Raw genomic sequence first — 284,420 nt, 5'->3', positions numbered from 1 at the left:
GCTTGTGTTGGGTGTGTAGGGAGTTGTTTTTTTGTTGCTCGTCTGCAGCCGTCAGAAGGCAGAAGTGCGCAGAGACCTTTAAAGTGTGCCAACAGTGCGTGATCAGACACGCTTCATTCCGAGGCTGCTGAGGCACGCGAGGGATCAACACTAAAAAAAGTTCCTCAATGCTGCCACTTTGCTAAAAGCATCCCTGGCTTCACGATAAAGAGTGGTCCAAGTGTCAATATTGGGCCGAGGTCGTGTTTTTTTCTGAATGGAGATCTGAATGGCGCGCTGTTCCTTAGAAAAGACCTTTTTGTTTTGGACACATTATACATTACGCAGTAAGAACGATCTCGTGACCACGTATTCAAGCTCCCCCAGTGGTGAGTTGTAAGATCAGGCAGACTGTGAAAGCTAGTGGAAAGAAAAAGTGCCCTTCTCATATGACAAATGCTGTATAATGCATTTCAAATCATCGATGTTTGAGCAATAATGCTGAACAGAATCCATATGTGTGTGTATTCTTTTTAAATGAGGCTCTGGTTCAACAGAAGTTCACAGTAAAACCACAGGGCCCGGCCTCTAATGTGAGCACAGATGATAATGTGGGGAGGAAAACCAAAATAAAAACCTTCTGCTTATAGGAGTCACAGAGAAACAACCGCAGGAAACGTGGAGACGGGCAGTTCAGAATGGGACACAAATGTGGATTCAGGATCATGTTGCAACCGCAGTCACTTGAATGTGACTGCGGTGTCAAATATATGCTTCAGTCTTCCACATTACTGGGTGGAAACACACAACTCGGGGGAGTGTAACTAATTAGCAAATTTATTTATCCGCCCACCTCTTTTTCCTATGATAACCTATAGTATGTAGTTAATATTCAAAGGAGGGACATTGTGGTTTATTGCCGTGATAATGAAGGTTATGGATCACATAACAGGTCAGTGAGGGCATGCTCCGGATCGGTGTGTATTAATAGCGCTGTGTGATTGCCCAGAAATCTCACTTTATGTATAGTCTGAGATCACAAGATATGTAAACTGGGAAACATAGACGTGCAATTGGAACTGGTCCCTCCTGATGTTTATACTCTTATAAGTGAGATGCTACGTTAATCGCTTGGCACCCGTCATATGCAGATATTTTGATATTTTGACTCTTGTAAAAAAAGAAAGTTGATCTCACTGGGTCACGTGGTTAAAAATGGGTTGAATAAAGTTTTTTTTTAATATCAAAAAAGATAATCATATGTCAATAATGTATTGCTTGTGTATCACATCCAAAGATTAATTTCCCAGAAATGAGTATTTAAACCAAACTTCAACCGTCACAGCGCCAGTGAGCGATACACAGCATGCCATTCATTTACTCAATCATGCTTGACTTTAGTGGCCTGAACTTTGCCACAACTTTGCCACAACTGACTTGAACCTGTTGCTATTTTTATCAGTGTGTGCCTCTGAAGATCTTATGAAAAGGTCATCTCGGTCACACTAATGGAGCATCTTTGGGATGAAGTCACGTTATTAGTTCTGAGGGATGTACAGTTTGACTTACTTTGGCCGACATGAGTTTAATTAATGATCTATTTCTTGTTCTTGAACATTTCTGACTTGTGTATTGAAATATCATGCCTACTTCAAAGTGTGAGAACAATCTGATACTGATATGAATGGTTTTTATACGTTTGGTTGATGTTACCTTTACATGTTTAGTCATTCTGGCTCAAAGCAGTGGATTGAAAAGGAAAAAAAAAGATCCTCTGACTTCTTCTTCTTCTTCTTCTTCACTGTAGAAACACCCCGCCATCTGGAAACAAGAGATCGCTGCAATCTCGATACGACGAGAGGCCGACCCCCCCCCCCCCCCCCCCCCCGACCCGATTTCCAAACTGAAAACCCACCTGGTGCCGTCTCTGAGGAAGGTCACGCCTCATCAAAGTCAAAACTAATTACTATTCTGGAGAGCGTGTTCTCCCCCTATCACACGGCTGAGTCCATGGCGTTGTGTCTCGGACAAGTCTTCAGCAAAGACAAAACGTTCAGGCCCAAGAAGCGGTTCGAACCGGGCACCCAGCGCTTTGAACTCTACAAGAAGGCCCAGGCCTCGCTCAAGTCCGGCTTGGACCTGAGGAAAGTGGTTCAGCTGCCGGAGGGGGAGTACATCAAGGACTGGATCGCTGTTCACGTGGTCGATTTCTTCAACAGGATCAACTTGATCTACGGCACGGTGAGCGAGTACTGCTCCGAGCGCACGTGTCCCATCATGTCCGGCGGGCTGAGGTACGAGTACAGGTGGCAGGACGGCGACGAATACAAGAAACCCACCAAGTTGCCCGCTCTCAAGTACATGAACCTGCTGATGGACTGGATCGAGTCGCTCATCAACAACGAGGACATCTTCCCCACCAGAGTAGGTGTGTGAGGACCGTCTGCGACTCAGTGTGAAGCCTAACAGCTGATTGATTGCTCGAGTGTCCGCGCCGTTCCCCTTCATTAACACCTCGAATGGGATGATGAGGTTCAAGCAGGGGTTAATTAAACAATGAGCTTGACATTTAGAGGAGACTGGACGGCTGATTGCGGTGGTATTTTATCCCAGCAGCAGATTTATTCATTCATAGGGAATCGGGGGTGGGGGGGGGGGTCTCTGTGTGGATTTTGCATGATTCTTCCTCTGGAAACTATGCTTTCCCATCTGCTGTCCACAGACATGCAGCTCTGGTGGAATGAAAACTCCAAATGGACCTCTCGGTGTAAAAGAGTTTTGCCTACTAGCGTGTAGATTGCCAATTTTAACTGGGTGTTTCCCTACCGATCACTAGTGTGTGCTCAATCCTCCATGGCCCTGAGCAGGAATACATAGAGACAGAAAATAGAAGGAGAGTGTGAGCGTACATGTGAGACGTGGAACAATGTGCCCTGGTACCGTGACCTTTTTTGTTTGCCTGGCATACCCACACAGTCTTTTTGGAAGAACTTCAAGGAATTTGTTTGAGTTTTTTCACTGTAGAGAAAACACCGTGATGCCTCGTGTCTTCTTTTTTATTCAGCTGGGTTTTTGCATTGTGTATAACTCGTGAATCACTCGAGGCAGTACACGTTTGACTTTTCTGCCTTTTATCTATAACTTATAGCTTATAAGTTGGAATTTTTTGACACGTTTCACAAAACATCTTAAGGTTTTTATGTCAGTTAATATGCTAAAGATCCGGTTCACATCAATGTGAAATCCTATTGTAAACTAATAAGTGGAATTTTCTCTCTCTCTCTCTTCTCCATTTATTATATATATCTTTTTTCTTTTTTTCTCAAATTGCCATGTTTTAAAAAGAAAATATACTCCACTTTAGGAGCAGAGGTCTTGCTGAGGGTCCCGGCTCTCCTGCACCGATGCTGCACCTCTTTAACACCAATAATTAACCCATTTCCTAGACTGGAAAATGTGTTGCTGTACATTTCTTTGAAAAAGGTGCAATAGAGTGTTAAGTTATAGGTCCGATCTTTTCTCCTTTATGTCCACTTTCATCAACCCAGTACCTCAAAAGAGGCTGTGTCCATGCAAATTCACATTTCGTTCAGATTAGCATTCAACGAGTGATGCTGTGGAGGAGAAGTCATTGCTTACAGAATATTAAATGTATCAAATGGATTGGTTTAAATTATAGAAAATTATAAAATAATTTTATCTCAGATTTAATCAGAACATTTCTCAGGTGGAAGTATATTAATGTCTGGAACACGTTTCTCCTTTCTACACACCAGGTGTACCTTTCCCCAAGAACTTCCAGCAGGTGTGCAAGAAGATCCTGAGCCGCCTCTTCAGGGTGTTTGTGCACGTTTACATCCATCACTTTGACAGCATCTGCAGCATGGGAGCGGAGGCCCACATCAATACCTGCTACAAGCACTACTACTACTTCATCTCGGAGTTCAACCTCATTGATCACTCGGAACTGGAGCCCCTGGTGAGACAATAGCGCGACCGTAGATGTGCGAGGGTGACGACGGGGAGCAGGAGGGAGAGGATCCAATGGATGTGTTGAGGGTTGTCAGTGTCACTCCCATAAGGGTCAGTCTTGAAGAAAATGTCAGTCATGCTGCAATCTATAGCCTTGATGTGCAACATGCTTAGTGAGGTTGAGTTTCTTCGTCGTGGCAGTGTGTTTTCCCGGGTAATGCACAAAGAAAACAACAGCATTTGCAGTCCTACATCTCCCTGAGACAACAATCCTGTTTCCATTTGACAGGAGGAACAGAACAAATATTCACATTCTCCATCGTGAAGTAAACTCGTTCACCGCTTTACAGAAAGTTAGTTTTGGATTGAAGCAACAGCTGTCATAAGAGAAGCTGCTGACTTTGTGCAGTCGTGTCATGAGGCCGGGTTTGTGTCGTTGTAGACCTCCATCACATACGAACAGATGGAGAATGGTCCTCCGAGCGTCAATAAAAAGCACTACTTATCATTATTATGAAGCCTGGGCCGTGTAATTACCCCTCATAAAGTGAAACGGGGATGAGACATTTATGTCAACACTCGGCAGAAAAGATGGGTCTTCTAAACACACCCGGTTTAATTGTTCCACCTTTTAATACCAGAGGGAAATCTTTTTGCTGTTGGTCTTATAGGAACTTTCTTTCTCACGATAAGAAATAATGTTCTTCATACAGAAAGTGTAGATAGCACTTCATAGCAATCATTTATCTCCTCGTACAATTTTATTTTGATGATTTAAACATGTCTTTTCTTTTCTTTTCCTACAGAAAGAGATGACAGAGAAGATATGCAATTAAACAAAACCACATGGAGAAAAGGAGTTTACATTTTGACGTTATCTGAGCCCCGTGAGAAGTCATCGCCTTCGAAACACTCAACACAAAGAACATTTTTACATCAGATTGTATGAGTGGTTTTCTATGCATAACTGGGAAGGTCCACTAATTTGCCACATTTCTTTAGATGGTGGCAGTGCCTTCACAGAGGTTTTTACTTACAGTGAAGTGGTGATTGGTGTCATGATTATAGGACGTTGTGTTGGATTATAATACATCCTATATAGTGCTTGTGCTTTTTCTTTCCTCCTGTGCATGTATGTTTGACCTTTTTATATACATTGTCAAGTCGTTTTTGTTGTTGAATGTTTGTATTGTTGTAAATGTTTTGTGTTTTTTTGCGGGTTTTTTTACAGTTTAAACATAAAAATGCAGTCTAAAAATGAGTTTGCAAATGTGTATTTTACAATGCAAAACAAAAAATATGCACACAAACATTAGTCATGTTTAAATGATCAAAGAAGTGAAAAGACAACAAGACCTGTTATATTATTTGCTCTAAAGGGTTGGTCTGCTACAGGCCTTGAGTTCCAGGCCAAAACCAACACAGATGAAGATTTCCTCCGATAAATAAACACAGGATAAAACACTGTAGTGATGTGGCGTGAGCCGCACTTAATCTTATAAGTGATGGTGACCGGTCAAACCTGTGCATCTGCAAATATATTTCTAGTGTGATGCATCATCATACGAGAAAAATCCCCTCGACGTGGAGCGGGGTGTGGCGCGGAGGCAAGTGAATCGACGTGGTGACGTTCGCCGTATTGTCGACCAATGGGAGAACGAGGTTTGCACAAAGGGGCGGAGCAAGCGTCTGTTTATGTGTTTTCCCGCCCTACGCGTCACTGACTGATTTCAGCTCGCGATGGGTTCTTACATCAGCTGTGAGACGCTTTGACAGAGGGGACTTGGCTGGTTTGGACCATTTGGACCCAGAGTCCAGGTTAGAGTTGTTTTTAATATATTTATGTTTTCCGTTTAACGAGACCTTCCGGTTATTTAAATACCAACTAGTCCAAACTAGCGAATGGACGAATATTGTTAAGATAGCTTCGGGTACTTGCTAACTAGCTGGGGCTAATGACAATAACATCCATGGTTGCGAAGTCAACTGTGAACGCTGCTAGCTCTAGCTTTCCAAATGAGTGGTTCATGGTTTAGTCGTTGCTGCCTCTCGGTACGTGTGCCTCGATTTGTGTAGAAACGGGGCTAATGTGGAGTAACAAAGTGGCAAATGTTAGCTGCAGTGTTGGCTAGACACTTGTTAACTAGGAAGTTTCATTACGACATCAACAGTAAGTTAAATATCCACTTACGATCACGTTGAGCTGGATACTCCGGCAAAAAGTAACATTTTATTTGTCATAATGCGAAAACTAACCGACCTTAACGGATATTAACCTTATATTCTGTCAGTCATTGACAACACCAGAATACATTTTGACACAAGTGAGTGAAAGGAAGAGGAACCTGTTTGTGGGACACGTCACGTTGGACTTTTCGCTGCATTCCCTTTGACCTAAATAGCTTGTCGTGGTGTGTATATTTATGTATCTGCTGCTGATGCAGTTTGTTCCAGACTGACTGTGTATCTGTGATGTGACCTTCCTCTCAGTTGGCAGATATGGTGAGGCACGGCATGATGACAGAGTTGCAAACCTTCCAGCAGTCTCTCCAGGTAAGGTCTGTGCTCTTAATGCTGCTGATTCCAAACCCCTTTTAATTTCCCTGAACAGGTGTTCGATAGGAACAAGGTGCCGGAACGTAGCCTGCCCAGAAAGAAATGCAGAAGTGTTATCATCTTCCATGAGTCACACACTATCAGTGCTTGTGTCAAATGCTTCTGGTAATATCCAGGAAGAAGGAAGGTACAATACGGTATTGCCTGCATCAGGCCTTCTGTTTTGGCAAGTTGTCAAAGGGGAAGTAATTCCAGTTAATATGCGTTATACGTCTGTATGATTGCTGTGTTTTTTTTGGTGGTAATTCCACAGAACAAAGGGAGAGTATTATGTATTCCTTCTCGTGCTTTCTCTACTGTTCCACCACCTGATCTCACTCTGGATCCACTCGCACTTTCCCCTCCCTCTCCCCTCCCCCCCATGCGCCCTCCTTCCTCCGTCACAGGGTAACTCCTTGGCTTTGGGCCAAGCGGGGCAGACCTGTGGGGTAACTCAGGAGAACGATGTCGCTTCAGAGGAGAGACGGCAACTGACCCAGCCAGGCCCAGCAGGTACAACAGCTCAATGATTCACCGCCGCTCTGAAACGACTGAAACTCTCGGCGCACACGGACTCTGGCAAACTCTGCGCTGTTTTGCTGTCACACATTTGCTATCAAATGGATTCTTTTGTGTCGCTGCAGAAATCGAGAAAAGCGAGTCAGTGAATGTCCCAGATGCCGCAAAAAGAAAAAAGAAGAAAAGAACTAGAGCGACGGACCGCTCCACGGGCACTTTTGATGGTAATGAAGCTGATGGTGTTGTGATCACCCGAACATGTGCTGCAGTGCCATAATGTCATTCTTTCTTCAGATCTCTACAAACTGACAGATGAGGTGCTCGGTCATGGGGCTTATGCTAAAGTTCAAGGATGCATAAGTCTGCAGAACGGACAGGAGTATGCTGTGAAGGTGAGTACGGATATTGTGAGGTAACAATGTAACTGGGTTTATTTAATAAGGGACAGTGCACATTGATAAAAACATTTCAGTAAATGTGCCAGAGTTATCCAAGAGGCTATTTTTCATCTGTAGTCCCAATGTTGCTGATGTTAAGAACAAGCCTAAAAACATAAGATTACAAATACAATCTACAGACAAAGCAAATAAAAAAAGGGAGAACAATGTTAAAATGGACGGAATAAAAACATAATGTCAGAGACGCAACGTAAAAGCATACAGACTAAATGAAATATATAATGTAAGACATTTGTCATAATTAAGAAAGTGCTTCGACAGCTTGTTGGATGCTGCTCCCAAAAAAGTAGTGTTTATATTTTATTGTACCGTGACAGACAAAGTTGTGGAAATAGTTTTGGATAAAATATGTGGTGAATGTTTGCATAAATGCTTTTGACTTTGACATTTAATGTATTTAATGTGTTTTGTTTGACAAAGATCGTAGAAAAGAGTGCAGGGCACAGCCGCAGCAGAGTCTTTCGAGAAGTGGAAACTCTCTACCAGTGTCAAGGAAACAAGTGAGTGTATTTTGCACACAAAAAAATCGTTTTACTTAATTATAAGAACACCGGATGAAACCGAATCTAATCGGTATCTTGAAATGTCTTGATCCAGAAACATTTTGGAATTGATCCAGTTCTTTGAGGACGACTCCTGCTTTTATTTGGTATTTGAAAAGCTTCGTGGTGGTAAGTAGAAATAAATATATAGCGGAACGATTAAATCTGCTTATCTCTGTTTAAACGTGCAGATTGCTACACTACGTGTCTTCTCTTCTGTCAGGCTCCATTCTGACACACATCCAGAACCGGAAGTACTTTGACGAGCTGGAGGCCAGCAAGGTGGTCAGGGACATTGCCCAAGCTCTTGACTACCTCCACACTAAAGGTAGGTCAACAACCAAACGGCTGCTCCATAAAAGGCCCCAGAGAATCGCTGTGGATTATTTATTGATTTTAATTTCCCTCGTGGTGACTGTGCTTCTCTCCAGGCATTGCCCACAGAGACCTTAAGCTGGAGAACATCCTTTGTGAATACACTGATCGGGTAAGTGGCTTTTTGGGACAGGAAGCTGAAGGAGATTAGTTTTTTACTCGAATGCATATAGAGTACGCAGGTATAATGCTTCTTCCTCCGTTTTTCTTTCCTCACAGGTGTCCCCGGTAAAGATCTGTGATTTTGACTTGGGAAGTGGAGTGAAGCTCAGCAGTGCCTGTACGCCCATAACGACGCCAGAGCTCACTACACCGGTAACACACACACACACACACACACACTCTCTGAACCCAACTAATGGACAACAGTCGCGTCACTCTTCCATGTGTTTTGATTCCTGCCAGTGCGGCTCAGCGGAGTACATGGCTCCAGAGGTCGTGGAGGTGTTCACGGACGAGGCCTCTTTCTACGACAAGCGCTGTGACCTCTGGAGTCTCGGGGTCATCCTCTACATCCTGTTGAGCGGCAGCCCCCCCTTCACGGGCCACTGTGGCACCGACTGTGGCTGGGACCGCGGAGAAACCTGCAGAACCTGCCAGGTCCGAACCCTCGCGCTTCAGCTTGAAGAATGCCGCCATTCCCGCCTCACTCCAAAATACACAACGAAAGCACACTTTGACAGGATGTTGTCATCTCCTCTCCGCAGAGCCACCTGTTTGAGAGCATCCAGCAGGGCAAGTATGAATTTCCAGCCAAGGACTGGGATCGCATCACGGAGGGGGCCAAGGATCTCATCTCCAAGCTGTTGGTTCGGGACGCAACCCTGCGCCTCAGTGCCGCTCGGGTCCTCAAGCACCCTTGGGTGCAAGGGGTGGGTGTCACTGCATCTATTGATGCATCTCACATGCAAGACGACTGTATCACTCATCCAATGCTATTTTTGTTGTATTTAAAGCTGATTTCAAGTCAATTATTATTTTTGTTGTAATTTATTGTTTTACAGAACGCCCCAGAGAGAAGTCTTCCAACTCCTCATGTTCTACAGAGGTAGGAAAGTCCCATAAAATCTACTCATGATGTTCTCAACAACATTCTAGTGATTTGAAATGCTCTACAGAGAAATTAAATTAAGATTAAAGTCATAGGCTGAACAACGTTTATTTCATTTTTTAGGACAGTCATGCTTCCGTGTTCGCTGTGAAACCTTGTGTGTCGGTGGTGTCGGTGAGAGCATGAAGTCGTCCCTCGTACATCCTCTCACGCCTCCTCTCTTCCTCCAGGAACAGCAGCACCAAAGACCTGAGCCAGTTCGCAGCAGAAGCCATCGCCTTCAACCGGCAGCTGTCTCAGCACGACGAGCAGCAGGAGGACGTCGGCGCCACCGTTTGCTCCATGAGGCTTTCTCCTCCTTCCAACTCCAGACTGGCGCGCCGGCGGGCCGAGACCAACGCCGTGCGCACCGCGGATTTTGCACCCGCAACGGACGACCTCACCGCCTGAAGGACCAGCACGAGTCGACTCGCTGGGCTTTCCGATGGATATTTAAGCCTCCGCCTCGCCTGCTCCTTGCGTGTGTGATTAGTATTTTTAAAAACATTTTTATTTGTTTATTTTTTCACCCGGAGCCTTTTTAGGATCGGCCGCGCAGTAGCCGTCGTCGGTGCTGAAGCTCTTTCCCACGGCCAGTAATCTCATCACCTGGACAGAGTTTGAGCACCAAGGGGACGGCCGATCGCCGGCTCCCACTTCCTCCTGGTAAACGGAGCTGAACGAGTTTTAAACGAGCGCTGTGTAATTTGACAGCTTTGGGTTTACTGTTACAATTTGTCTTAACGGAGATATTTATTTTCTATTCAAAGATGAGTCGATGGTGCAGCGGAAGCCGCTCCTCTTCATGCCTGCACCGCCTCATATCATCATCAACAGCATTACATGGGTTCAGCACAGTTTTGCAGCTAATGCAAAATACTTTAATATTTATAGATTTTATTTTTCTCGTTGTCCAACTGTGAATTTTTTCCCGATCTAAAAAATATATATATTTAAATGCCGCTTATTGCTTCTCAGTCACGGGCGGAGGGTGATGAGTTATCTTTTTATATTTTGCTTTTTAAGCATCTCAGTGTATGTGGTTGAAATGTTTGAATCTACACTTAAAAGAGAATATGGGCTTTTCTCCATTTTACCCTTTTTATTTAATTAGTTTTTAAGTCATTCCTGTCGAGGCTACGTAGAACTTACTGAACGTGTAGGAATGTGAATGGATGTTGAAAGTTTGAGGAGGCTTTTCGATCAAATAGTTTTTTATTTATATTTTCTAGCTTTCACGTCAACACAAACTACCTGTAGCACTGATGTACTTTAAGATAAGTTCCTGATTTAAATTCATCAGAAAGGAAGATAGAATAGAATAGAATATACACTTTTATTAATCCCCAAGGGGAAATTAGTTCTCTGCATTTAACCCATCCTTAGTTATTAAGGAGCAGTGGGCTGCGGTGAAGCGCCCGGGAAGCAACTGGGGGTTCAGTGCCTTGCTCAAGGACACTTCGACTTGCAACTAATGGGGATAGCGGGGATCGAACCCACAACCCTGCGGTTGCGGGACGGCCCTCTTACCCCACTGAGCTATTGTAATGTAAATACTCAGCTCGGTCTTGCCACGTGAAATCCAGACTTTCATTGAAGTTCATCTTTTAATGGGTTTTAACAATCGTTTCATCCTCACTGGAATCCAACATACCCCTGGATCTTTTTGTATTTTTTTGCACTGCATTTTTGCACCATTTGTATTTTAAAAATCCCCAAAAAGACCCGGAGTTACTTATCGGTTTGATATGTGTGTGTTCCGAGTCCGGTTGAATTGAAATGTGAAAATTGCATTTGTTTTAGTTTGTAGCTATTGAGACTTAAGGAGTGATTATGAATCGTTGATGTTACACTTTCTCGTAAGGTAGAGGATTCCATACTGGTGTTGAAGGGATTTATTTTTATACATATATTTATTTTTGGTTCTATGGCCTGTGTATTTTATACTTTGTTTGAGCAGTGACAGCGATGGCAGTCCATCACCTTTTTAATTTCCTTAATCAGCCCATTAACTATGTGTTGCGTCCCCCTGATTTCACAGTTGCCATGGATTTTTTCGGAGCAAAAACACACATTAGAAAACAACAACTTGCTATCTTTAGGCCCTCTCACCCACACCATTATGAATCATAAATGGACTAATGTAAAATCAAATGAGTTGCAGTTATGGAGTGCCATTTACATTCTTCCATGTTCTTCAGGGGTCCTATGCATAAAGCTCTGTGTGGAGCACAATAAAAGAATATCCTCAACATATTCGCCCGTCTAATTACTCATTCTTTTAATCATGCTTTCTGCCCTTTTCTTATTGCAAGTTCTCATTCAGGTGCGTTGAGCGTCTCCTCGGTGCGAGTGCATGTGGTTTAGAGCTTCAATTGAGCGAAGTGTCCTTGAACGCTCCGAGGATGGAGAAGGGACAGGAGGACGGCGTGATGAGCCTGATCGGATGGCACCGGGTGGCAGCTGCGTCCTCGTTGAGGCTGGTTTTAAAGCCGAGGGGAGGCGTGTGTGTATCCAGATGACCTTTTAATCGTTTTAAGATCGCAACAACAACATTGACTTATGATTTAATGGTTGGATTAAAAGCAACCGGAAGCAGCAATAACATTCAGCAGCACCCATTCCGTGTGCTTGAGCCTCCACTGATTCCCTTTAATGAACGACATGTTTATCTTATTTATTCAGTGCACACACTTAAGCACTTTATTGCCCCCGATTTGATTGGAGGGTTTGTTTCAGAGCCCTGTAGTGCCCCCGGTGGTCCTTGTTCATTATAACATGTGGTGTGTGTGTGTGTGTGTGTGAGCAGCAGCAGCAGCTCACTGCTGTTCACCTGCAGGAGGGAGAGATCTCCACCTCTGCTCCTCCTGCATGATGGAGGGACAGAAGACGGCAACACGTTGATGTGGCTGACGGGTCTGATCCGAAGTAAGTGAGAATAGAAGCTATGTTTTCACGTGTTATACTATATTGTCATGTGACCAGCAGCGTTTTTTAAAAATGTAATTCTTGTTGGGAATAGCTGCACTTTGAGTTGTATTTCAGTGTATTTCCGACTATCTGGATTAAAACACAGATTTGCACTTCAGTGGCACTTAAATAGCACTTACTTATGGTATTTTTGTAGTTCGACTATGTTGAGGAAATGTTACTTCCTGTATTCTTGTTGTTCTTAGTTTGTACTCTAGGTTGAAATGCACTTATTGTAAGTCGCTTTGGATAAAAGCGTCTGCTAAATGACATATAATGTAATGTAATATTACACGAGTATTGTATTGCGGTTGAAAGCCTTGCTCAGCAGCTGTATTATAATAAGTCACTTTATTTCATTTTTTTTCCCAGCTTTTGTAGGAAATACTTTTTAATGATTCAAAACAAATTCAAAATGTCACAGACGCCGTCAGTGTAGCGCATAAAAGCTGCAGCCTCTAAAACACAGCTGCTCTTTTAGTGGCATTTATGACCATCATAATTCTCTCTCTCTCTCTCTCTGTGAGTGACTAAGTCAGTCCTCTGATCCTCAGCTCCTCAGGGTTTCCCAGAGCTCTCCGTGAGACATGGTGCTACCTGAAGATTCCTCCATGAAGGCCCCCGAGCAGCGCGCCCCGCGGCCCCCGAGCCTGCCCTCCCCGGCCCTGTGCTGCGCCTGCGGCCTGTGCGTCATGCTGGCCGGCATCAACATCACCCTGGTGGGAGCTTTCGCCTTCGGCACCTTCATCCCGGCCGGCAACCCCCCGATCATCATCGGGCCTCTGCTCTTGTTGGTGGCCCTGGCCTTCTTCGCGGCGTGCTGCGTGGTCAGCAGGAGGCCCCCGGCCCGCGGGCCCAACGGAGGCGAGAAGTGGGGGCTGATGGGGCGCATGGGGACGGCGGCGTTCGAGATGGAGACGAGCGACCGCCTGCTGCAGGACACGACGGCCGTGCAGCTCAGCCCCGCCTCCTCCCACAAGTCCAGCTGCAGCGGCGGGGGCGGCGACTCCCCGCCGGGGGAGGTGCCTGACGTGGGCGTCGCTGGAGATGGCGCCGCCTTGACCTCTGACCCCCAGACGAGCACTCCCACACCGATGCTGCCTGCTCGGAACGCTTCCTCCACGTAGCGTGGACTAGTTTGTTTTGCCGTCTCCTGGATGGATGGAAGCGTCCGGTGCCGTTGACCAGACTGATTTTGAGAAAAAAAAGGCGACTGTTGACAGAAATGTGTTAAACCTCTCTGATCGTAGCTTATTCTGTGTTATGTTGTCGAATGCTTATCGCTCAGTCCCAGGGCGGACGACACTTTGCCAGAACAGAAACAGGAGATGGTACTTTAATAATCCAATTGCCTGGTTGTGTACTTCTTGTTGTATAATCCTGTATATAAATTGGGAAAGAAGATGTCCAGCCCGGCTTTTCTGAGTCATGAAAGCTGCTTCTGTGTAAGCCTGGTCCACCACCATTTCATCCCCCCGCCCCCCACACACACACACACACTTGAATGTTTGTTTTTTTCATGTCCAGATGGATATTCAAGAACCCCTGACTGTGTATGTGATGCTAACTGCAGATGTTACGTACATGTTAGTGACGCCTAAAGCGTTTTACAAATAAAACTGAAAAGTTATTTAATTTTCAGTTCTACCAAGTGTTTGTTTTTATGTTCACAAACCTGGCTGAGGATTCAAACACAAACACACCAGCGCGTACAACGTGAGGAAGGTCTGCGCGGCCCGCGGAGATGACTCCTTCGTTATGAGGACCAACGGCTCCTCCGCCCATCACTTGGCATCTGACCTTACAGCTGAGGGCCCTGTTTACTCGTCATGACACAGCTGCTGTCCACACAGAGTGAGCCCTGCACACAAGTCCACCACTGGAACAGAAAACAGGGCCAGCCGGCTGCTATTGTCTGGTGAGCGGCGACTGGCCGCCCCTTAGTTATCTCAGTGAATCAGAGACGTGACCGGCAGTGGTTCGACACAGCGGATGACAGGTCTGGGCAACCTGAACTCATTTAATCAATCAATGAGGTCATGGTGCTCTGAGGGATGACACAGGGGAATTAATTCATTTTTTTCTTCTTTTTTTACTGAGCCATTTTTAAACACCAAATAATATTCCCCCTCAAGCATCCTCAGCTCTCCTTACGTTTCTGATTATTTACTCCCACTTTGAGTTGGAGACCTCCGGGACTGAGACGAGGTGTTACAACTGATTGTGATCTCTCATAAAACGGGTCACGCCTTTTGATTACATTCACGAAGAAAAAAAACGTCCCGTCGGTGAGGAATATTTTGACATTACAAACTTGAGGAAGCAACAATGTATACAACTTGAGTGTAATAGTCGTACCTGCAAACTCATAAGGGGGGAAAAGGTGACAGGTGAGGGGGGCAGTTAGAGTTTGTTGGGTCGCCACACCACATCCACGTCGTTTGATGAGACCTCGAGCTTTACAACGACGGCCTTTTGTTGTTCTGACCATCATTCTAAACTCTGAGCTGATAAGATTGAGCCGAAAACACGTACAGTAATAATCATGAACATGTTAAGAATAATAAGTCCTCCGCTCTGACGATGTCAGTGCTCGGGCCCTAATAATAATAATACAAATATAAATGTTCATTATATACAATATGGTTAAAGTCATTCATAAACTAACTTCCTTTTTTGGCCTGAACAACTCCTTCAGGGACTCGTTGGAGCTGCTTAGCCATGAGTATTTCCTTGAGTCTTTTCGCCGTCTTCCTGCTGGTCGTCACGATACCAAAGTTATACATTTCAAACCCCAGAGAAGCCCTCAGTTTGGCAACCAGGTAAATAATTACAAGTAGCCTTTAAAAGAGAGTTTAAAGTTGTAAAACCCTCCTCCTCACATTGTTTGAGGGAAGCAGAAATGATGTTTGTTATTGTTTTATATTTGGTCTGTCAAGGGACTACAGATGCAAATTATCTGCAGCTACAATCTGGTACAGAGCATCAAATAGTGACATTTCTGTTTTAACTCATGGTCCCTTTTAAATAATAAGATAATAATTCCATTATCCATACCGCTTATCCTCATTAGAGTCGAGGGGCGCTGGAGGATCCCAGCTGACAGGGCGAAGGCAGGGTTCACCTGGACAGGCCGCCAGTCCATCCAGGGCCCGCATAGAGACAGACAACCATTCACACTCACATTCACACCTCCGGGCAATGAGAGGTCAATTAACCTAAGCAGCATAATTAGCATCCAGTTTGGCTTTACAGCTCATACAGCTGTACTGAATAGCAACAGATCACTGAGAAATAATATAATGATAATAAAAACAAAAATAACAATAATAATAATAACAATAACAACAATAAGAATAACTCTCATATGAATCAAATATATAATTGAGAAATATGGGGGAAATAATTAATATCTCTCTGTGTTGCTCCATCGCACGCACGCACGTGCACTAACGTCAATGCCATGGAAACCGGACCGAGGCTATAAAAAGGCTGCGGACGTTCTGATTCTTCCCTTTGCACTTTGGACTTTGACATGAGCTGAACCCCCCCGTGGACTCTCCTGTGAACCCAAACCTGTGAAGGATACCTTGAGGCTTTTGCACTTCTTGAGACTTTTTGCTGGATAGAAAACTTGTTGGCGAACCGTGCAGATGTTGTGCAGGTTGAGTAGCAGCAGCTGGACCATCGGGGCTTCAGGTGAGGTCTGTGTTGAGGTGTATTACCATGGCTGACAGTGTAGACATTGTCTTCCTGTTTCAAGTGAATTATTATTACCGGTACGTTAAAACATTTATGTGCAGATAAGGCTACGTTTTCTTTCCTTTTTCGGGAACAGTCAGTTTGAGTGACAGTGACGTCATGACGTGAGTGGAGCAGTGTCCTGGACATGAGGGGTGAACCGTACCAGCCTGATCCAAAATTCATCTGAGTACAGCAACTTCAGCACAATAAGTTACGGTTTCAGGCAAAGTGGTACAGTCAGTGTGGCTGCATATAGCCCTACATTAAATAAAAAGGTACTTTGTTTTGAGTGTGTCAAAGTGTAACCCCTGTGATATGTCTCCTGGTCAATGCATCTCATGGAGCTGGGCAGGCTTGTAGTAACGTCAGTTTATTCTGTATTTAAACACAAGGGACACAGAATAGTTTGTCATCTCCTGCGGGCAACTGCGCATGCGCGGTTCTATTCAGGAATCCCGAGTCGCTCTGGGAGAATTACCCATTTCAATACAGTAAAATAAAATGATATACTAAACAGTGATCTAATGAAAAAGTGATCGTATAGTGGTTTTACATGTGAATAAAATAAATGAAAAGGAACAGAAACTGTCTCTTAACTAATTAATTATTCATATTTCCAACAAAAATGAAGTAACAGAGTAATAATGAACAACTAACTCACTAATAACACACTATAACAGACCTGTATTTATACACAAGGGACACAGAATAGTTCGTCATCTCCTGTGGGCAACTGCGCATGCTCGGTTCAAGAAAGACGAGTCACGTTCGTGTTAGCTAGGTTAGCTGTACTGAACACATTCATTACTGGCTAAGAAACACATATAACACTAATACGTAACTTAATGAAAACATGACGAATACAATCTAAGACAATTACTATGCAAACAAATAAAGGCAGCTCAACTTGTGTTTGCTTTCTGAATGAGTTAACACGATATTGCCCACAGGCCCGTTCATCGAGACGTTACCTATTGAGGAATCCCGAGTCGCTTTGGGGATCCCCCACAATCCCGTGCTGCTATTATAAAAGACAGATACACATTTATTATTATTTTTTTTTAAAGAAGAACAATATTGGACTTCAGACTTCTTTTTTTTCAAGGACATTAATCATTTTACCTCTCTAAAAGTTTCAAGAAGTTGAGAGGGTAAAAGTGTATCTGTCAAATAAATTAAGTAGTTTAGTCGGAAGACAATACACTTGTATTTATCATACATCTGCCATCATCAAGAAGAAGTATGTGCAACAAATTAAATTATATTTTAACTCATGGTCTCTTTAAAAAAATACTGAGATAATAATATATGATAAAATATAATTAGCATCCAGTTTGGCTTTACAGCTCATACAGCTGTATACTGAACAGCAACAGATCACTGAGAAATAATATTATAATAACAATAATAATAATAATAATAATAATAATATTTCTCGTTTGAATCAAATATATAATATATGAAAAATATGGGGGAAATAATTAATGTCTCTCTGTGTTGCTCAATCGCACGCACGCAGGCACGCACGTGCACTAACGTCAATGCCATGGAAACCGGACCGAGGCTATAAAAAGGCCGCGGACGTTCTGATTCTTCCCTTTGCACTTTGGACTTTGACATGAGCTGAACCCCCCGTGGACTCTCCTGTGAACCCAAACCTGTGAAGGATACCTTGAGGCTTTTGCACTTCTTGAGACTTTTTGCTGAATACAAAACTTGTTGGCGAACCGAACGACACCAGATCCGGACTACGAGAGACCCTGAGACCCTGAAAGAGGACCTCCGACGACCGACAACCGAGGACGAGCCCCTGCTGAACGGACTGGGCTTTGATTTGGACTATAACTGTGACGGTAAGACCCATTTTACATTTAATTTAGCATTTATATTATTAATGTGTCCCCTTAAATCCATAAAAGTGTTCTTAGTTTAGAAATCAGTGAGTTTTAAGGTTTAAAATGTTGTCTGGCAATGAGGGGAAAACGATGTTTTGTGAAAAGTGACCCTTAGTCGATGATTCGTCGTGTAAAAAAGTATTTGAGATGCAGACTGTCTTGAAAATTGCTGAAGATGTGCGGAGTGTGTTGACAATTAGTGTAGGGCATCGAAACCCCGATGATTTAGGATTTAAGGCATTAAAACGTCTAAGCTTAACTTGGCAATTACAGAAAAAAGATGGCGCCTCGAACGTTTTTATAGAATTTTCAAGTAAAATTTGCAAAGTGCATTTATTTTGTTCGATGTGAAGCGCTGGGGCCTCCGCGGTCACGTGACCTGCATGCACGTGACCCTGAGTTGCTCTGTTGTGCCCGTTGAAACGGGACTTACTGTACACACATCTGCTCCTTTACTTTAGCTATTAAAGTGATTTATTTGACATTTAACATTGAAATGCACTGTGCTCGTTGTTGCGGTGCTTTGCTTTCGGGGGGACAAGAGAGCGATCTGTTAAGTAGCGTTAACTGATGGCAGCGCAGAGCGCGCGCTGCCTCCAGCATCCTCCACGCGCCCTGAGGTGCACCTCGTGAACGGGAGAATAATGAGTTATAAAGCAAAGAGGTTACTGTGTCGCCATGTTTCACTGTGCGGCATGATGCGCGTGGTTTAATGTATATTAAATACGTTCACGCCGTTTATCGCGAACCATTTATTCATATTTTTATTCACCGACGTCCTGAATAAATGTCTTTGCCGAGAGCTCAACTGTCGCTTAATTGACCACCAAAAGCTGTGAAAGGCCCCCAAACTTTATGAATTAATAATTATTAAATTAACTAATTCATTATGAATCCCACTTTGTTGTTTGGGGCATATGCAAATGCTGCTGACATTATCAATAACGATAATAATTATTATTATTATGATTTCCATTAGAATAAATCTTTATTATATAGTCAACATGTCCATCTTTGTGAAACATATTTTTTTAAGATTTACAAAATGTATTAAAGTTTAACATGAAGTGTCACATGGACGCAGCATTACTTGATTCTGATTCCCTCATCTGTTTAAACAGAGCTGCACTATGTTGGATGTAACTGTTAAATGTATAAAAGGCTCTTATGCACTCTTCAGCACTCTTATGTGGTCTGTCGTTGTTAGGATACCCTGTGGTTTTTTATTTTCTATTATTTCTAATAATAATATATTATTGCTAAATGTAATACAGAAATATTTATTTACTGTTACGAGAAATCCTGACGGTTTGAACGTTTCCCTCTTAGCTGCTCTGAACGACATCGTGCTGCTGCCTGCGATGGACGTCTTCCGGATCGCCTTAGACGACGAAGGTAATCGAGGTGAGGCTGGTATTGCATTTGTGGGTCAGGCCATGCCTGAGGGTGGTTGGGGTCGCGGTGGTTGGGATCGCGGTGGTTGGGGTCGCGGTTGGTGGGGTCCCCAGGTCCCATTTGATGACGACGAGGGATGGGAGGCCAACTCGGACAGCGAGGACTCCGGCTACGGCTCCATGTCCGAGATTGAGGACGAAGAAGATGACCAGCCCTTCCTTCCTCCCATCCCCTTCCTTGGTGCGCCGCCCCCCTTCTTCCCCCGGCCAGAAGAGGACGAAGAGGACGAAGAGGACTCCGCCCCCTCCACCTCCGGCCTCGGCTCCTCCGTGAAGAGGACCAGGGAAGAGGACGGCGCGGGACCCTCCACCAAGAGGACCAGAGAAGAGGACTTCAGGGACGTTGTTACCTTCCGAAGATACTGGCAGACGGATGAGGACAGCGACGAGGATTGAGGCCGACCACTTGCTTGCTGCAGGATCTTAAACCTTCAGGACTGATAAAACCCGACAGCCTTCCCTCGCGTCTGGCGGGGTTGGGAATAGGTTTCATCCTGCAGCACATGCAGGTTTTGGTGCGGTCAATCCTGAAGAAGCTCCGTCCCCGTTGTGCACTTTGGAGTCCCATGGTCAGGAGGTCGCAGTGCGGTCATTCTGCCTTTATAACAGCAGCTCACCTGATGACATCATCACATCAGCTGCCCTTGCTCTTGAGTTTACTCGGGCTCTTCCCTGTGAAGCATTGTTACCATCACGCCACCAAATTGTCCCAGCACAATTTTAAGGAGGCAGAATTATGGGATATTTGTCTCCCAAGTATGACAAATCATTTAGGATGCATCACTGTGAAACTTCAGAATTGGAACAACTTGACAGACTTAAGATGTTTCACAAGTTCAGACTAGAACACATTTTGAGATGAGGACCACGATCTCCGCCCTCCTCTTCAGGCCTCGGATCCTCCACAAACAGAACACACTGGCAGTGGGAGGAGGACAGCGACTCGGATTGAGACCCCCAGCCTGTTCGCTGCAGGATTTTAAACCTTTGTCTGGCAGGACTGACAAAGCACCAGACAGCCTTCCCTCGCGTGTGCCGGGGTTGGCAATAAGTTTCTTCCTGTAGGAGAGGTTTTGCTGCGGATCATCCTCAAGAAGCTCCGCCCCCAGATGTGTACTTTGGAGTCCCAGGCACGGGAGGATGCAGTACGGTCATCCTGCAATTAGAACAGCAGCTCACCTGACGACATCATCACCTCAGATCCATTTTTATGGAGGCTTAATCTTGACAACCCGACCAGATGTGATGCCTAAACAACTCACATCTCACCTCAAGAAAATACCATTTCAAAGTTTCACCTTCCAGTTGTGTATTGTCTCCTCCGCCATTGTTCCCTGATGCTGGTGGGAAATGCATTCTGCATTCGGTAAAGTGGAGCAAGTCCCATCCGGGCATCTGGACCGTGGTTGGCTACATGGGGACTTTGGAATTGGAACAACTTGACAGACCTATGATGTTTCACAAGTACAGACCAGAACGCATTTTGAGAAACGACCACGACCTCCACCCTCCACTTCAGGCCTCGGATCCTCCACCAAGAGGACCAGAGAAGAGACGAGGAGTCTCCACCCTCCAAGTCAGGCCTCAGCTTCTCCACGAAGAAGAGGAGGGAAGAGGTTTCTCAAGACAAAGCACACGAAGTTTGGTCTCGTGTACTTTGGACTCTTTTGGAGTCCAGACTCCCAGGGACAGGATTCATTCTGCCTTTAGAACAGCAGCTCACTTGATGACATCATCACATCAGCTGCTCGTGCTCTTGAGTTTACTCGGGTTCTTCACAGTGAAATATTTTTACCATCATGCCACCAAATTGTCCCAGCACATTGTTAAGGAGGCTGCATTTTGGGATATTTGTCTCCCAAGTACGGACAAGTCATTTAGGATGCATCACTGTTAAAGTGGGCGGAGTCACATCCGGGCTCGGATGTGACTCCTCCCACTTTGGCTCTATGGGAACTTCAGAATTGGAACAACTCGACAGACTTGAGATGTTTCACAAGTTCAGACAAGAACTGGTTTTGAGATGAGGACCACGATCTCCGCCCTCCTCTTCAGGCCTCGGATCCTCCACAAACAGAACACACTGGCAGTGGGAGGAGGACAGCGACTCGGATTGAGACCCCCAGCCTGTTCGCTGCAGGATTTTAAACCTTTATGTCTGGCAGGACTGACAAAGCACCAGACAGCCTTCCCTCGCGTGGGGCGGGGTTGGCAATAGGTTTCATTCTGTAGGAGAGGTTTTGCTGCGGATCATCCTCAAGAAGCTCCGCCCCCAGATGTGTACTTTGGAGTCCCAGGCACGGGAGGATGCAGTACGGTCATCCTGCAATTAGACCAGCAGCTCACCTGACGACATCATCACCTCAGATCCATTTTCATGGAGGCTTAATCTTGACAACCCGACCAGATGTGATGCCTCAACAACTCACATCTGACCTCAAGAAAATACCATTTCAAAGTTTCACCTTCCAGTTGTGTATTGTCTCCTCCGCCATTGTTCCCTGATGCTGGTGGGAAATGCATTCTGCATTCGGTAAAGTGGAGCAAGTCCCATCCGGGCATCTGGACCGTGGTTGGCTACATGGGGACTTTGGAATTGGAACAACTTGACAGACCTATGATGTTTCTTGCGAATGAGTTTACTCCGGTTCTTCACCGTGAAGCATTTTACCATCCAACCACCAAATCGTCGGAGCACTATTTTCAGGAGGCTTAATCTTGACAAACCAACCACAGATTTGATGCCTAAAAAATTCGGTAAGTATTATTTAGACATTTTCATCTTCCAGACTTTAGCTACGTCGCCTGGACCAGAGAAACACTTCCAAGCCCTCGTCTGAGCGCCGCCATGGTGGGAGTTTTCCCCGGAGAAGCAGAGGGTCGTCTCCTTGTGGGTTGCGGTCCTCGTGGTTCAAGAGGAGCAGTGCGGATTCCGTCCCGGTTGTGAAACAGTGGACCAGCTCTTTACCCTCGCAAGACTGCTGGAGGGGTCCTGGGAGTTTGCCCAACCAGTCTACATGTGTTTTGTGGACTTGGACAAGGCTTTCTCCTGGGTTCCTCTGGGGCTTTTGTGGGGGTGTTGCGAGAGTTTGGGGTGCCGGGCTGTCGGGTCTCTGTGCGACTGCAGTATGAGCTGTGTTTGTATTCTCTGCAATAAATCAGATATGTTCCCGGTGTTCATTTGACTCTCTCTGGTTATTCTTAGTTAGGTGAAGGTGGCTGAACCAGACAGATGTGTGATAAAAACTACTAACGTTAAGAAAAGTCTCCAAGTCTCTTTTACCCAGGTTGAGGACCAGATGACCAGATGAGGAGGATGGAGGACCAGATGACCAGATGAGGACCAGATGAGGACGATGGAGGATCAGAGGACCAAATGAGGACCAGATGAGGACCACAGGACCAGATGGACAGCGGCGGTGGGCGTCAACCATCCCGATGCCCAGACCCCCAGCAGACCTCTGAACCCCTCTCAGCACCCCAGAGTCCAAGACCCAGTGAATAAGGTCCTAGCTGCCCCCCCACCCCGACACCACCCGCCAGCCAGGAGGACGAGGAGGGTCCCGTCCCCACCAGCAGAGGACGTCGTTTGTTTCCATCTGCTTCTTCTGTGCCGACGGGTTCGGGAAGCTCCTCACACACAGGAAGCTGTCATCCAGACAGGAAGCTCCTCCCACACACAGGAAGCTGTCATCCAGACAGGAAGCTGTCATCCGCTGTTTGCATCATCTGCTGACAAGAAATCAAGGAGGAGACTGACGCTTCAGGCTGAACGAGAAATAATCATCTAAAAACGTTCAAATGTCATTTGTCGCATAAAATCCTGTATGTTCATGTTCATGTATGTACAGTATTGTTACTGTTTATTTACTGAGAAGCACAATTATATCCATGTTCAACAAATCTTCTCAATATGTCTTTCTTTATATTGTAACATTTTTCTGATAGTGAAAATATCTGACAATGTATAACACTTTATATACAATAAATATTCTCCCTTTTTGATTTCCATTTGACTCAAAGGCATTATTTTTATTACTGTTATCTATAATATATTGTTGATATAAATGAGATGGAGAAACGGCCAGCAACGTGCAGGATGATTGTTCCCAATCTTATTCAAATTAACTCGTAAACAATTGTTATCTTTACTGATCGCGTACCAGAGCATAAAGTAATTTATGCATCATTATAGACAGATGTAGGTGCAAGGGAACAAAACATGACTGTAATATAAGGGGGGAAACAAGGAATTTAATTAATTAATATTATCATTTGTATAACACTGCAGGTGCTTATTTCAAAATGATCATAGAGAACTTACCAACACTGAAGAGGCACCGATGATAACAAAATAAAAAACCCTATTGAAAATAACTTCAAAGGTACATTTGTGTTTTTACTTTGGAACAAACAGGTCCGGCTCAGAGAGTATTGTCAGGTACATACTGTTGGCCTGAAGAGATCAATGAAACATTTGAGAAACTTGAAAAAATAGAAGAACAATTGGACTTTAGACTTTAATCTTTGTTTCTGGTCAAGGACAATAATCATTTCAACTCTCTATAACAGTTTCAAAAAGTTGAGAGGGTAAAAGTATATCTGTCAAATAAATGAAGTAGTTTAGTTGGAAGACGATACACTTGCAAGCCCGTCATTTATTTCTCATACATCTGCCAATCACCAACAAGAAGTGCCTTGTATCAACTTCACCACCCTGGAGCCCCACAAGCTCTCTCTCTGTTGTGCTTCATATCAATTATGAAATATTACTTTATAATTGACAAATGGATAAAATAGCTGTCATTTGCGAAGCAATCTGTATTTTTCTTCCACCCGACTCATTAAAGTAATGATTTATGAATTTAATGAGTGCTCATAATCACACACGTGTGAGTGTGGGAGCTGAATGGTTCACACACGGCTGAGACTATTACTCTTATGCAAATTGCTTCCATTAGAACGAGGAGCGAGTTCAGTGAGCGTATACAATGAACTGGAATCAAATGCAAAAGCTCAATTAAATATATATATATTTAAAATCCATTGCCAGAGATGAAGAAGCTCCATCAAGACGTATATAACTCCACCTTGTGGAGAGAAAGCAACAGGCCCTGTTAGTCCTCATGGAGTGCAATACTACTTCCTGTGAATTAGTCTCATATCAGATATTATTCATCCTGGTGGTGCTCCAAAAAATAAATTAGACGAGAGAATGCCAGTTAAGAAATGTCCCTTTAGGGCAGGGGTGCCAAACAAATGTTCACCGTGGGCCACATCAGCATTATGGCTGCCTCCTAAAGGGCCGGTGTAACTCTATAAACTACTCAAACATATTGTTAAATAACTCTCTTTGCATTTGATTGTTTATTTCAGTTTACAAATATTGTACATAAGAACATTTCTTTAATATTACAACATCAATCCATTTAATTTGAAACCTTCAAAATAAAAGCGCAGGATATTTTTCTTCAATTTCTTTAAGAAAAGGTGATCATGTGTCTTTCAAGCCGTCAGGGGCCACTTAAAATGATGTGGTGGGCCGGATTCGGTCCGAGGGCCTTGTGTTTCACACCTTTGCTTGAGGGCCTCTTCTTTATCCCTCTTATTTTGAGGCTGCATTCATTAGAAGTATCGGATTTCGATTTATGTGGTATTATATTTCACGTCCATGTCTCCGCGTGCTCCATAACTATTTCTAGATTGAAACAACAGTGGAAGTGTTTAACGTGTACGTCATTGTGTCCAGTGCTGCGTTCTGCCACTAGGGGGCAGTGTCCTCCTTCGCACAGTGTTTCCACGCCAGGAAAATCAAGTTTCTTTTGGATTTGGTGTCATATTGAAATACATATTTAATCAGAAATCCAGGATCCTTCATAGAAAGTGTGTGTTGTATTTCACGTTTCTTGAAAATGATTTTGAGCTCAATTTAAATCTGTCACTCCCTGTGCGTTCCAATACCCAAACTACCATAACATTTATGCGTTAAAATATAGTGCGTCGAATGCAGTACGAAAAACAAACAACAACAAAAACAGGATGTCCCACTGCAACATGTTGCCATATACAAGCCAGTAGGCATTTCTGGCTATTCTGACCCACAATCCTTTGCGCAGCAGATATATGAGCAACAGGGTCAACGGTCAAGGTACCCTGTTGTGATATAGTAGAACGTTTGAATCGGACGTGTTACTGCATGCACATATGTACTTTGTATGGGCAACTGTAGAAAAAGTAAAGAGTAAAGCGTATATGATTTGGATTAGAGTTCATACAACTTCACCGTAACATTACATCTCGAAATTTGACCATCCTGATCATAATTGCAAGTCAGAACATCCAGGAAAATGTGCCGGGTACAGACGGCATTATGCGACCGGATGCAGTGAGCGTACAGGACACCCGGGTATTCTTGGCATACTGCATTTTATGCAATTTGGGACATATACTAAATATCTTTCTGGCACACTAAATATTATGGTAATGTCAGTATTGTAACGCACGGTGAGTGTGATGCTAAACTCCACTTCCTTTGGAAATTGGAAACTTGGAGATGTTTGCAAAACCAGACGGTACCGACCCATTACGCCGGTATTTCTGATCATACAAACACCGTGGCAACGTGTCCGCAGAGAGAAGTTGGAGAGTGCGACGTGTATAACTGATTTAATGAGGCATTAATGAGACATAAGTTATAATCAGCAAAATATAACGACATATTGTTTTACTGTTGATGTGGGGGACAGCCACCTTGGATTTTTAGGTCGGAGTTGGTCGGGTTGGTCCAACTGCGACTCCCAGCTCTGATGGAACGTGCATAAGACTTGATGAAGATGACTTTGTGAGGTCAGAAGTTTGAATGCCCTTTGTGGCCCAGTAAGATATGGAAACGTGAAACCTTCATTGCTGTTGCACTTGGAATTACTAGTAATTCATAGTTTCTGGAGTTAATAGTATAACTCACTTTGTTTGCAGAAAAAAAAAAACCTTCAGACACAAATTATTAGTAAAAGCAGTGAGTTGTTCTGTATTTTTAGAGCTTATTAAGAAACATTTAATGTAAAATACATTCAGTTTATTTTATATACAGTAGCACCAAATCAGAAATTAAGAATTTGCCTCAGAGACAACAAGGAATTAAATACTCTTCCTTACCCTTTATCTCAATTTGCACTTTCCCACATCCAAAGTGTTTGGACCTTGAACGCACCACGGCTTCCAACCACGCGTTGTTCTGCGATCCTCTTGCGGCCCTGAAACACACGCAGGTCGTCTCCGAACCGCCGCCTGGGAGGAAAAAAAAACACATTTCCCACAGGTAATACGCTACATTCCCAGATATTCAGAAGATGGAACAATAGCAAGGTTACAGTGTCTTTGCCCTCCTCTGTGAACATAATCATCGGCAGGTGAGTGACCCCAATGTGTTTCGTGCACGCTGAACTTCCTGTCCACGGGCCCGCCTCGTGCACGCTCTCCCCCCGGCGTCTTGTACGGACTTTTCCGCCCCACCTAGAACAGACTTTTAACATCCCAGTGAGGAGCCATTCATTTCATCCCTCCCAACTGCAGCCCGCTTGATCTAATTCCTAATGACTGCTGTGAGTGCTGACTCGGCTATTGTGCAAACAAATGATATCTCTGTCCTGTTGGCATAATCCTAATCTATTTCAATTGAAAGGGGCCGTACTAAAATGACAAGAGGGGGAGGATATTTCCATCTCATGATAAATGTGCAAATGTCCACCAAAGCTGAATCAGACGCTGCGTTTTAATGGCCTGATTGCTTGTTCATTTCTCGCCTCATTCTCTCGCAGCCCTGCTCCCTCCCTTTTTTAATGCGGAGCTGGTCATATTTTGTCCCAGATTAGTATAGACGGCGGCTGACAGTTGCCTCTGCTCAAGGTATTTAGAAGACGTAATTCATTCATAGATCTAAAAGTGCTCCCATTTGTCATTCCCATTTTTCATGCCCTCCACAGTCACTCATTCCTCTGGGTGGTGTGTGTATGTGTGTGTGTGTGTGTGTGTGTGTGTGTCAAGGGAGATGAGGGCCGGGGCAGTTTTTAGTTGATGTATTAGCTGGCATATGCAAGCAATGAATTATCAAGGAGGAAAAGGAGTCAATTATCCACTCCTAAAGAGGGGCCGGGCCTGTGTGGCCTCGGGGCCCCTTTCCATATTTACCAAATGGTTTCACAGAAAGGTGCACTGGGAGACCTGGGAAGGAGACAGAAAGCAGACCACACACACACGCACACACATGCACAAACTCACACACATTGGGCCTTCGACCCTCTCGTCACTTTCCTGCCCCGCACATGCTCAGTGGCGCCTCCTCCGTCAGGCGGTTGACGTTTCGGATCCGAATGGCAATGATCCATTTTGTACACGGCGACTCCTCAAACTGATTTGGGGCTGAGCTGGACTAGCCGCTCCGTGACCGCCAGCCATTTTGCCGCGTCCCAATTCTCTCTCTCTCTCCCCGACTCGCCCATGGAATCAAAATGGGGCCCTGATTGACTGTGCCGCTCTGACTAATAGAGTGGATATGGTAAATGAAATACCCGGCACTTTCATTCCAAAGTCTCTCACCCCCTGTGTCCCCAGTCGCTCCGCCTTGACATGTTCTCAGAGATTGAGCGTTCTATCCGGTTTCTGATGAGGACGGGCCGAGGCGAGGTGCGCGTGGCGGCGGCGGTGATGCCTCAGAGCAGCCGGGACCCTCGGACACAGGCGGCCCGATCTGACAGGGGCCCCTCGGTGACTGACGGGGCGAACACTTAGGGAAATGAGGTCGTTAGACAGCATTACGAGTTGGCCGATCGCTCCGTAATGGGTTTTAACTTTGCAACTTAACGCAGAAGCCCGTCGGGGATGGGGTTGATGTGCAGGCAGAAAGGTGGGCTCCTCCAGAATGAAGACGGCAACTCCCACCGGAGGAAAATGGCCGGAAAGAGGACAGAAAGCAAAAAATAAAGCACAGCAGACGGCGATCTTCTTCCACACAAAAAGGGATCAAGATGAATCTTCTGCCCTTCACTCTCGGGCTCACTGATGAAGAGTTTTTCTCTCCTCTGATTTGGATGTCCACACCAAGTGAAAACATTCAATTCAATTCAATTCAGTTTATTTGTATAGCCCAATTTCACAAATTACAAATTTGTCTCGGAGTGCTTTACAATCTGTACACATACAGTGCGTTTACATGATGGTATAATTCGAATCTTGCTTTAGTCGGACTATGCTATCTTTTGGGGGATCTGCTGTTATCCCAATATACATGGCAGTGAGTAATTCAAATCATTGGCCGAAAGCATGTCATATCCGATACGATAGGTGGCGCTGTTTTCATTACAACTCGTGGTGATACAGCCATTTCCGCTTGACCTCTTCACCACCACCAACAACAACATTTCGAGAAAGATGGCGAACAGAGAGCAAGGCGAAGCTACATCCCTCTACTATTCTTACATGGTGTTAATAGGAGTACAGCGAATGCAAATGGCGCTATTGGCTGAGTTGATAACGGAGAGAAGACGCCGTCGCCGAAGGTACACGGAGAATTTAATTTATCGTCTCTTTCGACTTCCGGGTCACGACATGGGAGGGAGGGAGGAGGGCGGCGGGATCTCGAGCATGCGCAAAGACGCAAAGTCCAGTTCCTAATCGAATTTAGAGTTACATGCCGCGATAGTCAAATTATCAACTGGATCGGATCGAGCTATCCAGGGGTGTTAATCGGATCGAAGTCGGACCGCACATAGTCCGACAAAGGTGTTTACATGAAACGGATAATTCGATTTCAGTCCGACTAAGCCAATAATTCGATTGCATGTAAACGCACTGAGTGACATCCCTGCCCCAAAACCTCGCATCGGATCAGGAAAAACTCCCAAATAGCCCTTCAGGGGAAAAAAAAGGGAAGAAACCTGCAGGAGAGCAACAGAGGAGGATCCCTCTCCAGGATGGACAGATGCAATCGATGTCATGTGTACAGAAGGACAGATTTAGAGTTAAAATACATTCAATGAATATGACAGATGTATGAATAGTTCATAGTAGGCATATTCCACGATGGAGACCTCCACGATCCATCAGGCAGATGGCGGTGGGGAGGAGGAGTGGGCGGAGTCTCAACAGTGAGCGGAGTCGGTAGCAGGAATTCCACGACCCAGACCTCGATGATCCATCAGCAGATAGGATCTATGTCGTCTCATAGGGTCCGATGACCCCATGAGACGTGAAGTCACAAGGACTCCGGGGAGAAAGCAGAGTTAGTAACGTGTGATTGAGAGATGAAAATTCACCCCTAAGGAGAGAAAAGAGGAGATAGGTGCTCAGTGCATCCTAAAACGTCCCCCGGCAGCTATAAGCCTATAGCAGCGTCTCAAGGGGCTGGACCAGGTGAACCTGATTCAGCCCTAACTATAAGCTCTGTCAAAGAGGAAAGTCTTAAGTCGACTCTTAAACGAGGTGACTGTGTCTGCCTCCCGGACTGAAGGTGGAAGCTAGTTCCATAAAAGAGGAGCTTGATAACTAAAGGCTCTGGCTCCCATTCTACTTTTTAAGACTCTAGGAACTACAAGTAGTCCCGCATTTAGTGAGCGTAGCTCTCTAGTGGGGCAATATGGTACGACAAGCTCCTTAAGATATGATGGAGCATCACCAATCAAGGCTTTGTAGGTTAAGAGAAGAATTTTAAAAGTGATTCTTGATTTTACTGGGAGCCAGTGCAGAGCAGCTAGTGCAGGAGTGATGTGATCTCTTTTCTTAGTTTTAGTGAGAACACGAGCTGCAGCATTCTGGATCAACTGGAGGGACCTAAGAGACTTATTAGAGCAGCCTGATAATAAGGAGTTGCAGTATTCCAGTCTCGAAGTAACGAACGCGTGAACCAATTTTCCTGCATCTTTTTGAGACAAGATGTGCCTGATTTTTGAAATATTACGTAGATGAAAGAATGCAGTCCTTGAGATTTGCTTTACGTGGGAGTTAAAGGACAAGTCCCGATCATTATCTCCTCCATCCTGATGATTGTTTCCGACCCGACTGGTTTTTAATCCGTTGTGGCTCACCGGCGGAAGGTGCCGATTCCTAAAACAATGAACACTTTTCCGAAGGTTTATAATTTTGCACGCTGTATGCACGCAGCTTCTCGCGCTGCCTTGAGTCTTACAGGAGAGGCCGTCTAAATATAGCGCGTACCGATAAACTCTTAAGTTATAAGACATAGGCTAATGCGAAAGGGTGTTAAAACCAGTGGGATAGTTTAGTGGAGATTAAGGAACGTATCAAAGACTTGTGTAAAGCTCCATCAAGTGTGGGCATCTGCACATGCTTTTTCTTATTTAAAAAAAATGGGGGCAGCATCACAGAAGCTGTGGCAGCCAGCGAGTGACCGATATGCCTCCACATCACTCCCATTACTCCTCTCGGCTGTGCTGTGGAGAAAAAAAAAACCCAGAATGGTCCACTTTACGGCCACCGCGGGCCTGGCGAGTTCTGTTCAGGCGAAAGATTTAGAGCGCCGTGTTATGTCCGCCCAGCGGAGGAGGAGGAGGAGGGCAGGACAACTCGCGGGAGAGAGCGTGAAATGGATCAGGCGGGGCAGAAGGATGGCGGCGGTTTCATTCGTTCCCCCGACTTGGTTGGTTTCGGCGGAAAGATGAATCATGTGCGAGAGTTTCTTTTTGAGGGGAGGATTTTTTTCAGGAGCGCATGATGAGGAGGGTCGGCAGTACACATCAAGTCCAGAAGCTTCACAATGTGTTTTCTGGCTCTGTGTCCTGGAGGCTTCTCTCTCACGACACTCGAGAGAACGCAACCTCATCAAAAGCGTCCGGCTGGACAAGAAGGGATTTCTAGTTTATGAGCAGGTGTGTGTGTGTGTGTGTGTGTGTTCGTGTGTGTGTGTGTGTGTGTGTGTTTACTCGAGGCCATCTCGCTCCTGTTTATTTTCCAAAAGTGTTGCGTATCTTCCACAAACCGCTGCTGCTTTAATCAGCATCTGTCGGGGAATTCATTATGCTCAAGTGAACACAAAGCCTTTCACAGAAAAAACAACAGCCCCTTTTCACGAGCGGAGGTGTGGATGATCGCTGCAGCGGGCTTAAGTGACAGGTAAATTGCAGCTTAAGTGGAGAACAGTCTTTTAACAAGAGACTCCAGGCTCCTGCAAATCCTCCTTAGTCTTTAATCTGAATACAAAAGGCGGGGGCGGGGGGGATTAAATCTGACCCCTCAATGTTCTGTTTGTTCCAGACTCCACTCGAGGGCCTGCTGTAGCCAGCAGAAGTCCCGGGTTTGCATTTCCTTTTGTGCCATGTGGCGGCATTTAAAAACAACAGCGTCCACAATGCGGGCCTCTTCGGTGGCCAACTTCCCCCGGGACAAAGGAGGGCCCTTCTCCTCTCATATGGAGGGCCTCGCTGCTAAGATGTGGTTTGAATTCCCCCCCCCCCCCTTCGGAAACAGACTGTTTATTAAATTGTGGACGAAGAGCCGTAACGCGGCGTCATTATCACGGTTCTGCCGTGGCGGAAAAAACAAAAATCCTTCTTTATTTATCCGGCGACGACGACGGTGAGAGAGAGGAGAAGGGGCCCCGGGGGCGAGGCAGGCGGGGAGGGCTTGCCGAGAGAAAGGCGCTTTGGGTTGTCAACGTTTTAGAGGCTTAGAGTCAAACCTAGTCGGGCTCAGGAGAGAGGAGTCTGGGTGTTAGGCGGGCAGAATGACTCCTGATAGAAGGAGTTTGCGGCTCAAGTCGAGAGGAATCGTCTCGGCTCCCGGATGAGGCGACGGCTAATTGATTCTCTGAAGTTTCCTGTCTCAGAGCCCGATTACAGGTACGACCGGATTGAAAAAGGAGAGGGGGAGAAAAAAAACAAGGGATCTAGAGGAGGGAAATGGTAAAAAAATCAAAGAGAAAAGAAGATGAGTGCTGCCACAGGCGGATCAGCATCGCTTAGACGCACTGATGTGCTCGCTTTTGTGTGCGCTTTTTTGTTTGTGTGCGCACACACACACACACACACACGCCGCTGCGGCTGTGTTTGATCTCTATACTCGGGCGGCAATCGTCAGGTCACATTGCAAAGGCCCGTGTTTTCAGCGGCGTGTTGCTCAGGAGCACATTGTGTTGGAGCCCCCCCCCCCATCACTCACTTCTGGTTAACACGTCCCAAAGCCGGAGGCGAGTGTCTCGCCATGCCCATAACGCCGCATGACAAGATTGAGTACTGAGGCGTGTGGGAGCCATAGCGAGGCGGGCTCTCGGAGAGAGGCCTCCAGGAGAAGGAGAGTTAGGACGCATATCTAGACCTAAGCTGTCATGCGTGCGGCTGTAATGGCTTGTTTAGTGGCAACGTCCAATCTAGGGCCCCGGAGAGCCATCATTCCCGGAGTATCGATCGAGCCCCACGGCCACCGCAGCCCGGGCCCCTGTCCCTGATCCTGTTCAGTAATAAGCGTACTCGTGTCAAGGTGGTAATTATCATTGATCTGTAGCCGCTGTGACAGGGCACCGGGGCCCCTTGCCGTGATTCATGCCCGGCGTGGGGCTACTGGACTTGAGGCGCCGAATCACCAAATCGGCCCCGTGCAGCTTCTGGCGGTACTGCCAAGCCTGGAAGGTCCGGGAAACACAAAGGGGTTAGAGAATGGAGTTCAGTCGCTTCTTTGCAGGTGGGCGTTTAAAAAAAAACATTTCTTACGTTTCTTGCTCGAAAAAAAAACTGTTCTCAGTGAGACAGTGAAGTAAGTAGCCTGCAGAAAGTTGAATAAAGGTGACTTCATTTCCTCGAGGTGTTCCTTTCATCTTGATCATGTTGTTTCCCCCTCTTGCTGTCCCCCTCCACCTCTTCCCCCCCCACCTCTCCCCGTCTCATAAGCAGGGAGATCTGTCGCCGCTTGGTGACCTGGGGCCGCCGGGAGACGAGCAAAGTGTGTCGGGACAAAGTGTTATTGTGCATAATCTATGAGTGTGTTAGCATTGCAGTATCATGTACATGTACACAACAATATATGTGGATTTGTGTTGACTTTTTATTATATTCAATATTTCATATTCAGGAACGGATGTCTTTTCTTTCGACTGAAATATTATGAATTCAACTTTTAGAGGATTCCTACGGTTGAGGTTTTTGATTTCTAGTGACATGACTTCACAAATATGGATTGTCATGAAATGTGGTTCAGATATTCACGGTCCCCAGATGATTAATAACAATAACGTTGGTGATACTGAACGGTCTAATTATAGACTAATTCAGTGAAGTACTTCGACATCTATCTGATGTTCGAGCACCAAACATGACACAGACATTCATTGTCCCTATGAATCCTAAAATGTGTGTTGATTTATGGCAGCATGCTAACACGCTAAGCTATTGAGACAGAGACACTTTAAAAAAAAATCTTCTTCTTTTCTTATTCTTTGCTTAATTGCAGCCACTGACACAGTCCAGAGAACCAAACTACACTAGAACTGTAGTTCTGCAGAACCACGCATAACCACGCAGAACCACACAGAACCACACCCTCCTCTGTACGTTGTGGTTCTACATCGGCTTCATCGGCACGGCTATCTCTGATTGAATCTAATTGAACTACATGCTCATGGTAACCCCCCCCCCCCCCCCCCCCACACACACACACACTTGTATTGGAGCGACTGAGGCAGGTGAGGACAGGAAACAGTGAGAGTCACACACACACACACACACACACACACAGAGAAATGGGGAGATGGTGGGGGTTTCGAGGCGAGGCAATCAGTTTCCTTCTTTGCGAGCGCTGGAGCGGGACTCGTGTCACCTGCAGACCAAACCCCATTTCCTCTGATTAAGTCCGTTGAAATATTCCATTTGTCAGTGTCGCGGCGCCGGCGTGTCGCGGCGGCGTGCAGCCGGCCGTGTCTGTTGACTGTGTCGTTCTCCAATTTACATCCGACGCCGACAACATCATCATCATCACGCCCCCCCTAATGTCCCCGTGGCTTGCTCTTGCTCAACCCTTTTGCTCGGCGCTCGTTGTTTCTCGCCTACCCGCGTCCTCGTTATGATCGCGGGGCGACGCGAGGAGCAACGTTCGACCATCTGGATCCATTTGTGATTTCATATGAGGAGCGAAGGCCCAACCGTTTGCTGGAATCTGGAGTTCCGGGGACCTTAAGGGAGTCTTCCTCTTTTAAAAAGCGTTGTTTCGTTTTTTCTCAAACTGTGTCTGGTGCATCAACAGCTAACATCACTCAGGCCTCAAACTCTCATGCGTGTGATCTAACCCCATTAGCAGCCAATGTCTTTTCGGGAGCAGAGCCGGCATGGTTCAGAGAGGATGGAAATTTTCAATCTCCCCTCTATCATTTTCCCTATCATTACACCATCCGCAGCCATTTCTCTCCATCCCGAGTCTCGGGAGGGAGCGCCGCGGCTGAAAAAAGGAGGGCACCGTGCATTCGGTGCCCAACTTTAATATGAGTGGAGCAAAAAAAAAAAAAGGAGGGGGGTGTATATACATTATTAGAAGTCTATTATAGAGCTGCTATCACATTCTCTCCCACTTCCTCTCATTCCCTCACTCTCCTGACAGGTAGCGGGCGCGGGGCGGCCTTGATGACTAGACTCAATCACCTGTGACAGTTTTGATTTGATGTCACTCTCTGGGTCGCTCTATTTGTTTGAGCAGTTAAGAGGTAATTGTGTGACATTGGCGCCGGAAGACGTGCTTTGGCGGCGCACCCGCTGAACCGAGGGGACGAGACGAGGGAGTGTGGCAATAATAAATGAGGGCTATTTTCCCCAGCACTCCCAGACTGTGTGTATTGCAGAGGTGTGTGTGTGTGTGTGTGTGTGTGTGTGTGTGTGTATAGCTGATGGGGGGTACAAGACGGGGCGATGAGCCCCTCTACCCTGGGGGAATTCAACTGTGAGATGCACATTGAGGTCGCCCGCACGCGCTCTTATCATCACTTTCTCGGGTCTGAACAGAATTGTTTCTGCATGCGCGCGTTTTTGCTTTTTTTTTTTTTTGGGGCCGTCAAAGAGAAGTTTCTATATCATTTAGAGGAACTTCTGAGCCCTCGACGCGTCGACAGGTGATGCAACATAACCGTCATGCTGCCGTTGACAGTTGTTGAATTGTTTGAATCCCGAACATGACTGTGCACTTGTGATGAAGTCCAACTCGTCCCGAGAAACAAACAATAATGATAATTTATTTAATTGATATAGCACTTTACAAGGTACTCAATTGAGTGCCTTGCTCAAGGACACATTGACTAGGGTAGGGATTAAACCACCAACCCCCTGGTCGCCCAACACACATTGTGCGTCCTTGCTGCAGCATCATTGTGTGTGTAAGTTACACTTCCTAGAGGGCGACAGAATTGTGTTGTCGTGTTCCTTCTCACTTTCTTCTCCCGCCAAAATCAACACTAAAGTAAAGTTCCTCGTCGTGTCTTTAAGTATTTTCAAACCTTCTGTTTTTGTCTTTTTTCTCGCTAAATTTATGGCCACCTTGAGCTCTTTGTGGTCACGCCATGAACAGACACAGACATTTTTTAAAATACCATCTGATAAAGATTTTGGCTATTGTACAACCACATTGGCATGGTCCTCTCAGTATTCAGAGAGTCTTCAACTCTTCCGGGCTTTGAGTGCCAGAGATAATCTAGAATCCTCCTTTTCTTATGTAGAAGAAGCAGAGAGAGAAATCGTGGCTGAAGATTGCAAATCTGTGAGCTCCAGCTTTACTCCCCCCCCCCCCCTCTCTCTCTCTCTCCGGGCCCCTTACAACAGAGAGGAGGTAGAGAGGTGATTTTAGGGGACAACTGGATGTTGGCAGTTTCCAAAAAAAAATCATAGAATCTGACCCAGTTGTTGTTTTCTGCTCGGACCACAGCGCAACACCAGGATAGTCTTGGGCATTTAAGGTGCCAGGTTTTCTCACTCTGCTCGTTGAGCTCATCCATTTGTTTGTTATCTCGATCCAGGATTTGGAGAGATACAAAGCTGATTAAACAACAAAAGCATATGGGAAGATAAAGAACACTTAGGTAATGGGTTTAGCCCGCCTGTTCAGCACGCCAAATTCATCCCTCTTTTCTCTGGGCTCAAAATGCATTTGTTATTCTTCTGCCAGCCGCGATCCAGAAAGGAGAAAAGGAACAAGAAAGGGAGGAAAAAAAGAAAAAGAAAAGAAAAGAAGAGGCTTTTGGTGACAGGAAAGCAGCCGTGGGGAAGTGCAGCAGGAAGCAGTAATGGGCTGTGTTGCTATTGACCCGCTGCTGGTGCATTTCTGTTTTGTGCCTTAATTCTGCTGTTCTCACAGTTAATCAGTGTCAAATAATATAACGTTTAGTTGCTTTTAAGTGCTAAAGTATCCAATTTGCTCATTTAATGTACTGGGGTAAAGAGGAAGTCGGTTTTTTAGCTTATTATTATTATTATCTTTATTTAAAAGGGACCATGTACAGTTAGAACATAAATGTCACCATGAGACGTTCTGTACCAGAGTCTAGCTTCAGCTCATTTGCATCTGTAGTCCCCTGAGAGACCTTACAACATCAAACATCAAACAATAACAAATAGTATATTTGTTAATAGTAGGATAAATACACACAATCCAAAGTTACAGTACAGCATTTTAAATTTAAGAAGAACATACCATTTAAAAGTAAGTATTAAAAACCATTAAGAGTAAGTCATACACACCATTAAACGTAAGTAATACACCATTAAAAGCAAGTAATAAAAAACATTAAAGGTAAGTAATAAACACTGTCAAAAGTAAGTAATATAAACCATTCCCAAAAACCAGTTTGTTCATTCCCGTGAAAAAAAAAGTCACTTTCTAATATGCTGTTATGCTAGGTGCAAAACAAAAGTAGGACATTCTATAATCCCGATATATTTCTTTGGCATTCACACCTCTCCGTCTCCTCACGAGGTAAACAAAAAGCCTGTCTCTATTTATTTGGATATTTGAATGTGTTAATGGTTGAAATATTTGCCTAATGCAATAAGTACCCGTCCCGCGTGTGTTCATTGGGTGGCGTGTAAACCAATACACAGCCATTAAAGCCAGTCTTACTCTCCCCTGGTGAACCTGGCTAAAACCAATCTCGGGGGCTTAGCGGCCCCTCTGATAATAACACCTCACAGAGGTCAGCGAGCAATGAGGAGGGCTCGAGTGGAAAACATATTTACGCTCCTCCTGCTGCTTCCCCCCTCGTGGAAAGAAGCCATGAGAAAGGTGCTTACTTAGACGAGATAAAGAGCGAGATGAGAAGGCAGCGGACTTGGATTAGGGAAGGGAGACGATCGCGGCCAGAAAAGGCAGGAAAGAGAGAGAGAGGGGGGGGGGGTTGGAGGACAGCGAGGCCGGGAGCCGGTGTCTGGGCTGGATGGATATGGGAGGAATATTAATCTGGGTTTAGTGTGAGCAGGACCCCACAAACGGCTCAAGCAAACAGAGCTTAGACGAGGCCAAGCCTCGGAGAAAGTCCTAAATCTTCACATTAGCTCCCCGCGTTTCTTCTGCTGAACTCGTAAACTCTTTTTCTAAAGGACAGCACAAACAAACCCCAACCCCCCCCCCCTCCACCCCACTCACACCCCCCCCCCCCCCCAATAGTACCTCTTGCCAGTCCTACACTTCCTCTCTCACACACACACACTCAAAATCAAGACGGCTTTGAGAATCGAGATTGCAGCAACTGTATAAATCCAGGGCCCGCGTGGCTGGGCAGAGATTAGATGGGTCCCCCTCGTAAAGCGACAGGATGCCTCCCGATTGTGTTGCTCATTCTCCAGTGTGCCCTACTTCTGTGTCGACGGAGAAAGAGAGAGCAAGGGGAAACACACTGAGGAGCTGGTGTCATGATAACCTTTTGCAATCCTTGGAGAAACCTGAACTGAATTCAGCGCGTTTAAATAAAGCTTTTTCATTGGTCGGGATTCGTATCGCCGGAAGTTGCAATCGAAAGTTACATCCGTGGAATAAAACACGTTCGGTTGTTGTTGCATTCTTTCGGGAAGATGTCATTCGATCATCAGGGAGATACTAAACTTTTTCCATTAGAAAGAACAAAAATGAACCAACACACTTTATTCCATGAGTGAAATGTAAATTGAGTGGGAGGTGACGTAGAAGGAGGGATGTGGAGGCGGATGAGTAGTTCATCTCAACAGCTTCGGAGCCTAAAGAGGGTATCAGACTGTCCCGTTGGCGGGGTGGGGGGGGGGGGGGAGGGAGCGAGTTGCTCAACCTCATCCCATCACCCGCAGCTTCCTGGCGGGGAGGGAACCCTTAAAAAAAGTGCCTCCTCACTGAGTTTCATTAACCTGACCACATGAACCAAAAGCCCCGGTATTAGAGTTAATCAAACTGACATCGACACACTTGTCGCAGGCTTCTGGGTCACCTGGGAAGCTCATCCAGGACCCCGCTGCTTTCTGATGTCCAAGGTGCACACGTACAGTATGCATATGTACGCTCACACACTCCGCGGCTCACACACTCGTTGCAACGCCGCTCTGCAACCAGAACTAAATGAAATATCATTTATGGAGTTCCAATTAAGTGTGGAAGACCGTTTGATGGGAAGGAAGTGTGTCCAGTAAGCCTCGTGGCTAAATGTTACGACTGCATGAATGTGATTTAAACATCAAATGGAACCTTGAAGGGCCTATAGGCCTTATTGAGAGTCACACTTTAAATCATTAGGGGCGAGAGAGAATTTGAATCTCACACACATAGGACAAAAAATAAATAAAGTCAAGTAAATTATGTAAAATATCGTTTGTACTGTTGCCAAAGTGTGGCTGATTGTGTCCCTTTTCTAAGCCAATGCCCCCTTTATTTTTATTTTTTTAACCAAGTTTTTATCAAGTTGATTTCATTGGTCGAGCCCAAAATCTAAATTTGAATTCGAACAACCCTCGATAAGAACCCCCAACCCCCCTTCATCATACAAAATAAAATATATTTTATTAAACAATATAAATTCATGAACTATAACTTTACCTACGTAAAATAAGTGTTACAATAACCTTTAAATTATTAGTAAAAAGTTGTTTTACTATTTGACCGAATTCATTTCATATGATCTTTTTTAAAATTCAGAATACTTATAGAAATTTGATTAATGTATCAGTGTAAAATACTCAATATATAATATGGAAACAATTATTATTCCAAAGTGTCATTGTTCCAAATTGACATATACAGCGAATTAGATTATACTTAAATAGCCCCATGATTTGACCTGCCTTGGATCTTAACTCTGAACCACCTTTTTAAAGGCAGCTGCACAGCATATATATATATATATACACTACCGTTCAAAAGTTTGGGGTCATCCAGACAATTTCGTGTCTTCCATGAAAACTCACTTTTATTTATCAAATGAATTGAAAATTGAATAGAAAATATAGTCCAGACATTGACAAGGTTAGAAATAATGATTCATATTTGAAGTATTAATTTTGTTCTTCAAACTTCAAGCTCAAAGGAAGGCCAGTTGTATAGCTTATATCACCAGCATAACTGTTTTCAGCTGTGCTAACATAATTGCACAAGGGTTTTCTAATCAGATATTAGTCTTCTAAGGCGATTAGCAAACACAATGTACCATTAGAACACTGGAGTGATAGCTGATGGAAATGGGCCTCTATACACCTATGGAGATATTTCATTAGAAACCAGACGTTTCCACCTAGAATAGTCATTTACCACATTAACAATGTATAGTGTGTATTTTTGATTAATGTTATTTTTATTGAAAAAACAGTGCTTTTCTTTGAAAAATAAAGACATTTCTCAGTGACCCCAAACTTTTGAACGGTAGTGTATATATATATATATATATATATTAGTTTTTTGACAAGCATACAGAAACTAGAATTACTGCACGATTAGCCTAATACGCTACATACAGCAAAAGTCGCAGTTTAAACTCGACAGTGAGTAAAAATCCATTTCTGTGGACAAGAATTACTAATGGAAAGGAGTAAAATGGGGTTTTAGATATTTACAGTAGGAGGACTGTTTGTATTTAAGCTCCCTGCAAAGTCTCCCACTGGCAGCATCATCCGGCCTCTGCACCTGTCAAACAACAGAACGCGGCCGCGAATGTACACCTTCATCAAAAGGAGCCGAGCAACCATCAGACAATATTCAAAACATTGGAGACGGGACGGCTCCGTCCCCTCCCACTGCTCGCATTTATTCACAGGAATCAGAGAACATCACACTCTCGTTTTGACTCCTTGAACGTGCACTCAGTGTGACAGGTCGCTCCGCCTGAGGCGCTGCAGAGGGTAACCAGGTGACCACTGACTCAGGAGAACAACCTTCATCAAGGCAATGCCCTCAACAGATCAATCTTCCTGTGACACTTCATTTAGACTGCATTAATGTGGAATTAGAGCCCATTACGGCTATTGGCAGGACCTGACAGTCCCTCAGCGCGGTGATCCTCTCCTCCCAGGAGACACAACGCTGCTGAATAGAGCAGATAAGGCTTTTCCAGCCCCGCTATACAAAGCTGAAGAAGTCATTAGATTTTTTTTCTTTTTTCTTTTACCTCTCTCATTCAACCCCGTCATCAGTATTGCTAATCAAATAAAGGAATGTGTCAGGCTTTTTTTTTCTTCTTCCCCTCTTAGCTATGGATGGCACCCCAGCCCTCTTTGATGCAAAGGAACTAATCAAAGCCTTTTGAAGGGTAGATTTTAACTTCACTTGATGGGTCCGAGTGTACAATACCTATAAGTACGCCTTCTGAATGGTCCCTTAATGATCTAATATCAGGAGCTTCATAGACGCCTGGGTGCTTTGGACTTAATCCAAACTACTGCTTGACGCCTTTCAGACCATTTTTTTCCCTCCAGAAGTCAAATCCACCACAAAAGACAGTTATAATGTACATTTCGCTCGGTCTGTGTTTGTTGCGAGAGGCGTCGTGTCCACTTCCCCACACGTGTTAAACAGCCCTCCGACGAATTCACAGCCCAATTTTAAGCCCTGTGAACGAGACTTGTCCTGGTGTATCTCCCCTCACACGCTCAAAAGAAGCACACATATGCACGGTCATGCTCACAGGACCCCCCCCCCCCGAGACATATACTCTGAAACCACATTATATGTTACAGACAAGCAAAAGCAAAAAAATCCTCTCAGGCGATAAAGCGTCTATTTCCAGCGTATATTGGAGGATCCTTTTCTGCTGGCGCCCAAAGCGTGTGAATCTGATTTTTATATTGATATTTGAGCTGGGTCAGGGTGGAGCCGAGTCACGGGGTGGGAGTCAGGTCAGCCTCCCCCCCCCTTCATCCCCACTGTCTCAGTGGAGTTCATGGCAAGGCCCCCCTCACTGACCAGGCGGCTGAGAGGCACACAGATACCCCCTTAAGGAGCTTTGCTCTCTGGAGGAAACTTAATCTCCTTTTTTAACACCATCCCAAGGCTCCTCGCAGGCCCTGAAGAGAGCGGGGGAGGAGCCGGCTGCGGAGTATCTCGGAGCCCACATGGCAGCCCAGCCCAAATCTGAATATCTGAGCCACGGCGGAGCTGAGGAGCTCCGACGCCAGCACAGGAATTAGCCCTCCGACAGGCCACACTAAAGCCCCCCGCCTCCCCACAGCTCCTTCCTCCTTTACTCTCCTGCAGCGAATCCCCCGACTCACCCGCTGCCACACGTGTGTGACAGATACAAGGGAACTTGATCATCTCTATGAAAAATGTATACCTCTATTCTCTTGAAAAGAGTGAAAGCTGGAACCGTCAAAAGGAATAGATTGACGTTCTGGGAAAAGGACTCAGGTTGATGAGTTAGATGAGTAGATTGATACCACATATCCGCCCATTGAATATGAAGATATTAGCCAGGGCCAGAGAGTTAGCTTAGCTTTAAGAGTGAAATCAGGCTCACTGGGTCTGCTCACATAATTGCGATGAAACCAGTGGCGACTGCATGAATCCACATGGAGGCCAAGAAATAGTCCACAACATGTCACTGTTTTGGCGTCAGAATCGTATCAACCTTTCCTTTCCAAAAATGCAGGATTACCCCCCAAAATCTTAATTTCCAGCTATTAATGAGTCGTATAATCGATACATTTCTCTAAAATAATCATATATGATATAAGACTGTTCTACGTGATCATCGACTGAGGAATAACGTCTGGTTTAATGTGTTTTTAATTTATACCTTTGCTGTAAGGACACTTGGGCAAACTCACCCACTTTCTCCCTCCTTCCCTCCCTCCCTGTCTGCCCCCCTCCCTTTCCTCTTGACCAGAGGGCAGGGGTAAATATTAACCCTGACAGACTTGTGTGAAAATCTCTGAGCCATTTTATTTGGAAGGAGGTGTGACAGATTACCGAAGAAGGGCGGATTCCTCAGTGGCAAGAGGTAGCGGCTCTCTTTACCCAAACACTTTGGGACCCGTGCTCTGACATGCTCCTTTAGCACCCTGTCAGGAGACTATTCCCAAAGCACACACGGCCACGGCTTTCTCTCCGCGAGGCGGGCCCTCATGAACTCCCTGAAAAGGACTTAGAGTGCCACCGAGGAGCCACGAGAAAACAAGATGTGGGGAAACCAAACAGACCTTACAAAGCCGCGGACATGGTGTCTTTAGACAACCTCACAGCAGTACGGTGTTCGCTCAAGGGAGTAAAAGGAAAGGCACTTTTATCTCAGCAGGTCCAAACACAGACCGGTGCTGTATTTCATGTCGAAAAGCGGCAAAGTGATCCCAAAAAAGTGCTGAAAAAGGTGTTAATTCTCTCTAATTCTTTATTTATTCTGAGGGGGAAATCCTTTAACTGTGAATGCAAAGTGTATTGTTCTTTATAACGGCTGAGCCCAGGCTTAAGGGCCTGACGTGGGCCCAGAAGGAGTCACTTAAGGTCACGGTGTGAGGTGGTGTCAGTGGTGATGATGGAGTCCACACTCTGGCTGCAGGGAGACAAGAAGTATACGAGGATTGTGAGACCTGGACGGCTGTCGGACCGCAAAGGGGACGCTCGATTCTTCTCAAGCAAGCAGATTAAAGAGATTTTAATGATGTATTTGTATTTATTAATGATAAGTAAAATATCCCCTGTCTGTCTGTCAACACGGGGATGGGCTGCTTCTCAATTGGGCTCCTGGCCATCACTGAAATGAAAGTTATCATTTACATGGAGCCGACTTGCTTCGTATTTTTTGAGGATAATGAATCATAGTACTTATGTTCCACGAGACACTTGCAGCTCCTGTCAGCGTGTCGTGACCTGACTCCTGTGGCCTGAATGCTAAAGGGTCAGTTCATCCATTGTTAATATAAAAACAATGATTAGAGGAGCTTAAAAGTGTTATTTAATCTGGATAAATACATGTATGGCAACATTCATCTTGGATATATTGATATTCCTCGAAGGTGAAGCGGTGTAATGAAACTCCTGCATGTCAGTCTTAACCACAACTACTTCTCACTTGTGTAACACCTGGCCAGAGACCTAACAGAGTGTGTGCCTGTGTGTGTATGTATGAGTGTGTGTGTGTGTGTGTGTCCTTTTCCCCTCTGTTCGTCCGGACATAAGCCTCGACCTGCGAATGCACCGAGTGACTGTAACCTCTGGAATACCTCAGGAGCAAAAACTAAAAAAACTGGTGATGGAGGGCAAATGGAAACTGAGTCCTTAATTCACAAAGTTGACCCTATTGAGTGGATTCCTCTGGGGGGGGGGGGGGGGGGGATCACAGTTTCTTCAATTGAAAAATGTAGCCAAATGGATCATCCATTTATTCATCATCTGTGGAATCGTCTTAATTGGAATTCAATTTAACTGTGTGTGTGTGTGTGTGTGTGTGTGTGTGTGTGCGCTAATGTGACACAGTGTGTATGTGCATGTCGGGTTGGACCCTCTTTTAAATGTGCTGTGCCTGATGGGCTCTGAAATACATTTCTCTTGAGCCCCGAGCAGACTTAGATACACTTGTCACATGATCAAATGTGAAATACAAAGTACTGTACGGTGAAAGGGCCAGGACTTTATTCCAGGGGAAATAATTTACTCCCCCCCCCCCACACACACACCCTCTCTCCCCTCTCTCCTTCCTCTCTCCAGCCGGTTGCTTTCATGTCATTTAGATGAGTGGTTAATAAGGCAGAGCGTTAAGAGGATTATGATCTGGTTGGGCCGTGGTGGTGGTAGTGGTGGATGGAGGGGGGGAGGGGGAAACGGAGCATCTAAGGCAGCGAAATGTGTGTGTGGTGTGTGTGGGGGGGGGGTATAATCAGCTGGTACAATACTGGCATCCTCCTCACTGTCAAGATTCATTTAGTCAGAACTAAGCACTCCAATAGGCCTGAGCTCTCCAATAGGCCATATCTTCTTCCTCCTCTTTATGGCTGGTGTGGGGGGGGCGGGGCGGGGGGGGGGGTATCTTATAGACTCTCTATCTCCTTCTGTGTTAATGAAGACCCTCAAAGGGGTCCAATGAGAGTTGCAGGCATGTGGTAAGCCAATGAGGAGCTGAGAGCCTGATTCCTGAATGGGGTTCAGCTCGGAAAAGGGGGGATGGGGTTCATATTTGAGCCCTGGCCCGTGGAGATTTTAGGGTCCTGTGTGCTGGGAATCCAAAGATAGAGCTTAAGAAAAAAAGGCTTTTGAATAACGTACTTTTTTTTGGCAGTGCGGTGTGGTTTCACTTGAGCGGAAAGGAAGATATTTGGGTAAAGTCTCTTCCAGGTAGAGCCGGCTTCACCTGGGACTCATCCTCTTGATGTGTTCTTAGAGGAACTCTGAGGATGGACCGGGCTTTGACGCAGTACCTCTGAGGAAGTGAACGTAACGAGAGCAGCCACCTCGTCACCGGAGAGTCTTACCGACACAGACACTCCACTCCCGCCACTGCTGGTCCGCCGCCATTGGCCGGCGTCCTCCGAGCGAGGCACTTTGCGAGAGCCCATTTGCAGAAATCTCCGTGGATCAGCCACGCTCGCTCCGCCGAGAAGACACAAGCCTCCCCCACTTGCCGTTCCCACACACACACACACACACACACACACACACCCGCCATCCTCTCCCCCCCGACGCAACCTCCCACCCCACCCTGCGACTCACAGCGCCCGGCACCAGCCGCATCTTTAATTCGGCAACTTTGAAGTGGCACTCGGGCAAATGCACTCAATCAATTACAAATGAGATAATCTCCTTATAATATTAGAGATTTTTTAAAGTCTAAGAAATACCGGGAGATTAGGGAGCCCAAATCAGTTTTAGCGGGATCTAAAGTGACAGCAGGAGAATCATTGGAAGGAGCGGGTAGAAACTTAAAATGATTATGTAGATCTGTGTCACTGCCAAATGTTTCTGCAAATCCCCGCTGGATCTATCGCGACGGAGGAAACAGATTATGCCTGGCCTTATTTAAAGGGTTGGAGTTCTTAAGTGGCTTTTTTTTAAAGGAATCATTCATATACAGTATATTTACACATACACTACCGTTCAAAAGTTTGGGGTCACTTAGAAATGTCTTTATTTTTCAAAGAAAAGCACTGTTTTTTCAATAAAGATAACATTAATCAAAAATACACACGATACATTGTTAATGTGGTAAATGACTATTCTAGGTGGAAATGTCTGGTTTCTAATGAAATATCTCCAGAGGTGTATAGAGGCCCATTTCCATCAACTATCACTCCAGTGTTCTAATGGTACATTGTGTTTGCTAATCGCCTTAGAAGACTAATATCTGATGAGAAAACCCTTGTGCAATTATGTTAGCACAGCTGAAAACAGTTATGCTGGTGATATAATCTATACAACTGGCCTTCCTTTGAGCTTGAAGTTTGAAGAACAAAATTAATACTTCAAATATTAATCATTATTTCAAACCTTGTCAATGTCTGGACTATATTTTCTATTCAATTTTCAATTCATTGGATAAATAAAAGTGAGTTTTCATGGAAGACACGAAATTGTCTGGATGACCCCAAACTTTTGAACGGTAGTGTATATTTACAGCCGCTCTCTCTGCCTCTCCGCGGCGACTCTGGAAGAAGCTGCACGCCGCCATCTTTTTACCCTCGGGGTCAGGCCACGTTGTCACATGTAAGTTTTAGCGCTGAAGGCTAACCCATCGAAGCTTAGGCCGATTACATATGAAGTCATTACACACGTGTTTTGCATAAATGCACTATTTTATCTTGCGATTTGACAAAGTTTTGTGGCGATGTTTCCTTTGATCAAACCCGTTACGCATTTATTTACTGTCTTAAATTGCGTGTATTTAACATAAAAAGCTCTCTATTCGCATCACGCCGCGTGTTTAGTTCAACCCATTTCACCCGCAGCGGCTGTTGTGTTTACCCGCTGCCTCCATTACTCACAGTGGTGGAAAAATTTGAACCCGGCGCACATTTCTATCACGCTGTGGTTCATTCATCTTTGATTACACCCTTCAGATGATATAAATTAGGCCTATCCCACACTGTTGGCGTGATGGATTACAGGGGCCGATATGAAACACAGTGATCAATACCATCGATCGGTTTCTGTGTTTCAAGGCTATGCGACTATGTGGGAGTGAGTCTGCTTTTGCAAGTCAGCTCAGCGCTAATAAAGAACTCATTTGTGCCACGTTTACACTCTGCACAGCTGCCTTGGGGTGTAACATCACACAAAATCATCATATACGCAATGCAAATATAATTGTTTCAGTATTTTCTCTCCTTATTCACACCAGGGATCTTTAAATGAAGTTTCAGTCCGAGTGTCCAGCAACTTAAAGATCCACCAAATATCCTCGTGCCCGTCTGTTGTTTCTCAAGTGGATCACTTACACGATTATACCGGGGAAATGTAGGTTTATTGTCGCTGACCCTTAAGCTGAGGAGGAAGCAGAAATCAATGGAGGGCTAACTGTTAGGGCAGAGGTCATGGAGGTCATGGAGGTCACAAGGTGCCTCATCATCCCCTCCATACTCTATTCTGTGAAGCATGGCGGAAGTGTGGCAGAAAGAATTAAATAAAAAACAATAAACTCTAATTCCAGTGCTCCCACATGTTATTAATTCTACACAACATTTAGAAAATAAAGCCTTTTTCAGATATTAAACAACTGCTGGCTACTTCTATACATTTTTGCCACAAACAACTAATTAATTTTGTATGTGTAATGTCATTTTTATCTTCTAGCTCGTTGATTTTTTTTTTAATGAACTGCAACTTTGGCAACGAGCGGCTAAAGAGAAATTTCCCTCAGTTGGTTTGTCCCATAAGACTAAAAGAAGAGATAATCTGAGAGTTATGTTCACAGGGTGACAGTATATGTGTTATACGATTATAAAGTGTCAATGATGACGTTACTAAAAAGGCCGCAATGCTGCCAGGATTTTTTTGCAACTGCCGCGCAAGGGGGAGCTGCTTCATCTTCCATTTACTCACATGCTGCATGTAAAGCGTTTACAGAAGGGGGAGTAAATGTTTCCTGCACAGGCACATGGAGGCTCTGGGCTTATCCAGCCTGTCCTGCTGACTGACTGACAGGAGGTGTGTTTGACTGTCCCGCTCAGCAAGAAAGAATTCACTTCTACAAAGAGGAAGAAGAAGTTCGGGGGAAAGAAAACGAAACGAATACGAGAGCATCGGGAAACCCATTCAGGCATTTATCAAGCCGACTGAAAAGACTCCATATGGACACGGTGCAGGTCAAATGAATAAGCTTTTAAAAATCAATCTGGCCAATTACCGTCTTCCTCACTTGCGAGTGAGTCACGCTCCGCTCGGCACACAATCGAAAGGGGGCAGATGCTGAGGAGGGAGAGGAGTGACAACTTCATGTTTAGGTAATTATCACCACTTCTGGCGTGAGCTGAGGGGGCCTCTTAGCCGCCTCATTGTTGTTGTTAAACAGTTTGCTCTGCTGATTGATGATGAAAAGGGAACATGCACCCACACCTCTCCTGGGACTGTGACGTAATGTGTGTGTGCATCCCCCTGTGACCCTGCCAGCTGGGCAGGCCAAGCACATCACACACAGGCAGAGATTCTATGGACTACCACAGGGGGCTGGCTATCAATACATTATTCATATCCATCTGACGGGACACACTCCAAGGCAACACACACACACACACATATTCAAATTCAGCCACTTTATCATATCAGTGGCAGGGGCTGAGCAGTCATACATCCCCGTAGATGCTCTGGTCTTTTCCTGCACAGTCATCAGACTCCCCCCCCCCCCCTCCCTTGTGTGTGTTACCTCCTCATTTATATTCATGTAGAGTCAGATCTCCGCCAAAGGGCTCCTGTGAAGGGTGGGGTGTGTGCGGCAGGACAAGGAAAACACACACACACACATACACACGCATTAGCCATCGCAGTCAATCTCAGCATGCATCATACTGTGCTCCTGTTGTGAGTGTGATACATGTGTGTGATTTTGAGGAGCAGTATTTATATATAAAAATACAAATAATTTTTTTTAAAGACACATTTTTAATGCAAACGTATATTTGCACGAAGAGAGGAAACATTTAAAAAAAATTACAAAAATGAACAATCACACATCCTGCAGCATCAGAGGCTCACATTGAAGTCTCTTCCTCCGGTATTTGCTTCTCGGGCCCACGTTCCAGCCCGGTGGGCAGCTAAGCAGCGCTCATTAGGAACAGATAAACACAGACAGATCTCCATCAGCGCTGGCCCCCTTTAACAGGCTCCCGCTGCCCCCCCCCCGCCCCCCCCCCCCGCCGCTGTGTGCTGGAGGGATTATCTAACGAGAAGGCAGCGGGTTCCTCCAGCCCCCCCCCCCCCCACCTGACAGGCAGGACGGGCCCGACTCTTGGCATGGCCAGTTGGGCCCAGCGAGGCTCCGTCTCACCACCTCTCCCTCCCCTTATTCGCCGAGTCTCATTTCTGGGTGTTTTTTTCTCTCCTCCATTTCAAGATATACAAATGTCATTCGGGCTGCTTTCGAGTGTTCTTCATCCGCGTGAGCAGGTATCAGGTTAAGTGGCCCAACCGCAGCGTCCCAGCGGAGCGCTCGATGCCTGCAGGCCGTCTCACGCGCTCATTTCTTCAGCACTTATTTCCACGCGACGTGCGCTCTCTGCAGAGGCTTCCAGAACACTGTAATTAGAGCCAAACGATCTGCGGGTATAACCCAGAAAAATAGGATATCCACTTCGGCTGCCTATTGTTGTAGCACACGATTTAAAGGGGAGGGGAATGTGTGCGAGGTAACAAGTGTGGGTTGCGTAGATTCTACACATACGTGTGTAATTAAGTTGATTTAATCAAATTGTAAAAAGAATGTGCTCATGCTAATGGAAAGAAATGTCAAAGGAAAGGTTTTGGGACCTTTGATTACGGCCGTGCTTGCGGAGCGTTAGCGGAGAAGCTTGATTCCACTTCAAAATGGCTAAATATGAAGCTCAAGCCAGGAGTCGCTTCGCTTAGCTTAGCATGAAGCTAATAATTAACACTTCATATAATGTGTGTTTAATGTGTTAAAGAAAAGAACAGAAGTATAAAAAGGACAGATTGTGGTTGTGTAGCACTATTCATGGGTTGATATGATAATGTCCAAAAGTGCATATTCCCCAATTTTTGGGAGATTTTGACTATTTAAGAAATTCAATTATGTTATCGCTCTCTCTTTTATGTGGTTTTATGATTTGACGTTCTGATACATTTAACAGTTGTTCTTCCACCAGTCATGCAGTTTTGACCGTTGTTGCTGGTCATGTTTGCGCGGCGGCCAGTCCGGTGTTGATGCCAGATGTGGCTCTGCCGTGTGTTAAGTTGTAATAGTTCATTTTGACTTTGCACATGTACATAGGGAACATTTGTGCTTTAAATTAATACATATAGCAAGATATTATCAGAGGAAATATTAGGGAGAATATTGATATTGTTGATGTGTTATGAAGCATGGAGGTAATGTCTACTCTATGTATATGTCAATGGCAGAAGTAATGTTTATAATTGTTTATGTGTTTATGATTATATGTATGCCGCATGAGAATGAAAGTTAGTTTATTGTTTCAATGTTGACACATGAGTTGGAAGCCGGTTGAAGTCCGTGACGTTGCTTGAAGCAGGAGAGTGACATGGGTGACTTTTATTTTGAAAGGGAACTTTCCTCACATAGGTGACCGGAAGTAATGTTGGTCGCGGGATCATGACGTTTGACCCGGCTATTTTATGACCCGTTGCATTACCTGTTTACGACCTGGCCGTAAGCCAACGAGAGTGTAGCATGCTGAACTGACCAATGGAACTAACTCTTAGGATTGAGAGGTGTGAATGCCGTTACTAATAAATACGGGTGGAAAGGGTGAGTTCGTTCTCTAGACGGTCGGAAGGTTACAAGACAGTTCCCTATCAGCTACTTTGCTGTTAGTCTGTGGCGTAATATTCCGGTCGGCCCTACGATCGTAGCTTCAATTTACTGCTTAGACTTCTTGCCATTAAATATTGTTAACCGTATCTATCGGATTCAGATTCTCATTTTTTAGCGAGCACGGGACCTCCAGTTTGACGCACGTTAATACGTGCCCTCCAGCCAAAGCCTTTAAAAAAAAAAAGCTTTTTGCAGAACAAGGCATAAACCCAGATTATGAAACGACAATAAATCAAACCCGTATGCTCATTTCATAAAAGGCTTGACTTAACAGGACCTGTGAGCTGTGTTCTCGCCGAGATGCAGGTCCACAATTTATGAGGGAAGTGACGGTCATGAAATATATCAAAGTTAAACTCTATGCTCACGCTGCTCATGCACTCATAGTTGAGTTTGACTCCATCGCAGCTCATTTATCCGATATTAGGGAGAAGAAGCAGGTGTTTGAAACAGAGCATCAGTCTTTCTTCTTCCCATGACTCAAGAGCAGAGGAGTGATGCTCCACAGATGAGCCTCAATTCTCTAAATGTTTGAATCCACATGACCCACAGATGCTTTAAAGCTGATTTTAACAACAATAGACAGATGTTGGATGTCGAGAGGTAACTAGTGCAGGAGGCAGCGGTTATCATTCCGGCTGAGCCCCCCCCCCCCCCCCCCCTTTAATAGAGAAGACTTAGAGCTGTTTCTAAGTGCTTCTAAATCAGATAAAACAGACAGAGAAAATCAACTTCTCCGTGTAAGTGTGCGCTGCTTTGCGGGGCTGATAGGGACCAGAGAGGATTACTTCAAGGTGGGAGGCTGGCTTTGGAAGGACTATGAAGATGGGAATATAGACGTTCCTACTTTACAGGATCATTACAGTCAAACAGTGGATGGAAAGCCACCGGAGTGTGCCGTGCAAAGAATCTTAAAGAGGAATACGGCTCAATTTCACCCTTTAATACTTTCTAATGCTACATTGCTTTAGACCCATTTGTGCGTTTATGTAAATATGTCAGTTTAACCGTACACACACACGCAGTATACAAGTGAAAACTGACCTCTAGAATTTAACCCATCCAGTTAGTAGCAGTCGGCACACAGAAAGCAACTCGGGGTTCATTGTCTCGCTTCAAGACACTTTGACATGCGGACAGGGGAAGCCGGGGATCGAACCTCCAGCCTTGGGATTAACGGATGACCCGCTCTACCCCCATAGACTCTGAACTACACCATACACTGCATAAAGGGCAATCAAATGCAAAAAAACACATTAGGCCTGCAGCAGTGATTTACATGCTACAACGGGCTGTTAAGTTTATTTATTTGCCTTTTTGAAGTTTAAATTCATATTGTACGAGCGTGTGCTGAAGTGCTCATTCATTGTTATTGAAACATTTCAGTGTCGTAACCTTTGGGATACCGTTTGATTAAACCCAGATCATAGGTCCAATATGACTGTGTACTTTAAAGGAACAATCCAAAATAAAAAGGCGGATAATTCAGTTTTCAGTTTATTTGTATAGCCCATTTTCACAAATTACAAATTTGTCTCGGAGTGCTTTACAATCTGTACATACAGACATCCCTGTCCCAAAACCTCACATCGGATCAGGAAAAGCTCCCAAATAACCCTTCAGGGGGGAAAAAGGGAAGAAACCTTCAGGAGAGCAACAGAGGAGGATCCCTCTCCAGGATGGACAGAACAATAGATGTAATGTGTACAGAAGGACAGATTTAGAGTTAAAATACATTCAATGAGTATGAATAGTTCGTAGTAGGCATATTCCACGATGGAGACGTCCACGATCCATCAGGCAGATGGAGATGGAAACAGTCTCAATGTTTCAGGTGTTGGTCTCCCTGTTAAAAAAATCTAGTTTATCTTTCTTTAACTGTCGTTTTATAGTCAAATTGAGAGATTCATTGTAGGGACATCGATGTCATTTGATGGAAGACTCAATAGACCATAATCGTTTCTGACAACACTTTCTAAATAAAAACGTAATAAATTCTCTTTCCTATTATATTGTTTCTACACACATCTTTATCAAATGGAAACCAAAAAGCCTTCCGACTTTAACCCTTGTGTTGCCTTAGGGTCATTTTGACCCGAATCAATATTACACCCTCCCCCCGCTTTAGGATTAATTTGACCCCATTCAATGTTTAATGTCGGTGTTCTTTCGGTAGTCAACAAACAAACATAAAGTGCCTCACACTTAAACTTGGAAAACAAAATTAATTCTAATAATTTTCTGGAGGTTTTAATTGCTGGCGTCAAATTGAACCCAAAGGGTAAAATATGTTAGTAAATATAAAGGTAACAGGAGGGTGAAACATTGAATCGGGTCAAAATGACCCAAAGGCGGGGGGAGGGTGTAATATTGATTCGGGTCAAAATGACCCTAAGGCAACACAAGGGTTAAGACTATAACGTGCATTATATTATTGAAGTGGTAATTATTGGTTTATCTCTCTGTCTTTCATTGATCAGTTATCTAGAAGTTGTGTTTTAGGTTCTGTTCATTGTTGTTTTTCTTGTTAATTTCCTGTTCTTTTCTTTTTAGATTAACTCCTCATGTGTCATAGTTTTGTTGGCCTTCCTGCCTTTGTGTGCTTCCCACCTCTTTGATTATCCACACCTGTCCTCAGTTACTCACCTGCCCGCTGTTTATGTGCTCTTGTTGTCCTGCAGGGTTGTTTTTGTTCATCGCTTTCATTAGCTTCTGGTATTTGGACCATTTGCTTTGTTTACTAGTTGTTGGGTCTCTGCCTTCTCATTGGATGGTATTGTTTGCTGTTTGGACTGTGTATGAATATCTGCTTCCACTCAAGACATACCCTTCTTTTTCTTTTGTTTTACTTAGCTTGTGTTTTGTGTCTGTCTCTGTTCAACCTGTCATGTGACAGCACTAACCACTGCACTTAAAGTTTATATAATGTGTTAAATAATGTTAATTAATCCAACAAAGCTATACGGAAGCTGTTTTTCCTGCTGGCTCATAGTCAAAATAAGGAATGTAATGCATTGAGCACCAACAACATACGGTCCAGTCAGAGTGAAATAATGAACGTCTCATTAGCATGTCGCACCGCCACTTAAAGCATTGATCTAAAAATCTATTTTTACATCCATATTATTGTTTTTAGTTGTGTGTTCTCTGGACACACAAAGCAGTCGTAAAAAGGACTCGGAGCCGTTGAAGAAGGAAAGAGAACTGCAGGTCACCGATAGGCCCGGCCCTTATGGGTGATGGTTAATTACCCCCGGATAAATCCAATGGCAATTTGTCAGGCTCTTCCAGTATGCCCCCCCCCCCCCCCCCCCACACACACTAAAACCGACCACTTCCCTCCTCTCTTCTTGCTCGTTCTAAGCTTGTGTAATGAATCACTAATCACTCGGTCCCTGACGAGCATCCCCAGTCTATTATCTCTTAATTACCCCATTCAGAAGGCATCGAACCAGGCCAGCAGGGGGCGTGCTGTCAACCAAATATTTAAGCAAATACATGATGCTAATCGAACAGTTTGAGATCCGTGATTTTACATTTTTTAAAAGGATGAACTTTGTTGTGCGTGAATGACAGTGTGGTTACTGCCAGGGGCTGAATGATGTGTGTCCCCGTGTTTCTGTCCATATCTACCTGAGAGGTTGAGCTCTGGCTTTGGAAGCCCTCCGGCTGGGCTGCTTTATGTCTACAGCCAGAACGAACTGGCTTGTTCTCAATCTCTGCTCGGCTCTCTGACCGCCGGGCTCCAAATGGTCCTCCTGTGGAGCATTTGGGCCGTGGCAAAAAAAAATGGAGCCTCTAACTCACACTCGAGTCATTTGCCGATGCAACACTTGGGATTTGAAGCGAGTTGCCACAGAGCAAAGATATGAAATTGGAATTGGCAGCAGACATGGAATGGGGTCAGGGGAGTTGTCCTCTGAAACACACACACACATATACACACACACACACACACACACACACACACTGAACATGTGAGTTACAGGGACTTCTAGTTTCCGAAGGGGGTCTGTTCAAACAACGGCGTCGCAGATGAACGGCAGCTCACAAAGTCTCAGAAACAGACTGAGAATAAAAAGCCTAATTTGTAGCCGTCACTCGGCGTCTTTTGAAGACTTCCCGCACATCAAGTTAAAAGGATTCTTGCTGGGTCGTCTTGAAGGTAAACGCGGTCCGGGTCACACAGTCGGTGTGATGGAGCAGACTTTCTAAGCGGGTCGTGAGGAGGGAAAGAAGCATTCCCATACTCCCTTCTCCCCGTCTGAGAAAAGAGTAAAGAATAGGTTCAAGATCACACAGTTGTCGCTTGTTTACATCAACCCAGTAAACCGAGAACCATTTTTATAGCTTCCAAAACTGACAGGTGCCCCCTGCCAAGTCCTCTTAATAGTTAAGGTTTTTGAATTTAATCTCACTAATTTCGACATATCCCTCTAAGGATCTTAAAGCTTAACTTCAGAAAAGAAAAAAAAAGACCCCGTACGGCCCTTTTTGGGATCCCGGTGTCCGTTTTTTTGTCAATCCTTTAGTGAAAGCCTGTCAAAAATGGTTAGCTTCTCCAGTGAAACTACTTCTTTGCATCTTAGCCCCCGGTCTTGCCCTGTGTCTGCACAATTTCTTTCTATCCTCTTGTTTCTCTCCTTTTGTTTAGATAAAGCGAGGGATTAGGAAAGATTTGCCCCCATAAAGTAGTGGTTTGATGGGCTTTTATCCCACCATGTTGCTAAAGCTGTGTAGCCCTTGGATTAGGCCCTGACAATAGGAACCCTTGTGCTGGGCCGCAGCCTGAGGGGCACAACCAAAGACCGGCTCTGAGAAAGAGGGAGGAAACAAACCTGCCAACCTCGATATGTCAAGTCTGCTAGAGAAACCGCTCAGAAGAGCGGGGCTGCAGCATGGTGTGCCGCCTCAACAGGATCATACCAGCAGAAACAATAGTGAAAGTGAATTAGAGCTCTGTGTCCCCCAATAATTACATTCTCACATCACATCCAAGGTGCTTATGTGATAAGTTGTACATGCTTTTTAAAGTGTTGTTACGGATCTCAGGGAAGTACAAATGCATTTGTGAAAAAAGAGTTATAGAAAGCCTTTCTGTCTCTGATAATTGTCCTCGAGTGATGTCACTCGAGTCAGCATCAGTTGCACAGACTGTATACAAGAAGTGGTCGTATAGCCACCGTGACTGAACCCGTTGGTTTGTGCGCCGCTGTTTTAAAGCGTCAAGTTTCACATTTTTGGCCTGTCGCCATCTTGTTTTTTGGGGGGAATTGGAAGCGAAACGAGAGGGTGGAGCTAAGTAACTGAATGCTGAATTTGACATTTTTTAGGCAACCAAAATATTAGTTCACGTACGAGAACTGAAAACACACTGTAAGACGATTAGAGACGACAAACGCAGACGTGAAACAACGTCTTGGCTACACCCCATTCTGATTTATGGTCTATTTTACTCTAAATTGGGCCATCATTTACAAAATGAACATCATGTTGGAATGAAGAATACTTCAAACTAAGGATTGAAACCATGAGACGCATAAAGTGTGGAGTGAGGTAATAAATCCAGTGCGGAGAGTCATTACACTTGTTGATGCAACCGAAGGAGTCGCCCCCCTGCTGGCTGTTGGCAAGAATGCAAGTTTCCACATTGACTTCACTTTTAAGAACCAAAAGCTTTAAAGAGACTAAAAACAAAAAGGTTAAAATTGGATGAAAGAAACTGGGTGAAGTGAGCCTCTCTTCTTCTCTGCTTACGGTTAGCAGCTCAAGGCAACATCAGCAGCCACGAGCATAACACACGTGCATCTCCGAATGAAATGTGAGCATTGTGGGTGATGCAGGTGCTAAAAATGTCCATATAGAGTCTTCAGCACCAAACTGCGAACGGACAAAGGTGTTGACTGGCTGGTGATCATCGTGGAGCATTTAGCAGATTAATATCCAGTTGACAGGTGGCTATAAACCCAATTACATATAAATATAAATATGTGTCTGTTGGAAGTCTGTATCAGTATTTATAATTAAAATATATAACATTAACTTTGCACTGGTGCATTGAGTTGCAGGAACTCCCCAACATGTTTATCTGTTTAATGGTTGCCTTGTCACCACAGTGATATGGACTTCATCATGTTCCTTTGGTTGTAAAGAGTGTGTCACGGGAGTATTACGGTGGACCCAATAGCACGACTCAGGAGACAGAACTGCAAATAATGATCTTTACTCTGAGAATAATCAGGCACAGAAAACGAAGAAATACATCAACACAATATTTAACGCACGAGAGCTTGGGCTGGAAAACACAAAACAGTCTGGCAGAGGACATGAAAGAGCAAGTGAGGGGACCTAAGTCGACATGGACTAACGAGGGAATGAGCAACAGGTGAGACGGGCATGAGGACCAGGTGAAGGGAATGAGACTGACGAGGTGGGCGTGGCCAGAGGCAGGTGAGAGAACAGGTGAAGGGAGTTGGACTAACGAGGTGGGAAGCAGGATCTGGAAAGACATGATAGTTAGTGAGGCAGACAGGAAGAAAACAACTAATAAAAGGAAGGTGTGGAGCTGCACTGTTACAGAGTGATGTCTTAAAATTACAACTTTTGTGTTTTTAATAGATGTCCACGTGCATATGCATGTGAGATTGGTGGCAACTGAACATCAAGAAAGAGGCTGGGGGGCCACAGATGTGTCCATCAGGTATCCAACGTATGGGGAAAGGCTTTAAGGTGAACGCCCGGCTAATACAGCTGACGATGCTAATGGCAAGTTGCTTTGTCCAGTCACACAAGTCCCAAAAGGAAGCAGTCAATTCTAAACCACATCAAAATGATTAATTTCACCCAAATGAGCACAAGCTAACCTTGACTATGAGCAGGCCAGAGCTGCTGGATTGAAACCAAATATATTCATAAAGTTAAAAGAAAAGCTAATGATAAAAGTTAATGGGCTCTGAAGGCTGAAGGCATCAACTTTCTCCTCGATCTGATGAAAAAAAACGCCACTTGGACGTATTGGGAGCCATTTGAGGGGTAAAATTACAAACATTCATGCGTTATAAACCTGATTAAAAACCGAACATGATTTATAAATCGCTTCAGCTTTCTCGGCTGAGCTTTGATTCAAGGCAGCCAAAGTCCTGATGCAGGGATAAAAGTTTTGATATTCAGAAAGCAGGCGGGAGGATGATTGAGAGCAAAGACGATAACTCAGATCTGAGGAGAGGCTTTAACACGATAAAGCTGTGAACGCAGCCAGAGTGCAGAGAACAATGAGTGCAGCGATGAAATCCGCAGAAATCTGAGATGAATTTGGGGTTTAGAAATTTAGCCTGCAGCGAGCGTTGAGATTCTGGGGCTGATCGGGATGAGGAGCACATTGAGGGTTCATTTCCTTCATGATTAGGACTCAAAAACCATCAATACTGTTCTGCTATAAGTAACATGTGATGATGTGAACTGTTGCTTGTGCTTTTCAAAGTCAAAAGAACTGCAAACATGGATCGATCAATCGATGGACAGAAGATGAATCGCAACAATATAGAATTAATTAATGGTTTGCATTTTTCCAAGTTTACCCAAAGTTTGCTGCTCTGTGTTTTATGAGGTCATCTTTAAGGTTTTTGGACTGTTGCTCTAACATGGATTTCAACATCAGTTTTTGGAGGTTTTGGTGGACATTGTGGGGTTATTTTCTGCCTTCTTTTTTTGTTGTCGTAGTTGTCAAATGAATTGATTATGGAAAAATACAATTCTCAGTTGGAGCCGTTGTCAAATTAAAATCCTGCAGCATATACACTCAATTAATCAATACAACTTTTGTCCAATAATGTGAAAAAAACACATTGCATTCATTCCCTGGAAGGGCTGAATACACAAAACAACTTTAAAATGTATTTATTTTTCCTTTAAAATAAAAAAACACATCTTTCCATTTTATAATTATAATTTATGCTTTTATAAAAAAATCTTAAATTCTACTTTTAGATTTGAGACCGAGTCGTGGTGAGTTCACGGCCAGGAGGGGCTGCTGCTGCACCGGCCTGACGTCCTGCTGACAGCCGGCCCTCCTGACACTGGCCACATTAAAGCCCTCGGCTGGACATTAGCCCGCATTAAGATCCGTATGAAAGCTGATTTAAGGGAAGAGCAGCTGAGAGGAATTCCTTCTCGATTTAATTGCTTTAGAAACGCTTTTCACAAAGAGACACTGGCCAGATTTACCTCCAGTTTAAGTTCTTATTTCCATCGGTTCACAAGTTAATCCGATTTTTTTTTCTCCTCAATGCCGGAGAATGATCTGCACTCATACTGACAACAAAAACAAACATGAGCTAGAAATAATAATAGCAATACAAAAATAGTATTATTATGATTATTGAGGGCTGTAATTTGCTCACACATTTTTTTTAATTAAATAAATCCGCGCACCTGTTGCTTAAAAACGTCCACTAAACTCATTGATTAAATGTTGTTATTATTAAGTTATTAAAAGAGGCATTTAAAACAGAAAGAAGAGTGAGGACAATATTGAAGTCTTTAAAGTGAACTTAAGAAACTATATCAGGTTTTATTCTCACGCTGTTTGTCGGGAGTCTAAAGTTCTGCAATTGAATGCGGCCAAAGATCAAATTGAGTTTAGGATTTTAACCCCCCCCCACCCCCCACCCCCGTTTCTCTCTCTCTCTCAGGGAAAAACTCTACAAAATATGCAAGCTTTACATTAAAAGGCTACTTTTCGCTGCCCTTAATTCCAGCCTAAACGGTTTTTTTCTTCGGGAGAAGAAATCTTTTCTAAAAACCTTGAAGAAGAGAGGGGCATTATTGTTTTAATCCTCTTACCAGCAGTCATTTTAAGACATTTTTTTGGAGGGTGAAATGGCGTCTTGTCTACCCAATCCCAACCTAAATCCCTCGGGGCCGGGGAGCTGCTGGAGGCAGCAGGGTGGAGCCCAGTCTGCGTCTCTCCTCCACCTCAGCTGCACGCACACGCACACGCGCACACACACACACACACACACACACACACAGAAATAACATGAAAGCAAACGAGTGGTGCAGGCCTCTACTTTCTATTTGCATATCATTTAATTAAGACTTGTGTGATAGACCCCCTTTTATATTCAACTCAAGAGGTTTCTTTAGTTGAAGTTGTTCTTCTTTTTTGTTTAAAGGTCGCAATCCGAATCTGAAGGTGTGAAGAAGCTCATATTCACTTTGAGGAGGATTCTTCTTCCGGTTATTTTTTTATTTTTCTTCTTTTTTAGTTTCGTGACATAAGTACTTAATGAAGGCCTAAAACAACTTTAGGCTATAAGCCTGACAATAACTATTTCGATTGTAGTGTTTAGTAGCCTTTTAATGATACTAAATCAATTTTAAATGAGTTTGCTATTTTGTGTTAAATATTTGTAATTTTTAAAAAAAAGATAAAAAGGAAAATATAAGTGCCCTTTGACCTCAGCTTGAGCCGATTTTGAGCAGCACATTAAAACCTGTGATATAAAATATATGAAGTAATACAAATCATCGCAAAGACTGTTGCATAACTCTGAATACCTTAAAATGCACCTCATCATGCTGACATGTGTTCAAATCAGCGTTTAAGTATTCAGATGAGTTGCTATTTAGGTCAGTCTGCATAAACTTACACACACAAAATTAGACATTATCATTATTATCGCCTCAAAAAATAACAGCAATTTTGAGCTTAATAACAATAATTAGAATATTTGCCAATTTGTTCAGAAACCTCCTTGAGTATAACATATTAAAAAACAATCCAATTTATTTTTCAATCCTAATAAAACAGAAGAAAAGTCGGCACCTTGAATGCAGAATAATCATCTCGGAGGAGGAGGAGGAAAGCCACGTGATTGGCGGAGAGAAGGAGCGCGTGCGCGTCCCGGTGACCCCCCCCCCCCCATCCCACCCCCACCCGCAGCGCTTTAAAGGCGGGTAGATGGCAGCTCAGCATCCTCCCGCAGCCACACGAGAGGCGAGCCCAGCACGCAGCGCACCGAGCGGGATATTCTCGGGATAACACGGAGAAGAACGAAGAAGAAGAAGAATAAACACTCTCGGGGAACACACCGAACCACCGGCTGCGGATTTTAGAGAAGAAGATTTGAAGTGGGGGGGAGAAATAACTCGGAGATATTTCACTTCCGACGCAGAGAGGAGAGGTAGGAAGTTTACAGAATCCAAGTTGTTGATGCTCGTATTCCTGAAGTTTCCACAGCCGAACAACTCTTACTTCAGTTTGCTTCTTATTTGTTGTACTTGCACATGTTTGTGTTTAATATTACCGACTTCCGTTTCTTTCCGAACTCCATCAATTCTTGACCAAAAGTCGTTTAAAAGTAATACATAAATAACAACGCGGCTTTATTTTTGCTTCAATTCGTCGTTTCAAAATGTGAGGTGTTTTGTGTGCAAGGATGTTTCTTCCAAAATGTGCAATTATTCTTGGACAATAACTTATCAATAGCACCGGCCGTTATAAGTGTGTTTTGCACGCGGTTCCTTGTCAAATAGGCCAATATTCATATTTTGGAATCGTCAAACGTTGTTTGAATATGAACGTTATTTTTGGTATTTTTTTTTGTCAGATTGTTAATAACCAATATGTTAATTATGCCCATTAATTTCCTCGTTTAAGTTTCTGAATACTCGACATGCAGACAGAGCTCCGGCCCCGAGGCAATCTTTCGTAAATGCTGTATAACTCATAAATCCACAGCAATTTGCATAATTAGCTTTAAATCAGAGCCCGAGGATACGTGACATTGTCCTGAAAGAAGAGCATGCATGTTGAATTTATAAGCTGCATGATAAAAAAAAATACAAAAAAAAATCGAACAGAATACACGAAAGCAGCCAGAGGCTGATTCATCTAAAAATAATAATGCAGTGAAAGTCACATAAAGAAATGTTATTGCATTAGTCACAGTGCGCGCGCTGGCCCATCGTTCACGCGTCAGGCCTGATGATAAATGAATAGCTTTGAATAGTTGGAACCTATTTGCACTCACATTAGACCGGAGCCCCGTCACAGCCTGCGGGCGTCGAGCTGACCTGGGACCCGCCACAGATTGAAATAAACGGCCCTGCGCGCGAGTCAAACTCTCATGAGCAAAGTCAATATGTTGTGCTTAATTCGGTCGGCATGTCTTTATAATTAAAACTCTACACACTGAATATTTACTTTAATTGTAGATGGTGAAATAAAACAAAATAATATAATTTATTTCATTGGTCTGATTTGTTTTGTGTGGAAGGGAAAAAAATGTCAGTGATGTATTTTTACCTTATTTAAAATGTAGATCGTATTATTATTATCATTATAATTACCATTAATAGTGTTATTATATAGTATGGGGAACTTTATTTTTATACATTCACTCATCACAATTACGAATCACTGCAGGGATTTTTTCCTCAGATTACAACAACAACAAAGGACCACATGATAAAGCAAAATAATGCAAAAAGTAGATTACTACAAATTGTGTGCATGTTTTACTGTTTTAGGCAAATGCTGCATTTTATTTATAGTAATTAAATAAATATTGTATTTTTCCTTGCTGAATTGAACCGAAACTCTTAATATTCGGTACTAATTTATTAATATTATTATTCCCTATTTTAACACAAAATAGGTTGCGCTGTGGATTTAAAAAAAAGAATTATTCAAACCAATATGTTATATTTTTTCCTGAAGGCTTTAAATGCCACACACTCTGTCAATTCAACTGTGGGGGGTAACTCATAAATTATCTTTAAAACAGTGATTGAATATTATTTCTATGCACCTGTTGCCACTTCAACCAGTCCTCCTTCAACACACGTCATTATCACACAACGAGATATTAATAGTGACCCGACTGGCTGCTTTAAAGAGGCCTTCCACCCACAGCGCTGCTTTCTCTCTGCAGACAGCCCGCCGACCATGCAGCACTACGGGGTGAACGGCTACTCGCTCCACGCCATGAATTCCCTGAGCGCCATGTACAACCTTCACCAGCAGGCGGCGCAACAGGCCCAGCACGCGCCTGACTACAGGCCCTCAGTGCACGCGCTCACTCTCGCAGAGAGACTGGCTGGTAAGAATCAGTTGCTCATTTTGTTGCTCAATTTCATCGAATGACATTCACGATCCCTCGTCTATTTAAAAACAAATACAAAGTGTGTATATGACCCCCGTCCGGCTGCTCAAACGACCTTTACACCTGTTCCTCAATTAAACTGGTCCTGTTTCTTATTTTCTCAACGGCTGCACATTTCAAGACATTATCCTTGAGGCCCGGTATGGCTCCCAGCACCGAAAGCAGCGGCGCAGCCGGACGGCCTTCACCGCCCAGCAGCTGGAGGCCCTGGAGAAAACCTTCCAGAAGACCCACTACCCCGACGTGGTGATGCGAGAGCGTCTGGCCATGTGCACCAACCTGCCCGAGGCCCGTGTCCAGGTGAGAACACCCCTTTTAAAAAAAAAAAAGGCCGTTATCCTCCTGTGGTCGGTTTGCCCGCCACTCAAAAGTCATCTTGTGTCATTAAAAGTGATAACGGATCACGTTGATGGGCCTTTGACTGGAGCCCTGACCCGTCTGTGTATCTGCAGGTCTGGTTCAAGAACCGTCGGGCCAAGTTCCGCAAGAAGCAGCGCAGCCTGCAGAAGGAGCAGCTCCAGAAACAGAAGGAGGCGTCCGGAGCCGCAGAGGGCTCCACAGAGGATTCCAAGACTGACCTCAACGCCGCCAACACCACCGCCGCCGCCGGCACCCTGGTTCCCGAGGCCCGCACTCCTCCCCATCCCTCCTCCTCTTCATCCTGTCCCTCAGAGACAGAGAGGCAGGCGGCCGCTCGGCCCGGAGAGATGAGCGTGGAAGTCAACGTCACCTCCCCCGAGCCGTCGGACGGCGAGTCGGCGGCGGAGGATAACGGCGACAGGGAGGAGGACGACGTGAGAGGGGATGCCGGGGTGAGGGTCAGGGAGGAGACGCACCGGGAGAGGGGAGCGCGGCCGGGGAGCAGCTCGCCATCCTGCAAACAGCTGAGCCCCGCAGCAGGTAAAGACATATCACGAGTGAATGCACCTGCTTTGAATCCAATCACACTCATGGACAAGATTTTACTGAATTGGAATGTAAAGTGCTCCCAAAAAAAAATTATGTCAGTGTACACTACCGTTCAAAAGTTTGGGGTCACCCACCCAGACAATTTCGTGTTTAACATGAAAACTCACTTTTATTTATCAAGTGATTTGCAAAATGAATAGAATATAGTCAAGACATTGACAAGGTTAGAAATAATGATTTTTATTTGAAATATTAATTTTGTTCTTCAAACGTCAAGCTCAAAGGAAGGCCAGTTTTATAGCTTCTCTAACCAGCATAACTGTTTTCAGCTGTGCTAACTTAAAAAGGGTTTTCAAGGGTTTTCTAACCCTCCGTTAGTCTTCTAAGGCGATAACACAATGTACCATAAGAACACTGGAGACAGGCCTCCACACACCTATGTAGATATTTCATTAAAAACCAGACATTTCCACCTAGAATAGTCATTTACCACATTAACAATGTAGAGTGTATTTCTGATTAATTTAATGTTATCTTCATTGGATAAAATAGTGCTTTACTTTGACAAATAAGGACATTTCTTCGTGACCCCAAACTTTTGAACGGTAGTGTATGTTGAAAACATAATGAAGCCCTCCTCTCTCCCCCCCGTCTCTCAGACTCCCCCCTGAGCTCCCCCACCATGCCGTCCTCCAGCGGCGTGCCCGGCAGTTTGCCCCAGAGCAACGCCTACGCGTCGTCTCCGCTCAGCCTCTTGCGGCTGCAGGAGCAGTTTCGCCAGCACATGGCGGCCACCAGCAACATGGTGCACTACCCGCCCTTCGATATGAGCCCGCCGCCCTCTCTGCCCTACCTGGGCATGAACGTCAACATGCCGTCCCCGCTGAGCTCGCTGCCCTGCCCGTCCTACTACCAGAGCCTGTCGCAGGCCCAGCAGGTGTGGAACAGCCCGCTGATGCAGGCGCCGCCAGGCAGCCTCAACAGCAAGACCACCAGCATAGAGAACCTCCGCCTGAGGGCCAAGCAGCACGCGGCCTCGCTGGGATTGGACACGCTCCCCAACTGAAGCTCGGGGGCCGCTCAGAAGAAAAAAAGAGTCGGCCCTCGAGTCAGAGCCGTGCCTATATATGAATTATGGGCCTTGTCCAGTGGAGGTGACTCTGGGCCCCCCTTCATCCCTTTCCACTCCTCATCACCCTCATCAACTGCGTGTATCCGTCCAAACTGCAGACTCGTCACCTGAAAACTCATTTTGAAAAAGTCAGATTTGAATTTAAGCTATGCTGCAAATCCAGTTAGCTAACGTAACAAAAATTCTCAAGTCCTTTGTTCAAAATCGGTCCATATTTTCAGATGTGTGCTAGTTTTTTCCTGAAACTACATTTAAAAAGCAGTGTGATGGATAATTGACTACTATTTTTACTAGCAGGCACTTTAGGCGCCCTTCCTCAGTTTGCCCCCCTCGCCTCATCGTCACTGCTGGGAGCGCAACATGAAGAACGGCTACAAACTCGATGAAGAAAATCCACACAAAGAAAAGAACTGGACTGCAGTTGTGACTGCGCGATACTTTTTTTGCGTCAACTCTACGAATGCTAGCTGCTCACCGTGATTCCCGCCTCCTCTGTGAAGTCCGAGAAGAAGGTTTTGAAACTCCAGAGCCGACTCCAGGACAGATAGAAGATTTTTTATTTATTTAAATGTTCTATAATTCAACCCCTGAATGTGAACTCTGCATGCGCGCACCCCTCTGAAGCATGGCGTACAGCCGCAAAGCACCGAATGAAGTCTCATCCGACCAGAAGCAAAAGCTCAGATCACTCGAGAGACTCGTTTCTTTGTCGATGACACGTGACTCTCCTTGTTTAAAGTTACAGCACTCGGCAGAATCCATTGAGCTGTAAATATCCGTCAGTGTTCGCCTGCATCTGCCCGGCTGGAGACTCCATGTCTTCTTTCGTGTGAAGGAGGCGAGAGGAAAACATTTGGTGTATTTTTTTCAATCGTGGCTTTAAACAAAAGGACCTACAGCGGCAATGAAATAAGGGAGAATCTGCAGAGACAAATAAATATGAGCCCGGACGTTCACTCGGGTGCCGGATTGACCTCGACCACTGTTTCTGGGCCACTGGTTTCAGCAGAAAGACGCACAGGCCCGTTCTCTATGTATTATATATATATCGCTGTAGATTTAAGACATGTATTTCTCAATTGTTTAAAATGTAAGTAATTTATCTGTTTAATGCAAGGGAATAAATCACACATAAGAATGACTCATTTTCTAAATTTCATCGGTTGGAAATATAAGATTAAAATATTTGCTTATACTGATTCACATTGCGTCATTTTGACATTTCACAAAGCAAAAAGGGATCTGTATTCTAAAACAATGACTCAAGATTATTAACACAGGGGGAACAAAACAAAGGCTCTTTGTTACAGGTTATCAGCTGTCACCTGTATATTCATAATATCCTTTATTTTGATCTGCTCTCCTCTCGCTACTGCTCCTTTATGGGGAGACACACACACACACACACACACACAGAGATCAGCTGCGGCTGATTAACAATCAACCACCAGCTGAGGCCGATTAGACCTCGTCCTGACACCCCCGCTCCATCCACTATGCAGCCGAGCCTAAACACAGTTACTAAAAAATGTTTCAAATTTATTAATCAAATTTAATAGAGACAGTATTAAAAAACATTTTCTCAATAGAAATTTGAAAGAACATGAATTTGTATATTTCTGAACATTTGGAACTTTGTCAGCTAAAAGGTGAGTCAGAAGTATATATATATATATATATCCCACATAGCAGGACATTCAAACAACATGCGAACAGGCACGAAAAAAATATTCACTCGTGTAAAGCTCTAAAAAAAACACTGAAAAACCTTTTCTAAAAGTTTCTCCAGCGAGAAGAAGTTTGCAACAAGAGAGGGATTAGTTGAGCTCTTCTTCCCAGATGGCTGACAGCGCCGCGCTCAGGGGGACCGACAGGAAACTAAATCTTAATAAACAGTTTAGATTTCCACACACGTTACCTTCAAAAAAAAAGTTTAAATGAAGTTTGGTTAACATGTTCCACTGAAGACACCTTGATGAACCGTATATAATGGAGACACAGGAGGCCTCCCGTGAGGTTTACACACCGCGTCGGGGAGAGCCTGCCACTTGTTCCCTCAGTGCAGAATTACTAATCCCAAATGAAATGACTGAAGCAGTGTCAGGCTCTAAAGAGCCTCCAATCCACCACCCACCCACCTTCCCGCTACGCCCCTCCTCCCCCACCCTGTCAGCCGAGGTTGGGCTGCACCGAAACAGAATGCTTTGCCATAAGAAGATTACCGTTGGTTGGGATATCGATGGATTAAGTAAGAATAGAATGAGATAAGATGGAACTGAAAGGGTTCCTGGAGTCAGCGAAGTTCAGACAACTGTTTTTCTTCTGGTTTTTTTCCTCCTCCTGGTCTTTACCCGCTTTCTGAAGATTATATCACTGTCGTACAGGAGAAAAAGGTGAGAGGGGTGGGTGATGTAGGATGGGGCAGGTTACAGTGTATACAAATAATAAAAGAAACCCTCGTGCTTTCTTAAAAAAAATATATATATCTTTTAAGCATACTAAACATGTGGTCAATTTGTCATGAACGTCTTGTTTTGTGTGTGCTCGTAGAGATCATATTGGTGGAAGTTAATGGGGAATGCTGTGTTTGTACGAGTGTGTGTGTGTGTGTGTGTGTGAGAAAGTGTGTGTGCGAGTGTGTCTATGGCAGCTAAGCCGCTGAAGGTTTCCAGGAGCTCTTTGATGTGTATCTCGGCAATGCGCTATTAGAGGGATTTTCCTAGTTGACAGCTCAGAGAATGTGTGGAGGAATTGCGATGCCAGCGGGCTAAAAGAATGCTGGAAACCGGATTAGGATCATATTCTGGCAGCTCCTGTCACTTCATCAATGGGCTAAGGTTTCCTCAGTGACAGCCCTCCTTCTCTGCCCCGGCTAAAACCTTTAGTGGGACCATAAAAGGGGTGAGAGAGGGGAAACAACAATGATTGAATGGTGTGCTATGATTTCGGGTGCTGCTGGGTTTTGCTCTGAGGGCTTTGTGTTGGGAGGTCTGGGGGGGGGTGTTGATTTGGAGGGAGGGGGCCGGCCGTGGTGATGAGAAAAAAGGGGTCTTTTTTTTGGGTGAAAGTTTTACACCCAAATCCCTGTGGTAGTGCATGTGGAGTTTTTTTTTTTTTTACACTGATGCTAGCAGACAGGGATAGCAGCTGTGTGTGACAGCAGCAGCAGCAGGTGTGTGTGTGTGTGGGGGGGGGGGGGGGGGGGGATGCCATTTCCTTCATATTAAGGATCCACTTGGTCTGCCTGTCTTCACCGAGTGAGGACCCCTTTCACACATTATGAAAAGTGTGTCACTTAGGAGTGTCAGATATTCTATCGGCTCATTTGAGGACACGGTGGCTCTCTTGTTGTGATCCGTGTATCTTCTTTTATTAAAGGATTATTCATGTGATATTTAAAAAAATATGTTTTTAATTGTCAACAAATCCTATTTAAAGACCGAAAAACAATAATTGATCTTGTTATCAAGTATTCTGTGTAGCCAAAGCATGTTATCGCGTATTCCTCCTTGTCGTAGACGAACCATGTTGTCTAAAATCTATTAAAAACACATTACGATGATCATGGTTGTGTATTTTGAGTCAACAACACATCCATCGTCCTGCTGCTGCCGCCGCTAAAGCTTGACGCGCGGATTCATCCGCAGATGAAAAAGTGTCAACAAATGCACTACTTTTTTCTTCCAAAGTAAAACATAGGAATGCCCAGCTGCTTTGTCAAAAATGTCCTGTCCAAATTTCAGAAGTGGCATTGAAGGATTTTTCAAATATATATTCGAACAAATGATAAATTCACAAAAAGTATGATTGAGATATTTTAACACAGAACTTCAATATGTTTTCAACACACACTGACATTTTTTTCGTATGTGATGCCTCGACATAGGGGACATTTTACAAATGAAATCTCACATTTCACAATAATCCACACACACACACACACTTCAGGTCAGGTGAGTCATTTGTGCTCTAAGCGGAATATTTTGAGAGGATTTAGGGGGTGCACCGTCTATATCGGGACCAGAGGTTGTGTTGTTCAGAGGGCTCTTGATGAGGTGGTCTCTCCGCCGTGCATCTTGGACCAACTGTCTCCATGTTGCCCCCCCCCCCTCCCTCCCAAGAGTGTAACTCCACACTTTGCTCACCCGTGTGAAACGATACTTTCACAATACCACAGGAGTTTGATTGTCGGCGACAAGTTATATAATGCCAGGAATTACAGACTAGCATGCAAATGCTAAATCCTCCTCTCTTTCTGCCGAGAAGTGGATGAGACGGACTATATCTGCAGGCTTCACTCCGGCTCCCCAGCTTTGTGCTACAGAGACGTTCTCCCTTTCTCCCCCTGACTTGGGTGATAATCCTGACACGCACTGTCTGCATTTTTTTTTACTGTACGTGTTTAAGCGCATTTGCAGAGCATTTATCTCCCCAATGTAAACCAATTTGGCTATAAGGGCCTTGGGCCAAGCAAGGCGCTGGAGGGAAGAAAGGAAAACTCAAACCTAGCAGATGTGCAGGGAAGAGAGGATGGGAGAGCCGGAGCGAGGACGCAGGGGAGGGGTTGATGAACAACTGAATGCATGCAACAACAACAAAAGGGGGGGGGGGGGGAGCGGAACCGTGCGAGAGAAGGGAAAAAAATGTGTCCCTTGTCCGAAGAGTAAGCTTTTGAAACTTGGGATAGGGGCCTTTAAAGCCGATAGAACGTGGATCACTGAATTGTTGAGTCACAGAATCTGCGAGAATCATACGGAGCTCCCAAGTTAATCCCGTCATCGTGGAATCGGTGGGCATACTTTGGGGATCCCAGCCTCTTCTGTAGAAATTTGGAGCCCGCTGTATCGACAGAGCTGCTGTTTGATACCGCCTATACACCTGTATCAGCTGTCTGTTAATCTGCCTCCTCCTCCTCCTCCTCCTCCTCCTCCACAGCACGTCGCCTCTGCTGCTAGTAATGGCTGATGAAATGGACCAAAGACCTAAAAGCTGCCAATCTTGCCGCTTCCTGATGCCTCCTGTAAGTGGCTCTGGTTGCAGGCTGAACTCGTCACTTTGATCGTCTGAAAAAGGCAGGAGCCCAGCTGTGTCACATATTACTACCTGCAATTCTGCGGAGCCATAAAGACTATGGGCTCCTTGGTCCCTGAAATGGGACATTAAGACAGAATCATCCTAGTTTAGTTGGGGCGATATCAAGGTGTTTTATTTGCTGGCGCACAGGCAGAGTCTGACTGTGTTGGGATGGCTTTTAAAGTACCTGATCTCATAGCCGAAGGTTCCTGCGAGGTGTTTGCTGCTCTTATCAATGAGACGTTACATGAGAAGAGCGGCTCGGCCTTGACGGGGCTGCCGGGTGCTTCTGAGGTACGATTACAACCGGCTGAGCCTTACGTCCAACTTCCCAAACTTTCATTTTGCTGCGGACACTTATATGATGACATCATATCATGCACAAAGTTGTCTCACAGATAATGGTTATATGAAGAAAACTTCTCATCACATAACATCAGTGAATGGTAAAGTATTGTTGAATTATGCAGCAGGACGGTTCTCAGTCAGTCGAGCATCACGAACTGGAGCTCAAAGTTGTACACGTTTGAATAATTAGTTGATTATAACTAGTATTATCAACACTAGTGATGATTTCACATTACAAGGAGATAATTGATTTAACGTTGACTTTAAACACTTCAGTTCGCTGAAGCACAGCCAAAGATTATGATAAAAAGGGCTTTTGTCCGTAGTTTTATTGTTGCAACTCACTGAATGTTAAGATAGCACATCAGCAATGGATCTGAAACACCTCCAGCAAATATCAAAACATAATATTGTATCTATTATATTACAGGTGTTATAATACTCCCAATATACAGTAGACTAATATAAGTATGTACAAATGTAACACGTTGTCTTTTTTATCACCAGTGGATGATCTCGTATCAATATGGAGACGTAGCTCGTGAAATATGCCTTTTTCTCATCACAGGGGAAGCACAGGCGTGAATAAAAACTAAGAATCTCACATTTTCATCACAGGCCGACCTGTTTTTATACGTTTAAAGTCACGTGACTGTGTCTTATGCTAAAATCATGCATCTCTCTGCTCGTCTGAGGTCTGTTTCCTTCTCAGGGAGGTGGAGCAACTTCACCTTTTAATAGCGATTGATATGAATAATACATTTTTTTTTTAAAGCCACAAAGGATTAGATTATCAAATCAACCCAGTTAGAATAGATCTCACTTCATCTTTTAAAACGATGCATATTTATAGTGTGCGCCAACTGAAATAATATATTAGAAATAAGTGGAAGCATCCGAGTTTAGATCGTTTCTTATGAACTTGGCGAATTCATTTGATGTTTTCCACTGTATCACTTGCGCTGTGATGTTTTGTAAGTGCTACATTATCTTAATAACCTTTAAATTGATTTTGATATGTGATATAATACACACGACAGCCAATATTGTAATTGTTAAATGTATCGAAAGGGGCAATTTAAAGGCTGACTTTGTGCATGTGTGTGTGTGTGCTTTTCATTGCGACTGTCTCAGCTCCTGAGGGATTTATGAACAATGTCAAGTTCCCTCTGAAGACCTGAGTCTCTTCACTGCCTCTTAAGGCTTAATGCTCCCTGACTGAGTGGCACAGCGAGAGCCACACTCCCTCTCTCTCTATGTGCCACAGATAATGCTGAGAACAACCTCTCAATTCCAGCTCCCCTCCTCGTCTAATGTGCCCTCCTTCCTCTACCGCTCGCACGCGGCCATTTCCATTCAATGAGACGGCGGCACAAACGTGGGCGATTGTAATGGAAAACACTAACATTGTCCCTAATGGTTTCCCCATCCCAGGAGTTTTTTTAAAACGTATGTAAATTTATGTAAACCCAACAGAAACACATATTTACAATAGCGCGGGGTAATCACAATATGACGACATGGTGCGCTGGCCTTGTAGATGGAGGCGCCATGAGTCATTAGTCAGCTTTATCTCTTTTCTGTTTCCTGTTATGGCATCAGTGCAACAATCACTCACAATAGGAACGAAAATTATCTGCGCTCATCTCGGGCACAGTGATGGAGAGGCGGAGGATGACGATGAAAGAAGGTGAAGACAGATGTTGTACCCTCACAGCTGCCGGATGCCTTGGAGGTGCATCGCACTTAAAAAAAAAAAGTCGGTCCGGTAAACAGTCAACAACATGTCAGTTGCACAGGTTTGAAAAAGATGGAAATATCAACTCGTCGTGATGAAGCCCGATCACGACAAGGCGACTTGTACCGACTCCGGAAAACTGATTTCCAACATTTTTATTGAGGAAACAAATAACAGCAGCGGCTCCTCTGAGAAATAACTTACTTTATTTCATTCTCGGTCATCACATCACAGAAAGCCGTTAGTTCTTGGAAAGAGACAATCTACATTCTGTCTTCACGTAAATCGTGTTCACGCTTTATTGCATGAAATATTAAACAAAGCTAGCGGAGGACAAACAAAAAACGAGGGCGTGGCATGTTTCATACCTTCCGATGTCCCAACAGGATGCCGAGTTTCACGAAAAAAACAAAAAACATAACGCTCATCTCATCATGCCCAAGTTTATGTACAATACAAATGAACCGATATGTTAATTAAACTTTGTTAATGAAAGAATTAAACGAACAAAAGAAAGGAGTTAACATGAATATTAACAGTTAACAGTTTCAGTCCAAATGTATTAAATCTGTTACGCCCATAACAACACAAACATTTTCAAATACTCAACTACATTTCAATCTTAATTTGTTATAACTTTAACACACATTCCAGTTTGTTTTAATGCCCTTAACAGGTAATGTGCGTCTTTTTCTCATTTCACCCTTCAAAAGCCAATTAATCCTGAAGCCCTTGAAGGGAGCATTCCCACCTGTGGCCTCCAGGCTTTACTCTCGGCTCCGTTTGACCAGCTGTTCCACCTCCTTCATGAAGCGCAGGCAGAGCTCATCCTGCCACGGCAGGGCGACACACTGCACCGCCACGGGCAGACCCTCGCCTCCGGTGACAGCCTTCGACACAAAGGCAACATGCAGTCAGTCAACAGGCAGCAAACCACCAGCACCAGTCGTCTGCCTCCATCTACTGAGCAGCGGTGGGACTCCGGTTAGAAGATAGAAGCCTAAAGGGGCAGATGCCGGGCAAGAAGGGTGGCATGTGCCCCTAAAACTCATTATCTGGTTGCTTGTAGTTACCATTAGCAGCAAACTACTGATAGGTATTTTCTATATCATGTAAAATATCACGGTCAAGGAGGCGAGAATGAACCACAGACCAGCAGTATCTTTGATGGCTTTTGCAAAAGGGGGAGCTCAGTCACACCTGCTCAGAGCAGTGTCGACGTCCAAGACATCCCACTGAGCACCCCTTTGCTTCAGCCTTTTATTGAAAGCTTAACACACACATACATATCATCAAAAGGGAAGTGGAACTGCGGGCTCATCTCTTTCACTTCCATACCGTTTTCACAAGACACGTTTCCGAAGATATGTTCTTTAACCTATGTGTGTGTCAAGAATTAGCTAAGGTCAGCAAGAGCATAACAGACATTTATATCCCCATCAACTACTAATAACATTTCATATTAGAATATCTGGAGATGTTTATTGGCACAAAAATGTGAGTCGTGAGCTCTACTCTACTTCAAAGAAATAGGAAAAGTCAATATAAATCACAATGTGTTTTTATTGTTGGTGGAAATGAATGAGACACTGCCAGCAACACAAAAGTGTTATTGAAGGAACAGTGTGTCACTTTTTGGGGGGATATATATACAGAAATTGAATACAGTAGCCTAGAATGGAAGAAACCAAACACTGGCTCTGGACCGTGCCATTCGCTGGTCAAGTTGTGGGGGTGGGGGGACTGAAAAAATAGGCCAAGACAAATTATAGCTTGCAGAAAAAAAGAAAAAAAAGTTCCACAATGATAGTATTCCTTCGGGCAGTATCATGCCAACTACCGTACCATATCAAATGGTATCAGTGACCTCGCACCGACACACTTTTCTTACCCGTTTGAACAGCTTGTCCCAGTGGTCCTTATAAATGCCCTTATAGTGCCTCAGCTCCTCCTCATCCTCTGCCGTCACCGTGGAAACGGGAACGACGCCGGCGGGGAAGGTGAGGAGGTTGTAGAGTATCATGTAAGAAAGAACACCTGGAAGTACAGAGAATAGCAACAGGTCAGTCAGTGTCTTACGCTGGGTGTGATGGTCATCAGGAGCATCATGCAGGTCGATTGCTGCAGAGCTCTTTGGCTACACGGTTCAGTTTCTATGGTAACCACAGCGAGCCATGCTTTACAGAAACCATCAGCAAAGACAGAACATCTCTAAACAACACTCATAAAATATAGAAAACGGATGTGTGTATGAATGGACAGTATGACATCTCATATCACACACAAATACATATTAAAAACTAGAATGGGCACTCGGTAGAGCGCATACCTTCGCATATCACAAGATTGGGCATTGAATTATGAACATTTTGGCATTAGTTGCATGCCAATTGGATACAAATTGACCGTACTATGGTAAAAATAAGATTTTGACCTATCCATGACCTTGACCTTTGACCCGATTGATCCCAAAATCTAATCAAATGGTCCCCGGATAATAACCAATCATCCCATCAAATTTCATGCGATTCGGTTTTAAAAAAAATGTTGTTATGCGAATAACACGCATACAAATAAATAAATAAATACACGGCGATCAAAACATAACCTTCCGCATTTTCAATGCAAAGGTAATAAGTGTCCCGTACTGCTGATCCTGCCGCAGTAGTCGAAGTTGAAGGCTGGTCCGATCACAGGGCACAGCAGCACGTCGATGTTGAGTCTTCTCCACTCTGCCACCGTGTCATGAATGTAGTCCTTGTGAAAATACAAGAGAATCCAATGTCCCCAATGCATGCGTTCATTCATTCATTGGTGCACAAGCATGGTCAGCTGACTTCTACCAGTACCTCGACAGCGGCGTGCTGCTTCCACAGATTTTCAACAGATCTAAAAACAAGGCAGAAAAAGACTCAGAGGATGTTTGTTGTAATTTATGAAACAAACCCAGAAGTGCCAGACAAACTTTCTCACCCGACTCCACAGGCGGAACTGAAGCTGGCAGAGAGACGAGGAGACTGCGGACAACAAGCGAGACTTAAAAACGCGGTCCGGGCGTTCAATCACACAGTAACAGAGCTGGAGACGTATTTATACCAATATCGGACTCACTGGAGGAATAATTGTATTTTCTTTGCGTGTATTTATTCATGTCTGACACAGAAGGAGGGGGCTCACCACGGGCTTGAGGAGGAATGAGAGGGTTTTCTTCAACCACTTAGGAAAATAGTACGGTATCACCTGTGGCCTGAGACAAGGGTCCAGAGGGGCCCCCTCCCTTCAAGAGACACAAGACGGGATCATTGGCACACAACAGAACAATCTGTTCGAAGGGATCATAACGTGCGCTCACATCAGATGACAATCCTCACCACTCCTTTGTTTTGCATTAAATTACACACAATTATCAATTTACCTAATCCGGGTAATTACCAAGGATTACATTAATTACGCCGATTAAATAGCTGGCATTTTAAAGAGAACTTTCACTCACAGTTTTTTAATCAGGCTGGTGCCTCCGTCTGCTAGGATACCCTTGATAACAAGATCATGTAAAACGTAGCTGATCTTCAGAGGACTGTAGGGCACCAACTACAGAGAGGGGGGAAAGCAACTGTATTAAACACAAAAGCTCCCATCACATATTTCATGCGGCCGTAGATCAAATGTTGAGTGTGTGTGTGTGTGTGTGTGTGTGTGTGTGTCTTACAGTGTGCCCTGCTTGCTCCAACAGAGCTTTGACCTCTCGGATGCCTCGGCTCATGCTTGGAGAGGGTTGTGAGTAGCCGTCGCATTCTAGGTAACCGATCCTGAGAGGTTTGGAGCTCTGGTAAATCTGTAGACAAGACATGTTCATTAAGTCAGATCAGTGTGGGGGGGGGGGGGGGGGGAAACACACAGAAGTAGTTTCATTTATTTATTTTTTATTACGTATCTATGAAATGTTTGTGGAAAGGAAGCTTTTCTGCTTATCTTTGGGCTTGAGCTTAGTTCTCCTTATCTAGGTTCATTAAGGCACAGTGAACTGCTACTGAAGATGAATCAAAGGTTTAATTTGTGAGCTTAAACGGACCGGAGCGTTATCTACTCATGGCCCTGTGAAAGGTTTTTACTGTTTTTTTAACCATGACGAAAATAAATACAATGTTGCGGGATAGCAATGTTCCTTTATGTTGCCACTGCACATTGTATTGGTGAATCCGACTCCTTAAAGCGCACATTCCCCCAGAGTGAATATTTTGTAAACAACAGGCTGTAAAAACCCACGGGAGTTTTCACCATTTTCCTTCCCCCGCTCACTGTGAGACGAGACGACAGAATGAACATTGTGAGACAGTATCTCCCCTGCGCTGACCTCTCTGCAGCGGCTATCAGTGAAGTGGATGGATTATCGGATCCTTTCATTTGCTTTCAAGAAACTGCATGGACCAGCACCAGGCTACATCTCTGATCCCTTACCTAGTCGACCTCTCGACCCCTCAGAGCTGATAACCAATCACTGCTCTCCGCTCCACGGACTACAAACTCAAAGGTGATCAAGCATTTCCAGTTGCTGGCCCTTAATTATGGAAGTTTTTACTAAAAAGTTAATGTTCCCCCTCCTACCTTTACAACACATCTTTTCTTTTGTCTTTTAATTACCTTCATAAAGACAGGCATGATCAAACTCTGGTTTATATTTATACTGTTGTGCTGGGATTTTATTAAGATATGCTCTTATTATCTTATTTACGTCTGTCTTTTTTTGATCATTCCTGTTTCTCATTTAATCTCCTGGTAAAGCACTTTTGTCAACGCTTGTGGTTTTTAAATGTGCTCTAATAAACTGGACTTGAATTATAGATGTATGCTGGAACAATACCCCTCAACAGTACAGAGAAGTACGGTACACTCATTGCTTTCTGGCTGCGATTGAGATGAGAAGATTGATATCTTCTGTGGGAAAACACAACTCTTAAAACACTGAACTTTTTGTTTTTGTTCTGTTGTTGACACACCTGCTTATTGAAAGGAATGGGTGGAACAGTGGGATCCAGAGTAAACATGTGGTCACAGAGCAACGCCTGCATAGACAGAACCAGACTGTCCACATCCCTCGCCATGGGTCCGGGACTTGAGGGCACTAATTTCATAAGAAACAAAAGGAAAAGTTGACCACGTTTCTGTCAGACACCACACAAAGAATGCAGGCGACGATGATACACTTGTAACTTACCTGATTTCTGTCCTCTATAAATAGGGTGTAAACCCAGGGAACTAACAAGACACAAAGAAATACATCTTATTAAAGTTAATATCAACACGTCGAACAAAATGTCCCGACTGTGGATCGATCACCCCAAACTACTGAAGCGGAGACGCTCACCTCAGCCGACCTGCCGTCGGCTTGAAGCCGCAGATGCCACAGAATGAGGCAGGAATCCGGATGCTGCCCCCCACGTCGCTGCCGAAGCCGAGCACGGAGCCTCCTCCGCCGACGAGAGCCCCCTCCCCGCCGGACGAGCCCCCGGGGGTCTTCTGGAGGTTGCGGGGGTTCAAGGTCTGCCCATAGATGGTGTTACTGCAGTCGTAACTAAGAAAATGAACAAATGAAGACATTTCATGGCGCACTCTATTGTGTCACAGTTTATCTTTCCAAGTGTTTCTTTTGAGAAATTATTTACTTTAATAGCGCTTGGGGCACATTGGTTTTCACGAAGGGAATAGCTCCTTGTCTCTTCAGAACTTCCACGATCACGCTGTCTCTCTCGGCAGGCTGCTCCAGATTAACGATGACGCCGCAAGTCATGTCGTGACCCTGGTGGTGTTAAATAAACACAGGCAAAGTAAATATAGTCGAATTACCTGACCCGAACGGCACACACCGCTGCCACTACTCCAATCTGGTCACCTGAAGTATTGTTACATGCGCTCCCCCCAAGCCCAATCTTTATCATCTCATTTATCTTGCCGCTATCTATCGATCTAACAATGCAGGCAATGAACAACTATAACACACCTTGTACGCGTAGTTTTCTTTGATGCTAACTGGAACTCCATACAAGAGACCTTCCTTGTTGGAAGCAACAGATTTCAGCTGGTCAAAGCTCTCCAACAAGATCCCCGTGCAGCAGTTCAGATCTTTGTTTACATCCAGAGTCTGTGTAAAAAATAAGCAAAAAAACAGTAGAGACGGGTTTGTACGAATGCCTTTCCTCTAAAATCCTGGTTTAGTAGAACATGAAAATCAGGTAAGAAATGTGCAAAGAAGTAGATTATTATTTACTTGATAACTATGACACGCAAGTTCCTTGTCAAGTCAATAATTCCTTAACCCTCCTGTTATGTCGCGGGAACATCATGGCTGTACGTAAGAAACGAAAACATAACAGGAGGGTTAATTTCTGTAATGATAACCTTAAATTATAACACCGCTAGATAGGCTATTAGAACAACTGAATATTTATAGACATGATTGTTCTAGGATATATGTGAGAAATAATTAGTGTTATTTGAGGTTTGAACCTTTTCCATGTAAGAGTAAAACACTTCCTCCGGGCTCAGCAAGCCTTCCTGCAGGCTGTTGGTCAGCTCAGACAGAGACATCGCTAAGATGAGAGCAGAGTCGGTCCCTGGATGCTGGAGGACACACACACAGGAAATTAATTCACACACACACTAATAAAAAATTAATAATTAAAAGAAAGTTCTACACCGATGAGAAACATAAGGAAGCAAAACACTATTATGTTTTATTTAAAAACAATAGTGACAATTGTCAAATCTCAAAATGTAAGAGAAATGGGAATCTGGACGGGCAAAAAAAAGGTGAAGAAGATGTTTAAAGAAGTTTGTTTCTTTTGTGTTTACGTCGTTCTAAAGAAAAAAAGAAAGAAAAGTAATCAAAAAGTAAAAATTATAACAAATCTGGGAGGATGAATGGGGAAAGTGACGAAACTGTTTACTTGCATAACTTTAATACGGACAATAAAGTCATAAAAGAACAACCAGAAGGACAAGTACTCGTGTGAAGAGTCAGGTGTTGAACACCTGACTCTTCGCAGCAGACATGGCTGATCGTGTACTGATATGTGTGCAGTATCATCATTGATCATTTGAGTATATTAAACGGAGCAATACATCGTTTATTTAAAAGCAGGGCTCTCGAGTTTTGAAGACAGGCAAGCGTGAGATTTCCATCAGCACCCGATACAGCTGACCGTTGCGCGCGCCGGCATCGAGCCGAAAAGAGTTGTTGACGGGGGGGCTAGTGACTATTTCTACTCAGAGAAAAGTTGTTGACGTGGGGGGGGGGGGGGTGCTAGTGACTATTTTTGCTCCATCCCAATGCGCGCAGACCGGCGTCGGAGCTCTGCAGCGGAACAATCGATCGGCGTATTGAGCACCCCTGCATTCAAGCATTAAATAGCCGAGAGGTTTTTTCAGCGTGAGGAATTCGATGTGTGGCGGGAGTGCGTGAGATAAGACCGAAATGCGTGAGTCTCACGCTCAATGCGTGAGACTTGAGAGCCCTGTTAAAAGCAACATATTATTGATGAGCACCAACCACCTGCCAACCACCTGCTGTGTCAAGTCACAAAAAGAAATGCCTGCGATGGGAATAGACTGGCAGTTGCGCAGTTGTCACTCCTAAACTCGTAAACGTGTTTGCAACGATGACATTCACCGACAAAAAAAACTTGTGACCGCGCGGGTCTGAACTCAAAGAAAACACTTCAGACGCAGTGGCGGTTCGTCCATAGGGGGCGCTAGGGCGCCGCCCCTCTTAAAATTTGGACATGAAAAAAAAAGAAGAAAAAAAAGAAGAAAAAATCCTGTCAAAAAACATTATATGCCAAATCATTTAAATAGTAAATATACCGTGTTGACGCGCTAAATATGTGTGGGAGACCGTAAGCCTGTCAACAACCACTTAAGTTAATGTGAAAAAATATAATATATCGCCATTATCACGGAGAGAAGCCCCTCCCCTTTTTCGAGGCGCAGGTCTAACGTGTGTACGGCATCGATACAACATTTCAGTCGTTTTGGCAATGACCGGCTTCACATTGGCGGATGAAACCGGGAATCTTGGGGCGCACAAATGTGCGCACGCGATTGGATTATTCGGCAGATCAGAGACCCGTATGTTCCCTCAGCCCATAGAGCAGTGTTGCCAGGTCCGCGGTTTTCCTGCGGAATCGGGCCACTTTTGAAGTGTTGCGCGGGTTGAATTTTGTGTCCTTGGTTCGGGTAGACCTATTTTGCATGCAAATTACATGAATATCTTTAAATAAAAATCCATATTTTAAATGAAATAATTTATTCATACCCAAATCCTACCAAACTGACTCCAGATCAGCACGTACACATTTTATTTATGATAATATACTGTATCTAATTACACAAGGCCATTTTAGGACCTAGGTGAAATAACTTGAGGGAAAACTGCTTTTGCTGCTGGCAAACTAAACATATGTTGTTACTTTGTAGATATTACAATACATTTGGCAATGATAGCAATGCTGTTGGACTTTAAAAGCAGTGTATATGGTTTGGCACGGGCATATTTTGAGTTCTGATATTGGGCTGGTTTTATCTCACAGACCTGGCAACCCTGCCAGGGAGCTCCACCTCCACGCAGGTACGCGAGCAACATAGCTAGCAGAAGCTTGTTGTTAGCATGGCGTTGGTGACTGAAAACTCTGTGGTATCTCTACGCGAAAGACCTTTCAATCGACGGTCAGATATTGATAAGAAGAGGCTGAAAGAGTTGGGACCCGAACATCCGGAATTAAAAATTCAGCAGCAAATCGCTGACCGCGGGAGGACGTACACCCGGAGATTCTCCTCTAGCCGATATGCTAACCGGAGCTGATTAGCTGAATGCTCCATGAGTAATTCGTTTTTTGTTCCCCCTGTCTGTTGTTCCAAAGTCCTGGGACTGAAACTCTCTGGACTACAACGGGGTGAGGGATCTACAGAGCTTCAGACAACTGTAAAGCACGAATCTTGCCGCAGTTATCTAGCTAAGAGCATGGAGCTAACTCGCTAACAGCTGTTAGCGAGTTAGCTTCATGCAGAGCAGTAGGAGACCGAACTGGCATCGAAACACAACGAAGAAGTTCTGAAAAACAGACACATTCCCTCAAGAATAATGAAACAGGCTGGTTACAGACATGATTGACTTTAACCAGAGAGTTATTGAGAAGTTTGCCAACTTTAAAGAGAGGAGGCTACTTGTCTTTACAGTAGTGGGTCTACTCTGTCACCCAATGTAACATGTGATCTCTTTCTGACTCTATTCTGCTCTGAACCTCTTTCATGTGACGGTGAAACTCTTTTATTTTGCAAACCTCTGAAACCCAACCCAACGTTCCTTAAAGCTGCTCTGAACCTCTCATGCCCAAAGTTACAGTGTGTTGATAGTTGTTATTGGACCGTGTTGAGCACGCTGTGTTACATTACATGTCATTTAGCAGACGCTTTTATCCAAAGCGACTTACAATAAGTGCATTTCAACCTAGAGTACAAACTAAGAACAACAAGAATACAGGAAGTAACATTTCCTCAACATAGTCGAACTACAAAAGTACCATAAGTAAGTGCTATCTAAGTGCCACTGAAGTGCTAATCTGTGTTTTAATCCAGATATAGTTGAAATAAAGCTTTGTTTTTTACTATATTCTACTCAAACCCTCTTTTCTTCTCATTGTTGAGTGCTATTTAAACTGCGCCCCCCCCCAAAAAAAAAATCACCAGCCGCCACTGTTCAGACGGTGTGTGATAACTTTCCCTCCGAGTCTCAACTCCTCACCGACTTCTTGTACCGCAGCACAGCCTGCTCGGCCCGCTGCAGGCTGTCGGCTCTCCGGTTCCTGGCTCTCTGCACCTTCTCCTTCGCCACCTGATGCCGGTAGACCTGTCGCACGAGCGTCAGCACGGCTCCCGCCCCGCACGCCGCACCCGTCAGCAGCGCCGCGGTCCCGCTGTCGAGCCTCGCGCCCTGCAGGAACTGTTTCACATTGTCCATGACGACGGACATCGTCTTTCGTCTTTCTTCTTCTTCTTCTTCTTCTTCTCCTTCTTCTTCTTCCGGGTCGGCTAACTGGAGCTAAAAGCCGCAGTGGTTGCATTTAACTGGTCCCAAAGATGGGTGCGACTTTGCCGGTTACATATTCATAGCAAAGCTCTCCTCGAGGGGACGGACAAACTGCCACCGGAGGAGAAAGCCAGGCTGAATTGCCTCATTGCCTTATATTTTGTTGTATAGGATTTTGTTCGGAGTTACTTTCAAGTGTTTAAATAAATGTGCTTAATTGATCTTAATCTCCATGATTCTATAACTAGTCCGATATTAGTTTTGGAATGTGTGGTTGTCAATCTAGCTGTCAGGATTGTAACTATTACAACATGTGTTGTTATGGTAGTTTTAAAATGGAAAAAGTAAGTGGATCACTTGACTTTACCCCCTTGATTTTGCAGGTCTGTCTCACTTTACCCCAGTTTAGGGGTAAAGTGAGAGACAAGACCACTTTTTTTGAAACAATCATATTTTCACTGCCCTTTGTCCAAAAGACATTCTGATAACGTACTTTGCGAGGTAACATCCTGAATTAATGGGAAATGTGTACGTTTTACTGATATATCATTTAAGCTTGCCTAGAGGGGAGCAAATGTAAAAAGTGTCTCACATTACCCCGCTCTCCCCTACTGTTTGACTTCTCTGTTCTTGGCTGGCCACACAAGAATTCAACCAGCCAAGAACACAGAGACCACATTACGTTTTTCATATTTAAAGTAAAGTAAATAAGTGGCCTGAACTGTTTGACCTATCTGTGTTCTTGGCTGGCCACACAAGAATTCATGAGGTAAACATACACAATGTGCAATAAGGCCAGACATGGTCATACATGTATGAATATCGAAACATTACACCCACATGTGATTATTTACCATCTGTCCATAGACCATGGGCATTGACCACATTGCGTTTACACATATTTACTTTGCCTTAATATGTCTGTGATTTATGCCACTTAAATAAAGTAAATAAGTGACCTGTACTGTTTGACTTCTCTGTGTTCTTGGCTGGCCACACAAGAATTCAACCAGCCAAGAACACAGAGACCACATTACGTTTGTCATATTTAAAGTAAAGTAAATAAGTGGCCTGAACTGTTTGGCCTCTCTGTGTTCTTGGCTGGTATGGTCCGGGGAGAGGGATCCTCCTCTGTTGCTCTCCTGAACGTTTCTTTTTTTCTTCTTTTTCTGATCCGATGTGAGGTCCTGGGACAGGGAGGTCGTATGTGTACAGATTGTAAAGTTCTCTGAGGGAAATTGGTAATTTTGATTATTGGCTATACTAAATAAAACTGAATTGAATGCACACATATGTATATACAAGAGTATATATACATATATATGGATATGAACATAAAAACACAATAGCGACAGTGAAAAGGAGGTCAAAGTGCTTTATGACTGATTCATTGTTCACCAGTGCTGGCCAGTGGAAAGAGACTGTTCTGGTGTCTGTTGGTTTTGCCAAACAGCGCCTACTAGCTACTAGAGGAAGGGGGGGGGGGTTCAAAGTCCTGAATAGGGAGCCGGCTGGCGAGACATTATGATGAGGCATTAATAGCAAAAGGTCCTCACAATTTAATATAAACTTGATTTCAACGGTAATCCATTTATCGAAGGTTCAGCATGACATGACATATTTACCAATTTGAATTGATTATGATAAAAAAATTAACTTGTGACACCAGGTTAGGTTTTCAAGCCATCCACTTTAATGAAATGCTGACTACCTTGTTAAATACTTATACAGATACAGTAATGTGTACATATAAAGTTACAGATCCACATGGATGTTTGTAATACAATGTTCTCCCCATAACATTTGAAGAATGTCAGCAGCCAGTTGTGCAACCTTCAGGGAGGACTTCATTTGACCGAATGGAACAGTTTGCTTGACACCTACAGAGGACAAGAGGAAGTTAATGAATGCATGTTACTACATACAGTGCAAGCACACTAAAGGGCCTAAAATCATGTTGCAAAGCAAATACATGTTGCCGATACATGCAGGTTCTACTTGCAAATGTTTGGCCAACATTGTTTGATAACTAAAAGCATATTTCTTTGATACAGTTATCTCAAAATCTGTGAGAATGTTTCTTTACAATTTAAATATAGGTCAAACTGGAGGGGTGGTGTGGGGCATATCTTTAAGTTAAAGGAAAAGCTGTGGAACGATTATTAACATTATTCTGGTATACATTTAGAGTTTGCATCATGAGGCAACTCCTATATGAATGATTTGCAAACCGCATTTATCGACTGAACTTATCTTGACAAAGAATAGTGTCACTCATTCTATTTGAAAACGGTTGACAAGCGCCTCGACATAACCTGCGACGGTCGATGCTTACGCAGTGGTCGCGGGCATGCAGGAAGTCAAACAGCTCCTCGGTACAATCCTCCAGCGTTGAAGACCGGGAGCCAACTCTGGTCTCACAATGCTCCAGGCGCTCCCGAGTGTGAACGCAGTGCTCCGTCTCGGCACACTTCTGTCGCACCGTTTCAAGGGGATCCTGAAACGCACAATGCAGCATTCAGGGCACGTACCTTGTTCAGTGTCCTTCCAAAGGGGAGACACATTCAGTAGATTCAGCACTGCACTCACTTGCTCCATCACTCCAAAAAAAAAGAGAGCAAAATCCAACCACACAGACATTCAACCGCCTTTTTTCCTTCAAAACGATGTGATTCAGACAAGCCGTAAAAAGGGGGTTCCAGTGGTACATTTTGAACAATGTGTTATGTGGAGAAATAAAAATGCCTTGTATATTCATAGACATTTCCAGAGGGAGGGAGGGAAGGGGGGGGGGGCTGTGTCTTATTAATCTCCTGTAATCACGTCTAAATATTGTCCACGTCTCCTTACCTTTGTGTTTCTCATGTTTTCAGTTGAATACTGGTGTTTTCGAGCCAATTTTAAATAATGTATAATCTCCATGTTTGTTCTTTAAAATGTAATTAAATTACAGATGAGCAGAAGACATATTGTCATTCTGATGTGGGGATAAACATACCACCATGTCTTCCTCCTCCTCTTCTTCCTCCTCCTGAAGCAGACATAACGTTACGTGACAAACAGGCAGTGGTTTTGTCATGAATCACAGATTCAACAGTTACCGACAACAAACTAGAATATCATGTTTAATTCCGCTGCATTAATCAGACTCAACATGTTTCTGACTATAAGCTGGTGATGGCACGCTTAGTTAGCAGTGTTGTGTTAGCTCGCTTGCTAAAATAACCAAACGTTACTGGTTTAGCTGGGTTGTTTTAAATGTGTCGTGGCTACTAACTTCCTCGGGCTCTCCATTCGTGATCATCTTCTCCTCGAAAACCATGATTTTGTGTTGATATTGTCCTCGGATAGCCGGCTGTCAAATCGCGAATGTTGGAGGACACGGAGGGTCAGACAAGCAGAGCGGAAGTTAGCGAAAACGAGACAATCAGCTTCCGGTAATCGGACTTTCACAACAAAACTACCAGCTCAACAACTTCGTTGCAGTTATATTGTGCCGTTGAATTGTGGGATCTTGATTATGTGAAAACGTTAATTAAATTACATTTATAAATTCTGTTTGAGCCATGCTTGAAGTCGACGAGTTATCTCAATTTGTGGCAATAGTACACCTTTAAGTATAATAATTTCAAACTTTCTTAATATAACCGACATGACATGTTACAGTATAACTATAACGTGTATGATATATAATTTTTTATTGGAAAAAACAGACTAATATTTACCCTGATACTCGCTTAGTAGCGCTTTTCACAATAAACGAGATTAAGCAACAGATGTGTTTTATTATGAAATTGGTGTCATTTCCCGCAGCCACATTTATAAAGCTTTATACCACCATCATCTGTTGAGCAGTAGTACTACACCATCACAATTAATTAACAAAACCTCACTGTACTTTAATGGTTTATGGTATACTGTATGCTTTGGAATTAGCAATGTAAGTTTAAATACTAAATGTTCTCACTTTTTCATGTATACACTGAGATTTCACAAATTGTTTGGTCATGAAAACTTGGTTTAAAGTCATGGAAAAGTCATGGAAATCCATTGGTCGTATGACAAAATGATTTGACTTTTTTTTTTTTATGTGTTAATTTGCTAAACATTATGTGCAATTCATGGCACAATTCCAACTGCATCAGTTATTTGTCTCTCACCATTGATCATTTTTTAAATAGTGGTCCAACAGAATGGGAGGGTCTATTTGAACAGTGATGCAACACTTAGCTTGAGCAAAAAGTTTATTAACAACAAAGTCAGTTACTACAAATCTGAACTGAACACAGTGATTCGAAGCAGGAAAGTGATTTTCACCAAAGTTGCATTTAGGTTGATTTTTGTAAAAAATGTTGGACTGTTTGTAGAGTGAGATGGCAGCTGGAAGGAAGGAGCTCCTGGAGAGGATCTGGATCCGTCTCGAACTGAAAGTGCTCGACCGGGAGGACCCTGTTCTCCACCACCACCTCTAATGGTTCCAAGATGGTTCCCAGTTATGAGGTGCCCTTGTCATTTCATAATTTCCTTTTTTGATATGTGATATCTCAAATGTTTCATTGATCTCTTCAGGCCAACAGTATGTACCTGACAATACTCTCTGAGCCGGACCTGTTTGTTGCAAAGTAAAAACACAAATGTACCTTTGTAGTTATTTTCAATAGGGTTCTTTATTTTGTTATCATCAGTGCCTCTTCAGTGTTGGTAAGTTCTCTATGATCATTTTGAAATATGCACCCGCAGTGTTATACAAATGATAATAATATTTATTAATTAAATTCCCTGTTTCCCCCCTTATATTACAGTCATGTTTTGTTCTCTTGCACCTACATCTGTCTACTGCACCTACATCTGTGACGACTGACCAGGTGAGAAGACAGCTGGAGAAACTACACCAGCGCAGAGCTGAAGGTCCTGATGGCATCAGCCCCAGGGTCCTAAAGACCTGCGCCACCCAGCTGTCTGGTGTCCTGCAGCGCCTCTTCAACCTCAGCCTGAGGCTGGGGGAAGTCCCGGTGCTGTGGAAGACGTCGTGCCTGGTCCCTGTCCCAAAGAAGTCAGCACCATCTGGCCTCAACGACTACCGACGCTTCGCCGTCACCTACCATGTTATGAAGGTGCTGGAGAGGCTGGTCTTGGCCCACCTCCGCCGCAGGTGAAATCATCGTAGGACGCGCTGCAATTTGCTTACCAACCTAATGTTGGAGTGGACGGCGCCATCATCTTCCTGCTGCACGAGCTCAGTCGCACCTGGATGGAACCGATGTCTCTGTGAGAGTCACTTTCTTTGACTTCTCCAGTGCATTTAACACCATCCAGCCACTGCTGCTGAGTGAGAAGCTGCGGGTGGCCGGTGTGGACGCGTCCACCATCTCCTGGATCACTGACTACCTCACAGGCAGACCACAGTTTGTCAGAATGGGCCGTGTGCTGTCTGGAACGGTGGTCAGTGATGTTGAGCCCACAGGAACTGTTCTGTCTCCCTTCCTCTTCACCCTGTACACCAGTGACTTCCAGTACAACACGGAGTCATGCCATCTGCAGAAGTACTCTGATGATTCTGCAGTGGTCGGGTGTATTAGGGATGGACGGGAGGAGGAGTACAGGGCAGTGGTGAGTGACTTTGTAAAGTGGGCCGATGAGAACCACCTGCGGCTGAACGTGGCCAAGACCAGAGAGATGGTGGTGGACTTCAGGAGGAAGGCTCCTACACCTCTGAGTGTCCTGGGAGTGGACGTGGACATGGTGGAGGAGTACAAGTACCTGGGCGTCTCCATCGACAGCCGACTGAACTGGAAGGCCAACATCAACGCTGTGTACAAGAAGGGGATGAGTCGTCTCTTTTTCCTGAGAAAGCTTCGATCCTTCAACGTGTGCAGCAAGATGCTGGAGTTATTCTACCAGTCGGTTGTCGCCAGTGTGCTGCACTTTGCCATTGTCTGCTTGGGGAGCAGCATCGAGCCGGTGACACCAGCCGTCTTAACAAACTGGTTAGGAAGGCTGGCTCCATCATCGGCTGCCAGCTGGAGCACCTGGAACAGGTGGTGGAGAGGAGGTCGTTGAAGAAACTGGTGTCCATATTGGACAACCCGGACCACCCTCTCCACCACCTCCTACAGGGACAGAGGAGTTCTTTCTCCAGACGTCTCCTCACGCTCCGCTGCCACAAGGAGAGATACAGGAGAACATTCCTGCCGACGGCTATGAGGCTCTACAACAGTTCACCTCTTGCCAGATCACCCTAACCCTTCTTATATTTTGTGTTTTGTTTTTTTATTCTTGTGTGTTGCTGCTACTGACTCGACAAATTTCCCCTTGGGGATTAATAAAGTATATATCTATCTATCTATCTATCTATCTATCTATAATGATGCATACATTACGTTAGGTTCTGGTACGCGATCAGTAAAGATAACAATTGTTTACGAGTTCATTTTAATAAAATTGGGAACAATCATCCTGCACGTTGCTGGCCGTTTCTCCATTTCATTTATATCAACAGAATATATTAATGAACAGTAATAAATATAAGGCCTTTGAGTCAAATGGAAATCAAAAAGGGAGAATATTTATGTATAAAGTGTTATACATTGTCAGATATTTTCACTATATCAGAAAAATGAAACAATATAAAGAAAGACATATCGAGAAGGTTTGTTGAACATGTATATAATTGTGCTTCTCAGTAAATAAACAGTAACAATACTGTACATACATGAACATGAACATACAGGATTTTATGCGACAAATGACATTTTGAAGCTTTTAGATGATTATTTCTCGTTCAGCCTGAAGCGTCAGTCTCCTCCTTGATTTCTTGTCAGCAGATGATGCAAACAGCGGATGACAGCTTCCTGTCTGGATGACAGCTTCCTGTGTGTGGGAGGAGCTTCCTGTCTGGATGACAGCTTCCTGTGTGGGAGGAGCTTCCCGAACCCGTCGGCACAGAAGAAGCAGATGGAAACAAACAACGTCCTCTGCTGGTGGGGACGGGTCCTGTGGTCCTCAGCTGGTCCTCCTCTGGTCCTCTGGTCCTCCATCCTCCTCAGCTGGTCCTCTGGTCCTCCTCATCTGGTCCTCATCTGGTCATCTGGTCCTCAGCTGGTCCTGTGGTCCTCCATCCTCCTCAGCTGGTCCTCATCTGGTCCTCCATCCTCCTCATCTGGTCATCTGGTCATCTGGTCCTCCATCCTCCTCATTTGGTCATCTGGTCCTCCATCCTCCTCATCTGGTCCTCCATCCTCCTCATCTGGTCATCTGGTCCTCAACCTGGGTAAAAGAGACTTGGAGACTTTTCTTAACGTTAGTAGTTTTTATCACACATCTGTCTGGTTCAGCCACCTTCACCTAACTAAGAATAACCAGAGAGAGTCAAATGAACACCGGGAACATATCTGATTTATTGCAGAGAATACAAACACAGCTCATACTGCAGTCGCACAGAGACCCGACAGCCCGGCACCCCAAACTCTCACAACACCCCCCACAAAAGCCCCAGAGGAACCCAGGAGAAAGCCTTGTCCAAGTCCACAAAACACATGTAGACTGGTTGGGCAAACTCCCAGGACCCCTCCAGCAGTCTTGCGAGGGTAAAGCGCTGGTCCACTGTTTCACAACTGGGACGGAATCCGCACTGCTCCTCTTGAACCACGAGGACCGCAACCCACAAGGAGACGACCCTCTGCTTCTCCGGGGAAAACTCCCAACATGGCGGCGCTCAGACGAGGGCTTGGAAGTGTTTCTCTGGTCCAGGCGACGTAGCTAAAGTCTGGAAGATGAAAATGTCTAAATAATACTTACCGAATTTTTTAGGCATCAAATCTGTGGTTGGTTTGTCAAGATTAAGCCTCCTGAAAATAGTGCTCCGACGATTTGGTGGTTGGATGGTAAAATGCTTCACGGTGAAGAACCGGAGTAAACTCATTCGCAAGAAACATCATAGATCTGTCAAGTTGTTCCAATTCCAAAGTCCCCATGTAGCCAACCACGGTCCAGATGCCCGGATGGGACTTGCTCCACTTTACCGAATGCAGAATGCATTTCCCACCAGCATCAGGGAACAATGGCGGAGGAGACAATACACAACTGGAAGGTGACACTTTGAAATGGTATTTTCTTGAGGTGAGATGTGAGTTGTTGAGGCATCACATCTGGTCGGGTTGTCACGATTAAGCCTCCATGAAAATGGATCTGAGGTGATGATGTCGTCAGGTGAGCTGCTGTTCTAATTGCAGGATGACCGTACTGCATCCTCCCGTGCCTGGGACTCCAAAGTACACATCTGGGGGCGGAGCTTCTTCAGGATGATCCGCACCAAAACCTCTCCTACAGGAAGAAACCTATTGCCAACCCCGGCACACGCGAGGGAAGGCTGTCTGGTGCTTTGTCAGTCCTGCCAGACATAAAGGTTTAAAATCCTGCAGCGAACAGGCTGGGGGTCTCAATCCGAGTCGCTGTCCTCCTCCCACTGCCAGTGTGTTCTGTTTGTGGAGGATCCGAGGCCTGAAGAGGAGGGCGGAGATCGTGGTCCTCATCTCAAAATGTGTTCTAGTCTGAACTTGTGAAACATCTTAAGTCTGTCAAGTTGTTCCAATTCTGAAGTTTCACAGTGATGCATCCAAAATGATTTGTCATTGAGCTGCTGTTATAAAGGCAGAATGACCGCACTGCGACCTCCTGACCATGGGACTCCAAAGTGCACAACGGGGACGGAGCTTCTTCAGGATTGACCGCACCAAAACCTGTGCTGCAGGATGAAACCTATTCCCAACCCCGCCAGACGCGAGGGAAGGCTGTCGGGTTTTATCAGTCCTGAAGGTTTAAGATCCTGCAGCAAGCAAGTGGTCGGCCTCAATCCTCGTCGCTGTCCTCATCCGTCTGCCAGTATCTTCGGAAGGTAACAACGTCCCTGAAGTCCTCTTCTCTGGTCCTCTTGGTGGAGGGTCCCGCGCCGTCCTCTTCCCTGGTCCTCTTCACGGAGGAGCCGAGGCCGGAGGTGGAGGGGGCGGAGTCCTCTTCGTCCTCTTCTGGCCGGGGGAAGAAGGGGGGCGGCGCACCAAGGAAGGGGATGGGAGGAAGGAAGGGCTGGTCATCTTCTTCGTCCTCAATCTCGGACATGGAGCCGTAGCCGGAGTCCTCGCTGTCCGAGTTGGCCTCCCATCCCTCGTCGTCATCAAATGGGACCTGGGGACCCCACCAACCGCGACCCCAACCACCGCGATCCCAACCACCGCGATCCCAACCACCGCGATCCCAACCACCGCGATCCCAACCACCCTCAGGCATAGCCTGACCCACAAATGCAATACCAGCCTCACCTCGATTACCTTCGTCGTCTAAGGCGTTCCGGAAGACGTCCATCGCAGGCAGCAGCACGATGTCGTTCAGAGCAGCTAAGAGGGAAACGTTCAAACCGTCAGGATTTCTCGTAACAGTAAATAAATATTTCTGTATTACATTTAGCAATAATATATTATTATTAGAAATAATAGAAAATAAAAAACCACAGGGTATCCTAACAACGACAGACCACATAAGAGTGCTGAAGAGTGCATAAGAGCCTTTTATACATTTAACAGTTACATCCAACATAGTGCAGCTCTGTTTAAACAGATGAGGGAATCAGAATCAAGTAATGCTGCTTCCATGTGACACTTCATGTTAAACTTTAATACATTTTGTAAATCTTAAAAAAATATGTTTCACAAAGATGGACATGTTGACTATATAATAAAGATTTATTCTAATGGAAATCATAATAATAATAATTATTATCGTTATTGATAATGTCAGCAACATTTGCATATGTCTTAAACAACAAAGTGGGATTCATAATGAATTAGTTAATTTACTAATTATTAATTCATAAAGTTTGGGGGCCTTTCACAGCTTTTGGTGGTCAATTAAGCGACAGCTGAGCTCTCGGCAAAGACATTTATTCAGGACGTCGGTGAATAAAAATATGAATAAATGGTTCGCGATAAACGGCGTGAACGTATTTAATATACATTAAACCACGCGCGTCATGCCGCACAGTGAAACATGGCGATACAGTAACCTCTTTGCTTTATAACTCATTGTTCTCCCGTTCACGAGGTGCACCTCAGGGCGCGTGGAGGATGCTGGAGGCAGCGCGCGCTCTGCGCTGCCATCAGTTAACGCTACTTAACAGATCGCTCTCTTGTCCCCCCGAAAGCAAAGCACCGCAACAACGAGCACAGTGCATTTCAATGTTAAATGTCAAATAAATCACTTTAATAGCTAAAGTAAAGGAGCAGATGTGTGTACAGTAAGTCCCGTTTCAACGGGCACAACAGAGCAACTCAGGGTCACGTGCATGCAGGTCACGTGACCGCGGAGGCCCCAGCGCTTCACATCGAACAAAATAAATGCACTTTGCAAATTTTACTTGAAAATTCTATAAAAACGTTCGAGGCGCCATCTTTTTTCTGTAATTGCCAAGTTAAACTTAGACGTTTTGATGCCTTAAATCCTAAATCATCGGGGTTTCGATGCCCTACACTAATTGTCAACACACTCCGCACATCTTCAGCAATTTTCAAGACAGTCTGCATCTCAAATATTTTTTTACACGACGAATCATCGACTAAGGGTCACTTTTCACAAAACATAGTTTTCCCCTCATTGCCAGACAACATTTTAAACCTTAAAACTCACTGATTTCTAAACTAAGAACACTTTTATGGATTTAAGGGGACACATTAATAATATAAATGCTAAATTAAATGTAAAATGGGTCTTACCGTCACAGTTATAGTCCAAATCAAAGCCCAGTCCGTTCAGCAGGGGCTCGATATCGTCCTCGGTTGTCGGTCGTCGGAGGTCCTCTTTCAGGGTCTCAGGGTCTCTCGTAGTCCGGATCTGGTGTCGTTCGGTTCGCCAACAAGTTTTGTATTCAGCAAAAAGTCTCAAGAAGTGCAAAAGCCTCAAGGTATCCTTCACAGGTTTGGGTTCACAGGAGAGTCCACGGGGGGTTCAGCTCATGTCAAAGTCCAAAGTGCAAAGGGAAGAATCAGAACGTCCGCGGCCTTTTTATAGCCTCGGTCCGGTTTCCATGGCATTGACGTTAGTGCACGTGCGTGCGTGCCTGCGTGCGTGCGATTGAGCAACACAGAGAGACATTAATTATTTCCCCCATATTTTTCATATATTATATATTTGATTCAAACGAGAAATATTATTATTATTATTATTATTATTGTTATTATAATATTATTTCTCAGTGATCTGTTGCTGTTCAGTATACAGCTGTATGAGCTGTAAAGCCAAACTGGATGCTAATTATATTTTATCATATATTATTATCTCAGTATTTTTTTAAAGAGACCATGAGTTAAAATATAATTTAATTTGTTGCACATACTTCTTCTTGATGATGGCAGATGTATGATAAATACAAGTGTATTGTCTTCCGACTAAACTACTTAATTTATTTGACAGATACACTTTTACCCTCTCAACTTCTTGAAACTTTTAGAGAGGTAAAATGATTAATGTCCTTTTTTAAAAAAAGTCTGAAGTCCAATATTGGTGATCTTCTTTTTTTTAAATAAATAATAAATGTGTATCTACCTTTTATAATAGCAGCACGGGATTGTGGGGGATCCCCAAAGCGACTCGGGATTCCTCAATAGGTAACGTCTCTATGAACGGGCCTGTGGGCAATATCGTGTTAACTCATTCAGAAAGCAAACACAAGTTGAGCTGCCTTTATTTGTTTGCATAGTAATTGTCTTAGATTGTATTCGTCATGTTTTCATTCAGTTACGTATTAGTGTTATATGTGTTTCTTAGCCAGTAATGAATGTGTTCAGTACAGCTAACCTAGCTAACACGAACGTGACTCGTCTTTCTTGAACCGAGCATGCGCAGTTGCCCACAGGAGATGACGAACTATTCTGTGTCCCTTGTGTATAAATACAGGTCTGTTACAGTGTGTTATTAGTGAGTTAGTTGTTCATTATTACTCTGTTACTTCATTTTTGTTGGAAATATGAATAATTAATTAGTTAAGAGAGACAGTTTCTGTTCCTTTTCATTTATTTTATTCACATGTAAAACCACTATACGATCACTTTTTCATTAGATCACTGTTTAGTATATCATTTTATTTTACTGTATTGAAATGGGTAATTCTCCCAGAGCGACTCGGGATTCCTGAATAGAACCGCGCATGCGCAGTTGCCCGCAGGAGATGACAAATTATTCTGTGTCCCTTGTGTTTAAATACAGAATAAACTGACGTTACTACAAGCCTGCCCAGCTCCATGAGATGCATTGACCAGGAGACATATCACAGGGCTTACACTTTGACACACTCAAAACAAATTACCTTTTTTGAATGGAGGGCTGTAATGCAGCCACAGTTACTGTACCACTTTGCCTGAAACCGTAACTTATTGTGCTGAAGTTGCTGTACTCAGATGAATTTTGGATCAGGCTGGTACGGTTCACAGCTCATGTCCAGGACACTGCTACACTCACGTCATGACGTCACTGTCACTCAAACTGACTGTTCCCGAAAAAGAAAAGAAAACGTAGCCTTATCTGCACATAAATGTTTTAACGTACCGGTAATAATAATTCACTTGAAACAGGTAGACAACGTCTACACTGTCAGCCATGGTAATACACCTCAACACAGACCTCACCTGAAGCCCTGATGGTCCAGCTGCTGCTACTCAACCTGCACAACATCTGCACTGTTTTCTTAATGCATTTAAAAAGAATGCCTTAATGAATACATGTAGACCGTATATGAGTAGTATATGTATTTATTTTGAAAGCAATTTAGAATACTTACACAATAGGTTGTAAGATCCGGTAGATAAAACTCCTGCTGCAGGGCTTGTCTATTTTTATCAGCTCTCCTTCAAAGGGTAAAGACCCCCGTTTACATTGACACCTCTGAACACAAATATTACCTGATAACCAGTGCAGTGTTGCCTAATAGTTGGGGTCACTAAGTAGCAGTGTTTGAAACCCTTTACAAAACATTAGGAGGGCAGAGTCCTCTGCTCTGTTGCTAAGAGCCAATATTGAGTCTCTCCCTCTGGAGAGCAATAGGTGAGCGTACTGGCTCTGGGCAACACGGCAGTCTTTTATATGACAAGCAAGGACAGGCTTTATTTAGACAGGCTTGAGTCCTCGAGTGCAGAATGGATTCAATCTGTTCTGTATTTGGATCCTTAATTAACTGGGATGTCAAAAGTCTGCTGTTCTTCACTGTAGTTTTCATCCTCACTGCAGATTATATCAAGAACCGTCGGCCGGGAAGCTTCCCCCCGGGGCCCCGGGCCTTTCCTATCGTGGGCAATTTATTCACTCTGGATTACACCAGGACCCATGAGAGTATGACACAGGTAACAGATGTAAAGAAAATATAAAACATCGAACGGGGACTGTTTGTGTTATCTGTCAAGTTCAGCATCATGCTCTCCCTCCTCTCACAATTCCACTCACAGTTAGCAGAGAGATACGGAGATGTGTACAGCCTTCGAATGGGCCAGCTGTGGTTCGTGGTGTTGAACCGGTTTGAGGTTCTGAGGGAAGCTCTGGTGGATCAGGGAGACAGCCTGGCAGACCGACCAGACCTCCCACTGCTGCAGGAGATATCCCAGGGACTGGGTGAGCAGACCTCACACACACACATGACAGACACAAATAGAGGTTTATTGTTCCTGCTAAGAATTTAAATGTTGTCAAATCGTCATGATATTTGGGATCAACATCTCTGATTGTTGTAGAATTGATTAGAACATTTCTCTTTAACATAAAAGTTCACACTTTTTTTTTTTTGCAATCACAAATGAAAAGACCAACACTTAATGTGTAAAATAATAACATTCATTCATTTTCCAGATTTCTGTATAGTACCCTTTGTCCACTATCAGGTGGACAAAAGGTAACATTTCTAAGTTATAAGATATATGCACGATAAAAACAAGTAGGCTAAATTCATCTCATACAAATGTAGCTTAGTTGGGCTTCGGAACCAGAGATGAGCCGGTTCAAGTCCTGAGTACGAGTTGCTCGGGGCGCTGTGAAAAAATACATTTACCAGAGGGGACAAATAATTCACTTTTTATGATTGTTACTATTATTATTATTATTATTTAATATTTCTGGAAAAGAATATCCCTTATATATTTCCTCAATTTTAAATAACATTTTGTCCACGATCAGGTGTACTTTTCAGTAATGGAAATCTATGGAAGCAGCAGAGGCGTTTTGCAATTTCAACCCTCAAACATTTTGGGTTTGGCAAGAAGTCACTTGAACCCAACATCTTGGAGGAATTTTCATATTGTGCAAAAGAGTTCAAGAGCCATAAAGGTAAGAAGTACATTCACAGCTACACATACACAATGATACACAATGACAAATACACACATTACTGAAATCTTTTGTTTAATTGTGGAGGTAAGGCCTTCGATCCACACCTCATCCTCAACAACGCGGTCTCCAACATCATCTGCTCCGTGGTTTTTGGGCATCGCTTTGAATACGGTGATGAGAAGTTCAGGGAACTGATCTCGTGGTTTCGCAAATTACTCAAACTCGAAGCCTCCATCTGGGCACAGGTACGGCCATTTAAATCTTAACGCTGATTGATTGTAACATCGAATATTTCTCCGAAATGCGGTTTCAATCTCTATTGTTCCGATCTGCTCTACTCGGCAGCTTTACAACGCCTTCCCTCTGCTGATGAGACGCTTGCCAGGGCCTCATCAGACAATCCATCACATCTGGGACAGTGTGAAGGACTTCGTAAGAGTAGAGGTCAAGAAGCACAAACAGAACTGGGATCCCTCCGACAATAGAGACTATATGGACTGCTACCTGAGTGAGATGGTAATCGGCACAAGACGCCATATCTGTTTGTTTTGTATCTACATCACGATCAACTGTTAAAGAAAAGGAAAGGCCACTCCAACAACATAAACTCCTTTGAATCCAATAAAGCAAAGCCGTTTCAATATTTTCAAAGGACAAGTTCCAGCATAGATTCAATTTTTATTTATTTATGAATAGGTCCACATTGTTTTGGGGGGGAAATTCCAGCACAGTATACCTAGTCATCGGTGATTATAACCCCGACTGCGTTAGCTGTGACATGCAGTACATTATTATTATTTTTTAATACATTTCATTACATGTATTTATTCTCAGAGTAAGGGGCAGGCTGACGAATCCTTTGATGAGGAAAACCTGGTTGTGTGTGTCTTGGATCTGTTCTTGGCTGGATCTGAGACCATATCCACCACCCTGCGCTGGGCCTTCCTCTACATGGTAAAGCACCCCGAGATCCAGGGTAAGAGCCCCGACCGGATCCGTGAATCCCTTCGTTATCATTCAAGAATGTGCGATATTTAAACACACTTGGCATCAGTGACAATTAGGTGCACAATGTGACTGCTCTGATTCCCAAGGTTACAATTAGTGCGCAACAATTTGAGAACTTCTCATTTATGACTAATTCTGTGCAACAAACCTCTTCCTGTAAAACAAACCATTCTGTTCATTAATGTGGAAGTTCTGCGTCTGTCGCCCCCGTTTCGCAGCAAAGGTCCAGGCGGAGATAGACGAAGTGATTGGAACGTCCAGACAGCCGTCCATGGAAGATCGCGCCGACCTGCCCTACACGGAGGCAGTCATACACGAGATCCAGAGGATGGCCAACATCGGTCCTCTCAGCCGGCCTCATGCTACCACCCGAGAAATCCATCTGGGAGGCGACACGATCCCTAAGGTCAGTTGTCATCATGCAATGTATATGTATTCTACACAACCGTGTTGCATCTTTCCGAGTTGTCTTTACAACTCCCATCGCCAGGGAGTGACAGTAATCCCCAATCTGAACTCGGTGCTGTTCGACAAGAATGAGTGGGAGACGCCCGACACCTTTAACCCCGGACACTTCCTGAACCAGGAGGGCAAGTTTGTGAAGCGAGCTGCGTTCCTCCCGTTTGGAGCGATTTCTCACAGCTCAAAATGAAGGTGCACATGTTTGCCTTTCATCTCACTCCCTCGTGTTGTGTTTGTGGCAGTTAGCAGAGAAGTATGGGAAAGTATACAGCCTGAAAATGGGCCCCTCGTGGACGGTGGTGTTGAATGGCCTCGGCGCGCTGCAAGAGGGCCTCACTAAAGGAGACCACCTGAATGACCGGCCGGAGTTCCCAATCCACTCCGATGTGTTGCCCGACCTGGGTAAAGACAGGTTTAGTTAATCGAGCATACCTCGAGAGTTTCATCACATTTAACATACAATCACTGAGTTTCCCCACTTTCTGAACAGACTGTTTTTATACTCATTTTAAACTCATTTCTATCTGTTTTTTACTGAGTTGGTTCTGAATCTAAATTCATTGCATCTCATCAGGTATAATTTTTTCCAATGGACACATGTGGAAACAGCAGAGGCGATTTGCTCTCTTCACTCTCAAATACTTTGGCGTTGGCAAGAAATCCCTCGAATTCTCCATTCTGGATGAATTCATGTATATATCCAAAGAAATCAGCAATCATAAAGGTAAAGAATCTGATGTGGAAATGCCTAAAACTGTCCGCAACGGGACACGGCTGTCATCTGAAGTCAAATACAGAAGGCTTCTTACTGACTGCACATTTTTAATTTTTGATATGTTTGACATCAACTGTCCAAGAAAACCCTTTAATCCACATTTAATAATGAACAACGCCGTCTCCAACATCATCTGCTCCCTGGTTTTCGGGCATCGCTTTGAGTACGGTAATGAGAAGTTTCTGAAAATGATGAAGTTGTTTGACAAAGGGTCCCAGATTGAAGCCTCCATTTGGGCACAGGTATTGCATTTCTTAGTTATCGATGGAAGCGTCAAGCTTTGTACTGCAGCTCAGTATTCATTCGTCTTTTGGCGTCACAGATTAAATTGTTGCTCATTGCACGTCCTCTTCGTCTTATTTACCGTCCTCTCCTTGATATTGGCAGCTGTACAACGCGTTTCCTGTGCTGATGAGGCGTTTGCCGGGGCCACACCACGCACTTCAAAAGATTTACGGTGAAATAATGGACTTGATTCAAACAGAAGTGAATCAGCACAAGGAAGACTGGAACCCCTCTGAGCCCAGAGACTTCATCGACTGTTACCTGAGTGAGATTCAGAAGGTGGGCGGATAAAAACCATAAGAAGAAGAATCGGCGACTGTTTTCATGAGCATCTCATCTTTCCAAGCAAAACTACCTCCTGTGTCTCAGTCCCAGCTTCTCAATAGAAACATATGATACTTTTCTTTGTCTAACATAGTCGTTAAATTAACTTTCTTTTGTTTTTTTATTGCCGATGTTGCCCTAATTTCTAAGGTTTCGCTCATATTCCTAAAGGAAAGTATGAAAGGACTGTGAATGGGCTTTAATATCACTCAAATGGAAGTAACATTACTGTTATGACTCAGATACGTGGGCCTATTACAAAACCAACCGATACCTCTACACTATATATTTCAATGTCCCCTAGCAACAGTTTTCAGAAGTCAATTTCCACTCTATGAATATTTGACTTTTGTGGAACCTAAGAGCAAACAACAAGGCTATATTGTGCTTGTATATTTTACTTTAACGTCTACATCGATAGCAATAGGCCCTTTTTCCAACATGCATTTGGGTAAACACGAAGTTGATCAAATTATTTATGGTCCCTTTCTATTCCAGTGAATACTTCCTCGACCCCTCAGGAACAGGGCCGTACTTTATTTGATCCCACCTGTGTTAACTCAGACATGACTTTGTGTATCTTCAGCGTCGGGACAAGAGCGATGACGAAGCCGACGCTGGTTTTAATGAGGACAATCTGGTGATGTGTGGCTTTGATCTGTTCGGGGCTGGCAGTCATACCACGTCCGTCACCCTGCGCTGGGCTTTGCTCTACATGACAAAGTACCCCGAGATTCAGGGTAAGAGCCCCGACACGTGGACCAGACGTCATCGGGAGTTTGCTCGGCAGAAACGAGTTCAGACCTGAATTGCGTTAAGTCCCCGACAAATGTATTGTTTCCTCCTTTTCGCTGTCTTTGCACAGAAAAGGTCCAGGCGGAGATAGACGGAGTGATTGGACGGTCCAGACAGCCGTCCATGAGAGATTGCGCCGACCTGCCCTACACGGACGCAGTCATACACGAGGTCCAGAGGATGGGCAACGTAGTTCCTCTCAGCCTGCCTCATGTTACCAACCGGGACATCCAGCTGGGACTTTCATTTCACTGCACACCCTGTGTGTGTATGTGACAAATAAAACATCTTGAATCTTGAATCTTGAATCTTGAGGCTACACGATCCCTAAGGTCGGTTCTCATCATGCAATTATTTATGTTACATGCATGAGGCTACACGATCCCTAAGGTCGGTTCTCATCATGCAATTATTTATGTTACATGCATGAATATGTTGCATCTTTATGATTTATTACAATCCAACCACCAGGGAGTGACAGTAATCCCCAATCTGACCTCGGTGATGTTCGACAAGAATGAGTGGGAGACGCCCAACACCTTTAACCCCGGACACTTCCTGAACCAGGAGGGCAAGTTTGTGAAGCGAGCTGCGTTCATCCCGTTCTCTGCAGGTGAGGAGCAGTTTATAACTTCTTTTTTGTTAAGATAATTTGGGGGGGGGGGTTAGTATTACCTTTATTAGATAAAGCTGGAGATAGATATGAAAGAGGCAGAGCGATTTTGAATGTCATGGATTACAGGACAAGTTCAGTTGTGTGTGTGCTCATTGATTTACTTTTTAAAGAAATTCATAATTATTTTATGTTTCAAATATGGCCTGAGGAATATTAGGTGGACATATTTAATTTAGTTGACCATAAAGTATTAAGTTAATACACATTCTCATTTTGCTCTCCTGATTTTCCTCTAAAGGTCAAATAAAAGTAGCATTTTAACCATAACCAGGGCCAAGATGTTGCATTCAAAAATGTAATGCATTGTTGGTGAAGTGTTGCATTGTTGTTTATATTTTTTTTGCTTCCTTATTTATAATTATTTTCCTGCTTTAACATTTTTATGTGTGTTTCCTTAGGGCCCTTCCTGGCCAGATGCATGGTTAATTTGTAACTTTATTTGTATTTATTTTCATGTTTTATTATTATTATGCATTCTTACTTTTAAAGGTTGTATTTCTGTAAATAAACATAAATAAAATATCAAGTATAAAAAAGAAAAAAAATCGACAGCATTGATTTAACATTGTCGGATTGAGGATTATTATTAACAGAATTTCCTGTGTATCATCAATAGAGTTTAAGTACAAATAAGTGCTTCCTTCCACTAGAGAAACATGCAGTTATAACGGTGTCATCGAGTGACGGGCAAATTGTCTGATGAATCGTTGTTCTGTGATTTTGCTGCAGGCAAGCGCTTGTGTCTCGGAGAGAACCTGGCCCGGATGGAGCTCTTCCTCTTCTTCACCTGCTTTATGCAGCGTTTCAGCTTCTCCACCCCTCCGGGCGTGGAGCCCGTGCTGAAGCCCCGTTTTGGCGTCACCCTTTCACCCCACCCCTTTGAAATCTGTGCCACGCCACGCAAAGAGTGACACACCTCTTCAAGCATTTGCACATTTTCCAAATATATTTCAGATTATTCCTTTTTGCAATATGTTTGGCAACTTGGGTGCAGGAAAAAGTTGACAACCTGACACGATGTCCCCTTAAAGTGTTGTGGTTAATGTTTTATACACAGTCTGATGTACATGGAGGGATTTAAGCATTTATTTGGAGTAATGCCCACTACAGTCTCCCGTTAGGTCTGCTTTATCTAAAACTAATAAACCATCTGGATCTTAAGCATGCACAAATTTAGCACTCTGATTAAACAAAGAACTTTAAGGTTTCAATAATTATCACCTGAAGGGTTGGGCTGAAAGATAGATATGTTGTATCCATTTTAAACAGGGTTTTTCACTTTTATTGTGATTCATCTGTCATGAAAAACATCTGTAAAATCCTGAAAGAATTACATCTCTGCCAACATCTGGAGCTCCTGAATCCAAGCATGTCACATCGAGGCCTTTACACCTGGAGGCCTTTACAACAGGAATGTGGTGGAAACGTGGACAAAAGGTCATCCACCTGTGTGCTGGGTAAGAGGGCAGATATCAGCGATAAGAATATACACACTGCAGTTCAGTTACGCAACCTCCGAAATGTGTATTTGTGTGACTCTTTATTGGTAATATTCCCGAAAGTGAAACTCTTTTGAGTCCTTTCAGACTTTACACTGAGATCGTCATTATCACACAATCATTGACCAGAGTTTACAGACTAAAAAAAAAAGTTTACAACTTTGACATCATTTTATAAAAAGACAAAAAAGTCGTGTTTATTAACTTTCATTCGACAAAAAAACCAACATGACAAAAAATAATGACAAAAACTGTGCATTTTTTATACCGAGGAATATATTTCTCATATAATGTAAACATGATCGTGTACAGAAATGATCGAGAGATGATTGTCAATTTATATGTCGGATCAAATAAGTGGAGGCTCGCCCTCAACGCCCTCTGAGCTAAATACGCGTTACAGTTAACGGCTCGTCTCGCTGCACTTCCTGTCTGTTGGGGGACGCTTCCTCACGACGTGGAGCGTTTCAACATCGGGACTCATCTGCCCTTCTTCTCTGGACACTGGATTTTGTAGCCCACCCTGTAGGCCTGCAGGTACACGCGTGCCTGGTTCATCCTGGAAAAAAAGCATTTTCCACTGTAACACACCTGACGTAATGTTTGACCCTGAACTTGACTTCACTATTTAGAAATCTAATCTAATCTATTCAAGTTAGGACACACAATGTTATTGTAACATGACTAAACAGCCCTGTAAAACTCCACCCGTCTGGTGCTTGTAAAAAATAATCTCACAAACTACTAAATACTAATAATAAGAAGAACCTGTATTTAGTGCACAGCTGAACTCCCAGAGGTCCACAGCGGTCGATGTAACTCTCCCTAAATGCCTTTCGTACGGCTCGAGCCATGCTGACCACCGTGGTGACCACAGGACACGTCCTACGACACACAAACACACACCCAGGAGAATAAGTCATGATATTCATTTGAATTTCCCAAACCGACACATTTTATCAACAATTTACGAGTTCCACTATTGTGAAAACGTCTCTTTGTGAAGTGTAACATAAAAAAATAAAAGAACAGCGCCACCTGCATTGTGCGTTGCCTTTAACTGGAACCACGAGTCATTTCTGACTGACATTATGGGTGTGGAAAACAGCGAATTTGCATTATGGCACGATCAACACAGTCATAGATCACTTGGGTCTGGACGCCGTTGATATAATGTGTTAAGAGTAAAAGGTGAAACGTTCACTGACATAGCGGACCGGTAATGAGCAGTAGACCGAGCACAGATTAAAGAAACGCCGGTGTTGCTTGGCGTCGTTCACACTCACAGTCTCTCACAGCGGGGGCCCGCCGTGCCCTCTGGACAGGTGCAGCTGTTGTGGGGACTGCATGTGGCCCCGTGGCGGCAGGGCGGCACACAGGGGGTGGTCACCGCTGGAGACACACCACACAGCAGGAGTCTTAACCCTCCTGTTACCTTTCGGGTCAATTTGACCCCATTCAATGTTTAACGTCGGTGTTCTTTGGGGTCAATTTGACCCCAGGCTGTTTTTCACTGTCAAACATAAGAAATATCAACTTTTTTATATATTTAAAGGGCTATTTAGGTAGTCAACAAACAAACATAAAGTACCTCACACTTAAACTTGGGAAACAATATTAATTCTAATAATTTTCTGGAGGTTTTAATTGCTGGGGTCAAATTGACCCAGAGGGTAAAATATGTTAGTAAATGTGAAGGTAACAGGAGGGTTAATGCAAAGTGACGGTGGAGAAAGGTCTTTTACACACACACAAACACACACACACACACACGGACCCGTTTCACAGAGACTTCCAGTGAATCCTGTGGCGCAGCGGCACCTGTTGAGGCCCACACACACTCCACCACTCAGACAAGGCTTCTGACACTGGACAGGCTCTGAGGGAGACAGAGGAGACAACACAGTCCAGTTGAGGGGAGAAGCTCACAGAGCAAATATAACTGCTGTTGGAGTGGAGAACATTAGTGTATTTACTTTATCTGTTGACCAAAGTGCTTTACAACTAACGCATACAAATGCGACACGTTAACACAAGGGCAATTAGACAATATAGAGACATAATGAGAATGACACTAAATATAAGCAAAAGTACATGAACAGGTTTTCAGCTGATGTTTAAAAATGTGGGCGGGTTCTTCATAATTTTGGAGCACATATAGTGTGCTTTTAAAAACCTAAAATCTATGAGCTCAAATAAGACAGAGAGTCTGCAATGTAGGCCAGCTCCAAAACATAAGGAGCTTTAAAACAACACTATAAATGTCATTAAAACCTATTATTTCGTATTTAGAAAAAACAGTGACCTGGAAAACTGGATTGTATATATTTGTGACTAAATGTATTTAAATGTATCTACACCTAACATGGCACTGAGGATGGAAGCACATCTCTCTAGTTATTGACTAAAATAAAAAGTACATTTTTAATTCATGACCATTTACACAATAAGCTGTGGTGTGTTAGAGATGGAGGCGGGGTCTCAGAAAGATCAACTAACAGTAACTTTAGCCTTGAGACATGAGAGCTGCTCTCGAGTCTGTGAACAGCTCCACCTACTGGCTGCCTGAAGAACTGCATGCCCAACACCGTTAGTGCCAATTTAACATAGAGCCATGTTTCCCTAGATATTTTAAACTTTCCACCCACAAGTAGAGTAAATACAAACTTTTATCTCATGAGAAGGAAGTTGTTATACAGACACACAGCCAATGGCGATGAATACAGAACACAGCTATAGAAAAAAGGCAAAAATGAATACAAAATAAAAAAGTACACAGCAGTGTTGTAATTGTCCCCCCGAAAAGATGGAGAGAAAGCAGCAAAGAGAATAAGAAGAAGCAAGAACAGGAACAAACACTGTTGCACCCACAGCTGGTAATAACCCAAATCTCATCGTGTTTAAAAAGCCCAATAGCTGATGGAATAATGGAACCTCATATATCGGTCAGTGAATCCTCTGGGGCGGGAAAACCTGCGTCCAGATGGAAGCAAATTAGGATCAGTGTGTGAAAGGTGCTGCGAGTGGAAAAAAGTGCAGAGGGGCCGACAACAAAAACAGCCCCTCATCGGAGGAGAAGCCATTAGAAGGAATGCGTCTGCATAAATTAGAACAAGTGGGGAACAATTCTCATGACGAGCATAGTTTACTACAATTTACTCAATCGAAAACACGGGTTAAACGCGGGCGCTGTGTGTAAAAATGCATGCCTGCTAATATTTTAATTGTATAGCAAGAGATAGATACAAATAATGAGTGTGTTGTCACCGATCTGGCAACGAGCTCCTTGCCATCCACCAACACAGGTGCATTTGTTGACGTCCACACATGTTCCCCCGTTTTGGCAGGCAGGAGTGCACAGGGCTGCAAAACACACACACACACACACACACACACACATATATAAATAACAGTAGGTCTGTGTTGAACGAAATGACACCTGTGGGTATAATTTGTAATCTAAAGATGAGGTTTCTGAAATTGCCCGTTGCTTTTTGGTTTTCCCTTCATGGTATAAGACACATTTCTGCAAACAAGCATGGAGGCAAGGAGGTCGGAAGGACTAGCTCCCCCTCAGAAGTACCTGCATGCCCGGGGTAACTGAAGCCACATGTGTTGGTGGTTGTGTTACTCACGCAAGAGGCACTGGGGGCCGATGTAGTCAGAGGGACACTGGCAGGTACCGGGCCCCACACAGCGACCGCCGTTAGCGCAGGGCAGCTCACACACCGCTGAGAGAGAGAGAGATAATGTAACCATCTCGTAACTGTAGGTTTATTTTAGCATGCACAGTGTGCTTTGTTACCTTCGCATTGAAAATGCGGAAGGTTATGTTTTGATCGCCGTGTATTTATTTATTTATTTGTATGCGTGTTATTCACAAAACTCAAAAAGTATTGAACCGAATCGCATGAAATTTGGTGGGATGATTGGTTATTATCCGGGGACCATTTGATTAGATTTTGGGATCAATCGGGTCAAAGGTCAAGGTCATGTAAAGGTAAACATCTTTTTTTTTACCATAGCACGATACATTTTTGTCCAATTGGCATGCAACTAATGCCAAAATGTTCATAATTCAATGCCCAATCTTATGATATGCGAAGGTATGCGCTCTACCGAGTGCCCATTCTAGTGCAATTCTATCCTCCTTGTGTTCACAGACACAGTCTCTACAGTGATTGCTTCTCCACAAGTGTGTCAGTCTTCATTAACATCTGAGGTGATGTACCCGTGTGGCAGCCTGCTGCGGTCCAGCCGGTAGGACACGCACACTTGTTCCAGCGCATGCAGGTACCTCCGTGGGCACAGGGTGGGGAGCACATGGCTGAAACACACAGTACATGCATCCATTTCTCACAGCAACAGCATATAACTGTGTTATTACAATGACACGTGTGGCGTCCATGTACAAGAGCTAAGGTTGGTACCTGAGCAGCCCAGTCCAGGGTATCCTGGAGGACAGTCACAGCTGTTTGGGGCTACACACACGCCATCGTTGTGGCAGTGAGGGTTACACACAGCTGGAGATGGCAGAGAAGTTAATAAGCATCATTTAATTGTGATATTTAAGCCCAAGAATGAAGCAATCCCTTTTGCTACTAATGCCGTGTGCAAGATTCATGGAGGATTTTTTTATTTATTAATGTTTGATGTTTGACTCACGCCGGCACTTGGTGAGGTCATCGGTTCGCACTTCGTACCCGACCCTGCAGGTGCAGTTAAAGCCACTCGGATGGTTCACACACAGCTGCTCACACCCTCCGTTGGTGAAGTCCCCGCACTCATCCACATCTGATGACAAATGACAGTCACTATCAGGCAAGCTTGTTATCCAAGTAACGCTCTTTCTTTTAACCTGGCTGCCGCGATTGCTTTTAATGCACATCTCCCGCCTGGCAAGTACAAAATGGAGGAGAGGCTAATTGTAGCCATTTAAACCTTTCCAGCTCTTTACGGTTATTATCTGAAGGACTGCAGCAATAAATGTTCACAAAATGATGCACTGGTAATCTTTGTCTGGTTGTAGATTGTGAATTCTGGAGGGATTCAACAGAATATTATTTTCATTTTTACATAATATGTACTTCTTCTGCATAAATCTAACATTGAATAACATTGTGTGTTCCCAAAATCCTTTAGAAATATGTAGTGAGATGAATAAATACAGATGTCTGTGATCAGAGCCCTGAGTGTACTCAGAAAAGAGTAAACCTAGTCTCACCCACGCAGCTCCTCTGGTTCTCGCCCAACTTCCAGCCCGCCGGACAGCTGCACTGGACCCGGCCCTCAGCCCTCACTGAGCACAGGTGGTCACAGCCTCCATTCCTCAGCTTGCAGATTGTAACATCTGTTCGATGCGAAAATACATTATTTTAACACTGAATGTTTACAAATAATACAAAACAATTTTTGGGCAGCGCTAAAAAAAGAGATTGATTGTCATTTTTCAAGCGAAAATGCAAAGAAGATCACTTTCTAAATTGTGAAATGTGCTACAGTATCTTGTATTATATTATAGCATTCTTTTTTACACTGAAACAAGAGGATTATATTTGTTTAAAGTTTCATCTGCAGATTAATTTATAATAAAAATAATCATTAGTTGCAGCTATGATAAAGTGCAAATTATAAACAGTCGAATAATTGGACCATATGGAAGGACATCAAATAAAAAGTGATATTATCTGAAAATGCAATCGCTATAAATAACTTGTAAAAGAGTAAAAATATATGTTGTGGTAATTCGGTGTGTGGACTAATTTTTTTAAACAAAATTGTAAGTATTAAAACTGATGTGATGTCCACACTGTAATGGGAAACATACTGCTGCAGGTCAGGTTGTCTGTGTCCAGCAGCAGAGGAGGAGGGCAGTGACAGGCGTGTCCTCCCGGAGAGTTGGTGCAGATATGAGAGCAGCCTCCGCTCTGGAGTTTACATTCATCAATGTCTGAGCACACACACACACACACACACACATATATATTTTGGACACCCTTATCTCTGCAATGCAACATATTCCTTAAAGAGTCTGGCATTCTCAACCCAGGAGTCCTCCATGTGTCCTCAGGGCAATCCGCTCGCGTGCGAGCCGATAATTCTGCACGCACACAAACCGACACACTCACCATGAGAGAGCGTGAGAGGACGTATTCATGGCAGTTTGCGTAAATCAGCCTGCTTGAACGACTCAAAATTGAGTCGGTAAACAGTGAAAGAGTGTCGGCGGGTGACTGACCCACACAGGTGTGGCCATCAATGTGCAGCTGGTAGCCCGGCCTGCAGGAGCACTGGAAAGACCCCCGAGTGTTGACGCAAACATGCTCGCAGGTCCCGCTCAGCGCCAGACACTCATCCACATCTGGGAGATCGGAAACATGAAGTTTAATGGCACAGCAGGGCTCCTTCACTCAGAACATTCATTTCCACTTGTTTCAACACGTGTGGAGGTCCAGGGGGAAAGGACGAGTTCATGAGAGGTAGCGGTTGTTTTCCCATTGGGCTGTGTATAAAGATATACTCAATATTACATTATTATCATTAGATATTGCATATACTGCCTCTATGGTTTTACCCGTGCAATTGAGTCCGTCCTTGTCCAGCTGGTAGCCTGCGTCACACTGGCAGCTGTACCCGCCTGGTTGGTTGGAGCAGTTGTGTTGACAGTGGCCGTTGTGTAGAGCGCACTCATCAACGTCTGTGAACAAGGACAGTCCTCAAGGTGTCGGTTGAGTGCCGAGTGCCCGAGGGCTGCTGGCAGTAAGTCACTGTGTGCGTGATGTAAGTATCACTGCCGCGCGCTGCGCTTACCCACCGAAACAAGCGCGTCCGTCTCCATTGAAGCCCTGGTAGCATTGGCAGAAGTAGGAGCCAATGATGTTGCCACAACGCGCGTTGGCGTCACACCCGTGTCCGCCTGATGCGCACTCATTCTCATCTGGAAAGAGAGCGCACACACAGATTGAAGGAGAATAAAGAAGAAGAAAAAAAACAGATCCCAAACTCAGCTCATTAGCATTCAATGATTATCATTCTGCCATTCGGGATCATTTTAATGGAAGGCATAACAGCGAGCATTAAAACACGCGCACACAAGCAAGCTGACCCCCGTCTACAGGAAACGGGAAGTTTTCCATGGAGGGACGTCAGCGGTAATTGCTTACCTGCGCAGTGTGTGCCGTTTCCCCGGTAACCCGCTCGACAAACACACTTGTAGCTCCCGAGCGTGTTCTCACATTCACCCTGACCGTCGCACACCGCAGGACTCTCCGCACATTCGTCCACATCTGGGACAGAGACGAGAACAGAGAGAGAGAATGCTACGCGGCTTTTTCCACTCACTTGCCGTGACACCATTTGCAATAAAGCGTTTTTTAAAGTCATTTCCATGACGAAAGGGAACTGTTGTATTAATATAAGATACTATTTAATGTCCCTTTTGTCCAACACCACATGTAATACTTTCCCAAATCAATTAAAAGACATTGTAATTGTGAAAAATAGAAAGATATTACAATAAGCTCTTTAAAGATAATATGTTCTAAACACTCTAGACATGTGATTTTCCTTCAAAAAGCATGTCATACCTTGACACACGTTGTAGTCTGGACACACAGGACCTGAGACCACAAGTGCAGAAGAGTTACAGAAAAAACACAAGAGATGCCAAAAGAAAAAAGAAGAGGAAGCCAATAAGATTATCGGGGAGATTTTAGAGGACGAGGGAGGAAATGAGTCATTAAAGGAAAGGTGAAAGCAGCGACGCAGCAGATTAACGCGCTCCATCCCTTCAAAGCCTTCTTCCCTTCCCGCAGGAGTTATTGAGTCTGGAGGAACTCAAGTGAACGATGAGAAACTCACAACAGCAGATCGAATCTGGACGTGGGTGTCGCCCAGCTGTGGTGGGAGGAGCTTTAGAGTCAGACTTACCGACACAGGCCGGAGCCTTTGCTCTGAAGCCCGGCTGACACCGGCACTCGAAGCTGCCAGCAGTGTTCACGCACACGTTCCCCAGCTCGCGGCGACACAGCGTCTCCAAGCTGCACTCGTCCACGTCTACAGAGCGGAGGGAGCGAGAACTATAAGAGCCGTGTTTGGATACGCCGGTGTTACCAAACATCCTGTCAAAGACGTTGCCTATAGGTGCTACAATGCTTCTGAACACACTTTGTGTTGATGTGCAGACCCACATTTCCCAGTCGTGCACACCAGATGTGAATGTCAGCCTCACCTGCACAGCTTGTTCCATTAAGAGCCATTATATATCCCGAAGGGCACGAGCAGGTGAAGGACCCGACGGTGTTTCTGCATTCAGCATCACCCCGACAGGCCCGCAGGCCCGTCACTGCAGCCAGCGCACACTCGTCTATATCTGTAACACCCATACGGTGCACATGCATTATGAACATACGACAGAACATACTAGAATGGTCCAGGTAATCAACTGTCCTTCTAACACGATCTCCCACGCACACGGTACATCTTCTCTGCCTCTCTCTCTCTCTCATACAGATGCTGACGAACCCTGGCAGCCTCCAGCACCCGTCAGGTAACCACGGAGACAGCTACACGAGTAAGATCCGGGGCTATTAGTGCAGCTGGCATGGGGACCACACGGTCCCGGCCCCTCTACTTCACACTCGTCGACGTCTGTCGAGTACAGAGAGAAGATAATACGTTGCATCAAACTGACATCGCCGTGTGCAACCACGAGGCACATAACACCGGTGCGTCATTTTACGCATATCAAATGCAAAATCATGAAGGGAAAGCGGATGATAGTGAAGAAGAGGGGTAGCCTTCTTCTGGAGACTGGTCTCATCAAGGAAATTGAATCCTTCTGTTGCATTGATTTGAATGTTTTATTTTGTTTGGCTGAATGTTATAGCTGGATTCTAGCAAAAAAACCAGTTTTAAATAGTTTTAAATGCAGAGTAGAGACTTTTTTTGTCGCCTTATTTGTGTCCAGTAGTAACGCTTGAAATTGAATGCAGTACTGTTGTTCCAATGTTACACACAGCACCTTGATGTAAACACTACGTTCTGTCGGTGGCTCCGCCCCTTCTCACCTTTGCACCCTGCTTCCCGCTCTGGAGTGAAGCCGGCCGGGCAGCCACAGTTGTCCCCGTCCTTCACCGTTCCAGATGGACATGCGCAGCCTGTGCTGTTCTCGAGCATCACCTGGTTCTCCTGACACCGAGGAGCAAGACTGGGGTTCGGGGAAACTGTGGTAGTCGAAGTAGCTGCTGGTGTAAAAAGGAAAATATAGCAACTTAAGGAGTAACGGGAAAAAAAAGAAACAAAGAAAAAAGAACAGAAAACAAACTCACCTGTGGTCGCCGTGGGGCTCGGTGTCGTCTCACTGAGATTTCCGATGGCATTTTCAGTCACCTGATTATAAAAATAGGAGAGACCAACACATTGACATTATGTATGCATCAAGGAAGTCTCTCTCTCTCTCTTCGTATTCATCACTTTCATCGGGTTTCAGAGGGTTTCCTCGATCACTTGCCTTGCTCTTGGTGAGCTCTGTCTCCGTGTGTTTCACCACTTCATTTTCATTTCCCTCATGGCCGCTCAGAGGCTCCGACACGACAGAACCAGGACCGACACCAGCAGCAGGGCCGACAGGAGAGTCCTGAGGTGAATCATCATCACCCAGATCTGTGTGGAGAGGAGGAGGAGGAGGAGGAGGAGAGTTTGCTGAGCCACAGGAAAAAACCTGCTTTAAAAGTGTCTAATAATGCAGAAAATACCAGGAAAGAGCCTGTGACAATTACTGTAAATGTGAATGAGTTTGTGAATGCCTACTGATATGAGTTCAGTGCAGCAGTCACACAGCAGTCACACACAGCAGCCATGCTGTGCATGTCCAGACAGGCAGAACAACACAGGGGTAAGAGCACCCTGTTATTAACATCAACCCCCCGGGCTGTCTACACGGAACAAAAGAAACTCACCGGAACACAGCAGCTCCATGTTTCACATACATTCAGGCACATGTGGAAATATGAAAAGCAGAGCTGTTTATGGAGGACGTGTGCAGCAATAGAGTCTGAACAACCATGAATAAATACGCACGCGCAGGTCTAACTTTTATAGGTTAAAGATGCGGAACACAAACCGAGTAAAGAAAGAGTGGAACACTTACCAGGGTGAGGTGTGTGCTCGCGAATCGCGCGTAAAAACGAAACGCGTTTGACACCGACGGCAAAACAGCGACTTATCCAGATATCAGAAGGATCCTCGTTATCTCCTCCAGATGCTGGATCGTGCAGACGCAAGGCAGCTCTGTGTCAATCAGGGGGGTGGGGGTGTTGGGGGGGGACTTCACATCCTGTCCGGGAACTATGTGCACTTCCCATTTGCACGAATCCCAAATCGCCGCTAAAGAGCAGCAATGGGCTGCGTCACATGCCCGGGACGAGGGCCTGCTGTGAACCCTGACGTAGAGGTCACGAAGCAGTCAGGGGGCTCGTGGGAGGTCAAAGGGTCATCGGTAGTATACGCTTCAAGTTACCAGTGACAGTGGACCTGTACTTGTATAGTGTGTGTGTGTGTGTGTGTGTGTGCTGGTGAGACATCCGTAGTGGGTGGCCCACTGACAGCAGTCAAGGTGGTCAAGTTAAAGACTTAATAGTAATTAAATAAACCATAATGATACTATATCAAGATTTATTTGTCGGAATACTATTTTATGTATGTTTAATTAAATGTATCTGGCATGTGGATTTTCATAAAATACTCAAATCAAAATGCAATGGAATTATGGAATACTATACAATAAATGTACACATTATTTATAAATAACATAATATATCAATGATGTAGTTTTTGACATCCTATACTATTTTATGATACAACATATACTATTTTCTTTGTATCTATTAACTTCCATTGGCATACTTTACAATGATATGTTATAGCATTTTTAAGACACATTATGTTTAGATGTTTTTTGCATTCCATACTTAAATGTCATCATAAAATATGTTTGTTAGAACCATCATCAAATTATGAATAAACATAATGTCTCCCCCATCTTTTACATCTACATGTTTATTCTATGTGCAAGAACAGTTGTTTATTATTCTGCCCCTAAGTGTGACTTTTTAAATGTCTGTAATGGTTTTTATGCAGATGTAAATGAAGACTATACTGTCAAGGATCTAGTGTGTTGTGATGGTTTTATTTGCTTCTCCCCATTGGAAACCATTACAAACAGTCTAATCATTTTTAATGTGTCTCCTCTCTACCACCAGGATCATGCACACACTACTTCACAGTTCAACAACTATTTAAATAAGCTTAACAATAAAATGTAGTGCATAACATACAAACTAAAACAATTATTAATATTGTTAAATGTCTTCTACATGCAGCCACAATGGCATGTATTTCATTTTGTGAAAGAGGTTGCAGGGAGCCCTAAAAAGTAAGCATGGTTATGCTCTGAATTTGCAGGAACCTGCATTAAAACATTACAGAGAAAAGACACAAGAAAAGCAGCAACATCCAAATGCAACAACAGAGAAAACTGACACGTTTATACTTTTAGTTTAAGGTGATCGTTTCATTTACATTAAATAAACTATTGTAATAAGAGGGTTGTAGATTGTGTCAAAGTGGGCATGCAGGGACAACATATGTTGTGTTACTTGTTAAAAGTTCAGCTTCTTACACATAAAGAACACAAACAATCAAAATGTCTCACAAAAAAAGAGATCTAACGCACATCTAGTGGTTATGGGAATGATATAACCTGATGTATCATTTTTTATATAACCATGCAGTTAATAACACATACAATACAACATGCAAATATACGGTGACGCGGCTCTCAACAATGTGCCATTGAAGTTCACGAGTGTATTTTTAGCAGCTAATGTCTTTGCTTACTGTCACGAGTAGTCTTTAATATTTGTATTCATAAAGTTTCAATATTTTCACCTTAAGCTTTTCTCTGAATTAATAAATAAAACATTTGAAGAATAAAGAAAGCAACTCATTACAATCCATCAATGCTTCCCACGGTATGAGATAATATGAACTATATCATATGAATTATGTAATACAATGGTTATAATACCAGTGAATATTATGGAAGTCAAATATGAAGCCTCTTTAATCGTCCTGTGAGCAGTCAGCTAGTGATGGATCTCTTGTATGTCTCTTGGCGGTCGGCTACATCTTCAAAAGAAAAACATCTGGATATCACAAGTTCAACAGGCAACACATTTCAATATATCATATATAACTTTGGTATGTGCGGTACATACAAATGTACACTCAGCAAAATATCGTATTTGCTTGTTGGGTAAAACCTATATTACAACTGATGGCGATGGTTCTTTCCTCTTTCGGCTAAACTCTCGGCTCTGTGCATTGTTTACTTCGACCGGCGAGGTCTACAAGTCCAAATCTTGAATCTGATCTTCCCCAAATGGTCGTCACCGTGTCTTATAGGAAATGCATATACAATTCGCTGGATCTGTATTGAAATGTGCAAAAATGTCATGAACTCTCCGAATCATTCCCCAAGTGCACACCGGTTCCTCTAATCCGGCAGAAGCAGCGCAGCCGGTAAAAAAAAGTATATCATTGAGTTTGGAATGAAAATGCTCAAACATGGCCGACAACCGCTGGACAGCGGCAGTGAAGCGGTCCTCAGTGGAAGTCCACTTGGCAGAAGACCTGTCGGATGAGGGTGGAGGCTCCCCCTAGAAGGGCGTGTCCATCTGGCTGCATTTTGCAGCGGGTGACACCACACCGTAGCTCCGCCCCTGCCACCTCAGCCACTGCATGTGGACTTCTTTTTGGACCTGTCGACCACACACACACACACACACACACACAGACAGAAAATGCTTTCAAACACGTGAGATGATGCTGTTGCAACTGAGATGCCACATGTATTTATTTAAAGAATAATGTCATTTTTTTTCTTCATCTTATATATATTTTGTACTTATTTATTTGGAAAGGTCCCATTTCCACCATTTGCTTTGGCTTATACTGTAGAAAACGCTTCCTTTTCATTTGCCCCGGCTCAGATCTGCCCCGGGTCGGTAAGTTCTAACAGTGTGCCGTCATGCCTCATTAAACTCACACCAACACGGAAACCTCTGAACTGGAGTTCAATGATTTTTTTCAACAGTCCTGAGAATGTATTTAATCAATCAGAAGTATGAGTTAAGTTACAAATGGGTGAGGACCCGTGGTGGAGCAAAACGACTTGGTGACAGGTGACCTGGCTGTGTCACGATCTGGAGTTTTTGTGTCTTATTTTGAAGTCCCTCTTGTGTCCTCTGTTTCCCTGCACTTCCTGTTGCTGTGATTGTCTGCCCTGTCCCTGATTGTTTCCTCCTGTGCGTTTCCCTAGTGTCTTTTGATTGCTTCATTCCCTTCACCTGGCCTCAGCCACTCCTCTTCCTCTGATTGTTTCATTCCCTTCACCTGGCCGCAGCCACTCCTCTTCCTCTGATTGCTTCATTCACTTCACCTGGCCTCAGCCACTCCTCTTCCTCTGATTGTTTCATTCCCTTCACCTGGCCGCAGCCACTCCTCTTCCTCTGATTGTTTCATTCACTTCACCTGCCCTCAGCCACTCCTCTTCCTCTGATTGCCGCTGACCTGATTTTTGTTGTTCTGTTGAACCTTTTTTCACAGTAAACAGTGTGTTTTTCTTTCTATTTAAACCTGGAGTCCAGCCTTGTTTTCTCTGCACCTCAGCCTCACCCCGTCACAACCCAGCTCTGCTAACTATCGGGCAAAACACCAAGCATTAGAATGACAATTTGCTTCATATTTCCAGGACAGTTTCTTGGCTCGGAGCGCTGCTTCTTGGGCATCAACACTTCCTGGCAAATAAATAGCCCATTACTTCCCTGTAGATTCAATTAGCTAATCCATGCATCTATTTGAGGATTGAGTGACTTCCAAGTACTTCCCGTGAGGCCCTGAAGCCCAAAACAGATGAACGTGGGTGCTGAATATTAAACACAGACCGTGTGAGGTTGGAAAGGCTTCATATTAATCTTGATGCATAAGGGCTCGAGGTCCTTCCCTTATGCAACGAGGGTAAGGGAGGTGCAAATTACTTGGCTTTTTAAGCCCTGACAACTGTGAACCACTCAACCCTCACTGGTATGTGATCTGGGTACACATGCGTATTATGCAACATGGAACTGGAACATATTTGAGTGCTTTGTTGAATATGTTTTAGTAAATGCTGCAGAGTGCGGTGGGTTGTACTGACCTCTTGATTGAGGAAGCAATAGAGAATGGATAAAAGAAGCCCCTGTAAGAGAGATGGTTTAATCATTAACATTTAGGACGGGTCCGCACCATTAGACCAGGAACATCTCTTGTGTTTCCCTCACGTAGCCGGCAAACAAGAGTGCAATAATGAATCGTTTGGATTTATATCTCAATAACACATGGATGTAATAGGCTGCAAACTCTGCTGCCTTTCTTCTTATAAGAGTACTAAAACATTCAGAATAAAATTGGACGTACTTGTTAAACTCTTTTATAAACAATCCCTGGGTTACAGTGATTTGGGCAATGTTGTTATTATATTCCATACTTCCCTGCCTAATTAATTTGTTGTTCAAAGTGAAATGTCTATAATAATCTTTTAAGCCACGTTGGTCCAGATCTTAATATCTCAACGACAACGAGGGATTCAAAATAATATTTTATCCCATTTGCTATACAATAAAAACAAGACAAAAACGAAATAAAAACAGCCCTCCTTTCCTGTAGTAATAACAGATGGATATTTAGACATTTTACCAAAATATATATTTATATTTCTCCATTGTAATGCAACATTTATTACACACCAGCGATAATTTAACCCAATGTGTTAATGGAAATACATATCATAGAAAAAAACATGTAAACAAATGTAGCAGGGCAGGGGACTACAACGATGTACAATGTGTCAGCAAGTTGTGTGTGTGTGTGTGTGTCTGTGTGTGTCTGTGTACCTGGAAGGATCCAATGCACAGCTCGATACAGAAGCGCAGGTTAACATTGAAGTAGTCGGGCAGAAAATTGAAGACCATGTAGTGAGACCCAAACAACGGGATGAGGAGGAGAGTGGACTTAGTCAGGCGCCTGTTGCACACAAGGAGAGAAACCCGATGCAGGAGGTGAAGCTACACCCAGGGAGTCAATTAGTCCACAACATTATTCTAAATATCATCATGCATGCATACGCTAATCATCAGATGGCAATCAGTACGCAGACCTCCCCATGAGGGGAACGGTGGAAGCAGGTGTGCGATTTAAAAGCGAGGGTGCTGAGGTCATGTTTTCTTTTTGATGAGCAGGGGAACAAATCAATCTACCTGGAGCAATAAAGTCAAGTATCACTCAACTTACATGCCTTTGATATGTCTTTTGTAAGATCCGGATAGGCATTACATCCTGCCAATTTATGATCCGGTTTCAAATAGAAATTCTCACCCTGGGAAGTGGAACACTAGACGTGGCCAGACTGAAGAGTTTGAGGTTCAGTAGCGACTGAATGAATAATATATTGCCGACTGTGGAGCATCAAAAGTTGTCATGCGACTTGCATCACTCCCGACATCAAAGCGTATCGAACACACAGCGAATACATATTTGAAAATGTTACCGCCAGACAGTAAAAGCTCAACGCTTCGGGATAAAGACAGGCGGATGCAACTTTGAAAATGCAAGACGGTGTGAGGAAAAAGATGAAAGCAAAATCTGATCAAAGCAGTAAATGCTGTAATAACTAAAATACGAGGAAGTGTGTGACTGCCGAGTTCAGCCGCCCACACTGCGGCTACATGTGTCCACATCACCTGTACTGAGAGGAGTTGTTGAAGTGGATCAGCCGAGGATTCAGCTTCTGTATCAGGATTCTCATGATGTTCATGAAGAGAATGAAGTTGAGCTGTAGATTGAAAAATCAAGAATGACAAATCAAGAATAAAAATGTAAGCTTTAATTAGATAAAATATCAAATGTCCTGTACAACAAGGTGATTATTGAATGTTGTACGCAACAATATGGGCAGCCCAGTGGGTAATTGATTACGACAGGTGTGAGGGAACATACTATTTTTCGCCCCAAAACAATTTCTCCAAAACTATCTCTAGTAAGAAAGTAAACACAACATCTGCATAACAATCTGCCGGGTGCATAACTAACAGTTTTGGTTGGTCTCGGCACAATGAGAGCATTTACCGCGATAGACACAACAATCGGTCCCTTGATGATCCACCAATAGGGCGAGTCCTCGTTGATGTCCCAACATCTACAGAGGAAGAGCGGTTAGACATGTGCTCTTCAGTCGCTCTGCAGAAGGTCTCCAAAGGTTTGATGTACAAGGACTTCGACTGACCGTAACATCGAAATCAACTCATAACCAGCAAATAGTAACAAAGTGAGTGCAAATAAATAAATACAAATATTTTTCAAGGTGTAAAAGGTATTAACCCACCTTCCCTCCTAGGGGTGGGTTTCTTCATTACATTTTAAGAAAATGATAAACACTGTGGCTGTTGGTCATTATACATATATACATATATATTAACAATATATACATATATTAAAAATATATACATATATATTAACAATATATATATTTATATAAATATATATATACATATATATATATATATATTAACAATATATTTATTTATTTATTTTTATAAATAACTGTGCTAGTGGAGATAGAAGTGCTACAGGAAGTTTATACAAACTCTGTGTCCTCAAAATACACCCGGGATCCAATCCACAAGATGATGAAGAGCACAGGCACACCTGTGGAGAGGCAGAAGAGCAACACTAATGTCAGTAAAATGCAATCAATGCACACTGAGTTGGTTGAGTCCTAATTAGACAGTTATATAATGTGTGAAACTGTCATATTAAAATGTTTCTGCTCTCTGTATTTTATGCACGACACGTCTCCAGTAACATGTTCCTGTCTTGCCACCGCTGGGACAAATTCCTGTTTATTCATTGTACTTTGCGTGAAGAAACATCCAACCCACAAACATAATCTAATCTATTAGTGGGGACTGCCACATGGTCGTAAACTTTTATTCAGTTTGAGCGGTAATTACTGCCGACGAATCGAGCATGGAGAGTTTCTGGCTGTTGTAAAATATCACGTTGGGGATATCTGTCTGCTTCTTGTTGTCCCTGAAGGCAGCGGTGAATCTCACAGAACTGCAATAAGAAACTGTTGAGCTCAATAGGCTCAAAATCAGTTCTCTGATTTTGGAGAACGAAGCATAATTCTGTTTGCCGCTCACGTTGTTTTCTTAAACCCACTTGGTAGGATGTGGATGAGAGAGGTAGGTGTGATATACTGCTACACTATGTTTGGTAATGCATGCTATTTGGAAGAAATTAAAGGTTAAAACCCCTCTCGTGAGTGACCCGGTGGAGACCTAAAGTAAATGTGCATTTACTTTTCAATGTGAAACTGCAAAGCTGCTAATGTGACTTTTATAATACGGAAGGATGATGATTTTAATTTAATTCCGTGTGCTGCACTTATTTGTAGACACATCCATTTTCTAAGATTTTTTAAAAGCACACAGTCATTATGCAAATATTGCCTTGGCTCAAACAAACAATGTGGACGTGCACATTTTTCAGGCAATTTGCATTGATAACTGTTTGCTAATTTCTTGTTCTCTTTCTGTAATTGTGTAACTCACCTTGGGCTAACATTGATATGTTATAGAGCTTTGTAACTAATCTATCATGTCGTCTTTTTAAGTCCGCTCGTTTTGTTTCCCTTGCATCTATCGCCCACACATGTTGAATTCTCATGTCAGACAGGACACTGTATTTTGAGACATCTCATATTGGAGACAAAAGTCTCACGCTCGGCTTAACAAATGTCGAGGAAATCGCACGTCAAGATCTCTCACCCCATCCCAGCAGGCTGAAGCCCCAGAGGAGTCGAAGGCTTTGATAAAAGGACGAAAGCAGCAGGGAATTGAGGTAAAGCGCCTCCACCAGGAGCCAGAAAAAATTGGACATTACACAGTAGTGACAGAAGACCACAGAGACCTTACAGGCAAACTGGACAGAAAAAAAACAGGAAGGAAAAGAAGGACATGAGCTGTAAGGTGGTGGGGGGGGGGAAGTAGGAGGGAAGTGCACAGGTGTCATGCAATCATCTGCCCAGTGAAGATGTCCCAATACAACCAAGAGCCTCTCGTTCTCACTGTGGAAAGGGTGCAGTGGTTGGTGTCGTCACTTGAGAACAGAGTTGCGTCCTTTATGAACACAGCCACAGCTTTCAGGATGAACGTGACGAAAAGCTGGATGTGAATGAAGTTCCTGGCGCAATGCAGCCTCCTGCCGAAAGACCAGAAGAGCAATAAAAGTACTGGAGTGTTATTCAGTGCAGCAACATGGCCATTTAAAGCGAGAGGAGCACAAGTCAAATGTGTTGTCACACCCTAACTAATACCTATAAGACTCAGGTGTCAAACACAAGGCCCGCGGGCCAAATCCGGCCCGCCAGATGATTTTATGTGGCCCCTGACGGCTTGTAAGACATTTGATTACCTTTTCTTAACCCTCCTGTTACCTTAGGGTCCATTTGACCCCATTCAATGTTTAACCCTCCTGTTACCTTTATATTTACTAACATATTTTACCCTTGGGGTCAATTTCACCCCAGCAATTAAAACCTCCAGAAAATTATTAGAATTAATATTGTTTTCCAAGTTTAAGTGTGAGGTACTTTATGTTTGTTTGTTGACTACCTAAATAGCCCTTTAAATATATAAAAAAGTTGATATTTCTTATATGTTTGACACAGTGAAAAACAGCCTGGGGTCAAATTTACCCGAAAGAACACCGACGTTAAACATTGAATGGGGTCAAATTGACCCTAAGGTAACAGGAGGGTTAAAGAAAAGTAAGACAAATATTGTGTGCTTTTATTTTGAAGGTTTCAAATTAAATGGATTTATGTTATAATATTAGAGAAATGTTCTTATGTACAATATTTCTACACTCAAATAAACAATAATCAAATGCAAAGAGAGTTATGTTTGAGTAGTTTATACAGCGTTACAGTTACAACCGGCCCTTTGAGGGCAGGCATGATGCTGGTGTGGCCCGCGGTGAAAACGACACCCCTGCTATAATGCCTTGGTGTGCATGGTTCTTGATAGGCAGCGGACACATTATTAGTTCAAAAATTATAGAACAAACTAGTTCACGACAAATTAAAACATTAACACATGTACAATATGAGAAACAAAAACAATACATACAAATGTAATAAGAGATGGAAGTTATGGAACTGCACACCAGCTGCACAGAGAGAAAAAAGAAAGCCTTAATTGTGCGGTTCTATTGTCCTACACGCTCCTACTTCTTTGAATCTATTGAACCACAGAGCAGAGAGATGCGGGGAGGGCAAGAACATGGTTGACAATCGGTTGCTAAGTGGACTTATAGCACCTGTTGACCCATTTCAACGAGGGTCCACATCCAAGACTCAACACAATTGGTACTGCGGGGGACTACACGGATAAAGGAGAAGCACGTAAGGGATTACGAGAGGGAACATTATGGTCATTTTCTTGTCATAACACAGGAAAACTGATTTAATTCCTGTAACGCTTGGTTTTTACTTTGTGTTTCAAGGTTAGTGGCTCTGAAATGACTTCTCACAACAAGAGTTTGATTATACGTCTGGCGCCCCTTTTCCGTGTGAATAATTTATGTCATGCGAATACAACTTGAGTGTTTTTATATTTACGTCGGGGTACATATTAAACAAACAAGATAGATTGTTTATAAGTAAAATTCAGAGGTTCTGGTTGGTGTATTTGTGGCAGGGCCAGGCTGGATGCTTCCTCCAGTTATGTCTTTATTATAACCTAAAATAACCACTTGCTTTTAACATAGGTGTCCAAAGGGCAGGAAAAACTACTTCTTAATAAACGAAATGCGGACATCATTTTAAAAGTGTCAAAGCTAAAGGCCCGAACTAAAGCCCCCAAAGGACGTAAGGACGTTTTTGTTTCGTAGAACAACATAAATGTGATTGCTATTGCTTGGCTCGATGTGGTAAATGCACTGGTAACTGATGGAAAATAAAAATAAAAAAACTCTGTGTGTCTTCTCTCTGGACAACCACGACTTACTTTAACGTCATCTTGTCTTACCTGAAGAGCAACAGGATCGACACAGCAACAGCCAGCACCACGAGAGAGAGGCTGTAGCCGACGGTGTAGATCAGCTTCACCGTGGCAAAGTACGACTGCTCCGTCTGGAAGCCGGGCGAGAAGGAAGAATTGGTTTAAGAGGATGTTGCACTGCAGCGTCGAGGCTTTTTAAATTGCTGCGAGACCGTAAATGAATTGAATGTCTCAAAATGACACCAAACTGCCGACAAAGCTCCGGACTCAGTCGCGCCGAAGAGATGAAGGCGGCATAGGAGCAAGAAATGGCAGTATGATTGGTACATAAAAAGCTTCTTAATTACATCAGCGCTTCTAATTTGTGGCTTTCCACCCTGCTATTGAACGACTTAAAAGGTGTTTTTTTAAACTGAATTATCCTCCAAGAAAACCTACTGTTCAGCATGATTAATAAGCGCCATTACCTCTTTGTGAAGATAATTTCAGCCATTACCTCATATGGGTGGCATTCAATTCACTTACGATCTTGAACAAGTATTTTCACATTTCTGGGTGAATACATTTTATTTTCTAAAGAAAAAAAGGCTGACAGGCTGCACTAACATTTAGGCAACAACCTCTTGTAGCATGGCGCATTTTCTCTTTTCTAATCGAGCTTGTTTCGTCAGCTGATTTCTTTCTTTCGCTTTGCTCCTGTTTGTTCTCTTCCTGTCGGACACTCCCCACCCTGCAGGACTTGTACACCAGGAGGTGCAGAACCAGAGCCGGCAGGATCATGAAGGATCCTCACCACCCCAACAACAGACTGTTTCAGCTGCTGCGGTCAGGCAGGCGCCTCCGTAGTCACGCTGCAAGAACAGAGAGACTGAGACGGAGTTTCTTTCCTCAGGCCATCAGGATTGTGAACTCCGACCTCACCAGGACCCCCACATAGACCCACACAACTGCCCCTCTTAGGCACACACACACACACACACACACACACACACACACACTTACTGTAAATATTGTGTTGTTTTTTATTTGTAAATAGTGTGTACTTGTTGCCCTTGCACATTCCTGCTGAGCATTGCCACTTTCATTTCACTGCACACCCTGTGTGTGTATGTGACAAATAAAACATCTTGAATCTTGAATCTTGAATCTTGAATCCTTGTTGCATCTCCTCTCCTCCTGACCACTGTGCTCTCTAGTTCCTCGCTCTCCAGAAGCTCTCACCTCGGGTATGTCATCATCCACGCTGCAGGCCATGTGGTACGGGGGGAAAGGTCTGGACCAGCCTCCTCTGGTGCAGTTACGGCTCACTGAACCTGAGGTGAAAGGTCAAACAGATCAACAAGATCAATCCTCGGATTGGATTCAACGACCTGTCGAGAGGTAGAAACGGAATGTTTGGTGTTTTTAACGTAAATCTGTTCCTCGCACAGCCAACGCTGTGGTCATGCAACCTCATTGAAGACTCCGATAGTCGTGACTACTCGCTTGTTGTTAACAGGAGAATCTTTCCAACCTTTTCTATCCTTCAGTTATGACACAATAAATACAGCCGCACAGGAAAAAAGACTCATCGTCTTATTTCCACACTGGTGTATATTCTTACATAACACATCAAGGTTTTCTTTGTCTAATTTAGTTTAACATCTGTGTGGGTTTCACAATCTGCCTACTCTTCCAAATCTGCTAATTTACCTTAAGACAAATTACTCTGATTTCAGATTTCTGTGACAATCTAGCAATTCTGATCACGAGGCTAAGAAAACATATCAGTGAATTAATACCTGAACGGGTAAATAAACAGATATACTTTATGAGTTGAAAATCAAGATGACCCCCCCCCCCTTTTTAGAGACACATTTGAACCTTTTTGGACTCACTGGTTGAAAACGCTGCTCTCGTCATTATCTCAGCCCGGACCCCCTACTCACCCCCTTCTTCCACCATGCGATCCTTTAGTCACCTGTGTTGTTTTTGAAAAGGGAAAAGACGGCAGGACAAGCTCTCTGGACCGATTCCCCGACGGCCGCATGAGGCCAGCAGGCGACCGCATCCCAGAATGGCCGACAACCTTTTGTGTCGGAGAGGAAGGTTAGGTAGTGTGTGTGTGTGTGTGTGTGTGTGTGTGTCTGTCTGTCTTTCGGGGTAGTTAATCAGAGGAGAGATTAAATAAACACACATTTATATGCAATGACATGCACCGCCCCTCGAAATGCGCCCAGTCATGGAGCTACAGTGGAGGTAAATGGGGTGAATCATGCACAATACCCACAACGACATACCTCAAAGCCCAACACATTTGCCTCTGTGTAAATTGTTTTAAGACATCAATGAGGGAATACTTTGAATCTGCAACCCAGACATTTATCTAGAGATAGATTACATCCATAAATTCATTCGTAACTATTCATATTGGTCTTTCCTACCGATGCATCACAGTGACAGATGACCCAGGGCCTTTTTAATTCTGCAGTTTGGGACGACCTGCCAGGGAAACATTTATTCCATCTTACTCTTGTACTTAATCAGAACATGTGCAATGTATTTCATATTCAGCCACGCCCGGATTCATACGAGCTACTGTTGCAGAGTGAATTTTGAGAGTGGAGAACACACCTTCTGAGCTTCTGTTGCCGTGCTCTGCAATGTGCTGAAGGCAGTGGCGTTCCTCCTTCTCCAGCTGAAATATGAACTCGCATTCGGGGTGCAGGCTCGACAACGTCTGCAGATAGGAAAGGAGGAAGGAAGGGATGTTTCGATTAAATATATATCAACGTTCAAGTCGAGGACTCAGTGGCCGCTCGCTCCGTCACTGCATGAAAAAAAAGGCTTTCCGTGTCACGTGTATGTCAATCTCTAAAGGGCAGTGAGTCATTTTGCCTTCAGCGGGAAATGCTTTCCCACTATCACAGTCTGTAACCTTTCAGTCGATTTCCGCCAGCGGCATTAAGCAAAATGGTCTTTCGCTGTAGCGTACAGAGAGGGGACTCCCGCTCAGACGATTCATGAAACGACTTTGTTCCAAAGGACACAGACCTGGCCTCGGAGTCCTTCTGTTATTCCTCCTCCGCTCATCCCTTTGTTTCCCGATGCCACGTACAAACAGAATAACTGCCTTTGCATTGCACCGACATTGATCCCACACTAAGATATTAAGAACCCTTTGTTTCTCAAACTTTTGTGTAATGTTTTTGGTTTTTTCTTCTTTTTCTTTCTTTTTCTCCTCATTTTCATCTTATGTCAAAAAAACCCCATCATCCTTGTGTGGTGATTTCTACAAGGTTATACATTTGTATATTTTCTTTTTGTAAAATAATATTTTCAGCAAAACAAACTGTAAATGCTATTTCACTACAAATATTCTGTACAAATATTTTTGTGTTAATAAATAAATAAATAAAAAATTTAAATAAAAAAAGAACCCTTTGTTTCTGGGAGAGAAAAGGACTCGTGTAAGGTGGATGTTGGAGTGTACAGGACTGTCAACGGTTGATAAGGATCCCCTCTCAATACACGACAATGTTTACACACTACCGATAGAAGATCTCAAGAGCTAACACTGTACACTGCACTTCCTAGGGTCTTTCGCAATACACCCGCCAAGCGTGAACTAGATCGGATGAACATCTGTCGAGAAAATCTGAAGGACAGAGACTTCTTCCATTTCAGTTTGATATAAATGTAATGTGTTTTTGAAAACTTGTGCTATTACGCTAGTTGTTGTAGAGAGAGAAGGAGAGCCGCGCTTTGATCAATGTCTCGATCATTACTTGGTAAAGTTGAGACACAGTATGGATAGACGTATTGGACGCTTGTGTTGGTCAGAATGGGCCATTTTCATTCGTGAGGATCGGTTTCCAGATGACGGAGCCGACGGGTCGAACACGACGTGTCTTTTTCCCCGAGGAGCGTTCATTAATTTAGAGAAAAATAGTAATGATACAGATGATACCAAAAAACACAATTTAATTTTCAACTCTTCAAAATAAAGAACATGAAAGCAACCGCTGTTACGAAACAGGTGGTTCTCAAGGCTGAAAATAAACAAGAGTAAACAAGCTTACTGGTCTATCTTTGTGGAAATGTGAATTTACAAACATTCATCTGCAGATCTTGCTATGGTTGGGGGAAAATAATAATATTTTTAGTTTGTTTTTTCTCCACCTTTTATTGCCGAAGGAGAGAAAGACCAGAAGTGAGTCCACATAAATAATATAAGGCCCTAGTCGATGTGTCCTTGAGCAAGACACTTAACCCTGAGTTGCTCCCTGTAGCTGCGTCTACGGTGTATGAATGCAACATGATTGTAAGTCGCTTTGGATAAAAGAGTGAGCTAAAATGACATGTATTGTATTGCTTACAGATTTTTTGTCACATACCGTTTATTTTTGTGGATTAAAAAACTGCGACGTAGGAAGTTAAACTGGGATGTGTGTGTGTTGGCAAACACTGTCAAACACTAAACCAGACACATATTATGGGATGTCGGAGGCATCCTCACTCTCAGGTTGTATTCAGGTTCACTGGGTGTTTGACAGATCTATCACCGAGTTACACAGAGTGATTGCAGCGGTGATTTGTGCACATTATATGCCTCCAAAATTATTCTTCAAAAACAGAAAGTAGACAAATCTGTCCCTGCGTGAACACTTTGATAAGGATCATTTAAATTTTCACGGATTTAATATTGTTTTGTAACAATTTATAAAACAGTTCTAAGTGCAGCTCTGTCGAGAAAATATGAGCTTTTGCATAGAAACCAATTTACACCCATCAAAAATATAATAAAATCTGACTGTGAAGTGCAAACAAAACTTTATAAAAGCAGCGTATAGACTTCATTGTTTCAATAAGTATGTATGGTTGTTTCCATAATGCTTTGCTATAAAAGTTGTTAAAAGTCCTCCATGGTATTAGCACTGACGGAATCGTTTTGCTTACTTTTAATCCACCTCCACATGTTAAAATATATCCTTTCATTCTGCACCACGATTTTTGATCTTTGATATTTTGGCTGGATTTTCTTGCACGTTAGAAAATATGTATTTATGTTTATTGCTGCTTGCATAATACTGTTAGACTTTAGTAATTGACTTGGAAAGAAACATAACACTTTTATTTAAATTCAGCAGCCGTTCTGGTGCAGAAAAGCTCCTCTTCTGCATTGAAGAAAAAGGAGCTACTTACAGGCAGATACGTAATCACGATGCCCCCTTCATTTCCAAAATGTAAAAAAAATTCAAAATGCTTAGTTTTCCCCATGCTTAATAATTTTGAGTCTGCTATTTCAGTCCATAATAAAAAGATGAATAAAACCCAGAGCACAACACAGCAGGTCGCAGACACAGCCGCGATGAAGTCGTCTCCGTTATTGAGAGGCACATTGCACATCGCGCTGGGTTCAGCTTCGCTCCATCGCATTGTGAAACACTTCGGGGGAACTCATAATGAAAGAAAGAATAGAATAGAATATACACTTTTATTAATCCCCATCAGAGACTCAATTCCTCTGGGACCACAAACACTCTGGAGAGTTTCCCCCCACGCAAAACAACCATCTGAGTGCCATCCAATAGGGTGTGTGTGATAAACATTTCCCGTAAAAAGATCTATCAATCAATCAATCCAATCAGTTTTTATTGTCACATCCCCTTTTATACAAGTATAATCGGTTCGTGAAATTCTTATATGTATCTATGAGTTTCTCTGAGGGGGAAACAGCAACATCTGCAAATCCACCTGGAGCCAGTTTATGAAATGACACGCCTGAATACGCCTGGCATAGATATCACAAGGTGGTGCATATCCTTCAAACTGAGTGAGGGCATGTTGTTATTGGAGAAACAAAACCGCTCTGGAATTTGGCAGTGCACAAACATGATATTTATCCAAAATTTACACCTTTTTAATATGGAATAAAAAAAACATAGATACAAATTTAGATTAAAACCTATTAAAGTATTTGACACTTTGGTTATTATCTCCATATGCCAGAACTCACTCTGTCTATGAGATTCACATCAATGGAAAAGCCAAAGCATTTGAAGGATTTAAACCAGAAATGCTACACAGTCCATCAAGAAAGACTGATGCTGTGACAATAGATATTATACTAAATTGTTTTGGACCAAAACACTTCATTTCTCTTTCGTCAACGGAATAAATCCCTGCGGCCCTTTCTCCCCATTTTGTGTCTTATGTGTGAACTTGTTCATCATCACACACACACGCACACGTAAGCTTGTGTTTGTGCAGAACAACAAACCACTTTGGCAACTATGTCAAAACCAGCTTCAGGATAAACCCAATAAAGAACACAAGCTGAAATTGAACACAATCCTCCCAACAATTGTTAGAAGGGGAAAAATGTTCCTCTTTTCTTTCTTTTTTTAAAGCTACTGTAAGGAACTTTAAAATTGTTTGTTGACTTGTGCCACAGTGGGCTGATCACTCCCCAGGTCTCTGGTGAACCTGGGGGATTTTGTCTGATTTAGCATGATATACCAACCCAGTTGCACCGATGACGAGCATTAACCACTATATAGAAATAGACAATCTTCTTGCTGATGGTGTTTACTTGTGCAAGTCATATACAGTCATCAGTATTGAATGAAGATGGTTTATTATTAACAGTTCAAAGTTCTTCCCAGGAACTTTAAATAACAAGCGTACAAGCTCGGCACCACCTGTCCCTCCATCAAGGACGAACAGACGCGGCGGAAGAAACCTGAGCAAGTTGCTGCCAATCCTCTTTGTCCTTAATGCAATGCCAATAATTTAATGAGGTGCCATCGCGCAATTTATAAAACAATTACTACGGCGCCTGTTCAAAGGGAGGCGAGGGACCCATGAAAAAGATGGTTTATCTTGCCTCCCGCTGAGCTACCAGATCTTGCAGACAAGTGCTCTTCAAGCTGCGACGTGTATACAGACGTTAAGGTATAATATACTCAGATAAACTGTGGCTGTGTGATTATAATTCATTGTTTGAGCAGGCAGGAGGTGAGAGGCATTTACACTGCCGTTCAAAAGTTTGGGATCACTTAGAAATGTCTTTATTTTTCAAAGAAAAGCACTGTTTTTTCAATAGAGATAACATTAAATTAATCAAAAATACACACTATACATTGTTAATGTGGTAAATTAATATTCTAGGTGGAAACGTCTGGGTTCTAATAAAAATATCTCCATAGGTGTATAGAGGCCCATTTCCATCAACTATCACTCCAGTGTTCTAATGGTACATTGTGTTTGCTAATCGCCTTAGAAGACTAATGTCTGATTAGAAAACCCGTGCAATTATTTTAGCACAGCTGAAAACAGTTATGCTGGTGATATAAGCTGTACAACTGGCCTTCCTTTGAGCTTGAAGTTTGTAGAACAAAATTAATACTTCAAATATTAATCATTATTTCTAACCTTGTCAATGTCTTGACTACATTTTATATTCATTTGATAAATAAAAGTGTGATTTTTCATGGAAGACACGAAATTGTCTGGGTGACCCCAAACTTTTGAACGGTAGTGTACATTAAAAGCAGAAACACATAAGCTTGCATTGTGGGGCCGTGTAAGGTTAGTCTGGTATATGAGCCATGAAACTAAATGCAAACCAAAAGGCCCCTTCACACGGGCAGACTAGTGCCCAGTCTGCTGTAGAAATGCTTTCTGAGAGGTGAAACCCATTATCCACAAACCAAAAGGTGTCCATCAAACTGGGCTCACTTTGCAGATGTTGCCTTAGTTTTGAAAGCGAATAGGGAACACGTTTATACTTCCGCCATGGTATTGTGGCACGGGTTGAAAATATATAAAGAAATCAGATATCAGAAAGATATCACAGAATAGGATCACTTTGAAGAATATGGTTATTAAGTTGCGAGCTAAATTAGAATATTGATTGTATTCTCATATCTGTATGCTAAATATGAAGCTTGAACTAGATAGATAGATAGATGGATAGATAGATGGATACTTTATTAATCCCGAGGGAAATTTAGGTCATCCAGTAGCTTATACACTTAACTTAACTCACAAACATACATACACAAATCATAGAATCACAGTATAAAAAAATTAAAAAATAAACAATACACATAGGGAGAACATGTTCACAGGGAGTAGGGTGTATACAGATATTACAGTGTGCAAAGTGATATAAATAGTACAGTCTGTGCAATAGGCTAGTTTAAGCTTTGACTAAAGACAGAGTCAGGTTGAGCCTGGTTCATTCCCCTTCCCCAGCCCCTTTATATGCTGCTACAGGCTATAGCTGCCGCCGTTTTTTAATGCACTCTGAGTAAATCTCTCCTTTTATCTCTCTCTCATGAATTTTCTCTTCATCTCTACCTCTCACACTCTGCTTTCTCCTCTCCTTTGCTTTCTGTCCGCCTCATGGGGTCATCATGGGTCATCTGCGATCGGCATGACTGAGATCCTCTCTGGGATCGCCTGTCGTGGACTTTCCTACTGTGACTCCGCGACTGTGCCCTGTTGAGACTCCGCCACCACTCCTCCTCCCCCCCATCGCTGCCTGGATGAGATGTGATATGGACTTATCGAACTGAACACACCTATCTATTCATATTCAAACATCATTATTTTAATTCTAAATTCCTCTGTCCTCTTACATTATCTCTATTGCATTATCTCATCCTAGGATCCTCCTCTCTCCTCTCTCCTCCTCCTTTCTTTCCTTCCTTTTTTGAAGGGTTATTTGGGAGTTTTTTTTTCCTGGTCCGATGTTTTGGGGGGGGGATGTCTATGTGTAGATTGTTGTAAAGCACTCCGAGACAAATTTGTAATTTGTGAAATTGGGCTATACAAATAAACTGAATTGAATTGAATTGAATAGTATAGCCAGTAAAAAGAGTAAAAAGATTAAAAGAACTAGCAACGGATTAGCTTAACCGAGCATAAAGACTCGCGACAGGGAAGCAGCGAGTCGGCTCGGTCCAAAGCTCACAACACCCGCTGACCGGTACTTCAGTGTAATAAGGACAAACGTGTTCTTTACTTTGGGGTTTGTTCCAAACTATTTCTTAGCAAAACAATAACTCTTTACTTAGCAAGCGGTTTCCTTTAGCCGTTATGCTAGGCTAAGCTAACCGGCCGCTAAATGTAACGTCAGCTCAATATTTAGTCATACGAACATGAGCCTGGTGTCTCACTCGTGAAAATGAATGACCGCATTTCTCAAGACGTCAAACATTCTTGAACTCGCAACTGTATAAAATAACCATCTTACTGCTGGTGAGAACATTCAGGTTTCATTCATGAGATTAAAAAGATGGCCAACCATCTTCCTATTTTTCTCTCTCTCTCTCTCTGGTGCTTCTTTCGGTGCAATGATCTAGTGATATCTAAACATTAGAAGAAGACAATGTGCTTGTTGTCTTGTTTGCAGTGAGAATGGTTTCTTTTGAAATGTGTGATTGTTTGTGTTTACGGACCCTGTTCATTACAAGTCTCTGCAGTCCTGAGCATTGAACGTGAATAGACTAAAGTACATGGTGATGTGTGTGTTCTCTCTCTCTCTGTCACGCTGATCATCAGACCACCTGTTTGTTTGCCTGCTTCTCATATTTCTATTCCATTATGGAAATTAGCGAGGTAGCGGTTGTAATACTAAGCGTATAAAGACGTTGATTAAAAAAACGGATGTCGCCTTGTGGCTGTGCAGAGTCTGCGTGCGTGTGTGTAGTTTGTTGCCTGTCTTGCTTCGTCACGCTTGTATTGCCAAGGCGAATTGTACACACACTGCAGATAGTAAATAAAGTGGTAACGGCAGCAAACAAAAGGCATGCGATGTGAGTGTGTGTCTCTGTGTGTCTGTGTGTGTGTGTGTGTGTGTTGTAGTTTAATGGAAAATTCAATAAATCTAACCCTTCCCATTAATAGTATTTTCATCCCACGAGCATAAATTTTTCTGTTAGGCCTATAAGTCAATTTTCATATAGTATATCTAAACACACTTATTTGCATATTTTACTTTTGTCAAACTCCACAAACAGAAACCTATCTCCAAATTGTAAATTACTGAGTACACAGTAATCATACAATATTACCAGATCTTATATATCATTTGCATTAGGATCGAAAATAATAATTGGATTATTTATTTATAACTGATTAATCTGTTGTTACAAACATTGCATGATGCTTGCCCTGATCCTGTTAAACTGCTTAGCTTTCTCTGGTTTTAATTGTACACGTGGTGTGTTTTATTGTTCTTTTAATGGCTGCATGAAGTTCGAAATTACCATTTTAAGAAACACGTTCACATTTACCGCAGTCAATCAATGTGTATTGTCCCTGAAAATATATATTTTTAAAAAATCCAATGTCTCAAAATGTCTAAAGAATTCACAGTATCACGGTTACCCAGAAGCCAAGGTGACTAAATTCAAAGCTCTAGTGTTGGCAGAGAAATAGTACAAAACTAAAAGATATTCAGTTTACATGAGGAGCCTTACAAAACCACTAAATCATCATATGTTGTGCTGTGAAACGAAACATAGGTAATTAGGGCCTTTTGCCACAAATATTAATATATTTGGGATAAAAAAAACAGATTTAAATGTTATATGATAAAAGATCAAGATTAATTTACAAGGAGCATATGGGGTTTGCAGTTTGGATTGCACTAAACTCTTTACACACATTGTTATTCATACTCATTATAGCCTATAGATTTAGATTCAGACCGGCGTGCTAATAAACTCCTGCAGACAGATGCAGGGCGCGCGCACACGCAACAGGCGCACGCACAAGCTTATCTTTGATGAAAGCTCATTGAACTCCACATGTCCTAATAATGTCAAATACATTTGAAGTCTCGACATTAAGAGAACAGAAAACGAGATAAATGTCCTCAAATATACTCTAAGGTGTTCATTCATCATCTCTCATCAATAGTTTGCAATGTTTCGGTTTTTAAAAACAACAAAGGAGAGCCTGAAGTTTTCTACGTGGCAAAATATACAATTTCTATATTTTTACCCCTATTCTCAAAGGTCAAATACAAAGGAAATCACTTACAGTCGAAGCCAAACACAAAGTGAGAAAAGCCCCTCTGATGTGCAGCCACATGTCGTCCGTTCAGTCCAACGAGGCGCAACGAGACTGACTCTCTCTACACAGGTGTGAAATACAACATGTGTCAAGCGCACAATAATCTAAAGGTAGCAAATCCGGTGTATATTTTCAGAATAAAAGCCTGATATCGCAATGAAAGCAAATATATTCCATTGATTTTTAAAGCCTTGCAAACAGCTGCCTCCAACACTAAGATGAAGGATGAGAGTTGGTTGCTAGATCGTTAAAAGACGAATTCCTCTTTTATTTTGAAGGCAACAGATACAGCTCCTCGTTTGGCGAGAGCTTTACAGCTACTGCTGAGCTGGTGCTTGTTATACTCAAAATTAATCTCCCTGCTTTCCTGAGACTGAAAGTGTCGCCAAACACACACTCTCTCTCTCTCTCTCTCTCACACACACACACACACACACACACACAAGTTGGCCTTGTGTCTGGTCTGACATGGCTTTAAAAGATAATGTGTTTTGTTCTTTCTGACACATTTATTCTTGTCAGGTTGTTCCTTTGATACATTTTTCTGCATTTGGTCGATTTCGTGTAAAAGTGTTTCAGGATTATTTTGTGTTTTAAGATTTTGTGTCATACAATCTAGGTCTGTATCGAAGTTTATTTGTGTGGATTCAAACACGGTGACGTTGAGGTCAAGTTAAACTGGGATGTGTGTGTGTTGGCGTCTTTGTTCATGTCAAATTTCTGAATGATTGATGCTGCACATATTTTAAGATTGTTGTTTCCGTCAGTCTGAGCTGTCAAACACTAAACCAGACACATATTATGGGATGTCGGAGGCATCCTCACTCTCAGGTTGTATTCAGGTTCACTGGGTGGTTGACAGATCTATCACCGAGTTACACAGAGTGACTGCAGCGGTGATTTGTGCACATTATATTCCTCCAAAGTTATTCTTCAAAAACAGAAAGTAGACACATTTTTCCCAGCGTTGAACACTTTGACAAAGATAGTGTTCATTTTAACAGATTTAATAATGTTTGTAATTGTAACAATTTATAAAACAATTATAACAAAGTGAAGCTCTTTAGAGAAAATATGAGCTTTTGCATAGAAACCAATTTACACCCATCACAAATATAAGAGATCTGACTGTGAAGTGCAAAACAATCCCTATAGAGGCAGAATATAGACTTCATGTTTCAATAAGTCATGTGTCCAACAGTGAGGAAGCCCATTTTTCCATAATGCTTTGCAATAAAAGAAACATTTAACATCACACAATACTGAAGGTTATCTAAACATATCACAAAAAAACTCCAGAGATTCAAACCAAATCCAAACAGAACAATCATTTCAAGTGATCAAACAGAAATATAGTGTGCATATTGTGATTTAAATGTAACTGGAATAATTTGTTTACAGAATAGTATCAACTCATACCAGGTGTCATGTTTTGTGCGGATAACAAAGAGTGTAATATACAAATATAAAAGAAAACTAACTCTGACCATCAGAGTTATTAGGCACTTTGAACGTATAGCTCAGAAGCTGACGGTCATTAATATTCTCCTGGTGACGGTCTGTGTGAGAACCGGCACTCTGCTTCATCAGAGCCGAGAACCAACTGGAGGAAGCTGGTTTGTCGTCTCCTTACACACAAACGAAGATGGCAGTTCTTTCCAAAAACATAATTTAGGACATTCTCCTGCTGGAGAAAAATGTTCTGTCCCACTCCTGAGATTTGCAAACAGAAACAATATTTTTCCAAGCCAGTTCATTTGTCTCCTTTCCTGCGCTGGCAAAGTGCAAACATAGTGTTCAGACGTGTTGGTTAATAAACGAGCGAGGAGGAAACTCCTCTTCTGCTTTGACTTCAAAGATTGCACAACTGACCACGTTTTAAAAATCTTTCCTGGGTCTCCAGAGACTTCTTTTGCCTATAAATACTTGTCGTCGGACAACAGTCTCATACCCCAAGTGCTACTTGTAGTGCTCTGCATTCCCTAACGTAAGAGCATATTTGGGGGAAAGAAAGGCCAAAGCAGCACTAAGACCAACACATTTTTTTTTTTTTAATCACACAATATCCTAAAGCTCACAACTTACTAATTTAAACCTCGCTGAACTAAAAGTAGGTACACTACTTAAATACAACTTGCATGATAAAACTTTACAATTTGTCTTTCCGTTTCTTTCTAAAACCGTTTTTCACATTGTTGACAACACCTCACTTCGTTAAAACATGAGCACGCCTCAAAACATCAACGCCACAAACTCAAATAGCACATAAAACATAAAATACTTGGTAAAAATCAGGTTTTGGGAATAAAAGAGCTTTGATGTGACATCATTTCAGTGTCCCTCTGGCTGCCACCGTGACGTGGAGACGATGTCTCTGTGGGAGTCGTTCAGCTTCAGGGGAAGTCGCTGCCGTCATAGACGACGGGGCTCTCCATGGTCAGATGGTAGAAGACTTTCTTGGAGATAAACCTGTTGGAAAAGAGTTTTCGATCAAAACACTGCAAATCAGAGTCATTGAAACGAGACGCCGTGGCACAAAGAAAGGACGTTTTAAAGGCTGAATACACACACACACACACACACACCGTGAGAAGGAGTTGTCGAAGACGAGCGTGTAGAGGCCGGGGTTTCGGACTTTCAGCTGTCCCTGAATTGTCTCCTTATGGGAATTGCAGCGAGTTAAAGGAATCAGGACCTGAGAGAAGAACACACACATGAAGTCAAACTCTCCCCTCGCCCGCTATACTCATAATAATTATGGCTATGACGCTTTTGTTTTTACGACATTTACGTCACATTACACGATTGCTTTTGAGCAAGAATTAAATGATCATCACTCACATAACAATTGTAACATTTGGTAAAGTCCAACACACCTTAAATCTAAAAGCAAATTCAAGAAATTGAGACATCAGGAAATATTAACAAGAGAGGACGGGGATGGGATCTGACATAGACGTTCATATCTCACTTACAAACCCTGACATTTGAAGACCAAGGTGTGTGAACCTCAACCTGCTGAGCAACCTGCAGTGGTGTTCCTCACTCAGTGATATGTGAAAGGTCAAACTAATAACAACGAACTGTAGGGGGCGCATATGAAAGCATGCACTGGGTCATTCCATTGTGTCCGCTGGGAACTTCTGCTTTTGAGTGATTATTAATAAAGTGGCTGCAATTTCTAACAATTGTAAAAAGCACTTCAGCTTCACTTCCATTTTAATTTACGGAACAAAATTGCCGTCGTCTTTTTGCGCTCTGGGACTTCCCCCCCCCCCCCCCCCGTGGCAGAAGCACGACGCCCGAGTCTCACAACACAAGCTCGTCTACCTTTGACTGCTCCACACGAGTGTCACTGGACTCCCTGTAAACCACGCTGAAGGAGATGCTCTTGGGCTCCGAGGAAAACGTCCAGCTGATGGTCCGCCCGCAGTCGCCCACGGCGACCGTGATCACACTGTAACAGCTGGACTTGATGAAAATTCCCCTGGAGCCGTCGCCAAACTGAGCGATGTCGTCGACGCTGAGGGGGACGGCCATGCTGCAGCGAGAACACATCCGGTTTAGGAGTGGAGTAAAGACGAGGTGACATCACATTCAAGGGGGATTTTGTTATTTCTTTCAACCTGGATGCTATTTCCCATGTTTACTGTGCCTAAGTGACGTCTTTTGTAAAGTGGTCCAGTGTTGACGGAGAAAACTTCAAACGCTAAACGGGCGGCAATGGCGTCGTTCAGGGCGATTCCTCACCGCCAATTTGCACTGCACTCTTAAAGTGTTTGCTTTTTGTGTGTGTGCCGCTGACAGACTCAGATTGTTATTATTGGTGTCTGACAACATAATGGAAGTCATTTTTTCTTCACCTTTTGCTTGATGTGTCTGTATCCAAACCCACATTGCTGGAATCAGCTAAATATTCAGCAACATTGATGTTTTTCGGCTGCAGTGTTCGCCCCCGATAATGGACCAGATTCAAAATATTGTCGTCACCGAGACACAAAAATATGGCAACGTGGGCTCCAGGTTGAAAAATACCACAGTGACCCATTAAGTTCACCGAAGGTCAAGACTTACGTGACTTCTCCTGATTTGAGAAGGTTGATTTCTGTATCCTGTACAGTGGCAACATGATCTTCAGGGTCATCGGGGGTCACATCTCGTGTGCCACTGCCAGAAACACACAGTAATATATTGATTTCAATGCATATCACTTTTTCAACTATGAGTCAAGTCTCCTGGTGTAGCTGACATACAGCGGGTAACGCTGTCTTCCAAATGCCTTTGTGATACACTTCAGATTCATCGTCAGGGATTCAAAGTAGAATATGGATTTTACCCACGCATTTGTGCAGGTTGTATCCCCTTTGCTTCATTTCCGATACATTATGTTGAACATTATTTAGGAACTTTAAGTTCAATTAAACACAAGTTATTTCAATGCTACTTCTTCTTCGTAGTGTATAAATTTAAGTATGACAGCAACAACAGAATGCTTCTGCACACGCGATGTTGAAAAGCCCGATGGGTAGTAACACATGAACGCATGAAACTGGCACTTCTTTGTTCTTGCAATTCGGTTTTTGCTCATGAATGAAAAGGAGAAGAAATAGTTCCTTATTTACTATTTGACACCTGGTGAGGGGGCAGGATTCTCTCAGGGTGCTGCTACATGTTAGAGATCCTATCTCATATACATACATATATATGTATATCTATACACATATAAATACATGTACACACACATATATATATACACATCCTCACATATCCAGTGCTCCTGGAGGCCGTTGGTCTTGCTCTCCCTCCAGGGAGCCTGCTGTGGTCTGGGAGGTGGTGTCACTGTCGTACGCACCGTTCACTTCCGCCTCTGTGATTATGTCAAAAACTCCATCGTTACATCTGTTGCTGGGGTCTGAAACTGAGAGGAGCAATAATGTATAAGTTAAACTATTGGACCACTATATACAGTATGCATGAAACATATCGTGTGTACAGTAGAGAAGAAAACATGTTCTGGAAATCATATTTGAGGCTAAGCCACTACGAAACGAGATCTACTGTAACCAGTTTCTTTATTCTCGATACTAATGAAAACAGCTTATTCCCTGATTGGAAATGTCACCTTCTTCCCCTTTTGTCCATTTAACCAGAATGCTGTGTTCCTCAATACAATAAATTCTATATTTTCACTTCTGCCTAAAAGCTCCCAGTTAGGTTACAGTACAGGGCCGGTGATCGACAGCAATCGACATCTGGGCCGAGTCAGCATGTCGTAATCAGCATGAGTTTTTTTCTTCCCGGCTTCCCTCTCACCTGTGACCCTTGGAGTGGGTGTATACGGGGCCGGTTCAGGTGGTGGCTGAGGTCCGGCTCCCGGTGGAGGAGGCCGAGTGTCTGAGGGACTCAGCTCTGCCTTGGTGAAGCGCTCCACCACCACGCTGTGTTGGGTGTAGCAGTCTTTGCAGCAGCGCTCCTTCTTCCCACTGTGCTTAGTCATCACATAGTGGTTGCTGCAGTAGTAGCAGAAGATGCGGCCGCAAAGCCTAGAAATGTCAAATGTAAGGGGGCACATTTTTTATTTCAGCCAACATTTTTGATGCCTTGCGTTTTGAGTGCCGATACTGTATGCCGTCTGAAAATCAAACCGGGCGGGTACAGAAATTGACGGGAGCAACAGGTGCAAGGCCCACCTGCAGTGATGTCTGCGCAGCCACCAGGAGAACTGGCCCTCGCAGCCGAGGCACTGCGTGGCCTCCTTATCGACTAACCACCAGCGCTCCTCTGCTCGTAGCTTCTGCTCAAACTCCAGAGCGTCTGACTTCTGCCAAAGAGCATCTTTGTCCCTGATGTAATGCACACAAGAAGAGAAATGCAGTCAAGTGTCGAGTCATTCGCTGCCTCCCCGTCCATCCAGAGAGACGAAAGTCTGCTCCCCGTCGGAGGAGATGCTGCTGCTGCGGGGGGCGGAGCTATCCTCCTCCAGCCAGAGCTCCGGCACGTCGAGGTCGGCAGAAAAGCTGGATCTGAGGCCCGAATGGAGTCGGAGTTTCTGGTGAACCTCGACGCTTTAACCTGGTGTTGTTGCAATCGGACCCCGTGGCACCAATGCAAGCGCAAAGAATAACTTTATAAAAAGAACCACTACTTGCTGGTGGTCTTGTTTATATCTATGTAGATCACATCAAGTCAAGTCTTTTATTGTCAGATACACAGAATGACACAGGGTCAGACTGTGCACTGAAATTCTTAGGACAAGGCACCACACAACAACTACCATAGCCTAACATAATATAACATAACATAACATGACATACACACTGTACAAGAACTCTGAACATAATACTAACATATATACATATAATACACATAATAACTAAACTACAGACAAATGGGAGTAGCAGGAAGTGAAAGCAGGTAGTGCAATAGAAAGTGTAAGTGTAAGTACAAGGCTGAAAGTGACAGTGTATGTAAAGTGACGAGTGTAAAGTGTTGAGTGCAAAAGTGTCGATCGTGTGTCAGTGTCCATTTAGCAGCCTGATGGCTCTCGGGAAGAAACTGTTCTCCAGTCTCTGTGTGCGAGACCGGATACTACGGTACCGCCTTCCAGAAGGCAGCGGGGTGAACAGGCTGAAGGCTGGATGATGGCAGTCCTTTAGGATCCTGCCAGTCTTCCTGAGGCATCGTGTGCGGTATGTGTCCTGCAGGGCTGGGAGCTCCCTACCGATGATGAACTCCGCAGTCCTGACCACACTGCGTAGGGCCTTGCGGTCCTTGGCTGTGCAGCTCCCACACTGTGATGCACCCAGTCAGGATGCTTTCTATTGTGCATCTGTAGAAATTGGTGAGGATGACTGAATCCATGCCAAACTTCTTCAGTCTCCTCAGGAAGAAGAGGCGCTTCCGGGCAGCTTTGACCACCTTGTCTGTGTGAGCAGACCAGGTGAGGTCGTTGCTGATGTTGACCCCGAGGAACCTGAAGCAGCTGACCATTTCCACTGCAGAACCGTTGATATGCAGGGGTGCGTGCTCCTCCACCTGCCGTCTCCTAAAGTCCACAATCATCTCCTTTGTCTTGCTGATGTTGAGAGAGGCTATTATCCTGACACCATGTAGTCAGGGTAGCAACCTCCTCTCTGTAGGCTGACTCATCATTGCCAGTGATGAGGCCCACAATGGTTGTGTCATCAGCAAACTTGACAATGAGGTTGGAGCTGTGCGTAGCTACACAGTCATGTGTGAACAAGGAGAACAGGAGGGGGCTGAGCACACAGCCCTGGGGGGTGCCTGTGTTGGTGATGACTGTAGATGAGGTGCGGTCACCGATTCTCACCACCTGTGGCCTCCCCGTCAGGAAGTCGAAGACCCATTTGCATAGGGAGGTGCTTAGTCCCAGGTCCACGAGCTTCGAGACGAGTCTGGAGGGGATGATGGTATTGAATGCTGAACTGTAGTCAATGAACAGCATTCTCACATATGTATTCCCTTTGTCCAGGTGGGTGAGGGCGGTGTGCGTGGTCAGGGCTATGGCATCGTCTGTAGACCGGTTGGACCGGTATGCAAACTGCATCGGGTCCAGGGTGGGAGGCAGCAAGGAGCAGATGAATGATTTGACCAGCCGCTCAAAGCACTTCATGATCACAGAGGTCAGTGCTACCGGGCGGTAGTCATTCAAGCAGGTGACCTTGGTGATCTTGGGCACAGGGACGATGGTGGTCCGTTTGAAGCATGTGGGAGTACAGACAGGCTGAGGGAGAGGTTGAAGATGTCGCTGAAGACCCCGCTAGCTGGTCAGCGCAACCCTGAGGGCCCTACCTGATATGCCATCTGGGCCAGGTGCCTTGCGAGGTTGATCTTATTGAAGCAGCGCCTCACCTCTGCTACAGTTATAGTAGGCACACCACTGGTTGGGCCCTCAGGTAGCTCCGCTGCAGGGGGGTCACTGTCCCTCTCAAAACGAGCGAAAAAGCATTCAGCTCGTCTGGAAGAAGGACAGAGGACTGGGTCTCACTGCAGCCCCTCCCCTTGTAGTCTGTAATGGCTCTTAATCCACTCCACATGCGCCTGGGGTCAGAGCCATGGTAGCTGGACTCCACCTTGCTCCTGTATGTCCTCTTTGCAGCTTTGATGGCCCTCAAAAGGTCGTATCTGGACTTCCTGTACTGATCAGGATCCCCGGAGTTAAAGGCAGCAGACCGGGCTCTAAGGTGGGTCCGGACCGCGGCGTCAACCCAGGGCTTCTGATTAGGGAAAGACCGGACAGTCTTCTTCAGGACGATGTCCTCAATGCAATATTGGATGTAACTGGAAACAGTGTCTGTATACTCATTAATGTCCCCATCTGCTGCTTCCCGAAACATCAGCCAGTCAGTGTTGTCAAAACAGTCCTGGAGAGTCGCCACACTCTCATCAGTACTACATTGAGCGAAAACGTCCTCATTGTAAAATGTATGATTTGTGTTCTGTTGCAGGTTGGAATATACAATGCTCAGTATTGATGCCGTGGAAGCAGATGGTAGATGGCTGTAAAATAAACATGAAACAACCCAGGGGTAAATGTGTCAGTCTTAGCGAAAGCTACATTTTAACCGTAGTTCCTGTGGCCACATATTACGAGACATCACTAAAGGAGAAAATGGTTATCACAAAAACATCATAAAAAGCAATAAACACACAGGTTACGATCGAATAAAGGCCTCATCGTAAAATCATAAAAAACATCATAAAAGGCAATAAACAAACACACATTCATTGAGGAGGGAGTCACAACTCATGCTCACGCATCTGATTGATAATAAGCCAGGTCTTCAGGCCGTGTTTTAAAGAGTGATACGTTTTAGCTCGTGCGTATATGCAGAGGCATTCCAGGGGTGTCATTTTACACGACCATGCTGGGTGTCCTTGACACCGGGAGTCGCCTCATTACTCCGAACGAAGCAGCAGAGAAAACACTAAAGAAGAAAAGACTGAAATGACGTGGGCACATCCCAAAGGAGCAGACTGGATCTTTGTGTACAGGATGCGTTTTATTCCCGAGAGAGGATGAAACCTTTTGAGGCAATGGTCGTCCTTGAATCCCGTGCAGAGTTAATAATATAACGATGTCTTTCCTTTGAGTTCTCTACCACACTTAACCGGTCATGTGGGCCTCTCAGCATCACCTGCTCACGTCCTCTCTCTGAACTCATTGATGCTTTCCCCCCTGATCATCAATGTCAAGTACAGCAACATCAGAGATCTGCTCTTACAAGAAAAAAACAGTTCAAAACACATTCCCCACGGTGGCTCTATCAAAGAGACGCGAGCAACCAAAACGTAACAATACCTGATAAGCTCGATGAGCCGCTCTCCCAGGATGACCTTGGTTCTGTTGAGGTCATCGATCTCTGCAGTCATCATCAGGCTCTGGCTTTGTTGGTCAGCTTCTGTTGCGTTGAGTTTCTGCTTCAATTCCTCGCAGACCTTTTCTAAAGCTGAGTGGGCTTCTCCAGCACTGAAAAGAAGAAGTAAGTGCAAGGAAATAGGGCCAGCAGCTACATTTGCACCAGGGTTGAAATGTACTGGTCTCGCTGGTCAAAAACTCACCTGGCGACTGCATTTCTCACTTGCTGAATCTCGCTCTCGCTCTCACGGATGGATGTTTCTGTCTTTGTGATGTGAGCATCTTTCTCGCCAGTTAGCTGCAAGTACTTCTCATTTACAACCTTTATTAGATAATAGAAGAACATGCATTAAAATGCCCATTAGTCACACATTTTTTAATAATTGGTGTTCCAAACACATCGAACAAGAGACAAATAATTATCATTGGAGAGATGTTTCATTAGATAGGGACCAATAGATTGCAGTGATTTTGTATTCTACCTTCTGCACTCAAAGAAAACTGCTAAATCAATTACGGTATTGCATTGTAAAAAAAAAAAAACAGAGACCTGAAAATCATCTACTGTTAATGAGTACTAACCATACAACCTTCCTGTTATCATGTCCTAGGTGGTTTATAGCTTCCTTTTCCCATGTGGTGTATAGCTTCCTTTTCCTTTGTGATGTAAAGCTTCCTTTTCCCATGTGGTGTATAGCTTCCTTTTCCCATGTGGTGTATAGCTTCCTTTTCCCATGTGGTTTATAGCTTCCTTTTCCCATGTGGTGTATAGCTTCCTTTTCCCATGTGGTGTATAGCTTCCTTTTCCCATGTGGTGTATAGCTTCCTTTTCCTTTGTGATGTATAGCTTCCTTTTCCTTTGTGGTGTAAAGCTTCCTTTTCCTTTGTGGTGTATAGCTTCCTTTTCCTTTGTGGTGTAAAGCTTCCTTTTCCCATGTGGTGTATAGCTTCCTTTTCCCATGTGGTGTATAGCTTCCTTTTCCCATGTGGTGTATAGCTTCCTTTTCCTTTGTGGTGTATAGCTTCCTTTTCCCATGTGGTGTATAGTTTCCTTTTCCTTTGTGGTGTATAGCTTCCTTTTCCTTTGTGGTGTAAAGCTTCCTTTTCCCATGTGGTGTATAGCTTCCTTTTCCTTTGTGGTGTATAGCTTCCTTTTCCCATGTGGTGTATAGCTTCCTTTTCCTTTGTGGTGTATAGCTTCCTTTTCCCATGTGGTGTAAAGCTTCCTTTTCCCATGTGGTGTATAGCTTCCTTTTCCCATGTGGTGTAGAGCTTCCTTTTCCCATGTGGTGTATAGCTTCCTTTTCCCATGCGGTATATAGCTTCCTTTTCCCATGTGGTGTATAGCTTCCTTTTCCCATGTGGTGTATAGCTTCCTTTTCACCTTGATTAAGGTGCTGGTGTGACTATGTGCATAGGATTCCTCGATCTCTAATCTTGTCTTAATCATATACAGTGTTCTTAAGACTTGAAAGAGTGAGTACATCACAGATGTTTATCTCTCCAAACATTACAGAACACATTCACTCCTTCCTATGGAATCATCAATCCGTGTGTTTGGATGCTTGAAAGTCACAGACCTGGAGTTCGGACACCTTGGCCTGCAGGCTGGACACGTTCTTCGACTCCTCCTGCAGCCGCGCTTTCATCTTGTCCAGCTGCTGATTTAAACTCTGAAATATGGGATAAACGTACAAGATAAACAATAAAAGAAACAGGAAGGCCGGAAATGCACAGCGGCACTCTGAGCTAAATGCTAACATGCATACAATGATGGCGCTGACATTTACCATGTAAACATTATGTCTGATGTCAGCAACAGTTCTCATGTTCAAACCAGGTGTTAATGGGGCCAATAAACTAAAATATAAAGGTGCAAAGTATCATAACGGCAAAAAAGAATACATTTTAAGTGTAATATAAGTCATAATTGATCTGCACTTCACACATTTCATTTGTTTGCACTACACACATACACACATTTCATTTGCACTGCACACATATACACACTCTGCATTTTGCACACTGTCTATATTTAATATTTTTGAATTTGATTTGATTTGTCATTGATGTTGTGTGTTGTGTATGCATGTGTGTTGTATATGTACATATATATTTTGTTTTGTTTACTTTGTATACTTCTATATCTTTCATCCCTGTTTTTTATATTTGTGTTTTGTTTTTGTTTTTATTCTTGTGTGTTTGGTTTATTGGTGCTGCTACTTGTAACGACAAATTTCCCCTTGGGGATTAATAAAGTATATATCTATCTATCTATCTATCGATCTAATAAACAGTTTCTGACTGGCTCACCTTCATCTGGACCTGATGGTTCATGCTCTCCGAGCTCAGTTGGAACTTGGTGGCCTCCACCTCCTCTCGGTTAGAGTCCTTGAAACTCTTCATCTGGCTCTTGGCCTTGTCCAGCTGCTCCCGGAGCTCGACGATGGTCTCCGGGAGGTTCACCTTCTGTGTCAGCTCCTCTCGGAGCGCGCTACTGTCCAGCTGTAGTCCCGCCATGCTCTCTTCTCGTCGCGCCACCTCTTTCTCCAGCTCTTCGATCCTGGCAGCGTCCCCTGCCCGATGCTCTCCAACCGCCTCCTTCTCTGCATTTATCCTACAGATGGTGATCCCAAGCTCCGCCATCTCCGTGTTCGCCCCGTGTAGACTCTCACGGGTCTCGCTGCTCTCCGAGGACAGCTTTACATTCTGCGCCTTGAGGCTGGAGAGCTCCTCTCGGGCGGCGGCCGCAGAGATCGACAACGCGGCGTTGGCGGCTACTTCTCTGTCCCGCTGTTCGATAAGAGCTTCCTCTTCTTTCTTGCAGTCCATAAGCTCTGTTACGTGCCTTTGATTCAGCGCCTCGGTCTGGGCTTTCAAATGCTCGGTCAGCGTCCTGAGCTCATCTCTTTGGGCCTCCGTCACCTCCAGCCGTGCTTGCGATTTGAGTTGTTCGTCCTCGGACCTCTGGCACCGCACCCTGAGGTCCAGGACCTCTGCCTGGAGCCTCGACACGTCTTTCACGCACACCTCCAATTGGCCTTCGAGTTTGCCCGTCACTTCCTGGCTCTCTTTTGCTCGGACCGCGCTCCTCTCCAGCTGAGATTTCTCCACCGCCCGCTTGTCAGAGGTCACCCTTTCGATCACCGCCGTCTGTTTGGCGCAGGTTGCTTCGGCATCAGCTTTGGCGACCCGGAGCTCCTCCTCCCTGGCCTCGAGACGCGTTACGCTGGACAACAGCTCGCCAAGCTTCTCCCCTCTGGCTCGAAGCTGTTCTCGAAGGCTCGCTTCATTCTCGCGAGACGCTCCCAAGTTCTTCTCCAAATCCCCGATCTGCCCGTTGACACTCTTCAGGTCAGCTTGCATGCGGCTCAGAGCTGATTTCACAGTCTCCTGCTCCTCCCTCAGACTCTGGTTCTCGTGCTCCTGCCGCTCCGACGTGGCCTCGGCGAGCTTTCCGGCCGCGATGGCCCGCTGCAGACTCTCCTCCAGCTTGCCGTTCTCCTCACGCAAGCACCTCTCTTTTTCATCCACTGTCATCTTGGCATCGTCCAGCTGGCCGCGAAGCTGTTTCTCAGAAGCTCTCCGAGCTGCTAATTCAGCTTCGAGCACCGTTCGGCTTTCCGACAACTCCTTCTTTAGCTCCTCGTTTCTCTTCACCGTGGTTATCAGTTTCTCGTTTACTTCGATTAGATTGCCGCACTGCTTCTTGTAGTCCTCTATCTTGGCGACTTGTTCTTTCACATCACCCTCCAGCTGAACACGTTTGGTGGTCAGTGTGCCCTTCTCTGTGATCAAGCTTTGGTTCTTGGCTTCTAGCTCTTGTCGTGTCTTGCAGCTGGAGGTCAGCTCCGCCTCTTTCCTCTTTAGATGCTCCTTAAGGGCAGTGACTTCTGCTTCTAAAGACTCCTTTAAACCAGCAGTATTCTTCTGCATTTCGTCTTTATCTTTGTGCGCGCTTATCTTCACCTCCTGCACCTCTTTCTCCTTCTCCTCTAGAGTTTCTTGTAGGTCCTGCAGTTGCCTTTTTAGGTTGCTCGCCTCCTTCTCTCTCACTGTCAAGGCGCCCTGCAGCTTATCAATGGCTCTGCACTGTTCCCCCACTTTCACCTCTAGCTTGACCTTCTCCTCAGATGCAGATGTAACTAATGCCCCGAGTTTTGCCTCTGCATGCTTGGCAGCTGCCTCCTTGGCTCTCAGCTCATCCTCGAGCCTTTCTGCCAGTCTCTTCTTCTCCTCTACCTCAGCGACAGCTTCCATCGTCCCTCTCTCTGCCTCTTTCAATCTGTCCAGCAACTGGTGTATCTTTTGAGCTGAATCAAAGTAACTGGCGGCCTGCTGGCCCTTCTCATTGAGAACCCCGTCCAACATGGCCAGGAGCTCGATGTTCTTCCCCTCAGCAGCTGCCAACTTCTCCTGAAGCAGTTGCTGTTCAGCCTCCCTGGCTTTCCCCCCAGTCCTGAGTGCTTCCACCTCTCTGCACAGTGCTTCTTCTCTTCCCTGCAGAGCCTTGAGATCGCCCTGCAATCCCTGTTGCTCCTCTTGGGCAGCCAGGGACGCATCCAGCTGCCTTTGGAGCTGCACAACCACGGCCCTGAACTCGGCACCCTCCTCTCCCAGCTGATGCACCTTATGCAGGAGCTCTCGCTGCTTCAGCTCCGACTGGTCCAGCTCCAGGCGAAGATCTTCCAATGTGCCGACATCCTCGCTGCAGGCGGGAAGAGAGTCGTTCAGGTCACTCAGCAGACCCTGACCATAGTCGGGGCTGGAGGGGAACTCGTGTGCTTGCTAGATGGTTGCCACGGAAACCAGAGGAGAAGGGAAGGAAGAGTGATGAACATCACACAATTATGTTACTACTGTGATTAAATGACCGGATGTTATTCGTGTGTTACCTGGGAGTAGGTGCTGGCCAGACTGTTAATACTGGAACTGCGACTGGGTGGTTTCCACATGTGGCCCGGTGAATTGGCACTGCCCAGTGTTCTCCTGTTGATCCAAAGTAGGTGCAAAGAAATGGCTCTATTTAGAAACACGTGTTTCTGTCATACTATCTAGATATTCTCGTTGTATTTATCTGCTCTACGTGTTGTTTTCACGACTTATTTTTTGTTCGTTACCTTGCAAATGTGGGCCAGGAAGCATCAAGATCATGACCCCTGGAGGCCACATCAAACTGGACCTCATTGAGTTCGTACAGGTGATTGATTATGTCAACACTAAGGTGGGGCTTCAAGAAGGGGCTCCTTGCATAGTACCAGTCACTGTGGGAAAAGAGATGAGGAGGAGGTCACAGTAGAACATAGCGAAATTAACAAGAAACAATAATGGTGGCTGGCAAAGTAAGATCTGTCCCATATATTGTTTCTGTATGGCTCCTGATGCTCCGTTGTAGTTGCATATTTTTCTGTTTGTTACAATACCACAGTCGGGCACCCGATCTGAACTCGGACAAATCATTAAAAACAGTATCTTAATTCTTTTTTTGTTGGACTGTTCTTCATATTTAACTACCGCTGATGCTACTTTAACGGAGAGGAGAAATGGTGAAATGAAACAGCACAACATTCAGCGGAAATAAGGAAATGAAAGGCCTATTTCTGTAAAAGTGTTTCCTTGTGATCCAAAGACAGACGCAGTTTACATTTCTATATTCAGTTTAGCCCATCATTCTTCATATCTAAAGAGACTTGCTGTGACAGATTTACCTGGTGACCCTCTGGTTCATCAGGCACTGCTGCAGCGTGTCAGCCAGTCGCTGGTGGACGAGGGAGTATCGGATGAACGCTCGTCCTTTGCCCAGAGACGTCTTCAGCTATCGGAGCAAAGACAGACATCGTTTCATGCGGAGCCTTTAGTCAGCGTTGTTAACGTCGTACTCAAACTGCCCGGGACAGTCATAAACTAAAAGGTTAATGACATTTCATTATTTCATCTAAATGATAATTGCAATCTGTTAAAGATGCAACGCTTGTAGATGGAGATATTTTAAATGCAGCAAATGTTGTTGCACCTTTTGAAAATGAAAAAAGCATCTTTAATGCTTTTGTTATTCACAGGAGCATAAAAGAGACGAGATAAGCCAGATAATTTTGTGATTTATTTATGCTCTTTTCAAAGCAACACTCCTCCGTTGAGGAAAACAGTACATAGGTTTCACTTTCACTTCCTCCTCAGAAATATATTCTAAATGTAGCACACTTCAACTCCTGTGCTAGTTCTCCAGTCTGCTTCTCCAAACTAAGAGCGTGCTAACCACCGTCTACGATAGGTATGCTGATTATAGATAAGTCTCATACAGCCTCACTTCTAATGACCCAAACTATCCCTTTAACTAGTTTCATGTACTATAAGAGATGAGAGAGATTGAATAAAAGGTGAGTGGAGAGAAAAACCCAATACAATTACTCGTTAATGAGTTAATGATCAGTCTATTAATGTAATCAGTGTTATGTTAGCGGTGTCATTGTAAAAAACAAACAACTCTTCTTACCTCAGTGATGGATTTGACAAAGCGGATCCCATCATTGGCTCCTTTGAGTTTCGCCAGACAGTCGGTAAAGTATTCCCAATAATCCTTCTTTGTACCAAGAAATGTTGTCTTCTCCTTCTGGTCAAACTGAAAGGTAAAAAAACATATTTAGAGATACAGTTGAAACAAAAAAATTGAAGAGGTATTTTGAGGCATGGCATTAACCATTTATTTATTCACATCTTCCTTTGTGATTCATTGGGTCAGGTGTGACAATGTGAGATAAATAAATCACACCTGCAGCAGGTACTCCAGTTTGGAGGAGAACTTGTGCAGGTTGGGACTGTCATCTGTGATTGGCTCCCCACTTTCCCTGTACTCCTTTGCAAGCTCTGAAACAGCCTCTGAAATTCACATGGTTGAAAAATGAAAAAGGATCTGGCTTTATGATAATGCCACAGGGTTCATACAAACAGGTGGCATGCCACTTGACTGACACATATGAATGGCAACAGACGCATGCTTCGTACAGATACTTATATAATATATAACAACAGAATATATATTAGGGAAAGAGCATCGAAGCAAAAAGGCTGAACATTATATCTCCTTTTAACTAAAGTCACAAGACCTAAAACAAAATATTGGTGCATTTTGGCTACACTCACACCCAAACACTCCTAAATCTTCAATCTATTCATTTTGTTCCTTATATTTCTACCCTCTTCAAGCAGATAGTCTGTAAATCAACCACTTGCCTCGTATCCATCGCAAAAACTGAAAGGGCACCCGTGATGGATGCATCCTCAGTATGTACTCTCTGTCTCACTGCATGCTGACTTGAGGTCAGGTGCTCGTTTTCACAAATAAATTGATGACCAGGAAAGGTCAGATAGTTCCAGATGTAAAGGTTGTACTTAGATTTAATGCTGAGACTCTGGTGATCACATCACATCGTGTCTCTTCTTTATCCTCTCTTCAGTCACACCATGCCAGCCAACAACTGCCGGCCGGCAATCTATTCACACACATTCACACGAGCAGGCGCGCACACATAAAGCCGGCGTACCACGCAGATCTCGGATAATCCTCTGCAGTTGGCTCTCCCCGACTGTAGCCCCAGCGGCCATGGCCCCACCGATCTCTCCCAGTCAACCAGGGGTCACAGGGTCACATGCAGTCTGCTGAGTAAGAGATTTAGAAGCAGTCAGGAACAAAAGAGGGACATGAATGCTCCAACACACTGTTCTCTCGTGGCACACGTGATCCACAAAAATGTGACACACATTAATGAGAGTTCTCTTGATGTGTACATTGCATCCGTAAGTGTATAATCTGTGTCATACATTTTACTTTACACATTCTTATCGTCTGACTACCAATAACTATTCAACTGTTTTGAAAACTACGCATATTTGATACATTACACAAATTAAATTACATTCCTATTTAAATGCGACATTCATAATTTATGGATGAGATTATGATGCAACTTCCAGGGTTTTTTGATTTAATAAAGAAGAAGAATCCCAAAGTAGGGCATTTGCATAACAACTTGATTGCATTTTGATAAACTTTGGATCAGCCAGGACCCGAGCTGTCTTTGGATGTTCACAGAGGTAAAGCCCCCATATGTAAAGGCTAACAGGCATTGTAGGCTGGACAATCACTCTAACATTAACGTAGTTCTCTCTGGATGCTGGTTAAACTAGACGAAGCTAAGTCTCACTAATCCACCGAGGAAATACTCTGTCAACTGCAAAGCTACCCAGAAGCTTATAATATGTGTATTGAATGATATGAACTGCTTCAAACGAAAATGTCCATAAAACATCAGCTCCACAAATGATGGCTGCCATGATAACCAAGAAGGTTAAAGGTTATTTAACTGCTCTCTGATACGGTTTCAAGTGAACTGAAAATCACAACATTCACAGAGGAAGTAGCTACTCATTGTTGGTATTATTGGTAACTGGATAGTTTGTAGGAGCTATTGTTGCGGTGTCTTTTCTGTAAACTCCTGACTGAGCTATGATGACACACTCACGTTAACACGTCGACACATTCATGTTCAGACTAACTAGCTCCAACTAGCTAAACCGTGTGTAACGTTAGCTAACAGCTACCTAAGTGAACGTGACGTGAGTTTTAGCAGTTGGAAAACAGTTTTACAACCTTAAACTGTCAGCTCGTTCAGCGCTAACAAAGTTATCTAACAACGACAGACGAGAATACATGGCTGGCTCCTTTTACAGAGCGGGTTTTGTTCTCCGGCTGTTCTTTCATGGCTGTCACGGGAAAGTTAACGTTTGACGAGACATGTTTTAAATAACCGTGACGTCGACGAGAAACGATACGAAAAGTCTCTGGCTTATAGTTTCAGGTGAAAGAATAAGAAAAGAAAAAAAGTTGACATACTTTTACAGATATGACTCAAGTCCATAACAAACCAGATATTTTATGTGAGCGTACAACCTAGCTGAAAGTGTCGCGATCGACATTGTGCCGTCCAATCACAGAGCGATATGTAGCCCGCCGACCAATGGCTAGAGGTTGGTAGGCGGGACCCTTGAGGTGGATAGTTCGGTTGTCGTAACAGAGTAAACAGAGGTGTCATGTGATCCCAATGCGTTTCATAATTGCTGTGTTCCTTTGTTATCGGCTATAATTGCACATCTTTAAAGTGTATTTAACGCAACTGCAACACCCGACACCATTAATTAATTTTAAAATAACAAACTAATTAGCGTTGTATTACTTGTAAAGCCTTTTTTTAACATCTTAGAAAAGAAAATAGCCTGACAGTTAATATGACACCATTAGTCTATTTTAGAGACGTCTCATTTCTTAAGGGACCTCTACTTTCGACAAAAGTCAAGGCATCTCCACTTCTGCTCAGTCAATTTTTAACACTTCTTTCAAAAATAATAATAATCTCTGTTTCCCCAGAAGTACCCAAGTGTGACACATTTTTAGTTGTATATTGTATTGTATTATTGAGTATGTATTGGCTTGAACTACTGGTTATTTAGTTTAGTTCACTTACTTTAGCTTGTCCAGATTTCCGATTTCTAATATCGTATTGTATAACTAGTCCTTATTAAAACTGTTCACGGTCTGTGCCATGTGTTACCCAGAGAAAGAGAGACAGTGCTCATGGACCTGCATGTATACTGTTTGTGGCAGTGGGGTGCGTTTAGGCTTGGCTGCAGAGTGGGTGGAGCAGGGGTGTAGTTCAGGGAACGTGTTTGATTGCCATCAGCTGGGCTGATTGGTAATCAGTCCAGCTGATTACGATCTGTGTTTGTGTATCTGTGAGTCGGGCTCCACAAAGGAGCTGGACGGACTGAAGACGAGAGGGTGGAGAGCAGAGACACAGTCTGCGGTTCGAACATAATAAAAGTTATTCCCGAATATCACTCTGGCTGCTCATTCCTTGATGCTTAGAGGGGGAACCGACTGGTGACGGCTAGAAACCTGTCACACTGTTAAATTATATAATTAATCATAGGTGTGAGCAGAATGAAAAAAAGCTCCCCTATCACCATTTTGTTATCACCATAAATCTCTGTGAGGGAAATTTCAACCACTCACACACTTCATGGAAGTCCTATTTGTACTGTTTTTCAGTGAAGAGGGTGGTTTCTGAGAAAGTGACTGCCTTTTTCTCTCCATGCACACACCTGGGGACATAGTCTCTGATTAAAAAAAGAGCACGCTACTAGAACCGAACCAGGAACAGAAAACACTGCCTGTCACGAGATTATAATATCGCTACGTCGTTCTGAGCTCTCCGAGAATACAGAAGTCATCACTTCAACATATAACTCCCACCGAGCAAGAGGTAAGTCAGTTGTGTTCTATGCACACTACACTACATATAATAACGAGTGACAAACTATTACGCTTTTATTTCAGGAGTTCCAGTGTGACATGGACAAATACCTTGTTTCTTCTTATTACTCTTAATTACCCTTTTTGTCTATATTTGATTTTTGATTTACCAATGACATGACTTGAAATAGCCTGCAGTAATTCACAAACTAATCCTGTCTTCTTTTTTCTACTTTCTAGAATCCAGTTGAACGGCAATGAATCACACTTTAAATGACACCGACTATGACCAGTTCTATGACGATGAAGTCTGTGAAAAGGGGGAAGTGGTCAAGTTTGGATCCATCGCCATCCCTGTATTCTTCTCCGTTGTGATCGCACTGAGCCTCACGGGAAACCTCCTCGTCCTTGTAATCCTTGCTTTGTACGAAAACCTCAAGTCTCTCACCAACATTTTCATCCTGAACCTGGCCATCTCTGACCTCGTCTTCACCACCGGTCTGCCCTTCTGGGCAATTTACCACATCTGGGGATGGCTGTTTTCCGAGGCCCTTTGCAAAGTAGTGACTTTTGTCTTCTTCACTGGGTTTTACAGCAGCATCCTCTTCCTGACCATCATGACCATCTACAGGTATCTGGTAGTGGTCCACCCACTGTCCAGCCTGAGACTCAGCACGGGGGTGTATGTGTCTTTCCTCCTGTGGATAATCAGCATTGGAGCTGCCATTCCCTCCCTGCTCTACAGCTCCCTTGTCTCGATCCCTCACAACGGTGAACACTCCCTGGGCTGCGAGTACAAATCCCCCCTGTGGAAAAGCATCGGTGTCTTCCAACAGAACATTTTCTTCCTGGTCACGTTTGCAGTGATGACTTTCTGCCACGTTCAATTACTGTGGAAAATCACACGAACGAGATCGCACACAAAGAACAGAGCCGTGAAGTTAGTCTTCTGCATCGTGGCGGTGTTCTTCCTCGGCTGGGTGCCGTACAACGTGGTCATCTTTCTGAGGGTTTTGGCTGACAAAGTGGTACCGCCATTCCATAACTGTGACACAAGTATCAATCTGGACTACGCGTTCTGCGTGTGCCGGCTCATTGCTTTCTCCCACTGCTGCTTGAACCCTGTCTTTTACGCGCTTGTCGGGGTGAAGTTCAGGAGTCACTTGAAGTCGTTGCTGCTCCGATTGTTCATTCGAAGGCCGGCTGACGAGCAGCAGGTCAGAATGCAGAACATCTCACGTGCATCGATGCTCTAGTCTAGTTGCTGATGAAGTATGCCATTTGCTGAAGTCCAGTGTGTACTTCATCAAATCCATTGTATCGAAATATAGGAATACAGGGTTCATACTTTTTAGTTTGTAGCAATCTACACTCATTATTAAATTTGGACTTTATCTATTTATCCTGTCCGTGTCAAACCTCATATTATATAGTTTGTATGGGACAGTTAATCTTTAATTGTTACATACATTCACGTACTGGCACTTTAAAGAGAGTCACACTTTTTATAGACGTAAAAATATAATGAATTAGTTACAGTGGATCCATAATAGTATACAGTATATGTTCATTTAAAACTATGCCTACTCTCTCTTTTGTGAGGATGTTTTCAATTATCACTTTAATTAAGATTTATTCTGCGAATTTAATACAATGTGTCATTAACAGTCTGTTGCAAATGTCAGTACATTTAGTCCAGTAATGGTACCACCCAATAAAAATCAATGTAAACATATTTGACATTTTGAGTCCCTCTGTGCAATAAAAAACACAATGGCTTTTTTCAACTGACCAGATTTTTTATTATAAGTCTCTACCAAGTGGTTGAGATGTCCATTGATGGTAAAAGTGCATCTCTACGGAATCTAATGTCCACTTCGTGTGTTAGGGTGAATGTTGATATGTAGTGTAAAGCGTATATACTGTACATATTTATTATATTTATATATATATCTTGTTTTTTAAATATTACATACAGTACATGTTTATTATATATATATATATATATATCTTGTTTTTTTAACTATTTTGTATCTCTCTTTAAAGATAAATAAAACACATTTCCTTTCAAAAGCAGCGTGTACAATCGTGTTAATGTTTTACATATCACATAAACATATATAAACAGGGGCTCATTCTAAGCTGATGAAGACAAAACAATTAATAGTTTCCGGTGATTATACACAAATCAAAATATATTTACTATATTTTCATTATCAGATATTTTCATTATCAGAGTTAAGGTCAAACTGCTGATATTTGCTGGAGTTACATTCACTCATAGTTAAGTATCTCTATCTGAAAAAACCCTCATATGGCTATATATTATATTTCTGAAATACTAACATCGATGGATACTGGGTGGAGATAAGAAGGATACAACATGTTGAACACACACAGGGCATAAATGTCCCCTCGTGTTCACGGGCAAAGATAAGAACATTTAATTAAGGAACCCTCCGTACGCAATATGGATCATAAAGTCAGTCTGTTGACCTCATGACTCAGCCTGCTTCTGCCGGGAGAATCTATAAATCATGGAAATGCTTAGCTCAGTGTGCATGGATGAATAAAACAAGACTTTCAACCAGGAGACACGATTTAACATAATTCCAAAAGCAATAATCTACACATCCCAAAAAGAGAAATATACACACATATCCAGAAACTGCAGCCTGAATCCCAGTTGTTTAATATGTAAACAAATAGTGATGTACTGTGACTATAAACATGTGTCCCAACGTTCATATCTACAGTCATACAGTCAGGAGGAAGGAGTGTCTGGGAGTGGACGTGGACGGGGTGAGTGGAGGAGTACAAGTACCTGGGCCCCAGACCCGGAATACCTGAACTGAACACCAACATCAACGCCAAAAGACAAGAAGATGAGTCGGACTTTTTGAAGCGAAAGCTCAACGTGCCTTGTGCAAGCAAGATGCTGGGAGTAGGTTACTAGTCGTGTGCGGCCAGTGTGCTGCACTCTTTCTTGCCCGGGTCTGGGGAGCAGCATCGGAGCCGTGACACTACTACCTTAACAACCATCAGTTGGGGCTGCTGGATCATCCCATCAAGCCAGCTGGAGCACCTGGTGGACAGGTAGAGAGGAGGGGTCCATGAACAAACTGGTGTCCATATTGGACAACCCGGACTACCCTCCATCACACCTCCAGGAGTCTCAGAGTACTTACGCTCTCCTGCTCCCGCCCACCGCTGAGAGGAGAGATACAGGAGAACATTCTGCCGACGGCAGTTCTCCTCTCAGATCACCTACTCTTGCTGTGCCTGTTTTTTTTTTTTTTTTTTTTTTTTTTTTTTTTATTTTTTATTCTGCTGCTGCTGACTGCTGAACTTTTTCCTTGGTATTGTAAAAGTATATATCTATCTATCTATCTATCTAAAACATGCATTTATACATGATGATCCACTTTTATGTTTCTGAGGAAGATAGCATATCTATCAGCTGTGAACACATTCCGGTCGATGACTCAGCTAATTATTGAACTTCCGAAAACTAGATACCGAGGCACACCTTTCAATCACGTAGCTTTTGATTAGACCTTCATTGGACTCATCACTGGTGTGGTCGAGTCCGCCAGGTGGGAGACTGACCATCCGGTGACCTGCAGACAAACAACAAACAACTTGGAGCTCAACGCTCTAAAGACAGTGGAGAGGGTTGTGGATTTCTGGAACAACGCAGCCCCGCCCACCCCATCAGCCTCTGAGACTCCATCGATGCTGTGGAGTCCTTCCCGGGCTCCACCACAACCCAGCACCTCAAGTGGGAGCTGAACATCAGCTCCATCACCCAGAAGGCTCAGAGGATGTTCTTCCCGATGCAGCTGAAGAAGTTCAACCTGCCCAAGAGCATGGTGGTGCACTTCTACACCGCCATCATTGAATCCATCCTCTACTCCTCCATCATTGATTCCATCCTCTACTCCTCCATCATTGATTCCATCCTCTACTCCTCCATCATTGATTCCATCCTCTACTCCTCCATCATTGAATCCATCCTCTACTCCTCCATCATTGAATCCATCCTCTGCACGCTGCAGCCACCGCCTCCATGACTTCTCCAGGAACCTGAACTGTGCATGGAAGATTGTGACTGTTCGATTCCCTTCCCTGTGGCAGGAGGCTACGGTCCATCAGCACCGAGATCTCACCCTACAAGAACTTTTATTATATGTCTATTGCTATGTACCTTTCACCTCTAACGTTCCTTGTATGTGCCACATACTTGGCACATTAACAATTCTGATTCAGCTCTTAGTGAATAATTGAACGGCTGCTGATTGCACAGTTCAAACTTCCTGGTTTTAAAGCTTTATTCTGTACTCTTAAAATATGGTGGGACCTACACTCTGCCACTCTCATAATGTATTCATAAAAGCAGGTTCATATTCTGGATGCTAGTGAGAAAAATGACATTTGCATTTTGATCTTGATTGAAATACTTAACTTCCAAAAAGTGTGCTCCTCTTATGGATCAAAAGGTAAGTACTTATTTTTAACTATTCAACGATACGATATAAATATAAACATATCTGTAGTTATTTTCTTCATTAACTTTAAAAAGTCAACCATAAGCTACATCAGTTAAAGAAAAACATCGTCACTTTCATATTAGTACGTGACTCACTGACACTTCACTAATATGCCAGTCTCAAAGAAAGACAACCCTCCTTTGGACCATTGGCAACTTTAGTATAATATGTATTATTATAAAACACTTAAGTATCACATTGTAGACTATAAAACTAAAAAGCATCATTATGCTGTGGAATTTAAAATAGAATACAACTTGTGTTGTACATATTCAAATGTTTACACTGTGGCTATATATGCCAACCTAGTTATGCTGCATGCAACTGCACAAGATAGATGTGTGCCAAATGTTTTTTTAAACACATTGTATTATTGTTTTTACAGCCATCTTCTGATCATTTTACTCTCAAGATAACTATTTAATTTATGAAGATCTGTGTATGAAATGTGCAGCAGCTATAGAAATAAACCTATTATTGCTATAATGTAAACTACTTTTGAAATGGTTCGATCTTGTTCAGCATCTGAAGGTCTCCTGAAAGCAGAGATAAGGAGTCGGGTCCTGCAGCATAAGCATAAGCAAATCTCAAAACATTGGTTCCTCATTACCCGGAAAGTTTGTGCATGAGTTTACTTTGCCTGTTTCAGAAACTATGCTCCGGATAAAAATTTAAAAAAAAAACACAACAGTTAGTTACATCAATTATTAACTTTTATAATTATCAAAATAATCTTTATTGAAAATATACACACGTTTACGTGAGCAAAAAAAATAAAAATAATGTCAGTGATAACAAAAAGAGGAATGAGTGGCATTACAGGAAAGAATACTTTCCTTTATTTTGAAGTTCTAATTTCCACAAATCAGAACGAACTGCAAGAAAACTTGTTTGGGTTATGAAGATATCAAAAGATGTCTGCGCGTTTTAAATATAGTCCAATCTTCTCTATACGAGTGTTTAAGGCACATTTTTTTTACTTGAATATTTAGTAACATTTGATTTTTTTCAATTATTATTAACAAATTAAAATCACTTAGTGAGAAGCTGTATATTTTGAAGTTGACATTTCAACAGTAGGAAAAAACAGAGCCTTTTATATTCAATACAGTCATAAAAATAATATTTCAATCTAGGAAAGATAACATATCACTAATATACACATTCTGAAAAAACTAAGAATTTAAAATATTGTTCTTAATAAAAGCCAGCACTCTCGATCAGGACAAATGAAGCAAAAATGTTAGTGCAAATCCAATTGTGTAAACAAGAGAATTAAATGAACAATGAGACACACATCTCCATGGGGACATTAAACACAACAACAAAGCTAACCAGCAATCAATGCAGAATAGGAAATATACATTTTCTCCTAAAACAATGAAGTCCATGAAAATTACCTTGTTTGCTCCAAAGAAGGACCAAGTGTTATCCATGCTGATCGTTCACAAAAAGCTCTTCTTAGACGAGTAAAAATGCAGAAGAATTCAGAAGAAAAACATCAAACTATATAATATATATGCATGTATAAACACTCAGTGCTTGACATCTTGAGAGCAGTTAAACAAAATCTTCAACATTAAGACTGCAGCGCAAGTCTAACCACATCTCCGACGGTGAATACTTTTAACTCATAATTATATGTGAAAAACAGCCCACACGCTATATTTACATGTTGCGTCTTTGGTGCATGGCTCCTGCCAAGGAGGATGAGGCTGGTCCAAAGTGGTATTCGGACATCCTCGTTGGTGCCTAGCGTGGGTCATCAGCATCCTTTCTGCTCGACTTCCTTCACAGACACTACAGGTAAGATGGGATGGGAGATGCGCCCACACAGTCCCCAAACTTGTCGTTGTCCATGTCATGCAGCCGCCTCGGTTTGCTCGAGTCCACCAGCCTTTCCTTGACATAGTCGTACGTTCTCGGGCACGCCTCCAATTCTTTCAGACTCCAGTCACCCTGGCGTGTCACCCCTGACGCCATCTAGAGGAAGCAGCACAGTAAACAACAAGAAGACTCGCTTGAATGCAGCGTTCTCGTGGTCGCAGTAGCGATAGAAAATGAGGTGGCGCCTGGAGGAGTCAAGAGTCAAGCGATGAATGACTGCCACTGGTTGGTTTCCTTCAAAGGCTGCTCGCAACTGACTGTCGATGTCCAGCTTCACCTCGTCGCTGTCCTGGCTGGATTTACTGGCTCCGTGTGAAGGACGGAGGCGTTAAGGAAGGACGGAGGCGCTAAGGACAGAAGAGAAGGAGGCGGCCAGCCTCTGAGCAAGGCAGTGCAGTGTCCTTTCAGCCCCGTGGCCTGCGGTTAAGATCAGACTGACCGGCTCGGTGGGATGGGCTGTTTGGAGGTGCCTCCCCAGGTGGATCTTGCTCTTCCTCCACAGCGCAGGCCACTGATTTGGGAACCGAGCCTCAAGAAGCGCCAAATGATCAGCAAATGTTTCTGGCTTTATGGATGGGGGCGTTCCACTATCTGCAGTCATGAGTTTAGGCATGAACTTGTACGACAGCCAGATGGTCCAACAGAGCAGCACCAGGAGAACCAAACGCCATAAACACCAAATGAATCCTGGAGGAACACAAGGCCATATTCACACGTCGTATTGCAAATAATGAAAAACAAGTAGCTTTGGATGTGGCGATAATGCAATTGAAACAACGATATCTTACCGTCACTGTGACAGGAATATCCAGAGCTTTTCTTGATAACAGCAGTTTTCTTAATCCCTTGTAAAAAAACAAAAGATCTCATTAAATCCATGTCAAACATGTCACAGCTACTCTAGATGTTGCTAATGAGTGAAATATTCAGTTGAAGCTGCAATACCTTGTTTTCGTACTCGTACTGAGTGGTTTCTCTTTGTTATCGAACAGCGTGGCGCGTCGGCTGCGAATATTCTCCGAGAGGGCTGAGTGCGCACGAGGGGCGTTGCACGCACTAGGACGGATGGTTAACTGTTGGTATACCTAAAAGGTGAGGCAGAGTTAATCAGTCAAATCTGATCATTATTTGACAGATGTGAATCCATTGGACAGATGGGCAACGCAAGTTTGTAGATACAGTCTGGTTAAATACAAACGTGTACAATACCAGTGGCCTTGGCCTCCATCTTCCTCTTGTAGTCGGCCATGCTGGTGACCGACACATCGTGTTTTTTTGCTGGTGGTCTGATTCGTGCGGCAGACTTGGTGGGAGCTACAGGTTCCTTTGTTGATGGTTTTACTGAAAACAAACAAACCAGATTAGGATGACTGTCAACATTCCCTGATGTAATCTTTTCCCATGCAGAATCAATCTATAGCCTTTTCCTACCACTCTTGGTTTTCCTCCAGTCCGATTCTTCATTTATAGCAAGACTGGATCTGTGGCCGAGATCAACTCGTGGGATACATTTATATTGCCACGGTTGCCTGAATCAGAGAGAAAACCTTGATTTAGATAAAACATATAGATCTGATCGTAAAAGTGTCAGAGTGATTGATTGACGTGTTCGTTGATAACAATAAAAATATATCTTCGATAGATTGTATATAAAGCAAAAATAAATTTGATATAATTGATCTTCAACCGATTCCTGGACATCCATCTTCTAAATTACGGCAACATAAACAAAGCAGAGATAAGGAGTCGGGTCCTGCAGCATAAGCATAAGCAAATCTCAAAACATTGGTTCCTCATTACCCGGAAAGTTTGTGCATGAGTTTACTTTGCCTGTTTCAGAAACTATGCTCCGGATAAATAAATAAAAAACCACAACAGTTAGTTACATCAATTATTAACTTTTATAATTATCAAAATAATCTTTATTGAAAATATGCACACGTTTACGTGAGCAAAAAATAATAATGTCAGTGATAACAAAAAGAGGAATGAGTGGCATTACAGGAAAGAATACTTTCCTTTATTTTGAAGTTCTAATTTCCACAAATCAGAACGAACTGCAAGAAAACTTGTTTGGGTTATGAAGATATCAAAAGATGTCTGCGCGTTTTAAATATAGTCCAATCTTCTCTATACGAGTGTTTAAGGCACATTTTTTTTACTTGAATATTTAGTAACATTTGATTTTTTTCAATTATTATTAACAAATTAAAATCACTTAGTGAGAAGCTGTATATTTTGAAGTTGACATTTCAACAGTAGGAAAAAACAGAGCCTTTTATATTCAATACAGTCATAAAAATAATATTTCAATCTAGGAAAGATAACATATCACTAATATACACATTCTGAAAAAACTAAGAATTTAAAATATTGTTCTTAATAAAAGCCAGCACTCTCGATCAGGACAAATGAAGCAAAAATGTTAGTGCAAATCCAATTGTGTAAACAAGAGAATTAAATGAACAATGAGACACACATCTCCATGGGGACATTAAACACAACAACAAAGCTAACCAGCAATCAATGCAGAATAGGAAATATACATTTTCTCCTAAAACAATGAAGTCCAGGAAAATTACCTTGTTTGCTCCAAAGAAGGACCAAGTGTTATCCATGCTGATCGTTCACAAAAAGCTCTTCTTAGACGAGTAAAAATGCAGAAGAAAAACATCAAACTATATAATATATATGCATGTATAAACACTCAGTGCTTGACATCTTGAGAGCAGTTAAACAAAATCTTCAACATTAAGACTGCAGCGCAAGTCTAACCACATCTCCGACGGTGAATACTTTTAACTCATAATTATATGTGAAAAACAGCCCACACGCTATATTTACATGTTGCGTCTTTGGTGCATGGCTCCTGCCAAGGAGGATGAGGCTGGTCCAAAGTGGTATTCGGACATCCTCGTTGGTGCCTAGCGTGGGTCATCAGCATCCTTTCTGCTCGACTTCCTTCACAGACACTACAGGTAAGATGAGATGGGAGATGCGGCTCCACAGTCCCCCAAACTTGTCGTTGTCCATGTCATTGTAGCCGGCTCGGTTGCTCGAGTCCACCAGCCTTTCCTTGACATAGTCGTGCACGTTCTCCTCCAATTCTTTCAGACTCTGGTCACCCCTGACGTCATCTAGAGGAAGCAGCACAGTAAACAACAAGAAGACTCGCTTGAATGCAGCGTTCTCGTGGTCGCAGTAGCGATAGAAAATGAGGGTGGCGCCTGGAGGGAGCTCTTCGAAGCGATGAATGACTGCCACTGGTTGGTTTCCTTCAAAGGCTGCTCGCAACTGACTGTCGATGTCCAGCTTCACCTCGTCGCTGTCCTGGCTGGATTTACTGGCTCCGTCAATGTGAAGGACGGAGGCGTTAAGGACAGAAGAGAAGGAGGCGGCCAGCCTCTGAGCAAGGCAGTGCAGTGTCCTTTCAGCCCCGTGGCCTGCGGTTAAGATCAGACTGACCGGCTCGGTGGGATGGGCTGTTTGGAGGTGCCTCCCCAGGTGGATCTTGCTCTTCCTCCACAGCGCAGGCCACTGATTTGGGAACCGAGCCTCAAGAAGCGCCAAATGATCAGCAAATGTTTCTGGCTTTATGGATGGGGGCGTTCCACTATCTGCAGTCATGAGTTTAGGCATGAACTTGTACGACAGCCAGATGGTCCAACAGAGCAGCACCAGGAGAACCAAACGCCATAAACACCAAATGAATCCTGGAGGAACACAAGGCCATATTCACACGTCGTATTGCAAATAATGAAAAACAAGTAGCTTTGGATGTGGCGATAATGCAATTGAAACAACGATATCTTACCGTGACAGGAATATCCAGAGCTTTTCTTGATAACAGCAGTTTTCTTAATCCCTTGTAAAAAAACAAAAGATCTCATTAAATCCATGTCAAACATGTCACAGCTACTCTAGATGTTGCTAATGAGTGAAATATTCAGTTGAAGCTGCAATACCTTGTTTTTCGTACTGAGTGGTTTCTCTTTGTTTCGGAATGTTATTCGAACGTTGGCGCGTCGTGTAGGATTTCTCCGAGGCTGGGTACGCACGAGGGACGTGATGGTTAACTGTTGGTATACCTAAAAGGTGAGGCAGAGTTAATCAGTCAAATCTGATCATTATTTGACAGATGTGAATCCATTGGACAGATGGGCAACGCAAGTTTGTAGATACAGTCTGGTTAAATACAAACGTGTACAATACCAGTGGCCTTGGCCTCCATCTTCCTCTTGTAGTCGGCCATGCTGGTGACCGACACATCGTGTTTTTTTGCTGGTGGTCTGATTCGTGCGGCAGACTTGGTGGGAGCTACAGGTTCCTTTGTTGATGGTTTTACTGAAAACAAACAAACCAGATTAGGATGACTGTCAACATTCCCTGATGTAATCTTTCCCATGCAGAATCAATCTATAGCCTTTTCCTACCACTCTTGGTTTTCCTCCAGTCCGATTCTTCATTTATAGCAAGACTGGATCTGTGGCCGAGATCAACTCGTGGGGATACATTTATATTGCCACGGTTGCCTGAATCAGAGAGAAAACCTTGATTTAGATAAAAACATATAGATCTGATCGTAAAAAGTGTCAGAGTGATTGATTGACGTGTTCGTTGATAACAATAAAAAATATCCTTTCGATAGATTGTATATAAAGCAAAAATACCAAATTTGCAGATTACAGCTTCTCAAGTGCGAGAAGGTGCTGCCTTTCTAAGTTTGATATAATTGTTCATGATATACATTTAAATGGTGAACTTTTGGTGACACATCAAGCAATATGAAGTCTCTTCAGGCAAACTGATGAATACGATATTATACATTTAAATAGTTTGCAGTCCTTACCAAAGTATGTTGTTCGTTGATGAGTTCCATAAGAGGCATCCTGTATATTATCCATTTCGAGGTCTTCATTTTTCTCGAGATCTTCAACCGATTCCTGGACATCCATCTTCTTCTCATCCCCACTTTCATCCACTGGTTTCTCAGTCTCTGTCCGGCTCTTCTTGCTCGGGGAATCTGTGAAATGGGACAATAAAGACTCAAATTATTCACACCGACTTGACAAAGGACTAACACAACTGTCGTAACTAGGTAAACACTTATAATTGGAGGATCTTGCCGTCATCGTCTGAGCCAGTCTCCACATCGCTGGAACCATTGACAGCTGGGACAGGAGCTTGGTTTTTTAACCCCTTTCTGATTCTCTTAAGAGGACCCCTGGTGGTCGGTTCTACAGTCACTACTAGAGGAGCATAAAGACATTTTACTGTCGATTGAAGTGAGCAAAATGAAGTCCAGCATAAATTCAGGAGGGTTTATCGTTAAACTATGTGCCCTGTTTAGCTCGGATGGCTAAACTAGCCATTTGTTAACGAGTCCCGTTGCTTACCTTTAACGGTGCCCGATGACTGCCTCGTCGACCGCCTCAACGGGCGAGAGACGATATTTTCAGACACCCTGGAATCCATTGTGGTAATTCGGGAAATTACGGCAACATAAACTAATTAATACGACGAAACATCGCGTTTACTAGCAGATAAGCTTCCCTTACTTCCTTGTATTGTTAAGGGGAACCATTTCGAGAGCGGACGCAGTCGATGTCCGGAAATGTCACCGTTTAGACATTCCCTTGGAAACACTGGCTGCTGCTCAACGTTCCGACGGGAATATTTGTGACGGACAAGGAAGCGTTACACTGGACCTATTCCACGGCTATGTGCTCGAAGGGGCGGTAAGGATTAGTAACCATTTAACATTTGTGTATGTTATTTAAGTTACACGAAGGCAGTCCTTATAGACTCAGCCGTGCCAACTGTCGTAACCGCCATCTCGTCTGTCACTTACATCGTTAGCAAGTTGGGAGCTAATCAACGCTTTACGGCAGATGTACTATTAGCTTCGTTCACTCTCAGCGAGCTAATGTTAGTTTCTATTTTCAGTTTGCTCGCGCAGCAATTTCAATAAATGATCGGCCAGATATCAGCTAACCTCGGCGCTCTTGAAACAGACAATTCAATATTTCCAACTGTGACGTCAAGAAGCGTTTACTTCAGACTTTGAACATCTGTCAAACTGATAACGCTAAATGCTCTCGTGTAAACAACAGGTGCTTCATACAGAGTTGTATTTTTCTACAGATTTTAACCATCTCTTGAGTGACGTGTCCCTATCCAAAGACATGGCAGAGCAAGAAAAAGATCACCACCACACAGCAGGTAACGTTACTAGAAACACGAATGACAAAAAGACTGGTTATATTATAGTATATTTACTAAAGGTAAAGAGCACAGTGGTCTAATTTACATGCCATGTACTTCTTTTTTTATCAGAAGACAAGGGACCAGAAGCTCAGTCCACACATATGGCTAATGTCTCATCATTTGATGAGTGCAAACAGGATAAGACCGATATTGTAAAGCTGCAACCCTCAGAAGGTAACGTTAGCTCTACAAGCAAGGTCAATAATAATAATAATCTTTGTCTGCATCTACTAGTCTAATCAAATATGGTCTCCGTCTCACCCAAAAAGATTCCACCTTATCCACATCCACAAATGAAGAGACTAACAACGACAATGTGGTGCAGCCCGACGTTAAAAGCAAGTATATAATTATACAGCAGTGTTTCATTTCCATCGAGCAATCAATAAAAGACCAACAGTCATGCCCAAGAAGACTGTAGTAGTGTGTTAATGTTCATTGTTTTATCTGCTCTCAACCCAATGTTGTTAAATTCCATTGCGCTCTTACATTAGTTTGTGAGCCTTGTTATCCATTTCGCAATGAATCATACAATTATTCACGTAAAGTCATTGTAAATTAACTAGTAAGACCAAAGGTTTCCTTGAGATCTGTAATAGAACTGAAAATAGGATTCTTAATTAGAAAAATTCAACATTAGCCATTTAGTTAGATGACACTTAATATCTTGTTTTATTATAGACAGTACTTCAGCTGAAGAGGGGATGGTGCCTCCAATAGAAAGATCTTCACCTCCAGAAGACCACACAGCGCTGAATGTGAAGGATAACAGCAACCCTGAAGAAGGAAGCCGTGGTGATTACGAGAGAGAGATGCCAAGAAATGAGCAAAAGCCCATGACTGCGGAGATTTCAAGTAAGTGTTCCTGTCAAAGTGTTATAACAAGTGATTTCTATGTTATTATCCCTGGTATTCACATGGTCAAAGAGCCACGGCACTTATATTTACTCACTTCAGAATAGATTGCTACAGCCTTTTGTCCAAATCCATCTTAGTCTGCATCTCCTGCAGTGTGCACAGCCTCCTAAGTCGGTGGCTTTGTTTACAGCCGTTCTTTTATGATGCTCCTCACTCTTCACTGCAGCATGCAGGTGGATGTCATGAAACAAACTTACCTTCAGTCACAGTATGGCATTAGTTTGCTGTAATGTATTCAGTAGCTGTTTAACTGTGTTCATGCTCTTTTGTACATTCAATTCCCAGGAGCAAAGGGCAGGTTCACATTTCTTCTATTTTAATCTTAAAATGATACTTACGTGCTCCATGGCAACTCAGCAAGGAGTCCAAGTCTGTTGAAACAACAAAGAGTGACTTTCATACCAAAAAGACTAGTAACATTTACAGAGATTAACAACTGTTTGAACCCCTTTTGTGTTCTCAGGAGAATACCCCCCTGAAGAGAAGAAAGCACCAGACACAACCCTAGATGACAAAAAGGATGATGATCAAGTAGATGGACCCGATGATGAGGAAACCCCAGACTCCAACGCCATAAACCCTGATGCTGAAGAGGGTGATTGGGACTTTTCAGAAATTTTAAAATGACTGAAAGTCTCAGTTTTGTTTTTCCCCCTTAGCTTTCTGATTTGGGGTGCTGAGCTTCTGGGCGTTCCAGTGCTACACAACAGGTGTGGTTCACTGGAAGCATGAACATGTAGCTGCACAAGTTTGCTAACCAGTTTGTTTTTTTCCTCTACCATCTGTCAGATGAGAGCTCCCCGGAGAAGGAAGACGAGGATATACCGGACCCCACACGGACAAATGAAGAGGTTGAAAACATTGGTCCGACCATTAATGGAAAACGTGGTAATTTATCAATATGTTTATATCCCCTTTAGAAACATTTATAGCCTTACCATCTCCGTGGTTGTCGTTTAAATAACCGTTCTGAATAACTTCTAAGTGACACATGTGCCTTCTCTCCGTAGGAATGACATACCTGATAGCAGTCGGTTTGTTGGGGTTAGGGATTGCCTTATTGTGGCCGCATCTCTTCCAAACCAAGTCTCCACCTCAGAAAGATGGAGTGTGGCAAATAGACACCTTCCGAAGGCAGTTGGAAGAGGTAAAGACTCAGTTCCCCAATCAACGTGCAGCGCTCTGGCAGAGAAGCAAGATCCACATGCTGAGGCACCTCCAAACAGCCCAGCCCACAGAGCCGGTCAGTCTGATCCTGACCGCAGGCCACAGAGGTGAGAAGACGCTGCACTGCTTGGCTCAGAGACTGGCCTTCGCCTTCTCCTCTTCTCTCAACGGCTCCGTCCTCGACATCGACGGAGCCAGCAAAGCCAGCCAGGACAGCGACCAGGTCAAACTGGACATAGACAGCAAGTTGCAGGGAGCTTTCGAAGGAGACCAACCCGTTGCCGTCATTCACCGCTTCGAGGAGCTACCTCCAGGCTCCACTCTGATTTTTTATCGCTACTGCGACCACGAGAACGCTGCCTATAAGAAGACTTGTCTGATCTTCACAGTACTGTTGGGGGAGGAAGAGGAGATTCCTGCCGAGACGCGTCTGAGTACTGTGGAAGAGCTGGTGGACGACCAGCTGCAGAAGAAGTTCCTCTCCGATGGCCACCCGGTCTCTTTTGACAGGATGGACCTTGACAAGTACAGTGGACTGTGGAGTCGTATTTCTCATCTCATTCTGCCTGTGGCAGCCGAGGAAAGGATAGAACGTGAAGGGTGCTAGGGGACATCTATAGTCACTCTTGAACTTTTAGTCCGAGCACTTAACTACCACTGATCTCGCAGATATCTCACTGGGTGACTTGTCATTCTGAGGCCAGAAGCAGTGGTTTTAAACACCCTACAGTTTCTTACAATTGATAATAATGAAGCTCACTACAGATTAAGGAATCAAGTATAAATGGGACACTTGGTATTATGAAACTTATACTTTGGGTGTTTGTAAAAGAAAAGAAATTATTAATCTCAGTGCTTTATTCTTTAAGTACTTTGATCAAATGTAATTATAGATATATTGCAGTTTCAACTGGGGGCTTTTGTGTATCTCTACAAGACAGAGCTATTATTTTGGCATCACAACACATTATTTTTATGACAAATATCTTTTTCTGCAGTACTCAACTCTACATGGCACCAGGTGACTTAATCGTACTCACCATGCTCCTTTTTATATTCACATGAACACGCATCACACAGAAGCTGTATATGATCACGCTGCAGTTTGATGAAAACAAGTGAAGGAATTGGATGTGCCTTAAAGTGTAAATAAACAGGTAATTTAAAATGCGTTGTCGTTGTTAAGGCTTCTTTATTTAACGTTAGATTAAGTCCTTTGGTGCACAACAAACTGAAGTTAATTTCACTTGGCAGCTTACTCACGGTTTGGTGTCCAGTTGATGAATAAAAGAGCAACGCGTGTGCTTGAAACTACGCAACAATAACACAATAGAATATGCCGCGGCAACCGAAAGAAAAAGAAGAAAGCTATTTAAAACCCGTGGCACAGCTACTTTGATTATTAGCATCCAGAAGCTGTATGCACCATGCGCACAGCTGCTACTAATTAACGACGTGTTCAACAGGTGCCAATTTACCAACGCTGCAATGCCGCGGTTGGCCACATGGGGCGCGAGTACAATCCATAAGACATTCAACTTCCTCCAGTTATTGAAGTGAATGTTTTTTGCCGCCAGGGGGCAGTACAAGCACATCTGAAACCGGGTGGTTGTATAGACACCGAGACGCAACAAATCAATATGCAACAGGTTACTTTATATTCGACCTCAAACATATCCTTTAGATTAGAACATTGAAAGCCTAATTGAATCTAAAAGGAAAGATCCAGATGAGGTATGCGCTTTCAATGCATTTAGTTCCACCCCCACCCCCGTCACTAATAATAATTGTGCTTCTCCATCGTGTTTGAGAAGGTCTTTGAAGCAGTGTAACTCCTCCTCGCCCGTCTCATCAGGTCTGCCTCCTGTCAGCGCGGCTCCAGCAGCAGATGCCGGCTGCTCCCTCGCAGGCTGCACGGTTTCTCTGCATTCACTGACAATGAACACGATGACATCGCGCTATAAAGTTTAATCTCGCTAATTGATGGCTCCTCTGGATTTACCTCTCCAATTTTGGGGGCTATGACATTTTCTTGGCAGCTAAAGTAATTTGTGGCAGGCTGTGCCTGCTTGCTCACTTGCAACATCACGTCTCTCGCCGGTGCTCCGTGGGCTTCACAACATGTATAAGTTATGCATCGCCGTCGTCCTGTGTTGTGCGTTTTTTCCACGGTGCTCTGCAGCGCCAAAGACCTGGGGTGCAGATCCCAGGTCCGAATTTGAGCGCGAGGCAGAGCAAGAGCACAGGCGGAAGGAGGAGATAGATGCCCAGGAGAGCATCCTCTCTAAGGTAGGAGGAAACATCCCTTCTTCACGTGTCTTATGGACATGTCATCATTTCCTATGCGTAACAATTCAAAGTTTTGTTTTTTCATTGAGCGTGGTGGAAAATTCATCCGTCCTCTTCTCTTTGTAGCTGCTGGGTGATTATGACAAAGTGAAAGCCCTCTCGGAAGGCTCTGACTGTCGGTGTAAATGTGTTGTCAGACCCCTGAGCAGGAGCGCCTGCCGGCGGATAGAAGAAGGGAGCGCCACTGCGCAGGACTTCTTCAGCGTGGAGACTATCACATCTGGACCAGAGTGCAAGTGCGCCTGCATCGCGCCTCCGTCAGCAGTCAACCCGTGCGAGGGAGAGTTCAGGCTGAAAACACTTAGGGAAGCTGGAAGAGGGAACGTCAAGGTGAAGTGACGTCCGGTCCCTCGATCCTAAGTGGACATGCTCCAGTGCCAATTAAGGCTGTTGCGCCATATTGTTTTTGTTGTTGTTGTTGAAAGGATCATGGATCACTGGTGTTTATGAATATCTCGGGTTATCACATTCAGGAGATTGAGTTTGGATGCAGCTGGGGATAGACCTACATGTGGCATGTCTTGAATCGTTAAAGCCCTTTGACGGAATCCACTTGATCCTTCTAGCTTTCCACTATCCTCGAGCTGCTGGAGGGATCCTTCTATGGGATGGATCTACTGAAGCTGCACTCCGTTACCAATAAGCTGCTGGGTCGCATGGAAAACATGGAGAAGGTACAGCGCCAGTGTACTTTCGAAGTGTGCAAAGATGACTGCAAATATGTTGGTATACTATACTATGTGGGAACAGGTGCGTTTTATATTGGGGTCTTTACTGTGTCCAGTAAAACACTCTTTGGGCCAGTTTTCAAATTTATTAGGGGCTGGACCTGGAAGGAGTGCACAGACTTCCCATCACACTGGAGGTTTATCTCACTGTGGACCCTTCTTAATAGCTGACCTGTTTAGAATGGACTAACACAATACCTTCTTTGGTCTTTTTTCCCCATTTAGTAAATTACTGTGCCGTTTTTTATTTTTTATTATGAAAGTGCAAATATTAACTAAATGTTTATTAAATTATGTAGAATGTTTTTTTTTTTATTGAATAAATGTTTCAGTTTAAATTAAATGGTTTAAAACGTACAGTGCAGATGTGTTCAGTCAGGAATCGAACAGCAATTAACAGTTTAATTCTTAACTGTGAATTTGTTTATAGTTGGATCAGACGGTCCAAAATCATATGTTGCCACCAAAAATGTTTCATACGTGTCACTCTAGGGGTAATGAATCATTGAGTGATTTGAACAGTGGTGTAATTCAAAACATTGCATAGAGTTACGTGCAACATACTTGCAGGCTGTGCAGAGAGCTGCGGTGCGACAAGTTCATTTTGGGAGAAAAAGATGCTTTGGCTTCTGAAATAAACGTGTTCCCAGAGATGTCCATGGCATGGAGAACACAGCTGCAGGTAATACAATTAATGGATAAATCAAGGGTATCCATTCTTACTTGTATTAGTTCCAGCTGTGCCTGTCCTGGTATGACATGGGAAAAGGTTCAAGTTGTTACGTCACCAGCATTTCTTTAGCATTCTGGGAAGTTAAGGGAGACAGAGTACAGGTTTTGCATGTCCCTCTAGCACACACACACACACACACACACACACACACACATATACATATATATATATATATATATATATATAGAGAGAGAGAGAGAGAGAGAGCTTATAATTAAATTACTTTCAGCTGAATTCCATGTAGCTGCTGCAGGTTCGGGTCCTGGTATAATAATTATAATAATAATAATAATAATAATTATTATTATTTATTTCTTCATGCTGGATCACACTTTAATTATTTACTGGGACACTTGAATAGAGCAAAATTATCTTTTATGATCTTTTCATACTATGACAATTCAAAATGTGTGCATTGAAAACAGATTTCCTTCTGTTAGTCATTATGGCTGCCAATTTTTCACGAAAACATACAAACTATTTCTGTTAATATGTCAATTTTGTCCATAACGGCATGAAGGCAGTAGCTCTGAACTACACCACGGTTGAACTGGAGCCCCAGGAGAGCCCTCATATCCAGGCGGATGCGACTGAAAGCCCACCCACCCCTCCTCAGCACCGGCATCCGGACCAGAAGAAACCAAGTGAGGCCAGCAGGACTGCAGCATATCCAGACCCAGATGTAAGTGGCATCTTAATATCACAAGGATGCAGAGGTAAAGAAAAGGGATAAACTATGAACGCATCAGTTTTTTATTTTACTGTATCATAATAACACAGTAATAACTACATTTGCATTTTGGTAATTATTGATGCAAAAATGGGGATGCTCTTAACTTGCCACATAATCCCAACATACTTACTGAATTCAGGAGAGAAACACATCCAAACGGAGTGATTGGGTTCACATGTTGACGCCCAGACTGCAAAAGAATTATGAAGTCTTCCATACCTTCAAATCAAAAACAGCAATTATGTGTTCTTTCATCATCGACTCCTCAATAAAAATGTGTGAAAGAGTTATTGAGGTCATTCAGTACTGGGTGGGCCTGGGCTTCACATGCAAGTGACTTCCACATGTAATATGCTTCACTGGAGCACTTGTAAGAAGCATTAAACAAGGTTATTAATAACAATTAAAAGTTGATACTTTATTAAAGGATACATCAAGTTTATTGCAACTTGGGGTTGCACTATGTAGTTTTGTTTATCATTTATTAGTAATAATAACATTGCGCTCACCAATTAAATTGCTGAGTATGGCTACATAGATACAATAAAAAAGTTGCTCTACAAGTAACATGATTACATATCCTGGGGTAACCAAACTTATTTAGAAGAGAAAATTAAGATAACATATTACTCAAAATGTCCATTTTAAATATCAATCCCAGTTAACAAACTGACTTTGTCCTACTTTTCTTGCCACTGCAATGAGGAGGTAATGCCTACAATTTGCTTGTTGTCAATTTATTTCCCCCCCAAAAAGTTAGTTCTGGCTAAACTCTTGGCTTACTTAAAGTCTGATTGTCTGACTTCTTGTTTGTTGTTAAACTCACAAGCCAAACAAAAGTAATGTGTCCCTGGAACAAAACATTTTATTTCGTTAGGTTTCTCCAAGTGTTCCAAAATTAAGTTTGCTTGATGTCCACCAGAGCAACGCTTGTATAACTTGTGTTTTTTATTATTGCTTTTCTTTTCTTGGTAGGATGAAAGTGCATTCACATTAAACTCCTTTCCTCTCTCCTATCTCCTTGGACCATCATGTAATCCAACTGATGTATCCGTCTCACTGCATTTGGTTGCACTGGTAAATGTTCTTTCCTCATAGAAGTTCTGTGTGTCCACCTACAGGTACAATATGAGAAGAAGTTTATTGGGGAAAACCCATCCTTCCTAAAGACAGATGGTTCTGCTCGTATCATTGAAGTTAAACCTCGGGTGACTCTCAGAAACGTGGCTAACAAGGAGACGTCTCAAGTGTCGAAGACCGGCCCCAATGGAATGATCATAAGGGGGATGACTTTTTATAAATCGGAGCCAGATCCGATGGTGGCGGACGACGGGGAGCCTGGAGAGAACCGTGAGTGTAGACCCTCAGCTTAAGGGAAAAATATTAACAAATCTATAAAAACCTTCTCAGGAAATGTTTGACATCCACACATTTCAGTCGTGTGATAAACAAGTGGTCATTTAAAAAGTAAACCTTCTGTTTGCATGCACTTCATTTATGATTTGATTTGAAATGACATGTAATGTAATGATTTCAGACACAGATTAAGATACAATTGCAACAATTTGGATGATTTATATATGTTTTTATTTTTATATATAAATCATCCAATATATATATATATATATATATATATATATATATATATAAAGGGCAACTGTGGTTAGCAGGTCCGTCTTTCAATCAGGAGGTTGGTGGTTCAATCCCTGCCCTAGTCGAAGTGTCCTTGAGCAAGACACTTAACCCTGAAGCTGTGTCTCCAAAGAGACTTATATGATTGTAAGTTGCTTTGGGTAAAAGCGTCAGCTAAATGAAAATGAAAAATAAATAAAAATGATGCTGGAAAAGCATCTTCCTTTAACTGTATATATTTGACCAAATCTTTTCCTTTTCCTTTCCCCAAACAAGTGTTTGAGTACAATGAATTCAGTGGCGATGGCCTGATTGACATCTTCATTGAGGAGAATCTTTTACAACGCGCAGTCCCTCGCCCCAAGACGAGGACGTGGCCGAGATCCTTCCAACCAAAGACAACCGGTCCATTGCACGCTTCCACAAAAAACATCCAATCGGCAAAACCGAAAGAAGCTCAGCCCACCTCAAAAACTCCCAAAGAGTTTGTCGACGCAGGTGGAGCCACATCGGCGGACGCGTCCGCAGATATACAGAGTCACGCGTCCGCAGAGAGAAGCGGCACGTTGGGACCAACCGCTCCCACACAGAGAGTCACTGCTGGAACCACTCAGGGGCCAATCCCTGTGACGGAGGAGCCTTCTGGCACTTCCTCAAGCATCACCGCCGAGGAAACAACCAACACGACAATAAACACGACGCAACCGTCCGAAAATACCGTCACAAAAGAAGTCCTACCGGCATTGACGGCGAGGAATATGCCGACCACGGTGATGGACACCTCGACCCGGGAGGTGAGCCAACACATGCAAATCATTCCCAGCAGCACTGCAGCTCTTTTCAGAACACACACGCCAAATACCGCCACAGAGGCTTTGGCTACCGCTCCGTCTTCCGGTGTAACCATCACAAGCCATGCTGCCCTGACCTCAGCACCAGTACGCCGCACCACAGCTCCCACACCGGAGGCCTCCACACCAGGAGAGACAACGGAATCCACCTTCTTTCCAGCTTGGACTTTGCCTCCTACCACGCGGAGGCCGATGACTTTGTCTCCCCCCACGTTCCTGCCTCTCACCACACCTGTGACTACCCCTTCTTCAGCTGCCACCACCACCACAACCAGACAGGCTGCTCAAGTCAAACAAAAATACAAAATCAGCTGGGAAGAGGAAGATGGGGAGGAGGGACACCCGGGATTAGAAGAGCCGATGCAAAGACAGGAGGAATCTCCCTCGAGGAAACCTGGTGAGTTGAGTCGAATGAGGGGAAGACTTATCGAATGTTTATCGAGTGATGTTTAAAATGAACGGAAGTCTGTTGCGCTATTCATGAAATCAAAAGCAAATGCATTCACGCTTCCAAAGAAAAGCCGTCACAGTGCGAGACGTGTTGATTGTCAAATGGGAAGGAAGGTGCAATGAGTCCAAACTGCCGGCTGTGAGACGGTATCCTCACAGCTCAGTGCTGAGTCAGCGTGCTCACATGCTGTTGTTCAGCAGGTAGACTTGTCACCATGCAGGCTAGCGTTCTAATCCACAACAAACACAAAGAGGAAATGAGGCTCATGAGGAATGTCAATGTTCATTTTATAAAAAAATATTGCCGCTAGATGTTGAAGAACAAGAAGAGAGGGGGTAAAAGAAGGTGGGTTTCATATTCCTGGCACGTTGGATATCTATACATAATTTACTGGGAAACCATGCAATCGTGGTGGAGACGTTTCTCTAAAAACCACAAATGGCAACCTCATGGCGAGGGATCGTCAAAGTGAGCTGGCTTCACCCTCATGGAACCGTGAATGTCGCTGTCTGGATAAGATATCGTGTCTATCCATCCATTGGTTGTTGAGACATTTGATTCAAAAACCATCTCGTCAAGTCCTTATAAGAGTTTACCGCCAAAGATATGCCCAAAAAACACTGTCCTGTGAATTCTCTAAACTTTGTAATTCAGTTCTCGGTCCTTCGTGGCAACCTCAACCTTTCCGTGAGAAAAGCTGGTTAGAATAAAAAGCCTCTCATTATTTTCAGACGTAGGTTTGGATAAACAGTCTCTGAATCCTCTTTCCCAGGGGAGTGCGAGGACACTTTGGCAACAATTTCGGAGCCAGTAACTCACAACACCTACGGCCGGAAAGAAGGAGCGTGGATGAAGGATCCGAAGTCGGATAACGACAAAATCTACGTCACAAACTTCTTCTACGGAAATAATCTCCTGGAGTTCCGCAACCTGGAGGTTTTCAAACAAGGTGAGAGGCAGAAGTGGAAGATGACTCGTTGTTGTCCTCTTGCTTCCAGGGAGTCTCATGAGTCTCCGCTGTTCTGTATCCTTTCCAGGCCGTTTCACCAACTCTTACAAGCTTCCCTACAACTGGATCGGCACCGGGCACGTGGTCTACGACGGGGCTTTCTTCTACAACCGCGCCCTCTCCCGAGACATCATCAAGTTCGACCTGCGCCGGCGCTCCGTGGCCGCCTGGACCATGCTGCACGACGCCCTGCTCGAGGAGTCGTCGTCGCCGTGGGAGTGGGGCCGCCACTCGGATGTGGACTTGGCCGTGGACGAGAGCGGCCTGTGGATCGTCTACCCGGCACACGACGAAGAGGGCTTCTTGCAGGAAGTGATCGTCCTGAGTCGACTGGACCCCTCAGACCTCAGCATGCAGAGGGAGACCACCTGGAGAACCGGGCTCAGGAGGAACCACTACGGGAACTGCTTCGTCGTGTGCGGCGTCCTTTACGCTGTTGACAGCCACGACCGGAGGGACGCCAAACTGGAATACGCCTACGACACGCACACGAACACTCAGATGACTCCCAGAATGCCGTTCACCAACAACTACAGCTACACCACGCAGATCGACTACAATCCCAAAGAGGGCGTTTTGTACGCGTGGGACAACGGACACCAAGTCACATACAACATTAAGTTTGCCTTTGTTGACCCGTAGTTTTTAAAAAGTTAACTAAGGTTTGAATGGATTGTAGATCAGTCCACACGGCCTTCAGTACGGAGAGCAACGAGGGCCAAATGTACAAATATACTGAAGGGTTTTCTGCTTTTGTTTAAATTTGTATCTGAAATTGATGAAACGATGAGCTTGATTTAAATTAACGTAGAAAGGTGTCGGAACCAGCTCACGTCTCGGGTCAAATAAAGCTTTAACAATTCTCATGACATAACCAATTCGTGGGAGAGCTATTCTTTCACCAAATTGCCCGATTACATGGATAAATTCCATGTTTCTGGGTTTTCTTTTACACACGTGATTCTTTGTATTTCATTGTTCTTTGCATATGCCGCCGGCCGTCTGTGTGGTAACATCACACCTTTGTCTTGGGAGAGCACTTAGCCCATCCATATCAGACTGCTTTTGAAGAAACGGCAATAAAGTTGGTAAATACTAGCAGAAAATGTCTCCTTTGTTTCAATAATCACATTAAAGTGGCTTTAATTATAGCTTGTGTATATGGATTCAACTGTGGGGGGAAAAGACAAACCATGAATACAAACAGAGACGATGATTGTCCAAGCCTGTAATTTGGTTACTGGATGTAAATTAAGTTATTGTAGAAGAAAAATAACTCCCGAACAGTCTTTCTATTGTACTTGTTGAAACAAACCCAAAATGATACACACAAAAGGTTCTAGTAAAATCCAGTGTTTATTTTGTTTTTTTGCACAGAATAGAATACGACAAAACCAAAACATCACTTTTTTTTTATTGTACTTTTTTCTTTTGGATGCAGTAAAAACAATGTGGTAACCAAAAAGGAAGAAATAAAATTACACACACACACACACACACCAATGGCCTGGCTCAAGAAAGAGGGCAGATGTTTATGGGCATTTGTTGAGCTAAAACATATCCATCTGTACAAACATAGCGAAAAGAAAGCATAGTATGTTACTTTATCAACATACACAAAGAAGTACATATTTTGATCAAGTATCATTTGTTATAAATTCCCATGTAGTGCAAATCTTTACAACAAATTAGTACGAAAACATTTTCTAGTAGGTTGCAATATCAATATAGGTTCAAGTGCACAAAATAAAAGTGCAACTTATCTCGTGGACGGAGAACTCAAACTATGCTTTTCACTCGTGGTTATATGTCCAACATTGCCCTTTTTAGCTCAACGGTGAAGACATCGGGTTTCAATGCGTAGATGCAGATGACATTTTTGGAATAAAACCTCGGGATGGCTAGCCAGTAAAAAATACCCTATCGTTCCAATATTTATGGTACGTTTCCTTTCAATCCACCATATATAATTTTATATATACAATGCCATTTCGTTAAGCTGAATAAACTAAAATTAAAAAGTACACAGTACTTGCACAGATCACCTGACTTCCTGAGTTTACTGAATGCCTCGAATTGCGGCGTCTATTTAATCTGGCCTCTGTTCCCGTTTCACCGTTTTTCACAATTCTTTGTATTTAGAGGAGGCCAGCAGAGTAAGAAGAGACCCCCGCTTCGTAGCCTCGGTACAAACACAGATGCCTTCCCGCTGAGGTCAATCATCATCTGTGTACAACCGTTTGCTCCCGGAATTAACAACTCCAAAAGGAAAGCTCAGACTTGAGGGCCGCTGCTATGGGGCGAAAGTATTTGTGTGATGACGGGGTGACTGAGGGTTCAATGCCCAGCCCCCTGCCGTTAAGCGATGACCCGTACGTTGGGCATCTGGGTTGACGGGGGGGGGGGGGGGGTCGTCGTTGCCACACAAGGAGCGAGCGTCTGCTCGGACCCCGTCGCAGACATCAGCCCGGATTAACAACGCGGCCGACTGGTGTGGACGATTTGAGCTACCTTTGCATTTCATTAAAATATAAATCAAGTCAGCGGGAGTTCACCAGATCTGAACCGTACGTCATCACGCGCACCACAAATACAATTGTCAACGGAGACCTCATCCTCCGTGTGTCTTCGTGGATCCTGTCGAGGAGTTCTAAACAATAACCGGTGATGTTGAGGCATCTTACGCAGACCCCATGAGCACGCCGACGGGAGGCGCGGCCTGGCCGTCCGTCGAGGAGTGCTGGTAAAACGCCTGCGTGCGGTTGACCCGGAGCAACGGGGGGATGCTGGACGAGCGGATGTGGAGGATCCTGGTGTCCGTCACTTCGCAGTCGATCTGCATCATCACCTCGTGGTCTTTGTCCCGTATGACGCTGTCTGGAACGGGAGCGAAAGGAAGCGGAAAGGTTGTCGTTAGTTATTGTTGACCAATTTGCTCCATCAGAAGTGGATTTATACCACGGCTAAATATTTTTAAATCAACTCAAGACGCGAATAGCGCTCGCCTCGGTAATCACTGGCAGGTTCTCCGTCACGCGGGTTGCAGAAAGACATGATAAGAGGGTATTTTTTGGGAGTGTAAAGGGGTTGTTTTTGAAGAAAGTTAAAGGGGGGGGGGGGGGGGGCTGAGAACTGCAGCCGCAGAGAGGTAGAGGCTCGGTCACACATGGAGTCCAGAGGTGAGTCACTTTCTGGATTTCTCCATCATAGATAAACAAAACAGCCCTAAACACATGCACATTTGAGAGGAAACGTGTGTGTGTGTGTGTGTGTGTGTGTGTGGGAGACAGAGAAAGACAGAGAGAGCAAGACAGACAGAGACAGACAGAAACAGACAGAGAGAGAGAGAGAGAGAGCGAGACAGAGAGAGAAATAGAAAAAGAGATGTAGAGAGAGACAGAGGTAGAGAGAGAGAAATCACTGGTCAGGATCATTTCGGCTTGTTGTGTTCAGAGAGGAAAAGAGGAAAGTCTGGGGAGTTCGAGGTGGATGTTGATGAGTTAGGCTGTTGTGTTTGGAGACGCCAACACGCCGCAGTCCATGATAAACACGACGCTTGTTCTCAAACAGAAATACATTTTCACGAGGTCATCCTGATGTGTGACCTGCAAACAGTTGAACCGCTGTGGCTGGTTTATCTTCGGTCATTCTAGTTTGGGAAGAGACTCTCGTTTTGTGATCTCCTAAAGCTTGGGGGAAGAACATCCTTCCTTTTTGTAAGATTATATATTTATTTTAAAAAAAAGAAGCTATTACCAACATGGTCAAGGGTCCCTGGCGGATTCCCCCTCTGTATGTCGGCGAGAGACGAGATAACAGCGGCGTTCCCCACGAGTCCAACCTCAGCCAGACTGAGCGCTCTCTTCTCTGACTCACAAATGGGGCTGAAGAAAAAAATACTTTAGAGCGCTGCGAGTTCAAGTTCAAATCCGCCGTCGCTTTCCAGACGCCTGGGCAAGACATCAGCTTCTTCTGCCTCTCGGCAGGATTTCCACAGACGTTAAAACTTTATTAGATGGTACAAAGACACAAGATACAATAGCTCCTTCTGCAGCCAGAAGACTCCGCGGATGCTCTCATCATCATACGGGTCGTGGACGCAACGCTCGAGCGTGAATCCATCTGCTGCCGCGCTTCCTCTTTTGCACCTGCGGGGGAGACGGGAACCTTTCTCATGGCGTCAGTGATTCAACAGACGTGTCCGGAAGCCATCTCCAAGAACGCCTCCGAAGTAGAGCTAGAAAAGTTATTCTCTGGGCATCTCCATATAGACGGACCCCCTCACACCCCCAGGGGCCTCTTATTGCTGCACAGGCAGTTCACACTAAACTGCTCTGACGTGACCAACAAATCCAATCACTTTTTCTAAATGATGAACTGAAGTTCCACAGATGGGCAGCACAAAGTGTCATTCATCATCCAAACGCACAACATATGGATGGGACGAATGTAATGCAAATCCTGCCAGTTCTGGTGGATGTATAAAGTCATAATAATGAAACAAGTATGGAATAGATGTAAATCCAAGGGAATATTGGAATTCAAAGGAATGTTAATGTTGTGGCTGCTTGAGTGCTCACACATTCTGTGCAATGATGTAAGAAAAGAAAGTTATATTTATTACCCCTCACCGAGATGACTGCACCCCATCATTTCTATATAAATACCAAGTCAGACCGGCACACACACACACAACGAGGACATGTACACGTTTCTTCTTTTCTAAAGTCAGAAAGGGAGCAATTCCGTCAGCAAGTATAATCGCAAAATTACAAGGCCAATGAAAATAAACGCGGGGTGTAATCGGATGGCGATGAGGTCGACTTCAACGATCACGTAAAACGACTGATCCAGAACGCTTTCAAGACATTTGGAATTGGGAAATTCTGCCAATATATACATATTTTATTCATTGAATGATTGAGAGGTTCTACAAGAAGCCAGTGTCAGACAGTAAAGCAATGTTTTACCATTGGATAATTAATATCACATAGCTAATCATTATAATAATAATAATAAGCTTTGCGTAGAGAGAATTAAGTCGTCCAAAGCAAAAGAATCACTCGCAGACGTTTGTTTGCGGGGGCGGCAAAGGGTTAAAAGTTGGTTTGCTAAGAGTGCACTTATTTTCAGAGCCCTGGATGTTTGTTTAGATTAGAGGAGTCGGAAAATGTAACCCCCCCCCCCCCTCCATCTTCTTCAGTTGTGCCGCGCTCCACCTTGAACCCCCCAGTTTGCCACAGTGCTCAGAACCCCCACGGCCGATCCACCTGTAAATGATGTCACCGCCGGAAAAAAAACCATTCCTCCCCCCCCAAACATGTCGCTTCTACTTGACGGAGCTACTTTGGAACTCCGGGGATGGTTAAATAAACAAACCCTCCGAGTCCTTATGTGGAGCCGCTGCTCAGAGAGAACCGAGGCGGTCAAGGTCGAGTGACAAAAGGCCCTAAAGAGCGGAGACGGAGCCGGCCGACGGCTCGCATCAAAGTCTCCCGTCTCCGACGGTCCGCTATTGACCGCGACAGGAAAAAAACACTCCTTCCGGATTAGTGGAGTCTATCCACCTCCCCCAGATGAAAACCATTTAGTGCCTGTGGAGGAAGGCATTCCTAAAGGAGAGCAGCAACAGGGAGCTGGAAATAATTATCCTCCACTGTGGAGCGATGGAGAGAGGAGGAGAGGACAGTGTGGGGCTTTTCATTTGACCTTAATCACGTCAAAGTTTAAAGACAACACAAATATGAAAACGTGTCTCGACACACGGGGCTTCATAGGTGGGCGTCAGTGGTTAGCAGGTCCGTCTTTCAATCAGAGGATCGGCGGGTCGATCCCCGGCGAGCCCTCGTCGATGTGTCCTTGAGCGAGACACCGAACCCCAGATTGCTCCCCGTAGCTGCGTCTGCGGTGGATGAATGTCAGCTGAATGTAAGGCAAAAGGTTGAAGGAGGGCGGGGACCGAGGCGGGTGTTTACAATCCCCACCGATGGCGTCGGCCATCTGTCGGCGTGCACTTCAGCTGAAGTCCTGCAGGCGGTCAGGTCATTGAGGAATACCAGGAGGGGCCGTTGGGCCGTCTGAAAGTGACGCTACCGTACAGACGTCTATGCTTAAAACAAAACGGCTGTTAGTCTTTTCAAAAACAACAACAACCGCATGTACTAGCCAGCCCATTAGCTGCAAGACTTTCGGGACACAATGTTTCTCGTTTGCTGCCAACTGTAGCCCTCCGTGACGGATCAAGCACATTGAAGGGCCGTTCTTTGAGCTACCAAGAATCTTTCCAGACTCGATATCTCTCCCTGAATGCCACCTTTGTTTGGCCGTTTCAACAATTAGCTGAAAAGGAGGTCTTGGATTTCACATTGTCTGACCGGCACGGATCGTAACATTCCTCCCTGACAAGACCAACCGAGAACAATGTTTACTTTCACCAATCTTCATCTCCAACACCCCGCCCCCCCCCGGGAAAAAAACGTATTCCCCATTGGCCACGTCTTCCCTGCTGTTATTCCACGGACACCCTCCTCTCAGAGCCGGTTGACTCATCGAATCTGGTGCTGGTGCTCTGCCTCAGACTAAATGTGGAGATATCAGAGGAACAGGAGGATTTGTGATAAGCACCAAACAACAACAGCAGGCTGTGGTCCTAATTGCTCGCGCCCGACGTAAACACAGGCCCTCGTCGGCGGGTTTCCTTTCAGTCCCGCAGGCTCGGTCAAAATCAAGCCACCTGATAATTAACTGCAGCATTTGGACAAAGAAGACCTCTTTCCACTGACACCTCTGATGACCGGACTTTGACACCGCGTATCGATAATCCGGCAGATGTATGAACCGTGGAGAAAAGCTATGATGAGCTCATGGAAACATCTGCATACTTCAGTGATTCATAAAAAAACCCCAAAAAAACAATTTGGCAACAAATGCATCATATCTAAGTCCAATGTTTTTGTCGATTGAGTGTTCAGATACTGAGGCGTACCTCAACTATACCATTGTGAAAGTATTCAGGAGGGGCGATCTCACTGAGGCCAGTCGGTCAAATAAAGGGCTGATAGCATCTCGGATGAGCCGGTGGAAACCACCTTCCCCCCAAAGCACAGCCAAGCGCGCTCCGATTGTCACCCACAATGACCAGATGAGGACTGCGATGGTTCTCTTTCAGAGGAATGGAAGCCGTCTGGATGAGCGTTGACCCTGCTCCGTGACCTGAAGAGGACCTGCATCCTATATGTCCAGAATCATAACACTTTAGTGCAACATGCTCATAGTTAGCCGGCTGTAGAGGAAACATACAACACTTCAGACACTGAACTCTCCCTGTGAACTCTCCTTCACCATTACCAAGTTGTTTTAAACAAGAGGTCCACAGCTTAAACACTGGATGTGGATCCTAAAGTCAGATATTCCAGCCCTTTTCTCTTTTCCCGTTGATGGCACACTTTGGACTGGAACCAGGTCTGGATGATACAGACTTTTTCTCAAGTGCTTTGTACCAACTTCTCGTCTTTGTTAATAAATAAAGTTGTATAGGAGACGGATGCAGTTCAAGAGATGTTATTAGGGATAACAAAGATGTGGTCGCATTAAGTGCCAGCATGAAGGCATTTTTAAATGTTTTTCTTAATAATATATTTCTAAAAAAAGATATATTTGTAATATAACTTTGGTAAATCGAACGAAATTCACAAGTCGCAGGCCTCAACTTCATTATTTTCATCACAAAAAAAGAAAAACTGAATGGAAAGGAAATGGCTGAATTGAAGTAAAAAGGGGATTTCTTTTAATGCTTGTGACTGTGTGTGTGTGTGTGTGTGTGTTGACTGGTGGCTGTGCAGACACTTGACGGCATCGCTAAATGCTACAGAAGGCTTCATCAGAGGCTGAAGGACATAACAGAAACTACAAAGGGCTCAGAGGGAGCTGGGGGGGGGGGGGGAGCAAAGAGAGCATCTAGTAACAAGACGCCAGAAGTCTAAGAAACTTTTTGGCAAAGAAAATCCTTCTTTTTTTTTAATCCTTTTTTTGGAGAATTGATTCAAGTCAAACAGGCAACACACGCTCTACATCCAAGAAGGTAGATTTTGTAAAACCACATACCATCACAGATGAAAAAGGAGATCAGAACCTCCTTAATAGGTCTAAAAAGCAAAAGTGCTCTATTTGGGTAATGGGGGTGTCAAGTGTCTGACGGCACAAGTAATGCATTCTTATAGGGAGACGTGTTTCTGCTCCCAGCTCGCCTTTCATCTGTTCCACCGTGCGGAGCGACCACACTCGCCAACTGGTGCATCTGTGCTGCAGTGCGTACCGTTTATGTTCATGGCTGGCAACACCACAGACATCTTGGGTCGACTTCCTTTGTTGTGGCTGGTGGCAGGAAGTAGAAGATGATCCTGAGAACAAAGGAGGAGAAGGTCACCGAGAGGAAAATACAACGCGTTTTTAAAGGCTATAAAAAAACGGCCGCCTGTGTGCTTCAGCCGGTTGTTGTTCAAGAATTGGAGTCGAGTTTGAGGAGAAGTCCCCTGGGACATTCTGAGGTTATCAATGATGGAATGGTCATCTGGGAGGGTCAAGGGTCAATACATAAGGCAGCAAGAATTCTTAAAATGTAGTCTTTTTATTATGCCTCTTTCTCTCGACCATCGGAGTACATTTTAAAATGTCATGAACCAGTTCTTCATTTTCCAAAGCTATTAAAAATAGCTTTTGTGCAATTCACAAGACAATGAGCAGGAAGGTTTTTAAACGGAGAACACACACACACACACACACTCAATTTGTAAGAAAAGAAGAACTGAAAAAAAAGAGATAAGTTCCTGATGTGAGCACAGTTAAAGGGGTTAATCCATGAGTTGAATAGTTCACTTCCATCAAGTTGTGACCGAGACCAAATAATAATAAAAAAGCCCCTACCCCATAAATACGGACTTCTTTCAAACCACACACCTCAAGTTAGTAACGCAAGCTGCCTCATATAAAAGTCTAAAGCACAGTTTGAGATAAGCCTTCCAGAGACAGTAGTAATAGCACTTATTATTAGTAAACTCTACTTCATGTGTCAAATGAGTGGTGGGCCCCTTTAAGAAGACTCAACAAACCAACTGAAAACAGGTTTACTTCATCTTGTAAAACTCAGCCCGGCTGAGCTGAAAGATGAGGGGGTGTTGATGTGATGACAGGCGGGGGGGGCGCACGGTCTGAGGTTTGGGGAAGGGATTACAGCCGGAAGATAGAAACCAGCATTGTAGAACATGTACAATAAAGGGGACGTATGGATGTGTGGGAGAGGCATATGATATATGTGTTTGAAGGAATAAAGAGAAGTTGAGGAAAAACAGAGCACGTGCGGGAGGCTTTTGGACGTCAATGTTGTTAATTCGTGTTCTTCATAATGCAGAGTGACACGAAGATGTTGCCCTCGGCTTAAGAAGTTGTCCCGTGCAGCGTCATTCGTCACGTTTCTTCCAGATAAAGGGTTGGGTGTGACATAAGCCATTGCAAGGAATAAAGGATCGACTGTAAGCCACCGAAGGCCGAGAGGCTGCCTCGACTGTGTTCAGGAGGGTGGCGGGGAAACAGCAGCCACATTACTGCTCATCATCAGGGGGCCGGCGGGGCTCGTCAAGCTGACATAACAGCTGCAGCTGCCATGACAACAGGTGAATGTTCCTTGAACCCTATGGGACGCGGTCCACACTGAAAGCAGCCAGTGTTTCCACGTCCTCACATCAATGCACACATGCACTGAAACGCCAGAAGTGATGCAAGACCAGGCTGCCCGTCTTGGTCTTGTGTTTTCCATCACCTCACTTTCACACTTTAACAAAAAGACACCGGCGGTGGGAATGGAGCCACCGTGACCTAACAACGGCCATCTTTGAGCGTGCGGCACACTGCAGAGACATCGAGCGCTGGCGAGGGCGAGGGCAGGCCGCCATGAACCTTCCGAGTTCATGGTGGCAGGAAAAAAAAATATGTCAGAAATGCTAAGTGAGTGGCTTTAAAATCCAAAAACAAAATTCCAAATGTGATCCAGAGCTTTGGCAATCTTGTTATAACATCAGACCGACTGGAACATAAAAACAAAAACACACGTTTTGCCGACACACTCGCTGAAACCCGGGAAACAAAATACAGGTCAATAAACGGACTCAGAAAAGCTAATAAAAGTCTGTGAGAATTTCAAAAAGGTCATGCTGGAAAACAGGCCCGTAATCTGTGATCCCCATTTTACTACTTTAGTGCTCGTCATATCCGACAATGCATTTTTGATTCCTGTAATCCTTCCCTCTTATTAAAACCAGGATAAGTTCAGCTCGGCAATGAAAAGCCACCACGAGACCAGGCATGCAGTAAAGAGGGCGTCTATTCTAAAATGAGTCAAATGAGAGCCAGAGGAAGGCAGAACAATCAACACATCTGTTTTAGAACTGAGAAAAGTCAAAGTCATACATTCTGTGGTTCCAGTTTCTCAATTGTGAAGGTCGTCTGTGTTTCTTTGTCTGAAGCGATTGTAAACTGAATATCTTTAGATTTTAGACGGCGAGTCAGAAACGAAAAACTAAAAATACGAAGACATTGCATTGGGCTTCAGGTATTGTGATGGTCATTTCCTCATAACCATATCAAAACAATCAAAGCAACATATAAAAACATAAAACATAATTGAAAAGCCTATTTTCTCTTAGTTGTTAATGCTTTTAAATGGGTTTTTTTATTTTTAAGATTCAATAAATCGAGGTGATTCATTGCATAAAAATGTTTTGGCAGCATGTCAGTAAGACTCCAACAATTGGAATTTCACATTATTATTGTTATTTAACTGTTGATTGAAAGAGAAAGTGTCCAAGTTGTTGAACGGTCTAAACTAGAACACCCTCTGTGACTCATGCACTACAGAGCTGCTGGAAACTGACCGACAGCCACTTGACCTGTAGAGGCCCTCAACTCAGGGACACCATTGTTACCATTGTCTCTGCCGTCACCATGCCAACTAAGGGCCAAACCTATGTGACTGCTTGGGGACAAGGGGGTCTTGATCTTTGACCACATGCTTCAAAACTCCCGCCCACCAAGTAATCCTGAGGATTTAAGGGCTTTAACATCACCCTGAGGTGCAGAGTGAGATTCTGGAGAAGGGACCTAATGTGTTTAAGTTCAGAAACTTATTTTCTGGACACATTTGCGAGTGAAACGTGTCTTCGTTCAGACGCAGCTTGGCATAACAATGAAAACAAAAACTATAATGGAGAGCACTCAGAAAGGATAAAGGTTTAGACCCTTCAGCAAATTAGTTTTCTTTTTATTGATGATTAAGGGATTTACAGTTTGGCGCTCTAGAAACTAACCCAAACAAATCTAATAACCTTCATGTGATTAATCACAGCAACGGGGAAAATGTAAAACAGATTCAGTGGAAAAAGGGCAAAATGAATAAAGACCAAGAGGATTAACAATGACATATGGCCGTGCCTAAAACTCTACAACATGGTCTTGATGATGTAAATGGACCAAAGAAACTGGACAGGGAAGGGGTAGTTACACCCTTAGGCGTGTGTATTTCACCCCCCTCCCCCCTCCACTTTTCTCTCAAATCAAACCTCTCTGCTGAGGAACCGACCTACTGCATATCATTTATGATTCATGTCTTGCCTTTCATGGCCAGTTTGGGACCCGCTTTGAAAGGTTCGAAGGTCGATTGATCTTTGTTTTACTTGAACCACGCTGTCGGACTCCATTACTCCTCTCCAATCATTGACATGCACCACACACACACACACACACACACACACACGTGGAAACTTACCCTGCGGAAAGACACGACATAGAAAGTGTCGCCGCGACGATTGAGCTCATCAAAGAAGTCACTGTAGGTGTGGTGAGGTGCGTAGTACACCTGCAGCTCACTGCCGAGATTCCTGTTGATGAAGAACAACAACAAATATATGAACAACACTGGAGAAATATTCAGAAACCAGGAGAAAAAAGACTGCCATGAATACCATTGATTAAAATACTGATAGTCAATGTTCTGCCAGAGAAATGTAATATATTTGGCACGTTTTGTGCAGATTCAATTCTTTCTCTTATCTCACATTTCTAGCAAAACTCTAATATCAAATAATATCGGATTGTTCTGTCCCTTTAACCCCAATACAGACACACTTTCTGCCTTAAGAGTTAGACATCATTCAATAATCCAACATATAATAGTGGAGCACAGTCAGTTTGCATCTCAGTTATTGAGAGCTGCAACTATAAATTGATCAGTCAATCAACATGAAATTAATCTGCAACTGTTCATTAAAAATGTATTCGTTATTTACAAAAAATGTCAACCACAAATGCCCAAAATGATTTAGTTCAAATGTAAGAATGTGCTGCTTTACATTATAGTACACTCTTTGGGGTTTTAGTATGTCAAAGTAAGCCACTTAATGACATCACTTTGAGAAAATGTGATGGTTATTTTATACAATATTCAGTTTCGTAACCAAGCGATTAAAATCGGTGAATAAAAAAAGAATAAAACAGCAGAAAATCTAAATTTGTCGTAATAATGAGTTGCATCAGCAGATAAATAAATGCTCTGAAGCAGTTCAGCGGGTCAAGCCTCCAAATGTTTCATAAATCAAACGGATTGTTAAAACCGAAAAAGCAGACAGCCAGAAATGTGTGAAAAAAAAGTAGGCAGGGCTGATATTTCTCATTACAGTTCCAGTGAAAAAAGCCCCTTTGGTCAAATGCAAGTGAGAGAAACATACCGGTTTGTTACATCTCCAGTTGCTCGACACAATCTGTCTCCGAGTCGCCAGCTGACAATAAACAAGACAGTCTGCCGCTCTAAACAGGCATCGTTTCACTCCACCACAGTGTTGGTTTACCACACAAGCAGTAGGTACTGTACAGCTTCAGTTTATGCTGCTCCAAAAATGCAGCTTTAAAATCAATTAGGAATTGCTTCTTGGAGAAAACCCAGAAGAAAATTATGTACTTGCACGAATATGACACGGTTACATCGCAACAGGCCCACACTCACTTTTCCTCAGATGTTTGCGTGTAATGAACTGTCACAATCTGGGCACTCTCCGTATCCTCTGCTTTCTGGGAGGAAAGAAAAACAGAATGAGTTACAATCTCTTTATCGTCATGTCAACGAACCTTTAGATAGAGCGGGATAAACTGTGAGCAACGCTGTCACTGTCAAGACTGATCATTTCAAAACAGCGAGAGATCGGCGCACACATTCCAGTCCCACGGTGGATGCTGATGAATCCCTTCTGGAGGGATCTTAGGATCTAAACTGGCATGTAAATCCATTCAAATGAACAGAAAGAGATTTATTGTATTAATATGAAGATATATAGGTTGAAATTCTGTGAAGACTTACAGTTTCCGTGTCTAGAACAGCTCAATGCAGGTGAGAAATAAACATGCCGACACTTCTATTTAAAGTAAAATGAAGAATGGCTTTATATACGAGATGGGCAGCTCCTAATGGATCAGACCGACTGGAACATATTTTGAAAACAAATGAAAAAATGAAAAAAGGGAGGGGCAGGGGCACTAACCCCACCCCTCGGCTCTAAGTGTTGTGTTTACGTTCTCAGGGCTGCCGGATTAAACACAGCCAATTAAAGAGAAATGAGAGGCGGGGAAGGTGAGAGGTGGAGGTAAAACAGTGGTGAAAGAGTTGTTTGGGTTTTACACGGCCGCCTCAATTACAAAGCGGCGTTCACTTTGTTTTGCAAACCCAGAGCGTCACGGAGGTTCTCGAATGGCTAATTAGACGCGCTTTTTTGTTTTTTCCAAAACACGACTTACCAGAATGGTCCTGGTGGGCTTGTGATTGCCGTTACTCATGCGCCTGGATTTGGTCTGGTGCACTTCATGACGGTGGACCCAACCCCTCAACTCATGGGTTAACCTGCAAAGCAAAGCGGGTTAGAAACATTCGTTTTCTCTTTTTTTTTAATGAGCATTTGTTTTTCGTGGGCCACGCATGACAGAGTTCATAACTTACTCTAAGCACTTCGTCGTGTTAACAGGAGGCTGGCAGGACGGGGGTGGTGCGAGGAAGATGGGATCCTTCAACACCATCAGGGCCTTATCCTCAGCGCTGCAACGCGGGACAGAGAGCAGAGAGAGGCTGGTAAACAAACAGGAGGGCGTTCAAACGCTCTCACGGCAATGCAAAACTCCAAATAATAATCTGGACGTTAACATTTCCCGCATGTTGAGAAGATGCTTTGAATGCAAGCCGAGCCAACGTGGCTGCTTGCCCTCTGACGGACTTAAAACACCCAGAGTGGATGGAGTGAGAGCAAGAGAAACGGCACCAAGGAAGAAGCCAGCTTGGCTTCAATGTGGGGGACAATTATATTCCTTTTGAATTCCATTGGTTACGAAAGAGATTCACTGCTTCAGATTCTTAAAACGTGACATGTGCAGAGGTGGCAGAGCTTCAGTCGCTAATTGTATGAACAGGAATGCTGAGAGGGGAGGTGCAGATTCTCAGAAACACGGTCCAGACAGCGGAGCACCACCACCCTGCAGGTCACCGACACAATGCCTCCCCCCGGACCCCGTTGACCTGAGTCAACGCATCGACGAGGGCCTCACGTTCCCGACTCCAAGCGCTCTGGAAACCGTTTCGCGGAGACAACATGTCAGTGATCATAACTCTAACTGGGGGGGGGGGGGTCGTACTAACCTTCCCACACACGCTTTCCTGTACAGTGGGACCACGAGATTAAGTTGCACGTCTCCCCCGTCATCCTCCTCCCGGGTGCGCTCGGTGCCGTCGACCCTTTTGTGAATGCTAATGTGTTCCTTCCTGCTCGCGCTGGTTTACTGCGGCCGGGAAACCCGACACGACAGAAAGAATGGTTCGCGTTAACATGCAACGTATCCGATGCTGCGATCTGACAAAAGACAGGCTGGCGATGCCGTGCAGACATTAGACACTCTGACCACCTTGCAAAAACCTTTCAGGACATAGGGTAGGGGGGGGGGGGGGGGGCAGGTAATGCATCAAAAAAGAATGTTTTTTTTTTTTAAAGAAACCATAAATATATATCCCTCTCGAAAAATAAACTGTTACTGGCAATATCAAGTTGGATGTCAAACTAGATCGGACCCCAATTTCCCACCTGGTATACTTAAAGCACAACTGCAGGCTAACGAGCCAGGGGCCCGGAGGCATTTAAAAAGTAGATGTTTGGACGGCGTTGGTAATCGGCGGGCGCGTGTTTACACACGCTGCAATGAGCTGTACCGATTCAGACCGGGCACAGGTGCATCCGGGTCTGCCGACGCGGCGCCTTGTTGTTAAAGGCGGTGAGCTCGTTACCTGTCGGCCGTCTCGGAGGGGCCGCCGGCGAGGGGCTCGGGGCCCATCGCCGCCTCGGAGGAGAACCCCAACAGGTGTCTGCCGCCGTGCTGCATGGAGATGACGCCGAGCTTGGAGCCGCCCTGGAACAGACTGGAGACACAGAGGACGGGAGAGAGGTGAGGAAGAGAGACGACAGGTGGGATGGAGCAAACGCACCAGAGGTGAAGAACTAGTTACTGGACTGAAATAACCGCCACATTCCATGTGGCCCACTGTGCACAGGAGGGTTTTTTCGTTTTTTAGCCACATAAGAATCTGAACTTTGATCTAGACTGCGTAACCCAAAGCACACACACACTCACTCCGGGTGGCATTTTAATTTCAAAAAGGGATCAGACCGTAAAAGCGAGCATATTTTACATTCCAAAGGAAAGCCCAAACACAAAACACAGATTCGAGCACAGGTACAGACACACAAATACTTCAGCTACCGTCTCAACTCTCAAAAGCAAACTCATTCACTGGTGCGCAGTGACGTCTCCATGCTGAGGCTCGAGAGATCCAGAGAGGACAGATCATCAAAGCAAGCCGGTCCAACAAATAAATGCTCGCATCTTTGTGGCGCGAGCCGATCCCAGGAGGAAACACACGTCTTCCTCACACGAGAACAGAGGCGCCATCGCTGTGGTCTAAGGTGGACTGGAGTCGAGTTTGCGGGATTACGCAATCTCTCCATCTGCTCGCTGGGTGGAGTGAACTCTTTTCGCCAGTGTTTCACATAACTTCTCTTAATGTGTCATGACGGTCAACATTACGAGCACAGATTAAAAAATAATGCCATAAATGCATGATTTACACTCGTGTAGCCTGAAATGAATCACTTTTACATCTGTAAGTGGTAAGAGTTTAGTTTCCTTGCAAGCCAGCAGTCCTCTGAGGCCGATTCCCCCATTCGTCACAAAGTCAATAAACGCTTGCATCAACAAAAACAACAATAACAACAACAGAGGAAAGGAAGATATTGCACCAACAAGAGCCATTTGGCATGGACGAACTATTAGAACTCTACCGATTACCGCTACATCAGTTTCACTTAAAATAAGACTGTTAAAATGTGTGCACTCCTGGACGACATTACAGTGGATTGTGCCACAAGGTTACGATTATAAGGTGATGCACCGTGCTGATTCTCAGGTTCATACTTGCATTTGGGGTTTCAATGAGGTTGCATGTGAAGTGACAGGAAGAGGAGCCAAATCTGAACAACTCGATGAGTCAAATGTTTTCTGCCAGCAAGAAAACTGAGTGTGACGTCTCATTTGTGAGTTTGTCAGCACTTCAGACTCACGTACAAGCACTGAAGACTTTTAAAAGGCACAACATTGTTTAGTCTTATCTAAACTGTTGGCAAAAGCTCCCAAGAGGATTGCTCTAGAATTTATTTTTGTATCCCAATGTGTTCAAGTTAAATGTGGAGGAATTGGGTTTGTGTGTACAAACTACTTCAGCGGGAAATGTTTTGCTCTGTTTTCAATAAACGTTTTTGCGTCATGTCCTACAGGAGAGGCGCGAACCCCAAAGTGACTCATCAGGCTTCCCATTGGTGCTCCTCCAGTAATCATCCACAGTTTGTTGCAGTCGTTGCCGTTGTTTTTTTTTTGAACTGAATCTAAGCTTTTAGAAACTAAATCGGACTGCTGTGGAGACGTACAGAGGGAAATCCAAGGGTCGCACAGTCTGCGCCACAGGCTCACCTCATTGGTCCAAAGTTGAGCATGACGAACATCAACACCACCATGAGACACACGGCTCTCCTCTTGGGGGCGGTTACCATTAGCATGGTGTTCTGCAGGAGAAATTAGGCGTCAGGTTGCATCACAAACATCAAAGCAGAGATTACATACATGCAGAAATCTCACAAGACTTGTGGTGGAAGTTTCTCAGCTCAGGCCTCTTTAGAAGCGCCAGCTGTGTGCAACGGGTTGTCGGAGCGGTGTGTAGCTGCGAGCCTCTCACCTCACACTGCAGGCCCTCCATCTGCATCTTGAGGTTCCCGTTTTCGCTCTTGAGCGTTTCATTCTCAGACAACGCCAGATTCAGACGAGCCTCCAGCGTGAGCAAGTAGTCCTTCTTCTTTTTCCGGGACATGGATGCCGACTCGCGGTTCTTTATCATGCGCTGCTTCCTCTGGCCCACCTTCGACTGAAGAGAGATGAGCGAACGAGACAGAAGCGTCACACAGTTATCATTTATATCATGGTAGTATGGTTATTGTAACACAAAGCATGTTTTTCAATTTTATTCATATGATCGATCTCCTTCAGTGAAACCACTCCAACAAATGTCTAGGATGATAAGTAGGGAACTGAAATCACTCCCTCGCTCTACCGATCGTTCTTATAATTGGACGTACGTACCGGCAGATTTATGAACAAACTGAGATACGAACGCACTGCCCAAAAACATAATGCTTCCGGCCATAGCTGATGCCGGTGTGTAGGCATGAATATGGAATTACACACATACATTAATGCAATAGTATAGCCAATGGTGGAGATGCTTATCCATATTTTCCTGTTTTCCACCCACTCATTCATACTGAGGAGGCCGTTTGTGGCACAACACTGAGAACCTCCATAAAAGAAGTGTGAGAAGGTACGAGAAGTTTGAAAAGGGCGACCGTGACACGAGAGAGAAAACACCAGTAAAAAGATAGAACACATGGCGAGAAACTAACAAGAAGAGGGGTAGAGGAAGCCGACATAAAAGCCGGGGCCGACTGTTATTCCCAGAGAGAGTGCATCTCGGCTGATGGTCCGGTTTACCGCGGTGACCGAATCATACAGACATGTTGAAGATGGGTCTTGAAGTTAAAGACACTTCTGCTACAAATCATGTCTTCTCCATCTCCCAACGGAGCCCTTAAGTGCACCTGATCGAGCTTCTGCTTGAAATTATTTACACCAAAATCCTCCGAGAAGGTCCAGAGGTCGGCCGCAATGCCTCTGTTCTATAGGTGAAGAAAAATGTGTTTAGGGAGTGTGTCACTCTTTGAGAAATGGGTTTACATGCGAGACACAAACACAGAGGCAATATACAGTGGGTAAGGAAAGTATTCAGACCCCTTTCAGTTTTTCTTTTTTAATAAATATGTACAAATTTCTACATTTCAGTTTTTTTCTGTCGTGATGGGGTGCTGAGTGAACATCAATAAGAATTAAAATGTTGGGATTTTAGCAAATGGCTGCAATGAAACAAAGAGTAAAACATTTGAAAGGGGTCTGAATACTTTCCGTACACACTGTAAACGTTACAGGTCTGGATGCAAATAAGACCAGTCTTAGTTGCCTTAAGTAGCATCTTACACACTAAAGTGCATTTTTAATTAAATAAACCGTAATCAGCATTGTTCTGTTTCAGTTTTTTTGTTTATTTAAAGCATTATTACAAATTACGGTTACCTGATCCTCATTGAAAGGTGAGCAATAACAAAAAACGTGAAAATACAGAATTAAATAAATGAATGAATAAATAAATAAGTAAGTGCAAGTAATTAAGAATAATCCAGGGTATTCCTTCCACTGTGAGGAAAGTGACTGAAAACCCAAATAGCTTCAAGCTCAACACAACCCATGTCCAATGTACACAACCCATGGCTACCCAAACACATCCATTGACCATCCAGGCCCCGGCTCCTCCTCTCCTGCCCTTCTCCAAACACAAGCACCCTCCCCAGAGTAAGCCGCTCAGGTCCTGGGCCTAATAGTCCTGCTGGTGATTAAGTTATTTGGATCCCTGTATTTGTGTTCTGTCTCCTGAGAAACTCCTCTGTCTCCCAGGCCAAATCTGGGAGCCGTGCCACTAGCCCGAGCCTGGGAACGCTGCAAGTAAGCAGTTACCAGGGAGTGCAGAGAAGGGGGGACTTCACATCGCCACCAGAATGCGGCTGAGGAGGAGAATGCGGGGCAGACGGCAACATTTTTTATTCCGCAATTAACCTCTCTGGAATGGGTGAGAATGCGGACACTTCAAAACTACAGCTGCTGTGGGAAAAGTCAACAAGGACCACACAAAAAAAAGAAAAAGAAAAGAAAGGAAACTGCCAACGGGCCCATGAGCAGGGCACTTTTCAAACAGCCGCCGTTGCAGAACTACAAAACGGCCTGCTGCGGGGGCCGCAGGGTGTTGCTGAAAGGGAGAATACCTGCTCAGAAACTCTTCAATGCAGGTGAAGAGAGAGAGAAAACAAGTGTTGACAAGCCAACAGATCCCAGCGTGCCGAACTGCCAACTCTCTTCACTCGGCATCCGAAGGGTTACTCCGGGAGGAGGTGTGCGAAGAACCAATAACCTATCCGAGCGGGATGGGCCTTAGTTTAACAAGTTCCTCGTTTTACTGTCGGTCAAAAACACCTATAACTATGGTATGTGTTCCACGAGTGACAGAACTGTGAACCTGAGATGTTAAGTTCTTTCTAAGAGTTATTTTATGTTGCAAATCCCCATTATATATCCCACTATCCACACGCGTTGTTCCAGTTGAAAAAAGCAGCGTGTGTACACACTACGACAAAAACAACCAGATATGGACGACAAAAGCATGCGTTTAAAGTCCAGGCACAGGAAGCTGAACATGATAACTAAATAATGTGACAGAATAGTTAATTTTTTTAACTACACCCTGTTTTTTTCCCCCCAGAGGATGTAGAACCCTCTGGAATTTTCTCACAGTGAAAAATGGGAGGCGGGGCATCCCCATTCGTCTTAAACTCAACTGAGCACTCCAGAGTTGGAGAACCAAACGGACAAAAAATAAAATAAAATGACAGGCGTAAAAAGCATCCTCTCCTGTGTTGGGAGGAGGGACCACCCTACTTGTGGATGGATTTGATGAACCCTGTAATTACAGACAGGACTAGTTTTCAGTCAGTCCCCCCCCCCCCCCTCGCTGTATAGGAGCTCATGACGTGACAGTGACCCAGCTGTCGCAGACGCCTCAACCTGCTCAACACCCGTCTGAAGCATGTAATCGTTAGCAGCCGTGTTAAACATTCCAACTATAGCCCAGAATGCAGTGCTGTGAACACCACGGACAGTGATACGGACGCAACTGTGGCTACAACATGTAGCAACACCTGGCGCATGCATGTCCACTTTAACAGGCATTTCACCCAACCACCGAGGCGGTGCCGTCGGCCCGACCTCAGTGAGGTTATAAAGTGGACGCAGCTGCAGCGGGCCCGAGCGCTCGCGTTCACGCGGCTCGAGAGCCTCTCGGTGGGCCCCGGGAAAACAAACCCTCAAGACCATCGACGGCGAGATCGACCAGTGTGCATGTTTAGAGAGATGAAATAAGACGGTGTTTAACTCTACAATGGAAAACTGAATTTATATGTGCATATTCATACGCCAAAATATATGCATTTGTGGATGTATTCTCTTAAAAAAAGCCGCCTGTGTACAGGTGTTGTAAATTAGCGTTTCTCTACAAACACTTAACCACACATCTAGTTATTGTGCATACTTGTATGTTACAATTATAATGCCACTGTGATGTCCATAACAAATAAAGTCAAACAAACAAACCGTTAACTTTGCTCCCTTTTTGCACACTAAAGGTTTTTTTGCTGCTCCAGCCTCACTTGGTCTGACCAGTAGCTCTTGGTGGCCAATGCGAGAAGTGACATTATGTTTCCTCTCTACTGGTGCTACTGTTACACTATTTCCAATTAATTGTTATTTAAGGCATTAGAGGCTTCAGCAACACATAGTATCCCTTTTTAAATGTTTAAATTATCCGACACAAATTCTGCAATATGCATATATTTTTCCTACCGTCACTGGTAACACTGTTACCACTCCTCTCAGCTGCCCCCCCCCCCCCCCTCCTCTTCATGATTAATATGTGGCCTCTCCCCTTTCTTCCCCTATTGTAAACTTTATTGACTTAAGTGTGCTTTTCAAACGGCCGAGAGGCGTATTTGTTTTGGCCTCCGAGGTTTGGAATTCCTCGTCATTGTTCTCAAAAGTCTGGCTCGAAAAGTGCTTCTCCAGACTTGATTATCCCCAAGATAATTGGACGAGCTCCTATTTTTACAGTCAGGGGTCAACAGTTACCCGTCATAAAACAATAACCACTTGCAAAATTTCGGTTAAGGTTAATCATTAAAAAAAAGCCTGATAAAAAAATATGTTAAACAAACGCAGACGTCAAGATAAATTGCGCAGGCTGGTTAAATAGAACGATGTGACATTAGGTTATGACTCGTGTTGTTTCATGGGTGATCCATCGGAAACAACACAATGATTATTCCTATGAGATGATGATAGCTGATAATTGGATCCAGTTTGTCACGTCAGAAATCCCCACGAATGATTCACAGTTGGGGACATTTCACAAATGTGACACGCAGTGTTCCCCTTAATTTATAAAAAGCGACTCGTGGACAGCGATGCATTTGTACAAATTCACTGCCACGTCAGTTTGAGCGAGGCGGCGAAATGGAGCGAATTTCTCACAGGGAAAAAAGAAAAAAAAACATGTTTCTCAACCATGTGAAAGGTCAGACATCAGCGAGCCATCGGGAATCGCTTAAAATCAACAAGTCACGGCATCTCCCTTTCTTGGAGGCTGATGATTCAGACTGCCAGAAAGATGCATGTGCAGTTTATTCAAGCAACAAAGAGAAAAGATTCAGAAACACAGGCCTCCAAACTCACCCCTGGTTTATAAAAGATTAACAATCTTCCACCTAAATTAAGTCCAGCACGCACATTGAGAGACCTCACCTTTGCACAACAAACAAAACACACTATTGAGGTTTTATTTTGTATTTTTGAATATCTAGGTCAGACAGTGCTGCCCCTTGTACGGTTCCCTAAAAGCTCTGTGATGTCATTACACAGACTGAAGAGAAAGGAGTGCAATGGGGGACGACTTTGTGTTTACTTTGCATGTCTGTGTTGGTCTCCTGTTCACTGCAGCTGTCCTGACATCACCCTGATCCCACCCGCGGTCATCCACATGGAGAGTGGCACAAAATCCCTCTGCGACACCATTCCCGCTGAATGCACCATAAATGCATAACGTTCGTCTTTCCAACGAGACCCCACATGTACAAACAAAACAAGTCAATGGCGATTATCTGTGAATTGTTTGCGGCTCCATAAATGCCCTTGAGGCTCACGGGTTAACGTTTTTCCTTTAAAAAAAGTTTACGCCGACATTAAAGTTAATGGTTTGTGAAGTGACAATAAACACTAAAGATGTTGGACAGGTTCCAGAGTGAACATGGTAACCACAACAACATGGTAGCGTGGCAGGCAAGTGGAAGCACGCCAACGCTGCGACTCGTAGGCACGCAGGCGCCACACACACACACACACACACACACACACACACACACACACACACAGTCCTGTGAAGAGGATTCGTCGTATAAATTGCTTGGTTAGAAAAAAAACGCGACATCCAGAAGAGCTCTACGGCATGAATTAAAAATCCCTCCAAATTAGAATAAAAAGTTGAACTAAACTAAATGGTTGACAATGCTTCTGTGTTTGAGCATTCAGATGTCATTATAGGCCGATGGGGGTATGGGAACACGATCGTTCACCTGTATTTACTGACTTGATTTCTAAGTGAACAAATCTCCCGCCTGTGTAACTCGGCTCAGTCGAAGAAAAACAGGTGGAGCGACCTCGGGACCATGTTGGGTGTGACCACTGGAGGCAAACTGCACCCCTAATCCCTAATCAAATAACATTTTTACAGTTATGTGTAAATGACAGCACCTACGTGAGCACTCTACTATCATGACACAAATAAAAGATCAGTGGATGTCGGGGGATGGGGGCAAATTGTAGGTTTTTATGACCAAAATGTGGCAAAGCACTGTTAAATTCTTTTGCGTGGCCATTAACCCTTTCAAAGTGTGCAGCAGCACTAATCTGGGCTCCGGCTCATCTACACCCCTCTTGTGTAAAGAACTCAACAATGTAACAAGTAGGACGACTCGAGTCGTAAAGAGCGAGGACGGGACTCACGTCGTCATCCGAGGACGGGGCCCTCAGCGTGATGGAGACCGCTGGCGGAGCGGCGACGGGGACGGGCCGGTCCTGGCCGAACATCGGCATGGCGACCACGTTGCCGGTTATGGCCTGTGGTGCCTGGATGTGAAGCACCTGGCTGGGCTGCGACAGCACGATGGGCCGTCCTGACAAAACGAGTGCACAACAACATGCACATTGTAAAATTACGGGTCTTAGCGATACTATAATCATAATTTCTACTGTATGATTAACATTGCTTAACGCCGTCTGTGATTGTCAGTTTGTTCCCATGTTTGTGTGTATGTTCTTATCCCACATTTGTCTCATCTTTGACACTCAACCTGATATTTTATACAACCTGGAAGCTGATCCATCTGCTGTTGAAATCCCCTCCTGCTGCAGATGGTACAGTCCGGACTCTTAAACCCCCCCCCCCCCCCCCACACACTGCTGGTGACCTACATTAACCCCTCGTCTTCAACGGCACTCTGTGTTTAAAGTACAGGTGGAAAAGATGTTTACCACCTCGACCTGTGGTCTTAACCTTCCACATTCCAAACTGAGGGGTGTGTGAGTTGTGTGTGCATAAACACACATAAACACCTGCATGTTGGCCCACATTCATACTGTATACCGCCTCAAAGACCCCTCCCAGTAAGCTTCTGCCAGGAACCATTCTGATCCAGCACCTCCAATACTAAACAACCTGCCAGTGCTTAATGTGTTCCTAATGAATGTGTGTGGTGCCAACGCTGCGTCTTGTGACCGAGCTCAACATCTGAAAGAAGAATTCACGAGGATGACAGTGAAAATAAATTAAAAGCCTTGGGAACACCGGGCAGCCTGTTTGTACTCTGTAGAGTGTGAACTCATCAGTAAATATCTCTAATTTCTTTCGTCCACCTGTCTGATGCACAGGGCTCACTCCTTAGCTGTGGAGATCCTAAACCAGAGGGAGAAGTAACACTAAGCAGGTTTGACTTGACTTCCATCTGGGGTTCCAAAATTGGATGAATTGGCGTCAGTCATCTGCCACCTTGGCCATGACGAAGCAGTCGGAGAGCTAAGTTCAAATTCAAAGTCGAGAGAGGTCAGATACTCCACCCACTTGGGTCCCAGACAATGACATAAGTATTTACATTGGCCTCGGTGCTGTGGATGCAACCAGAATGGTAACCCAGGCAGGCTGGACCACAAAACAAAAATAATGAGGATTTTAATGCATGAAACACTCAGCAGCTCATAAATAGTATTTGGTTTACATGTGGGTCATAAAACAAACTTGTATGTCTATTTCTGAAGGCTGATTCCCAAAATTGGGATTTCCCCTCAAATTAAACCAAATTTGGGCAAAAAGGAGGAATAAAAACATGTTAATGTCAGATTTAGTTGACCCTCAAGTAGGGACCTGAGACAGTGAGGACTAAATATGAGAATAAACTAAAAGGTTATACCACCACCTGCTGGACAAGACACAACAATTCAAGTATTGTCAAAATCAAATTCATCAGAAACGACCAACTGTACTATGGAAATACAATCTCATCTTAAAGAATGTAATAAAAAATACTCTAAAGTAAGGAACACTGCACTACTCACAAATAAATCCAGTGCGCTGCTCTGATGCAATACAGTGTGAGGTGATGCAATGTGTCACAACGTGCTACAGTGTGAGCTCTCACCTGGAGGGGGCGCTGGTTGGATGTTGATCGGAATTTGTTTGACCAGAGGCAGCACAGCGGTCTGCAGGGGCTGGAGGATGATCGTCTTGGCCTGCAGGGGAGCTGCAGCATGAGCCAGAGGCACAGCTGCAATCAGCGGTTTCGATTGGATGGAAACCTTCGGGCCAATCGGAATCGGCCTCTTGATTGGAAGAGCTTGTCTGGCTGTAACGTGGGATGGGAGGTCGGCAGGGAGCGAGATGAGAAAACAGAATGTATGTCAACGCAAGGAAAGGTGATGAAATTTGCATTAACCATGAAAAGTCAAACCATTCAATGTATTTTCTAATGAGAGACCACTTCTATCCGTTTTGTTGATCACATCCCAGAATTCAGAGTGTGCAGTGAAATCTCCCCTGGTCTTTGGACAAAGCGTACGAATATAGATGACGAGCAGATATGCGGTGGGACAGGCTGCCTCACCTTGGGCGATCTGGGCGTTCCTCTTTGGAGCTTTCTTTGCAGGGGGAGAGCTCACAGAGAGGCCGCTGGACTCTGAGCAGACTGAAACAGGAGAGGGCTGCGATTGTGGAGACATGGCTTCGTCCTGGATGGGGAAGTAGAGAAGACTTGTGTCTATCAGATATGGAACTTTTTTCTTTCTTTCTACACGTCAGCAGTAAACAAAAGCAGTAGTTCGGGGACGACTAAAACCTGAATCTGACGTAAAGGGAACTCCGACAAAAAGCTTCATTATTTTGATTTCTGCTGCTCAATACTTAGAAATGCACAGTTCTAAGCTGTGTACCGATTGCCTGTTTTTGCCATCCATACGGGCATCAGCAAACTTGACGGAATACGATTGTCATCACATTCGATGACACATCCGATGACATATGAATCAAGTGTCCTTGTCAATATTCAAAGACTAGTGGACAAAAAGCATGTCCTTGGATTCGGTATGGGGGATTCAGTCAGCAGACGAACGTGTGCAGGGGCCGGACGAAGATGTAACCCATGTCCTTGTTTTGACAACCCGTGAAAACATCTGCCTGCTAAATTATGCTAATGTGGCTGAAGTTGTCAGCACCTTCTCTTTAACGAGGGGCGGGGCACAGCTCAGGCAGGCGGCAAATGATTACTTTGACAAGGTGTTTAAGGCTTTTGTTAATAAAGTGTCTCAAGTGTGTAGGTGTAGTGTATCCAAAAGTAAAGAGCAGCTGTTGATGTTAGGACGCCATCTGGATGAAGCTTTTACTCGCTCCAAGAGGGGGCCCCGTATGTAAATACTCGCCACCAGTAACAACAGGGAAAGATTTGCATTGGAAATACAAGTCAACTGCCGAACACTGAGAAGGACAAAGAGTGGAAGACAAGGGACTCACTTGGAAGAAGTATGGGGACGGGACTTCCACAGAGCCAGGAGAGGGGACGGAGCTCAGAGTGTGGGCAGGTGACAGAGAGTCCACGCTCACCTCACCATCTGGATACACAAGGACAAAGGCGTCAGAAGAATTTGTCATGCACGTCGGCTTATCAGCACAGACGGATATGATTTGCTCTGCCCCGTGTAATCACACACACACACACAAACTCAACACCAACTGTCTGCATGCTTTATTCATTTAGCATAAATCAGTGCCTCATAAATACACACCTCCTTAATAAGCTACACCTGTTGTCTCTGCAAATCAAACATAAAGCACCTATGAACACACTTCGGTGATATTGTCATAATTTCCCACTTTTTTCAAGAAATATTGCAAACATTCTTAGAGGTAGGTGACAGAAAATATATAAAGAATAATAATCTCCGGTAAAGCGTTATTTTCTTCATCGATGGTACATTACACTTAAAACTTCCAACAAAAACAACAACAGTGGACCTGATATTATTCTATTCAATTGCCTCAACATATCACTGTGCAACAGTACATCACATGGGTGACATCATATGAATATCAAACAGATGGATACGGGACTATTTATTTTGTGTGTTCGGTTCACATTTGCTTCGTTTCACGCTGAAATGGGAAATGGGTCACCGTGTGTTGATGTACCTGTGCAGGTGCTGTTGCTGTCCACATCATACCACAACGGTATGTCGATATCAAAGTTCAGGGCAGGAACCTCACTGGCCTGAGAAACCAAACAGCATAAGCAAGTGGCATATGGTCATTTAATTATTGTTTTCTGAGTCATGCATTTCAGAAAGCCGCATGTCAATAAAACTCCTGTAATAACCCCGGTTACTGCCTAGATTATGCCGACTGTGTGTGTGTGTATATGTGTTTGTGCGCGTGTGGGGGGGGGGGGGTGCTGCGGTTTCAAGCATCACGTGATCTTACATAACACCTGCATTTCTGGCTCTGCAGCCACTGATAACGAGCACTTTCCTTCCAGTTTCAGATGATGACAGACATTTACATAGTGAGAGGAAATTACTCACACAGCCGGCGTGCAGGAGGGCCTGAAACAGCTCATCTGCATCCCCCAGGTCGTCCAGCTCATCAAAGAGGCTAATGTCTATGCAACGACAATCGTACGAAAGAACAACATCAAGTCAAACTGCTTTCAGTCCAAGTAGGAGACAAATCCTGCCTTCAGGAAAAATACAAATACTGATAAATGAGAAAAGCTAGTGTAAACGTGTTTATTTTGTATTTATAACCAGACAGTTGTGCAAATGTAGGCAGCTTGCACATTATAAACTGTTACAGGTATATCTAATTACTTAGCCATTTGAAGCATTAAAGTGGTAAAGATAAAGACACTCATCTCAGGAATATTCCAAAACAAGTGCAGCAAACCATCTTTACAGCACAGTGTGCATGCACCGCATGAGCTCCATAGTGTTTCGTCTCCGTGTTGTGGCCCCGTCATGTCTTCAGCCGTGTTGCTCGTTATTATTTACACTCTCGCTCGGCATGTTGCGTCAGATAAACTAGCTGGGGCTAACTGTTCCGACAAGAAGCGTGTGTAAGTACACGTAAACAAACGCAGGCGTGTTAGAGGCGTTTTTGAAACGGCAACCTTGTTAAATATAATATATTTAAAAAGGCACTTTAATAATGACTGGGTCTTTATCTAGTGGCTCGCTAAACATTAGCCTAGCTTCATCTGTTTGGGGAGTACAGTTAACCATAGCTTACCCCATTCTCCTCCGCGGTCGATAGACGTGGAGCCTGTCTCATCGTCCATCACGGGGAACTGTTGATAGTTGTCTAAGTATAACGTTAAGTCGGAAGCCATCTTTTAAATTCATAAGTAAATCGTCTCAAACCAACAGGTTGCGATCAAGCGACGGTGCAGAGGATTCATTAAGGTTGCTGCGGTTCCTGACCGACAGGAAGCAGCACGTGAGGCTGGGGAAACACGCCTCAGGCTCCCGGACCACCAGCACGGGTTCCCCAAGGCTGTGTTCTCTCCCTCTGCTGTTCTCCTGTACACCAACAGCTGCACCGCCAGTCACCAGTCCGTCAAGCTCCTAAAGTTCATGGATGACACCACCCTCATTGGACTCATCTCTGGTGGGGACGAGACCGCCACAGGTGGGAGACTGACCACCTGGTGACCTGGTGCAGCCAGAACAACCTGGAGCTCAACGCCTAAAGACAGTGGAGATGGTTGTGGATTTCAGGAGGAATGCAGCCCCACCCGCCCTCTCATCCTGTGTGACTCCCCGACGCTGTGGAGTCCCACCGCTTGCTGGGCTCCATCATCTACGAGGACCTCAAGTGGGAGCTGAACATCCGCCCATCACCAAGAAGGCCCAGCAGAGGATGTTCTTCCTGAGGCAGCTGAGGAAATTCAACCTGCCAGGGAGAATGATGGTACAATTCTACACGGCCATCGTTGAGTCCATCATCTGCTCCTCCATCACCGTCTGGCACCCTGCAGCCACAGCCAAAGACAAGCGCAGGCTGCAGAGCATCATCCGCTCGGCCGAGAGGGTTATCGGTTGCAATCTGCCTTCCCTCCAGGTCCTGTTCACTTCCAGGTCACTGAAGCGGGCCGAAAAGATTGTCGCTGACCCCTCCCACCCTGGACACTCCCTGTTCGAGTCCCTCCCCTCGGGGAGGAGGCTGCGGTCCATCCAGTGGCGGTTCGTCCATAGGGGGCGCTAGTGCGCCGCCCCTCTTAAAATTTGGAGATGAAAAAAAAAGAAGAAGAAAAATAAATAAAAAAATCCTGTCAAAAAACATTATATGCCAAATCATTTCAATAGTAAATATACCGTGTTGACGCGCTAAATGTGTGTGGGAGACCGTAAGCCCCTGTCAACAACCACTTAAGTTAATGTGAAAAAATATAATATATCGCCATTATCACGGAGAGAAGCCCCTCCCCTTTTTCGAGGCGCTGGTCTAACGTGTGTGTACGGCATCGATACAACATTTCAGTCGTTTTGGCAATGACCGGCTTCACATTGGCGGATGAAACTGGGAATCTTGGTGCGCACAAATGCGCACGCGATTGGATTATTCGGCAGATCAGAGACCTGTATGTTCCCTCAGTGTTGCCAAGTCTGCGGTTTTCCTGCGGAATCGGGCCACTTTTGAAGTGTTGCGCGGGTTGAATTTTTTGTCCTTGGTTCGGGTAGACCTATTTTGCATGCAAATTACATGAATATCTTTAAATAAAAATCCATATTTTAAATGAAATAATTTATTCATACCCAAATCCTACCAAACTGACTCAAGATCAGCACGTACACACATTTTATTTATGATAATATACTGTATCTAATTACACAAGGCCATTTTAGGACCTAGGTGAAATAACTTGAGGGAAAACTGCTTTTAATGCTGACAAACTAAACATATGTTGTTACTTTGTAGATATTACAATACATTTGGTAATGATAGCAATGCTGTTGGACTTTAAAAGCAGTGTATATGGTTTGGCACGGGCATATTTTGAGTTCTGATATTGGGCTGGTTTTTGGGCTGGTTTTGATTGGGCTGGTTTTGTCACACAGACCTGGCAACCCTGCTCACAATGGTTTTATATTGCTGAGGGTGAGTTGAGTGAAAAACGATGTTGCACTATTTTGGCTATATTCTTTATAAAAATTAACCGCTTATGTTACATACAGTAATGGTCGCAAATACGATCACGGCGTCCAGCTGTCGTGTCATTTAGACCGTCAACATATACGTTTGGTGGCGGTCTCATTGAGCCACTTTGGCACCGTTTGTTTAGCTACATCCGGTCACCCGACGTATATTTTCCTTGTGTAAATTGTGTTTTGCGTGTCTAGGAAGTGGAAGTGCAGAGACAGATCAGAAGGCAAATGTGTGTGTTCTGTTGTCTTCTGCAGGTATGTGTTTCCTTTGTTCAAAGTTAGAATTTTCTCTGTTTCTGCTGAAATGACTCTAGCTCATGTAGTTATTTATTTTGTCCATTAGGGTCTCTGTTTTCCCTTGTATGTTACATGTCATGGTTTTGATGAGAATTGTTATTATTTAGATTTAATGTGGTCCTGTCTTCCATGGACAATGGTTTTATTTTGCTGAGGGAAGTGGAAGTGCAGAGACAGATCAGAAGGCAAATGTGTGTGTTCTGTTGTCTTCTGCAGAATAAATAAGTGCTGGGAAAATCCACCATCTGAGCCGACTTCTTCCATGCCCGTTCCACATCAGTTACATCTGCTCTGAACCTCTTTCATGTGAGGGTGAAACTCTTTTATTTTGCAAACCTCTAAAACCCAACCCAATGTTTCTTAAAGAATTCTGCTCTGAACCTCTCATGCTCAAAGTTACAGTGTGTTGATAGTTGTTATTGGACAGTGTTGAGCACGCTGTGTTCTTGAAATAAAGCTTTGGTTTTTACAATATTCTACTCAAAACCTCTTTTCTTCTCATTGTTGAGTGCTATTTAAACCGCGTCGCCCAACTGCGCCCCCCCAAAAAAAAATTTCACCAGCTGCCACTGGGTCCATCATGACCAAGACCACCCGCCACACCAAAAGCTTTTTCCCGACGGCGGTCGGGCTCATCAATGGACCCCGGGACTGACTGACTGTCACCCCCAGGACTACCACCTCTTCTTCCACCTTCCTCTCTCCTCCTTCTTCCCGCTCCTTCCTCTTCCTCCTCCTCACTCCTCCTCCCTCCTCCTTCTTCTTCCCTCCTCCACACACGCCACTTTAACATGCACTTTAACTAAAACACACCACTTGAAGCACACACCCAAACACTTCACATTATTTGTTGTCTTTCTGTCGTGTTGATTGTTGTTTGTTTGTCATGTCCAAATGTTGCACCTTCCACCAAAAAAAATTCCTCGTTTGTTTGTGAAAACATTCCTGGCAATAAAACTGTTTCTGATTCTGATTCTGATTCTGATACGGGCATCAGCAAACTTGACGGAATACGATTGTCGTCACATTCGATGACACATCCGATGACATATGAATCAAGTGTCCTTGTCAATATTCAAAGACTAGTGGAAACAAAAAGCATGTCCTTGGATTCGGTATGGGGGATTCAGTCAGCAGACGAACGTGTGCAGGGGCCGGACGAAGATGTAACCCTTGTCCTTGTTTTGACAACCCGTGAAAACATCTGCCTGCTAAATTATGCTAATGTGGCTGAAGTTGTCAGCACCTTCTCTTTAACGAGGGGCGGGGCACAGCTCAGGCGGGCGGCAAATGATTACTTTGACAAGGTGTTTAAGGCTTTTGTTAATAAAGTGTCTCAAGTGTGTAGGTGTAGTGTATCCAAAAGTAAAGAGCAGCTGTTGATGTTAGAACGCCATCTGGATGAAGCTTTTACTCGCTCCAAGAGGGGGCCCCGTATGTAAATACTCGCCACCAGTAACAACAGGGAAAGATTTGCATTGGAAATACAAGTCAACTGCCGAACACTGAGAAGGACAAAGAGTGGAAGACAGGGCACTCACTTGGAAGAAGTATGGGGACGGGACTTCCACAGAGCCAGGAGAGGGGACGGAGCTCAGAGTGTGGGCAGGTGACAGAGAGTCCACGCTCACCTCACCATCTGGATACACAAGGACAAAGGCGTCAGAAGAATTTGTCATGCACGTCGGCTTATCAGCACAGACGGATATGATTTGCTCTGCCCCGTGTAATCACACACACAAACTCAACACCAACTGTCTGCATGCTTTATTCATTTAGCATAAATCAGTGCCTCATAAATACACACCTCCTTAATAAGCTACACCTGTTGTCTCTGCAAATCAAACATAAAGCACCTATGAACACACTTCGGTGATATTTGGTCATAATTTCCCACTTTTTTCAAGAAATATTGCAAACATTCTTAGAGGTAGGTGACAGAAAATATATAAAGAATAATAATCTCCGGTAAAGCGTTATTTTCTTCATCGATGGTACATTACACTTAAAACTTCCAACAAAAACAACAACAGTGGACCTGATATTATTCTATTCAATTGCCTCAACATATCACTGTGCAACAGTACATCACATGGGTGACATCATATGAATATCAAACAGATGGATACGGGACTATTTATTTTGTGTGTTCGGTTCACATTTGCTTCGTTTCATGCTGAAATGGGAAATGGGTCACCGTGTGTTGATGTACCTGTGCAGGTGCTGTTGCTGTCCACATCATACCACAACGGTATGTCGATATCAAAGTTCAGGGCAGGAACCTCACTGGCCTGAGAAACCAAACAGCATAAGCAAGTGGCATATGGTCATTTAATGATTGTTTTCTGAGTCATGCATTTCAGAAAGCCGCATGTCAATAAAACTCCTATAATAACCCCGGTTACTGCCTAGATTATGCCGACTGTGTGTGTGTGTATATGTGTTTGTGCGCGTGTGGGGGGGGGGGGGTGCTGCGGTTTCAAGCATCACGTGATCTTACATAACACCTGCATTTCTGGCTCTGCAGCCACTGATAACGAGCACTTTCCTTCCAGTTTCAGATGATGACAGACATTTACATAGTGAGAGGAAATTACTCACACAGCCGGCGTGCAGGAGGGCCTGAAACAGCTCATCTGCATCCCCCAGGTCGTCCAGCTCATCAAAGAGGCTAATGTCTATGCAACGACAATCGTACGAAAGAACAACATCAAGTCAAACTGCTTTCAGTCCAAGTAGGAGACAAATCCTGCCTTCAGGAAAAATACAAATACTGATAAATGAGAAAAGCTAGTGTAAACGTGTTTATTTTGTATTTATAACCAGACAGTTGTGCAAATGTAGGCAGCTTGCACATTATAAACTGTTACAGGTATATCTAATTACTTAGCCATTTGAAGCATTAAAGTGGTAAAGATAAAGACACTCATCTCAGGAATATTCCAAAACAAGTGCAGCAAACCATCTTTACAGCACAGTGTGCATGCACCGCATGAGCTCCATAGTGTTTCGTCTCCGTGTTGTGGCCCCGTCATGTCTTCAGCCGTGTTGCTCGTTATTATTTACACTCGCTCGGCATGTTGCGTCAGATAAACTAGCTGGGGCTAACTGTTCCGACAAGAAGCGTGTGTAAGTACACGTAAACAAACGCAGGCGTGTTAGAGGCGTTTTTGAAACGGCAACCTTGTTAAATATAATATATTTAAAAAGGCACTTTAATAATGACTGGGTCTTTATCTAGTGGCTCGCTAAACATTAGCCTAGCTTCATCTGTTTGGGGAGTACAGTTAACCATAGCTTACCCCATTCTCCTCCGCGGTCGATAGACGTGGAGCCTGTCTCATCGTCCATCACGGGGAACTGTTGATGGTTGTCTAAGTATAACGTTAAGTCGGAAGCCATCTTTTAAATTCATAAGTAAATCGTCTCAAACCAACAGGTTGCGATCAAGCGACGGTGCAGAGGATTCATTAAGGTTGCTGCGGTTTGGTCGGAAACTTCCTGTTTGACGCTGAGGAACCAGTTAGATACACGTCGGACTTTACTGATAATGTACGGGTGCCGCCGAGGGACAAACGTGTGAAACTGCAAAAGCAGGGGCGCTGTTGTGAAAATGTGCCGCAAAGTGTTGCTGCCCGAGCAGACCACGGGGCGGCAGGACAGTACAGCGGGCCGTGCAACGGTGTGCTGCATAACGTTGACCTCTCGAAAGTGTGTAAAGTCACTGAGTTCATGACAAGGAGGAAGGTTTGAATGTGACTTCATGGTGCTTTATTAATGGAATTCAAAGTCACTTAAATTACACAATCCCCTCGTTTTGAAAGGATTGACGGTCCAATCCTTTTGAGTATCTTGTTAATCCAAGAGATGCAGCAGGCTAAATCAAACATTTCAATTCAACTGATCTTGTTAAAGAACAATTCTCCTAATGTATAGTCAAGGCCTTATTCACATTACCGTGAACTTTTGCCTAGTGAGAGTGAGGGCCAGCGATACACAAGCGTATAGAGCGTAGAGAACCTCACATTCCCCATATTCTTGAAACTAAGTAGGCCTACAATTAGAACTTTAAATTGTGATTGATTTGCCAACTGACTGTTTCTAAACTCAAGTATGAGTGTTGGTGCTTGTATGAAAACTCCAACCTAGAGCACTCCTGAAAGTGCTCTGGGTAAAATCATAACAACTGAGCTCACTTTACAGATAATTCATCTCTGTGACAACTTGGCAAGCTGCATCCACTGATGGTGACCATGATTGAAAGCTCTGGAAAAAGTTAATGAGAGTACCTTGAGTTAGGATTGCTTTATCAAACTTCCACCTAAATTCAACCAATAGCCTGTGATTGTTGCCATGGGGGCCTGTGAAAGGCTTTCCAGATTCATTCATTTAATTATCATCATGTCAAGAATATATTGTTTTTATTAGGATTCAATGCTTCAATTAATAATATTTTCATTTTAAAATCGATAATAGTTTATAGATTTTGTTCTTTTTATCTCAGAAATATATTGTTGAATCTGCAAATATGTTTAATACAAGTCTATAAGTTCTTTCTAATACAATTTGTGTGTGCTTTTCTTTACCATAACTCTACCAAGATGTGTAAAAAACTAAATAAAAAATGCAACGTCTAATTATTCCAGGAAATAAACATGAGGGGGTCCCACGGGTCGTCTCTCCTGGAAGGACCTCTGATTCAGGTTACCTGTTCGGAAGCCACCCAAACTGAACACAATGAAAGTGTGACCCTCCCACCCACCCCTTTGCCAACTGATGTCCTGTTTGTAGGATGCGCCGGCCATTCAGACATCCACCGGTTTCCTCCAATATCCTGTAAATTTGTGAAACATACAATAGTTTATATATGTCCGTTTAAAAAAATCCTTGATTTGAGCCAGATAAATGAGATGACTTCTACATATTTATAACATAACCTTCCTTTAAAAAAAAAAATCTCCATTGAATAAACTGATGATGTTCGTGCCTGGTGAAGATGGTTTGGCGGTCTACTGTCCTTTCAGGTCGCGCTCGCCAAGGTGCTAAGTAGATGCATGGGTCTGTGGACAGTGACGACCATAACCGTGTGGAGTTGGTGTGCAATGGACAGATGGATGCTTCCATAGGGTTGACACGCCACTGATGCATCAACTCTGGTGTAAATTGTACTTTAGTGTCACGACAGGCAGTGTACGCATCTGGCTTGGAGCCCTATAAGCCATATAAAGCCTATTTGAGGACAAAGCTTTTGTGTATTAGAATTAACATTATATATAATAACTATATTTTGCTTGTAAGTGCATACAATGTGTTTTATAGAGCACTATTACAGCGTATTGCAAAGTTAGATAGAAAGATAGATACACTAATACTTGGACATTAATCAGAAAAAATAGGAATAAAAGATTTCAGGAAAATATATGAAAAATGCACATGAAAATAGTTTAATATTGTGTTATTTGTCAAGTATGAAAAAACAACAACAACAAAGACGAGTGTTTACCAGGCAGGGAGGCTCTATTTAAAGACACTGAACAGTTGCATAATAGGATGTGAAGGACCCATTTTTTTTCTTGTAAAATCAGGACATCTACTCTTAGAAATCTGTCCAACTCGCCAACTTTATGAAAGTGCAATACTTAACTGCTGGAGTACCCTTTCAATTCAGGCAATTTCATATAACGGTCTATAAAAAGGACCGCTGGTGTTTGGCGACCGTGTCCTGATTGGCTGAATCAGTGTATGAATCATTTGAATTGGCACATGTAAATGTCAGTTCACCTATAATTTAATCTCGCTGTTCGTGGAACAAAATGTTCTTGGACTGAAGTTCCCACATCAAACCTGCATGCTGTGGAAAACACAAACATGACATGAGCCGATACGTCTGTAAACAGGTCTCATCAGATGGACACGCGTGTAAACTCTCGTTACAGAATGAACCTTCCCTATTACACTTTGTTTGTGACTTTTAAATAGCACAGGCACAGCATTAAGTGTGACATTGTGGGTTAAAAATCAACAACTGGGTTTAATCCTTGAGGGGCTTTTCAAGCCGTATAGTGAGAGTAACCTGAGGTGGTCTGGCTGATTCCTTGCTGGATTATTTCAACGCCACACATTGGAGGAACAAGTCCCCAGTCTGTATTAATTTATTAAAGGAAGGTAAAGACTAGTATAGAGGTCAGCCATCTGCCTGGAGTCTGTTGTTCACCTATAACATAAACCTAATCAGCTAATGTAAGCAGTCACGGGCGAGTCTAGTTTCTCTGCTCTTTGTTGCCAACGCGACAACTGTGCACTTTGACGAAATCCGAGGTTTCCTAACACGTCCGAGTGTAAAACATTCCTCACAGAAGTTACAAATATAAGCCTCGTGGCGGGCCGGATCACGTGACCCAGGGGTAATGAAAAATGCAGCCGCATTAGATTGGAGTGGTGTGGCTAATGGCGTGGAGTGTGTGTGTTTAGTGTGTGGAACGTTGAGGACTCATATTGATTGTGTGCAAAGCCCCTCGGACTCAAGACACAGATTTAAGGGATTAACAGGTTAACCTGATTTGTTTGGCAGAACGGTTTAACAGAACTATTGTGTTATGAAATGAAGTCGCATTAATAACACGTGGGTCACATTGGTGTTGAAGCTGCTACGATATGTCTCCTCCTTTGTCTGAAGTATCTCAATCTGTTGGGGGAACAGTGTAATGTGAACATGAAAATCTGTGAGAGGTGCCCATACAATTATTAAGATAAATCCCAAACATTATTTAGAGTCGACGATATCAAATTTTGCATAACTTGTTATCAGCTATTCGTACTACAAGATGTTTGTTCATTGATATGTCATCAGATCACCTCTGATCATTCAGAGCCTCTGTGCTCTGTGTCTCTTGTTATCTGAAGTCACAATAGCTAAAGATTAAATACATCAAAGAGATGAAATAGGTAAAAACAGCACAATGTTGTCCACTAGAATGATCACACACACAAAAGTTCTGGCAACACAAAGTTCAGTTTGGAGATGGTTTGTAAGAACTTTAGTGTTAAATTGAATATATGACAATAACATCATGACAATTTTCAAACTCATTGAAACTGTCATAAATTGGTTGTGCATCATAATAATCAGTATTTTGTTTCTTCAGAAGCTTGATTATGGTTTGTGTGTTTGTAATGTGGATTATTGGGCCTCTTTGGAAAAGCAGTTTTAAACTCAGTGGGTTATTTTACCTGAATAAAATGAAGACCTCACATCAAGACACAGCTGCCTTGTTAGACTATACCCAAAGACAAAAAAGGCCCACGCCGTTTGACAATGTAAACCTGATAAGGGAAACAATAAGAGGAGAAACAAAAGGTGGTATTTGTGTGTGTATTGCTGGCCTTTAATAAGTATTTACCACCAAACAAATTCCTGGAAATTTGGCAGAGGCCTGTTGGAGTGTCCACAGCCTGTTTTCAATCAGACGTTCCTTATCTGCAACATATTTTTCTTCTTGCAGAGGAACTGAAACAGAGTTCATCTATCACTGGAGATGTTGAAATAATGTCTCGAGACTTTTGTTTTGGTGCAATAGCAATTCTGCACTTGTTTTTGTTGTTGCTTAAAAACAATACTTATAGTTTCAAATGTATTAACTAATTTTACTCCCATCGAGCAAGGCAGAAGAATGTGTTGGTGAACCAGTAATCCGGCAGTGAAAAGGAGAGAGAGAGGTGGTGGACAAGCTTCCTCTAAGCAAAGAGAAACCTCTTTGCAAAAGGGAGTTCGAGCTACATTTCATCTTTTGTGTCCCAGATTGATGACCTCTGAGATGGATGATGTTCTGTAGTGCTGTGTGGCATTGTCTTATCCTGGCCGACACAAAGAGGGGGAACACTTATCATCTCAGGCTTATGTATGGAGCAGGGGGCAGGGGTTGTCAGAATTGTGAAGAGGGTCCAGGAGGGTGGGGGGTGCTGGGTATGCCCCCCCCCCCCCCCCCCCAACACACTCTGGATAAAGCGTGGTGGAGATGGGCTAATGACAGCAGAGGCAGATGGAGAGAGCCGTCTCCCATGACGACGCACCAAGAACCTCCATCCTGAAGCCAGGGATGGAAGGAGAGAAATAGAGGAAGGGGGCCAAAAGGAGAGAGAGAGAGAGAGAGGAGAAGGAGTGAAAATTAGAGGTGTGCATGTTTGGATGCCAATCCTCACTCGTTGTGCTCTTTGTATGAATGCATGCGAGGTGTTGTGAGGTGAGTTTAAACAGGTGGTGTGTTGCTCAGCGTCGTGTTGTGTAGCTTCGTAGCTACACTGTGACTTGCTAGCAGGTGGCCCAGGTCTGTAGTGCTTGGTTTAGAATTAGGCTGTAGGACATTGTTTGGTGGGAATGGTGGTGTGAATACAAAGGGATTAGTGCAAAAGGGTTGCTTCATTGACTGTGTGTGTGTGTGTGTGTGTGTGTGGGGTGGGGGTTCTGAAGTTGATGGATGAATTGGATACCCACCAAAATAAGGCATGTTCCTCGAATTACGCAAAAACAAAATTATTGAAAATGTAAGACATGTTAGAACAATGTGGTGGAATATTAATGAATGCATAATAACAGGATCGTTTAGGCCAGCAAAAAAAAGAAAAAGATATTGCATTACTTTATTTTCAGAGAGCATTGTAAATAAATAAATATATAAATAAGTAAAACAATAAACTGTTACATTTTGAATTTGAAAATGCAAACCATTCATGAAAAGAGGGAAACATTTTCGTTTCCCCCAGTTCCCACGTTCCCCTCCTAATGCACCGGGGAGGAAGAAAAGCCCCTCCAAAATCATCTCAATGCCTCGAACCATGTGCCACCATTAGGGACACACAAAGAGAGATCTGACAAATGACCATTTTAACGTCCCTCTTTGACTTTAATGAATTTATACGTTATCTGGCCCTAATGGAGGCTGCGGTGGAGGGGCTGGCGCAAGGCCATAACAAATGAAAAGCTCTGATTAGTGTAGAATGAGTTGAGAAAAAAATGCCATTCATCTTGGTTAGCATCCTCCTGTGCTCTTTTATGGGGCGCTGTTACAAGGACGGCGGAGCCGGGGGTGCTTGTCCCATTAGCGGGGCAGCCCAAAGGCCCGCTGAGTGGTCAAGCGGCCCGGCGTTGACGGAGCGTCTGCCCGTTCCGCGGTTCAAGACTGTGAATGCCTCAGTGCGGCTTGACTCCTGAATAACCTTCCGAGGTACCGGGAGCTTCACCCCTCCATGACCCCGCACTCCCGAAGAGGGGTGTGGGGGGACTCCGGGGGGTACCCGGACCAGGACTCACACACTCAGTATATGTAAACACGGGAGTGATCCACGACGGCAGGAGATTAAAAACAAGTGTTTTACATTTTAACATTTTTAAAAAGCACGACGTTATAGATTTAATAGACTTTAAGCAATCCTTGATTAGATACTTCATTAGATTAAATAGCACCGATTAAACACGGAGGGTGAAAATGACACGATAAATTACAAATATATGTAAATATCGTGGTAGACATTATAAAGGAGATTAAATCGTGACAATCAGTGTTTGATCTGACTGGTCAAAATAATCACAACAACCGCAGATAACATGTTTTTTAAAATCCTATCTTAAATGTTATCTATCAAATCTTTTGGCATCATTGATATGTTTACATTTCTTTATTATACCTACTGGCTGCAGTTTAAAAACACAATGTATCGTGAGAGATTGTGTTGAAAAGCGATTTAAAGGGGGAAAATAGGGTTGCATTCACAAGCAGCACCGTTTATTTTTTTCCTGTCTTTTTACCACCACCTTTTTTTTTACTGTCGTGATTCCGGGAAGTAACATTTTACTGTGAAAATATTGCAACGCAGTGTCACTGCGGGAGAGATTGTTTCGTCATGATTGGGTTGGAGTTTGATATCGACCACTGTTGTCATTGGGAGAAGCCCTGTTTGGCCGCCCCCCCCTCGCTGGGCCCCTGTGTGGAGCCGCCTTGCAGAGTTCAGTCCGGCTGGGAGAGGAATGCGCTGGGATGCAGAGCAGCAGCAACCGGAGGAAATCGACGCAACAACTCGCCCAGTATGGACAGTAATGATCCGTATTTACACCTCAGTAAGTTCGCCTCAAAGATGTGTGTACAGCCCGGTGTGTCCGCCGTGCTCCTCGCTGAGCTGCTGCATGTTGTTTTGACTTGGAGAGTGCGTTCGTCTCATGGCGTCTTCTCCCCAGCCTGCGAGCTGTGCGCGAAAGCGTCCGCGGACTTTAACCACCGACTCCCGTCTGTGAATCCGGTTGTTCCGCTATTCTTCTCTTGGCTGATTTTTTTTTTTTGGGGTGCACAACCGTGCCGACTGAAACGAAAGCCGCGACCGATACAAAAAAAAAAGAAGTCAGGTGATCGAGGTTGTGCCGGTCAGGCAAGGTCAGAGGTTGGCACTTTAATTGCGCGTATGTAATTTATGGCGCTCGTCGCGCGTCTCTTGCTAAACTGTTTTGAGACAGAAGCGCAATTTATTGGTCCGGGGATGGCGGTCAGATCCAGAGAGAAATACACGAAACAGCGTTGAGGAATGGCGGAGCTCGGCTGATGAACAAACTTGTACTTGGGGGCAAAAAAAGCGAGTGCACGACGCGCCCAGGTCAACGATGTGGCCGCTTGATCCAGCGGAATGACAGCATGGTGTGAACTCTGCTCTGACTCGACGACTTTGCCCTTGAACCCAGCTGATGCCTTTTGGGTTTGTTTTCTATTAGTAGGAGTTTTGTGGCAATTCCTCAGAGACAAGGACACGGGGACTGAGGGACTCCACTGTGGAGTTGGCAACATGTGGGATACACACTGGACATGTATCCTCTTTTTTTGTCGTGCCAAATAATCTCCAGGCCTCTGTTTTTTTCAGCTTTTGTTTTTACATTTAAATCAGTCTGCAGGCTGTGTGTGCTTCACCGAGTCACACACTGTATATGCATCATTTATCATGTGATGCTTTTTTCTTCTTCTCTCTCACTGAAAGATACACTCATTGTTAAATCCCACTGCAGTACAGTTGCCATGCGCTTCCAATGAGCAATTATAATGTGGCATTACAAGGATACAAATTCAAATTGGTGTTGGAAGATAAAAAACAACAACAACAACAACGCTGCAACCCCCTTTATGTTATCGCAGATATCTCGGGCACCATTTTGAGGGGCTGGAAATTGTTTCCATAATGAATGTGGCTCCCTGGGGAATGAGGGAGACATCTGGATTGGAGAGCTTGTAGAGGGAAGCCCGCAGCGTGCAGGAGTAACAGAGAGGTCCCTCTGGGCTACACAGGCCTTTAAGTCTTTCTTTGAAGACTAACTCTGATCAGGCAGTTGTGGAATCTGAAGGTTTATGCACATCAGGACAGCATCAGACTAGTGTACAATTGTGCCGATATGTTATAGATCCTTTATTATTAAGTATGATACATTTCTTCATCATGTAGTCCCCTGCTAACATTGTGTGCCTGATGTTACTCTGGTTGGAGCGATATCAAGTTAATTTTTTTAGAGATTTCTTTCTGAACATTTAACACAAGTTATAACTGACTATAATTCATAGATTTGTTATTTCAATTCATAGTACCGTTCAAGGTTTATGGAATTGTTATATTTAAAGCTACTATTTAAAAACTGCTCATCTCAAAGAATTGGATCAATCTTGATTTTTATTGTGGTCCGTAAGTAATGCTGCCGCAAATGACTTGCATTCTAGATATTGTTAATCTTTTAAGTTTAAAAGTAATTGTTTTAAAATAGTATACGCTGAAATTCAAAAAGAAAACAACCCTTATCTGTTAGCGCATTTACCTTCTATAAGTTGGTGGTAAAGCCACACGGCTGTTTATGAGGGAAAGTCACAACCACGGGAAGATCATAATCAAGAGTTCTTGTTTTGTTCCGTGTGTGTGTGCTGCCCCCCCCCCCCCACAACTATGATTTATGATGTATTTTTGCATCAACAGCCCACACACCTAAACATGGACAAAAACAGGGCCATTCACTCCTTCAGTGGGAGATGATAGCTCGAAAATGAATCCGTCATTAGTGTGCAGCGGAGGCAAAGCAGTCAAAAAGACAGCCTGCTGATTATGTGTGGATTGTTTCGTGATCCACTCATCTTTTCCCAGACATGTTAAGTTTCAGCAGGTTTGATGCCGGTTAAGTAAAATCAGCATTTTTCTCCTTCAGCACTTCGGCATTTCTTTTTTCCATCATTTCCCGTCAGTGGAAGTGATTCTTGGCGAGCGCTCACGCGGGGAGAGCGTATTTAGCTGGCAGATTGAGGGGGGGGGGGGGGGAGTCGTGGCAAAGAAAAAGAAGAACGGGATGGGAGAGTGAAGGGAGCAAAATACAGGGGAAGTGTGTAGGAGGGGAGGGGGTGGAGAAAAAGGTCACCCTAGTTGATGTGAACTCTCATCGCCTGCCAGGGGTCAGGGATTCACCTCCCAGTACACACTCAGGCAGAGAGGGTCTCACACAAACACACACACACACACACTCATGCCAAAACGTCACAGCTGCAAATATATATCCCTCCTATGCATAGCTTGTTCCACAGCAAAATGTGACCGTGATGACATGCGACTTTAAAGAATGTGGGTGTCACTGTTTGACCGTGAAGTGCCGGCGGTATTAAACCTGCTCACTTAACAGGCCGATCCCCGCACAGAGCATTCCCCCCCACCCACTCCTGCAGTGTTAAAACACACCGCACAGGTAGAGAGAGAGGGGTGTGGCTCTCTGCAGGTATTTGCTCAAGAATTCTGTAGCATGAGACCCGCGGAGCCTCAACGCCGACACACACATTAGCACACGCTGCACACAATGACTTTATTCCCAGGCACTTTTCATTGAGTGTGTGTATTTATGTGTCAGAGAGGCTGCTTGTCTACAGAGTGTGTGTGTGTGTGTGTGTGTGTGTGTGAGTGGGTGCTAATTGTGAGAACAGGAAGAGGGAAGAGTAGGGGCGTAAGGAGGCCATTCTCTGGGCTAATTGCCAGTAATTAGTCATTAGTGAAGAAGGTCAAAGCCTTGATTTAATTCCAGCTTTAATCAAGCAGAGAACCTTGAAAGGCTGCAGCGGCGTGAGGTTATCATAGAGCTTTTTCTTCGCTAATCATGCAGTATAACATGCATGTCACACGTGGATGCACGGCGAATCTAATCTCCCACGCACTAAACATGATGTATTACACATCCCCGCCATCTTAGGCGTGTATCTATTTCTGTGTTGGCTATTAATTAATTAATCAATCGCAAAGGCATTGCAACTAAATACAAACGTTGAATACATAACAGTGTGCCTCAGAGCAGAGTCACTGCAGCACATAGACGGCTGTTGACGAGTCTCTAAAACTAGTATACACAGTCATCTTCACGGTTTCACAAAAAGTAAAAGTCCACGTCGGGTTCGTGAACCCGTCAGCTCGCTTGCCCGATCGGGAACATGGTACAAAAGGATTAAACGCAGAGCTGATAGTGGAAGTTTGGAAGGAGTCAGCAATCTTGCTTCCTTCTTAATACATAAACATGAATGTTAAACATCACAATTACCGTTAGCCTTTTTTTGTCATTTGAGAACCGACTGTAAGTAAACAATTTGTATATAGGGGCAAGTTAAAATTGTCTTTGGACAAGTGTATTTCTGATCCCCGTGCCCGACTGGGCAAGTGAGAGAAAAACAACAACAACACACTGATCATGAGAAGAACTGAATATTTAGTGTATAGGTGGAAGAAGTTTTCAGATCAATACATTGGACAGCACACTACTAAATGCTTTCCTCTGATGTGAATTACAAATATTAGCAACAAAAAGGACTTTTTATGTAGACCGGTCTCTGGCAGTGATTGTTGTTATTGATGCATTAACATGTCAACAGTACTTTAATGTTGAAGTTAGTTGAGGCAGAGCTTATTTTAACAGCCTTATTTACTGTTGAGCAGTTTAATCTATCATAAAATGCACACTATTTATAAACCGATCATGTGTTTTATTTGTGAAATCCTAATTTCACCGGGAAAAGAGTTCTACTCGGCACTCGGAGGTCCACGGGAGCACAAATGGCAGCAACAAGTAACGCAGATTATGTCTCATTAAACCTCTCCACAGGCTGAAAAACCTCGCCTGGCTATTCTGAGTGCTAGTGCGTACCTCCTGTCTCACGCCCACACGCATTAACACATGACCACACTTTGCTTTTTCGGGGAAAAAACAACATATTATTCTGCTCTTTTCTGCTTTTTTTTCCCGAAATGCCATTTCCTACAAACGTCCACCCAACCAAGTGTGTTGCATGATAATGTCCTCGTTTTGTACGAGATTTACAATTGGCAGACACACGTTTGTGACAAAATAACGATTGGATTATTAGCCGGTTCAGAATAAACATTTAAGAGTGTACCATGCATTTAAGGTGGCCGGTTATCCTCCTTCCACGTTTTCATAGTCCATCATACTATGATCCATGAATGCTAATTATGGCTGTCTGGGCTAATTTGCCATATTCTATGTGGGCCACGACACACTATTATAACACGGCGTCCATTTAAGGAGGACCGCATTCGTTTAGCTTCTCCCTGCGGGATTCTTTACGTCTGAAAGAGAGGCAGCATGTGTGTTTTCTCCTTTCTCTCTCCTTCCGTCGTCTTGTGCCCGTCGGCTGAGTCTCTTGCCAAGTTACTGTCATGGAAGCGATCTGGTTACTGGTGACTACCCTTCAAGCACTGTGTAGACATTTGATCCAGCCTCGTGCAGGTGCACAGCACAAGAAAACTCTGTTGAGTCATGTTGAGTAAAATAGACGCACACATGTTGGGGGAAGGCGTCTCAAGTTTTTAGTGGCATCCTTCAATGCAAATGTCTGTTTCCCTAAACTTGGAGGGTGCACATTTAATCGGATGGATGGCAGGATAGATTAAGAGCAGCTGCAGACTCAAATCAGTGCCAATTTCCCATTTATTGGCTTTTTGACATACTTCCATGGCCAAGAATGCATGTTGCCTGCAACTTTCCAGAGGCTGATTTTAGTGCTGTTTGCTCCATCAAAACCATTTTGTTTCTTTTTTTTAAAGCCTGTTTTTTAACACAAAGTCTTGAAACAGGTCGGACTAAAGATTGAAGCCATCCCTGCGTGGGTTTTCTTCCGTTTATTTAGTCTCCCTAAGGGTTTGCCATGTATTGTTCCTCATTGCCTTTAAGGTATATTTTTGGCCTGGGTTTGCATCTGGGTTTTCACTTTGCTGTGTGTTTGCTTGACTATCCTGGTGCACTGAAACAGACAATTACTGACTTCCTGGAATGCTATAACACTTGTTAAACACACAAACACACTAACAATGTGCACGTAGGCAACCATGAAACATCCATGCTGCTGGCACAGTTATTTCTTGGCATTAAGGGAAATTACAACTGTTATGAGGCAGATACAAGAGACAATTCCTTAGCTTTGGGATGCTTCCAGTCACTTCCTTTCATAACACACCATCCATTTATACCACTTACACATTAGACAGAAAGCCTGTGACTAATATTCAGCAAAAGGGAAGAAATTGGGTAAATATGTCATTGAAAAATGTCCTGCAACACATAAAACTCTCTGGTCTACAGCAACACCAGTGGTGCACTGTCTTCCCACACTCTCTAGCCGTGCTCCCTTTTAAGAGGCAGTAATAGGAAATGTGTGGTTGTAGTGGACACTTCACAAGTGTGAGACCCTCCACCATGAGCGCCCTCCTCCCTCGTGCGAGACACCCCGCTTCTGCCTCTACAACAGGTGTCGCTGTACGGATAGTTTTACCAACGCTGATCGAGGGAGACACACGCTGCGAGCGGGCGGTGGGAGAGCTGATTTGTGCAGCAGTCGGTCAGTAAACAGTTCCTGTGGGATTGATCTCAGAGGAAGGATAATCTGGGAAATCCTATAACCGACGCCGGTGGACCCCGCCTCTTTTGCTCTTCACTAATGCCCCGCCCATTTCCCACGTCGACCCGTCTGTTCCTGTACTGTCCTAAAAAGTGGTTGATGTCTGGAGTATCCACGTAATTTTTGTTTTTAGTTTGTCTCCGAGCCAACACTTGAGTCCTGGTCCTGGGTGACTTGCGTCCTGCCAGCGCCACACTTGCACCCGAAGGCATGTGGCACCCCATGGCATCACCTGCAACTGGAGGCAGCCCCGGGAAGGAGATAGGTTATGGCCACTGTGAGTAGCCGGGTTTTGTCTTGCTTGCTTGTGTGCGTGTGTGTGTGTGTTGTTGTTGTTGTTGTTGGATCAGATCAGAATCAGAATGTATGTTGTGGAAGAGGTGGCCTGCCTGTGCTCTGCGGTTTGCTCTGTGATTTTCATAGATGGGGCACTAAAAGCTAGTACTACGATAATGCCTCTAATCCCTGTGCACTCTCCGAACAAGTTATTTTCAATATCTTTCCCCAGTGGGAGAAATCTGCAAATAACAGGGCAAATTCAGTGGTTGAGCGTCTTTGCATATAGATTATATGCGATCCTCTCTGTGATCCGCTTCTCACATTGACTGCATTTTGGTAGGGATGGTTTTAAGATACAGATTTCATGATCTTATCGGCCCCCCAGCAGCTGAAGGCCTTTAAAATCATTGGATCATTTTAACCGATTGTGAGAGGTACAAGGCTTTGGTGTTGCTTGAGACTCACTTTAGGTCTCAGATGTGGTCAGCGGGGATGCCTCTAAACTTCAGAGGATGCTTCCAGCTCTCTTGGCCTTGTCCTTCACTTTCAGTTCATCCTTTAACACTTGTCCCTTCTGGTTAGCCCTCTCAATCGTGCTCTCTCCCTCTCTCTCTCTCTGCCTTCTGTCACCCTGCATCCCTCTATCAACGCTCACTGTGATGAGGTTTGTTTATTGCTTTTCCACCTTCCTGTGCTTAAAAGAGGTGTAGGTGTTGATGTGAGCTCACTTCCATGCATACTGTAGTCGGCCTATTAACTGGCTCACTGTTTATTGTGTTTACAAGTCTCATGTGTAGCTTTTCTTTTATCTTGTGTCTCTGAGGGAAGCATGTTTGTAACTGTAGTTCCTTCTGGCTGACAACTTTAAAAGGTTGTTCATTCATTCTTCAGCTCGGGGCCGATGAAAGGGCAGAGACAAACTTCACAAAGCCTTTCACAGCATCTGATCTTGGCCCTGGAGGACAAAAGCGTCCATGCTAATCCACCTGTTCTGCATGTACATGCTGTCTATATTTTCTGTTCCGCTCTCTCCACTAAGAGCACAGCAGGGCAGTCCACACAGCTGTGATTACAACCATAATACTCATCATTAGTCTACAATAATGTTGACGGAAAAATGGATTAAAAGGGTAATTGCGCCTCTGCTGAATCAAAGTAATTTGTCAAAAACAACTAGAGTATGGTGTAGATAAAAGCTGGATGATTATAGAAAGTGGTTTTACGCATTTTCTGTTATTTTTAAATTGAGGTTTGTGGAATGACTTTCCATATTATGGACTTTGTTTCAGTTCTAACTTGATGTGACTTTCTGTGAGTTAATTTTCACAATGTGGTTGTATAATGTAATAAATCTATTTGAAATAGTGAAAGTTAAAGGGGTAAAACATGCAAAGCCGGCCATTTTAAGAAAGCTTATTTAAACATAGGCGGTCTGTGAGTCGATCCACCACCTCGGTCCAGTCTACAATATCTAAAAAGGTATTGGGTGGATTGCTATGACATTATGGGTAGACATTCACATTCCCCTCTGAACCCTGACTTTTCCCGTGGCGGCACAATCAAGTTCACTTGCTTATTGGTTTATGACCAAAATGTCCACACAAAACTAATGACGTTCCCACCGGCCTCAGTTTTACTTTGTGTTCTGTGCTAATTAGCAGATGTTATCATGCTAACAAATTAAACTAAGTGTTGTTATCCGAGCTTCTCTGCACTTTGTTGACATAGCCAGGCCGGCTGCCGTGTCCTTCAGTGCATGTCTAGTGCATGTGAGCGGGCCTAGCTAGCTACAAGCTAGCTCATGGACACCACTCTGCACTGCTCTCATGCGGCAGTTTCAGCTGATAATGCTTTCTCGACCACGGCGTTGTGACAAAGGTGTAGCACCGTTAGCTGACAGCACTGTTACTGTTCTTTGGACAACTATCACTGTTAGCAGGCTACTGTTAGCTTCTAGTCGGCTGCCACCGCCATGTTGAGAGCCGTGTGGAGACAATAGATATGCTCTGATTCAAATGTAGCACCCTTAAATAATATAGGCCTACCTGCTTAAGATCAACATGTTAGCACCGGTGTGCCAAAGTACAGTCTCACGTAGCTGCTAGTATGGCTATTAAGTACCTTAATCAAGAGCCAGGTTTACATCCTGATGTAATGCAAATATTTCAGGAAATCTTTTGAAAATGGTGTAATAATGCATTACATTACATTACATGTCATTTATCGGACGCTTTTTTAAAATGCGCCTTTCTATCCACTGCTGTTGCGTGAATAACCTAAAGTAGATTCATCAAAATAAACTCAAGCAAGGGGGAGAAATGGATAAAATAAGATGGTATGTACTAATTTGGGGGACTTTACAGTGTCCACATTACTCCACACAGATCAGATGCAAGTCTTAATGGACGCTTAAGTCACATGCTTTATGTATGTTGTGGTTTTTATCAACAGAACAACTTTACCATCTCGGCCAGGCTTGAATAAGAAATGAGTTTTTGTTTTGTTTTCATTTTTATTTTATTCCCAGCAATTTCACTCACACAAATACACTTTTTAAAAACGATCTTTGTCCATGTAAACTTACATTTCTTTCACAGTTTATAAGATGCAACTTTACCCCGAGACTATTAAACCAGTTGTGTAATCTGGCTGTCTTTCTAGGATCTGGTCATAGATACAGAGGTCAGGTCGCCCTGGTCACACTCACTTGGTCACAGCATGAACTGAGTGGGTTGGTATGTATTGTGTGTGTGTGTGTGTGTGTCTGTTTTGATGGCCCCTCCCCATCTCTCCAAAGCCCTCTGTAGCAGTGAGAGACTACTTCTTGGAACTAATTTGAGTTACCTCATCAGAGTGATGCCTTGGTTTGCTTTGGGCCTTTCAGTCCACCTGTGTGTTTGTTTTTCAGGACTGCTTGGTCATCCAGTTCTGTCCGTCTGTTAGCTCTTGCAGTTTAAATTCCACTTTTTTATGTATTACAAAACCATCTTTATCTCGTCTCTGTCTCATCCCTGGCCTCCTGATCGATCCTTTGGATTGGTCCCCCTCAGGCACGTCTGCCATGTTTGTGCATGTGAGGACACGGCGGCAATGGCCCACATATGGGAAATACAGTATGGTGTGTTTACTTTACGTTCATTAGCTTGCCTGACATTTTCTCTTACTTATTTGAAGCTATGCTACAGAGAAAAACAGAGTCAGCTGGGATACAGTAGGTTGAAAGGGAGTTAATTTCTCTTTTTTTGATGGAAAGTGTGCGAGTTCACGACGGGACAGAACTTAGGGTCAGAGAGGTTCCCCAGCTCGAGCGCTTGTGTTGTCACAGCCGTACGCCTTAAAGGGAAAAACTATTTCTTCATGTTTTTAACAAGAGAAGAATGTTATATATTATCTGCTTTTTAAAGAAAATAAGAAGTTCATCCATTATTATGGGCTGTATTTATTTGGGCTGTTGGCAGTCAGAATTTCTGAAATTGAATCAGGTGTCGCTGGAAGCTCTGGACATTTTGCTGCTGACAGTAGAGAATGTCTTCATTTTCTTCCACCAATAACCACGTACATCTCCTTAATCACAGCTGTGCTGAAAATACAAACAAACAAGGTTTTTTTCTTCTTTTGTTGATCTAATGTTCTCAGCCAGGAGGAGAGATTAGAGCGTGTGTGGTTGGTGGGATCATGTGAGCTTTGGGGAGGGATGCCGTTTTTTCGGAGCGAGACAATGCCCTCCCCCATCCACCCATCGTCCCATCCATCCATCCACTGCTCCTCTCCTTCCTATCTCCATCCCTCTCTCTGTCCCCTCCTCCTCTGCCTCCCACCTTCTTGACAGCTGGCCTGCTGAGCTGCAGATACTTACCCGGGCATAAGAGGATTTACTGACACAATTGATCAGACATCAACTTCTTTTAGCACAGAAATGAATGTTTGAAGGGTGGTGATTTTGTGCTGGTGTGCATGGAAGAGTTTTTCGGTCTCTGTGAAAGACGACCAGTGAGTGTGCTTAAGGGGAGTGTGTGTGTGTGTGTGTGTGTCAGTCGCGGGTTCATGGCTGGCGCTTCTTTGCTGGATTGGCAGGGAAGAGATTTCTTAATTACATGCCTGCAGTATGTAATGAGCTCTGCGGGCTGTCTGCCTGATTACTTTAGGACACGTTCTGCCCGCTGTCACTTGGTGGATATCTGACTCAAATATGAGACATATGAGAGCATGCACGTGCATGCTACACTACACACTCAGTCCCATACAACATGGGTATTGAGCAGATTGATGCACACGCTGAGGATCTGTCTTCATGGGGCTAATCTCATAGATACTGAGGAGTTGCTCAGGAGTTGATTTGCTGCCCTCCTCCTCTAACATACACTCCCATTGCTAGTCTGCTCTCCAGACAGGAGATATTATTAGCTAGTGGGCCATGGGCTTATTGAATTACCACACAGTGGAGCGCTCCATCCAGCCTCTACCCAGTAATTAACAGCGAGGGACTTAGAGGGGTTTGTGGTCTGTGATGTTTCTGTAAACCTGTTGATCGTCACATTATTGTGATACATTTGAGGCTTTGGCTGTTCTCTCCCACAAAAGTGGGAATGTGTTTTGACCGTCAGAAATGTCCATTTAAAGCATACAGCAGCTGTGTGATGATGATGATGATGATGATGATCATGAGGAAATCGGAAATTGATTAGTTCATAGTGGAACTGCATTATTTTCATTATCGATTAATTTGTCATTTATTTATTTGATTATCAATATAAAATCTATTGTTTTGTGATATTGAATTTACAATGATATTTAAAAAATACATATTTATTTACAATATATTTTATCCCTATATTATTACATGCACTTTTTTACGTCTTAGATTCTCAATTAGTTTTTTCCCCTTTACTTTTCTCTTTAAATGAGCATTGTTGGAGGAGGAGGAGATTTTCATTGACAGCAACTGCCTCTGTAATTGTTGTGCATTTAACAATATAAGATGCTTTCAAGAACTTCAAGTACTTGATACTGAGAAAAGGACAAATCTTGATAAATGAGAAGCTGGAGACAGAGTATGGTTTTCAGTTTTATACATATAGTACAAATATCTATTAAATATCACATATCCAGATATATGTACAGTTCCTTCACTAATATTACCGCTGCAAATTCGGTTTATTTTGTATATACAGTAATTATAATGGTTTTATATTAGGACTGAACAATAAACAGAATTTGGCATAATTGCCTCCAATAATATTATCCTATTAAAAAACGTCTATGGCATTATACTTAACATGACGACAACATTAAAAAATTAACGCGGTAACTAAGTTCAGTGCAGGATCTTAAAGTGGTCGTACTAAAATGAATTAGGAGAAACATATTAGAGGTGAAAGAAAATGTCATATGCTGATGGATTAAAAATGTTTTGTTTGCTACATTAGATGCTGTTGGAAGTTACTGCAGCAATTTCTCATGACTGCTTCGTGATTCCCTTTGTGGGTTGTCGGTCCCCTTGGTGCAGGCATTTCTGAGAATGATCAGTGTAACTGTAGGCTGCTTGCAGATAGGAACCTTTTTGAACTTGATTCAGCCGTTTGGCAACAGACGACCTTTGATTTGCGACGCTGACGGTCAAAGGTGCCCGTCGCTGCACTTTCTCTCTGTTTGCTCTCAAATAGATGCTCGAGTTGCTGCAGCCCTGCATAGGGTTAAACCAGGGCTGCACAATTATGACCTACATGGTAATCATCGTTATGTTCAACAATACAAAAAAACACTTGATTTGACATGCAGCAGAGTTTCTATGAGAACGGACAGGAAGCAGAGTGTATTTCTTTTTTAGGCGGCATATGAACAACTTTCCGCTGCTTGCTAACTTACCTTCCTCTGCTGTGCAACGTGTGATAGGCGCGTACATTCCAGGGGCTTCTTTGTTTAGAGGTGATTTACATAGAATAGAGATGGAACAGCCAGTTGAGGCGGGTCATTCGAGGATAGGCCCCTTTGAGCCGCTCTGGGCCGATTTATGCGTCTTCCACTGAACATGTTGGCCTGCTTCCACACATACACACACACGCAAACACCACACACTCCCCTCACAAAGCATGCTCAACACGCGGGCCATTCCCTTTCAGGCATCCCGCCACCAGCTGACTGTCCATGTGCTTTTGTGCTCTCCCGTGTACTGCATCTAGGAGGACCCTCAGGTCCGGCCCAAATTTAGCCATCTTTAGTTTTGTCTCAAGCAATAGGTTATAAATAGGAATGCACCTCATGGCTATTTAAAATATATAATATTAATTAGTTTGCTGTTTTTCCAGAAAAATGTGCCCATCAAAGGTTCTCTGAGCTCAAGTTGACTGCTGTCCAACCAACAGTGCAACATCCAGAGATGTTCAATATACAATGTTCTAAACATCATGCAGACCTCACATTTGAAAAGGTGGAAACAAAGAATATTGAAGATGAAACTGTTGTCATTCAATGTTCAACGTACCTTAACGGAAGTTTCAGGTTATTGGTCTGCTAGTTCCTCGCAACATAAAATACATGTTTGGGACCAGAGCAGATTATGGCCTTCTAACCCTGCACCTTGAAACGTTGTGTGTTTTTATTATTAATCAGAATCCGCGTTTTTGAGTTTGGTGGAGGTGTAAACACAATGCAGTACAAAAGGCAGAACATGAGCATTGGTGCACTGCTCCAAGTTGTGAGTTTAGTTTCAAATGCTGCTTATTGACCCAACCGATCTGTCTATTAAGCACTTTTTTTCCCATGTAACAACCTTCATCTTCTGGCCTGGATGACCGGGATACTTTTTGGTCTCGATGTCTGCGAGAGCACGTTGGTAAATTGTTGACTGGAGTGACGATAGGCCCTGTTACTGTATCTCCTACTCAGCACTTCTAGAATAGAATGGATCTTTACGAGCCGCAAAGGGAATTTGTCATGCACATAAAGAGAGGGGTCAGTGCACAGAATCAGACAGTACACGCTGTACAGTCCTCATCCATTACATAAGCTCGTTATTTTGAGGTGGCTGTCCTCCACAGAGCTGGGAATACACTCCCCCTATTGTAGAATGTAAAACTACATTAGGAGGCACTTGCTGGCAGTCGCATACAGTTTAAAGAGTTTGGTGCTTTTGAATTGTATTTTTCTGAAATATCTGTGTGTCCAATCAGCTCTGTTGGAGAGAGGGAGGCCCAAATACATATTTGTCTGCCAGGGTTCACTCACGGAGGGCTGGGGAAAGTCGACGAATGGGAGAGGGGGTGGAGAAACTGTAGTCTCAGTGCTAAACAGGAAGTTGCGCAACATCTGTTCCTCGGCATACAGAGAAAGAGTGATTGGTCAGCTGTGTGTTTAACAGTGTGTCCTCATGTTAAAAATAGGCAGACAATTTTACATTACTCTTTGTTTCCCAATTCCCTTAGATCTGTAAGCAACTGTCTTGCATTGCTCAAACTTTCCATTTCCTTTTAGATTAGAGCCATGCTATCCAGGGGAGAATAAACTAATGTGTGCTTCATCACTGTCAGAGGTTAAGTATCAGAGCATTTCTATCGCAAAGTATTTAGCAAGTCGGACTTTCAGCTGCAAACTGAAGTCACATGCAGAATCCCTCCAAACATTTATTGTGGGCATAAGCAATTATATTACAGTGTAGATACCAAGAAACACGTCTTTTCAAACATGGGAGAAGTTATGACAGCCACTGCCTGTGGGCAATGACATTTTATGTGTACACTGTCAAAGGAGTTCCTTATGTGTGTGTGAACGGGGAAAAAAAGAGTTAAAATTGACGACAGAAACAGGAATGATATGAAATTCAAGTTAAGAACCAAACTTCCGAAGCGAAAAGAGAGTTTTAAGATGTCATCCTAAATGTACACATCCTGGTGCGTACATACATTATACATATCCTTACCATCAGAAATGTAATCATAAGAACGTTCTGTTCCCCCACAAGTCTCAACAAGCAGTAGCATACGTCAAAACTAGAGGAACGAGTTTGTCTTGATAATGGCTCAGCACATGACTGCATCACCACAGGAAAGATTGGGAGTCTTTATTAAAGCCTGCCAACAGTATAAACTGGCAAGTGTAATGATACACATAAAGATGAGTAATGATGACAAATACAGAGAGACAGGAATGACAATTGGTGTAGTAGACCTTTTTTTTTTATAAGAGATCATTAGATCATAAAAGAAGTAAGGAAGGGCCTTAAACTTGCATTCTTCCTAATAAGCATCAGGGACTCTTCTGGTTATAAAAATAAGTTTGATTGTAAAAAAAGTCAGAAAAAAATTACCCTTCTTCCCACTTGATTTATTCCCTCAGTAAACATTGTGAACATGAGTTGATGGTTTTAATCGCTAGTTTCAAGTTGTCTTCAATCCAACATGATGTTCTTTTAGTAAATCATAATCCCTTTTAGAATAAAGCAGATGAAACCCTGTTGAGCATTATGGGAGAAAAACAAGAAACATTACTTTTGCTTGCATATTTTTTTTAAGCAAAAAACACAGGTGCTGTTGCCATGCCACCTTTACGCGCATGTGACATTCAATTAAGAACAGCGGCATTGTGTGTGTGTGTGTGTGTGTGCGTGTGGGTGTTGATATTTTCAGATTGGGGCAAATGTGCATATGGTGGCATGTCACTCTTCATCAGTAACATTTCGCTCAAACGACAAACAGCTTTATTAATTTCTTTTATTAGCCCGGAGAGGAACTGCTTATTGCATCTCACCGTACAGAACGAGCAGTGAGTGACAGCTTGTGGCATTTGCCTGTGCATTAAAGTTAATTTAGACACTTTGCATGTGCATACTGTACGTGTATGTTGGTATTTGCAATATGTGTTGATGATGAATGTATGTGCTCAAAGCTACCTCACATGCATCAACTTACGCACCACGCCCCGATACTCAGTTGACTGACAGCTTTTCTATGTAGGTCATCTATGTAAATGCCAGCCTGTCGGTTTACATCAATGGATGCAAAGCAAAGTCAGGACCCAAAACCAGACGCGCTTCGCTTTTTGTAGCCATATTCATAGAACCGTGGCTGCATCGAGATCTGTTGCCTCAGGCTTGTTTAATTATATTCATATGACACTCAACATTGAAATGTGTTTATGTGCTATACTGTCATTTTCCCATCGGCAGTATGTTTTACATGTCTTTTTAGCAGCTGGTTCTCTCGTTTTAAAGTGAATGCTAAAAATGCCACCGGCCTGTTAGATGTGTAAATGACGTACTGTTAGCTAAAGTGTCCAGCTGTAAAGATGGAAGACGAGATTCCACTTCCTCCCACTTTACAAAAGTGAGTCTCTTGAGTCTTGAGTTTCATAGGCCGAGTCTGTGCAGTAGTCACTGATAAGGCTGAAGCCGCGGCAATGAGGCCTGCCTGAGCCTCAACCTGTTAGTGTGAGCCGGCTAGCTGCTACGTTAGCACAACGATAGCTTTTTGGCTCGAAAGACTACATTTCTGATCAAATTGACACATATTCCATTACACTTTGTAAATGACGGTTATGGAACGTTTCAGTGACAACACCTCTCCTGTACAATTCTCCGACTCTGCAAACTACTTTGCTCACAGAAACGACAGAAACCATTTTTGATGTGTAGCCTACTTTGACTTAGTTCGGCCAATCCGCGCTAACATGGAGGGGGCGGGGTTTTTTCACCTGTCCTGCAGCTCACCACGAGGGGGCTCTCGAGACGTTTTGGCATTAACTTTTGAACAGCTTTCACGTCGTCCATCTTTATATTCAGTCTATGGTTTGCCTTAGCTATTTTATAAGTTGATAATACGCCATTGTTGTTGTGTTGGCCAGGTGTTTGTCATATGATTTGTTATAATGGATTGCATTCGGTTATGTCGGTGTACCTAATCAACTGCTATCTCAGTCAATCTTTTTATCTTGTGCCTCCTCATGGTTTTTAACACATTATTCCTTCTCCTGCAGACTCTACGGGGCTGATGACCCACACCCATCCTCCTCCCATGGGTGGCATGGTCGGCCATCCGTCAGTCATCAGTACCTCCAGGCCCTTAACGTCCCCCATGTCCACCTTGGGTTCTCCAATGAACGGCTTGGCATCGCCCTACCCCGTAATAACATCTTCCCTGGGCTCGCCCTCTCTATCGTTGCCGTCCACGCCCATCATGAACTTCGGACCACTTGGCAGTCCACAGGTGAGAAAATGTGTGGGTGTTTTGATGGTCATCAGATAGCTGTGGACTTTGTCTCAAAAGGCTTCTTTTGCCGAAGGGCTTCAATTTATGCTTTTGTACACTATGAGACGTTTGCAATAAAAAAATGTAATCTATCTTTTCTTGGCTTTGCCTTATCAAAGCTTCCTCCTCAGTTAGTGAAGGAAGGACATTTGAAAAAGATCAAGCCGCGGTGCTTGAAACAGAGTGCATGTGTTTAATTCTCAACTAACCCTCTGGGATTCATTCCTCCGAAGCTCAACAGAGGTTCATATTCTTTAAAAAAAATTCTTTTGGGAACCTTTGTCCGCGTTAAACTATCATGTTCTGTGGTCCATCATGTGCCTCTCGTTCTTGGAATCTCCAACAGCGGACCGAGATTGAAGGTTAGGGATATCCAATGTGTTTGGTTGGCATACCTTGGCTTTCCTCTCTCTCCCTGACCCCTCCACCGACCTTTAAACTTCTTGCCCTAAAGGTCAACCTTGGGTTCTGTGTTCCTGCTGTCATGCGATGGGACTTAAGATGCAGTCCGTCTATTAGCCCTTTAATGGATTACTTAGAGAACGGAGAAAAAGAGAAGCCTCCATTTTCTCTTTTTCAAGACTTTTACCCCACTTTCTCTCACCTAGTCACCGTAGTCTATTTTTCGGTTCCCTATCGATTATGGCACCTGAGTTGTTTATGATTCTACAAGAGCTAATTTTAAATAGGAAAGATAATATAATGACACACCCATCAGACTACAAGAGAGAGGGCTAATGAAGCCGCTTTCTGAAGGAGGTCTCTTGAATAAACTACAAAGCCCACAAGGCTCAGTGCTTCGATGCTCGTCCGCACATCCAGAAACACAGATGTACACACACATGGAGTGCTTCAGAGGCTGGATGGAGGCCAGTGCTGCAGGGCACAGCACAGCGAAGGTTCAATCACAGTATGGATCTGTGCCTTCAGGGACGGCCAGGGTTGATACAATTGTCCGGCGGAGCCGTCTTTTCACTGCTCGCCAACCGCCAGTGACCAAGCCTCCATTAGGTCACTGCATCATGCAACATCACATACGATTTTCATGGGTGAACTGAAGTTCATGAGCGGTGCTTGGCAGACAGAAGCATAAGCAGATTCAATATTCTTTCAGCTGTACAACTGGTGATGTTTATGTCTTCCACTATCATCTTGTCCTTATCACTTTAATCAATATTTTCTGATCATATGAACTGCAGGTGTATTTGTTCACATACATAATTCACACAGTGGAGAATAAAGGGTTTTCACTCATTTGACCATTTTATTGCTGCATTTCAGTGCAAACAAACCTGTAAAAGCAGCTCAGATTCTGTATTAAGTTATGTTATGTCCCATTATATTACGAATTGAAATGTAGGTCAATCAATCTGAGAGTTAAAGCTATTTCCACTTGTGTTTTAGGTTTCATGATCAACTTAATTATTTGCTCATTTAATTTAATCATTTGGTCTATATTTATTGAAAAACAAAAAATCAATCAACCAATCTTCTTCAGTTCTTTCTTAGATGGCGATACATCTTGTATTCTTTGAATCACATTTTGTTTTTCACTTCTCTTCCATGATAGCAAACTAGACAACTGTTTCCAAGTCACCCGTGACACTCTTAAAAATCATCCCGATAATGGAAATTGACCACGATCAACTTACTGCTAATGTTTTTAATCACGACCCACGACTAAGTCCCACAGCGTCCCATCCCTCCATGTATGATGCAGCGTGGTCTACATACAATGTGTTGCATAAAGAATGTATGATGCATCAATAATCCAGATACAATGCTTCTAGCCCTTTTCTACAGACGCATGTTCTCCGTCCAAAACGACATGTCTGAACAACTGTTTGAATGCGCCAAATGACTTCTTTCAAGTCCATACATTACCACACATATTTGTGAAAATGATGTTGAGTGGTGCGCTGAATAGTGGCTCACTATTGACTCACGTAGGCAAGTACGCAGGGGGCTCAATGCTCATTTATGTGCGACTACCTGCCTTTGGGGCATCTGCAGCAGGAGAGGGTTGATGGTGGTGATGGTTTAGAGAACTACTGAGCTCATGGAAAACTGAAAGACAGAAAAGAGAAATCTCTTGTATACTCTCTCCTCTGCTGTAAGGTCACAGTCTACCATTAGGGGATATTCAGAAGAGAGTGCACATTGTAAATAAATGATAGGAAGAGCGTGAGGTGACTGCCTAGGATGTCCTATATGCAACGCAGCATCAAATATACAGGACTGTCTCAGAAAATTAGAATATTGTGATGAAGTTCTTTATTTTCTGTAATGCAATTAAATAAACAAAAATGTCATACATTCTGGATTCATTACAAATCAACTGAAATATTGCAAGCCTTTTATTCTTTTAATATTGCTGATTATGGCTTACAGCTTAAGAAAACTCAAATATCCTATCTCTAAATATTAGAATATCATGAAAAAGTATACTAGTAGGGTATTAAACAAATCACTTGAATTGTCTAATTAACTCGAAACACCTGCAAGGGTTTCCTGAGCCTTGACAAACACTCAGCTGTTATAAATCTTTTTTTTTACTTGGTCTGAGGAAATATTAAAATTTTATGAGATAGGATTTTAGAGTTTTCTTAAGCTGTAAGCCATAATCAGCAATATTAAAAGAATAAAAGGCTTGCAATATTTCAGTTGATTTGTAATGAATCCAGAATGCATGACATTTTTGTTTTTTTAATTGCATTACAGAAAATAAAGAACTTCATCACAATATTCTAATTTTCTGAGACAGTCCTGTATAGGACGGGAGGGTATGTGTAGGTCAGTCTTGTTGTTACAACATGCACTGCAGATGTTTGCAACTAAACAAACAAAAAATGCGCAGCACAAATATGCGTCCCGCCCCGGCTCTCGTCGGAAAGAGAGGGTCAAAGGTCGCAAAGCTTATAAAATTCAAAGAGACATATTTTAAAGTCGAAGGGACTTGTTGCTCGGTCCCAAACACGTTTTCCCCCTCGATTCTAAAACCTTTCGGGGGACTCCTTGGGATCACGTACGAGATGATTTTAATGTCTCGTGATGCTTAAATTAAAGTGTGAATTGTGGTCGATCCTTCTAAAGAAGCAGATCATCGAAGAAACAAAAAATCTTGACTGGCGTATTGATCAGAAGTCTCAACAATGTATTTCAAAATCAGACGACTCAATGCACTAGGGCCCTCTGCTGTGTGTGTCGGAGAACTGCACCCCCCCCCCCCCTCAACCCCCTGCACATGTGACTCCTCTCATCCGCTTCTCCCTGTCAACAAACACTACAAAACCTGTATGACAAGCCTCAGACAGAAGCCTCAGCCCCACCCACTAACCGAACATGTGATCGCAGCCTGAGCTCTCACAGGAAAATGGGTGGTTGGGGAGAGGACAAAATAATATGGGTGAAGAACATAGGAGGAAGGGGGAGAGTGTCATGAGACGGCCCGACCTCACACTTCCTCCACCGCTCTGTTTAGTTCAGTTCGGGCCACCTCAGCGTTGCCTCTGTTATCTCCTCTGTCTTCCTGTCTTCCTCAGATGAACTCAATGAACAGTGTTAGCAGCTCGGAGGACATCAAGCCTCCGCCGGGCCTCCAGAACCTGGGAAACATCAACTACCAGTGTACGAGCCCCGGGGGAATGTCAAAGCACATCTGCTCCATATGCGGGGACCGCTCCTCAGGTAATATTACAGGGTGGGGGGGAGGGGGGGGGGCAGACAAATGTACACTCCCGTTCACCACAACCATCGCCAACAAGATATAACTGAGGGGAAGATAACAAAGAGTTCGATTTCAGGGTTACTTGTCAGGCTTTCCCGTTAGGTTTATTAGTGCAATGTTGACTTGCTCTTTGATCATTTCAAGTGTTGTTGGCCTGAAACCAGAGAGCAGATGTGTTGAGTCAGTGAAGAGAACGCAGGACAAGCTGAGCGCAAATTCTGAAAAAGAAATGGATGTTTTGGGGATTGGATTTTCTCCAAAAAACACACTTCGAAAGCAAGGCAGCATCGACAGATTGGAAGATTTCAATCTGGCTACAGACCTCATCACAGCATCGACACTCCGGGAGACTCCTCCGTTGCTTCAGATCATATCTGGAAGACAGGGTCTACCTTGTTGCCATTAGTGATCATAAATCTAAGCAGATAACAATGAACATGCTCCCTCTAGGTCAAATCGTACGTGACACAAATGAGTATTGCCACAGCTACACTCTAACTGTATTATATTTAACCTGTTAAAAATTTAAATTTGTAAATTTATTGAATTTTATCTCTCCTTTAAAATGTTATCCTGTCTTAATTGACTTAATTATGTCTTTTATTGCTTTGATTCAGCGTTGGAAATACATGAGGGCAAAGGGCAAAACTGCCCCCATAATTTCGATAATTTAATAGCGTTTTGTTTTTGTTCTTCGTTTTGTCTGTCCTATTTTACTATTGCATGGGTATATTTAGGTATATAAAAAAATCAATAAATATAATTTTAAATTGTAAACATTTTTTTAATAATAAATAACCACCAAAAATGAGAATATGATTGTCTGATTTATGTTTTCTGGTTTTTTTTTTCAAAAAATCTAAGAAAACATTTGAAATCTGTAGACTACTGCCTAATAGTGTTATTATTACCATTTATAAGACAATTGCTTATACACTGTAAGCTTAAATAAATATATTTAATATTTCTGAACAAAGGTTTAATGTTATTTCAAAATGTTCAAGCGCCCCTAATTTCTTTTTAAATGCCCCTTTATTTCAGTCAGTGGGGGTAAAAAATTGCCACCTAAAAAATATGTAAATGTCCTACCCTGCTTTGATTGTGCAGTATATGAGCTGTTTATGAGCTATAAATGTGGCGTTTACAAAAGCGCTGTTGCTGTTGCTACGATCTTTGCTTTTGTGGCTTTCAAGTGTGATGAAATGTTGTCCAATCACAGGATGACACTCTTGTCGCCCGACGTGTTGTTTTGCCGCTGATGGCGTGGACTCTGTGTCTGCAGGAAAGCACTACGGTGTGTACAGCTGCGAGGGATGCAAAGGCTTCTTCAAGAGGACCGTCCGTAAAGACCTCTCCTACACGTGTCGAGACAGCAAGGAGTGCCTGATTGACAAGCGCCAGCGAAACCGCTGCCAATACTGCCGCTACCAGAAGTGCCTGGCCATGGGCATGAAGAGAGAAGGTGTGTGTGCAGGTGTGATATGCTTTACGGATCAGTCTAAGTATGAGCTGCTGGCTTGTCTTGTGTTCGTGATCATTATTTTCATCATTACACATGCTTGTTACCCAACAGCAATTCTTGTAAAAATTCTCGTTAATTTGCCAAAAAGTCCCAAAAATATGAGCAATGTCTAGCTCCATGGAAAAAAAGTAGCAGCTTCAGTTAAACCACTTTGAAGCTGCTCAAGGGGACATTTAAGGAAGACATTCAGTCTAGAGCTAATACAAGCAGTCTTAAACTGGTTATTTGATCAATAGAAAAATAATGAGATGCTATTTTGATCATCAATTATTTGTTTAAGTCACTTTTCGAGTAAAACAGTACCTAGTTGCAGCCTCTTTATTGTGAGTCTTTGTTGGTTTTATTCGTCTTCTTTTATAATAAACTGAATAGTTTTAGGTTGTGGACTGCTTTTTGATACCATCCTCTTGGCCTTAAACTGTCATGGGAATTTTCTGACATTTTAAAGTTCAATTATTTGATTATATATTATTGGGTTCAAGTGATTAAGACTCCTTATCTTCTCGGTCTTTCTGTAGACAAGAGAGTCTCTTTTAATAGGGTCCAGTGCAGAGTTAACATTCGTGATATTATAGTTTAGCTCATATCTGCGATTTGCATGGGGTGTTGAAATATCCCGTATGTGTGTTTGCGTGTGCGTTCCCAGCGGTGCAGGAAGAGAGGCAGCGTGGAAGGGAGCGAGGGGAGAGCGAGGTGGAATCCACCAGCAGTTTCAACGAGGAAATGCCAGTGGACAAAATCCTGGACGCCGAGCTGGCCGTGGAGCCCAAAACCGAGACGTACAGCGAAGGCAGCCCCAGCAACTCGGTGAGAATCACAGACACCGAGCTTTTGGTTTGATCAATTCCCATGAATTATTGATCGCTGCTTTTATCGCCAGGCTTCTGATGCTGCTTTATTAAGTTGGCCTGAAGAGGTAAAGTTGAGTAAAGAAGTGCGTTGAAGAAATATGATCAGCAAATGAAATTCAGGAAAACACCGTTCAAACACTGATGCTGCAGATTCATGAATTTATTAATTTAAAAGTTGTATTCTTTTATTAGTGAGCTACTCAAAGGTGGTTTACATCCAGTCTCACATTTAACGTCAGATACTCTTCATCTGTTCATGTTTTGTATCCATCCAGTATTTGACTTGAGAATCCCGTAAAGGTCAGACGTCAGTGAATTATTCCCAATTTATTGTGTAGACGTTTACAATCTCACGCAATCCATCACAAAAAGCCTTCGCAATAAATCCTACTCATGATGTTGATCTTTGGTGTCAGAAAAGAAGCCGTTCAACTCATGTGTGAGGCTGTCGATACGTTTTCTTGAACCTTTTGTGTGTATAAGCTCTCGAGTCCACAGAGGAAATTGATGACCCAGAAATAGCCACAGCTGCAGCTGCTAACCGCTGTCAGAGACATTTAGATGTCACTGAAGGAGCTCAGCAGCACATTCACTGACTGTTATATTTTGGCACGCTTCCAGACCAACGACCCCGTCACCAACATCTGCCAAGCAGCAGACAAGCAGCTCTTCACCCTGGTGGAGTGGGCTAAAAGGATCCCGCACTTCTCCGAGCTCCCGCTCGATGACCAGGTCATCCTACTACGAGCAGGTAGACACACACACACACACACACGCACTCTCACACATGTTCCCACACACACTCCCGTGCATGCACCAGAGATATATACGCAGGGCCTATATGTGCAGGGGGAGGGGTTTGGGGGGGTGAACAGCATTGAAAACAGATGTTTCTCTCTGTAAACCTTTCCACGACCCATTGTCCTCGCCGTGGTGTAGCGTTTCTTTCTGCGTAGTTATTCATCCCCGGACAGGCCGTCTATTTGAGTCTTTTACATTTGCTCACTACATTTTTTTCTTCCATCTCGTTTAATGGAGCAGTGAAACCAAATATATCTCAACTACTTGCCAAGTCCCAGCAGTGCGGTTTGCAGCCACACCACCGCTGACCTCTGCTGGTGACACAGCAGACCTAATAATAACCATGATAGGGGGAGACTGATACGCCATGCAAATTCTGCCATGTAATATTTACAAATACTTGAGAAGGACTTTTTTCTTTTTTTTACATCCAGGCTGGAACGAGCTTCTTATCGCCTCATTCTCGCATCGCTCAATAACGGTAAAGGATGGCATCCTGTTGGCGACGGGCCTCCACGTCCATAGGAACAGCGCCCACAGTGCAGGAGTGGGCTCCATCTTTGACAGGTAGGTAGCCTTAAGAAATAAGGCCAGAGTTACTATATAGGCTCCTGTTCTTTTTGTCATGAAATAGAAATGTTTTTATTTTTAAATTTGCTTTCTTATGGGGAAAGTATTGGGACGGTGAGTGTAGCGAAATGCGAGGGATTGGTATGAATCAATAACCCAATCTGCAGCCATATTACAGTTATGTTGTGGTCTGAGGTGATCGTTGTCTTAATTTTGTTCATCAATAATTAGGACAACAATAAGGTCAACAATAAGGCAAGTCAAATGCCACGTTAAACTAGTTGAGCACATAATGTTTTCCATAGATGATGAGATGGAAGTAGATAAATAGTGAGTCTCTTGCTTCCTTCTCAATAAATACACCCGGAAATTATGTATTTACTGTTATTTAATAACTGCTAATAATTTAAACTATTACTAGAGGGGCAATTATACATATATTTAATATATAAGTAGATTTCAAACCCACTTGCAAGTAAAACAAACATTATTGTTGAACTCTCTTTCCGACATGCAATGACGTGGAGAAATTAGAGCATTTGTTTTTGTTTTCTCTCTTAACCTTCATTGTCAAAAGCTCTCTGACGTAGTTCCTTCGATCTCCTGCAGAGTCCTGACAGAGTTGGTATCCAAAATGAAAGACATGCAGATGGATAAGACGGAGCTCGGCTGCCTGCGAGCCATCGTCCTCTTCAACCCAGGTCAGCTCCGCCTCCACTCACTTTTATACTCAATGCCAGAAAGCCAAACCACCTTGAAATGAATCTGCTTTCTGATTGGCCCTCGGTGTCTCCTGAATGAGGTGGATTACGATGCTAAACATTTATGTGTATGTATTTGACATACAGTATCATCATCATGGCAGGTTGGAGGGACTATATGACTCTATGAACCCGTACTTCCCGTATATTTGTACGGGTATTTGTACATGTGGCTTTGAGATATTGCGGGTGTCATGTTTTCTTCACGTAGCGTTTGGCTTTACTGTGAATGTGTTGTTGTTTTTCCAGATGCAAAAGGTCTTTCGAACCCAGTGGAGGTTGAAGGGCTGAGGGAAAAAGTTTACGCCTCATTGGAGTCGTACACAAAACAAAAATACCCAGACCAGCCTGGCAGGTAGGAGGCACACACACCATTACATAATCAATATCAATCACCAGTGTGTCATGGCTGCTTTGGCTTGAACGGAGCGATGAAGATTTTAGATTACTTCCAATACTGCCGAGCTCTTAAAAACTTAGAATAACATGAGATTGAAATGGTCGCAGTTGATTGAAGCTATATAAGATCAACAGATGATTTTAAACAAAACAAGTCTACAGTGTCAGTTTGCTTCAGCTGTGGAGAGTTACTCTTGTAATCGACAGCAAAATAAGAGGAAATAAACGTAGTATTACCGTGTTGGATTAATTCAGTTTCTTAAGAAGTTGTGTTGATAATGTAACGCAAATAAATTACTGCATTAAAGGTGGAATTATTGGATTCAGAATGCACAGAAAATATTAAAAGCATTAGCAGTGTTAAATAATATTTAAACATCAGTAGTAAAAGTACTCATTGTTAGAATGCAAATGCTCTCACTGTTTCAGGATGAAGTTGTGTGTGGTGGTTTTAGGTTTAACTAAATACACTATTCGATCATAATAAACTGAGAAGCAGTGCATTTATGTTTTTGCATAAATCTTAATTATTAACTACAGTTGTAAGATAAATGTGGTGGAGTGATATTTCCAAATAAAATGTATTGCAATCCAAAAACTTTGAGTATGTAATCCGATAACAATTAAATGTAAGACTAACAAAGGGTTTTGATAACAGAATATTAGCATTTTATTAAATGGGATGCAATTTCATAGATTTTGAACAGTAAACATAAGCAAAAAAAAGCAGTTTTCTGCAGAACGAGAAATGATGATCGCTAAAGTCTGCTTCTTCTTCTTCTCTCCGCCTCCTCCCGCAGGTTCGCCAAGCTGCTGCTCCGCCTCCCCGCCCTGCGCTCCATCGGCCTCAAGTGTCTGGAGCATCTGTTCTTCTTCAAACTCATCGGGGACACGCCTATCGACACCTTCCTGATGGAGATGCTGGAGGCTCCGCATCAGATCACATGACACCAGTCCCCCTTCCCCCTGTAAATATTCCCACATTGTGAGCGATATGAAGACGGAATTCAAAAAGACTTGATTCAAATTGTAAAACATCGTATTTTGTACCAAGCAAAATATTGTAATTACAAATTTTAAGAAAAGGTATTTTGAGGTTGCGGGGAGGGTGGAGTCTTGAGACGGAGCATCGAGTACAATGTCAAAATGAATTCTAATAGAATTGTTAACAGATTTCTTTTGTAAATAGATAATTTCAGGAGTCCGTTTTAAAAGCAACCCAATGCAATTTGAAAATAAATAATATTCTATTCAAAGAGGAATTGTATAAAAACTGAAACCATCCATCATTTCTTAAAACACATTTGAGGATTCTTACAGAATAAAGTTATTTAAAAATGTGTCTAAAATATGTCATTTGTCTTGTCTTTTTTAAATAATTAGTCGTAAAAGTGCATCACAGTTGGAGCTCGAGGGATCTGGGTTTTGGAAGTCAGTGCAAATATTGTTTGATATTGTATATCATTATCAGAAAAAATACCTGTCTTTTATATCCAAATTCTTCTTTACTTGGTTTTTAACAACGGTTTAGGTCCTGAAGGTAGGAATCTATTTTATCTTAATCAGTGTCAAAAAAATAATTCTATACACAATTTAGATATAATAAAATAATCTGTTATAAACAAATCATAAACAACTACCCCAATGCTTATTTTTTCAACCCACATATCCACCCAGTGTCTATCAGATATAACTTAAACAATTACCTCAAATAATGCAAATGTCATAAAAACTTTACTGAATCAAAAGTAGAACAAAAATACACAATATGTTGACAAAATATTTAATTTCTCATCTGCTTAAATCTTTTCCTTTTTTTATTCCGAAAGCAGGCATATATATGAATGATAAGTAAAATAGAAAAAATGGATAAACAACTGGTGTCCCTGGTGTACATTTGCAGCTGTTGGCCACTAGGTGGCGTGCACAGGATGTAAACGCCACGACCAGATGCTGCTTCCTTCATGCAGTAGCCTGGTGGATGTTCCTGTAGCCTCATCGTGGCCCTGTAGGCCTCTGCATCTGTAACACCTTCCTGCTCAGAACAAAGAGCTGTGAAGAAGTAAAGACTGGTGGTGGTGGGGATGTTATGTAGATGTGAAAAGAACAACATGTCGAAATATGAAAAACAACCGATAAATCGGCTGATGTTCACTTATCAAAGATCAATGAATCAGTGTAGATGTCGTTTCCCATAACATTGTATTACTTTACAGAAATTTAAACATGCGTTTATAGATCAAAAATGACTTTAATAAAAATATATTGTAGACCTCATAATATATGACCAGTCCATAAAAAGTGTCGAGTGTTTTTTACTCTACACTTTTTCTTTCTGTCTACTGAAAGAAAATCTAGGATATACAGGACTGTCTCAAAAAATTAGAATATTGTGATAAAGTTCTTTATTTTCTGTAATGCAATTAAAAAAACAAAAATGTCATGCATTCTGGATTCATTACAAATCAACTGAAATATTGCAAGCCTTTTATTCTTTTAATATTGCTGATTATGGCTTACAGCTTAAGAAAACTCAAATATCCTATCTCTAAATATTAGAATATCATGAAAAAGTATACTAGTAGGGTATTAAACAAATCACTTGAATCGTCTAATTAACTCGAAACACCTGGAAACACATTTTCAAATGTTTGATTTTGTTTTGCTGTTATAAATCTTTTTTTTAACTTGGTCTGAGGAAATATTCAAATTTTATGAGATAGGATTTTAGAGTTTTCTTAAGCTGTAAGCCATAATCAGCAATATTAAAAGAATAAAAGGCTTGCAATATTTCAGTTGATTAATGAATCCAGAATGCATGACATTTTTGTTTTTGTAATTGCATTACAGAAAATAAAGAACTTTATCACAATATTCTAATTTTCTGAGACAGTCCTGTATATATATATATATATATATATATAAATGAAACTTTAAATAAATATATTTTTCTATAAATATGCATATCTATCTGTCTAAACATATATCTATAAATATATATTTATATCTTTATACAATTTTAAAAATATATCTTTCAGCTATATATATTTATCTATCTAAATATATATATATATATTTACAGATAGATACATCTATATATATATACATATATATATATACTGTGTATATATATAGATAGATAAATATATCTATATATATTTAATATCTAATGATACATATACAGGACTGTCTCAGAAAATTAGAATATTGTGATAAAGTTCTTTATTTTCTGTAATGCAATTAAAAAAACAAAAATGTCATGCATTCTGGATTCATTACAAATCAACTGAAATATTGCAAGCCTTTTATTCTTTTAATATTGCTGATTATGGCTTACAGCTTAAGAAAACTCAAATATCCTATCTCTAAATATTAGAATATCATGAAAAAGTATACTAGTAGGGTATTAAACAAATCACTTGAATCGTCTAATTAACTCGAAACACCTGGAAACACATTTTCAAATGTTTGATTTTGTTTTGCTGTTATAAATCTTTTTTTTTACTTGGTCTGAGGAAATATTCAAATTTTATGAGATAGGATTTTAGAGTTTTCTTAAGCTGTAAGCCATAATCAGCAATATTAAAAGAATAAAAGGCTTGCAATATTTCAGTTGATTTGTAATGAATCCAGAATGCATGACATTTTTGTTTTTTTAATTGCATTACAGAAAATAAAGAACTTTATCACAATATTCTAATTTTCTGAGACAGTCCTGTACATACATAAAGCTATATATACATATATATATATATATGTATATATTTATATATCGAGGTGTATATCTATTTATCTATATATCTATTATATATATATAGATAAATAGATATACACCTAGATATATATATATATATGATGAGATATAGATAATCTATATCTCATCATCATACAACAATAAACAATCTTGAAATGCAATGTGACCCTTTAAGTATGACCTTTCAACCAACACTTTACTTCCTGAGCACGGTATGCATTATTGCGTTATGATGAAAGAAAAAAACATTTCATGTTCGCCTCTGGTAACTTTGTACGGTCCAATGTGGGGAGAGAGAGTGAGAGAGAGAGAGAGAGAGAGAGAGAGAGAGAGAGAGAGAGAGAGAGAGAGATGGGGGGGGGGGAAGAGGTAACCGGCACCTGCAGGACGTCTCCCCCTTCCCCCCCACCTACTCTCTCTCTCTCTCTCCGTCCTTCCCGTTCACTCCTAATAGGATAATTGATAGAAAGCCTAAATAGTCAATACCGGTGGACTCAGAGAGGTCGTCGGAAGCTCTGAGGAGAAACTTTGAAGCTCGCGCTCTGCACCGAGCACCAAGTGGCTCTGAGATCTGAAGAGAACCGAAATACGTTCCTTCCGTCTGGAGAAACTCGCACTTTGCAGGTATGGCCTTCTTGAACTTACACAACTGCATTTACACAATTGATGGGTCGAACCGGTGTTGTGCTTATAGGGGGGTAAAACTCGATGGCATGATTGTATTATTAAAGCTTTAGTAACTAAAAGTTATATATATTTTTTTTAATCTTTAGTATGAATTTAACTTGATATGTGTTTTTCAATTAGACTAAATAACGTAATATTTAACCGAAATAAGCTACAGTCAAGAACAATTAAAAAACAATTGACGTCTGAATATATAAAAACACACTTTTTAATAAACAAGCTCTAGAGCTCCTTTTTAACCAACTTTTCCCCGACGTAAAGTCGCAGTTCCACGACCTGCGCGTCAAACGCTGCTCGGCCTCTTTAGCGACTCTTCAGCTGTAAAAATGTCCATCATGAAAGGATCTGGCCATCATTGCAGATATGGATCAGAGCGCAGTGTGTGCGGGATGCCACCGGAACATCACAGACAGATTCCTGCTCAGAGTCACTGGCGGCCTCTGGCACGAGGAGTGTGTGCGGTGCGCGGCTTGCGGGGACGCGCTCACGAGCTCCTGCTTTCTGCGGGACCGCAAACTTTACTGCAAGCGGGACTACTACGAGTGAGTGATGGTCTATACTCTTCATACCTGTTATGTTTTTTTTCCTGAAAGCATGTCTATTTGACTTTTTAAGAGAAGCTCATCTTCGCCTTCATCCAAGGGAAAGAGATTTGTTTAGGTTGAGCAGATATCTGATTTTATATTGTGATACATTTACTTCATGAAGACACTTTATGTATATATTCATTACAGTTTTTTTATTTCAAATGTATGTCATGTGCTAAAATAATATATATTTTGTTCATGTTTACATTTTTTATTATGAATTCAGTTCATGGTCCTGTTTCCGCTTTGGAACATATGCAAATATCAATAAGTCCATATCACTAAAAACATATGTTCTACTAAGATATTACTTTGTTATAGGCTGTTTTTGTTTTGTTTTATTCCATTTTATTTACTTTCTTTTAGTTTTTGGCCTGGGGCCCACATATTACTGCGTTATTAAGCCTATTTTCACAAGGGAACCCTTGTCCAGATCTGACCTTGACTAAGAACGTGTGTGTGTGTATGCGTGTGTGTGTGTGTGTGTGTGTGCATGTGTGTGTGTATGTACGAATGAGAGAGAAAGGGATAAAGAGAGAGAGAGAGAGTTGTGAAATAACTAAGTTATCTTTAAACTAACTAAAACACATCCTATTCCAATAGTGTTGCATGTTTCACATATGAGTATGTTTTATAGTTTATGACAAAGGTATTGTGTTATGAGTGTGTGTGCACGTGTGCACGTGTAGTTGTGTATACGTGCTTCTGGTGCAGGCTGACTTGGTCCAAGCAGGGAACTTGGCACTAAGAGAACAAGGTGACTGCAGGAGGAAGGGGTGGCGAGGGAGCTGGAATGTGAGAGCACTATTGCATAGTGTACAATGCATCCACACACACACACACACACTCGTGCACACACAAAATAACACAGTAACACCTTCAGTCACAACACACACACAGACACACACAAACACACACACACACACACAACCAGGGGTAGAGCTCAACTGACACATTGTCAAAATGTGTTAAAATTTCGAGGCCCATTGGCGTGGCAACTGCAAGCTGGGGACAGCATATGGTCTCGTCGATGAGCCGGACCCCGCCCCCCCCCCCCCCCCCCCACACACACACAAAACTCTCCCACAACCATCACCCATCGCCCGGCTTCCTCCGACCAGCCCACTGCCTCATCCCCTCGTTCAGCGAGGAGCCGCACACCCTACAGGCAGCGGCTCACACTATTTCTGAACAATTTAGTGATGGTCGTTCTGCCAAGCAAGCAAGAAGTGGTACACTTACGGGTCCAAAACACCGCCCACCACCATGTTCCCACTCAACTGAATCACTCTGCAGTGATGCTGAGGGATATCTGCCAGCAGAACATTTAAAACCATTTTTTCTAGGATAACGACCAAGCACTCATTTCAACATTTTAATGTCTCATGGATGAAGTGGATTCTTGTAAAAGCACACAATTCAAAGTGCTTATCGTGATCAGTGAATCAAAGCACGGAGAAAACGAGCAGGACTGAGAGGTAATTAGCAGAGTAGAGCCATATGTCAGACGGTCTGGTGCAGCCCGACAAGAGAGACGCTGAGGATGGCGTGAACTTATTTTGGGGGACAGTGCGCTCCATGAGCCCTGGCGTTATGTGCCGCGGCATCTGGAAAGCTCACGGCAGCCCCCGTGTCGAGCGATGGGACGACGCCCAGCCGACCGTGAGATATCTGACCCGAACAATTAGCATGGAGGCCTGGTGCCAGAGCTCGGCCTCTGAGGCCTGGCGTCTCCGCCTCCTGCTCGTCCTGTCTGGGGTGAAGACACCTTCTGATGTGGGGTTTTTAAAAAGTGTGCCAGTGTTTCTGCAGGCGGCGTTCTGCTCCCTGCCTTCTTTTGATATGCGGGACGAGTGTGAAACCAGCTCATAAGTGATGGTTATTCCACACTGTGATCACATTTGTCTCCAACACACACGCTGTATCCTCGGCCTCGTTTTCCCTTTTTGATGTGTGCAAAGTCGATGCCAGCCAGACCTCCGGCTTTGGTCTGCTCATGGAAGAGAGAAGACACTAACGCTACAATTTAAACAACGTTTTATATTTTGTTTTTCCTCTTCAATCATCATGTCGCCATGTGATTGTGTTATACTGACTCCAAGAGGCTATACACACCACCAATTACTCAGAATGGTTGAGTATTTTATGTCAAAATTATTGATCAGAGTTCACATCTAAACAAACTTAAACAAAATCCTTCCCGGTATTCAGATTTGTTCAGCTATAATTAACATAAAATCAACAAATGCAGACCAACAAACATAACAAAAGTCAAATAATAATCCCTACCATCGGTTATTAAAAGTGAAAACTTACATACAGTGGTGTACAATATTATGATGACAGACATCAAATTGGAAAAAAACACAATAACCCCCTAAAAAGAATCCAAGTATTTTAAAGCAACATTTGAAATGTTATTCCTAATATCCAGTGTGGATAAAATAATTCAAGAAAATTGCATCATTAGTATTTGTGTTATTTTCTTCTCTAAACTGGACTAATGTTCAGTTGATTTAGATGATGATTTGAGTACTTTTTCTTTTGGACATCTCTGGTGAATTAATACTTAATACATTTGGTATGAATCTTCGGCAGTGTTATAGCTATACATGATGACAATAATTTATGTTGAAGACAAAACAATCCATTGGAAAAGTGACCGAGATATCGATACTCCTAACACGCTCGTAACGTCCATGTAATTCACTACGGAGCAGTCAGGATGCACCATTCATATGTCAGACTGCTCTGTCATTTCAAGAAGCGCTCTGCAGACTCATGTCCGACGGGGCGACGCTTCGGTTGCTCAGCCTGTCAGTATTTAGTTTGGCTAAACGGGTCAGTGGACGGGACAACGGATCGGTCGTCAGATCAGAGGTACGGCAGGCGGTGCACTTGACCCGCAGATCTGTATCTGAAACACACTCTTCTGTCGATCTGTGTGTGTGTGTGTGTGTGTGTGTGTGTGTGTGTGTGTGTTCAGCGGAAAAAGGATCCAGGTTAACCTGATCCAGAAACCGGATCTGTTCCTCTGCATGTCCACTAGACCAGCAGTCTGTCTGCCAAAGGTCAGCCCTGAAGTCAGGGCCAGAACAATGGGAGAGGAGGGCTTTGCTGGGGAGTAAATGTGTGTCTGTGTGTGTGTGTGTGTGTGTGTGTGTGTGTGTGTGTGTGTGTGTGTGTAGGTGTGTGTGTGTGTGTGTGTGTGTGTTATACACTGCATCTACCTTGAGAGCGGTGCAGGATTCTGCTGACTTATTCCTCCGTGATGATCTTGTCACTAGTCGCCATGTCTAAAATCCAGCGTGGCTGAGTGTTCCCGCTCTCCGGTCAGGGCCAATCATGTCAACGGAAACTTTTAAATATTAAACACCTTGAGCTGCTCCACAAGCATCGGAGGTCCTCTTACCTTTGCATTAACGACGTTGGGTACGATACCAACCGCACGAGGCGCGTATCGGAAAAGCAGGAAACGGGAAATGAGCTCAGAACTTGAATGCGTCACGACGGGACGATTAAATCGAGCACTTTGCTGTGTCACAGAAACCCGTCGGGTATTTCTTCCGCCACACTTCCACACATGTTTCGTCGAGGCACCTCGTGTTGCCACAGGAATGCACACGCCGCAGACGGTATGTTTGCCATATTAAAGCGCATACCATTGAGGCCGTGGTGGGCAGACGACTCGGATGGGTCAACCAGCCCGGCTGACCCTCCTGAGCTGCTGGGAATGGGCTTTAGCGTTTCCCGAGCGACTCCATAGCAACAGTGAGAGGTCCCAGCAATGTTTGTCTTCGGGATGTTGCAGCTCCCGGCCTTTTGACAGGGATGTCTCAACGCGGCCGTTTGGTTAATGTTTCGTCGGAGGTTTTGTTTGTTTGTCAACATTGTATTGAAAAGGAAGTCCAAAGCAATATTTGTTTCACTGGAAGGCTAATGTGACATCTTGGATTCACTGAAATCACCTATTGCGAATACTTCTGCTTATGTCAGAACTGCTCGAGGCATAAAAGTGCCACAACACAAAAGGAAATCCTTATATTTTTGTTTTTTTTGTGGTGTGTAATGTATTTTTCCTTCCTCGTAGAATTGCTTGGAAAGGGCATGTGACACAGCATCATTTCATTAAAAACCATAACCACATCTGTCTGAAATAAAACACACAAAGAAACAATTAAATACAGATATATTATATATTTATTACAATGAAATGTGAATCACAATTGGTTTCTAATGAAACAGATATGATAGTTGTGGTTCTTCATAGGAAGCCAAAATAAAGTAAATATGAAGAGGAAAATATATGTATTTTTTTCAAAATAAATTGTATTTCCCCCTAATGCCCATATTTCTTCTCCCTCCAAAGTACCAAAAGAAAAGCAAAAAAATCTCAGCTTGAATCAGTGAAATGTTAGGCTCTCCTTTTGGGCCCGCTTAAAGTATTTTCATGTGGAAACAAAAAAAAACGTGGAAAGAGAGAAGAAGAAAAAAGAAATCTGTCACTTTCTCATGCTTCTTGAGCTGACTGGTCTGGTGACCCAGTCGGCTCTGCAGACAAACGGCAGCTCCAGAATGATGACGCATCATCCTGCGTGACAGACCCAAAATGCCGCGGTGCCAGCCAGCGGACAATGGTCCTGCTGCTCGGGGGCCGGCTCGGCCTTTGTCCCGCTCTGGTAAAGCAGACTTAGGGATAATTCCGCGGATAATTCATGGGACCGGCGGCCCAGCCTCTCCCACCGGGAGATCTGATTCCCCCCCCTCTGCCTGGAGCCATGGCCTGCCGAGAGCTTTTCTCCTGCCTCCCCGGGAGCACAGCCTCGGACAAGGCAGCCGGAGCCACGGCAACAGTCTCTGAGGCCTAAGCCTACCAGTCCTGGTTGCCAGGCGCTAAGATGCACACCCGCCACACTGAGGGTATGTGTCTGAGTGGTCGGGGCGGGAGGAGGGGGAGGAGAGGGGAGGGAGAAGTCAGGTTGGCAGTTGTTTTGAGTGACAGCTCGACTCAGCGACATTCCCCGAGTCAACCGAGCATGTTCTCTCTTCTCATGGAGTCCCTTCTTACGGAGGTGTGAGGGGTCCTCGAGTGTCTCAGCTTATACTCCAGCTCTCGGCGGGCGTAACAAAAGCATCACTCTCTGTTATTTACTGAGCTCTCACAGTCTCTCTCTATATCTTCCCCTCGCTACATCCACCCCCCCCGCCCACCCGCCCCTCTCCCCAGTCTGTTTGCAGTGTGTTGTGGGGGCTGCTCGGAGGCCGTCTCTCCCGCGGAGCTGGTGCTGCGAGCGGGCGCCGCTGTGTTCCACCTGCGCTGCTTCACCTGCAGCGTTTGTTCCTGCCGCCTGCAGACCGGAGACCGCTGTGTCCTCAGGGAGGGACGGCTACTGTGTGCCAGAGAGGACTATCACCAGTGTGTGGCCAGCCCGACCTCCTCCGACACAGGTACAGGTCGGGTGTGTGTACGTGTGTGTGTGTGTGTGTGTGTGCGCATACACCAATGACACAGTACAGCAATACCATGGGTTCGAAACGATAAGACTGGGGGTTTGTTTTGACCCATATATGATCTACTCTTGTGTGACTTGTAACTGATTGTTAGTCGTGTGTGTTCATTTTGTAGAACTGACAATAAGACAACTTGAACGTATTGTCTCGGTCATCCATTCATCCATTATCTTTAACCGCTTATCCCTCGCAGGGTCGCGAGGGAGGGGGAGCAGGGGGAGGGGGGGCTGGAGCTGGGTGATTGTCTAGTTCAAAAGGATCTTATTATGTTTTGGGTAAATAACCTAATAGTAAGATGAGAAAAGAACACCCGGTCAGAACAACTTAGCAATAAATAAGACGATATGATTAGGTGTCCAATATCGATAAAATTATGCTTTTATAGATACGTTTTTGAGTAAAACACTGGCTACCACTTTTCCATCTATTCATTAAAACATTCAAGGGGTCCAGGATTACTCCAGGTTGCTAAAAGGCATTCTGGGAAATGCAGGCAACCACAAACTGAAGCAGAGATCAAGCAAGTTGAGGAAAAGCGATTTGACGAAAGTTCGTAATCCGAAAATAGCAGAATGCAAATAACGCTTTAAATGTTTCAAAATTGATAGCAGAGGTTCTCTCTTTGTTTTATTCTCGCCTGTCTTCCATATGTGAACGCTTGGTTGTGAATAAACATGTGCTTTTCAATAATGTCTGCCCCCTAGGTAGAAGTGAGGAGGAGGAAGAAGAAGAAGAGGAGGAGGAGGAATCTGGAAGGGTTACACACAGACGAGTTAGATCAGAAGACCTGGACAGCAAACGACCCAAAAGGCCACGCACCATTCTGACAACTCAACAAAGACGGACCTTTAAAGCCTCCTTTGAGGTCTCGTCCAAGCCCTGCCGAAAGGTAGAGTGTTTATTCTCTGTTCAGTAGTCTGGGGGTGCTGTAGTGTCTGCCCTGCTCCACAGCTTCTGTTCCAGATACAACAAAGGCTTCCATATGTTTATGCATATCGGGTGTCTCAAATGTGTCATTTCTCTCAACATTCTTACTGTAAGTCCTTCAAACAAAAGAGAATTTTAATGCATTTAAATGAGGATTTGACAGGCTATGGTATAAATGATCAAGCAACAGCATCATAATTCTTTCTAGTTTAACCAAATACTAATGTGTTCATCGTTTTGAATAGTGATATAGTGTTAATTTACATTTTTATGTAATGTGGACAGAAAACCATGAAATCATGTGTTGCTCTCATGCTGTTCAGATAAGAACAAATAATGAACTTTTCAATGCAGGAAAAAAAAGACAGAAGTTAGCCCTAAAGTATACAGCTATACTGTAGAGATAGCTCTATATATATTTAGCCATAGCTAAGTTATAAAGCAGACTTCAAAAACCCAAAGGAGCAGATATTCAGAAATAAGTATTTTTAAAATGCTTTAGCCTTTCCTCCTTGTTTGAGTTGGATTGGTGAAGTGATAGAGGTTTTTGTTCAACCTTCAAGTGACCTCTTCTCTATTTCTATTTTCCAAGTGTGACCCTCCCATTCTAACTTTCTCCCCCTTTCCTCCCCCTGAATCTTAATCCAAGGTAAGGGAGACCTTGGCAGCAGAGACTGGTCTGAGCGTCCGGGTTGTGCAGGTCTGGTTCCAGAACCAAAGGGCCAAAGTAATACAACGTGCACACACACACACACACACACACACACACACACACACACACACACACACAGTCATATGCGCTACTAATAAAAATGACTCTTTCTGCACCGTGTATGTATGCCAGAGTGGAAATCAGCCTGGTTATCTCTTCATACAGGAAACTGATGACATCTCACTGTGAGATCACGGCAGATTAATCCCCATATTTCCTCAAAAAGTGGGCTCATGTGTGATTTCCCTCCTCCACTGAAAGATGTCCTTTACCACACTGTATGCAATTGAGCGAACACAGTGGTACACCTGGGTGGCAGAGGGACTGTGGAGTGATACAAATGTTGTACCCTGGGCCTGTATGTGAGACTTATGCCTGCTGCGGCTCTTTTGTAGATGAAGAAGTTGGCCAGGAGACAGCAGCAGCAGCAGGAGCAGCATCAAACCCAGGAGCAGCGAGAGCATCCATCACACCACACAGGTATATGGATTATGTTTTAATAAGAGGTTAAATCCCATGGTATACTAAAGACATATATGTATATATTAGTGCTGTGAAAAATAACGCGTTAACGCGTTATGATTAAATTACAGGATTAATTAGTTAGTGGTGAGCAAGTTATGTGCACCCCTGTGTATAAATGTATATATCCGTCTTTTGTCATAAATCTTTATGTTCTCACAAAAATATACCGAGAATATCGGTAATATGTGATTAATCATGATTAATCCACAGAAACCTGTGATTAATTTGATTAAAATTTGTTTCACAGCCCTACTATATATATATATACAATGTGTGTATATAATTTTTTTTGAAAGGATATATATATATATATATATATATATATATCCTTTCCACACAAAAAATATACAGAGGGCAAAAAAATACTTTTATTATCTACCAGTGAGTTTTTTCAAGTGTCTTTTACAACAACAACAAACAATAAGAAGTCAGATAAAGATGAATACCAGATTTATGAGAGAGTCTTTTTAAATCACCCAAGTCAGATATTGTGGAGCTGTAACGATGCTGAATGCTCAAGCAACAAAAGCGTGACTGTAACGGATAAACACAACTCCTGTGTCTCCTGTGTCCCACAGCGCCCTCCTGTGGCGGTTTGACATCTGAGCTGGAGCACCTGGGGTCCTCCTTTACCCACGTTCAGCAGCATCAGCAGATGGGCCTCACCACGCTGGAGCCGCAGGACTATGACATGGACCCCTTCAGACAGGGCCTGACCCCTCCTCAGATGCCGGGGGATCACATGCACCCCTACGGTAAAAAACCTCTGGGCTATCCAACTGTGATGGAGAATGACAGCATATATTTAAATGTTCGACAAAGGCTTCGTGATAAGTGGGATTGGTAGAATGAACAACAAAAATAAAAGAATATTTATTTCATGATCATTTGGCATGATGTTGTCAGTGCGATTTTGTTCATTTAAAATGCACAATAGTTGGTTTCTTTTCTTAACCCTTGTGTTGCCTTAGGGTCATTTTGACCCGAATCAATATTACACCCTCCCCCCGCCTTAGGATTAATTTGACCCCATTCAATGTTTAATGTCGGTGTTCTTTCGGTAGTCAACAAACAAACATAAAGTGCCTCACACTTAAACTTGGAAAACAATATTAATTCTAATAATTTTCTGGAGGTTTTAATTGCTGGCGTCAAATTGAACCCAAAGGGTAAAATATGTTAGTAAATATAAAGGTAACAGGAGGGTGAAACATTGAATCGGGTCAAAATGACCCAAAGGCGGGGGGAGGGTGTAATATTGATTCGGGTCAAAATGACCCTAAGGCAACACAAGGGTTAAATGTGGACCTCAGTTTCCTGCTCTGTGTCCTTGTGCTGTAGGAAAACTCTCATTTCCTTTTTGGCTTCTGTCCCATCAAAAGGTTTGATAATTAAAAAAACAATACTGTCTCTTGGTGACTGTTTCCATGCGATTAAATATGTGGAGAAGCTGTCCAACATAATGTCACATATTGTGGATGAAATCGTGTAAAATAACCATATAATGCAACCAGAAACATCCAACACTGACCTGCATGTAAACATCTCCAGCACAAAAAATATTAACATTATATATTCTTGAAGGGATTTTGTATTTATTTATTTATCTGTTTACTTTGCAGGGACAATGTACACAAATGAACAGTAAAACTGTAAGTGAGCCAAAAAGAGCAATTTTCATCTGTTGTCCCCGGACAGCTTTTTGAAGGCAGCCTAAAACGCTAACATTTAAAATAACACAATGAAACTAAGATTTATCGATAAACAGCGATTAACGTATGTACAAAACCGATTCACATACAATCAAAAGCAAAGTGTATACAGTATAAACACACATACATATATATATATATATAACACTGAGGCACATAACACACATCAACACTGAACAAGACAAATGCACATATAGTCAAAACAAGCCGGCAGGACACACGGTGCATCAATGGAGTTCATTATAGTTATTTTATTCATCCCTTGTACGAATAAATAATTGTAAAAAGCCAGTGTCTTTCATTTCTTCTGACAGAAATGGCAAAAAAATATTCATAACTTTGTTTTTAATAGTGTGAAATCACCTAAAACTAAGAATCGTTGTGTTTTCATTAGCTTAAAAAGAGCCCCTCGATATCTTAAAAATGGAGCGGATCCTCTTTATCCGCCTTGTTCCTCTGCTATATTTCTACGGTAGCCCAGAATAGACAAACCAAATGCTGGCTGTGGAGAAGGCCTTTTGTGTTTTCACAGTTCTTGAAGGCCACTGTACTTCTCCGACCCTTGTAAAAAGCTGCAGTAACGTGATCCGCAGAATGTAAAACCGCGGTGCTGCCGGCCGCCGTCTGACTTCTGTTGCTCCTGAAGTAGTTTTATCTCGGTAAGGATGGCCTCTGCGCCGCGGTAACACCGCTTTGCACTTGGCTGCTCACATTACCGCAGTCTCGGAAAGGGAGGAGTGAGTGGAGAAGGAGACTATATGCCTTCAAATCCTGCACGCTGAGCCTTTAAAGTCCCTTACAACCCAGCCCCTCCAGAATGTCATTTTTTTTACTTAACCCTTGTGTTGCCTTAGGGTCATTTTGACCTGAATCAATATTACACCCTCCCCCCGCTTTCGGGTCATTTTGACCCGATTCAATGTTTCACCCTCCTGTTACCTTTATATTTACTAACATATTTTACCCTTTGGGTTCAATTTGACGCCAGCAATTAAAACCTCCAGAAAATTATTAGAATTAATATTGTTTTCCAAGTTTAAGTGTGAGGCACTTTATGTTTGTTTGTTGACGAAAGAACACCGACATTAAACATTGAATGGGGTCAAATTAATCCTAAAAGGGGGGAGGGTGTAATATTGATTCGGGTCAAAATGACCCTAAGCCAACACAAGGGTTAAGGCATAGCACTAAAGTTGGGTCGAAGATGGTCAAAATCGATAAAGCAGAGGTTGAAACGGAAGATTTAACAACTGTTTTGACAGGCTGAATAGTACTTATACTGCCCAATACACAGAACTTCATGTGTAAAACAATTGAAGTGCCGCTTAAAAAAAAGTGATGAACTACTTTGTGTCTTTCTCAGGTTTTAAGGGTCTGTATGGCGACATGGACAGAGACCCTCTGTGTCATGTGGCTGACAGCGACTGCCTGTCCCTGGGTGACTCCTCTCTGCTCACCCCCATCGACCGCCTCTACTCCATGCAGGACTCTTACTTCACCTCCTGAGGTTGAAGGGCGGACTCGGCGACTCTCCCTCACTCTGCGTCGCTCTCCACTCACATCTGTCGATGCCGTGAACAAGGTCGTTGAAGAAGTGGTTTGCGGAATCCACGCCGAAGCTGGACGTGGGTTCACGGTGATACCGTGCAATATACTGTACCACGTGCACGTACACATGACGACACTACTGCCTCTTACGCTTTACAATCCCACCGTACGACACAGGCTCCTGTGCATGCACGGTACTGTCGGACCTCTCTCACTATGTCTGAATGTTAGATTATGATATTAGTACTGCGTCTACAAATGTAAATAACTCTTTGGGTGTGTATTTGTATTTATTCTCACAATGTATGTGTGTGTGTGTATGCTGTTCATCTTGAATGAATCAACGAGGATCAATAAATAATGGTTGTGAAACGTTGAATATTTTAGGGATTAACATGTGTGGCCCAGTGAGCACGGATCTCCGGCGGATTTATTATGAGGATGGGGGTATTCATGCTGAGGGTTAGAGCTGGGTCAGTCCATCCTCGGTGCTTATCGGTCCAATCTAGGTGACGGGTCAGCGAGACATCTTCCCTGGGCTGTCGGGTGGATCATCAGATTGCGAAACGCTGGGCTGTGACAGCTGTATGGGTCAGTGGCGGGTAAGCATCACATCCACGCCGCCACCATCAACGCTCACATTGTGCTCCTCTCGGTCAAAGGCCCTCGCCGCATTTTTTCCTGCCTCAAGTCATCGAAGATGGGGGACGGTGGGGGGGGGGGGGGACCACCCAGGCACTGTACCCAGCTGGAATGCACCAATCCTGGGGATGGAAGGTTGAGAAAACCCAAGGTGGGGGGGGGGGGTGGGGGGGCTCCAGACAACGGAGGGGCTGAAAGCTGTTTCAGGGGGAAAATGCCCCGGGTGACACGGAGATATGAAGCCCCACTGTATGGAGTGCCTCCTTGCCCCAGGCATGAACCCTCTCCTGGACCCATCTCATATTTCCCACTATGAAATCAGACCTCGCAGAGCAGAGAGCGCAAGTCAATGGTCAGGAACAATCTAACTGTCTGTCACCGTGGTATGCTCCTGCCAACCGGAGCCAAAGAAGTGTGCAGCAGAGTATACCAAGTGTGTGTTTCTTCGAGTCCGCCTTTGTATCTGTGTCTGTATCGGCTCTAAGTGTCTGGCCTGTGCGTGTGTGCGTGTCTATGTGCGCACGTGCAAGGTGGAACAACACTCTTTGTTGTCGGGACTAAAGTATCATAATGTGGTTCCTTGTCTATCTTTCGAGGGAGACGAAGGGAGAGATGCCACACTTAAATATCAGGGAAGGAAGCCAAGGTGGTCACCTGCAGGGCTTTTTTTTCTTTCTTCCTCCTTCTTGTGCGCGAGTCTGAGCACAGTTGGCACGACACATGTATGGTTGCCAGCAGCAGTGGGTGGGATGAGGAAAAAAAGAATCAAACCGTGATCATACGGTCACAGCGGGTAGCAATAACCTCATTATTATTCTGATGGTAGCCAAACAGTTTCCTGTCGACAGTGTGGTTATTTATTGCACCCTTCATGCCAACCACGGGCCACAAACCCTCTGTCTTTTAACCGCTATAATTGGCTTCACGCTGATGCAGCGCCGAGACGGATGCACACGCTTTGCTGAAGATGCTCCATTGGCCACTGCCAGCACAAGTCTGGGGGTCTACTATTGGCACAGATACACAGGGAAGATTCCATATATTAGATACAGCCATGCAATAGAAAGTACATACTTAAACAGACAATAGATATGTATTGGTAAGTATAAAATGTATATCAGCCCTAATGTGAACCATGTTTTTTTATCACCATGCGAGGCAATTAAATTCAGAATACTGTAATTAATGTGGCTGAATGTGGGATCAGTGCCCAGTGTGACACATTGCTCTGAGACTGATGATATATCACCTCATTACCACTCGGTGACGGGAGCTTTCAGGTCACTAAATATGCTAAACTGACATTTTGTGGCATCTCAGAGGTTTTCTGCCACTTCAATAATTGACCCCAAAGTATTGGTTCTCATTGAGGAGGTCAAAGGTGGGCCCCAGCAACACAGGGTCACCGCAACCCGGTCCCAAATTACACTGGACGCGGAATGCCAACCCTGATCACATGGCTGATGTACGGCTGATAAAATAAAAATAAAATAGGTCTGATTCAGGACGTTTCAATTTGTTTATTGAAAACAAGCAATATTCAAGCAAACTTTGCATTATGCCTTTTAAAAATGAAAATGTGTGCAAAAATGTTGAATTGAAATTACAGTTAAAATGAAGTTCTAATCCACACTGTAATCTGTTGGTACCAGTATCATACAATAACTACCAGGATTAATATAGTAACAGCAAGCAATAAGTGGCAGTATTGAAGTATTTGCTGGAGAAAAAAAATTAAATCTCAAAATCAAATGCTGGATTCTCTCTGTCTCCCCATGCAGGTGCTTCAGACATGTTTGTTTTTCCTGCAAAGATCAGAAGCAGGGGTCAGGGATAATACGCTGTGAGTGCTACATCATGACGTATGTGTGAAACCGCACAGCAGCGCCGCGGTGGATCTCACCTCTTTTCTTAAATCGCATTATAATCAAAGCCAGTCCGATGAGGACGAGCGGCACGGCATAGAAGGCTGCGACAGACACAGACGATAGAAATCCAGTCATCACGGGCATGTCTTCCGCAAAAACACATCAAGATCACGGTCAATACAGAACACATCAAGATCACAGTCAATACAAGGTTTTTAACAACTTTATGTTGTTATATCTTCATGTTGCATGATCCATGATCCACAGATTATTCATCACAATCTCGTCACTTTGAGCCCGACTGTAATACCGTAACAAGAATTAGATTGATTACCTTAAAACGCTCGCACAGACATTCATGGTTACCAGAGGATGGATTCTAATGATCTCAGTGACTTTCTCTCTAGCGCCACCGGCAGGTCAAAGTTTTCCCTCATCCAGTGAAATATTTCATCATCTACCTGAAGACTTCAGTGACCCCCTGACCTCCTGCTCTAGCGCCACGCATTCATGTCAAAAGTCATACAGTCAAATATCCAATGCTTTCATTTATAATCAAATACATGCTAAACTAATGGCATTCCCCTCAGCTTCAGTTGTAGTTTTTGCTTTATTACAGCATGTCAGCATTGCCATGTGTTCATGTGATCATGCAGACGAACATCGATGTACCTGTGCAGTTCGGCCGGCTGTCGTTCCAAAACCCGGAGGAGGAGCAAAGCAGCACCTCCGTTCCATTCAGGGAGAATCCCTCTTCACAGGAGAAGAGACACTGGGAGCTGAAGCGGAAGTTCCCCAGAGGATGGGAGCAGTTCATAGACAGGGATACAGACGAGGCCCGAATGGCTTCACACTGCACAGCTGCCATGTGGAAAGGACAGAAATGGTAATGACTGACATGGGATCAGCCGTTAGAACACCGGCATGACAATAGGGAAGTTGAAGGTACTGTGAGCACTCACGTTGGCATGTGGGTCGATCTTGACTCCAGTAACCTGAGTTGTTGCACGTCAGAGTTGGTGTTCCTCTCCGCCAGAAGCCCTCGTTGCATTCAAAGTCACAGTGGGAGTCAAAGCTGAAAGAGGCGTATGGATGACTGCAATTCATGCTCCCATGTTGTGGAGCCTTGGCCAGTAGAGGGCATGGCTGTGCTGTGGATAACAACAATATACGACCATCAGCTTCAGGCCGAACAATCCTCATCTTCTGGGTATTCCCTTCAACACCTAATTATACATTCAGGACCAAGTTAATGACACAGCTGGTGTGTTGTGATATGAATGAATGTATGGACAGATGTAAACCCACATTCCAAATCACAAGTGGACAGTAATGTGCACACAGCAGGAAGGAATATATGCCAAGTGCATCTCCGATATAATATAATGATTTATTACCCAGACAGTGGGGTATTCCTCTGCTCCACATGCCCACGGAGGTGCACTCTGTGTCAGCTGTGCCGTTCAAGGCAAAGCCTTCCTCACAGGTTGATGTGCACCGAGAACCAAAACTGAACTCTTCATGGGGATCAGAGCAGACTAAAGAGCCGTGAGGGGGAGAGCTCACAGCGGGACATCGTTTAGCTGCATGGGGAAGAAGAAGAACCACATATATTTAATAACTTCCCATACAGGCAAGCCATCTAAACCATTAGATAAGGAGCTCCTCTTTTGTTGGTGAAAAACAGATGCGCTTTTTACCCAAGCAATGAGGGATGTGTGCGCTCCACGCGCTCAGGGAGGTGCACTCGGTGTCAGCCGTCCCATTCAGGAGGAAACCCTCCTCACAAGCTGACGTGCACCGTGAACCAAAACTGAACTCTCCGTGAGGATCAGAGCAGACTAAAGAGCTGTGAGAGGGAGAGCTCAGGGCCGGGCATCTCTTAGCTGCAGGGGAACAGAGAGAGAAGGAAAGACTTGATACAGCATTACAGTCAAAACATCAAAAACATTACGTTCCAAGCTCTTCTATGGATTGTAATCGATAAGTAATTAAACACTTTACCCAAGCAATGTTGGATGTCGGCTCTCCACTCGCCCAGAGAGGTGCACTCGGTGTCAGCCGTCCCATTCAGGACAAATCCGTCCATACATGTTGACGTGCACCGTGAACCGAAACTGAACTCTCCATGAGGATCAGAGCAGACTAAGGAACCGTGAGAGTAAGAGCTCACAGCGGGACATCGTTTAACTGCATAGGGAACAAGGAGAAGGAGAACCAAATCGATGGTAGAATTTCACATGGGAAAGACGTGCTGTCAAGCCATCTCAACCATTCAATTAGAGCTCCTCTGTTGTTTATGAAAAACAGATCATGATAGAGGTGAATGCAAGTCTTTCTGTTGTTGTTGTTTTTTACCTAAGCAACGAGGGATGTGTGCGCTCCACGCGCCCAGAGAGGTGCACTCGTTGTCAGCCGTCCCATTCAGGAGGAAACCCTCCTCACAAGCTGACGTGCACCGTGAACCAAAACTGAACTCTCCGTGAGGATCGGAGCAGATTAAAGAGCCGTGAGAGGGAGAGCTCAGGGCCGGGCATCTCTTAGCTGCAGGGGAACAGAGAGAGAAGGAAAGACTTGATACAGCATTAGTCAAAACATCAAAAACATTACGTTCCAAGCTCTTCTATGGATTGTAATCGATAAGTAATTAAACACTTTACCCAAGCAATGTTGGATGTCGGCGGTCCACTCGCCCAGAGAGGTGCACTCGGTGTCAGCCGTCCCATTCAGGAGGAAACCCACCTCACAAGCTGACGTGCACCGTGAACCAAAACTGAACTCTCCGTGAGGATCGGAGCAGGTTAAAGAGCCGTGAGAGTAAGAGCTCAGAGCGGGACATCGTTTAGCTGCATAGGGAACAAGGAGAAGGAGAAGGAGAACCAAATCGATGGTAGAGTTTCACATGGGAAAGACGTGCTTTACTTTACTAACTATCGTCCAATATCTCTGTTGCCAAGCTTTTCCAAAATTTTGGAAAAGGTCGTTCATAAACGACTGTACAGCTTTGTTGCAAAGCATAACTTGTTATACGGAAGCCAATACGGCTTTCGGCTGAGAACGCGGTCACTGAGTTTCTGTTTGACACATACACTGCACTTGAACATGGAGAGAACACTCTGGCATTATTCCTAGACCTTTCTAAAGCTTTTGACACGATCGATCACTCAATACTTTTTAAAAAACTGAGCCATTATGGTGTTAGAGGTACGGCACTCGAGTGGTTTAAAAGTTATCTTCGTGGTCGAAAACAATATGTGAAATACAAGGGGTTCAAACCAAAATCATATGATATAACTTGTGGAGTACCACAGGGTTCTGTATTGGGACCCCTGCTGTTTATATTGTACATAAATGACCTTCCAAAAGTCTTAAAACGTGTTAAAAGCATCCTCTTTGCTGACGATACAACTATCTATATTTCATCGAAGGACCACCATAACTCATATCAAACTGCAAATGAAGAGCTAAAAATTGTATCGGATTGGTTCAAAGCGAACAAGTTATCTCTAAATGCACAGAAAACTAATTATATGCTTATAAATAAATCAAATAATCGCCCAGATCAAGATTTTAGGCTTGAGATTGACGGGGCAAATGTCTCAAAAGTCCAGTGCACCAAGTTCCTTGGTGTCTATATTGACGACAATCTGCGCTGGCATCAACAGATTGACAGTTGTCGAAAGCGTATACGAAGCGGCACATTTGCCCTGCGTTCCGCAAAAAATATACTCTCAACAGAAAATCTGCGTTTGTTGTACCACAGCCTTGTCCATCTGCACCTCTTGTATTGTAATATGCTCTGGGGATCCGCAGCTAAAACTCAGGTCAAATGTATCAAGATTTTACAAAAAAGGGCTGTGCGGATCATCTGCAACGTGAAGAATAATGAACACACTGAGCCGCTTTTTAAGAGATTGGGCATTCTGAGATTTACAGATCTACATTTGTGTCAAACAGGAATTTTTATGTTCAGATTTATGAATAATAATCTTCCACATAATCTGTTATGTATGTTCACAAGGAACACAAATGTCTACGACCACAACACGCGGCTGCGTGGTGGCATTCATATAAATAAACATACAGTCGACATTGTATTTAAAAGCTTCATCTGTCGAGGTCCAAAGCTCTGGAGACAAATTCCGGACGAGGTCAAATCGGCATCCACCACCAAGGCATTTGGTTCTCGCCTTAAACGCTATCTCACTTCTTTTTGAAAGTTTTTAATATTGATATACAGCCTGGCGGCACAGTACAATAGAGGAAAAATATTTCAAATAAAATGTATATACATAATTTGATGTTCGTGATATTATTTTTATTTATTTTTTCTAAGTTATCAGTAGTTCACATTTGTTTTTTATTAATATTTTTACTATGACTGTTTCTTTTTCTTTTGGTTTTCTTTTCTTTTTCCTATTCTGGTTTTATGTTGTTGTTGCTTGTACGACATTTTATGTTTTCATCCATATGTGTGTGTACTGTCTGTGTGCCTGTAGTAGTAGTTGGTAGGGGGGGGGGGGTGAAAGGGTTAGGGGAGGGGCCGTCCAACTCCTCATCTCAGAGGAGCCTACAGACCTTGGTCTTTGGACGGTCCTCCATTCGTAATTTTTTTTTTCCTGTTGTTAATGTCTGCCAGTATGTACACGTTATGTATGTACTTATGGAAAATAAATTACTTACTTACTTACTGTCAAGCCTTCTCAACCATTCAATTAAGAGCTCCTCTGTTGTTTATGAAAAATAGATCATTATAGAGGTGAATGCAAGTCTTTCCGTTGTTGTTGGTTTTTTACCTAAGCAATGAGGGATGTGTGCGCTCCACGCGCCCAGAGAGGTGCACTCTGTGTCAGCCGTCCCATTCAGGAGGAAACCCTCCTCACAAGCTGACGTGCACCGTGAATCGAAACTGAACTCTCCGTGAGGATCGGAGCAGGTTAAAGAGCCGTGAGAGGGAGAGCTCAGGGCCGGGCATCTCTTAGCTGCAGGGGAACAGAGAGAGAAGGAAAGACTTGATACAGCATTACAGTCAAAACATCAAAAACATTACGTTCCAAGCTCTTCTATGGATTGTAATCGATAAGTAATTAAACACTTTACCCAAGCAATGTTGGATGTCGGCGGTCCACTCGCCCAGAGAGGTGCACTCGGTGTCAGCCGTCCCATTCAGGAGGAAACCCTCCATACATGTTGACGTGCACCGAGAACCAAAACTGAACTCTCCATGAGGATCAGAGCAGGCTAAGGAACCGTGAGAGGAAGAGCTCACAGCGGGACATCGTTTCGCTGCATAGGGAACAAGGAGAAGGAGAACCAAATCGATGGTAGAGTTTCACATGGGAAAGACGTGCTGTCAAGCCATCTCAACCATTCAATTAAGAGCTCCTCTGTTGTTTATGAAAAACAGATCATGATAGAGGTGAATGCAAGTCTTTCCGTTGTTGTTTTTTACCCAAGCAACGAGGGATGTGTGCGCTCCACTCGCCCAGAGAGGTGCACTCGGTGTCAGCCGTCCCATTCAGGAGGAAACCCTCCTCACAAGCTGACGTGCACCGTGAACCAAAACTGAACTCTCCGTGAGGATCGGAGCAGGTTAAAGAGCCGTGAGAGGGAGAGCTCAGGGCCGGGCATCTCCTCGCTGGAAAGGGGGAAACAAAAAAACCAAGATACATTTTCTGGTTTGAAATGATATCAGAGATAAAGATCATGAGGCTGACATTCTATTTATTTGTTTCATGTTTTTTTACCCAGGCAATGTGGTAAGTCTGCGCTCCACCTGCCCAGGGAGGTGCACTCCGAGCCGGCTGTCCCATTCGGTAGAAAGCCCTCGTCGCAGGCCGTCGTGCACACGGAGCCAAAACGGAAGGAACCGTTTGGGTCAGAACAGTTTAGGGAGCCATGAGGAGGATCTATTAGGTCACACGTCTTAGCTTGAAGAAATCCAGAGACAGGGGAGAGACTTTTACACACACACACAAGAAGTAAATGAACACACGGATGACTTAAAGCAGCAATGACAACAGGCTTCGTCATCTGTGGTCATACCTCGGCAAACAGGAAGTGCACAACTCCAGTTGCCCTGTGAAGAACACGTCGTCACGTTTGTGCCAATCAGATCAAATCCCTGTTCACATTGCCAAGTGCACATCGAGCCATAGCTGTAGTTTCCTAAAGGGTCCTGGCATTGCATGGAGGCATGGGGAGGAGCCTTTAAACGGCTGCACTGCACCACTGGAGGAGAAGATAGATAGATAGATAGATAGATATATACTTTATTAATCCCCAAGGGGAAATTTGTCGAGTCAGTAGCAGCAACACACAAGAATAAAAAAACAAAACACAAAATATAAGAAGGGTTAGGGTGATCTGGCAAGAGGTGAACTGTTGTAGAGCCTCATAGCCGTCGGCAGGAATGTTCTCCTGTATCTCTCCTTGTGGCAGCGGAGCGTGAGGAGACGTCTGGAGAAAGTACTCCTCTGTCCCTGTAGGAGGTGGTGGAGAGGGTGGTCCGGGTTGTCCAATATGGACACCAGTTTCTTCAACGTCCTCCTCTCCACCACCTGTTCCAGGTGCTCCAGCTGGCAGCCGATGATGGAGCCAGCCTTCCTAACCAGTTTGTTAAGGCGGCTGGTGTCACCGGCTCGATGCTGCTCCCCAGCAGACAATGGCAAAGTGCAGCACACTGGCCACAACCGACTGGTAGAATAACTCCAGCATCTTGCTGCACACGTTGAAGGATCGAAGCTTTCTCAGGAAAAAGTCGACTCATCCCTTCTTGTACACAGCGTTGATGTTGGCCTTCCAGTTCAGTCGGCTGTCGATGGAGACGCCCAGGTACTTGTACTCCTCCACCATGTCCACGTCCACTCCCAGGACACTCAGAGGTGTAGGAGCTGTCGCCTTCCTCCTGAAGTCCACCACCATCTCTCTGGTCTTGGCCACGTTCAGCCGCAGGTGGTTCTCATCGGCCCACTTTACAAAGTCACTCACCACTGCCCTGTACTCCTCCTCCCGTCCATCCCTAATACACCCGACCACTGCAGAATCATCAGAGTACTTCTGCAGATGGCATGACTCCGTGTTGTACTGGAAGTCACTGGTGTACAGGGTGAAGAGGAAGGAGACAGAACAGTTCCTGTGGGGCTCAACATCACTGACCACCGTTCCAGACAGCACACGGCCCATTCTGACAAACTGTGGTCTGCCTGTGAGGTAGTCAGTGATCCAGGAGATGGTGGACGCGTCCACACCGGCCACCGCAGCTTCTCACTCAGCAGCAGTGGCTGGATGGTGTTAAATGCACTGGAGAAGTCAAAGAAAGTGACTCTCACAGAGACACGGTTCCATCCAGGTGCGACTGAGCTCGTTGCAGCAGGTAGATGATGGCGTCGTCCACTCCCACATGAGGCTGGTAAGCAAATTGCAGAGGGTCCAACGATGATTTCACCTGAGCCGGAGGTGGGCCAAGACCAGCCTCTCCAGCACCTTCATCACATGGGAGGTGAGGCGACCGGTCGGTAGTCGTTGAGGCCAGATGGTGCTGACTTCTTTGGGACAGGGACCAGGCACGGCGTCTTCCACAGCACGGGACTTCCCCAGCCTCAGGCTGAGGTTGAAGAGGCGCTGCAGGACACCAGACAGCTGGGTGGCGCAGGTCTTTAGGACCCTGGGGCTGATGCCATCAGGACCTTCAGCTCTGCGCTGGTGTAGTTTCTCCAGCTGTCTTCTCACCTGGTCAGTCGTCACAGAGAGAGGGGAGGTGGAGGAGCCCATTGTTATTGAGGGCTCGGTGGATGTGCAGCTCAGCAGGGGGACAGAGGGGAGGAGGTGTTTGGGAGGTGTGATGTGTGGAGGAGGCGGGGAGGGCTGTGAACTGAACCTATTGAAAAAACAGTTCAGCTCGTTGGCCCTCTCCAGGAGCCCCTGGCTGTCTCCTCCCACCTTGAAGCCAGTTATCTGCTTCATGCCAGACCACACCTCCCTTGTGTTGTTCAGCTGGAGTTTGGCCTCCAGCTTCCTCCTGTAGGAGTCCTTGCCCTCCCTGAGCTTCACCTTTAGGTTGCGCTGGGCTTTCCTCAGCTCATCCCTGTCTCCAGACCTGAAAGCAGCTTTCTTCATGTTAAGAAGCGCCTTCAGGTCCCTGGTGAGTCAGGGCTTGTTGTTGGGGAAGCAGCGCACAGTCCGTGATGGGATGGTGGTGTGTTCACAGAACTTGATGTATTCCGTGATGCAGTCGGTCATACTGTTGATGTCCTCCCGTGCGGTCCACACAACACATCCCAGTCCGTTGACTCGAAGCAGTCCTGTAGAGCGTCGTTAGCCTCCAGAGACCACCTCCTCACAGTCCTGGTGGTCACCGGCAGCCTCTTCACCAGAGGAACATACCTGGGTGTCAGGCGGACCAGGTCATGATCAGACCTGCCGAGGGGAAGGGCAGTGGCGCTGTATGCGTCCTTAGTATTAGCATACAGCAAGTCCAGAGTTTTATTGTTCCTTGTTGGGCAGTCTATGTATTGATGGAAGGTTGGCAGAGCTTTTTCCAATGTGGTGTGGTTAAAGTCACCAGTGATAGCCATGAATGCTCCAGGCTGATGATTCAGCAGAGCAGACACAGTGGAGTGGATGGTGTCCACAGCTTCCTCAGCGTCAGCTGATGGCGGCACGTACACGACAACCACAATGGCGGACGTGAACTCTCTCGGCAAATAGTACGGGCGCATCCCCACGGCCAACAGTTCAATGTTCGGGCTACAGAAGCGCTCCTTCACGCACACATGGTCCGGGTGGCACCACCGTTCATTCACATAAACAGCGATCCCGCCCCCCCTCATCTTACCGCTCTGTGTAGCGTCTCTGTCAGCCCGAACAGTTCTGAAGCCGGGCACGGACGCGCTGTGATCCGGATAGTCCGCGTGTAGCCACGTCTCAGTGAAGCACAAGAGACTGCTCTCACGGAAGATCCTCTCGGTCATTACCAGCGCGCCGAGCTCATCCGTCTTATTCGCCAAAGACCTCACGTTCCCCGTTATGATCGACGGTACCGAGGGTTTGTATCTCCTCGTTTTAGCCCTCCGCTTGACACCCGATCTGCAACCGCGAGCCCTCCTCCGTAGCTCCAGCGGGATCACAGGTCTGTCTCCAGGCAGAAGCTTCGGCCTGCACAGCGCGATCAACTGAGCACGCGAGTAGACGACGGTCCCCGTCATTGTTTTGCTGTGGCTCACCGATACTCACGACAAAGTGAACAAAAGCCACAGTAGAATTATCGAAAAAAGTAGTTATGGTCCAGTGTCCGACCGTAACTAAGACAAACGTGAAAGAAAAGAAAAAGAGAGGAAAAGTGCAAAAAAAGACAATAAAATAAAAGCAAAACGCCACTACTGAAACAAGCAGCCGTTGGCACAGCGCTTCCCTAAGGAGAAGGAGAAGAAACACCATCACTCATCAGAGCGGGAAGCTTGTGTTGCTTTCAGGGAGCCCTGGCATGATTCCTGTGACCCACCTGCGCATGTAGGGGTCGGGTTGCTCCATTGTCCCGAGGCCAGACAGGTGAATGTGTCCTCTCTGGTCAGGTGGTAGCCTTCCTGGCAGGTGAAGTTACACCGCGAGCCAAAGGAGAAAGGCTCCAGAGCGTCCAGATTCACACAGGTCACGTTGCCCGTGACCGGAAAGAAGACGGGGGAGCACTTTTTAACTGTGGCGGGTGGGATAGAGATATGAATCACACTCAGTCCACTGCATTGAAGTCAACGTCCCTATGATACACGTCCGTTAGAAAGCAACTGTGTATTATGACTCCACCTTTATAAACATGCCTGTGAGCATTTGGGTGGGGGATTTGAATAACCATGCTGACATAATTTACAGCCAAGGGAAACTGTATCTGCCATTCCCGCATTCAATTGCAATGTTTGTTTCAGAAGGCAGACAAATGAGTGTGAAGTAGAGCGATGACAGGTGTGACCTGAAGCTAATCTGCTGTGCAGTCTGGACAGGACGTGACTTCACTTTGGGGCCAGGCTAAGTATTAGAAAAAGCAGTCCGTTTATTAACAGGGGTCAAGTTCAACAAAAAAGGAAGTTACATGAAAAGAGAAATTGTAGAGAAATTCCTAAGAAATTGACTAAATACTACGAGTCTAAAGGTCAAACTGTCTCTAAGGGGACAATAAAGTATATTCTATTGCATCATAAAGCATATATATATATATATATCAAATTTAATGACAGTGACTTTACTTGTACATGGGTGGACACTGGCCGTCCACTGGCCGATGCGGTCACAGCGTATCTGGTGGGGCCCACTGTGCTCGTAGCCCTCATCACACCTGACCTCACAGGTGGAGTTGTAGCTGTAGGAGGCGATGGGGTGGCTGCAGTTCAGACTGCCTGCACCGATGCCGGTGCGGTTCAGAAGTGGACACCGTTCGACTAAGATAGGGCAGTGAGGAATGTTTTCTTTGTGACTTTAAACAGGTGAAATAACACTTTTTTTTGGCGTTGTCGAGATCCAGTTGACGTACCTCGACACAGAGGGGCGGGGTGGTTCCACCGGCCGCTGGCTTGGCATCGGCGCTGTGGCACGCCGACCAACTGGAAGCCACGTTCACAGTAGAAACGGCAGGAAGAGTTGAAACGATTGGACCCATGGGGATGGAAACAGTTATGGGAACCTCGTTCTGGATCCAGCGAGGGTGTGCATGCTATTGCTGAAGAACAAAAAAAGGAAACATAGAGATTGTTATATTATTTTATTTGACAGAAAGAGGTCAAGGTTGGCTTCAGGGGAGACACCCCGAGGTGAATAGGGCAAACCGATATTAGTTCATTCATATTATATCACCACGGAACGTCCCCTTGATAACTTACATTAGGACAATTATTTTTTGTTTTACAAATTTTTTGTATAATGCAAATTAGGCATTATTTTATCAAATTTGTGCGAATCTGCAAACATTTCCAGAATATAAATCTGAACATGGATGGAGCTTTGCAAAAATGTTGCCATAGTTTTAGGAAAAACATGTTAGATTAATAATAAATATGTCAACAAAATCCTGTTTAAAAACGTATAAAAATATAAATGGGAATATAATTGCTACTAAAGTGGAGATTTCCAGTAATAAAACTCACTTTGAGGAAACTTTATAGATATGTATTGTAAACCTCCTACAGGAGAATAGGGTAAACCTTGTTTAATATCACCATAAAACTTCTCCAGTTGACTTCTTTAATAACGACAATGTTTTTATTTATTATTGTGATGCATCATCTAATGCTTACATTTGGTGAATTTTGGATACATCTACAAATGCAAATAGACAAAATGTAGTACAATTAACTCTTTAAAGTGTATTTTGGATGTTTTCTTTCCACTAATATGAAAGAAGACTAAATAGCCCAAAACCCAAAAATGTACAAAAATGCATGAAAAAACAATGTTTTTGTCTTAATGTACATTATGTACATCCCTTAAATACATTATGAAAAAAAAAGTACTCACCCTCTTCACATCGTGACCCCAGGAAACCAGGATGGCACCGGCAGGCAAAGTCTCCTATGGTCTCCCCACAGTCTGCATTTGCACTGCAGGAGTCCTTTGTACACGAGGCTAACACACACACACACACACACACAGGGTGATCTCATATGCTATAATAAGTCTACAGGAGTCAGTAAATGTGTTCATCTAGTACTATACGGGTGTTTTACCAGTGTAGCAGATGGTTCCCTTCTTCTTTCGACAGCTCTCATTGTTCCACTTGGCCGTGTCTTTGTCTCTCTTGATGTAAATCTCCACACAGTCCTGAGCTGCTATGTTATCTGGCTCCTTCGACGCCCAATTCTGAGCCTCCTTGGGCACCTTCTCATGGGTTTCTTTCCAGACCCAGTCTCGGCCCTCTTTGCCGATGCCTATCCAGTAATATCCTCGGTTGAACGGCAGCATATTGTTCAGGAAGTCGTTCTCCGCCCCGTTCCGGATGGGCACCAAGTCTGTGAAGTGCTGAAGGCACCACTTGCGGGCCTCGAGCCATCCTCGATTCGGAGTGGTGCTGTAGTTGTAGGTCCATGCCCGTGCTCCTCCCCCGCCGCTCAGGTCTACGGTTAGTTTCACACGCGGGAAGACAAAGTAGAACCGGTGAAGCTAGAAAAATAGCAATCTGATTCCTGTAATATTAATCAGACCTACCTTGGGAAAATGCAATGAATGCAACTATCAGCAACATGCGACGCAGCCTTTGTCTCGTCTCAACTGCTACTTGAAACATCTGAAATATAAAGAGATTCTCTTTTTTTTTTACAGAACCGCATAAAAGTGCGAAGCGTAAGTCACTCAAGCTTAGTCACTTTGCTGACAATCAATGGCAAAGTGGTATTTATTTTCCTGCAGAGAATTAGTCAATGACCAATTTTGTAATATCACTTTTTAATGTAACTTCCTTTCAGGAAGGACACCACCCATAAAGTCAAACACACGGACCCAGACACACTCACACCACACACATGCAGACACTCACACGTTTTGTAAGATTCATTTGATTTAATTAGACTTATTTGGAACAAAGATACCACAGGAATTCACCTCTAATGTTGATAAATACATTTACATAATGCATGATCTGATAATGAATAACATGCACATTGGTACAACCATGCAGTATATCCAAATAAAGCTCCAACATACAGTTTATGAGAGAAAATGCCTAGCTAAGTGAATATTCTATCGCATAAAGCCTGTGCAGACGGTTTTATTTATACAACCATGTACTAAAATGAATAGGAGTAACTGCATTTGTGTCATTATAGATATATTTTGATTAGACATAAGCGAGGTCCCAGTTGTCCGTCAACCCAGAGCCTCAGTGGATGGACTCGTGGTTTCTTCAGGCTGCCTGTGAGAGACGAGCACATCGACATTAAAGGGGACACTTTCTGAAAGATTTACTGAAATAAATCACATTTGAGCATTTTTGGTGACAGACGCAGTGACCTGTGTCTCAACTTTCCAAATATGGAATGTGTGTAAATGAGTGGAGCGGCTCTGGACAAGTACATTTCAACACTGACCTTACTTGCGCAACTTCCTTTCCTGTGAGAAATGAACAGACCAACCGATCACTATTGAGGTCTGCTGCAACAACGTGCATCTCTATTTCTCTGCATTGAGAGACACTCACGTTTTCTGCGCTTCATCCAGCAAAAACAGACGCAGCAGAAAGCGGAGACGGCTACACAGCCGACCACCGCCAACAGAGCCTGTTTATAGCCTGAGAAGATGAGAAAGCACCTTTTAAAAAAAAAATGTATCCTGAGTCAGAGAAAACTTGACAACCTGCTACTGCTTCTACCGCCTATAATAATACTAATAACTCATCACAAGCAGAGAATCAGCAAAACCAATACAATGGTTGAAATGACTTCAAACAATTACTTGCACAAAAAGGTCTCGGGCCGCTCCAGACCCCGGTGACCCCGCAGGTAACGTCCTGCGAGCCGGTGATCAGGAAGCCCGGGTAGCACTTAAACCAACAGGTTGAGTTGAATGTCAGCTTTTCCCCCGAGCAGTTAAGGTATCCATCACCAGGCTGAGACAGAGGGGGGCACTCCACAGCTGGGGGCAACAGGTCAAAGGTTATAGGGATGCAGTTATGTAGCCTTCATACTGTCACAACAATACACACATCTGCTGATGCAAGTATTTTGATCAGTACTTTGAATGTGAGCCTCACGCTGGCCGCAGGAAACAGAGGATACAGATGCTCGGCTTACGGTGACATATTTTGTCCAAAAAGACTTTTTACCCTTCCGAAAAGAGCGGAGTCTGTCCACAACATCAGAATGTGACCTATTACTGAGATACAAATATACAGCGACTAAAAAAAATGTTGACTGTGGTAGTTTTCAGGTATGCTTAATCATTTTCAGGAAATTCTTAGAAGACAAGAGCATGGTGGATTTTGAATTATTGGAGAAAATAAGCTCTGTGGAAAACAATCATTTAGGATAACCACACGTGTTGTTGAGCAAGATGATCTTTAAGATCACTTTTTATGATTCTTGAAGCATATACATTCAATATAGCTATATATATATATATATATACTACCGTCAAAAGAACACCTCAATTTCTCCTGTTGTTATTGAAATGTACACAGTTTAATTTCTCAATGTAGTCTGAAATTATAGCATAGAACAAATAAACAATTGGAGATTAAAAAAAAAAATCCTGGAATGGTTTTGTTTAACTAAATGTATTCTAAATGTTTGAATCTTTTTCAGCTATAACAGCCGAACACACTCGTGGCATTCTTTGTACAATAGAAATCAAATATTGTTCAGAAAGTTATTTACTGTTCCAGGTTATTCACTGGACTTGAACTGTTTAAATTTCAATAAAAACTGGAAAAATGTAAGTGTTCTAAAACTTTTGACCGGTAGAGAATATATATATATATTGTACTACAGCGACCAAAAACTATTTCAGTGTAAATATGGGCATCTTAGATATATTTTGACCTTTTCTTTAATTACACAACACCTACTGTAATACCTCCTCACCTGTCTGGCACTTGTTTCCCGTGAAGCCGGGCTCACAGAGGCAGGTAATGTTATCTATGGTCTCCTGGCATCTTCCCCTGTTGCATGACATTGCCGTACATTGGGCTGTTAAGAAGAAAATGCAACACTAAAACCATCACTTTTGAAACTATCAGAACCAACACAATCACACAGCTTTTACGTACCTTCATAACAAACAGGGCTTTTAATTCACATGATAATGCAGCTGATATTAGGCTATAAAGGAACTACACCACGGTGGAATGACTTCATATCACCACCATGAAGCTTAATGTGGACTTGTGTTCGACTTAATGTCTGAAGCTTGTGCCAACCAAAAACCTTATTTAAAAAAAAATTAGAACAACTTTGAGACAAACCGGAAAAAAATGCCAACAAATTTCCAGGTTTTGGGACTCAATCCTGCAGCGCTCTATTACTGTTACATGTTATAAGATAAAATAAGATAATCCTTTATTATTCCCACAGTGGGGAAATTTCAGGATCACATTAGAGTATTATTTAAAATAAAAGATTAAAAATAAAACACAATAACAATACTAACTACTTATACTAAAATACTAAATATACAGAGGAAAGAAAATATATACACAAGGCAGTGACCAAAGTGAATTTCCAGCAGGTTAAAGTGTCCAGGAAAATAAAGTCCTGAGTGTGCCAAGAACTCCATCAATCTACTGCAGTTTGTTATGTGCAGTTAGCCGGCACTGCTGAAAAAATATAAATGTATTGTCTTAAATTCACCCCCTTTATGCAGTTTACAGCATATGGACATGAACAACTACAGCGAGCAAAAACTGTTTCAGTGTAAAAATGTTCATGTGAGAAATATTTTAAGATGAACTTTTCTTTCATCACACATTTACTGGGATTTACTGTAATACCTCCTCACCTGTCTGGCACTTGTTTCCCGTGAAGCCGGGCTCACAGAGGCAGGTAATGTTACCTATGGTCTCCTGGCATCTTCCCCTGTCACATGATGTTGCCGTACATTGGGCTGTTAAGAAAAAAACCACCCCGGTTTTGAAACAGTCACAACCAACACAACCACACAGCTTTTACGTACCTTCATAACAAACAGGGGATTTTAGATTGGTGCACTTCTCATCGTTCCACTTCCCTCTGTTTACTCCTGTATTCACGTAGATCTCCACGCAGAAGTCTTTGATGTGGTTGTTGTTGGGCTCGTTCGCTGCCCATGACTGTTCTCCAATCCACGTGCTGTTATTACCAATCCAGGTCCAAGTCTCATTCTTCTGGTTTTTAGTGATTCCAATCCAAAAATATGGACTCATGTTTCTGTTTGGCAGCAAGGAGACCAGATAGTCGTTCTCTCTCTGGTTCTGGATGACCACCATGTCTGTGTAAGTTCTCTGGCACCACTTTCGGGCCTCGGTCCAGTTCATAGTTGTGTTTGAGTAGTGATATTTCCAGCCCATGGTAGTCTCGGCCAAGATACCTAATGTGTATTTTGAAAAAACAAAATATAGTTAAGAATAACTCCAGATTGATAATTCAACATCAAATTCAATGTGTCCTTAATGCTAAAACTAATACTCACCAAGTAGGAGGATTACCATCCACTTCATTGTCTTTGAGTGACCTACAAACCAAAGAAAAAAAATATATAACAATAAAATAATCATTGATGTATTCCATTATTAAAAAAACATTTAATAATCCTACTTACCGAGGTATTTCAGAATAATAGCAATGTTTAAAAATAATAATACGATACTTAAGATAGATTGCTTTCCTAATCGTATCGAATATAAAACTCCATACCAAAGAGTTTCAGGAAGTGAATGATAGTTTGGTGCAAGCAGGAATCAATGTCAGGCTTTTATATTTCTCTCCCAACATTATCATATAATACATGGATGTTTACTCTTCAGAGTGAATGCGTGTGATGAATGAATGACTGACATAATGACCTCTTATACCTGAACAAACCTTTTGGGAAATACCCTTTGTTTCCAGTAAACGTGGGGCAAATCAGGGGCAGAATCTTTTCAGTAAAAGAGAACACAAATAATAACAATAAATTAAAAAAATTCTAATTAAAGTAAAGCACAGTGAGGGTCACTGAAAAAAGTAACCAACACAAAAAAGAGAATTTAAAAAGGGGATAATTTAGCCAGTTTTCTGCAATGAATTGCATATACTTAGTTGTTCCGTTGAGGCAATTCCTTCTATTATTTCCTTTACTTAAAGAACAAATTGACTTTTTTAAAGTATCTTCTCTTTTTATTGATTGACTCAAATCTGTTGCATGCTGGACATTCTAGCACCATGGAATAAAACCTTTCCCTTGTAAGTAGAATAAGTGTCACCAGCTGACACAGCATTACTGCATCCTGACATGTTGTGAATTGAAGTTTAAAAAGTGCCCATTCAGTCTTAAGCCTTTTATTGAAGACATCGAATCTATTTCTGGTCCTGCTGAAGTGCTGATATGAAAGACTCTGAATCAAACAACTGTGATGACCTGTAAAACAGATTGCCTCAGCAAAACGTCTCTTCCTGCAGCCCCTCAGTGTTATTCAACTCTGTTTGGACCGTTATGAAACAGACACGAGGTCTGTGTTGTATTCGGAAAAAGCTTCTTCCTGAGCCTCTGATAAAACACATGAGGTCCTGCAACGTCAGGATAAATGCTCCTATCTCAAAGTGTGGGCCTGTGTTGATGTTGCGCGAGGATTGATAGCTGAACCTTTCTATAGGACCGGTGTATCGACTGACTATAATTTCTATTTTCTTCACTGACAGTATAGATATGCGTCACGATGAAGATGTAGAAAACCACAAGCAAATGAAAGTTTCACATTTTATTATGAATATAAATGAGCGCTGCTTTAAGAATACAGACATATGAATGAGCATTTCAAATGCAATCACCATCAGTTACATAAATAGTACATAAATACGGAAATAAGAATAAGAATATTCACAGTTCTGCACGACATGGCATTCGTGGTGTTATATAATATTTACAATAACCCAAATATAGCCACCTTTTCAACATATTTGTAAAGATTTAGAACAATGTGTTCAATATATAACTCCCCTTGGGAGGAAATACAGTACATGTCTCTACAAAATCAGAGCAAATCATGAAATTCAACAGCACATAATATATCAATCTCTCATCATGAAATTGCACTCACACGTTGAGTTTTCCTTTTAACAAGTTTCATACGAGTGTAATGTATTCATATTGTTCACATAACTATGACTGATGACTCACATACATTTATTGCTATTGATTAATTTAGTTGTCATTATTTGTCTCTGAAGAATATGACTGTGTTCTATATCAGGCTGTCAATACTGTTTTTGTAGACTTGTGGAGGGGCCTCTATGTCAGAGTTGCTGTAAGAAAAAAGAAAAGTAAAAGATAAGTACTGTGATTCAACAAAGGTGGTTCTCTAAAAAAAAAGACAGAAAGTATTATTCAAGCGAGTTGAATGCGTATCTCACCTGTTAAGCTCAAACTTGTTTGCCCTCTGTTTCAGCCGTTTCAGGATCCACACAGCGAGAGACAGCCCAGACAACAGAGCGCCCCCTGTTGCCACACCAGATGCAATGGCAGTGACCGGGGATGGGGGAGCTGTCAAAAACATGATCAAATGTGAATTATTTTATCTATAAACATGCATTTTATTCAGGTATTACATCAAAATACGTGTTTTCCTTTTCTGCTTTACCTTGGCAGGTGGGTTTCTGTCCACTCGTCCAATTGCCATGACGATCACAGGTCAGCAGCTCATGTCCCTCTAATGAGTAATCCTGACTGCATGTGAAGGAGCACTGTGAGTTGAACACTGGCTCACTGTTGGAGCAGTTGATATCACCGTTTTCAGGAGCCTCGAGCAACGGGCATCTCACTGCTGTGGGAGAAGACAGCGAGGATTTAGATGCTAACCATGAAGTTTTGATAACACATTACTAATAATGCAGGTAAAGTGGGGGCATGTGTGTACCTGTGCAGTTTGGCGGTGCGGAGGTCCACTGGCCTGGATTTGCACACTCCATGCCAAGTGCACCCTGCAGCTCGTGGCCTTCGTCACAGGTGAAAATGCAGACCGTACCAAGTGGATGGGGGGTCACAGTAGACGCAGGTGAAGACAGAGCTGGGCTGCAACTGATCTGGCCACTTGTTGGGACCTCAGGAGCGAGACATCCTATTGCTGAAAAATAAAGATTATAATGAAATGATGATGTCATGACATAGCACAAAATCAGAGAAAGAGAGTTGCGAGTACAGGTTCATGTGAACATATGCTACCATACCTGTGCAGGTAGGTATGGCTTTACTCCACAGTCCGCCCTCAGAACACTGAGTGCTGGGCGCTCCCTGCAGTTCAAAGCCGGCTTCACAGCTGAAGCTGCAGGTGGAGTTTGGCCGCAGTTTAGTCAAAGGTCGGCTGCACTCGGTGACGAGGTGAGCTCCTACTTCCGGAAGCTGGCAAGTGATGGCTAACACAGAAAGAAAACATTTAAATGTTCCTCAAAGGTAAAAAAAAAACCAGAGATCTTAATAGTATATTATATGTAAAGTGGGTGGTTGGATTCAACTTGAAGTGCGCCCTCACCTTCACAGCGAGGCTTCCTGTCACTCCACACAGCTGCTGACGTGCATGCCACCTTGCTCGGCCCCACCAGGTGGTACCCGGGGCCACAGCTGAAGCTGCAGATGTTTCCGTAGCTGAACATCACATCTGCATCGGCCCCACAGTTCACAAAGCCGTTGTCCAGCTGCTGGAGAGAGGGGCACTGGACAGCTGCAGAATAGAAAGGGGGAGCAGAACAGGTCAGCGGTATTCTTTCAACAACAACAAAACATGATAACTGACTTAGATAAAAGATAGTGTTGATATAATGGATACAATAAAATCCTATGAGATTAAAAAAATAAAGAATTGTAGGTTTACCGAGACAAAGCGGCTGCGAAGCATTCCACATCCCTGAGGCTTCACATTGCAGGGTGTTAGACGGGGAACTGGCGAGGATGTGGCCTTCGTCACAGGTGAAAATGCAGACCGTACCAAGTGGATGGGGGGTCACAGTAAACACAGGTGAAGACAGAGCTGGGCTGCAACTGATCTGGCCACTTGTTGGGACCTCAGGAGCGAGACATCCTATTGCTGAAAAATAAAGATTATAATGAAATGATGATGTCATGACGTAGTACAAAATCAGAGAAAGAGAGTTGCGAGTACAGGTTCATGTGAACATATGCTACCATACCTGTGCAGGTAGGTATGGCTTTACTCCACAGTCCGCCCTCAGAACACTGAGTGCTGGGCGCTCCCTGCAGTTCAAAGCCGGCTTCACAGCTGAAGCTGCAGGTGGAGTTTGGCCGCAGTTTAGTCAAAGGTCGGCTGCACTCGGTGACGAGGTGAGCTCCTACTTCCGGAAGCTGGCAAGTGATGGCTAACACAGAAAGAAAACATTTCAGTTTTACTCAAAGGTAAAAACCAAGAGATCTTAATAGTGTATTATATGTAAAGTGGGTGGTTGGATTGAACTTGAAGTGCGCCCTCACCTTCACAGCGAGGCTTCCTGTCACTCCACACAGCTGCTGACGTGCATGCCGCCTTGCTCGGCCCCACCAGGTGGTACCCGGGGCCACAGCTGAAGCTGCAGGTGTTTCCGTAGCTGAACATCACATCTGCATCGGCCCCACAGTTCACAAAGCCGTTGTCCAGCTGCTGGAGAGAGGGGCACTGGACAGCTGCAGAATACAAAGGGGGAGCAGAACAGGTCAGCGGTATTCTTTCAACAACAAAAAAGACGATGATAACTGACTTAGATAAAAGATAGTGTTGATATAATGGATACAATAAAATCCTACGAGATAAAAACATAACAAATTGGCGTTGTACCGAGACAAAGCGGCTGCGAAGCATTCCACATCCCTGAGGCTTCACATTGCAGGGTGTTAGACGGGGAACCGGCGAGGACGTGGCCTTCGTCACAGGTGAACACGCAGGTGGACTGGTAGCTGGAGTTGCCCAGAGGGTCGGAGCACTTCATGGATCCTCCTGCTGGACTTGACAGCCCCTGACACTGGACCACTGGGGACGACGGGGAAATCAAAAACACATTACAGCGGGCTGCATCATTGTAACAATACAGTTCTGTTACTCTGAGTCACATCACTTTACTTTAATGTGTTGCAGCTTTGCAATACACCTCAACTCACATTCACATGAAGGAGGCTGCTCGGACCACTGCTGGGAGGCATTGCACTTCAGGGGCCTTGCCACACTCAGCTGGTATCCTTCATCGCATGAATACTGGCAGGAGGAGTCATAAGAGAAGTTCCCATACTTATGAGTGCAATTTACACTTCCTTTATATGGAACGGTCACCTCCTCCATGTTACACTGGACAACTGTCAACAAAGGAAATAAGACACAATTAGATGTCAGGTCCTGGCTGTAAGTGGCTTAAAGTAAGGCACACTTTAAAATAAAGACTTCATCCTCGTATGTTCTTACCTTGCTCGCACTTCTCTCCGTAAAAGCCCTCGAAGCAAGCACACTCATGGCTGTTGATGGTTTCCACACAGTCGCCATAGCGACACGAGTCGTTCTTACAGGCCGCTGGAGAAAGAAGTAGTACAATCATTTGACTTGCATGACCCCATCAAAAAATTTATTAGAAAGAGTCAAATCAATAGATTCCCCTTTAACATACAAAAAAAAAGTAGCTAAAAATAGCAGCTCCTTTGCTCACCTGTGTAGCAAAGAGCCGTCTTCAACTTTTCGCAGCGCTCATCATTCCATTTTCCCGGCTGCGAATCACTTTTAATGTACATCTCCACACAGTCCTCTTTCACCCGCTTACTCCTCCCACGTCGGCCATTGTTTGGCTCGCCCTTTGCCCAGTTGGTTGCTTCTGGCGTCAGAGCCTTGCCGGTGCCAACCCAGGTCCAGACATTCTCGACCTTGCGTATGCCGATCCAGTAGTAGGTGCGTTTCCTGGGCAGCCAGCTGTTGAGATGCCCGATCTCCTCCTGGTTCTGGATGGCCACCATGTCGGTGTAGTGCTCCCGGCACCAGGCTCGGGCCTGAGGCCACGTCATGTTGTTGTTGTTAGAGTAGAAGTAGGACCAGCATTCTACATTCGTCCATATGCACAGCACTGAGGATGGAGGACAGAGATACAATTTAGTTGTAATAATTATGATGTAAAAAAAATATATATATAAAGTTACATAGAAGTTTAAAGTGGGACGCTAAAGATTCTCTAAACGTTAGAGTTGCATACTTGAGTAAAGAAAGATGAAGCTGATCCATGAGGTCTTAGGTCTGCAGGTCTGAAGTAATCCAAAACTCAACTCCTGTAAGAATAAGTACAAAATATCAATTAGGATCATTTGAAACCGTAAATGCATCACTAACCACAAACAGGAATAAATGAATTTGCACTTAATAGAACTGTATTCAAATAGTTTGGTACACTTACCATTGTAATATGTCTGATAACCTACAGAAGACTCTTGGTATTTCTTTAGTCTCTTCACGTCTGAGGACGAGGTGATTCTGACTTTCATGTGCAGAGGAGCCTGCTTTTATACTCTTCACTGGTCTGGTGCACTTTTCCTGGAAGCTCTCATCAGAAGTGGGCTGTTCCGGGGAAATTCCCACCTCCCACCACTACTGCTCCATCCTGCCAGGGTCCTTGGAAAACTTCCTCTCTCTCTCTTTTTCAATCTGACACAAAAACAATCCTTTGTTTTAATATCTGTACTTTTATTATTATTAAATTAATGGAAACTATTTCCTCAAGTACTGTATTTAAGTACAAAGTTGTACGAGACATGAGTATTTCCATTTTATGGTACCTTACTGCCACTCCACTTTAATTGAGAGGGACATATACTTTTTCCATAAGTTACATATTCTACAGTTAAGTTTTATTTTTCCTATTTCATCCAAGCACATGCTGAACTTGCATGTGAACAAAATGTAATGTATTATTTATTTTAGATGAAAGTACTAGCTCAACAAGCTACATCATTAAATTACTGTTCCCAATAATGTATCACTAAAAATACTTAAACAATGTATATTTTTACATTAACCGTACACATTGACAGGGGCAATTCTAGTTTTATTTCTTATACCTTTATTTTTTATATGTATTAAAGAGTTATTTACACAGCTGTATTAGTGCTTTATTTACTGCTTTAAATAAAGGATCTCAAATTGTGCTGTACTGATAGTGTACCACTGTACCGAAAAACTTGGCAAATCAGCGTACACGTAGCAATGACAAAATAAATAGCATGAAGAAAGTGATAAGTTTCCTGGCGAAAGCACAACAGCACTCAGTGAGGGAAATTCTTTTGGAAGCTGTGAAATCCTGTGAGCTGATAAGAGTGTTAGAGAGATTCAGAGAACCAATGATATAACCTCGCTATTTCTTATTTAAGTTTGGACCGAATGGAAGTAAAAAAGGTGCGAGCTTCACGAGTGTGCGTGTTGATTCATTCCACATGATGCTTATTACGAGCAGCACAAAGTGTGCCAGACGACGATCCACGGACTGCAACCGGCTTTTCACAGTTCAAAGGATGTCAAAGGATGTGCTCATCAAAAAAAGGAAAACGCTAAACAATGCAATGGCAAAATACAATAGCAGAAAACACTTAACAGCTTTTTTTTTTAATGAGTATCCAGAGACGGGAAGCGGAGGCGTCTGCTTGGCTGCCTGTGTTTCCAGATGTGACAGTTCATATCCTTCCTCTCTGACCCCAGGCCCTGGATAGTAGCCACTGTTACTTGACACCTCTTAACCTCCACTCTTTTCCCTGAGAATTATTATAAACTACCGAATTAACTTATACTGAAAAATACCCAAGGGAGAGACTCAGTTTCAGCTTTGATATAAGCATCTTAAACATATGCTTGTATTGTTCATGGTGAACTGATTAGGGGTCTTGCTTCACGTGTATTGTTTTAAATAATAATGCATGACTGTGGGCTAGGGCAAATCCCTTTATGTGAGTAT

General features: G+C 43.6%; 19 protein-coding genes, 1 long non-coding RNA gene and 1 pseudogene across 30 annotated transcripts in view; 10 read left to right on the top strand and 11 right to left on the bottom strand.

The window, feature by feature from the left end:
* mob3c (MOB kinase activator 3C) overlaps window positions 1-5,212 on the top strand; it is a 5,679-nt gene extending 467 nt beyond the window's left edge. The window contains exons 2-4 of the mRNA XM_056414347.1: window positions 1,787-2,407; window positions 3,756-3,958; window positions 4,758-5,212. Coding sequence (XP_056270322.1) covers window positions 1,990-2,407; window positions 3,756-3,958; window positions 4,758-4,787 — 651 coding nt within the window. The 5' untranslated portion in view covers window positions 1,787-1,989 and the 3' untranslated portion in view covers window positions 4,788-5,212. The remainder of the gene's footprint in view (window positions 1-1,786; window positions 2,408-3,755; window positions 3,959-4,757) is intronic.
* A 324-nt stretch (window positions 5,213-5,536) lies between these two features.
* mknk1 (MAPK interacting serine/threonine kinase 1) lies at window positions 5,537-11,786 on the top strand. 2 transcript variants are annotated; one of them, XM_056414322.1, is made up of 14 exons: window positions 5,537-5,769; window positions 6,442-6,504; window positions 6,954-7,059; window positions 7,191-7,289; window positions 7,360-7,457; window positions 7,944-8,023; window positions 8,121-8,194; window positions 8,289-8,393; window positions 8,497-8,552; window positions 8,660-8,755; window positions 8,846-9,040; window positions 9,148-9,312; window positions 9,445-9,488; window positions 9,615-9,715. In XM_056414322.1, the coding sequence occupies exons 2-14, from the start codon at window positions 6,451-6,453 to the stop codon at window positions 9,640-9,642; spliced, it is 1,200 nt and encodes a 399-aa protein (XP_056270297.1). In that variant the 5' UTR covers window positions 5,537-5,769; window positions 6,442-6,450; the 3' UTR covers window positions 9,643-9,715. The 2 variants fall into 2 exon arrangements, with proteins under 2 accessions (XP_056270297.1, XP_056270295.1); XM_056414320.1 differs by lacking the exon at window positions 9,615-9,715 and adding an exon at window positions 9,722-11,786 and having other exon boundaries at window positions 5,676-5,769.
* A 572-nt stretch (window positions 11,787-12,358) lies between these two features.
* Window positions 12,359-14,124, top strand: LOC130193693 (transmembrane protein 275-like). Of its 2 annotated transcripts, none has more exons than XM_056414349.1 (2): window positions 12,359-12,458; window positions 13,055-14,124. In XM_056414349.1, exon 2 carries the CDS (start codon window positions 13,088-13,090, stop codon window positions 13,625-13,627), a length of 540 nt encoding a protein of 179 aa, XP_056270324.1. In that variant the 5' UTR covers window positions 12,359-12,458; window positions 13,055-13,087; the 3' UTR covers window positions 13,628-14,124. The 2 variants fall into 2 exon arrangements, with proteins under 2 accessions (XP_056270324.1, XP_056270325.1); XM_056414350.1 differs by having other exon boundaries at window positions 13,036-14,124.
* Window positions 14,125-61,167: 47,043 nt separating this feature from the next.
* Window positions 61,168-66,254, top strand: LOC130193681 (diencephalon/mesencephalon homeobox protein 1-B-like). Its single transcript, XM_056414329.1, has 5 exons — window positions 61,168-61,188; window positions 62,941-63,108; window positions 63,293-63,471; window positions 63,624-64,071; window positions 64,740-66,254. The coding sequence occupies exons 2-5, from the start codon at window positions 62,955-62,957 to the stop codon at window positions 65,144-65,146; spliced, it is 1,188 nt and encodes a 395-aa protein (XP_056270304.1). The 5' UTR covers window positions 61,168-61,188; window positions 62,941-62,954; the 3' UTR covers window positions 65,147-66,254.
* A 6,301-nt stretch (window positions 66,255-72,555) lies between these two features.
* LOC130193670 (vitamin D3 hydroxylase-associated protein) lies at window positions 72,556-83,780 on the bottom strand. Its single transcript, XM_056414309.1, has 15 exons — window positions 82,168-83,780; window positions 78,876-78,989; window positions 78,370-78,510; window positions 78,035-78,168; window positions 77,737-77,943; window positions 77,587-77,627; window positions 77,369-77,493; window positions 76,081-76,206; window positions 75,865-75,962; window positions 75,549-75,648; window positions 75,345-75,388; window positions 75,221-75,260; window positions 75,020-75,128; window positions 74,263-74,408; window positions 72,556-73,261 (listed from the first exon to the last, which is right to left on the bottom strand). The coding sequence occupies exons 1-15, from the start codon at window positions 82,393-82,395 to the stop codon at window positions 73,139-73,141; spliced, it is 1,776 nt and encodes a 591-aa protein (XP_056270284.1). The 5' UTR covers window positions 82,396-83,780; the 3' UTR covers window positions 72,556-73,138.
* A 342-nt stretch (window positions 83,781-84,122) lies between these two features.
* Window positions 84,123-85,875, bottom strand: LOC130193699 (cytochrome b-c1 complex subunit 6, mitochondrial). 3 transcript variants are annotated; one of them, XM_056414358.1, is made up of 4 exons: window positions 85,730-85,874; window positions 85,451-85,483; window positions 84,788-84,949; window positions 84,123-84,332 (listed from the first exon to the last, which is right to left on the bottom strand). In XM_056414358.1, the coding sequence occupies exons 1-4, from the start codon at window positions 85,772-85,774 to the stop codon at window positions 84,300-84,302; spliced, it is 273 nt and encodes a 90-aa protein (XP_056270333.1). In that variant the 5' UTR covers window positions 85,775-85,874; the 3' UTR covers window positions 84,123-84,299. The 3 variants fall into 3 exon arrangements, with proteins under 3 accessions (XP_056270333.1, XP_056270335.1, XP_056270334.1); XM_056414360.1 differs by lacking the exon at window positions 85,451-85,483 and having other exon boundaries at window positions 85,730-85,875; XM_056414359.1 differs by lacking the exons at window positions 85,451-85,483; window positions 85,730-85,874 and adding an exon at window positions 85,042-85,444.
* Window positions 85,876-95,573: 9,698 nt separating this feature from the next.
* On the top strand, window positions 95,574-102,250 carry LOC130193475 (cytochrome P450 2J6-like; annotated as a pseudogene).
* A 405-nt stretch (window positions 102,251-102,655) lies between these two features.
* On the bottom strand, window positions 102,656-112,995 carry si:ch211-221n20.8 (latent-transforming growth factor beta-binding protein 2). The gene is made up of 24 exons (XM_056413940.1): window positions 112,989-112,995; window positions 112,782-112,895; window positions 112,143-112,294; window positions 111,961-112,021; window positions 111,700-111,876; window positions 111,155-111,280; window positions 110,862-111,002; window positions 110,561-110,686; window positions 110,218-110,250; window positions 109,795-109,917; window positions 109,446-109,568; window positions 109,206-109,328; window positions 108,870-108,992; window positions 108,459-108,581; window positions 107,856-107,981; window positions 107,297-107,425; window positions 107,062-107,154; window positions 106,863-106,958; window positions 106,267-106,362; window positions 105,899-105,994; window positions 104,409-104,510; window positions 103,918-104,023; window positions 103,400-103,516; window positions 102,656-103,190 (listed from the first exon to the last, which is right to left on the bottom strand). The coding sequence occupies exons 1-24, from the start codon at window positions 112,993-112,995 to the stop codon at window positions 103,112-103,114; spliced, it is 2,592 nt and encodes an 863-aa protein (XP_056269915.1). The 3' UTR covers window positions 102,656-103,111.
* Window positions 112,996-113,798: 803 nt separating this feature from the next.
* Window positions 113,799-133,911, bottom strand: ghrhrl (growth hormone releasing hormone receptor, like). Its single transcript, XM_056414703.1, has 13 exons — window positions 133,831-133,911; window positions 125,407-125,512; window positions 124,754-124,861; window positions 124,015-124,106; window positions 122,821-122,924; window positions 120,859-120,991; window positions 120,559-120,712; window positions 119,374-119,434; window positions 118,856-118,925; window positions 118,471-118,562; window positions 117,625-117,754; window positions 116,889-116,930; window positions 113,799-115,452 (listed from the first exon to the last, which is right to left on the bottom strand). The coding sequence occupies exons 1-13, from the start codon at window positions 133,879-133,881 to the stop codon at window positions 115,351-115,353; spliced, it is 1,245 nt and encodes a 414-aa protein (XP_056270678.1). The 5' UTR covers window positions 133,882-133,911; the 3' UTR covers window positions 113,799-115,350.
* Window positions 133,912-134,854: 943 nt separating this feature from the next.
* Window positions 134,855-152,196, bottom strand: fyco1a (FYVE and coiled-coil domain autophagy adaptor 1a). The gene is made up of 18 exons (XM_056414792.1): window positions 152,133-152,196; window positions 150,784-150,898; window positions 150,012-150,118; window positions 149,736-149,861; window positions 148,951-149,057; window positions 148,363-148,506; window positions 148,138-148,231; window positions 145,556-148,030; window positions 144,823-144,915; window positions 143,446-143,564; window positions 143,186-143,353; window positions 139,554-139,706; window positions 139,177-139,406; window positions 138,628-138,781; window positions 137,938-138,030; window positions 137,194-137,404; window positions 136,449-136,558; window positions 134,855-136,332 (listed from the first exon to the last, which is right to left on the bottom strand). The coding sequence occupies exons 2-18, from the start codon at window positions 150,842-150,844 to the stop codon at window positions 136,257-136,259; spliced, it is 4,521 nt and encodes a 1,506-aa protein (XP_056270767.1). The 5' UTR covers window positions 150,845-150,898; window positions 152,133-152,196; the 3' UTR covers window positions 134,855-136,256.
* Window positions 152,197-153,805: 1,609 nt separating this feature from the next.
* On the top strand, window positions 153,806-155,484 carry LOC130194055 (chemokine XC receptor 1-like). The gene has a single exon (XM_056414933.1). The coding sequence runs from the start codon at window positions 153,806-153,808 to the stop codon at window positions 154,802-154,804; it is 999 nt and encodes a 332-aa protein (XP_056270908.1). The 3' UTR covers window positions 154,805-155,484.
* A 5,565-nt stretch (window positions 155,485-161,049) lies between these two features.
* Window positions 161,050-161,490, bottom strand: LOC130193420 (uncharacterized). Its single transcript, XR_008831648.1, has 3 exons — window positions 161,417-161,490; window positions 161,195-161,326; window positions 161,050-161,070 (listed from the first exon to the last, which is right to left on the bottom strand). It is a non-coding gene; the product is annotated as an uncharacterized LOC130193420 (long non-coding RNA).
* A 488-nt stretch (window positions 161,491-161,978) lies between these two features.
* On the bottom strand, window positions 161,979-165,548 carry LOC130194272 (torsin-1A-interacting protein 2-like). Of its 2 annotated transcripts, XM_056415200.1 has the most exons (8): window positions 165,382-165,548; window positions 165,112-165,234; window positions 164,835-165,008; window positions 164,419-164,517; window positions 164,198-164,329; window positions 163,951-164,073; window positions 163,800-163,850; window positions 161,979-163,698 (listed from the first exon to the last, which is right to left on the bottom strand). In XM_056415200.1, the coding sequence occupies exons 1-8, from the start codon at window positions 165,458-165,460 to the stop codon at window positions 162,923-162,925; spliced, it is 1,557 nt and encodes a 518-aa protein (XP_056271175.1). In that variant the 5' UTR covers window positions 165,461-165,548; the 3' UTR covers window positions 161,979-162,922. The 2 variants fall into 2 exon arrangements, with proteins under 2 accessions (XP_056271175.1, XP_056271176.1); XM_056415201.1 differs by lacking the exon at window positions 165,112-165,234.
* Window positions 165,549-165,643: 95 nt separating this feature from the next.
* LOC130194273 (torsin-1A-interacting protein 2-like) lies at window positions 165,644-169,508 on the top strand. 2 transcript variants are annotated; one of them, XM_056415204.1, is made up of 8 exons: window positions 165,644-165,723; window positions 166,130-166,207; window positions 166,325-166,426; window positions 166,522-166,590; window positions 166,934-167,107; window positions 167,634-167,765; window positions 167,960-168,058; window positions 168,181-169,508. In XM_056415204.1, the coding sequence occupies exons 2-8, from the start codon at window positions 166,171-166,173 to the stop codon at window positions 168,942-168,944; spliced, it is 1,377 nt and encodes a 458-aa protein (XP_056271179.1). In that variant the 5' UTR covers window positions 165,644-165,723; window positions 166,130-166,170; the 3' UTR covers window positions 168,945-169,508. The 2 variants fall into 2 exon arrangements, with proteins under 2 accessions (XP_056271179.1, XP_056271177.1); XM_056415202.1 differs by having other exon boundaries at window positions 166,322-166,426.
* A 718-nt stretch (window positions 169,509-170,226) lies between these two features.
* Window positions 170,227-177,921, top strand: olfml2ba (olfactomedin-like 2Ba). Its single transcript, XM_056414013.1, has 8 exons — window positions 170,227-170,626; window positions 170,753-171,016; window positions 171,253-171,360; window positions 172,668-172,829; window positions 174,002-174,230; window positions 174,789-175,760; window positions 176,587-176,763; window positions 176,852-177,921. The coding sequence occupies exons 1-8, from the start codon at window positions 170,459-170,461 to the stop codon at window positions 177,463-177,465; spliced, it is 2,694 nt and encodes an 897-aa protein (XP_056269988.1). The 5' UTR covers window positions 170,227-170,458; the 3' UTR covers window positions 177,466-177,921.
* Window positions 177,922-178,160: 239 nt separating this feature from the next.
* Window positions 178,161-205,201, bottom strand: LOC130193519 (cyclic AMP-dependent transcription factor ATF-6 alpha-like). Its single transcript, XM_056414014.1, has 16 exons — window positions 205,031-205,201; window positions 204,328-204,404; window positions 203,939-204,017; window positions 203,264-203,361; window positions 202,362-202,485; window positions 201,900-202,103; window positions 200,212-200,381; window positions 194,183-194,368; window positions 193,921-194,012; window positions 192,185-192,316; window positions 190,856-190,951; window positions 190,657-190,759; window positions 189,872-189,936; window positions 188,639-188,750; window positions 185,138-185,222; window positions 178,161-179,700 (listed from the first exon to the last, which is right to left on the bottom strand). The coding sequence occupies exons 1-16, from the start codon at window positions 205,128-205,130 to the stop codon at window positions 179,504-179,506; spliced, it is 1,920 nt and encodes a 639-aa protein (XP_056269989.1). The 5' UTR covers window positions 205,131-205,201; the 3' UTR covers window positions 178,161-179,503.
* Window positions 205,202-217,238: 12,037 nt separating this feature from the next.
* On the top strand, window positions 217,239-243,695 carry rxrgb (retinoid X receptor, gamma b). 3 transcript variants are annotated; one of them, XM_056414845.1, is made up of 11 exons: window positions 217,249-217,354; window positions 223,330-223,473; window positions 233,442-233,671; window positions 237,256-237,400; window positions 238,723-238,902; window positions 239,609-239,769; window positions 240,435-240,564; window positions 241,049-241,181; window positions 241,794-241,885; window positions 242,195-242,300; window positions 243,145-243,695. In XM_056414845.1, exons 2-11 carry the CDS (start codon window positions 223,407-223,409, stop codon window positions 243,290-243,292), a joined length of 1,392 nt encoding a protein of 463 aa, XP_056270820.1. In that variant the 5' UTR covers window positions 217,249-217,354; window positions 223,330-223,406; the 3' UTR covers window positions 243,293-243,695. The 3 variants fall into 3 exon arrangements, with proteins under 3 accessions (XP_056270821.1, XP_056270820.1, XP_056270819.1); XM_056414844.1 differs by having other exon boundaries at window positions 238,723-238,914; XM_056414846.1 differs by lacking the exon at window positions 223,330-223,473 and having other exon boundaries at window positions 217,239-217,354; window positions 238,723-238,914.
* Window positions 243,696-246,274: 2,579 nt separating this feature from the next.
* Window positions 246,275-258,686, top strand: lmx1a (LIM homeobox transcription factor 1, alpha). The gene is made up of 8 exons (XM_056413939.1): window positions 246,275-246,310; window positions 247,128-247,327; window positions 252,600-252,820; window positions 253,588-253,772; window positions 254,460-254,537; window positions 254,918-255,002; window positions 255,626-255,802; window positions 258,123-258,686. Exons 1-8 carry the CDS (start codon window positions 246,275-246,277, stop codon window positions 258,263-258,265), a joined length of 1,125 nt encoding a protein of 374 aa, XP_056269914.1. The 3' UTR covers window positions 258,266-258,686.
* A 1,768-nt stretch (window positions 258,687-260,454) lies between these two features.
* LOC130193739 (P-selectin-like) lies at window positions 260,455-273,085 on the bottom strand. Its single transcript, XM_056414426.1, has 20 exons — window positions 273,007-273,085; window positions 272,529-272,915; window positions 272,320-272,427; window positions 271,340-271,525; window positions 271,056-271,247; window positions 270,320-270,511; window positions 266,863-267,048; window positions 266,565-266,747; window positions 266,270-266,455; window positions 265,918-266,103; window positions 265,614-265,799; window positions 263,478-263,663; window positions 263,176-263,361; window positions 262,822-263,007; window positions 262,518-262,703; window positions 262,215-262,400; window positions 261,780-261,968; window positions 261,490-261,678; window positions 260,853-260,963; window positions 260,455-260,754 (listed from the first exon to the last, which is right to left on the bottom strand). The coding sequence occupies exons 1-20, from the start codon at window positions 273,083-273,085 to the stop codon at window positions 260,684-260,686; spliced, it is 3,561 nt and encodes a 1,186-aa protein (XP_056270401.1). The 3' UTR covers window positions 260,455-260,683.
* Window positions 273,086-273,348: 263 nt separating this feature from the next.
* On the bottom strand, window positions 273,349-276,809 carry LOC130193745 (L-selectin-like). 3 transcript variants are annotated; one of them, XM_056414435.1, is made up of 7 exons: window positions 276,463-276,809; window positions 276,289-276,393; window positions 275,376-275,480; window positions 274,249-274,428; window positions 273,995-274,084; window positions 273,885-273,906; window positions 273,349-273,709 (listed from the first exon to the last, which is right to left on the bottom strand). In XM_056414435.1, the coding sequence occupies exons 1-7, from the start codon at window positions 276,800-276,802 to the stop codon at window positions 273,664-273,666; spliced, it is 888 nt and encodes a 295-aa protein (XP_056270410.1). In that variant the 5' UTR covers window positions 276,803-276,809; the 3' UTR covers window positions 273,349-273,663. The 3 variants fall into 3 exon arrangements, with proteins under 3 accessions (XP_056270410.1, XP_056270411.1, XP_056270409.1); XM_056414436.1 differs by having other exon boundaries at window positions 273,890-273,906; XM_056414434.1 differs by having other exon boundaries at window positions 273,349-273,906.
* Window positions 276,810-278,209: 1,400 nt separating this feature from the next.
* sele (selectin E) lies at window positions 278,210-282,951 on the bottom strand. Its single transcript, XM_056414427.1, has 15 exons — window positions 282,873-282,951; window positions 282,675-282,747; window positions 282,141-282,548; window positions 281,903-282,007; window positions 281,605-281,796; window positions 281,285-281,476; window positions 280,945-281,133; window positions 280,647-280,832; window positions 280,331-280,543; window positions 279,992-280,180; window positions 279,690-279,875; window positions 279,380-279,586; window positions 279,104-279,286; window positions 278,877-279,006; window positions 278,210-278,768 (listed from the first exon to the last, which is right to left on the bottom strand). Exons 1-15 carry the CDS (start codon window positions 282,873-282,875, stop codon window positions 278,708-278,710), a joined length of 2,517 nt encoding a protein of 838 aa, XP_056270402.1. The 5' UTR covers window positions 282,876-282,951; the 3' UTR covers window positions 278,210-278,707.
* Window positions 282,952-284,420: the final 1,469 nt, after the last annotated feature.

The sequence above is a fragment of the Pseudoliparis swirei genome, chromosome 5 (genome assembly GCF_029220125.1).
Source record: "Pseudoliparis swirei isolate HS2019 ecotype Mariana Trench chromosome 5, NWPU_hadal_v1, whole genome shotgun sequence".
NCBI classification, from domain to species: domain Eukaryota; kingdom Metazoa; phylum Chordata; class Actinopteri; order Perciformes; family Liparidae; genus Pseudoliparis; species Pseudoliparis swirei.
Note: the sequence above shows the minus strand (reverse complement) of the source record. Positions and strands in the feature narration are given on the sequence as shown.

Coding starts and splice junctions, on each gene's coding strand:
- LOC130194055 (XM_056414933.1), top strand. CDS start 153,806: ATGAATCACACTTTAAATGACACCGACTATGACCAGTTCTATGACGAT.
- LOC130193693 (XM_056414349.1), top strand. CDS start 13,088: ATGGTGCTACCTGAAGATTCCTCCATGAAGGCCCCCGAGCAGCGCGCC.
- si:ch211-221n20.8 (XM_056413940.1), bottom strand. Junction 110,251..110,560: donor AAAGGCTCCGGCCTGTGTCG/GTAAGTCTGACT, acceptor TTGTGGTCTCAG/GTCCTGTGTGTCCAGACTAC. Junction 104,024..104,408: donor TGGAAGTCTCTGTGAAACGG/GTCCGTGTGTGT, acceptor GTGTGTCTCCAG/CGGTGACCACCCCCTGTGTG.
- sele (XM_056414427.1), bottom strand. Junction 281,134..281,284: donor TTCGCAGCCGCTTTGTCTCG/GTACAACGCCAA, acceptor TGTATTCTGCAG/CTGTCCAGTGCCCCTCTCTC. Junction 280,833..280,944: donor CAGGAAGCCTCGCTGTGAAG/GTGAGGGCGCAC, acceptor TTTCTGTGTTAG/CCATCACTTGCCAGCTTCCG.
- LOC130193681 (XM_056414329.1), top strand. CDS start 62,955: ATGCAGCACTACGGGGTGAACGGCTACTCGCTCCACGCCATGAATTCC. Junction 63,472..63,623: donor TGCCCGAGGCCCGTGTCCAG/GTGAGAACACCC, acceptor GTGTATCTGCAG/GTCTGGTTCAAGAACCGTCG. Junction 64,072..64,739: donor ACAGCTGAGCCCCGCAGCAG/GTAAAGACATAT, acceptor CCCGTCTCTCAG/ACTCCCCCCTGAGCTCCCCC.
- LOC130193670 (XM_056414309.1), bottom strand. CDS start 82,395: ATGTCCGTCGTCATGGACAATGTGAAACAGTTCCTGCAGGGCGCGAGG. Junction 78,169..78,369: donor AAGAAAACTACGCGTACAAG/GTGTGTTATAGT, acceptor TAACACCACCAG/GGTCACGACATGACTTGCGG. Junction 75,129..75,220: donor AGCAGCACGCCGCTGTCGAG/GTACTGGTAGAA, acceptor TATTTTCACAAG/GACTACATTCATGACACGGT.
- LOC130193519 (XM_056414014.1), bottom strand. CDS start 205,130: ATGGCTTCCGACTTAACGTTATACTTAGACAACTATCAACAGTTCCCC. Junction 204,405..205,030: donor CGACCGCGGAGGAGAATGGG/GTAAGCTATGGT, acceptor GTCGTTGCATAG/ACATTAGCCTCTTTGATGAG. Junction 188,751..189,871: donor ACGCAAACATCTGAGGAAAA/GTGAGTGTGGGC, acceptor CTTCATCAACAG/GAATCTCGGCAGTGAGCTGC.
- mknk1 (XM_056414320.1), top strand. CDS start 6,451: ATGGTGAGGCACGGCATGATGACAGAGTTGCAAACCTTCCAGCAGTCT. Junction 8,553..8,659: donor TTTGTGAATACACTGATCGG/GTAAGTGGCTTT, acceptor CTTTCCTCACAG/GTGTCCCCGGTAAAGATCTG. Junction 9,313..9,444: donor AGCACCCTTGGGTGCAAGGG/GTGGGTGTCACT, acceptor ATTGTTTTACAG/AACGCCCCAGAGAGAAGTCT.
- fyco1a (XM_056414792.1), bottom strand. CDS start 150,844: ATGGCCGCTGGGGCTACAGTCGGGGAGAGCCAACTGCAGAGGATTATC. Junction 149,058..149,735: donor TTGTCAAATCCATCACTGAG/GTAAGAAGAGTT, acceptor TTGCTCCGATAG/CTGAAGACGTCTCTGGGCAA. Junction 148,031..148,137: donor TGGCCAGCACCTACTCCCAG/GTAACACACGAA, acceptor GCAACCATCTAG/CAAGCACACGAGTTCCCCTC.
- olfml2ba (XM_056414013.1), top strand. CDS start 170,459: ATGTATAAGTTATGCATCGCCGTCGTCCTGTGTTGTGCGTTTTTTCCA. Junction 170,627..170,752: donor AGGAGAGCATCCTCTCTAAG/GTAGGAGGAAAC, acceptor TTCTCTTTGTAG/CTGCTGGGTGATTATGACAA. Junction 176,764..176,851: donor CCTGGAGGTTTTCAAACAAG/GTGAGAGGCAGA, acceptor TATCCTTTCCAG/GCCGTTTCACCAACTCTTAC.
- LOC130194273 (XM_056415202.1), top strand. CDS start 166,171: ATGGCAGAGCAAGAAAAAGATCACCACCACACAGCAG. Junction 167,108..167,633: donor CATGACTGCGGAGATTTCAA/GTAAGTGTTCCT, acceptor TTGTGTTCTCAG/GAGAATACCCCCCTGAAGAG. Junction 167,766..167,959: donor AAACCCTGATGCTGAAGAGG/GTGATTGGGACT, acceptor ACCATCTGTCAG/ATGAGAGCTCCCCGGAGAAG.
- LOC130194272 (XM_056415200.1), bottom strand. CDS start 165,460: ATGGATTCCAGGGTGTCTGAAAATATCGTCTCTCGCCCGTTGAGGCGG. Junction 165,235..165,381: donor GTCATCGGGCACCGTTAAAG/GTAAGCAACGGG, acceptor ATGCTCCTCTAG/TAGTGACTGTAGAACCGACC. Junction 163,851..163,950: donor CACTCAGTACGAAAAACAAG/GTATTGCAGCTT, acceptor TTTTTTTACAAG/GGATTAAGAAAACTGCTGTT.
- LOC130193739 (XM_056414426.1), bottom strand. CDS start 273,085: ATGTTTCAAGTAGCAGTTGAGACGAGACAAAGGCTGCGTCGCATGTTG. Junction 272,428..272,528: donor GGGAACCATCTGCTACACTG/GTAAAACACCCG, acceptor TGTGTGTGTTAG/CCTCGTGTACAAAGGACTCC. Junction 263,664..265,613: donor ACACATCCCTCATTGCTTAG/GTAAAAAACCAA, acceptor TTCCCTATGCAG/CTAAACGATGTCCCGCTCTG.
- ghrhrl (XM_056414703.1), bottom strand. CDS start 133,881: ATGTGGCTGCACATCAGAGGGGCTTTTCTCACTTTGTGTTTGGCTTCG. Junction 119,435..120,558: donor CTTCAGCCTGCTGGGATGGG/GTGAGAGATCTT, acceptor GCCTCTCCACAG/GTGTGCCTGTGCTCTTCATC. Junction 116,931..117,624: donor TGTGCATTGGATCCTTCCAG/GTACACAGACAC, acceptor TCTCTCTTACAG/GGGCTTCTTTTATCCATTCT.
- rxrgb (XM_056414844.1), top strand. CDS start 223,407: ATGTGGCACCCCATGGCATCACCTGCAACTGGAGGCAGCCCCGGGAAG. Junction 233,672..237,255: donor GACCACTTGGCAGTCCACAG/GTGAGAAAATGT, acceptor TGTCTTCCTCAG/ATGAACTCAATGAACAGTGT. Junction 239,770..240,434: donor AAGGCAGCCCCAGCAACTCG/GTGAGAATCACA, acceptor GCACGCTTCCAG/ACCAACGACCCCGTCACCAA.
- LOC130193699 (XM_056414358.1), bottom strand. CDS start 85,774: ATGGTTTTCGAGGAGAAGATGATCACGAATGGAGAGCCCGAGGAA. Junction 84,950..85,450: donor AGGAGGAGGAAGACATGGTG/GTATGTTTATCC, acceptor TGTGCGTTTCAG/GATCCCCTTGAAACGGTGCG. Junction 84,333..84,787: donor TGCATGCCCGCGACCACTGC/GTAAGCATCGAC, acceptor TGTCCTCTGTAG/GTGTCAAGCAAACTGTTCCA.
- lmx1a (XM_056413939.1), top strand. CDS start 246,275: ATGACCTTTCAACCAACACTTTACTTCCTGAGCACG. Junction 246,311..247,127: donor CACTTTACTTCCTGAGCACG/GTATGCATTATT, acceptor CCATCATGAAAG/GATCTGGCCATCATTGCAGA. Junction 255,803..258,122: donor GGATCACATGCACCCCTACG/GTAAAAAACCTC, acceptor TGTCTTTCTCAG/GTTTTAAGGGTCTGTATGGC.
- LOC130193745 (XM_056414434.1), bottom strand. CDS start 276,802: ATGAACTGGACCGAGGCCCGAAAGTGGTGCCAGAGAACTTACACAGAC. Junction 276,394..276,462: donor ATCCCCTGTTTGTTATGAAG/GTACGTAAAAGC, acceptor TTTTCTTAACAG/CCCAATGTACGGCAACATCA. Junction 275,481..276,288: donor GGGAAACAAGTGCCAGACAG/GTGAGGAGGTAT, acceptor TCTTCTTAACAG/CCCAATGTACGGCAATGTCA.